This window comes from Amblyomma maculatum, chromosome 11 (genome assembly GCF_055883805.1).
Source record: "Amblyomma maculatum isolate TAMU_Amacu chromosome 11, ASM5588380v1, whole genome shotgun sequence".
Classification (NCBI taxonomy): Eukaryota; Metazoa; Arthropoda; class Arachnida; order Ixodida; family Ixodidae; genus Amblyomma; species Amblyomma maculatum.
In genome coordinates, this window is record NC_139354.1 from 111,714,097 (window position 1) to 112,002,454 (window position 288,358).

Genomic DNA, 288,358 nt, shown 5'->3' on the forward strand with positions numbered 1-288,358 from the left:
TCGGCGGGCTGTGTAGCATCGGTCCCTGTGGTACAACTTGATGCATCAGGGTTGCAGAGGAAGACAGAATCAAGGGGAGCAGATGGATTCCGACCGTAAACCGAAAAGAACGAAGAGAGATCCATGCTCGATTACGTACCAGTGTCGTACGCGTAGGTGATCAAGAGAACAATGTCCCAATTTGTGTAGTTGAATCCGGCGTACTTCGCGAGCATGTGATCGCGGGTGCCATTAAATCGTTCAGTAAGGCCATTTGTTCGCGGGCGGTAGGCGGTGCGATTCCGGTGAATGATTTTGCATTGAGCGAGCAGGGCTTGAACGACGTCAGAGAAGAAAACACGGCCTCTTTTGGTGAGGAATTCGCGAGGAGCCCCGTGACGAAGAATGAAATTCTTTAATCAGAAACCGGCCACATCTCGGGCTGCTGCAGCTGGGAGCGCGGCGGTTTCGGCATATCGCGCCAGGTGGTCGACGGCGACAATGACCCAGCGATTGCCATCAGCTATGTACGGAAGAGGGCCATATAGGTCCACGCCAATGGGGTCGAAGGGTCTAAGCTAACGTATGAGAGGCTGTAACTCACCAGTCAAACGATTACAGGCAGGTTTGCGACGTTGGCAAGCCAGGCCTGATCGAACATACCTAAGAATCGAGGTGTATCACCTCGATTCTTAGGTATGTTCGATCTGGCGTACTGGCGCGGTATGTATACATACCTCGCCAGTAGTAGCGAAGGCGGATTCGAGTGTACGCCTCGAAACCTTCGGCATGACCACACTACCGATCGACGTGAATTGAGTCCGTAGATAGCGCGGAATCACGAGGAGCCATTTCCGTCCACTTGAGTTGTAGTTGCGCCCGTAAAGGAGGTTATCCCGAATCTCACAGTTAAAAGCTTGACGGCGGAGGGCGCGAGAAGGGCTAATCGCCGGATGGTCAGAGAGGTATTCAATAAGAGATACGATCCATGGTCCCTTTCGTTGTTCGGCGGGCATGTAACTGATGTCGAGTGAAGACACCACGGAGTCCAAAACGGAGAGGCTGGCATGGTCGGCTGGCAGCGTTGAGCGGGACAAAGCGTCGACGTCTTTATGCTTGCGATCAGATTGGTAAATAGCACGGATGTCATATATCTTGTAGATGAAGAGGCCACCGTGCCAATCGGCCGGAAGGGTCCTTGAGCGACGAAAGCCAGCAGATGGCATGATGGCTCGTGAATACATCAAACGAGCGGCCGTAAAGTTAAGGGCGAAACTTTGCGAGTGCCCAGACGATGGCCAAGCACTCCTTTTCCGTTACAGAGTAGTTATCTTCGGCTTTCATGGTAGTACGGCTGGCGTAAGCGACTAGATATTCACCGAAGCAAGAGGGGCACTGAGCAAAAACAGCGCCGAGGCCGATACCCCTGGCGCCTGCATGCACTTCGGAAGGCGGCCCAGGATAAAAGTGGTGCAGGATGGGCGGGCCGGCTGTGAGGAGGTTGCACAATGTGTTGTAGGCGTCGCCGCATGTTGGTGACCACAGCAAAATATCAAGTATTGCCGAGGAGTTGAGTCAGTGGGGCAACAATGAAAGCAAAGCTCTGTATAAAACGCGGAAAGTATGAGCACAGGCCCAAGAAACTGCTTAGTTGCTTAATGGTAGTAGGTTTCGGATAAGCGGTCACAGCTTGAAGTTTGCGGGATCGGGACGGATACCTTCCTTGGACACTGCGTGACCTAAGACGGTCAGCTTACGAGCAGCGAAACGACACTTCTTCAAGTTTAGCTGCAGACAGGCGTTCGCAAGACATGTCAAGACTTGCTTCAGGCGAGATAGGTGGGTCGGAAAGTCCGGCGAGAACACAATGATGTCGTCAAGCCACGCAGAATCGTATTCATCATACGCTCGAATGTAGCAGTGGCATTACAGAGGCCGAAAGCATGACAGTTAACTCAAAGAGGCCACCGGGGTGACTAATGCTGCTTTAGGGCGATCTTCCGCAACCATGGCATCTGCCAGTAGCCGGATCGTAACTCGAGCGAAGAAAAGAGTTCAGCACCTTGCAAGCAGTCCAATGCATCATCTATACGCGGAAGAGGGTAGGCGTATTTCCTAGTGATTTTATTTAGGCGACAATAGTCGACGCAGAAGTGAATAGAACCGTCTTTCTTCCTCACCTGGACAACCGGCGACGACCACGGACTGTTAGAAGGCTCAATAAAGTCATCCGGAAGCATAGTATGAACTTTGGCTTCAATAACTCGGCGCTCGATGACTGATACTCGCTGGCGCAGAGGAGCATGGGAACCGGTGTCAATGGGGTGGGCGATAGTTGATGTGCGGCTCAAAGCAGGCTGATGAGAGTCGAATGAAGAACGGAACTGATGAAGCAGTGCGACGCGTTCAGTGCGTTGAGACCCTGGAAGACTGGCGTCGACGGCGCGGAGGAAAACGTCAGCAGAAGACTGTTCCAGTGCAAGAGCAGGTGGTGTAAGTGCTGCCAAGACAGCGGACTGCGAAGCGGTTGTTGCGTCACCGGTGACAATAGAATCAATGAGCTCGATGGTGCCGAGGCATTCGCCCCGACGCAGGGACATGGGAAATGAGAACGGATTAGAAATCCAGTGCGCGGTGAGGCCAGCTGATATAGAAAGTATGGCATAAGGCAGGGAAGACTTTTGCGGTTTAGGAAGATGAGCGATTGTGTGAAAAGGACATCGGTACTGCGGGAAAATGCACAAGCGGCGTGCACAAGAACGAAAGAGCACGCAGTGCGGTCAATATCTTCGGCAACGACGACTTTGGAAAAGGAACGTCCAGCGACGGTTCATCAAACGCAAAAAACTCCAGTTCGGCACAAGCACAGTTTATTACCCCATTATGGCGCGACAGAAAATCCCAGCCCAAGATAGGATTATGCGAACAGGAAGGCAAAACGACGAACTCGATGGCGCACACAACTTCCTGAATGATGACTCGTTCTGTGCACACCGCTACAGGCTCTACAGGCTGGGCATTTGTCGTGCATAGCGAGAATCCTGAAATAGGTGTCGTCACTTTGCGCAATGAACGGCAAAGACTTGTAGCCATGGCATAAACTGCAGCGACGGTGTCGACCAAAGCCAGTACTACAACGCCCTCAACAGAAACTTCAAGCAGATTTGTGGCAGATACGTGAGGCCTTTGACAGGAATTCGCTTGTTGCGCGGTTCTCGCCTCAAGAACTGCGGCATTCAGTTTTCCCCTTGCGCAAGATTGGGATGCCGTCGCAGAGGAGATTGGGAGCGACGGCGCGGCGGAGTTGAGCGGCGAGGAGAAAAGGTAGCACGGCTGCAAAGAAGGTGACATTCGGCGGAGTAGAAAATCGTCAGGAGTGCGATTTCAGCAGTACAGGGCAGTATGGCCAGCAAATCCGCAGCAATAACCGATCAGACGGTTATCACTTGTTCGCCATGAATAGGGCCGCTGCTGACGATGTGGAACCAAAGGTTGTGGCACCTGGAGAGATTCTTGTACAGGCCCTAGAGGCGTAGCGTACACCGCAGGGTAGCTAGGTGGCCGTGGTCGGGCAGCGACGGCAGCGTACGTCTGCGGTGCGACAGGAGCGGGGGCGCATGTCATTGGTGGAGCGACAGGGACGTTGGCGTATGCGAGGAGCTCAACGGCTGGTGCGGGCTGAGGCATGGATGCTGGTGGAGGGACAGAGAGAAGGGCCTCCGCAACGCGGTCGGCGATGACCTGTCGAAGGGGCGCCAAATTTTGGGACAGCTCGCAGTTCGTAGGCAGTATAGTGATATCTGGCGAGCAACTTCCTCCCGGATAAAATATTTAAGCTGCTGCAGCAGCGTGGAGTGCCCAGATGTAGACGAGAGACCAGCAAGGGTTTCGACAGGCGCGGGAGGTGGTCGAGTGATGAGGTGCCGCCAAGGTTGAGAACTTGGGCAACAGTAGTCAAATCGCGGGATGTTAACATTTGAACGGCGTCATATTCGATGCCCTTCAGAATGTGTTTTACCTTGTCTTTCCTGGGCATCTGTGCGTTGACGTGACTGCAGAGATGGACCACATCTTCAATATAACTTGTAAATGTTTCGCCAAGCCGCTGTGATGGATCGTGCAGGTGTTGTTCGGGGCGGAGCTTGCGTACAGCAGGACGACTAAAGACGGTTGTAAGATCAGCCTTGAATGAGTCCCAAGTCCTGATATCAGCTTCGTGGTTACGTTACCACAAGTTGGCAACGCCGGTCAAATAAAGGATGACGTTTGTTGGCTTCGTGGCGTCGTCCCACTTATTGTATGAACTCACTCGCTCGTACGAAGCAAGCCATTCCTCACAGTCAGTGTCGTCAGATATGCTGAAGAGCTCACGATCTCGCTGGTGCAAGGAGCCAGAGCAGACAACCGGCGTGGTCATCGCGGTGGCCGGTGGATACTCGTCGTCAGCCATGCGAGTTACCGGGAGCGTGCGGGAGCGAAGCTTTTCCGCGAGGCAAGGATATCAGACCGCACCTTCACCAAATGTAGAAGGACGTCGTGGACGGCGTCGAGGTTGGCGAGGAAGTGGGGCGATCAAGACCAACACGATCAGCGCGGTGGCAATTTCACAACTCCTTTACCTTCGTCAGCACCCAGCGAAGGTGTCCATCTTCTTCTTCACATTTTCTTGATTTGTCCAATGCATTTGACAGGGTGTCGCACTGTAAACGACTTCTTAACTACCTCTGTTCGGGGTCTGACACGATCGTTTGCTCAAAGATTACACATCCATTAGATTCTAGTTCCTTCTCTACGGAGGACACCCTTAATCTATGCTGATGTCATCATCATCATCATCAGCCTGATTATACCCACTGCAGGGCGAAGGCCTCTCCCATATTTCTCCACTTAACCCGGTTCTGTGCTAGCTGCATCCACTTGACCCCTGCGAACTTCTTAATCTCATCCGCCCACCTAACTTTCTGCCGCCCCCTGCTACGCTTTCCTTCCCTTGGAATCCAGTTTGTTACCCTCAGCGACCATCGGTTATCCTCTCTTCGCACTACATGTCCTGCCCATGTCCATTTCTTCTTCTTAATTTCCACTAGAATGTCGGTAACTTGAGTTATTTCTCTGACCCACTCTCCTATGACAAGCTCCATATGCTGATGTACTCTCCGGTGTACCGCAGAGCACTGTATTAGCAGTATTTTTTTTTCTGCTTTTCAAATATATTTTAATAACATTAGCGCTACCATCTTAATGTTTGAGGACCACTGTGTCGTCGATAAGGTAATTAATATTGTGAAAGAAGGCCAGGTCCAGACGGCAAGGTCGTGAAGGCAAGGCAAGGTATGCCGTGTCAGCGTTTATTCTGATGGAGAAAACCCAAACGCGTGCTGGAGCCGGCGCCGCTGGACGATGATGATGGTATGTACAAGAGGAAGAAGATCATGGTATGTACAAATGAAAGAAGATCCGTGGAGGGCGCACAATATTTTTAATAACGACATTTACGTGGAAATGTTCTCATTCAGATTGCAGCAAGGTGACAGACATTAAATATCACCTTTAATATTCAAAATATTGTTTGCGCGAAAACAACTAGGAGGAAAGAACCACTCATTTTCGTTTATAAAATATTGCATGTAAAATTAAAATGGGAAACTGAATTTAAATATTTTGGCTTAATTTTGATTTGCTACTTAAAAAATGAATAAGCGTGATACATATATTACATCCAAGGGCCGCCCACTCGGCGCTCGAGTATCTTCGCCGTGCCCTTTGGTTTGCTTCCCCTGAAACACGACACTCTTGCGTTTTGTACTAGAGTGTGCAATTGCGGCATGGTTCGCATGCACAAATAAGAATTCAGCTAAATAAAAAAAAAACTATTGACAGAAAAATATTGAAATTCGCATACAACAAGTACAGTTGTTATGGTTCACCCACAAAGCTAATAGTGAAAACCGCCCTTTTAACATTCAGCGACTTAGGTTTCTATCCCTTCTTCTGAACAATACTTTGTGAATAAAGGTCACTAAATATCTCATCCCACTCCGGGCTAGGTCCGCAAGGTTGTATCAATATAGACACCTCTCCCTCTGAATGCCACTTGAACACAGGTTGTTACAAGTTTTCCTTCTTTCCCATGGCTCTGGGAGAGTGGAAATCCCTTACAATGCTGTCTTACTTTACCGTTGTATATTCCGATGCAAAGCGGTCATGTATTTGTAAAACGTTCGTATGTGGAAGCATTACATTGAACTGAATATGCTCAATCTACCGCGTCAATTTTAATTCCAGGAGTTTTAATTGCCAGGATATAAGGCCAGGACGGTCGTGAAGAGATCAGCTGAATGTATTAATTTGTTTTGGTTTGATTTGAATGCCTAAGGCAATGCACAATTTTTGACGTCATCGGGATCTGCAAAACGCCATTGTCGGGTAACATGCCCTTATTGCGTTGCGAGCGAAAAATCTCGGACGATATATAAAATTAAGACGGAGGGAAATGCCTTCGCACATCGCCTCAGGTTTATGGAGTGTTTTGTTTTAACCTAACCGAATCCCTTCACACTAGTGACAGTTTAAGTTCTTAGCTCTGCAGCGCAGGTCTCTTGTCCCGCCTGCTTCATTCCATGCGCATCAAGTTTTGTGTGATAATTCTCAACATCATGTTTGAAGATCTCTGCGAATGAGACTATCAAATATTTATAAAGATGAAAAAAAAAATGCTCACTGCAAATCTCAGGTGAGGGGTTTTGTCTTAATACGGTAAGTAAAGGCTGGAAACTGATGTAGGCGATCGCCACAAATTACGCGTATTTTATGTTTGCTACGAGAACACTGGAACTAAGGTAACGAGCATCAGCCGCAATATTTAGCGCAGTACTAGGTGTGTTGCGGCACAGATCCGTCAGCAGATATTAGAAGTTTAAAGAATTAAGCAGATGCCTTGCAGCAGAATATAAAAATAGTGTCCAAAGCGTGCCTTAAGCCCGGTTCACGTGCAAGCGACTGATAGATCTGAGCGACCAGCGGCGCGGCGAAGCTTTTCGTAAGGCTCCGTTTCACATGTAGCGATTTCTGCCGCTGCGAAATCCAACGTTCCTTGTGAAGAATACTACCTCGCGGTTGGTTTCGGTGGTTTCGAACCTCTAATAAGGAAAATGTGTGCTCATTACTTCGTCATCATTACTATTACTTTTAATAAGAAATAAAACTTTTTTCTTTTTAAATCGTGAATACATGTTTGTTTCACTTGTGTTATTTTCTTGAATACGAGACTTGTTGCTAGTGTCTCAATGTGTGCGGTGTACAAGATTGCAATTTGCAGACAAAGTAGCTCGTGTGCCTCACGGACCTCCTCAAGGAGGTGCCGATTGCGCGGCAGAACCTGCGCAGCCGTCCGGATCGGATTTATGCGACCCTTCTTACCCCCATCTTCTCTCTTTCGAGCAATATTGCATTTTAAAGAAAAGGAAGGCTTTGTTTGCGCGTCCCATTCCATGGCTCTGGTTGGTGAGGCCCGCCTGGGAAAGCAGCAAGCAAGAATCGGAATTCTACAGGGGAGTTCTGCCACCGCTTCCATGTCGCGAGGAAAATAAAAGAAATGAAAGGGAAGGTAAAATTAGGCCAATAAATACGTTGTAAGGTGCATCTTGGAGTAATGTTATAAAATTAAATAATGAAATGCATAATCCGACTAAGGTGCTTATAGTGTTCACAACGTGAACTACAATTCTTTTTCAATCTTTCCCTCCCAATAGCCATTCCTACGTAGAGTAGCATGCCAGCTAAATCTACACGCCGGCTAAATTCTCTGTATTTCATTAAAGGATATTTCTCTCTCTCTCTCTCTCTCCATGCAGCGAGAAAGTGTGACGCGAGATTTGCGAGGGAAGCTTCTCCATTCTCCCCGCTGCCATAAATACGCCCCTGTCGGGTTTTATACGAAACGTTGCCATACTGGAATGTTGCGTGACGATGTTCTTTTTTTTTTTTTTTTGAAGATGCCACTGCTCATGAGCGAGGAAAGTGAGTACTTTAAGAATGACTATAATATGTTCCCAACAAAATTTGAAGAACTCCATGCCTTTGTTGAAGTGCCACTCATGAAGCAATTCGTCGTTCGAGAACCAATGTCATCGCGAGCAAGGCTTGCCATGACCTCAAGGAACTAGGAAATGCGCAAACCTTCTTTGATGACCCTCCGAACAGAGTATAGGCGAGTGGGAATTACATCTGAGATTCCTTCTAGGTTCCTCGCCTCAGGTGTGCAAATCTAAGATGTTGCGATGGCATTCAGGGTGGGCAACTCCACAGCTAACGGCATAATCTGCGACACATGAAAGATCCTGGGGAAAGTACTCCAGCCAATTTATCTCAAGCTGATGATGATGACAATAATAATAATAATAATATCAAATAGTAGCAATTTTATTTGCACTTTGAAATAAAATAAAACTTTGGCCGACAATTACGTTACTTCCTACTGCGAAATATGAGCGCAGCTCATCAGCTGTTTCACCTCCTGACAGTCTGAGGCAAAGATTTCGAGCAAGACAGGTGCGTATAAATACAGAATTTTTTTTAAATTTATCAAACATATTTTTAAGAAACACTCCACTAGCAGTTCTTGACTGTCGTAAAGGAAGCTTTGAGGTCGTCCGAAGCACTCCACTACGGCACCTTTCTCTCTTCTTTCACTTCCACCTTTCTCGCTTCCTTTACAGGTGTCCGTGCAGAATTGTGACAGATACTGCGCCTTTTCTTTGCTATGAACAAAATTTAAACGCCGCTGAGGAAGAGGGCGACAAAATATCCTTATTTATTTAATCAGCGGGGGGGACCCTCAGTCCAGGGTCCCGTTGGCAGTGGCTGCAGTAACAGCGCGGCGAGCCAGCCATTTCTGGCGCTCCGGGCAGGGGTCCCGCAGGGCGGCCTCCCAATCTTCCATGCTGGAGTGGGGGAGTGAACTTGGAGAAGCAGAAACTTGGCACGCCCAAAACATGTTATGGATTGTTGCCCGCTCATGGCAATGTGGGCAGTCAGGGGAATAAAGGGACGGGTACCAGAGGTTTAGGAGAAATGGTGTAATAAAGGCATTAGTTTGCAGGCGGCGGTAAGTTGCTGCATCTTGAGTAGACTGGGTGGGAGAAGGGGGGGGGGGGGTAAAGTACGGCGAGACAGCCTGTAGTGTTCAAGCAGTTCTGTGTATGTAAGGATCGGGGAGGCATACATGAGATCCGGGAGAGTGGAGGCTCGGAGAAGAAGCGCGCGAGTATGTCGATGGGCCGGGCATCGACTGGTGTCCTCGTATCCAGATCAACTGATCCTTTTCGGAAGGTTAGAGACGAGGATTCGGCGCCTGGCAGCCTCGATGCCTCCGCGAAGATAGTTACGGCAGGCCGGGCGGGAATCTGACATGGTAGCTTGTGCATTAGTGGCGGCGGCCAGAGCAAAGGCTGCTTCCTCGGCAATACTCGGTTTGGTGGTGCGACGAGTGGCATCGTTGAGGAGAGTGCCCGCTTGAGATTTCACGGAAATGGCCATGTGTCCGTTAACAGGGCCAGCAGCGTCTACGTACAGAGTATTCGACTGGCTGACAACATTCGAGAGTGGTGAGTGGCTCTTGCCTGTCGGCGGTCTTGGTGATATTCTGCACGCAAGTGCTCGGGGAGAGGTTTGACGGTAATTTCTCGGCGAATATTCTATGGCAAGCCTTCGAGGTTTTGGGTGGTATAGGGCAGAGCGAAATTGAGAGTCTAACGAACAAGGCCGCAGTGAAACGCGACTCGCACGTGGAGTCGCGCGGGCGGTCGATCCCCCCACGCGCCGAGGCAAAGGAGCCAGCGCTGTTGTTTTTTTTCCTCCTCCTTGTCACCCCTTTTCTTGGGCGAGGGCTCGCGGGGCGCGCGGGAGGCCTGGTTTGTTTCATCCTTTCGCCCCAAGGCGTCGCCAAGACGCGAACGCAGCCGGGATCAACAGTGGCACGCTTCTGCGAACCAGCTTACGGTCAGCAGAGGGCGACAATAGGCGCGACACTTGCCCCCCCCCCCCCCCCCCCGAAGTGGGCAATCAGCCCAGCGTTCTCCCGCTGTGCCCGGGACATTCCGAGCGACGGCGACTGTACACTGTCGGGGACAGTGCCCCCCACCCCCTTTTCCTCGAACGGGACGGCTGAGTGACCTCGTCTCGTGATCCCCCGCGGCGTTTCTTTCACAAAGGCGCAGCTGCAAGGTCGCGTCGCAAACACGCTGAGGAGTGGAGGCAAAGACAGGCGCCGTGTGAGAGGGTTTGGGAACCGGCGAGTGGAAAGAGTGTGTGTTTTGAATGTTGTATTTTTATTTGAAGTAATTAAGGATCTGGGTCCGAGATTATTCCCAACCCAGGGGGGTTGTGGCATGTTTTTGAATAATTTGATTGGCTGCTTTATTTTCGGGGCGGATCACCGAAGGTGACCGCCCTCGGCCCTTTGTTGATGTTTGTCATCAAAAAGCGGTCCTCGGACCATGTTTGTCAGTCAAGTTTGAGGCTCCGTGCTTAGCACGTATTTACAGTCCCTAGGCTTTAACCGAGATGCTTGGTAGAAAAGTAAGGGCTTGTAGTGACTTCTCTGTGTGAGAGTCTATTTTGTCTTAAGTTGCAGTTGTCTGTGTGACTTGCTACTGTAACTGTTTGCCAATGTAAATAATATTTTTCATCTGTAAATATATATCTCCTCCTGACCATCATCAGATCATCGTCTACTGTTCTCGTCTTCTGCTTCTGTACCCGCCGAACAACGAACATAACATCACTGGGGGGTACCCTCCCCTCCTCTTTCTGCATGGCGGCGACGGTGTTCTATGCAGTCACGTTATCTTGACTCTCTAGCGGCGTCAGCGGCATCCAGCGGTATCAGTCGGTCGCTACTAGCGCTGGGGGGATGAAAGGGGGGCGGAGCTGGTTACGAGGCCGACGCCGACGACGACGTGAAACCCAGGAACGGACGCCAAAGAGCTGCGCTCTAAAAACTAAAAAGTTACGGTGCGCGCTGCAAGTGGGAAACTCGCTTCGGCCTGCAAGCATACAAATGAAACCGAACACAGCAGCAGTGAACAGCTCACGTAACAAAAAACCGCAGCTCTGAATTAGCTGTTCATACGCGTTCTATTTGCGTTGCTGGCCTCTGAAGTCAAGTCGCCTCATGTCGAATAGAAAGAAAAAAAAGTTCTGAAAGAAATGACTGGATACACAAATAAAATACGAAAAAGAACAAAGGCTATATAACCAATTTGCCACTTGATTACAAATACACTTCTTTGTTTTGCACACGCACGTTCGCACAGAGTTTTCAAGAGTCTACTATCCATGCTGACGCACCGCTCACTGCTTCCCATATTTCTTCACGCACCCGCTCTCGTTGTCGACGCACAGTGCACTGCTGCTTGGTATCCCGTGATCGCACTCTCTCGCACCAAAACATGGATGCTGTGTTCGCTGCGCACTAGGCCCACTCCAAAAGAAAACACCACAACCAAAACAAGGTAAACATGGACGGACGGCACGGCGCCAGCCACCGCGGCGCTTACTCGTCGGAGGCAGGCACACTGCAGGTGGGTGTTAGGAGGCTCAAATGTGCTTCAATGTTCACACAGCCACCGCCCAGGCGGGAATTCGCGGCGAACGTCAGCCGCTGGTTTCGATCAACCTCTCCACCAAGCTGTCCGAAGCGTGTTCAACGTTTGCGCCGCTCGGGCCACTCACGTTGTTTATGCGGCCGTCCGCCATCTTTCTCTGCGCGATACATTGTGGGTCGACGCGACCGGCGGCGCCGACGCTCGAATGAAACAGGAGCCATATCTACGCCGGGCTCATTGGTGCGCGGTGGCCGCCGCCGGTTACGTTGGACGCTGGAGCTCACGGAACTATCGATGGAGTGTTTTCGCCAATGTAGCACAGCGTGTGCGAGCGCACGCGCCGCGTGCGTTGCGTCGGACATATTCGCGCCTTAAGCAGACAAGTTGCGCCAGGCGATGTCTTAGTACAACTCCAATGGTGTCATGAATGCCTAGTTGGAGTAAGAGGTCGGTAGACGTGCATTGGGGAAGCCCCAGGGCTGTCTTGACCGTTTACCGGTTTAGGGGGAGGAAGAGGTCGAGGTGGTGAAGGGTGGCTGTTCCTGGTCCTACGGGGCTGAGACGGCAGGTCAACACCGCTTGCGGCGGTGGTAAGCCAGCCACCAAATTTTTATCGGTTGTAGGCCGTCATTGCACCCGCCACCGCTAAGGTGGTGGACGACGACTGTTGCGGCGCGCGTCATTCTCCCACTCTTTTTTTTTAGAGCGCAGCTCTTTGGCGTCCGTTCCTGGGTTTCGCGTCGGCGTCGGCGTCGTCGTCGGCCTCGTAACCAGCTCCGCCCCCCTTTCATCCCCCCAGCGCTAGCAGCGACCGACTGATACCGCTGGATGCCGCTGACGCCGCTAGAGTCAAGATAACGTGACTGCATAGCACACCGTCGCCGCCATGCAGAAAGAGGAGGGGAGGGCCCCCCCCCCCCCTGTTCCTGTGTGGCGGATATGGTGCTCTTCAGTTGCCGACGCGCCGGTTATTTGACGTAGGCCCCGGCACGTCCACGAATACGTGACCACCTTCCCACGACTAGACCTGAATCTTGGCGCTGCGGAAGCGAGGGTATCATATTGTTTGCGTCGGCATCGGCGGCGTTGTCCCTGAAACCAACTCCGCTGCTGGGGTTGACTCACTATCGGCGTGAGCATCAGTCAGTCGCTGCTATCTCTTCCCTCCTCCCTTTATCGCGTTGTCCGCTTGCTGCGCGCGCTTCTGCCCCCATCGTTTGCCGCTGGGTGTACACGCCGCCCCCCTCCCCCCTCTTCCTGCGAGTCTCCGGTTGTCAAAGCGCCGGCTCGAACTTCGCTCCTCCTCCAATGCAACCCCTGTGCGGTGGCAATCAGAGAGCCAGATCGGTGGCGGCGGATTTGCCTCAATCTATCGAAAAGGTGAAACAGCTTATTTTCTGCGCTCAAATTTCGCATTAGGAAGTAACGTAATCGTCGGTAATTTTTTTATTCTCTACATTCTCTCTTTTGTCCGCACGAGGCAGCGGAGGTGGCTCAGCTACAGGCCCCGCCAAGGTGATACAGTGGTAAGACGCCCGACTACTTTGCTGCAGTACCCGGGTTCGAACCCGGCCTCGGCGGCTGCGTTTCGATGGAGGTGAAACGAAGAGGCATCCGTGTACTCTGCGATGTCAGCACACGTTAAAGATCCCCAGGTCATCGAAATTACTCCGTAGCCCTCCACTACGGCTCCTCTTTCTCTCTTTCCACTTTCACTCTCACCTTCCTCTCTTGCTTTACGGCGCGGTTGAGGAGTCCACAGAAAACACGTGAGCAGATACCATGCCTTCTCCCTTCCTATAAATCAACCAGTTTAATCAGCTACAGAGCCAGTAGCAGGCTCGTGTATTTTCTTTTCCTTCTTTCTACAGCCACACCAACAACAACAACAACCGGTTGAGCTCCTGCTTACGAAACGGAAGGTATGGCGTGCCGAAGGTAATGCGGGCCATAAGGAATGCTTTGACCAGCTGCAGGGCGTCTCGCTACCTAATGCTGTAGTTTTGATGTTTACCTCGTTGTTGTTGTTGTTGTTGTTGTTGAAGGAGTTACGTATTGTATGTATAAAAGGAAGAAAAAGATGTTCGCCAGCCCCGGTATCTGCTATCTTATATGAAGCACCTGAATTTGGGCGGCAGAAATAAAGGGATAGCGTGGAAGAGGTAGAGGAAATCAAAGAGGTGAGCGACAGGGAGAAAGAAAGGGGTAGGTAAAAATAAAAGAAATATAGACACTATGGTACAGTATACGGTAGTCTGCTTGAGGCCCACCCACAAATGTCTTAGGTCACTATTGTTGTGGCTGTAGGAAGAAAGAAAATAAATTCACTGGCCTGCTACTGGCACTAGCTGAGCCACCTCCGCTGCCTCGTGCGGACAGAAAAGAAAATAGACGAGAAAGAAAAAACAGAAGAGAGAGAGATAGACGCGCGCCGCAACCACAGCCGTCGTTCAGCCGTCGGGCGGGTGTAATGACGGCCTACAACAGGTAAAAATTCAGTGGCAGGCCAGCCCCCGCTGCAAGCGACGGCGACCCACCTGTCCCTGCCCCATCGGGCGAGCTCTGCGTCCATGCTACTGTTCACGACGTACGCACGCGCACACTGTACGAAACACTGACGGCCGTCGTGGGGCGATCGGCCGTTATTGTCCGAATAACACACGCGGAGCGTTTGGTCACAGCGCGCACTATCTGGCGAGGTGAAATAGGCGGGTCGTCAAGCCCGCCTGTTCGATATATTCTCACAAGCTCACGTATGTTCGCTCGCGGACGCGCGCACTACCCGGCGGCCACAGGAGCACAGCAACGAGATTACCCCCTGCGCTCTGTTGAAGCATTCGTAAAATTTGATCGGTAGTGTTGATTAAAAGATGATAGTAGAGGAATGGGAGCAGCCGTTAGGGATAACAACGCCGAGGATCTTCATCTCTGGCTTCACTTCTATCATTGGGCCATTGAATGCTGCCATAAAACATAAAAAAAAAAGACATCCCCAACGTTTGCTTTGGACTCGTAGATTGTCAGCTCCTTTAAACTCTATAATAACAAGCTTCTCATTTCCACTTCAGTTGTATAGGAGGGACAGCGGCCGATGTAGCTCAGTTGGAAGAGCACCGGACGCGATATTCGGAGGTCGTGGGTTCGGTCCCCCCCATCGGCACGTTGTCTTTTCTTCTACTTTGTGTTTAATTATCTTTCCCCTGGGCAGATCACATTTGTCATTTCTGTGATTATCGAAGTAAAAATTAAAAAAAAGACATAAAACATAATCCCCAATGCTTTCCTTGGCCTCGCCGACTGTTGGCTTCCTTCCTTCATGTATTATAACGAGCACCCTCATTTCCCCTTCATTTATCTGCTTATATATATATATATATATATATATATATATATATAATTTCTTTTTTTAATTTTGATAATATTATACTCCTGACCAACGTCTTCCTAGCGCTCTGTTTTCCCTCTCATACTTGAAGTTTAAAATTTAATCTTCCAATGAGCAGCCAAAGTCTATGGTCGCCAGTATTGACTGATTCGATGTTATATTCCTTCGTCACAATACGCTAGCAGCTCATCTTGGAATGCATGCTATCTTTACATCTGTACTTCCACGGGCGCCTACAAATTTGTGCGGCGGGTATCACGAGAAAGCGTCGCTGGGTATGCGGCACGAGAATGTGCTGCCATCTCTGAACGCGCGTGACACACTCTTGGCGCGACAACCATAATCGCGTACGCGCCGCGTTCTGTCCCGGAAAGAGGCGGTGGGACGTACCTCGAAGAAAACAGGCTCCCATTGTATCTGGCTACGTGCAGGTTCTCAGAAGTTTGCCGCCATTGGACGAACTCGAACGGCTGCCCATTTCCTTCACGCGAAGTGAGGGGAGTCGGCGAGGGGCAACAAGGGGCTCCTGAGGACCGCGAGGGAGAGAACGCCGGAGGTGTGCCATTGTACGTAGTAACTCCGTGAGAGGTGACGCGTGCGTACATAAAGCGCACGCCACAACGAAAAAAATCTACAAACACAACGTGTGGAACGAGCTAAGGTAACACCGAGACGCACCTCTCCGCTCTCGGGTCGGTGCAGCCGCCATCCTCCTCTCAACGCAAGAAAGTTGCCCCCGCGTGGTCCGGTCTCCAGTACGCGCGCAACGGCCTTACCGGAGAGGAGTGTCATGAAGCCCGACCGCATCACGCTCTTCTATCACCACCACCACCAGTACCCTACTGAGGCCGGGAGGCCGGCGGCTACCGGAGTGTCATTGTGTGCTGCCGCGGCAGCGCCCTATGGCTAGGCGCAACGAGCGCGAAAGGAACCGCGTGAAACTCATCAACCACGGTTTCAACGCGCTTCGCCAACACGTGCCGCAGAATGGCCAAAAAAAGCTGAGCAAGGTGGAAACGCTCAGGTCGGCTGTAGAGTACATCCGCGAACTCCAGGAGCTCCTGGAGCTGACCAGGCGTCAGTCCGGTGCCTCTTCGGACGAGCAGTAGGGCGCTCCCAAGGAGAACAGAATTCCCGCTTTCTGCAAGCGTTACGCCAGCCGGTCTCCAGTCGCTGCCGAGTCTACCTCGTCGACCGGCAGTAGTAGTAGCAATGAAACCAGCATGTATATTCCTCATGCCACTCAAGCAGGGACCCTCGACGGAGACAGCGTCTCGCAGAAGAAGGAAATGGGCGCAGTCGAAGACGGACAGGAGGTACTCTGGGAACTGGCGTCTTGGTGGCCTACGGCGTAGTCATTCCGATACTCCTAGTTACGGCGTTGTTCTTGGTTCCACGCCTACGCCATGAATATTGACTATGCGTGAGTACGCGTCTATCCTTCTTGTCCGGTTTAGTTTACTGTAATGTCGTAAATGCCAGTGTGATGTTCTTGGTCTGCTAGTCTTCTCGACCTGCGTATTCAAGCACGTTATGGAGGCTCTGCGGCTCATGGTAGTCGATAGGTATCTGTACTTCACATCAGGTCTACAAGGCAAGTGGTCGAAATTAGGCCGAAAATGCGTGCTGACTTCCAGGTGGTTGCTGGTTTGAAAAGGCAGGTTTTAAGAATATGGCATTTTGGTCATTTCGCGTCCAAATTCCAGCGGGTCTTTCGCTGTATGGCTCAGCAATTCAGAATTTGTCGTGCAGAACTGAAACCCTTAACGCAACACCGGCTTGAACATATCTGTGTTGATCAGTTCTGGGTACTTTTTTCTATCTCAAATACCACCTTTGGCTAGCCCTGGAATCTAAACGCAAAATGATAAAGAAAATTTTGACTTCTGTTTATTAGCGGGCGTAGGAGTCTACTCAAAGCAAGCGTGCTGAGGCGTTATCCTCCATATTGGAGTAAAATACGCAAGAGGTTGAAAGACTATAGTTTTTATATGCCTTAGATGGAGCCGGTATAAATTTGCACGTACTCACAGTAGCTGACGCGCTGAAGTCCACTTGTCAAATCAAACATAATTGCGCCAGTTTCGGTTACGTGACTAGACTCAAAGCGCGAACAAGAGCAAAAAAGAAAATAAAATAACGGCGTCATTTCACGTACGGACTTGAAATAAGCGGCACTCTCACTGGGGCTGCGATCTCTGCAGTAGCTTTTGACCTGCACTCATCTTTTAATTCACTGCGTGATTTCGACATTACATCGTTGAAACTTTTCCTTCGCACATAGCCTCACGCGTCTCCTGACCCCTCTCGTCTAGATGCAGCACTGGGACCGCGGCGTGTCTTCCTTTCAGTCTGCACTGCATGTACCGCATTAGTAATCGAAGAAAGCCGCAAAAAAGGAAACTTCGCCATACCTCATTACGTCGTCATGCATCGTTAAGGCTTTCACCCGTGTTCCAAGCAAAATTATGGTTTCCACACAAGGAAAGCGTTAAAAAAAATAAAATTACAAGGATTCAACGCTGCTGAATCAAATATTGAGCGAAAGCATTACCTGCGGGTGACCGAGCGTTCTTCTTGTCTTTGTCTTCTTCCTCAGCCCACACATAAAGCCCCGCTTTAAGCAAGCCGTATGAACGTGCTTTAGTGGCATATAGGGGTAACGTGAATGCCAGGGTCCTAGCCGGCTGATTCTGACATAACTGTCCCATGTGAAACGAGAGACCTACGTTGACAGCTCCTGCCAACTGAGCCGCGGCTCCGAATGCGCCACGCCGACCGCTTGAGTTGGGAGCCCAGCTCTCACCCGTGTCACGCGGGGTGTGACGTCACAGCGTCACGTGGTAAGACGTACGTGGCTACCGCTGCGCTACGCTGAAGGCTCGAAACCTAGAGTAGTATTGCTTTCGCAATAAAACATAATTGTATACCAGTTCTATTCTGTTACAACAATGAGCGGCTTCTTTTTTTTTTCTACGAAAAGCAATATTTATATGCTCATGACTAAATTTAATAAAATGAGTATTGAAAAAGAATGCGCAACCTAGTAACGCATGAGTAAAATAGGAACTCTGTGTGAAAAGTACCAGCACATAGAACAAACACGTAGAAGAAAGCTGCTTGCGGTTGGTTCTCTTTTGACCTGTTAGTCTGCGCTGTTGGTTTATAATGACGCTGCAGCCTTAGAACAGAACAAAAATTGCGCTCGCGAATCTGCGCAGTTTCGTTTAAATTAGAGAGCCAAAAGTGGTTTAACCGGTAATGTAGCTATTTTATTTGTGAGTGTTAATTAACCGATCACTGCGACTTAAGAGCAAGACAGCAAACCATTCTGCCTATTCTGTCCTTAACGCTCTCTTATTTGCTTCCCATCCTGCCAAGGCATTTTTATGTTTCTACAGGCAGGCCGGGAAAATCATATATTACCAGAGCTTATCACTAATTTTCATTAGCATTACTTCGGGCATCCTGTAGTGCGAAATATTTAAATTCGCTCTTGATAGAAGTCTTTCTTCTTAATTTCCCTGTTGGAGCGCAGTGTACAAAGTAATTTTTCGTGGCCTAAATGCTAAAAACAGTCTGAACTGAAACCAATTCTCAGCATTTTACGTTCGGATGAACGACCTGGTCGCTCAGAACATTTTCACTTGCATCGCAAGGAAGGTTGTCTGTCCTATGTAAACTGAGGTGGCCTTGCGTAAAGAAGCCTTTTTAGCGAAATGTTAAAATGTTCAGTTGATATTACTCCGGCGTTGCGTTGTTACGGAATACAATGAACAAGAAATTTGCTAGAAATTAATTACTCAACTGAAGAACGCAGCTTAGCTCCTGGCATATCGCATGAGAAAACGTACTCCACGTGTATGAGGATTCATTGCCGAATGACAATTGGGCAGGTGCCTGACTGTCGTCAAAAGAAGCACAGTTTTCTGCGGCTTAATATCTATTGCGCCTGTGGCAAAATGGCTTGAGACGCATCTAAGTCAAGTCAGGTTTATTTTCTTTCCTGCAGGGAAAGGAGGAGCCAAAACTAAAAGCTGTGGAAACAGCTTGACGGGGCTCTGGCTCCCTTACAATAATTGGCAGGACAACAGAGAGGAGGCTAGTTGGTCTACAACCTGTACAGCAAATCTATACATAAAAGTATATGTAACACACCTTTTGCGCATAACAAAATAAGACACTCAATTCAACACAAAGCAAAAAAATAGAAACAGGAAACACCCTTCAGCTCGCAGTTCTAAAGTAAAACAATAAAAGGTAAGGAAGCCTGAAACATTATTTGGATCATTACAGGTGCGCACACTTTCCTTAATTGGATCAAATCCAGCAGAATGTGATTTATTTAATAGACTCGTACAGTGTAGCATACCGACTGAGTGTAAGAATACGTACAGCCTTTGTCAAAAATATACGGCCCAAGGGTTTTTCTTCTAAGCCCCGTAAAGAGACTCGTACCGCAACTCTGGCATTCGTAATCTCCAAAATGGTAAAACTCGTCCTCGTTCTGCTCTAGCTTGCATTTGTATTCCAGTATTGCTACCAGAAACTGCGTTATAAAGCTTAGAAGCGAAACTGTTGGGCTGTATATTTTTGACAAAGACTGCACATGGTATTGGAAGGATATATTTTTCTTTATGTCGCGCTTGTCGCTCTCGGATATTTACTTTTAACTTTGCAAGAGCTATAACAACACTGTCATTTGATTTGTATAAATATTTATAAGTTAATATGATCCTGTAATCAAAGAAGGAGAACACTGACAGAACATTATACTTCCAAAAAAGTTCTTTGGATGGATGGTAATAAGGCACGCCAGCAACGTAATGCTCTTTTCTGCCATGAAAGTAATTTAGATAGGTTGGGTATCCCTGTGGTACAGCAGACTAAGCTACAGTATTGCAATATTGACAGCACTAGCGTGTTATATAAAAAGAGTTTTATTTTAGGATGCAAAATGAATCTCAGTCTGGCAATGGCTGATGCAACCTTAAATTGTACGTCTAAGTAAGTCGAATTATAAAGTAGCGTTTGATGGATTTCAAATAAACGTCATCTCTCTACAGCCGTGCCCGACCCGTGCGTCTTTTTCCTGGCGCGCTCCTACGCATGTTTACTCTATTAACCTATCGTAATGTTATCTGAAGCACGTGCGTTTCATGCCACAGTCAGTGGCACCTTAAAGAGCAAAAGGTTGTTTCCCTGCATGCCGATACAGGTTAGATATCCGTTCAGTTTGAAATCGACTGTGCGTGTGGTTTGTTCCGATTATTCAAGTACTCAAATTGCGTGACTTGAAGCTATAGGAAAATATACTCATGCACAAATTTAAGCGTGATGGAGGTGTACGCGCAAAAAAAAAAAAAAAAAACGAATTTTTTGTTGCCTTTAGCAAGTTGCTCAGTTGATATATGTTAAAAAAAAAAGGAGCACGCACGTGCATTTTGCCTTACGCTTCAGTGCGCTTTTTGGAGATCATTCGCCGGATCAGGCGTAAATGAGATTTTTTAAAAATAATCCAAATAGTCCAGAAACTGTTTTCCCTCAACGTCCGTGTAGATATAGTACGTGGCTGCACTGTCCTCCAGTGCATGTATCGTTGAAGTAAAACCTCCCTGTCCCGGCTCTACGTTTCGCGTGAATAGGACTTCAATAATAATTAATCAATTAATGAAGCTCACTCAACTATGCATTGAAGCATCTATATAAGAATAGTATTAACTGAGAGAAATCATTCCTGTTAGTATACGGCGTGGATAAATGTCATATATTTCCTTCCAGATTATTTTATACAATTGCAGTACCCTTCAGGAAGTTTTTCCCACTGAAAATAGTCCGTGTTTTAATGCCACTCGTCTTTCGTTCGAGTAGTGTAACTGCATAATTGAGCACACATTCTGAAAAGCAGCCTGTTATTTTGGTTCATTGGCCTCGTTATGTCCTGCTTTTATACTTCTGCGAATACACAGACTTGCCCCTTGATAAATGTAGCCAAATCCTGCACATTAATTGAACAGTGTCGCATTTTGCAACTCACTACAAGCCTTCTCGATGCGTTTAACTTCTTTGGCTTGTGACGAAAAGTCGCTGTGTGACGAAAAGTCTCTAATGGATGTAAAACATGAAACCAAATTTTTTTTTTCATTTTATTGGCAAGGAAAGAAGACTGAGATCTCAGCGAGAAATTTCAAGAAATTCAGAAACTGAAAACAAAACACTATGCGCAACGTTAGGACTTGGGACATTTGGATAACCAGGATGGCCTCTCGGCCAAGATATCGACCACAGATTCACATTTGAAGTGTTATGCTATGGATGAACAGCCCCAAAGGGCATTGCGGATTACTCTACAGAAATTACTTTGCATTCATCAGAAAGTACATGCGTGAGATAAATTCAAGAGCGCGAACACAAATATCCTAAAAAGAGCCCTCTGATGCACCTTTTAAGACATCAGAAAGTTTGCTTATTTTTAGTTAGGGATATTACGTTTTCACAACTGCGTGGATGGGTGGTCATCCATTTAGTCGTAGAAAACTGGTCAAATCACTGAACGGGTTACCAAGCCATAAAGCAATTTTCGCGGTAGTGAAGGCGACGACGGTGAAACAATGCCGTCGGTTTTTCAAAGTTCAAAGTTTATTCAGGAATAAATAAATCATTCGACTATACAGAAGGTTACAGAAAGAGGTCCCAAAGTTTGACACTGTACTGGGACTCTATGTAGAAAAGAAAAAAAAAGAACCAATAACAACATGAAGCAGCATTGCAAGATTTAAAATTTGTAAGCGAGATTTAAAAAAAAAAAACATACAGCATTATAAAAAGCAAGCAACAAATACCCTAAAACGGGATTAAAGGAAGCTAACCGTATAAATATGCGGTGAAAAAAATGGCATCAAGATTAAACAATAAATGAGCGGAGCTTACGTTTAAATGAAGATACACATGAGATGGTTTTCAAACAATGAGGTAAAGAATGCTATAGCTTTATTAGCGAAAACCCAACAGTCTGAATGCCTTAGTTAGTTCGAACTTTTGGAAGTGCAAAATTATTGTACGATGCAAATCTATTAGTATTTCGATTGATCAGTTCTTGCAATGAATGTACTGTAGAAGGTTACGTACTCGCCTCTGAGTACTCGCCTCAGAGTTTTCTAATGTTTTCTAGTTATTACATCGGGTTTTCATACGCTCTTTTGGCCACCCCATCATTCTCTCACATTCTGAAGCATCCACCAGTGATTCTAAGTCTTACTCTCGAAAGAACGCCTCGCCAAATTTGCTTGCTCATAGATCCTACTTGATTCGGGCTTGCTTTTAGAGTCGAAATCGTCTGCTGCTTCTCGTACCTTGGAAACGCAGTTTGAGCGCCCGTCAGTAACGTTGGCGCACTACAAAACCATACTCTTTTGCAGCTTATGTGCCCTTCAGCGTTAACTTCAAAAACCTTCCATACATCTTGCTAGAGCAGTCACTAAGAACGAAGCGCATACTTATCACTAGAATAAATTGATTGTGCTAAACCCAATAGAATTTGTACCGAACGTGACTGGATTACGGAGCTTGAATAAGTTTACGCTGTTCATGCTTCATACGAGTAAAGTCGAACTTAGTTATGCGATGACTGGTTGTCCTATGTTTCACGTATAGTAAGCTTCGGAAAACCGCTGCACATCTGAGAAACCTGATGGTGTCAGTACAAGTAATCTCTTTAAGGCAATCGTGAGTACTCCGTTAGGTAGAAAGCTATGCTTGTATACATCAGGTAAATCGGAGCCTTTAAATAAGAAAGAAAATGTACCGTAATTGGCTCACTATCAGTGGACACGCGGACTGCGCTGTCATGCATTAAGCAAGGATCCTGAGCAGGCAGACGAAAGAGGCGGCAACGCGGAATCTCTGAGATTAGCTTTGACCACATGGGGAGTTTTAAATCCTACAATGTGCTACTAATTGAAAATTTTATTCATGACCAGCATCATCTTATTCCTTTCTTCCTTCAGAAACATATAGGACCGCATATTCGCCGATGGAAAGAATAGATGAAGGATGATTGCATACATGTACGATGCACAGCAAAAATAAGCGAGAAGAGGTTTCAGTACCAAAAATCAGTATATTTTAAGGAATCATGAAATATAGACACACATTCGACAATTGCAGGAGATGTCATAAGCCACTAACTGCACAGGATAGGGAAGTGTGGAACTTATTTCTTTTTTTTTTGTATTTCCTGTGCGTCAGAATTCATTCTAATGCTGTTGCTCGACACGTCACTTTCTTCTGGCGCGTTGTAATGGTACACATATTGTGACCTATTGCGTGATGACACAGTGTTCTAAAAAACAGTGCAATGAACAACACGGAACGTGCTGACCAATGAGCGTCGCGTGGTGTTACAGCCGCGTTAAAGGACGTAGAAATGGCAAACGTCCCGTTAACAGCTTTCGCAGTAAAGAAAGCAAGAGTGCCGAAAATAACATTTCTGATTATATTTGGCTAAAGGCAACCATTTACCATTATTTGCAGGTTGCTGCCTGGAGTTTTGAAGCTTAAGAAACGACTGCTTCGAGCAAGTGCCTTGGGCATGCAGTGGGGTGCCAGTGTGCGACATCGACTCCAATGGGCTACATTCTAATGAGACCAGTTGCTACATGAAGCCTGTGAAAGAACTGCCGTTTCCACGACTAGTTTCCCACTGTGTGCGTGTGCGTGCCGTCTCTAAAATGTGCTTTTGGGCGGCGTCCAAGCTACCAATATTCTCGCACCAGACGCTTGTTCACGGTTAGTCGAAAAGCCAAATGGTTGTGATGCCTCGTTCAACTCCGCTGCTTTTGCCAACAGCGCCCTGTGTAAGTTTTTCACACGCTGCACACGGCTTGCACTGTTTCCGCGTTGCTTCAAGAAGGACAGGTGTACATAAACTGTTTTCGTTTCAGTATTTATATGTATACACATTTTTGACACAGCTTATTTTACTACCTCAGACTGCCATACGACAGCTTATACAATTGTTGATTCTCAGGAAGGAACTCAGTGGAAGATCTGATTCTTCTCTTGAAAGGGACCTCACCGCGATGTATACATATTTTGTTCTGTTCCGCAAATCTGTTGTTAATAAAAGTATTCTCGATTTTATGACCATGCATAGTTCACTTGGCAGAGTTGGCGGAACGGTTGCTTCACCCTCATCTGAAAATATTTGCATATGAAAACAATGATTTTGATTTCCGCCTTTTTTTCCAACGAAAAAAAAAATATTTAAGCTCCTAGCTAAAAAGCAAGTTTGCTTCTAAATAGGACGAAACAGCAGTCATATAGGCCCAATGAACATACTGAACATACTACATAATGAACAGTCATATAGGCCCAATGAATACTATTATTGCAAGAGTTCGGTCAGAAGTTAATGGTATACGAGTAGTTATGGGCCATTAATAATCGACAAAACAAAGTGTTTTAATATCACAGCGCTAGACCCTTTTGTAGCTTGCCTGAAGTGCAGACAAGCTTGGAAAAAGCTGTCTACTCGCAAAAGTAGCCCAGGGACCACAAGAAGACTTCCTCGAAGGTGGATTCCCATGATTAAATCAGTTTATGTGCTCCTCTTTATTTCTGAGCAGGTATTTTTTTTTTTCAAGCGAATGCGTGGCTTAGCAAACATTTTCAGACTTAAAAAGTTGTGTTTCGTACTTTTAATTTGAATTCTGAGGCATTTTAAAGCTGACCAGCTTCGACGGCTTCAGGCGACCTGGAACGTTAGTACACTGTTACCTTTACGGTTCGAAACCATGTGCCCAAAGAAACCTCGGATCAGTCGGCCACAGTCACTTTCATTTATTTGCTACCTGATATTGCTGTAAACATTTCATGGAAGTTAAAACGAACAATTGTGATTACCATGACGTATGGCGGACAACAGTGACAAGGCGAATGTCAACACTGCAAGCAGCTCTGCCAGACTGCCAGAGATACGTGTGCGTTTATGCCCGTGTTCCATCATAACCCTCTCTTTTCTATACACATTTCCTGCAAGAAATCTGCCAAAAGGTCAGACAGCCAGGGTCAAAATGTCTTATCGTCATCCTCTTCCGCCACTTGCTATGAAGACCAATCAACGTGGATCTGTAACTCTGAAGAAGATCGCTTTCAACTGCAGTTTAATGAATTGCTGGTGCAGAAGGTAGGTGTTTTCAGCGTTACTTGTAAAAAGCCGGAATAGAACACAACAGAGCAATTAAAAAGGCGTTCCCTACTGTTCCTAGTTTTGTATAAAGTAGGAAAACTTTGTTACCTCGAGCGACAGAAATAACCTTACCAGAAGTTGTGACTAGTATGAGGGCAGAGAATATTTAGATGGCGCAGTGAACACACCTTTAAAAACCTGAACAAGCCTTTTATTTTTTGTTCAGTGTTCAATAACAAAAAAATTCCTGCAGGAGAGTTCGTGCTCTGCTCTCCTGAAATGGTCAAGAGACAAATCGCTCACACAACAATTATTTATACTAGCGGGCTTTGAGATAGTGTATTCTTGAGCAGTGCATGGAGAATCAGAAATCGTAGCAGTGCACAATTTGATACTAACTTTCATGAATAATCTGAATATTACTGCGTCTTCTCAAATGCCTACAAGTTTAAATAAAAAACGATGTGTCTGTCGAACAAATGCACTAATTGAATTCCTCTCGCCCTCACACTCCGAAGTGCATTCCTGCATTCTTGAAAATTCGCTGGCACGACAATATTCTTCTCTGGAGTACAGCATGGATCAGCGTTCTTGGTGGATGGCCAGCTGGCAGGAGTAGCAAAACGTGCCTGCAAAACAGACGTAATTAACTGCTTCAGACCTCTGTACTGTTGCCTATCGCAGGCATTAATTATAATGTGAGCAGTACATTTTGTGGATCGCGTAATTCTATTAACGGTTCCACGCGTTTTTCTGCTTCGTCAACGGAAACGGACATAAAATCGCCTGCAAGAACTGAGCACATTGCACAAGGTGAAATAACCGTGGTCGATAAGCATTGTAACCATGCTATGCACTGCAGCACAGTGTCTCTCTCGTGTATCTGGCATATTTAAGAACAATCAGTAGATGGGGTAATGGTTAACCCTATTTTATAAAAAAAAAGTATTGATAGAACGTGCGAATGATTGCTAGTTACAATCGCTCCGAAATGTCTTCCACTGTAGTCAACTGAAAACAGATATTATTTGTATTATTTTTTATTTACTGGAACATCAAAAGCCCAGTAGGGGCGTTACATGAGTTGCGCGCTAACTGATCACTTAATTAGTTCGTAGATGAATGACTGGAAAGATTCCTGGCCCGGATGGACAAAATCTTCAATGGGCAGGTCGTTCTAATCTCCGCCAGTCTGGGCAAAAAATGATTTCAGATGCGCAGAGGTGGATGCTCGAGGTGTATAGACGGCGTTCGGGTGACTGGTACGAAGTGAGCCGCGGCGAGCAGGGGCGATAATGGAATGACTGACAGGGGAATGATAAAACTTATGGAACAGCGAGAGCCTAGCTGCTATTTTAAGATGGGATTGAAGACTGGGAAGGTTGGCTTTTGCTTTTAATGATATTAGCTGGTATGATACACGTAATAAGAATTTATACGTACCTTATGGCGCGGTTTTGAACAGACTCTAGTACTTTGGAAACGTTATTTTATTGGAGGCTTGAGATGGAGATGAGTGTTCTAGTTTAGGGCAGACAAGAGATGAATAAACAGAAAGTTTACTGCAGCCGGTGCCAGACTGAAGTTATGTTTCAAAAACAGAGAACACGGTTAGCGTCGTCGTTAACGTTCATAATGAGGGTGTTCCAAGAAATATTTGCGCGTTAGGATGATTGTTCATTATTTATATGTAGAGGCATATATGCATTAAATACTAATGCGTCGTAAGTAGTGTAGTTCGGGGTAGGGTACTGGCAGCAATGAAATTAATGAAGTGGCGACAAGAAAAGAGAAACACATAACAATGTAACGTTTTCTCGACGTCAAATTGAAGCTCAATTTTAGATTGTTTTCTCGCGTTTTAAATTTGTGTACAAAGCTTAGCAAATGCTGCTTCTGCACGCACGAAAATATGAACGATTGCGTCACCTAGATTAACACTAAAGTGGCGTTGTCCTGCTCATAACATACTTTCACAGTCGTAAGTCATTGTTTCACATGTATGATTGTAAGCACTTTTGGGGAATGATAGTGGAAGCCGGCACAATGCTGATTTCGTATGGCTGGGTGCATGACAATTAAGCGAATTGATTGCCATCGTGGAACTAAGGAAGCGGACACGAGCAAAGAATATCGGACAACAACCGAAACTAAACCAGGGGCGGTTTAGGAGGGATGGTAACAGAGCTTCCCCCCCCCCCCCCCCCCCCCCCCCCCCGTTGGCATTCTAGCGAGAAACGGTGTGCAGTAAATTTTTTTACGCAAGCTTGCCATAAGGCATAATATAGAAACTTGTGTAAATTATTTTCGGTAACGAACAGGAGCAGGCTCCCACTCTTCTCGTTGTCGGTGAGCCATTTAGATAAGTCCTCTTCCCTTGTTGTGGTTAGTCCCACTTCGCACCAAATCTATGTCCTTGATGCCCTTGTCCCTGCACAAGTCCACAGCCGGTAGCGAACATCCCCTTCTGCAGCTGGTGTGGAACACTTCGGATATGTGGTTGGTCCGATGTCTGCTTGAGATTCCGAACGGCATGTTACCGACGGGGTAAGGGCTGCCCCAGCTCTTATCCTTCTAAGGGAAACCTCCTCCAATCTCGTTAAGTTACGAGGGAGTGGGAATGTACACGGGGGAATGAGGGCACGTGTACTTTTCCTTAAAGAGGATGCTAAGATGGCAACAGCTGAGCGGGCATCATAAGGGAGCCTGGTGGGGGGCGCATTAGTGTTTGGAACTTCGTGTGTGAGGTGGTCAACTTTTCTCTGCTCAGCGTTCTCAGCATCATCTTGTGTCCAATGTATCTGGATGCGTATCTGTTTTTTTTATTGAGTGCGTAGATTTCTTGGGTTATACATAGCGTCTTTGTTACTTTCTTCAGTTGTTTTATGGCGGCTAAGGAGTCTGTATAGATGTGGGCTTCTGTTATGGAATCTATTTTTTTATGGCCTCCATAGCATCGCGGATTGCATAGAGTTCCATCACAAGCGGGTCCGGGTATTCTGAAACATATTCTTTATGTACCTTCAGTTCACTGTGTGTTGGACTGGTAGCTGCTGTTCTACCGCCATTTTCTATAATTGATGCGTCCGTATATGCAATGCAGGCACCTGGAAGTGCATCAACCAGAGGTCGAGATGCCAGCTTTTCTTTGCGACGAAGCCGAGTGGTCTTGTTTGTCGTAATAGTCATGAATTCCCACGGAGAAGGGTCAGCCATTGGTGTTGTTTGAACTGCCACTTTGTTGTACAAGGATGCTATGGGCATAACGTACTTTCGCTTCATATACCTTTTTGCTCTCGTTGTTCAATTAATTGTGTCAAGGTATTTATCTGTGCAGACTCTTGGAGAATAGGGATAGGGGTAAGTTTTGGTGAGGCCGTGATAGTGCACATTGCGTTTCTATTTATTGTTTACAATTTCGCCCACTGCCGCCTCGCGAGTCTTTGGAATTGGGCCTGGTATAGTATCCTCGGCTGTAACACCGATTGTACAAGACGTCTTGCCATGTCCGCTCGAGCTCCTCCTCCCCTAGACGAAATGTGTTTTATCAAGTGTAAGGAAGTCGCAGCTACGTTTTTCACCTTATGAAGCCATTGTGTTCCTTTGCCGGATTTGTGAATTTCTAGGCCAAGAACTTTCAACTTGTCCACCTCTTCCAATGCCTGATTTCCAATCTTTAGGGAGACTCTGTGCGTTGCCAATTGTTTTCTTCCATTCTTGTTTGCAGCATGAATGTAACTGGACTTTTGAGATGACAATTCCAGACCTGCATATTGGACGTACTCAGCTATGGTATTTAAAGCCTCTTGCAGATACCGATTCTGTCTCTCAAGTTGTTTATGAACAGACCAAATTGTGACATCATCTGCGTATATCATGAACCGCACTTCTGGCATTTCAGCTAATTTCCACGGCAATGGGTTCAGTGCGATATTAAATAGCAAAGGGGCTAACACTGACCCTTGTGGCACGCCTCTGTTCGAGGTGTAATTGCCCATTTGTTTTTTGTTTATCCGGATAGAAAACGTCCTGTCCTTAAACAGATTATGTACTGCTTTTATGACCTTGCAAGGGAATGCCCATACATTCCATGTTGCTAAGAATCTTGGCATGTAACACGTTGTCGTATGCCTTCGCCACGTCGGTAGCCACTACAGTGCCCACTAGGTGGCTATAAGGCGGCATGTGTATAACCTCTTCAGCGAGCATAGCCAGTCCATTTTCTGTTCCAAGGTCTGTTCGGAACCCAATTTTTCGAGCATGGTATTTTTTATTACTTTCCAACCACCATGACAGGCGGGTGGCTATCATATTTTCATAGATCTTGAAAATTGTGGGTGTTAGCGAGATAGGCCGCAAAGATTCTAGGCTTGTTGGAGGTTTCCCAGCCTTTGGTATTGGGACCACCACCGAGTGTTTCCAGCTGAGTGGAATGTCTCCTCCTTGCAATACCTCATTTACCACATCCAACAAGCTGTCAACTGCGACTCCTTCTAAATTCTTGAAGACTTCATAAGGAATATCGCCATGTCCAGGCGCAGTTTTAACATTCGCTTCTTCTATCGCAGCCAATAACATCAATTTTGTAAATGGTGATGTTATTCCTGTTTTATCAACTGCATCCACTGTCGGTGAAGGCGCCGGATAATATGCACGGTTCAGGAAGAAAAGGGCAACAGCCCGATCTGCAAACTCGTCTGGTGTAAGCTGCAATGCGAGTCTGATACTTTCCGCATGATCTTTAACCTGCCGCCTCTTTTCCATGCCATAGAAAGTCCTCCAGAGGGCTTTGTTGGTCGTTCCTGAGCCGGAACGACTGCACCATTCATCCCATCTCCTATGAGCCAGCTGTTTTTCATATACGCAGTGGAATTCATTCTTATCCGGTATGTATCATCTGGGAAGTTCTATTCCGATCGTCCTGGTAACTGGTCGGATGCTCATAATCGATTGTCTGAGCAGCGTGAGGTTACGACGATGACCGAGAAAAAGAGAGAGAGAGCAAACTTTTCTTAAAGGTATCAATTTGCAGTGTAGCTGGTAAAGGCAGCCCCTCATTGCTCGAGCTTCTGGTTTGGCACAATTTACTTTTTTAATAGGGTGGTCTTGGCACTCGCTACACTTGTGGGGTCGCCCCGCACCAAGGAAAGTAACTTGGGTATTCTGATGGAATAATTTTGTTTACTATGTGAAGATTAGGAAACGGGAAGAATATGATGACAGCCTAGAAAAATGTAGGCTAGAAAGAAGAAATTTTTCTTCGCCGAGAAGAACAAAAAAACGCTTGACGCAAATACGCGGAAGAAGATAGGAAGACAAAAATAAAAATTATAAGCGAATTCTTCTCAGCGAAGAATTTGCTATTATTCAATGCAATTTAAAGACCAGCGGAAGAGGACGCATTTAGAGGAAATAAATGTGCACGAAAGACATTGGAACAGAATTTTAGTTGTTTACACTTGGAAAACTGAGCAAGCAGCATTTGCGTATGAGCTACACAAGTCACCAAGACAAAAGCAACAAAGCAATTACACTTATTCAGAGGCAAAAATAAATGTAACGCTTCTTGAAGTCTTGCATTGGTCAGGCCTTATTTGAAATCTTATTTGCACGAGGCACTTCTTCGCCTCCCAGTGTGTCACTCCAGTAGCCGCCATGCATGCAATTCGGGCGTGTTGTGCGCTCTCCATTCTCAAGCTGACAGAAAATTCTTGGTGCTGGCTGCAACCTACTTGTGCGTCGTGATATAATTCTTGGCCAAATTTTTTTTATTCACAGGTGTGCATGATGCTTGGAGCGTAGTTAGGAAGTCAGCATGAACGCTGGCTTGAAAACTACAATGTGATTATCCCCACTAAAAGCGAAGACACTTTTATGACCCGTCTCCAGCTAGCCCAGTTCTTCGACATCTGGGATCAGCCTGCTATGCTTGTAATTTACCACCATCGGCTCTAGACTGTTCGTAGATGTATACCGTTTCCTTTCGTCCGAATCGAAGACATCTTTGTACCACTAGACCACCTCTCTCCTTCTCTTTCATTACATTTCTCTCCTAATTTTTTTCCCACAGTTCGCAGCTCCGTACTGCACATAATTTCAAGTGCGTCTGTGCTCCTTCATGTGTGCGCGAGGCCTTTGTGCAATGCCTGTCTATAGATAGATACCGAGCCAATACATTTCTCGGGGCGCTGCCTGATATCAGCCCTTCTGTCCCGAAGGGGGCAGAGATATATTTTTCGTCGCATCCAATGCATTGCCATTTAGCAAGAATAAATTTCTCTAACAGAGATCACTTTACGAAATCCGAATGTTCTGATCCTTCTTTACTATGGTGATTATATTATTTTTCTAATCTTGAGGCATGATGCGAGAGTTGTGCTCCACAGAAATAAGAAATTCGTTGGAGAAAGATCGAGAAGTATATCACTGTGTTTTAAGACAATATGTTGTTACTTATTTACCCGGCGGCGAAGGTAACTTGAAATTAAGTCATTAATTTACGCGTCTGATATCTGTTCAGTCAAATATTGCCGGATGCACGCGATGATTTCAGTGTGCCCTTCTATATGCATAAAAAGTCATTTGGGACTAGTGTTGATGAGAATGACTGATCGATTTCTGGAAAGCTGCGGTAGTTGATGAGTAGTGGTCTGTGCACTACAGGACGGAACACGCTGCAGATTTTTCTAAAGCAGTTCTTGTTTAAACGTTAATCGGGAACCTGCTCATAGCCGTAGCGAGTTGCTTTCAGGGAGCTTCAAATTGGACTGCATAAAGATTAACGAAATTCCTAAATGTGGATTTTATTTCTAATAAGGAACTAATTGCTTATTAGCGTTCCCCCAAGCGCTGCCATAGACATGAGAAGGTTACAATGATAATGTGCAAACGATGGCAACGCCTGCAGCCCGAATTGGGTCAGATAAGAAGTCCCTATATGAACTTGATATTAAAATTATATGGTTGCAATGTCTTCTCCTGGTCTCCTTTCCAGGAATGACCTTCGATATGGCCTTCAGTTCGAAAGGGACAGCCCTCACAGCTCATCACGTCTGTACGACTAGTAAAGCACACCCAACCTTATTTCATAAGTGGGTACATATCCTGCCACTTCTCATTCGCCACAACACGAAGCGTTTCTACTCGCTAATGAAGTAGTGGCATCCGAGTCGGATCACTTTACCCTTTTCCGCTAAGCTCAGTAGCCTACCAGGAGGAAACCCAGACACGCAGTTCTAAAAAAAAATACCTCGGTTATTAAGAAAAATGCACACACGAAGCTAAAAGGCCGAAATGGACCCGAGTGCGAAGGCGTGGTGCCCTCAGCCCCTAGTAGAGGTCAGGCCCGTGTGACCCATGGTCGGATAAAGCCGTCAGAGGAAGCCCTGTAGGTCACGACCCCCGGCGGCCGCCGTGGGAGAAGTGTCGGGAGGGCGCGGCGGCTCCTTTCAAGTGGCCGCCGGTCGTGTGGCACCCAAATTACGGCCGGGCCGCCAGCTTCTGCACAGCTTGCCGATCCTCGGACAAGTCCCAGGGAACTTGCAGGGGTCCGTATTCAGGCTTCTCCCTAATTGCGCTTCGGCGCCCGGACGAACCTCGTATATAGAGATGGGAAGTGAGAAGCGTAATTGAGCCGAGTGCGTCCATTCATCTATCTATATCCGGGCATGGGATTTGGGTCCTCGCAGAAATCCGGAACTGGCGAGTGCGAAGGCGAGGTAGGGAACCAAAGAATCGTGAGCCGCTTGGCGTACAAGCGTGAGTATCAGGAGAAAGCGTTATCCGCCTTTCTCATTGGAGCACTAGTGATCATCAGTAGTGAATTTTTGCTGTGAGCGTAGTTGTCGCCTTGTGTTTCGTGCAGCCAGATTGTGTCCAGAGCAAAAAGCATCGAAGAAATTTGCACCTCCATACATGAAAAAATGTGCACCACCTGCGAGCGGCTTTACTTCAGCGCCGTAAAGATATGCTTCTTATATTTAGAACCAAAATTTCCTTAATTAAAGAAATGTGATCACGATTGTCCAAAACAAGTCTACTACAGCACAAAACCGCTTAGCAGTGGCACCCAAATAAACCTATTTTATTGATCGTTGCACAGAACGGGAACGACTGAAACAAACAAGACACAAACGCTTTGTCGTGTTTGCTTGTTGTTTACTTGTTTTTCCTTTAACCTATCCGATGGTTTGCATTCATAGCTAACTGGTGAAGCTCACCGCTTTTCTCACCCATTCCTGTGTAATCTGCGGTCATCCCATCCCTGCCAGTAACTAATTTTTTCTCCCCGCTGCAGTGTTTTTAATTTACGCCCTTGTTATTCAGAGAAACCCAAAGGGCAGAGCAGAACATATGCCTTTCCCTTTTTTTCCAAATCAATATGCATTATGAATGCAAAACATTTCTAAGTAGCTCAAGTTTCGGGCTTCAATAGAATTCACTTGACCCTTCGCCATTCCTTGCACCTTTTGCTCTTCTTTCGCAATTTCGGAGTCTGCTGAAGGAAAGGAGTCTCGAAGAAGGAAATAGCAACTGCTTCATATCAAATAGGTAACGAGCACTGTGAAAATTTCGAAGACACCGCAAGAGATCGCAAGGTCAAAGGTAAAATCTGTCTTAAAGAGGAACAAGCAGCTGCACTGTGAAATATATGAAGCGCACATTTCGAAGGTTCTGAACTACACCGCTAAATAAAAAAAGCAACCAAGAAGGCAGGTGTCCCAGTCTCTTCCACGTGCCTTCTTTGTTTCTTTTCTCTTGTGCGTCTTCAAACCTATTCTTAAGCTAAGTGTTATAGCATGCATCTCTACGGCCTTAAAGACTCATTTTCTAAATGGACTCAGTGACACTATATTTTAGTGATTTTCTAAATGGAATCAGTGACACTCTGTATTTTTAGTATGCTAAATTGTGAGATATCAGAGTAGTATTGTTCAGAACGCAGATGTGTGACTAATAAGACAGGCTGAACGTCCAGTCACAGGTGCGTTAAGTGACGAGAGGTAGAACGCAGCAGCTCGGTCGTCGTGAAATGGAAAAACTTAACCATACATCAACGGCCACTTTTCTTCTGGAAAAGCTACATTGGTTGTGGCAGTGACAAGATAAGAGAGCCCCTCTCAGGTACAGTTAAAATACCGCACTCTACACAAGTGGTTCTTACAGGTAACGTTGTGCCGATGGTGTACAAGCAATTGGAGATGATGCTCTTCTTTCTGGTGAATCAATGTGTAAGCATACCATGGGTGAGGAATGGCAAGCATGACGATTCGAGGACGTTTGTTACAAGCAACCATACTACTTTAAATGTGTCTTCTTTTCAAGGCAATCACCAAAATTCAGTTTACAGCAAAAGATTAACAAGTGCGCAGGAAACCGTAGCTTTAGCAGTACATTGCTAATCAAGGGTGTTTTGGAGAGACGTGTGTCGGACAGTGAACGCAGATGAGCTGGTGAAGATGAAGGAAGTGAGAACGATTGAGGCTACTAGAATGTATACGCATCTTATCAGAATGAAACGGTAGTTCGTGGAATAACGTGTGCCTTTTAAGGTTGTCTTCAGAATCTCTTCTCTTAAAGAGCTAATAACCACACAATACTAACACACTCTACGCTTGAATTCAGATTTGGAGGCCGGACTCTAAAAACAAGTAGTTCCCTTTCGAGTCATCGCGACGTGTTTAGGCGCTGTGAGAAGAAAAAAAAGAAGAGTTACAGGTTGAAGAGACCGTTTGTACTTGTAGAGGCAGAAATCTAGAAATTCTTGTAAGGATGCCATGGTTCGTGGACCGCTATTTTATTCGGTTGAACTTTTCTGAGGACGCATTTCGACTAGTCACGAGGTACTAGCAAACTTATACGTCTATAGGCTTCTAATAAGATGAGGTAAAATGGTATCCTGTGCTATGTTTGCTTGTATTTCTTCGTCCTCATTTTTATTTTTTGCGCTGTTCTTTCTCACTTAGCCACGAACCAACTAACTAAGGCAAACGTGTTGATACAATGTCCAGCACGGCAGTTCAGTGCTTGTGTTTATTATACTATGTATACTGCGGCGTAAAGCGAGCTTATCATATCAGATGGCCGCTTGACAACGCACAGTTATTGTCCTACCTTGCTTCACCGACGGTTCCTATCCACAGCTCCACTGTGCCGTCGACTGATTTCCCTGGCAACTGGAACATCGAGCAAATAAAGGTCCCGTCCCCGTACGCTTTTTGAACGCTGCTGTCCGTGAAACATGACCACACCAAAAGGTCCCTAGAGCTCTTCAATTGGCTAGGAGGTGTGTAGCGAGTACAAGATTCGCCTGGTAGAAGGCGAAGTCGAGCCATTTGCCGTAACGACATCCCGCAGAATACGGTTCTTCACACAACTGCAGTCGTGAGGCAGAACTGCCGTGTCTTCATGCTGATGGTGTCATTAGGCAAGTAAACAGTCTTATGAAATTCTGCGTGTCAACTGCGTGAAATAACTGGCAATAGGCTTACGCCTCTGCTTATATTTGGATAAACAAAGCTAGCTTTAGACCCATAGACCCATAGAAAAGGGTATCGTGTGCAACTCATTAATACAGCACTACTCCCACTCCAAACAAGGCGGTTAACAACTTTTGCGAAAGTCCGCGGAATTATTTCCAACAGAGGCAAAAAAAAATTAATACTAAAGACGGATGGAAACCCATTGGCCCGTATAGGTAAGGTACATCCTATCTGAGATCTTAATCTTCGGAGGTTTAGCTCTTCTGTCGAAACGGCCGGTGTTTCACTTTTTTCTCCTCTTGCTTTCCACTCCATCAGCCACCCACGCAGTCCCAGAGCTGTTTCTGAAAGCACTTCCGCCTGGAAGAACGCGTCGGGCCTCGCGCCACTCAAGACGGGCCGAGTAAACAACAGGGCGTCGCGCGCTGCTTTGGGAAGCAGGGCGCACACCAGATGAGAGGAGAGCACAATGGACAGTCCAAACAACCTGCTTAATGCTGCACTGGGTCATGGCCAACCCGCCCGCTTTGGGCGCCCTGGTCAAGGTCAAGATGACCGCCTCTTCAGTGCTTTAGCCCCTCGCACTTCCTGGGCCCCTCTCGCCACCAGAGCGCATTGTGTGCACGGCGGACGGCTCCTGCCGAAGGCGGGAGTTAAACTTCAGAAAGAAGCTATTGAAGCCCCACCGAGTGCCAGTTTTTTTCACTTTATATTTATGACTGTCTTTTACTGTTGTAGGGAGAGCGCCATGTGTGCCTTTCAGGAAGTTGTGCTGACTTCTTCCGCGTCCACTTCCGTCCACCTCTCTCAAGGAGCACGCCAGGAGATCAAAGGGAAAGCACGGCTATATAGCAAAAGTGAAGAAAAAAAAAATAAAAACTTGAGTGCGGACTAATTTTTACCCTCTCTGTGGTGTTTTTTTTTTTCTTTCGGGGAAAGACAGGAGCAGCCCCGGCCTGAAATTTGCGAGATGTCCTATCTCACGCTTGTTTTATATGATAAAGACGTTTAGGAATGTTTAAGGTTAAAATTTCTAAAATAATGGTCCAAGACACATTCGCCATGTTCAGGAAAGTAACTAATCCGAAATCACTAATGGACTTCCCTGCACAGCACAGTATCTTGTAATTAAACAGCAGAGAATACTGGTCTTTATGCCCTACTGAAAAAAAGAAGGAAGAAGATAATTACCCTTACTTTGTAAAAACTGCTGGAGCACGTACTCAATAAGCTGTAGAGAAAAATTCAGAAGTGTCAGGAATGGTTACATATGCACAACGAAGCTTCCTATTAGGGGTCTCAATATCACTATAACTCTGTCATCCTCTGAAGAGGAACTTGCCAAAGTGCTTGATGGCTTGTGTTAGGAAAACATTGTTTTGAGGCGAAGGCGTTAAAAATGGTGACCAGCATTTGGCAACAAGATATATATAACGTGATGTCCTTGCGCAATGTTTATGGTGGTGTTGCACCATTTCGCTTTCTGTATTTAGCAGCCCTTTGCTAGTGGAGTTGGAGACTAGTTTGGTCTGGAATCAAGGATTTATGTATGTAAAGTATGTACAGTCTTTGGCAGAACATTACAACCCCAGAGGTGTGCATACCGATAAGCTGTGTAGTTGCACTCCTTTTGCATTCACGACAGGTATTTCCATTGGAGAGGGTAGGACAAGATACCTTCTACCTTCAGGAGATTCGGAGCGCCTGGAAATGATTACGAACCACACTGTGTGGCTCAGAAGCAAAACTATTGTGCTCTATTAACTTTACACAGAGACTGTACCTCGCGTTAATTCTACGTGTAGGTGTCCACCGAGGATGAAGAGTGCACCTCTTTTTCCCCAAAAACTCAAAACCTTTCCTAGCTGTGCGAGTCATTCAGTGCTAAGCCGTCAAACGAAACCATGCAAAACAGCGATTCCGCACGTCTTTATCGGTGAAGGAAGGGTTGAAACACTGGTATTTTTTTCACGGTACTCCAAAGATTTAATAACAAATACAACATTATTAGAAATAATTGAACATTTAATTTCAGATGCTTCATTGAGTTAAAAACTATTTCAAGTAATTAGGAAACGTTTCCTTGATTCTGCAGCTTTTTTTGCATTTTATATGCATATGCCTTTTAATTTCAAGTCAGTATTCATTAAAGGGCCCTTGAAGCGCCATTTACGGCCGTATTTTGATGCTACATGTGTTTAGAGGTGGTCTTAGTGAGCATCGAGGTCACATTCAAAAAGCTCTGCGTGTTAGCTGTAATTTACAAATAATTTTGGAAAATTGCCGCTCGCAGCTGATTTGGGCGACTCACCACCGTGCGTTTTCAGCCGCCCAGCCCATGCGACGTCATTGGGGTTAGCGTTATCATTGGCCATGGCCATATGACGTCACGTGTAATTTTTGCAATTATAGATTTTAAAATTAGCACTATTCTTCCTGAAAGTAGTATTTTATTCGTTAGTTAGTATTGTACATTAAAGAAAGGTAAGAATTCTGCGCGCATCTTGATAGAAGCGGAACACTTCCGGCCAAGAGAGATCCGTCTGCTCGCAAAAGCACGTGTTGCCCGGTTGTCAGTCTTGAAATCTCGCGATCCCGACTGCTGCTGCTTTTTTTCTGGTCTGCAATGGACCACCATTGCTGTGTAGTTGGCTGTAAAGCCGAGGACAGGAAAGATGTTATAATGCGACATCGTGTCCCTACAAAGCAAGGTGTCACGCGGGAAAGCTGGCTCCAACGCGTCGGGCTGTCATCGTCGGACAATTGCGCCAGGAGCTCAGAGTTTGTGGCCGCCACTTTTCCCGTGACGCATACCAGTATAATCCCAGTTTGGCGCAGCAATCTGGCATCAACGTGAGACGTCAACGCCTCAAGTCCGACGCTTTGCCGACGCAGTTTCTCCCTGGAATGGTAAGTTTTCTGGGTTGCGAGTTATTGTGGAAACACGCGTAGCATAGCTCGGAGTCTCGCATGGAAGTGCATGAAGCCTAGCGCAAGTTTTGCAGGCGCAGATTCCTTGCGCGCAAACCGCTCTTGCTAGAGGACCACAACAAGTTAAGGCGCTGAAAATGTATGAAAGGGAGCTCTCGCCCTGCGGCGCGCGGATAAGGAAAAAAAAAGAAAGAAAAAGATAAGGCGACCTGCGCACATGAAACCATGAATTAACAAACACTAACGTGTACGCGATCACAACAATCGCAGTATAATTTGCCTGGGTGGTGCAGTGGGTTAGGGTGGTCGACTGCTGTGCCCAAGGGCCGCTTTTAAACGGAAGCGCAAGCAAGGTGCCCGCGTACCGGTGCGGACAAAAGTAAACGGAGCACGCTTTTTCTTCATTTTTCACTCGGTGCATATTTGAAACTGGTAGTCGTGGTATGCGTGGACCGGTAGCAGACGCAAGTGCCCTTTCACGGACAAATATTTCCTGATCTCCAGTGAGGAAGGCGTTATTTAATTTGACTGAAAAAGCCTAGCTGCTCCGTTTACTTACGTCCGCACCTGTACATGTGCTGTGCGATGTCACTCAGTGCTGTGCGGCGCCTCGTTTGAGTCGAATTTGGGGCGTTGAACCCCATAAACCAAGCCTGACTTGTAATAAAAAAATACCAGCCCACTAATAACAATACAGACCAACTGCATCCCCCCCCCACCTCCCACCCCCCATCCACCTAAAGATATGCTTATTTTACAGCGCGTTTAGTCTACTCTTGATCTTTGCCTTTTAACACCTGTATATGCATGTCTTTCTCATTCATGAAGCGGAAAATTGAAGGGGAAATTGGCTCGTTATGATACAATTAATGAAAGGAGCCAACAGTCGAGTCTAAGGTAAATGTAGGTTTTTTTTAAAATACTTTTGTGGTTGATATTGATCAGAATTAGTCATGTAACGATTTTAGGCAGAAAGATCATTAAATAGCAAGTGGAAGGAAAAATAACATGTGGTATATAGATAAAAAAAGAAGAAGGTATCCCCTATGACCTTGCACTTGCAGACTGTTGTCTCCTTTCATTCTCATTCATGTGCAGAATAATAAAACTGCCATTAAAACAATGTTAATTACGCACAAATTTCCTTTCTTTTCCTAGCATGGCAAACCATCATCGCCAGGAAGCCCGAAAGACCTCAGCACTACACAGGTTTCCTCTGGACAGGTTATTACTGTTATCATGGTATTAATAACAATGTATATATACTTTTATATTTATATTTATGTATATTTAAGCCACATATATAACTTTGGAATATGTTGCACACATATATGATGGCTCTATTGCTTTGCTAGAAGCTATATAAACTAGCACAACTGTTGCTATGTCATTATGCTTTCATGCAGTTAGTTACGTGTTCAACCATTGCTTCAGGCACCTACTGGAGGTGATCCAAATACCACAGCTCTTCCTGTAGAGGTGAGAATATTTTGGATAGTTCATTTTGTCCAGTGGATGATGCAAGTCTTTTTACATACGTACATGCTTAATTTTCAACTGTACTGAACAGCTTTGTATTATATTGCATATGATGGCTCTATTGCCCGAGTAAGTAAGCTATGCAAATTAGTGCAAATGTTATGTCTGCTTCCATGCACAAGCTCGATCATCGCTTGAGGCACACTCTGGAAGCAATTAAAATGTAGCTCTTTCTGTATAGATGAGATTATTTTGGAGTTCAAATAGTTAATTTTGTTTAGTGGATGATGCAAGGCTTTGGTGTGCACTGGCGCACCAAAAAAAGAAACTCGGAGCACATATATTAACTGGATTAACATGGGAGACCCGACGTTCAAAAATAATGAGCTGCTGGATTGGTTCATGGAACAGTGTATTAGTCGACTGTCCTGCACTGTGTCTTTTGTTTGTGCTGCTAACATGCCTCCAAATTTTTCAGGGCTCTTGAAACTCCACAAACTACAGCTTGTCTGTTCAAATTTTTTAGTCATATCAGTTCTCCACTTTCAGAATATTTGTGTATGTGTAGCAAGTTGACAATGTTTGCATTTTGTTACGGGCAGTTCACTCTATGCAGCACCTGAAAATGATTTTAATTTTTTTAATTTTGATTTTAATGATTAAATGATTTTAATGAAGTTTAATTTTGCACAAATATTTGAACAAGTCACTAAGATGCATAAGGATATTTGATTCTGTTGTTAAAAAAAAAAAATATAAGTTGCGTAGCCCTAAAGTGTACCTAATTTGCCATGGCATTTTTCTGTTCCCTGTTGATAGAATGAAAAAAAAATGCATACCTACTATAAACTTTGACAGCAGCTTTATTTAGCACATTTTACAGCCAAGACATTCCGAGATGAACATCCACGGCTGCTACGTATTAGTTCATAATATTAACAATCACATGGCACCAATCGCTGACATCACTGCACTTCTTTTTCAGCGACCATCAGGATGAAACGGCCCAGTCAGCGATTGAGGAACCCCTCTACAAAGAGCGAAAATTCCTTGTGTTCGAGGGTTGCCTGCGGCAGCTTCTTGAGACCTGAACAATGTGCGGGCAAACAAGAACCCTTTACTTTAGCATAGCGGGAAGCTTTGTGACTGTGAAGGGGACATGCTCACTGCAGCATTCTTTCCTCTGGAAAATCCAACCACTGGTTGAAGGAAAGGCAGCAAGAAATGTCCTCCTGGCTGCAGGCATCTTGTTCTCTGGCTGCGGTATAGCTTCAGTTCTTCGGTTCCTGCAATCCATTGGGGTGCAAGGCATCACAGAGAGGACCTACTACAACTACCAACGGGCATACTTGCTACCTGCCAGAAATGAGGTTTGACAATAAGGATATCTCTCATACAACATTCAAGTCAAAGTATACGTCATTAACTCGATAACTGGATGTCGCATCCTTTCATTACAATAACTTGAAGCTACAATGCAACATATAAAACATATAAAATGCAGCATATATGCAACAGCGGAGGCATTGCAGTGCAATGCACCTGCTACTGCACATCTCTGTTGCCTTTGGCTACATGTTTAATAGACCAGCTGCATGCTCTAGTTCTGAAGGCATAATTTTTGCAATATTTTTTTTTTAGTAAATGTGCTGTGAGAAAAGTGAAAAGCAATGCAGCATTTGAAACCTGCCCCCCTCATCCTAATATTTCAAGTTTGTAGCCTCTAAATTGAACATCTCCTTCTTTGCAGCTTTTTCAGCAAAGGCAAGCAGAACTTGCTAGTAAGCTTGTAGGGACAACAACAGACCTGGCAGGGGATGATCGCTGTGACTCGCCAGGCTACAGCGCAAAGTACATGACTTGCAGTGTACTAGCTGTGCAGAATGGAGCCATTTTGCACACTGCACAAGTTCAAGTCGGTGAGGTAATGCGACTCATCCTTTCCGACAACTGAGGTTCCTCCTAACATCACATCCTATCTTACGGCATTTCAACCCTTCTGCTCCAACTTCAGTGCACACGGACGCAAGTGGCATAGGCCTCAGTGCTGTCCTCGTTTAGCGCTATGACGACTGTGAACATGTGATTGCTTACGCCAGTCGGACTCTCAGCAAGACTGAGCACTACACCATCACCGAGCAGGAATGTCTCGCGGTTGTTTTCGCCGTGCAGCGGTTTCGCTGCTACCTATACGGAGAGCCTTTCGTAGTTGTAACCGATCACCATTCCCTATGCTGGCTACTCAATCTCTGTGATCCTTCTAGTCGCCTAGCCCGCTGGGCACTTCGCTTGCAAGAATACGACTAAGCATTTCATACAAAAGTGGCCGACGGCACGCAGATGGAGACTGCCTCTCCTGGTTGCCACCTGCCACGACGGAATACTATGCGGACAACTTTGATCATTACGTCACTGCTTTATTTCAGAGATTTCCAAATACTCATACCTTTTGAACCGAGGAACACACCGATCAGCATCTGGAGTCGTTCTTAGCTGCTGCTCAAGACCCAACCTCGAACAGCCAGTTTTGCCTATGCCTATGTGATGGCTTGCTATACAAAAAAGTTTACTCTCGTGGCTGCTTGCTCCAGGAAAGTGTCTTGTTTTTTTCACCGAGCCCACGACCAACTTGTCGTCCCCACTCCCTGTACGGCCGCCGCTACCGACCAACTCTGCGATTACGATACCTCATTAGATAAGAAGGCTGTCAGAATCCGTTTTGCTACAGACTGTTGGCTAATTAAATATTCTTTTTGCCTTTGTTTAAACCTTGACCTGGCTTAGTATTTTACGCTGTGTTTTTGTGTAACTCTCGCCCTTACTTACTATCTCTGGAATACTTGCTTTGTTATTTTATAGTCTTCTTTATCGCAGCGTTTGTTAATTGTCGGTTTTTCTCTTGTCATTTATTGAGTCGTTTTTTATTACTATCATGTCCTGGTGTTTTATTAACTTTTTTTATGCAGTTTTATTTGGACTACTACCTATATATGTTCCCATTGTGTGTTAAAAAAGTGACGCATAAATTTATTCCTTGATCACACACCAACACACGCACTTCACTGGTTGACCGGCCTAACTTTTAACTGTGTTCTCAAACCTCATAGAGGGACGACGGGTAACCGTAAAGGGGATGCCGCGCCTCTGTTAATCGTTAAGGCGGGGTTTGTGACAATATAGAACAGACCAAAACTGCAGGAAAGGTATTACATATGCTAAAAAATTACAAAAAGGTCAATGAGCTGCAAGGATTCATGGGATTTGCCAACTTTGAGAAAAATTTGTGGCACAACCTGCATACTGCATTAATACCGTTTCTTGGGCTAGTTGGTTCATATTTCTATTGTGAAAAACTGCGCCGAAATAAACACACCACAAGACAGAGGACGGGACAAAGGCGCTACTCACAACTGTGAGTAGCGCCTTTGTCCCGTCCTCTGTCTTGTGGTGTGTTTATTTCGGCGCAGTTTTTCACAATAGAAACCTGCATACTCTAGTGCAGTGAAAACAACTGCTCCCTCCCCCCCCCCCTCCAAAAGAAATTTCACGAGTGCACTCAATTCTGCTTAGGCGCAGTAATGTGAAAGCACTGCGAATTATGTCACACTGCTTAAATTGGTCCGACATTACGCTAGCAAACCTCGGCCGCACTCGTCCAGATGGCATACGTGTATGCCATATTTACCCAGGTTAAATGAAGGAGTGGTGCAGATGGTACTTCATGAAGATCCCAATGTTTGCGCACAGCTGAACAGTATGTTGTAGTTTGAACTTGATGAAGAGAATGATGCTTACTGCACAGCATGAGAGTGTGTTGCAAAGTGCATTGCTCGTACCGTAGACGGGGAATGCCTCAGCCCACATAACCAAAGCAGAAGCCAGTGGAGGCCGCTTGGAACCGTCAAAGCCGACAGCCCACCATCACACACCCACGTAACTGGTCGGAATGCTTTGCCCCAAGGCAGGTGACCTCTTCCCCTTGGATAAGTGCTCCCTTCTTCTCTCCTTGCAAATTTCATCGTGGTCTTTTTCTGCAAAGCTGTAAATTCTTCAGTTCTGCTCCTTCTATCTGGTGCTCTGTTCTATACTGCCTTTCGTTTTCCTTTGACTATCCTGCACAGATGAATAAAATGTAAACACCAACACTGAAAAAAGCGACCATGAAAAGAAGCCACAGAAGAGGAGATATGCGGATAGAAAAGCGACAGTAAAAACTAGAAACATATTCACAGATCTCAAGGAAGCAAGATAACAAGCCAAGCTGTCGACAAAGTTCAGGCCCCAGAAATTGCAAGAGAACAAGTTAAAAACATCCTTATCAACACTGCCAAATGAATGAGTTTGAAAGAAGCTCCTCGCTCTATAAAATGCCAGAGGGATAAATATTAGAACAGGCACTGACAAGGTCTCCCAGCCCAACTAAGTGATTCCTGCGGTACAGGCCACAAAATGAGAAGCAGTGGCTACCTTAGCTGGCAGAATTTGTGTACATATATTCACTGTGAAAGGAGAGCGATGTAATGCACAGTTAGATACAGCTGATAATCAAGAAATAGGGGATTATGTCCAGGCATGACAGCTGGTGATAGCCGAGACAGCTAAAATAAGGCTTTTAGAGCATTCGCTCGACTTCTCCCGTGCACAAACCTCAAAGTGAATGCAATGTTGACTTTGAACTCTCACGCTGTGCAGCAAACAATGTCATCTTTATAGCTTGGACATGAGAGCACTACGCTATTGCCACAACCTATCACACCTCGTAGTAAAGCTACAACACACTCTCGCACTGTACAGTAAACATCGCCTCCATCAATTTCTAATTGCAAGACATTTTCGTGCCCTACAATGATCATCGTCTTAATGTTTCATCTACTCCTTCTCCTTCATTAAACTTACGGAAATACACCATGCACATACGCCACCTCACTATAGACGGAGGTTGCAACCGTGCCAGACAGCCTGCCGAGACCATTGAACAAAGAGAAGCCAGACTAGCCCATTGCCAAAAAGCTGAGCAAGAGTGCAAGCGAGCCAAGATCGAAGTGGCAGCAGCAACTGTGACTGCGGCCAATGGCTAACGCTCATGAAATTTGGTTCAAGGACGGTTGAACCTGCACAACGTTTTGAAAATATGCAGTGCTGCCCCTACACTTTGGCAAACACACCTGAAAGGGACCAGCTATTACTGCAGCACACCACAGTTCATCGATAGTGTCAAAACTTTCCTGTTATTGTGATTATGTATTTTTGCTCTTGCCACCCCTTATGTAACACCCCTTTTTAGGGGCCTTTAAGGCAATAAAATGAAATGAAATAAGAAATGTAACACTCTGCAAGCGTATTAGACTGTGAATAAATTCAAATTAATAATTCAGATCAGCAAATGCAGGAACAAGAGTTGTGGTTTGATCTGTGCTTCACCTGTATTACTCCACTGCTGAAATGGATGTATTCTGCGATCTGTTGTCATGTATTCACGGCTAGGAGTATCAATAAACAAACCTTCAAGCACTCATTTCATTGTGTCAGTATTGAGCACTCACACACTCGGTATTAATCAAAACACAGAATGCTTGCGCTGCCTCTGCACAAGCATTCTGTGTTTCGATTTTAATTTTTTTTTTCTATAAAATTCCATTCCAAATAAATGAATGTTTATGGTAGATGCTTGGAAGCATGTGCTCAAGCAGACTTGGCGATGCTCAGCATTGTCCTCCATTCTGGATTGTTTTTGGATATGTATCGTTTTTTTTTACTAGGATTTGAATTTTCTTCCAAGGCTTTATTTTTCACTAACAGTTCTACACCTTTCTTGCTTAGATATCTACAAGTTCTGGCACTTTAGAGGAATGAGATGTCTGTTCTTAAACAGTGCCACAAAACAGACACTTGACGCAGTGCATAACTTGGCGTTCATAAAATAGCATTCTCTATTTTTTCCACCTTAAAAATAAACGCACTTCCATGCACCACTCGAAGCAGTGCGCCTGGCACCCGTGATAAAGTTTAGAATACAGCATGCAGTGAAGCGACAATCACCTGAGATTAAAGGGGAGGGTGCCTGAATCCCATGTAGCTCGCCGACGGAAATTCACGCCGAACCCGGCAAACGGCGCAGGCTGGCAGGACCACCCTGTTGCCTTCGCCCAGCCTGCCCCAAATCCACATGGTAAACAAGCGGTAGGCTATGAAGCGGTGCTGCCTGAAAATACCACGCTTTACAGTAAACGGATCATACACACACAAAAAAAAATAATGATGCGAATCTGTCACCTGACGCTTCCGCACTACCTACTTGTTTACATCTCCGTCTCCATCGACGTTAGCTCCCTCCTCCTCTAGTGCAATGTGCACAGCCCGAAGGACTTCGGGCGTTAGGCACACGCTTTGGAACGCTGGGTGGATCGTAATGCAGCCGCCGTCCTGCTGGCACACCACCAGCACCTCCGGCATGCTGCGGCAGCACACATCTTCTTCAGGTGTGGGCATGCTTTCGCAGCGGCCGCAGCGGCACCTGCGCATAAGTAAAATGTGAAAAGGCCGCGAAGCAAACACGAAACGGCATTTCGTGAAATAAGAAAGTTGTAATAACTTATGTGCAGTGGCGCGTGCGCCACGGAACGCACCATGGTAGGCCGTCGTCTCCGTTGCCAGCGGGTGGTTCAGAAGGGCCAGTCGATGGCGTGCTGCTGTCGTCGCTGTCTAGCGGATCACGAAACGGAGTATAATCATATGGATCAAAGTCCAGCTCGGCAGCGGCTTCACGCAGCCTCGCTTCGAGCTCGGGATCCATGAGATCCATGGCGACCGACACGCGAACCGCCGCAAACCCGCAAACACGAAGGGGAAGAAATCGGAGCACTACCGGAAGTAAACAAACCGAGAGTCGGTGGCGTCACTTCGTGACGCATTATGGGCGGGGCGTCGGCCCGGACATTTTCTTTTTTTTTTGGCCGGCGCATCGGCGTGTATGAGTTGAGGGCTGCAGTGACGGGAGAGGAGGAGCGTCATTTTTAATATGAAATATCTGCGCTATTAAAGATGTTAGCCTAAAATTTTTTTGCGCTTTGCTGAAGGCACGCCGACCGCTCGTGCGCCTTTCTTAAGCACGGCTTCAAGCTTTTCATGGGCCCTTTAAGTAGCAATACACACTCTAACTTCTAAAAGAATAGGTATGCATCCTGTTATACATATATTAATTTCTAGTTAACTACTGTAGCTAAGCCTGAGTTTGCTCTCAGTCCTTTCGGCGTGAGGTATATAATTAGAATAAATTGCATTTGTCGTTAATTGTAGTCATATTAGGATAACTTCAATTGACTAACAGCCGTAAGCATTTTACCCCCGAAAGAGTGCTTGTTACCAAATGAAATGCTCCTAAGCAACAGCATCAAATCCTAAATCCTTAACTTCATCTTTTTTTAGTAATCTCCGCACAGTTCTCCTTAGAAATCACGTGAGAACATGATTACTCTAAATTCAGAACTATATAAGAAGCCACTAACTAAACTTTCTCGTTGTTTTTATATGCATGTCCCTGTGGCCGAAAAATGCTCAAGAAGCGTATGAATTCGAAACTGAAAGCAACCCGTATGCAGTTCGTGGTGAATGTAAGTGTTCTGTGCTGCATCCGTCTTGCAGCGATGATTCCGATGATTTAAATAATAATTGCGCAGGGGGATATTGCAACCGTCGTGTTCTTTGACCAATAAGAAACGTTCTCCATAGTTCAATGCAGAACAATTAGGTGGCGGGAAAACGCGTGTATGCGCAATAAAAAGTCCGAGAACTTGCGTCACTTGCTGTGAAGTTACCCTTTAATAGATAATGAAAATATATGTATACCACTACAGAGGACAGACCGAGGGACGTTTGTCTAAGCAACTAACGGAGCTTGTGCGCAACGTTAAGAATTGCCAAGCGCGATCACCGGTTCATAACTGTGCATCATCCAAGTCACGAAAGTGTATGGTTTCATTGAAAAATGTGATGTAGTACAGAGAAGCAGAAATAAAATAACGGGAAAAAGAACTGAATCCGATGTATCGATAAACTAATGCACCTATGTGCGAGTCGCTCTAACTGTACCGCTTTGTGATCAAGAGAAAGCATTCTAAAACATTGATCCTACTCGCACTTGTGTGAAGTAATTATGTGCTAATGTAGAGAAATAAAACATGTCGAAAGTTAGGAGCCGGGCTGTTCATGCCTGCGGCTTTGTGATTCGTCCTGTGCTCCTTTACAGTTCTCTTTCAAGCCACAGTGGTATAGCATAGAGTCAGAGCAGGGCCACCTTGTGTGCAGTGAAGCACGTCGAGTGCAAATAGGGTGCATAGCATGTGAAAGACACATTGTGATGAATGGCAGAACAGAGATGCTTGTCCTGTAGTTAATTTGCGACTGGTGACTCTGGGCGGTCACTGGTGATGCTGCGCTGTCCGGTCATTTCAAGCTGTCATAAGGGGCGTGTCAGAGCGCTCTAGTGGTCTTGTTTTGAACTCTTGACAAATCTTAAGAAAATACAATTACATCAGAGCAGGGTGCCTCTTTCTTGCGTGGCCCCGTGATCAGGTTCGAAGGCGTTTAGCAGCGTCTTTTCCAACCTCATGCACCACCAAATGACAATAAAGCGTGGAACATAAACCTTGTGCGCAACCTCGTCACGTGATCCGAGACGGGAAATCACTGAGAAAACGACAATATATTTTCATCCCGTCGAATGTATAGAGAGTCTCAACATCCGCTTAGGCCTACGGGAAGCTTTCAGAGCTTTTCAAAAAGCAATTGGGGTCCGAAGGCATCCCAAAATGCAACCTAAATGTTAATGTGTATTGAAAGAAAAGCCACAAACAATTTTCATGCTGTGATTGTTCGGTTTACAAAAAAAAACAAGAACAGATAATAGTCCCTACTCAAAAAAGGGATCCGAAGAGCTGTTATACACGTTAAATGCATAGCGCTAATCTGATGGTCTGCGAATGCAACAATACTGAGAATTGGTCCATGTGTTCTTAGCTCTTCTCTGGCACAATATACAGTGTAATGCTAACCGGCATTGCTGCAGTTTTAATAAACATTTTTTGGAATTCTGGTTTTGACAATTTGGAAAAAATGAAGCAAAAAACATTCGCTCTAGCAGCTAGCTCGAGCTAATAGAAACGGATGGAAGCCTGTGCACTTCCATCAGCTCACCATGGAATACTTCACTTTATGTGTAAAACGAAAAAGTTTGCGAAACCAGAAATAAATTACTCGGAATATTTTGTGTATTCGTTGTAGCGTATCCGACACGACCAAGCAAGTTAATGTATTTCTAGGTATCGAGAATGGTATACCCACCAATGGGCGATACCCTCTGTGAGGAAGATCATTCAGGTGTTATTGTTGATTTGATAGCCTTCTCACAGCCATTTGCGTGGAAATATGTGCAACCATAATACAGGATAAAGTGAACTAGTCAATGGTCATAAGCTGGGTTAACGTTCAGTAGTTACTTGACGAAAACTGACAGAGGGAGTTAAACATTAGAAAGGAATGGCAGAAAGTTTGCGCTTTGTATGCTATGCTACACGTGTAAAGGAAACGAAGCGAGTGAAACAAGAATGTTGTAAAATAAGTTTTGCATGTGTGCGTAGTACGTTCCTGGGGGTGGGGTAAACATGGCGCGCATTGAAAGTTTATAACCTTGATCTCAGCACTAATCCCTACAAGAATTGCATTAGAGGATACAAATCTTTCCAGAAGAGGCGGACCTAACTCAAAAGTGCATGTAGGTTTACCTTGTGGAGCAGCATCGAACAAATTACCAGGATCTCACGTATGCATAAGAATGAGGTTTCAGCCTTGGAGCTATCTATTAAGTCGCGAATATGTGAGATACCGCAATGCAAAGCCACTTATTTAAGTCATGATTCGTTGGCGCCATATGAGGTTCTGTAATTTTTCATCCTGAACTGTTCCAGTACTGCAATGCTACGTTCGAGGTAAGCGTAAACGGTTCTTAAATTAATTGCAATGCTTGCTCAAGCCAATACGAACAGTTAATAGGTTGAGGAGAACGGATATAATCAGCTGTCCAAAGGTAAACCTATTGCTCAGGTTACCGGGCCTTCGTGTGCGTGTAGTACAAAAACAAAGATAGCATTTCTCTTGCAAAGCTCTGTTCGAGGCAACAGGTAGGGGTGTTTCCTAATGAATACGCAGAGCTCGAGCTATATGATTCGCGTACGGACGACGTGCAGCTTCGTGGTACATAGCCACAGTTGCATGCAGTGATCAGCAACAGAAGGGCACACGGAGGAATGCCTATTTTATGCCGATTTGGCTTGCAGGCACTGCAATTCCCGCAGCGAAACCAAAATATCTTATTTCTGCGGTTAATGCTGACTCAAACACGCAATGAAATACTAGAGGCGGCGACTGTGTTTTAGGCACGACATGTGAAAGCGAAATCAGTAAAGCGCTCTTTTCAATTCCTTGCGTTTTAGGGGCTGCAGTGATGCAACTGTTTGCCCTCTTTAGCTCTACTTGCTGCGAACAATCTTTACTGCAGCGGTTTTCGCAGTGTTGCGTAGAACTATATTAAGAAAGGTTGACAGCGCCCGCACGAAACAAAGCGGCCATGCATCGACAGAGCGAAACCAAATCAGCCGGTGATTAATAACGTCGCAGGCTTCAGGACCGGTCCGGGGGAAGGATGCGAAAGCTGCTGTCATGTTCTTTCCGTAGCGACGCCGACCGCCAATAAAGACGCCTTCTTGATTACGGCTTGGTTGGAAGCGAGCCGTACTTTATTGCAGGGGAGGGCAGACTCCTTTTTAATTGGAGACTCATCTCGCTTCACAGATTATCGGTATACATGGCCTATCGACGTCAGGCGCCGGCACGGCAATTAGCCTAAACGCAATGGCACCCAGGAAAGCTGCCTGACAAGTTAATTTTTTGTTGCCTTTATTCATTCGGCCCTAAACGGGTTTCCGGAGGTACGAGCTGCGATGTGACTCACCTCTCTACCCCGGATGCAATATTCGCTCTTCTGTCTTGTTCTCAGCGCTGATGGTGATAGGTTCCGCTCGCCAGTAAAGGGTGCTATCCGTACACTAATCGATTATTCGCTTGTAAGGATCTTACTATGAGATGTATATTTTGCGCATAGAAAACATTACCGGGCTGCCATGCGTCACTTATTTCTTATCTTTTTCCAGGTCGGGTATTTGCACGTAGCAGCATAGCAAAGCACATCAGTTGCAATGCTGCAACTGAAACACAACAGAAAAAAGGAATAAGAACAGGAAAGGAAGCGATTAAACAAAAAAACGGACCTAAAAAATGCAGTGTTAAAGACATTAAAGGTTTAACATAGCTCAAGAAAGGAAAATGTGCTTGTGAGTTTCTTCTAAAATATAATGACGATAGAGAAACATTATGCGCAGAGCGTGCTCTCTCGACGGAAATAGGCTGAAGGCAAGAAGGCACAGTGAATTGACACTCCTTAAAGCTAGGTACGAAAAGAGATGATAATTTGGTTAGAATTATGGAGTTTAATTTCGGTCAGCGAATCAGGATATCAGGCTCGTATCTTGATATTTGTTAATGTTTCACATAATTAAAGAAAAACTGTTCGCACGCAAAATCTGTTGTCTAATTCTACCCTCGAGTTCCCACCAGGTCCAGGATTTTGTTACAGCTTTTATTATAGGGCAAGTGTAGGATATTATGAGATACGGTCACGAACACGTTGATGGGAATGGTATGCGCTTCTGATGAATGAAAAAGAAACTTTAAAATTACTAGGTAAAACTAGGATAGAAAATCAAAAAGATGTGTTTTTAAAAATAATCGGGAGGACCTGTGGAATAATGTACATTATTTTGTTGAACATATTAGTATATATGGAGCATCTGATGCCTAGCAATAATTTGCTTCTTATGTTTTTTCTGCGAGCTCAAATAAATTAGATTGCCATAAAATCCAATGGGTTGCGTTTTTTTTAATAATGGTGAGTCATCAGTGAAATACTGTAGGATACATTATGAATCTATTGATACAGATGGTCAAAGCTGCCAATGAGTACCAAAGTTGTGCTTCTGAAGTTTGTCCTCCGCGCTTACAAAAATTGAGTCAGATTGCCATAGAAAAGCAATAGGGTGCGATGAGGTAGGTTTTTAATTATATTAGCAAAAGACTAGAAGACTGGTAAGAAAAAAATTTGATGATATATTGGCTTTAATAGTGGCTTTGAACAAAATGTGAAAAATGTACCTAGAACAAGCATTCCCCAGAAAAGTTTCGAAATTTCGGGGTATGTGCTATGCGAAACTTTCAACCGAAAGCAAAGTTAAAAAACAGAAATTTCGTTTTTATACTTCGTGATGCTAGTTTTGTCTTCGTGAACCAGACTTTCCTGAAGACCAGTTCACAATTTATCAATATATGGTGAGAACAGGACAGCTGAAATAATAAAACAGGGATCATTTTACTTTATTTTGTAAGTTTTATCTATTTTGTTTGTACCATAGGCCGTTTTAGGAGGTGTACGAGGGCAGGGGGACACAAAAATTTTATAATTAGGTGCATGAAAGAGATAAACTACTGAAACATGTAAAATGGTTGCCATAGAAAAGAATTGTACACAGTGCAAAGTTTGTAATAAAAACATGCTATCAGAGCATTAAAATTTAATATCAATCATTGAAGCAAATGGGTCACGACGGCGGCTGCAATCTTGATATGAGCGAAGCGTAAATGAGCGACAAAAGGAATTTGTGCAACATATCAAATGTCTAATTTCAAGGCAGTGATTGAGGGCAGTGATCCAGCTAGGTGACGTAAAGTGCACGTGGGTTGCAGAAGTAAAACGTTGTGAAGCCATAATCTTAGTAAGTTTCATGTTGTAAGGATATAGCCACAGATATAGACGACTCAGTCACAGTAGAGAAAGTGAAAAGTAAACCCCTTAACAGTCGTACAGGTAACACGATGGTATTTGTTACAAATAACCTCTTCCGAATATTCTCCACAACGTTTACTGGAATATTAAGGTCAAGGCCCAATACTGAGGCAGTATGCTCATGTTTAGGAGGGACGAGACTTAGCTGTGTATTATTAACGAGTAGTATTTAAAGATTATCATAAAACTTTGTCGTAAACAAATCCTTTGCATGTTTGCACAGTACACAGAGCCCTGAAAAGCTATAGAGGCCTCTGGCTGCAATATATGTTAATAATGAGATATCATTGAAAGCTGTTTATGGCTTTAAATAAAATTTTCTGGGTTCCACTACACTGCTGGTAGAAGACAAGGGACGGAGAGCTATCGAGTGTGCTCTTTTTTGCCTTTCCGATAGATTTGAAGAACTTTTTAATGACATTTTCCTATCATTTTCTTATTAAGCCTTACTGTTAACATTCCTCTCGTGTACATTATCTACTAAATTCGCCTGTAGATGTGCTGTTTGTTTAACGTTGTTTGACGGTTATTATGCGTCTCATCTTTAGCATCGTGTCCACTATTCATGCCTGTTACGTAGGGGACCAGGCTTCGATTCCCCTCGAGGAAGATTTGCTTAAAAGCGAAAATATTGCTTGTAACATGACGAGAAAAACCGGTGGCGTCATTTGCAGTTTTGACTTACAACATGGCCGAAAACTTCTAGCGACAGAAAAAACATGCAGGGTGAGGTTATCAAGGGGCCTTATCATGAGCACAGCTAGTAAGCCGAATATCCAAGACGTATCAGTAGGATCATCCAGACACCCCCGCGTCTGAAGCCACCACTATTTCAGAAGATTCAAATTTGCGTCGTCCTTTTATGTACACCCATGCGTAACAGTGGGGGACTGCGCGTTTTGACAAAACCACACGCAGCAATTTCTGAAGGTGAAGCGGCTTGCAAAGAATTCTCGTCCGAGCTTCTTCTGGGATACCGTTTGCGTACAAAATTAGATATGTGTTTTCCTCCCAGGAACTACGAAATGCCCAAGCATTCAGAGACTGATTCCGCCAGTTGGTACTTCACCCCGCGAGACGCAGTCTACGTGCGCAACTACGGCGTAGGAGAAAAGTGGACACCAGGCAAAGTGAAATCGACGAGTGGTGCCCGTCTAGTCACTGTGGCTACTGAGGACGGAGTCGTTCGACGTCATGTCGACCAGATCCGAAAACGCTCTTCAGACACCGACGGAAGCAGAGAAGTATCAAGTCCTGCAGAATCGCCTCCTGCGACCTTAGGGGCCCCGACAGACGAGGCTCACGACCTTCCCGAAGGGCCTGTTCCTGAGCAACGCCGGTCCACAAGAACTAGAAAGCCAGTGGAGCGCTATGGCTATTAGGGGAAGGAAATGCTGCTGACAACAATGCTGCAGATAACAGCGCATGCGTAGCTATTCCCTCTTTCCTTCTTCCCCTCCTTTCTTTCCTTCTCTATATATTTCCGAGCCGGAAATAAAGCGTCGTCTTTTCGCTCTGTAAATCTGCCTGGTTTTCATCGCGTAGCTGCCGGCCTTTGGCCGGTAGAACGCTACACGGCTATTTCTAAGTTATGCAAAGGGTGGTAGCCTCCCTAATATGCTTGTCATCTTGTCCAAGCAAATGTATCAGGTGCATTTGATATGCATAAAAATAATTATTGCAGCTGTTCGCGTGGTCTCTCCACTTTTGCGCAGAGGTGTACTTAGCAATAGTGGACAACCATGTGACTGCAGTTTTCCTGATTTTTGTATCAAAATAGGCATAGAACAATTAATCCCAATGTACTTTTTGTAATATGCGAATTTTCGCTGCACATATAGCATACTTAAATTGGAGACTAGCCTGCTACGCGTTCTTATACCGACGAGATTATCGCTGTCACCCCTTATGAAAGAGGCATTGCCTCTCCCATATCTTTTCAGCTTACTCCATCCTGTACTCGCTCTATCCAGATAATCCTTTCACACTTTTTAATCCCCTCTTTTCACCTAACTTTCTGGCGCCCGCTTCTACGCCTGCCTTACCTCATAATCTAGTCTAGCACCCTTAGCCACCGTATTCTACCTCGTCTTCACGTTAAATGTCTTGGCCATGCCTACTTCTTCTTCATTTTGACTAGAATGTTGTTAATTTGCGTTTCTTTCCTGACCCACTCCGCAAACTTTCTGATTCTTAACGTGACGTCAATCATTTTCCATTTCAAAACACTCTGTGTGTGTTCTTCGAATTCAGTTGTACTTTCAACATCCATAAGTGAGTACCGATGAGATAAAGCTGACACATACGTTTTGCTTTTTTCCGGAAATTATGGTATGCTGTCATTCTTAACGTTACTGTTCGTTCCACATACGCTCAATCAAAATCTGATTCTAGGTATTCCATTTTCGTGGTCCGAATCTGTGCTCAAAATCTTGTTAAGTATGTGTATTTGTTTACCACTCTCAGCTCGTTGTTACCTATCGTAAAATGATGTTCATTTTCGAGGCTGTAAAGGTTATTTAAGCATTCAGGATGCTAATTTTGTTCCCACCGTTTACCCGTTTAAGCCATTAATCAAACTTTGCAATTCGTATCCCGGGTTATGCTGGAGTGCAATGTGAGATCACTGCACCTAGATTATTGAAGTATCCACCACCAAACCCTACCCTGGCTGTCCCCTAAACAGGTCTCTTTATACTTCCGCTAAGCAAGCTATCAATATTATTGGAAATATCGAGGCTCTTTGTATAACATCCATACATAGTGGAATTTTATCACTTTCTATATGAAGTACTGCCTCTGTAATGCACCCACAATATGTATCTTCGAGTTCTTTCACATATGTTTAATATGTACCCTGATTGCGTAATTCCTGCATGACTGCGGAGGTTCTGGCTTCGTATAATGGTTTTTTGTAGTATCGAAATGCAATGATGGTAATATTCCGAGCATTTTCGTATCACTAGGTTCATAGTGCGGATATGTCCTATTACAGTTTTCACCAAAAGGTACCTGATCCATTGGCTGATTGGAATGTGCGTTTCTCTGGATTCTTTTATCGATTACCTTAGTAATTACCTTTTACGTAACGAACCGTAAGATTATCGGTCTGTAATTTTTCAAATACCTTTCTTGTGGATTCAGATAATATTCCTGTTCTTCCAGGCTTCCGGTATTCTATGCAGATCATCAGGCATTGTGTATACAGTGTGAGCATTCTTTTCAGCACTCTCTCTCTACTGTTCTTCAATAATTCTGACGTTACCTGATCCTGGTGAGCTACAGTCCTCTTTTTTATTGCTTCTATATGCCCCTTGCTACGTACGTTGGATACTTTATAGATCAGTGCAGAACTCCTCGGCTACTAGCGGAGATATTATCCACGTCGGTATTTGTATAGGACGTCTTGTCTCTTTGCGCATATATATGATCTTTGTAAGGGTCACAGCTTCCCTTTACAACCAAGTACTGCATACACACCCACAATCGTATGCCTTCTACGACAGGTTTCTGCGATCACGGCTCCAAAAAGCCGCGTGAAGGATGTCAGTCTACGTTGAATTCGGAACCGCCTATATTGAATACAGTAATATCAAAAAGAAACTTGACACACGTCGAAGACCTCGTGGGAAAATATTTCTAAGCCGGGACTGTAATGCTTTCGAATTCATACCCGCAGTCAGTTTGAAGTACCTCTGCCGATTTTCTTTGTCCCATGCAGAGAAAAACGGCGCGAACCTTTTTTTTCTCTACCGGTATTCTACCTAAAGAGTCTATAAGGAACGTCTATTGCTTTTAATGGTACCACACTAATACTGTTACACGCTGTGGTTACATCGTACAAACCGACTTTCGTGTAGACTTACCTGCTCGCCAACAGCTATGTCATTATAAAACTTAGCTAATAACAACCACTTGAGCATTTTAATAAACCTTTTTCAGAGTCTTGCAAAGGATGCACCATAAGCTGTCTGCGAAAACACACATTAGCGATGTCTCCTGTGCATAGGAATTGCGTTTCCCTCGTCCTTCTAAGCCGTCTCTTAGTGAGCATCGACCAGCTCGAGTCCTCTTTTCTGTAACTCCAAGTACTGCTATAATCATCATGTTGTATGCAGTTTGAGACAGAAACGTTAACATTTCTAGCCACATGTTTTTTTCAAGCACGTAGCGAAGCATTCAAGGTGCCTACTAGACGGTAAATCTTTATGGCGAAAAGCCATTTGGCGTGAAATGGTGACTGGTCACTGGAGGGCTGCAATATGTCCCGAAAACTAAACATTATAAGGAGGTATTTATGGGAGGTGCTTCATGAATGATAAAAGGCTAGAATTCACGTCCGTTATACGCACGCGGGTACATGAATGTGTTCACCTATACTGACACATTTGACTTCGGCTTATATTCCTCAGGCGAAAATAACGGCAAAGGCGACAAAAAGGTGTTCAGATAATGAACAATGCCTCTGAGAAAGGGGATGACTAGCAGTTGTTTCTAGGCCTAATCTACCCTTTCATCTTCAGTGCTACGCACAGTGCGCAAGCCTGAGCCAGAGTATTTTCAAATACACAATACTTCAGAATAATGAAATCAATGTGTCAGCGGAAGTGCTCATTCGGCCCATGAGAAAGAGAGAGGCTATAAATGATGTTCGCTTCTGCGAGTTATGTTATTTTATTCTTCATTTTTTTATTAACGTGCTGTTATTCCAAAACCGAATTGTCAATAAGCTTAGGAATGTGTATTCACCCTAGCTATCAGTTGATTTGCTTAATAAGTTCGTTATATTAGTTAAAAAAACTGCTTCCGTGTAGTTATTTCACAGTATATCCACACCGCGAGAATAATATTAAGGAGTTTTTCGCATAGTGCCTATTGGTATAGAAAAACACTTACCTCCTTTCTTCTGTTCTTTGATCCCTTACAATATCATGTTGTTTTGAACCGCCTTTCAATAAGATGCGCACAATTATTGCTGTCTATGCTTTTTTTTTATGGTCTTTTTTGAACCTTTTACTTGTGACGTTGATTTTCCAAGGGGGGGTAGAGTAATGGTAATTATTCTTTGTATCCATTGCTGTCTTCAAAATTTCGTGCGGCCACATTCGTTTTATACCCTCTTTGTCTGCGCCGATGGTAATGCATTGTATTTTTCTTTTTATGTTTGGCCCACTTTTTTCTTTAAACTTTCGGATGGCGAGGCTAAAAAGTAAGTAAATAAATAAACAAAAAGTGTATAGAAATGTAGCTGCACTAAATTTCGAAGGAAACCGAAACAATACGTGCATTGGATGCAATCAAAGTAGAAAATTTGTTTCTGCGCACATTATGCAGTCGCGGATATGATTCCAGGAATGCTTATCTTGGGCCCGTTAAAAGTGTTTTTCGTGGCTTAATATTTTTAGTCCGCCAGTTGGAGTCGGCGCAACGTGCTTGGTTTACGTGAAATAGCAGTGGGACCACGGACAGCAGCGCGTCATACATATTAAAACAATAACAATGGCGTGCCTGCTCTTTCAGCGTAGAACTCCCCCCGTAATTTACGTTCATTTGCAGACCGAACCAGACAACCTGCAAAGCCCGGAAGCTATGGGCGCCCTGCCATCAGCTACCCTTGGAATTTTACCGCGTAAATTATTTTTTGTTCCTTTCGACTAGCTCCTTCGCGTTCGAAACGCTTGAATTAAGCCTGCTTAAGGAGGGAGGTACGTGTAGCTTTAGGTGCTACTCTGGTTCGGACGTGCGTGTTGACTTCTCTGAGACGGAATTTAAACTACTCTCAGATGAATAAAAAAAATATCAGCTCTAGTTTCTTCCGTACAAAATGAACTGTAAGGAGAACGCCGCCTGTTCTAAGCTGCGCACCCACGCAACACTGAAGAAAGCAGAGAAGCGTTGCGATCAAAAACAAACAATAACAGCACAAACAATGCTGCGCATGTCAAACAAGCCAGGGCGAAGGCGGCGCTTCTACTGCTCTGTCTGCGGGGCTGCCGATTCGAAATGACTGTCATTCAACAGGCTGGCACTTCATCCGTCACGTGGACGCTGCATGACAGGTCACCATTAGGGGAATGTTTGCTCTCCGACCAAGCAAACATGCCATTAGGCGGCAGCCAGCGGTCGGAAGTCGGAGAAACAAAAGCCTGAGCAAAGAGGGTGCTCCCTCAGCTTTGGGCAGAAACTGGGAATCAGGGGGAGGGGCGCCAACCGGCTGCCCGCAAAAGCGAATTTGCATAGGCGGGAGGACACGGGGGAAGAGTTGATCGCGCGCAGCCAACTTCACCGCGATAACCGCCTTCCCCTGAGGAGGGGCTACTCCAATGAAAAAAAAAAATGGAACAAATAAAAAAGCGAAGCTGAATGTTACTTAGTGATTTCAAGGTTGCGACGGAAAACAGATGAGATAAAAAAGGTAAAGATAAAATGTGTATATTGACATCAAAAAGGACATCAGGTATTCGGAAAGGTCAGCAATCACGATATGCACTGATTGCATCCATGTGAGGGGCAGCGGAAAAGGATTCAAAGTGCGTTGAAGTTCTGCGCCGGAAAGCCGGCGGCTGCATATGTCATTTCCACGTCACGAATCGGATGAACGATAACAGAACAAAAATTACGACTTCGCCTAAGCTTTTCCTTAAGAGCAAGCACAATAGTGTATTTAACATCGCCCACCCGTTCTGCGAATTTCCGCCATTGGGAGACTATCACAATGTTTGTTTGGCAGTGTGTTAAACATCCTTACTTCGTTTGGTTTTGGAAGAAAATAAGGCGTAGTATCTTTCTCACTTCTCGATAGATACCCATAAACTTACCGTTAACGGCAAAAAATGGAGGTACATATGTCATTGGCTTGAATCCCTCGACAACGAGCATCCAGCTTGACTAGCAGATGAATGCTAAATCACAAACTAAATGGTGTGCGAAATGGTATGGAACGGGAACACAAAATGTCACACTTTTCATACAAAATAACGTGAATATTTTTTTCTACGCGTTTATTCTCAACACTACGGAGTAGAGAACGGCGACGACGCTGGTTTTAAGGATTTAGCACTACTGCTACTATTCTTGAAGGTCAAATGAGAACTAAGTTTCACCTCTAACAAATGAATGCAATCGCTATAGTCACATACGGCATTTCTATGGCAACGGTGCCTCCCCGGGCGCGCCGCCTTGTGCATAAAATATCGATTTCCATCCTAATGTTTCGACCGATCATTCTGCATACGTTTTCGGACAATATGACGACATAGCTGTCTAAAACACATTCTAGAAACCTCGGTAGCCACATATAACGCGTAACAGTCCACATTTTATCTTGTTTTTTTTTTTTATACTGGTGCATTTCCTTACATCTGGACATTCAACATAATCTCACTTTTCTATCCAACGAAGCAGGCTTAATTACCAACACCATAAACACAGTGTCACTAGCACAGCGGCTAGTCACTAACACAGTTCCACTAACACAGATCCCTTCAACCACTGTGCATAGCCCCCTCTAATCAATTTATGGCCCAGGCGGGCTTTTTAACGGGGCATTAAAGGGTCAGTGCGCGAGACTAACGCTTGGTTTGGGAGGTAGGGCGCGCAGAGAGTGGACATATATTATGGTGAGGCTACCCAAAAGTAATGGAAAACAATATGCCTCTGCCCGTGCCACTAGGTATAACGGGCTGCGGAGAGAGGAAAATAAGCGCGTGTTGCTTTGTACAGGGTACATCAAGCACATATCAAGACTTTTAAACCCTAAATAAATGTCTATGAATTGTATACGGCTATCTGTTGAGCTTCTTATTGGAACGTTTGCCTTACAGCGTGTTAAAAGAAAAAGCTTTTAAATGCCTCTTTAAACAGTTTTTAACATTAAACGTGATTAAAGTGTTTAAAATATATTCTACAATTCTGCAGATGATTCTTGTAGATGAACATTTTCCAACAGGAACGACACAACTACGAATTGCGCTTCTCAGCAGAGTAAAATATGATTTCACATTGAACTGGGGCAACAGACGATCATATATAAAAGCTTTCTTTTATTACAGCACGATACGTCTTAAAAAATGACGATAAGTTCCAGGTACGATTTCAGGAAGGCAAAAAATGAATATCTGCTGATTCGCACGCTCTGCTGTAGGTGCTGGCAAATGCGTGGAACTAGGAAGAGATCAAGAGGCGATTTAACCAGTAGCCTTGTCGCCTGCTCATACACAGCACTCGATATCCTGTTCGAGAATTCTTCCTCCTTGCGGGCTCATTTATTTTCTATCCTGATCATAGTGTGCTTGTTATAAAGTCTTAGATTGAATAGCACATGAATGTAGTGCCCGTCATGGCCTCTGACCTCTAGATGGAACATCGGCAGCTGCTCTTAAACTCGAATCTTATACTCGAATGTGATGGTATCCATCCGGAAGTCGATGCAGGCGCAATCACTCTTCATGTGGCCCTGGGATTTAGAAATACCAGTGGCCGGCTGAATGAACCTGCGGTGGAAGCTAGCAAAAAACGATTGGAAGATTGATGGCTTAAAAGCAGAAAAGTAACCTATTGTCAGTAATGTACAAACAAAAATTCAATAAATAGAATATATGGTATAGTTAACTTATCTAAAACAGTAATTAAGATACAGTGAAAAAAAAACGAACATGATAGCAACAGCTACCACCTAGTTTCAAAGGGGACGCTCCTATATTCCATCCATCCATCCCATCCAGTCTCTTCTCTGGAACAAATCTTCCGATATCGCGACAAGTGGCATCCGTGTCGCTAACATTTTATTGGAACCTCGACGATACCAGCTTGCTAGACTGCTCCACAGCACGAGTCACCGCACATAGTACAAGTGCTCTTGAAGCAGCTGCACGTGCATCTCAAAGGAAATAGCAAACCATCGCTCCACTATTGCCGGTGGCCACAGGTCTCATGTTGCCGCCGTAACTAACATATCGACTCCACAGGAAACGAAGAGAAACAGCAGCGTCTTAAACGCAGTGAGACTTCTTTCACATTAATTATGTTTAATGTGCCCTACAAACTTCGATCTTTTCGCGGTAGAATACAGAAATATTTCACGGCCGCCTGTACACGCCTTCATCTCAAGGCCAAAGTATGCGCTGTGGTCCACGCGTGTCCCCTCTCTGGCTTCGGGAATAGTTTGTCGGCAGAAAACAGTCAAAGGTGGACGGTACAGGGGCGGGCCTGCCCTATTTCAGCCTTCGCTAACGGCCATTACGAGGGCACCATTCCACCCACGAGCAAACGAGCGCTCTCCCTGACCGGAGCACGCGATGCGAGCAGCGTGTTTCGTGGGTGACGATCGCTGGGGTGCTCGTTAAGGAGCCCATGGCAAGCACGTGCGCGTCTGTTTGCTTGAAATCCCGCCGTAGCGATGCCTACAGATGGTTGTGGTCGCTATGCGCTCCAAGGCGTCATGCAGTATGAAAGCGGGGAGCCGAGGGGGGGTGGAGGGGGGAGGAAATGGGCGACATTAGGGCCTCCCCTTAGGTTAGAGAACACACTTCGCGCTGCCCATAATTGTTGCGGGCAAAAATATTCTGTTTTATGTTTGCAGAGTTTAACATTCTTTGCGTGCATTACGAAAGTATGAAGAGCACACGCTGTCGTTAAGCAGGCGGCGACCAAAGCAGGCATTGCAGGTCTGGAATGGTTGAAAAGCAAATAGTTGCGCAGCAGCGGCCACGATTTTTCTTTTATTTTTGTCGGCGGCTTGTCATCAGCGCAGTTCGAACGAAAGGCTGCTATTGTTGGCGTCGTAAAATGGTGCCACTGGTCATAATATTAAGCCTCCGCTCCTTACTTCAATGGGTCTGTAAAATGCTGTCATAAACAAAACCGCCCTCAAAGCCCTCGCATCCTTTATTCGGCGAAACAGGGGCAGTTCTTTGAACGGCCAAGGTTCTCTGGGTATGGCGAGGCCAACAATGCAATGTTGCTACTTCTTGTGCTACGCCCGAGGGAAAGCAACTGTGCCCATGCAACTTAGGCAAACTTTTGGACTAAAGCAGGACGGACGCCTTCAAAATTCACGTAACAATGCGTTGCGTCTTCTCCTTTACGAAAAGAACTGCGGCAAAGAGCGAAGCTGTCAGAGATGGGTGCACTGTGAGCACGATTCCGCAGGTTTGACCAATATTACGCTGGTGAGCGTACTGTATGCTGGTTAACCCGGATGAGAAACTTTAAACTTTTTAACAAAAATACAATACAAGGCTGTTTTTTTAGCAATAGCCAGTGGCTGCGAGTTTTACGGTTCATGAAAGCGATGCGCCTCGAGTGTAGGGCTCGCCACTGAGCAGAGAAAGGCGAAAGTTGACCGGAGAGTGAGAGAGGTATTTAATCTACGGAGAAGCTCATGCATGGTGCCAAAGGGAGCCATGGTGCCATGGTGCCAGGGGGAGGGAATATACAGAAAAAATATTTAGTATTTAAAGCGCAAAAAATAAGAAAGCACTTAGGCTTCGTATTGTGAGTATGACACAAAAACGCAATGAGTTCCTTCAGCTGCCTGCCATCCTTTTTGTATATCATTTCGCAGGCACGGATGCTGTTTTATTTTGGTATAAATCATAAGACGCAAAGCCTCAATTTTCATCACGCTAAAAAACTTGCCTCAGGGTAGCGTGTGTGCATTGTGACGGAAAGGTTGTCAGTTTGAATCGCGTCTGTTTTCCTCTTTTTATTTCAGCGTAATTAAGATAGTTGACAATTTGGCATTTCATGTAAAATCTGTTTGATTCAAGTTACCTTGTATTCACAATTTATTTATTGCTTTAGGTAAAGTGCCAAATCGCTACCGAACCTTAAGCCCAATTTTATCTTAACCAGTAGTTTTGCGCAGAACCGGAACTGAATCTAACCCAAATACTTTTCGCCTACTTGGAACCAACCTGAACTGGACCAATACAAAGAAACGTTTCGGGCCGCACTTTCAGGTCATCGCGACATAATGTTTCACGTTATATCCTTCCAACTGCAGTCTGAAGTTTAACAGCATCGGTTTAGTTGCAGTGCAAAAACAGCACCGTGTCTATGAGACAACGTCTGAGAAGAGAAACGTTTACGAAACAAACTACGTGCGTGTGGCCTTGAGAGCCAGCTTTCTGCTCTATGTACCAAAGTTAACGTAAAGTATGCTTGAGCATGAGCTTTAGAATATGTTGACACCTCTTGTACATGTTGTGCAAGCCAGAATCATTGCATGGCTCCGAATACAATGGAAAATACTGAAGGCTAGCTCGGCGATCTCCTAATTACTTTAGTTTTCTTCGCTACCCGAGATCTCGCTGAAACTGAAGGCAACAAACACCTAATGAGCGATAATTGCATTTATAATATAATATAACCTAACCTGAGAAGGACTGAGCATCTTATTATAGGCAGTGGCTAGTTACAAAGAACTGCCTTCTTAATCTTTCCCGAAAATGACTTCCTATAGAAGTTTTAGCTCTAAAACTTTACATACTACATTCTTGAGCAGGATGTTTACCGTCGGTGCTGGAAACGCAAACTCTTCCTTTTCCAACATCCTACACGACTCGGGCATCTCCTCAAGCTTGCCTTGGTAGCCTATTTGAGAGGGTGACAAAAGCAAGGTACCCGTTCCAGTGCCCTGTAAGTGCACACTAAGAGCCCGAGGTGGTCGAAATTTCCAGAGCCCTCAATTATGGCCAAGCTTGAGTGTCTTTGGGCTCTTAAACCTTATGAAGCATTTACGAGCCATCGCGCCCTACGTATTCTAGCTGGCTGCATCTAGCTCTAGGGATTCAAAATATTCGTCATCTGAAGCTTTCATCCCTTCGTTCGTTCTGCAATGTTAATGGTTGCTAAGATAGCGTAATCGGCGTACCACTGATGTCAAGCGGCCAAAAAGGAAAGAAAAGACCAATACGGAGTGCGCTTGTAATCGATAAATAAAAACAAAACAGGCTGCACACATCGACACGTTGAGCACCAAAAGAGGCTGAGGAAGTCGACAGCGCTGTCCAGCTAAGAAGCAGTGTAGAAGCTCCTGCAGCCGCGAAAACAGCAACATTGGCCATGCGCGCTACCTAACTAGCAGAGCAGCTGAGTATGCTGGATAAGGTAATGTTAAACAGCCCAAAGCCCTGGCTAGCAAGGATGCTGTTAACACTTATGAGCTTCCCTAGATATGGAATCCTTCTCGTTCAATGCATTTCATGGACATCCACGCTCGGCGAGGAACTAGACTACAATATTCTTTTTTATATATATGAAAGCTGTTCAAGGCCTACTATTTAGAGGAATAACTAAAAGTATCTCCGCGATGACGGACACACAAGAAGAAGAGAGACAATTTCTGATAAAAGCTAGGTATATCGGGAAGACCTGAAACTGTGTAAATATCGTCTACGCCAGCATAATACGTCCTTAAAAGGTCCTCGTCGTCTAACCTTGCGTTGTATTAAAGAGGATGTATCTTAAATAACAACCATTATTCTCCTGATAATAAATTATGCATACCTATTTTCAAAGAAGCCAAAGTAGGCACAAGGAAAAATTATCACGAGAGCATTGTGAGGACCATCATATCCATGTGAATAGAGACACGTGTGTGCGCACACCTTCAGCGCTGCTTCATGACTGAAATTCAATGTCTAGACTCTGATGACTAGAAGTTGTTCGAGGGTGCATTCGTTCTGGGTGTTGGAGAGTGTATTAATACCAGTTTTTTTTTCAATAAACCTTGAGTTGTTAGTCAAAGTTTGTCACTCTTCTTTTCTGGTGCCTGTCGTCGCAGCGCTTTTGCTTAGTTATTCAGTGATGCCCCATCTCCCATAGTTTTCGGTTCTTCTGTATAGAGGAACACCTCAAGCTTGAAATTTCTAGATTATTCATACGGCTACAAGTAATAGCCGCAGCTTTGGCTGAAATTACTCATTTAAAGAAAATTTTGATACTGGATTTGAAATGAGACCACCGCCAGTCTGGGGCACTCGCTTTACCAACTGGGATAACCAAATTGTACTAAGTTAACGCAAAAGCTGTAGGTATTTACTACGTGGCGATAAGATTTTGCTTTGGTGAATGCTGATGAGTAAATTACTCCCTCTTTACTGAGGATAGGACTGCTTATATATACAATATATTTTTCTACCACATGATTCGTAAAGCGAATATAACCTGTTATCTAGGGTTCTTTCTTCAAACCTTCTGTCGTTCTGGTTGATTGCAGGCTAACGTTCGTCTAATAAATTAAGCTTTAGTCTTGCGCATACCTTGTAAGCAGGTGACAGTAAGCTACTCCGTTAGAAATACTATAATTCCTCAACACTCTGGTTCTAACAGCGTGGCTTTCGGTATGTTTCCGTGAGGTATATTTCCGTGACGTTGTGAGTCGCTTCATATACAGGCTGGCAATTGGTTTCTCCGGTAAAATGCCAGGACAGTTGTTTTCAAACAATACGTGTGCACATACCTGCGTAAAAAGCTTCTTTTTTAATACATTATTCGTTGTGTATTTATATCACACGCAATAGCTTATTAGGCAAACGTTTTTAAAATATATTTGTACATACAGCAAATATCAAATTCTTACATTTTTTGCCTCGGACAGTATATGTGCATGACTTAATGCAAAATTATTTGCATAAACAACATTTTTTTGTTAATTTGTTGTGTATGAGTATCGTAGAACTAGCATAAGAAATGTTCATAAGCGAATCTCCACTTTCCAAATTTGGTTCATCTTGAAGTGTTCAAATCATTGCAACCCGTTCGAACCGAGATGGACTTTCGCTCCGGAGCCAATAAGAATTAAGACCGAAAAGCGTGTCTGATTAGGGACCCCAACGCTGTCCCGTTAAAAGTCTCACAGTCAGATGGCGTCCCCACGTTATCCTACAGCTTTAGGGAGGTGAACATTGTCCATAATAACATTCCACAGTTGAACCCGAGGATATTTCCGCTCTCCTCCAGGTCCCAATATTTCTGTAGGTATGCTTCGTTCTGCTGACAATATTCGACTGCCACTAAGGTTGCAGCTGAGCCGCCCCAACCAGTTGCAATCATGACCTTCTTGTGAGAAGAAAAATGGGAGGTAGCCTTGCATGTTCTAGCATGCATATCACTGTATAGCTCATTCAAAGTAATCTAGCAAAATAAAAATGTAGACGTCTCAACCTCCCAGGATTCTCAGTATTGCGACACTATAACGGCCGAATAAAGGGAAATGTTTCCCGAACAATACCATGGAACCTTTTCGTTCCAAGAAATCAAGTTTCAGAATATGATGCATCCCTATTTTTAGACCCTCATAATAAAAATTCAGGTTCTGCCACGGGACACAAATACGGGCAACTCACAGCGCAATCGTGTTGATTGCACGTTTATTTCGCACGCCGACAAATTTAAAATAGGAAATGGCACTCTTCGAGATGATTATGTATAGGCACACGTACAAACGTCAAAACAGTCGAGACTCAAAAACGTGGTCAACTGAACAATAAATATATCTTAACAAATAGACTGCGGAGGCTAATTACAAAGCGTCGTAAATCTAATCCTAATTCATGAGACCTTGATGACTATTCCTTTTGTGAGGCATTTGAAGCTCTCATTCCTGGCAGGTGAGTGCTGATGTTTCTGGCTTAAAAACCCCTATGCGATGCCATAACTTACACGTCTTCTACAGATGGCACAGGCCTTGAGATATAGTAAGAAGCAGGCCAGCTTTATTTGAACTAAGATACATATACATACAATCTTTAAAAATTGGAATCAAAGACGTAATGGTAGTGTATCCGAAAAAAGGGGTGTTTGGGGAAATAAGTTTGCTAATAACTTCAGGAATACGATAAGTTCCCGGCGTTTTCATTTATGCACAGCCTATTGAAGTATTTCTAACTCACGATGTGCACTTGACGGCTGGATAGCCCTGACTGCACAAAGAAGTGTTGAATAAATGTAGGCACCCAGTAATGATTCGTTTCGCCCACAGAAAAGGCAGCGGCATTTTCATTTCTTCGCGCGACAGATTTACGTGCTTTGTATTGACAATTAAGCACCTAACACAATAGTCCGCCTTTTTTCAGATGCCCTGTGCTCGTACTGCTATGGTAAGCTTAGCCAGAAGCGCATCCCGCTACATTCAGAAGCCCCTACGTTCATCGCAAGTGCAGTAAACTGCCTCCACAGGTGCTTTACAGAGTTTTCCGATTAGCCTTTATCTCTTCGCAGTGCTGATTCGCAGTCGAAACCAGCCAGTGGATCACCGTAGTGTCACAATGGCCCTTTTTAACGCGCCACTTTACCGCGGTACAATGAAGCAGTTACAAGTTGTATTAAGAGCAAGGAACAAACGGGGAGCTCATGCCTATTACACGGTAAGGTCAACTGGTTCTTTTTCACTGCCTCAGTATACACTGGAAACTGGGTCGGAAAAAAACTATGAAGAATTGTGGAGCATTTCCCCCACTGCGAAAAAAAAAAAAAAAACATTTCGGAAAGTGGAAACAGCCCCAGTCAAGTATGGACATAATCAAACTGATATGTTGCCCACTGCAGGGTAAATGTCTCTCCCATTGCTCTCCCATAAACACTTTCATGTGCCAGTTGTGGCCCTCTTATTCCCGCAGAGATCTAAGCTCACTCTCTCACATGATTCTTTGGATCCCCCTGCTATGCGTTCCTCATTTAGGAATTTGCTCTGTTACCTTTAGCGGCCGTCGGATATCTTCACTGCGCATCACATGGCCATCTATTCTTTGTTTCGACTAGAATGTTAAACAGCGTGTGTTCCATGACACCCTCTGTTTATTTTCTGTACCTTGTAATCTAAAAGCTATCAAGCCTCTTCACACAGCTCGCTGCGTTCTCCTCAACTTAAACTTTTTCTGTTAGCCTTTAATTTCAATCTCACATATGTGAATACCGATAAGAATAAACTGTTATGTACTTTCCGCTTTAGAGGTGCTAGTAAACAGCCATTTATTGTCTAGAAACACCTTGTATAAGAAACTCAACTTTTATTGTTATTATTATTTCACGCCCTTGGTCTATACAGTCAACGTTCAACACCGGCCCTTTGTTTGTTAATGCCCCTCTTCTTCCAGCGCTTCGTTACTTATCTTAAATTGCTGTCTCTTTCAAAACTTATTAAATATTCCTCCTGTCCAGGTCATTGATGGCGTTCTTCATTTAGTCTACGGAGTTACTTACTTACTAGAGAGATTTTGTCCACTAGCCGGACGCCATTCCTTACTACGACTTAATTAGTTTCGTTATGAAGGATTACGCTGACTCTGCTGCTACTACGCCTGTCTTCCAGAATGTTTTATCAGGACCTTTTACATTGCGGTTCCAGAATGTCTGCTTGATGGCTAATGACTCAAATGTGTCAAATGTTATCTCATAATTTAGAATTCTACATATATGGGTAGCTATATATTGATCATTTCAGTATCACTGGAATGATAGGTACTTAATACCTTTGGTCTTACTTTTTCAATTTTTTTTTGTAACACCACGGGTTAAAGGAGGTCACGAAGCAATCGGTATACAGGACGGCCCGTTAATTTCTGGCACAATCTCTCTGCCATTCTACAAGATATCAGATGTTACTTGATTTTCAACAGAAGATTTGCCCACGCTGCAATGTTTCTTAAACCTATTTTTGTTACCCCCGGAACGTCAAATAGCTCTTCATTGCTGCTCATTATCATCTTGTTGGATTCGGCTATTGCATAAAAATTAGTAGTACGCTTCGGCTTCGATAACAAAAATATTTATATTGGTAATAACGGTTCTATTGCGCCTTCCGCAAAGATGCCTTTGAGATCATCGCTCACTGGTGGAACATTAAAGTCGTCGTCCACGGTTAAAGCGGGAAGTCGGTCCTGCAGGGAGAACAGATTTTTTCTACCTTCCCTCATGCCGCTAAATCTTGAAATTCATTTCTTCCTAATTTTTTTTTTTGGGGGGGGGATTCAATTCAAGCTTTGGTAGCTACTTAGCACTTGATTCCGAGAACCTCTGTATCCTGCAGGACAACAGGTTAGTTGGTGCTGTAATAGGGCGTTTATTGAAGCTCAGATGGAGAGCTGTGAGGACAGGACCTTGCAACGGCGAGCCCAGCGTACTTCGTCTTCGTCGCACAACGCACAGGTGCATGTCGATGGCGATGACTATCACAGTACATTTTCCCCCCGGGTAAAAAAGGAGCCATCCTGGCGACTTATGGCGCGGAAAGCACAGCGGGGTCATAGAATGGCTTCAATCGGTTCACGTGAACTGTTTCACGACCACGGCGACGCAAGTCCGCAGAGGGCGTGACGGGCTCAACTACGTAGTTGACTGCAGATGTTTGCTGGAGGACCCTATATGGCCCGTGGTAGCGAGCAAGAAACTTCTTTGAAAGGCCAGGGGTTGTGGAGGGCACCCAGAGCCACACCAGTGTGTCCGGGAGATATGGCGAAGATTCGCCGGTATGACGGAGGTATTTTTGTTGCCACTGATTTTCTGTTGTGAGAGAGCGGGCGAGCTGACGGCATTCTTCTGCGTACGTGACGGCATCGGATAGCGGGGAAGATTCGGAAACGTCAGGGCGGTAGGGAAAAAGTGTGTCCATAGTACAGGGTGGCTCGCGCCCGTAAAGGAGAAAGAATGGAGAGAATCCAGTAGTGGCCTGTGTCGCGGTGTTATATGCGTAAGTAACAAACGGTAGAACTTGGTCCCAATTGGAATGGTCGGTGTTCACGTACATAGCCAGCATGTCACCGAGAGTGCGGTTAAAACGTTCTGTCAGTCCATTCGTCTGAGGGTGGTACGAGGTAGCGGTGCGGTGTATGATGCGGCATTCTTTCAGGAGAGCCTCAAGAGCGTCTGATAAGAAAACGCGTCCGCGGTCACTGAGCAGTTCGCGAGGGGCACCATGGCGAAGAACCAGGTTTTTCAGAATAAAGGCAGCCACGTCGCGTGCGGAAGCAGAGGGCAATGATGATGTCTCAGTGTAGCGGGTTAGATGATCCACTGCCACGATAATCCAGCGGTTGCCAGCTGAAGTTGTAGGAAGGGGACCGTATAGATCTATGCCGACACGATCAAACGGACGGGCAGGACAGGGCAACGGCTGCAACGAAGCAGAGGACTTGAGAGGAGTTTTTCGGCGTTGGCAAGACTGGCAGGAGCGGACAAAATGGCGGACAAAGCGGTACATTCCACGCCAGAAGAAGCGTAGACGCAAGCGCGTGTAGGTTTTCAACACTCCGCCGTGGGCGCACTGGGGATCAGTATGGAAAGCAGCACAAATTTCGGCGCGGAGATGACGGGGGATGACTAAAAGCCACTTCCTTCCGTCGTGAAGATAATTGCGGCGATAGAGCAGCCCGTCACGAATTGAAAAATGGTGAGCTTGGCGGGCAAGCGCCCGAGACAGACGACCTGGAGAGTGACTTGAAAGAAAGTCCAGAAGTGTAGATATCCACGGGTCGCGCCGCTGTTCCGTGGCCATGTCAATAGTGGCAAGCGAAGACAAATCGTAGGCGCAGATCTCATCAGGCAACGAAGAGGGAGGCAGCGGTGAGCGCGAAAGAGCGTCCGCGTCAGTATGCTTGAGGCCTGAGCGATATATGACACGAATGTCATACTCTTGGAGGCGAAGAGCCCAGCGAGCAAGGCGGCCGGACGGGTCCTTGAGGGACGCCAGCCAGCACAGAGCGTGATGATCAGTGACCACATAAAATGGTCGGCCATAGACATACGGACGGAATTTGCCGATGGCCCAAATAATGGCCAAGCATTCTCTTTCCGTAACAGAATAATTGGACTCTGCCTTGGTCAAGGTGCGGCTTGCGTACGCCACCACATAGTCTCGGATACCAGGTTTGCGTTGGGTGAGAACGGCGCCTATCCCAATACCGCTAGCGTCAGTGTGAATCTCAGTTGGCGCATTTGGGTCGAAGTGGCGGAGGATGGGAGGCGAAACCAAAAGACGGCGTAAAGTGTTGAAGGCGTCATCACAAGCAGGTGTCCATGCGGAGAGGTCGGAGCTACCGGAGAGGAGCTGGATGAGAGGAGCAATAATAGAGGCGAAATTTAAGATGAAGCGGCGAAAGTAGGAGCATAGGCCAATGAAACTTCGTAGCTGCTTCAGTGATTTTGGGCGTGGGAATTCGGCAACTGCACGAAGTTTGCTGGGATCGGGAAGAATGCCATCCTTAGAAACGACATGACCTAGAATTGTTAGTCGGCGAGCAGCAAAGCGGCACTTCTTCAGATTCAGTTGGAGGCCGGCGGTAGCGAGACAAGTGAGAACGTCCTTCAGTCGGAGCAGGTGGGATTGAAAATCGGTAGAAAAGACTACGATATCATCGAGATAGCAAAGACAGGTTCGCCACTTGAATCCACGAAGCACAGTGTCCATGAGGCGTTCAAATGTGGCCGGGGCGTTGCAAAGCCCAAAGGGCATGACGTTGAATTCATATAATCCATCTGGTGTGATGAAGGCAGTTTTAGAGCGGTCAGCGTCAGCCATTGGCACCTGCCAGTAGCCAGATCGTAAATCCAACGAGGAGAAAAACTCGGCGCCCTGCAAGCAGTCTAGTGCGTCATCGATGCGTGGCAGAGGATAGACGTCCTTGCGCGTGATCTTGTTGAGCCGGCGGTAGTCGACACAAAACCGGAAGGAGCCATCTTTCTTAGGTACCAACACAACTGGAGACGCCCAGGGACTGTGGGATGGCCGAATGACACCCCGACGGAGCATGTCGTCCACATGATCAGCAATTACTTGGCGCTCCGAAGCCGACACGCGATAGGGGCGCTGGCGCAAAGGTGCAGTTTTACCGGTGTCGATGGTGTGCTCTACGACAGACGTGCGGCCCAAGTCAGTTTGAGGAAAGTCGAATGAAGAAGCGAAGTTCTGCAAGAGGGCGACAAGTTGATCACGTTGCGCAAGTGGAAGATCAGCATCAATAGCATGTTGGAAAACGTCGGAGGGCGTCGAAGCGGTCGCAACATCGCAAGAGCACAGACTAGCGTCGAAGGAGGGGGTTGAGTCAGCAAGAGTGGTGATATGACTGGGATCAAGCTCTTCAAGACGTCCAATGCATTCGCCACGGAGCAGGACTGCTGGGCAAGAAAATGGGTTCGAGGCGTAAAGTGCACTCTTGCCGTCTTGAATTTCGAGAACAGCGAACGGAAAAAGGAGGCAGGGATGACGGGAGGTGGCTTCGGAAGGTGTAAAAATCGCAGTCAAAGGAGTTACCCACTCACAAGACAGTGGTACGAGGGCAGCAGAGAACGGAGGAATGTCGGTGTCATGGGCGACGAGAAGTTTTGCAGTGCGGGGAGGGGTATCACAAAAGGGGGCATCACAGAGGGGGGCGAAGGCAATTTGTGCACGAGCACAGTCAATAACGGCTTGATGAGTCGATAGAAAATCGTATCCGAGGATGATATCATGCGAGCAGTTCGGCAGAACAATAAACTCGATGGGGTACAAGACGTCTTGAATGAGCACACGGGCTGTGCAAGATGCGGAGGGGTGAATGTGCTGTGATGAGGCGGTGCGGAGCGAAAAGTCGGAAATCGGAGTGGTCACTTTGCGAATTCGACGGCAGAGCGCTTCACTGATGACGGAGACGGCTGCACCGGTATCGACGAGAGCGAGAACTGTGGCGCCTTCTACAGAAACTTTGATAACATTAGCGGGACGGCATGGAGGACTTGAGGAATTCGAAACAAGCGCAGTTCTTGCCCCCGGAACTGCGACTGTTAGTTTCCCTCAACGGTGCTGGTAGAACGTCGCAGCATTGGAGAAAGCGATCGGCGCCGAGGAGAATGTGATCGACGAGTGGTATAGGTTTGGCGATCTTGTGGGACAAATTGAGAACCGGGCGGAATCATTTGCGAGCGTGAGTCGGTATCGTACGGGTAAAATCGAATGTCAGGCTGTGAAGGTTGGAGGCGCTGGCGACAAAGGCGCGCAACATGGCCCGGCCGACCGCAGGCATAGCAAATCGGAAGGTTGTCCGTAGTACGCCAAGGTTTCATAGGATGTGGGCGGAATCTTGAGGGTGGGGCTTGAAACGAAGGCTCAGCATGCGGCGGTGAACGGTAGGCAGGGACCTGCACATAGGAGCCAGACGTGGGCGAAGGTGGTGGCCTAGCCGTTACTTGGGCATACGTGAGAGGTGCCGTCACAGGCGGCACCACGGGGTTGGACGGCAAGGCATCAGCGACGTGTTCTTGCACGACACGGCGTATAGCAGGGGCCAAAGATGGAGCCAGTTCAGGAACGAGGCGGCCCGAGTCTTGAAAATGGGGAAGGAGTGAGATTTGACGTGCGACCTCTTCACGAATAAAATCTTTGATCTGTTGATTCAGCGGGCTCCCTTCAGAAGTTGGCGAACCACCCAGGGCTAATGCGGATACGCCTTCGTCGCACACACTGGAGCGGCGCCTAGAAGCGCGCCGCTTGCGGAGCTCGTCGTAGCTCTGGCAAAGCTTCACGAGTTCACTAACGCTGGTGGGATCTTTCGCTACCAGCATCTGGAAGGCGTCCTCAGAAATGCCCTCGAGGATGTAGCGGATTTTGTTTGCTTCCGGCATGGCCGGGTCGACTCGTTTGCAGAGATCAACGACGTCTTCTATGTAGCTGGTAAAGGTCTCATCAGCGCGCTGAACACGATCGTGTAAACGTTGTTCGGCACGAAGCTTACGCACTGCCGGGCGGCCGAACACTTCCGCGAAATTCTTTTTAAATGTCGACCAAGATGACAGGTCAGCCTCATGGTTGCGAAACCAGAGGTTCGCCACGTCCGTCAGATAGAATATGACGTTACTGAGCTTGTATGAGTCATCCCACTTGTTGTAGGTGCTTACTCTTTCATAGGATGACAGCCAGTCGTCGACATCTTGATCGGCCGTGCCGCTGAACAGGCAAGGGTCACGCTGGCGCACGACGCCAGCACACATGATCGTGGGTGGAACGGCCGGAAGCGTCGAAGTGTCTTGCATGGCGGTCGTAGAGGGTAGTGTACGGCTTCGCAGTTCCAGTTTGGGTGGGATCGTTTCCGGCACCTCCGCCAATTGTAATAGGGCGTTTATTGAAGCTCAGATGGAGAGCTGTGAGGACAGGACCTTGCAACGGCGAGCCCAGCGTACTTCGTCTTCGTCGCACAACGCACAGGTGCATGTCGATGGCGATGACTATCACAGTACAGTGCATGTAAAGTAGTCCTAGGCCATCCGAAGCCCTCCACTATGACCTGCGGCACGACCTGTATTGTTGATTTGAGGAGCTAAAATGCATTTTTGCGCCGACGTTGACGGGCTGCATAAAGGTAATTGAAAATAAGCCAGAGACATGAATCATCTTTGTGTATAGGTGTCTTAATTTATACGGTTTGGCCGGCATTCATTTCGAAAGGCTCTCAAACGGATAGTCTACCGACTCGAATGCCTTTAAACCTCGCTAGAAGGGTGACTGCAATAGCCCTCGAGTTAATAGTCTGTCGAGTGAATGCAGTGGCTCGGAACCCTTTCGAGATCTCAAAGGCTCTCGAGCGGCGGCAGCGTGCACGAAAGGAGCGCTCATAGCAACGTGCTGGGAAATGAAATCAGAGCAGAAGAATCGCTGCAAACGTTAGAGGACTTCAGAACAAACTTCTTTTTCAGAAAAATAACTCTTCTCCGGCTTTGTAGGCTAGCAGCAAGCGCAACACCATGATTAGTAGCGGTACAAAAGCAACCAACTCCAGCTTCATGAAAAGTGCATCAATGCATTTCAGCTGCTACAAAACAGCCATATTCTCTTGAAAATTATTACTATAACTGTAAAGAACAATAATTTCGTTTTAATGCTTTTGAGGAGAAAATGTTAGGCTGCTTGCTTGCGTGCATGTGAAAATATTGAAGGCGACGGAGGAACAATAGCACATCTGTGTTAGATGATGGGAAGATGGGAGCGTCACAACTCCTTGGAATTCAGCCGCGATTGAGGATCTTGAAGACTCTCGACTCAATGCCGTTTGAAAATGGCAGTGTGCCAGTGGTATCATTTATGACGTCCTGCAAAGCAACGATTACAGAAATGGCGCTAATCATTGTCTTTTACAGAGTGGACACAGAGCAAACGAAAAGCAGTTCCTCATGGAGTTCGCAGGCACATTTATAGAAGACAGTGCCTTAACTACAGTATTTGAATATAAAGGAGAACTGGGAGGGTACGTATACGGTCTTGTGTTCATTGGCTACTTACTTTTCTAACCGAAAGAAAGATGGTTCAAGGGACTGTCAGCACAAAATGAATGTTGAACAAGATACTGCATTGGCAGCTGGAAAACAATACAAAATGTAATACATAAAGTACGGATACTACCACACTTGCTATTCTCCTCTATAGTGCGAGAACCGCTGTTTGTAATGACGGACGAACGTCGGATAGGTCTTTGCCTTTTTTATTGTTTTTTTTTGCATTTGTCCTTATTCAGCCAGTATTTGGCTGTTTTTGCATTAACCTACCTTGTTGATGTTTCACTTAAGCTCACCGCCGATATTGGTAATAGGCTTTTAAATACACTAATATGGCGTTTACTGCAGAGTATCGATACGCCTATAGAGGATCCAAATGCTTCGTTGTCGCGCCTGAAGTACTGCAGCGCCTTTACTGTAAGGGCCTGTTCCAATTATTATTAGCAGGGAACCTGCGCCGATGCTGAAACGACATTCGACGTTCTTTATGCAGCGGATGGCCGCAAGGTTTTTAATTTTGATGCTATCTGACCGGGCCACCTTCCATCAAACTATAGCTTACATCTCATACTCGGTCGCGGGAAGACGCCAACAGCGTGCGTGAGCCTCGGTGGCTCCGAACGGCACTTCCGGATCTGGCGCGGCATTATTACGATGATCATCATCATCATCATCATAATCAGACTGCCTGCAACCTCTCTACAACAAAGGCTTCGATTACATCGCACAATTAACCGTGTTTTTGCCAATTCCAACCAACTTAGCCTGCAGGACACTACTTAAAGCTCGAGCGTCGGGCGAACCGCGGTGATTTCGCTACCAGTGTGTGCGTTATGATTAGGTGCCGTGCAAGAGCGCTGCCATTATAATGAGGCTGCCCATCTCTTGGGGAGTTAGGCTCTGAATAACCGCTCGTTGGCGGCCGTTCCTTCGGACTTGCATGTGTTCCAGCGTCGGAGCATTAACCGACTTCACACCGCATCCGACTAAAAAGGCAAGTGGCGGCTTCAAGAACTGGGTCTCGAAAGCTCTTATCCCTTATTATAGTGAATTGTTCTGTAGAGTCCACGTCCTTGTCTCTGGATTCTGCAGTTATTTCGCGCATGAGCTCAAAAGACGGACTTTCTGATTTCGAACACGTGTGCAAAAAGGTGAGAGGCCGCGGAGAGTCGTCGCCAGAAAAGTGGACGGGCAAACAGTACTTCGCTTACTGTAGAACTTCGTCCGGGAAACCGGCCTCTTCAGCAGGATGTACAGGTTCCATCAAAATATGCAGCCCAAGGGATGTGCTGTTATCTCATGCAGCGTACCTAATCTGGCATGCACAGTTCCATAACCTCTGGATAGCGGAAGGAGCTCATGTCCTCAGACTTCAAAAGGTTTCGAGAGGTGTTGAGCTTGGGAGCCCCGCTAAACAGCTGAAAGCGAATTTTTCAGGCTGCGTACTTTTGAAGGACGCTGTACCTTGGCCGTCCATATCTTCGCTACGTTGTCTCTTATAGCCTGAGTCGCTTTTGGATGTTAAACACCATAATCCAAACCAAACCTGTCTTCGCTGTTAAGAAACCATATCCTCCTTATACATAATTTCCTTAGTTTTTCAGTTTCGCCATAGAGCATTTCTTTCTTATAGAAGAAAAATGTATTTAGAAATACAATAGCCTGTTTAACGCGCGCGTACCAGAGAGGTGTTTGCCCTGGAGTACATCGTAATAAATCGAAGCTGCGAATTACTTCTTTGCAGTGTAACTAGTTTTCGCGTTGTGATTGAGGGCACCGATAGAGGAAATGGAAAATTTTACGGTTGCATTAAGAGGCTGCATGATGTTCATTCAGAAGTCTAGTTGTTTAACAAGGCAAAAAGAACTAATGTTGAAGTGTTACAGCTGACATCAGCGCCCTCTAAAATTTAATTATTCAAGTTACGAGCGAGATATTATTGTGTGTTCCAGGGGCACGCATTCTATTTACTACGGTCTCTACAATAGGCACGACAAAACTTACCTCAGGGTTGACTTTTCTGAGCAATATGGCTTTGGATACCTAGACGATGATAAGCCGATGCCGGTCACAGTCTCTCCCATACACTTCACCGCCCGTGGGTTACACGTCCTTGAATACCGCCGAACAGAAGACTCCATTCAGGTAAGTTATCGCAGAAGGGGGTTTCTAAACCCTTTGTATTGTTTTTCCCGGGCACGAAAGTCACCCAACTAGCACAAATGATCTAATTCACGAGGCCCTAAGTTCATCACTGTGGGGCTGTAAGAGCATAACTATTCGGTTAAAATCTTTACAGCGACTCTAACACTATAGCACGACATGCCGCCGATGCTGACCTGACGGATGGCCCCAGCGATATGTCATATCGGTCAGCAGACCACGTTTGTGGCTGTCAGAGCTGCGCACTGCGCCGACTACAAGATCAACGCAACCAACGACCACATGTCTTCGCGTTGTGGTATGTATTGTGACCTGCGACGATGATGAGACACCCTGTCGACCATCGGCGGCGAAGTCGCGAGATCAGCCTTTCAGAAAAACTGTCGCGTCTTGCGAGGGGAAACGACACTGTACCCGAGGTGCAACAAGAACTCGGGTTTATTGTCATCCGGCCGTCAGACCGCGCGTCTCGCTGGTCGACGACTGCCCGTGCAAACCAACACGCATGTGCTTATATCGAGATACAGACAGGCAAGGGGGCGGTGCCCAAATACCGGCACGTGGCCGTGAGTTGGCTATCGTGATACAAACACTACATTCCCCCTTCCCTAGACGATGCATGCTCTCATTACATATGGTTGACATTTATAACAAACGGTTAGTTTTTATACAGAAATAAGAGAAACAAGTGAACGGTTCAAACTCTAGTTCCAAAAGTTGGTTGACACAATCACGGCCCTGATGTGTACCGATCCGGCGGACGTCTTTCCCTTGTCGGATACCGATGTCGTGTTGAGGCTTCGTAGCCCCTGTCGCCAGGAGAAGACCCCGAGTCGTGATCGATGTCTTCGGAACCGAGGGTTTCCGTCGATACTCCGCCTCCTGCGGCAAACGCCCCTGGATCTTCCTCAACTGTGCCCGCTGCTTGTTTCGGCGGCTGCATAGCACTTTGTTCATCAGTGCCCGTCGATGACCCAGATGGCTGCCACGGCTGCCAGGAGTCCTCACCAAGGGCGCCACAACCGTGGTCTGCAGACGTTGCCTCCGGGTCTGCCTGCCTTGTGCGTATGTGGTCTTGATGCCTCTTCCACTCCATGACCCCACGTGGTGTTGTCACCTGTAGCACATAAGACACTGGCCCCGAGCGTGACGTCACCGCTGCCTCTAACCCTCTTGGACCTACTCTAGAGTTCCTCACAAACACTTTGTCCCCAACGAAAAAACTTCTCGGAAGTTCTCTTCGACTGCCAGTTTGTCGAAATTGCTTTTGCTCGACCACTGAACGAGTACTAGGCTTAAGTAAATCGAGTCGAGTTCTGAGAGGTCACCCGATCAAAAGCGAAGCCGGAGATTGCTGGGTGGTTGCGTGAGGTGTATTCCGGTACGCTAGAAGGAAACTGGCTAGTCGCTCTTCAATGGGCCGGGCTCTGTTGTCCTTTCGCAGGGCTTCTTTAACTGTTCGTACAAATCTTTCAGCCAAACCGTTACTTGACGGGTGATATGGCGCGGAGCGTACATGTTTTACTCCGTTCATCTTGAGGAATAACTGAAATTCTTCGCTGCAAAACTGCGGCCCGTTGTCTGACACGATGACCTCGGGCAATCCAAAACGGCTGAAGAGGTCACGCAGCTTACCGATGGTAGCTTCTGCCGAGGTCGACGGCATCAGTAAAAACCTCCGGCCACTTTGAATGAGCGTCTACCGCCACCAAAAAGTTGCGCTGAAGAAACGGGCCAGCAAAATCCAAGTGGAGTCGGGCCCATGGCCTCGTAGGCCAAGCCCACGGATGAAGGGGAGCTTGGGTAGGCAGCGCTCGTTGCCGCTGGCAGGCCGCACACGTTTTCACGGTGTTCTCCAAGTCGGCGTCAATTCCTGGCCACCAGACGTAGCTCCGGGCAACTTCCTTCATTCGCACTACTCCAGGATGCCCCTCGTGCAGCTCGTCCAGGATTGTCTTCTGTAAATAAGGGGGAACCACAATGCGCATTCCCCAAAATAAACATCCTTGGTTAACCGACAACTCCAGTCTTTTTGAAACGAATGGTTTCATCTCATCAGCCACTCGCTCGGGCCATTGACCCGTTACCGCGTGAAGAACCTGCTGTAAGGTATGGTCACGTGATGTTTCCCGCGCAATGTCCGAGCTTGTTATCGGGAAAGTCTCCCACCGAAGTGCGTAGCAGGCGGTTACTTCGTCGTCCTCTTCCTTCTTGCCACTCCCGGGCAGCGGTAGATGCGACAGACAGTCTGCCTCTACGTTGCTTTCCCCTGAACGATATACTATATCGTAACGGTAGGCCGACAGCGTAATTGCCCACCTCTGCAAACGAGCCGCGGCAATGCTTGGTATTCCTGTTTTGGGACCGAGTATCGTCTGTAAAGGCTTGTGATCAGTTACCAAGCTGAACTCTCTACCGTAAATATAGTAATGGAACTTCTTAATTCCGAAGACTAAGGCGAGCGCTTCTCGCTCTTACTGGCTGTAGTTCCGTTCACTCGGCGATAATGTGCGGGATGCAAACACGATCGGCCGCCTGGAACCATCTTGTTCCACTTTCGATAAGACTGCACCCAGCCCATAAGATGAGGCATCGCACACTACCTGAAGCTGATCTTCCGGATCGTAATGTGCCAGCACCGGCGCTTTTATTAGCAGCCTTTTTATCTTTTTGAATGCTATGTCGCACTGTTCAATCCAGACCCACGGAACATTCTTGCACATAAGCTGATTCAGTGGGAAGATGACTGTTGATAACTCTGGCAAAAATTTTCCGTAGTATGTCACCATGCCCGTAAACGTTCTCAGCTGTTTCTTATCGGCTGGGACGGGGGCTTCTAATACGGCCTTTACCTTCTCTGGTGATGCTGCAATTCCTTGTTTACTGACCACGTGACCCAGAAACTGCAATTCTGGTTTCAAAAATTCACACTTCTCTGCCTTAATCCGCACTCCTCTTTCGTGCAACCTGTTCAGTAACGCATTCAGGTTCACTAGGTGCTCCTTTTCGTTCCGGCCCGTGACGAGAATATCATCTAAGTAGCATATCACACCTTTCAATTCTTTTAACATGTTGTCCATTATCTTTTGAAAAATCGCAGGCGCGCACGCCACCCCGAAGGCTAAGCGATTTACTGCATACAGTTCTTTGTGCGTGTTGAGGGTGAGGTACTCGCGCGAAACCTTGTCCATTACCACTTGCTGATACGCTCTACTCAGGTCAATCTTCGAGAACACCTGCCCTCCGGAAAGTGTGGCCAAGATTTCTTCGATCTTGGGCAAGGGGTAGCTGTCAATGTTTAAGCAAGGGTTCAAAGAGGCCTTATAATCTCCGTAGAAGCGTACGCTGCCATCTTTTTTTACCACAGGTACAATTGGTGAGGCGAAAGCACTGTTCGAAATGGGCTCGATCACGCCCAGACTAACTAGTTTTTCCAGTTCTTTCTCCACCGCTTCTTTCAGTGCGAACGGAATGCTTCTAGCTTTACAAAACTTTGGATGCTGTTCTGGCTTCAGAATCCCATCCTCGTCGCCAAAAAGTTGTCGTGTCTTGCGAGGGGAAACGACACTGTAGCCGAGGTGCAACAAGAACTCGGGTTTATTGTCATCCGGCCGTCAGACCGCGCGTCCCGCTGGTCGACGACTGCCCGTGCAAACCAACACGCATGTGCTTATATCGAGATACAGACAGGCAAGGGGGCAGTGCCCAAATACCGGCACGTGGCCGTGAGTTGGCCGTTTGCTTATCGTGATACAAACACTACAAAAACCTTATTGGGAATCCTGTGTATACACTGTATCGACATTTCTTTCAGCACTGATTTATAAAATAGAATTGTTCCACTGCGTTGCGTTTCTCAGACCACACACACACACACACACACACACGCGCGCGCGCGCGCACGCACGCAAACACACACACATACTCCCGCACACACACACACACACACACATACACACACACGCACACACACACGCACGCACATACGCACACGCGCATACACGCACACACGCACACACAAGGGCTAACTGAAAAAGTACGCTAAATATAGCCGAGGCCATCTCATCCATGCGAAAAGTCAACGGTGCCATTTTCAATGAAGGCGAGCCTCTGTAGGAAGATCAAGGATGTGAAGTACTAATAATGTATCAGCACGGTATGAAAAAGGTTGTTTTAGGAAAGACATTTCAGGATCGGGAAAGGCAATATTTTTAAGATATAAAATGTATGCAGTGTCTACGAAAGCGTATTTTTGAAAAGCAAGCATCAGTGCAAAATAAACGAAGCAGTCGCTGAAGATGTCAGAAGCAACGTACGAGGCAAAATATAAGAAAAACAGTGCCTATATCGAACAGTTATCCAGATGTCTGTGTTTTTGTTTCGTGGCGTGAACGTAAAATTTAAGAACTTTTGGTGAAAAAGCTGGAATTTTCTGGCAGTGGTTCTTCCAAAGGGTTTTTGCTCTCCAATTTTTTCTGCTTTTGATACGTTTATAATTTCACTTTTTTCGCCTTGGTAAACTATCAGAATATTAGAGCGCAGCTCTTTAGCGCCCGTTGCTGGGTTTCGTGTCACCGTCAGCGTCGGCTGCGTCGGCTGCGTCGGCCTCGTAACCAGCTCCAACCCCCCCCCCCCCTTTCATCCCCCAAATTCGAGCCGGCGCTTCGGCAACCGGAGCCTCGCAGGAGGAGGGGGGTACACTCTGCGGCGAACGATGGGAGTAGGAGCGCGCGCAGAAACCGGATAACACGAGGAGAGGAAGGGAGGTGAGGGGGCGGAGACAGCGCTAGTAGCGACTGACTGATGCCGCTGACACCTCTAGCGAGTCAAGTGAACGTGACTGCGTAGAACACCGTCCCGCCTAGCAGAAAAAGAAGGAGGGGATCCCCTTTCTTTCTGCTTGGCGGCGAGGGTGCTCTCCGGTTGCCGAAACGCCGGCTCGCTATCAGCGGAAAACGGTGCGTGCATCCCGTTCTCACTCGCTTCATTCGATAGTGGCGTCAGCGGCATCAGTCAGTCGCTGCTATCTGTTCGTCGCGCAACGTTCCTATGGGCCCACGCGCTGCCTCCCGCAACCTCCCGCAACCTCCCGATAACTCAATTGCTCTCTTCAATACTACGACCACAAAGTTTCTTTCATGACAGTCAAGAACTGTTAGTGAGTGTTTCTTGAAGGAATACGTGTCAAAAATTAAAAAGTCTGTAATTGTACACACTTATCTTGCTCGAAATATTTGCCTCTATGTATCGAAAATCTTTTCAGCTGACGAGCTGCACCCAAATTTCGCCTTAGGAAGTAACGTATTTGTGGACAATTTTTTTGTATGAAATCGGGCGAAATTTTTTTTATGCTAAGTTTTCTATTTGTTTCTTGTAAGTTCTCAGGCTTTTCTTCCTAGAGCTAACAGCAAATGTCCTTCTCTGCTGTGATTCTGTTATTTGAAATGTTTTTCTTTCGGTAAATACAGAAATAATATATCAAGCTCTCTTTTTTTCAACCGCATTTTAAGACGGCAGTTTCACCATTACGGAGAAACATGTCTCTGATTGCTGGCAACACTCGATGGCACCCATCCATAATCCTGCTCAGGCCTAGTAGCCTTTAGCGCCTCTGCCTCTGCAGCGTTACCTGCATGCCTGCCCAAATAAACGAAAACAAAAATGGTGACATTGAAAAACCATTGTTTAGCCACCGAAAATGCGGGTTAGGCAATGACACGTTCTGATCAAGAGATAGGTAGTTATGCAGATTCAGGACGGACAAACGTCTATACATTTCACCTTCAGTGGAGTTCCACAGGTTGTAGCGCTCAGCCCAACGCTCTTCATCCTTTCACTTGTTGCCTTACTTGCCTACTACCACGTTCGGTACAATTAGGATGGCTGGTGCAGTGCTCAATCTATCCGGACGACATATGCATTTGGGCTTTAGGGAGTGTCGGTAAAAACGTCTCTGGAAAATAAAACGCCGGAAAGAACATCCCCGGTGAAAAGGCCCCTGAGGAAGCGGCCCCTAGGAAATGACGTCGCCCAAAGGTTTACCGTAAGAATCTACCATTTTAGAACTCGCTTCGCCAAGATGTTCTGGTAATGGGCGCCAGCTCTTTCGATGGCGACACTGCCAAATTCTTGCCACACTTCCGGTGGTGATAGAGACGGTGAGAGACGGAAGGGCCTTAACCGGCCGTTCACCGTGGTCCCCTCAAGCACTGTTCGCTGTGCCCGGCCCACCACAGAAGGTGATCCGCATACCTTTATTTCGCGAAAAAAAAGCGAAAATGAGAGGGCTCTCAACGGGGCCGCTATTAGTATACAAGATCACACTAAGACAGTGCAGCGTAGGTCTTGTCATGAAATATCGCACTACGAAACACTTCGACCAGTTATGTCACTTTTTGTGTTGTCTTTTTTTGCGCATAGCCTTAATGGCATTACATGATTCAAGCCAACTAGCCCGACAACAACTCTTGTTGATGCCACTGAAGCCCAGAATGATCCAAAAAGGCAGTTGCCCCCTGCCAGTAATATTCTGCGAGCATCAATAATTTTGATATGAACGGACCTTATCAGTATGATGCATTGCCGTTTGAACACTTCAAATCCTACGGGGGAAAGCGCTGTAACATACAATATGGCTCCACGTCTTGAGGAAGCGCAATCTGCGCCTTGTAGCGCGCGTAATTTAAAAAGCAAACGGTGGGAACAAAATACAGACTAGGTTCAAGCTGAAGCCATAGAGATGTAAAGTAAATAAGTAAAAGCCAATGATGGAAAATCAATTCATCACTCGCAAGCCAGGCAGCAGGCGAGGCGAAGCTTGAATTACAGTACGTTTAATTGCACCCGTTTGGGGGCATTTTTTTCCCATTTCGCAAATCAGGACTTTTCGTCCGGTGACATTTTTTCCGGGTATATTTACTCCTGGGCCGTTGTTGTTGTTTTTTTTGTAAGGGGGGGGGGGGGGGGGGTGGAGGGGAAACGTATTAGGTAGCTACGCGACCGCAAGTTCGAGCGAGACTACATAAGGCAGCAAGCCTTACTTCATCCAACTTCCACCACTTCCAAATCTTGGGGATTTCTATTGACGAGAGTGCCACTTGCCTTCACGCTCAACAGTACGTCCCGTTATGCTCTATGTATAATTGGCGCAGCAATACCATACACGAGAAGCCGTCACTTTCTCGGAGTAACAGTCGATCATTATTTATCGTGCGCCCCGGGTTCCGGTAAAAATGTCCCCGGAACAAATGTCCCCGGAAAAAAAAAAATCCCCGGCAAAACAGTCTCCATTTGAGAAGTAACTATGTCCCCAAACGGATGCAAACCAACCACAACGTCAAACATGCGCCTCACCTGGTGCACGGCTTTTAAAGTTTAATCATTTTTAACGCCATTTCATAACATTTACTGCTTTTACTTTACATCTTTAGCGGTATTAACTAGGCTTTTGTTTGTATTTCCTTTTCCCGCAGTTCTTTTTTGCTCTTTTTATGTGCTGTAGTTATTTGCACTATAAGGCGCAGAATGATTATCCCCGTGGGGAGCTGCATTGTATGCTATACAGCACTCGCTGGCTTGGAAGCGACCAAATATGGAACTTATGCGGAGAGTTCACAAGAGAAAAGAAATTACGGCTGACAAAAAACAGTGGCAGCGCTTCAGTTTCGCTTTGTTTGCCTAAGAAAAAGGACACTGACCACAGGCTCGGTAGTTCAGATGTTTGGAACCGTGTTTTAGTGCGCGTGGCCATCGTCACCGACCGGTTAAGGCCGGGTCTTCTCTGTTAAAAGATGACCTTTGTCAACCTAAGATCGATGAGAGTATTGCAGTAACGCCTTCTGATGTGGACGGTTTCCTAAGAATACCACAGGCCGAATCGGTATACCTTTCTCACTTAATGAGTGCTTAAGGAGCTGCGGAGCTTAGGACCCCGTAGCCGCTAAAGCTAGCCGTATTTTATGTTGGGACGGACTCCTACGCCACACTTTTTCACAATGGTTTCTGCAGTGCCTGTAACCATGACAGGCGTCCAGAGAACCCAGATCTGAAATGATTGCTACATCTCCTCAAGTTCAAGAAAAAATAATATCAAATGTGCAATCTTATTGCGCTATCAGTTCTGAAAGATTCAATTCTTAGGAACCATCTTTTGTCTTGGACACGTTTTCTGCTATTTACCGCTTTTTTGCGGGCTTTTTCTTTCGGGGCCTTACGTACCGGAGACGTTTTCTGCGGGGACACATGGGTCCCACATGTTTGGTACATCAAAAAGAGACTGTCGGCTATTGTTCACATCCTCTCTTTTCAACGAGGAAAGTGGGCAGTGTCAGGGCAGTCGGTAATTTAATTCTACAACGCATTATTAAAGGGATTTCTTCGATACAGTCTCCCCGTACATGTAAACTTCAGCAAAACAAACATGCGATGTTTGCAAAACATTCAACTTAAAGCTGTGCGGACCTGCCTAGGATTATCAAAATGCGCCTCTACAGCTGCAACTGTTCTCATTGCTCAGGAATATTCAGTGACAACCTACTAGGCAGCTAAAACGCCCTGAGAACGCATATTCGTCACCTATCTCAGATCGCCTCCCACCATCGTGTCAGCTTTCTGGCTGCGAGGCCACGCATATCCGTCACCAACGTTCATTAATGCCAATCGTGAGTTTGTCATTTAAATTTGCCTATTGGCAGGCTTCTTCATTGTGGAGTCTTGACCATCCTCTTATAATCCTTTCCATACCAGGCATTAAGAAGACGGCCGATGGCTCGCCATCTGAATTACAACAAACCAATCTATGAAAGAGCACTGAACAAGGACAGAGGGGAGCCTCAGTTCTCAAGACAAGCCAACGTTTCGACAAATGGACTTGTCTTCGTCTCGGCAGCGTGGTCATCACTGGCGGAGATTTAAACAAGCCTTTTCTCTGAAGACGTGAAGCCAGGGAAGGGGGATTGAGGAGGGTAGGGAGAAAGAAGTAGGGCAAGGAAATAAAAAAAAATGTTCCTTCGGTATGTATTTCTGAGCCTGGAACCGGCGATACCGTGGCCTGAAAAATAAAATAAAAATCGGCAGACACTAGGACAATCTGCAATGCGGAGTGGATGATTAGTCAGCACCTGAAGCAGGTTTGATGCTGACATGCCTTTCTTGAAAGGAGACAGGAATTCGAAAGGGTCCTGATAAAGTATACAGCTGAAGGGTAACAGTTGTCAGAAGCTTTCCGCAAGGAGGGAGAAGGACAAAGAAACCAAATAATAACAGATCAAGTGAACCACACGAGCCACGCCCATTATCTGAACACAAGGATGCAAGTGAGAACCAAAGTAGGAAGTGATAAGCAGGAACCATGTTTGGAAAAACCAGTGCACCTTATGCTATAGCGGAGGAAGACTTGTCATTGTGTCTGCCCAGACGAAGACAAGGCGCCTTAAAGAAGCATTGGCTCGGCATGGGAGCAGAGGCTCCCCCTGAAACCTTGTTCAGAGCTTTTTTACAGTGTAGAGTGACTTTTATGGCTCTTCTACTTCTTTTGATCATTCTCCTTTGTATTCTTTCATCCCTTTCTCCAGTTAAGGATAGCGAACCGGCTTCTTTTGCCGGTTAACCTCCCCAACTTTCGTCCTTCCTCTCTACCTGCATCTGTTTGAAAGGTACCTTATACTTTGCTTTTTGTAGCGCGTCGTCTCTCTTCCATGCTGCCATTGGAAAACATTAATTCCACGCATTAAACAAAAAGCCAAGTGTCGATTTGGTTTGCAAATTCTTCTAGGTGTACCTCGACGCCCAGCTCCTGTTTCCGGGCGATCAACCCGTTGCGCAACCCCACTTCATGCGCATATTTTACACCGGACCGCTGGGCAGTGCACCCTTCATCTTCTGGGAGAGTCATTGTAACATGAAGGACCCCTTGAAAGCTATGAAAGGAATGGTGAGCCTCGATTCTTTTAGATGTAACACGTCAAATTACTCTCGTTCCTGGGTCGGGAAAGCTGATCTAAGGCGTCCAATGAAACTAGGTATCAAGCCGTGTAGAACAATGCAAGGAACATTATGTCGTTACGTACACAGGTCCTTGAACGAGTTAAAGTAGTAAAAGACAGTTAAAGCGAAGGCCAAGGAAGCTTTTATGATCGCAACTAGTTCGGGAAGAACGAAAGAAAGATGCTCTGTGTAGAGTGACAGTTATGAAAACCGTGGAGGTACACGCATCTGTCAGCTGTGTAGTTATTTATTTATTTTATACCTGCATCGCCCGTAGGGCATTACAGCAAGGGGGATGCAAACGTTAACAATGACTTTACATATTATTTCAATGCATGGTAAAAAGCATCGTTCAAAGGTATATACACAGCGCTTGATGGCAAACTGCTCCATTCTCGGACAGTTCTAACAAAGCATGACTAATGCAAAACGTCACCCTTACAAGAAAATTCCCTGACATTAAAGTTGTGGTCCAGTCGCTTCGATATATAATTTGATGCCTGGATATGTTTTTCGCGGTTGAGAGTATTAAATGGTATAAAAAAATGTTAATCTATAATTTCTTCTACTGTTCTTTAGTACTTGCCATTTAATTTCATGTTTGCTTTCTGTCATGCTACATTTCAGGCTGTAATTTCGAAGAACAAATCTGACTGCCCTGTTCTGTATTTTTCTAATTTGCCTATAAGCTCAGCTTTGTGAGGGTCCCAACAAACACATGCATACTCAAGTATTAGTTGAACATAACTGAAGTACAGCTGTGTTTTTAAGTTACTTGAAAGATGACTGAAATTCCTCCTCAAGAAAACCAAAAATCATGCTACCCAATTTGCAGTATAGTTAATGTGCCTGTTCCACAGTAAATCAGATGTAAAACAGACTCCCAGATATTTAACTTTCTTACTTGTGCCTAAGCCAATATCACCAATTCTATACCTATACACATGACAAGCGCGTTTTCTTGTAAAGTTGACGTGAATAGTTTTATTTATATTTAATTACATGTTCCAACACACACACCAACCTTCTATGATATCTAAATCATTTGGAAGACTTGTGAATCTTAACTGGCACTAATCACCCTGTAAACAACACAATCATCAGCGAACCTTCTAAACGAAGACCGTGCACCAATTGAAATATTATTGATATACAACAAAAACAACAGTGGACGCTGGGAGTTCTGGGAAAACGTAAAGCGCAGTAACGAGTAGTAGACGAACTGACTACAAGGTCGCTTGTTCAACCACAGATGACCTCGTGCGAATAAAAGTAGTTGCATGCAGCTAGCACAGGACCGGGCTTTTTGGAGAAACATGGGAGAGGCCTTCGCCCTCAAGTGGTCTGATGTTGATTATGACATACGCAGGGAAATTATTATCTGCTATTCCGCGTAAGGTTGAACCCTTACAGAAATGTGTAATGGGTTCCTGTTTTGAAGTCAATGATTGTAGACATCACACTGATCAGGTTTTTGTGGTGAGTTCTGACTTTAGTTTCTCATGCATTGGTGATGAAAACTGGCCACCTCCTTTTTGATTAATATTTCATGAATATTTGATGCTGACATTCCTAATGTATGTGATGTATAAATGAAATATTGGGGTGCATTCCTGCGTGAATTATAATAGATTTTACCTAGTGGTTTGGTAAAAATGAAAAATGTATCGAATGACATTTCTTGATTTTCTTTGCAACACTACACCCATATTGTTCACTCTCTCAGTGTTGGAACGAATCAGTTAACAGCTTAAATCCACCCTCTGAAAGCAGCAACTAACAAGAACGTCGGGAATACAGCAGCAACTCCAGTAGAAACTTATGTTACCCCGATGCACTTCCCTTATCCGACCAACTTCATAGCCCACACTTTCGCTTATATATTCTTAATAGGAAACCCTCCAGAAAATGTCGGTAGTGAGCTTGTAATAATCTGAGTTTTCTAAAAGAACATATCGCGCCATATGCACAGTCTACAGCGGGTTATTACTGAGAGATTTAATCGCAAAATTCTGTTAGCCAATGCGCATTAGTACTACGCGAGCAAATAAAAAAATGTGCAGGTGATGCTTGAAAATGATATTGCTCTGACGTCTTCATGCATCACGACCTCAGCTGAATTTTTACATCAGAAATGTAATTCCGAAATCTCAGCAAGATTTATGATCTCAGTATGATGCAGAAAACCTGATGCCAAAACTCATCAACAATTTATAGTATCGGTATGATGCATGAACACAACAGATATTCCTTTCATGATTAATTTCTCATGAGTCTTCATGATTACATCCTAACGACATCACAAATTCATTATTCATCTTTGTAAGAGAAGATAGCAGATTTTCTCATCAGCCGATTCAAAGTGAAAAAGAAACTCCCAGACGTCGTTATTCCACTTAGAATGTTTCCGCATTCTGTGCTGAAGGCGGAATAGGTAGTTACCTGTCAATTATCGTTTTCTAAAGCTGCAGTGACCTGCCTAAAGCATGCGAACCTCACTAGAGCCACTTTGGTCATACTGCCTTCGTGTGTCGTCGTTATTTTTATGTTAGCAATTCTGCTATAATGTTGGCGCTAGTGCTTGCTCATGGAGGGGTCGACCGCATGTAAAAGCGTTCATTTTGGAATTGCGAAAAACGTTCAGAGTAGATCACAGAGCTCTTGCTGAAAAAGGAGGCTGTTTCTAACGTTGATACGAAGAGAACAAAAATAGCGAAAACTGACCCAAATTTGATGGTGTCTTGTTTTTGCCTTGTTTCAGGGTCAGTTCACGTTCAAGCACGAAAACATTTCTGTAGTTGCAGGAGGGTATGCGTTATATGAAGCGGAATGGGACCGAAACACTTTGTGAGCATAAATGAAGTTCATTTATTTGATGTTTTTGTTCCAGTGTCCTTCTAGGTTTTTCAGCCTTCTGGGTTGCTAAGATTTATGAACCTTTACAGGAAGAATAAGGATCTGTACGTGAAAAAAAAAAAACCCTAGAAAGCCAGGAAATATACTTATCAAAAGGAGCATAGGAAAACGTTTTTTGTGCACCCCGTAACATTCGGCTGTTTCAATAGAGGGTGCCAAGAAAGAAGGTTATAGCGCTTAGATTGCGCATGCATAATTTCTGAACTTTTTATTGGGGTTTGTAACCTTCTCATTATCCCATCAATGATCACATGCGAAAATATTTGCACATGCATGCAAGATTTTCGGCTAAATCAATGTGTTAAGCGGTATTACTTCAAATATTTCATAAATGTTCATTTGGTTGACTGAATTTTGGTATTTATACAGTGTAGTTGTGGTTTATTCCCCTTTCCTCATTGAATTGTATTCTTAATTTGCGAAAACAGCCACACCGTAATCGAAGAACACAACGTGATTCCTACACTCGTCGAGTGATACCCGGAGTGATACCAAATGTATCCCGATTTTATGTCCGAGTTTCGCCGTGGCCGCTCCTCTATCGACAATGTGGTTGACCTTATAACGTCGGTTCAGCACCAAAAGGTTTTGAAAAAATTGATCGTAGCATTGTTTTTGAACATCAAGGGCGCCTACGACAACGTAACACATCAGGCCATTTTGGACGGCCTGGTAGCTGCTGAGATCGAAGGCCGCATGTTCAGCTGGATACGCTACCTGTCAGAGAGGTCCCTTTACGTCCAGATTAAAGGTGGACCAACCTGTATACGTCAAATATCGCGCGGAGTTCCACAGGGTGGAGTGCTGAGCCCAACTCTATTTAACCTTAATCTCGTAGGCCTCGCAGACGTATTACCACAATCTACCCAAATCTCCATCTATGCAGAAGAAATATGTATTTGGGCATCCAGTGTGGCTCGGCCCCAAGTACGTGTGAGGCTGCAAAAGGGTTCAACGATATTGACGTCGTATCTTCGTCTCCACGGCCTAGATATTTTGACCGAGAATTGTTCTCTTGTGGCATTCACTCACAAAATAATGTGACTTTACCCCACATGCATCAATGGCAAATCCATTCCCTACGAGAGAAGCCACCGATTTCTTGGAGTTGTCATTGACAGAAACCTTTCGTGGAGTCCTCATCTCAGAGAAATGAAAAGCAAAGTTGTAGCTATTATCCAAGCACTCCTCTTTCTCGTGGTGAAGTCCTGGGGCACACCAGTGCACTCTGTGCTCCAACTGCACCGGTCACTGTTTCTGGGCTACATGCGATACAGCTTCCACATATTTAGTAACATTAGAAAAACAAACCTCAGAACCCTTCAAAATCTGCAAGCTCAAGCTCTTATATGCCTTGGACTTTCCAAATGTGCCTCAACAGCAGCGACTGTTCTTGTCGCCCGGGATCATCCTGTTACCACAGATATTGCTGTTGACACAATGAGAACGCATATTCGTCACCTAATCAGGGTCCCTAGCCATCATATAGCAACCCTTCCAATAATCAGGTCCAGCACTGCATTCGCCAAACTTATAGAAGCTCATTGCACCTATATTCCTTCGCAATTCACCCCCCTGTAAGACCATTCTCCCCCATGTGGAGTCTACATGAACCAAGGATGCAAATTAATATTCCGGGAATTACTAAGAAAGTCGGAATGTCATCACCTGCTCTTAAACAATTGACATTGGATTATCTGCACTTCAAACATCAAAATTGCATACATGTCTACACAGATGGCTCAGTTAATCAAGCCAGTGTCGTGGGATCTGAGGTCATACCGGCTAAGTTAATCCACATAAAGGTTAAAGCATCATACCTGACTTCCTCAACTCGCGCTGAACTAGCTGCCCTACGCGCGGCAGTTGAATTCATTTACAAAGAACGTCTACATTACTGGACAGACAGACAGACAGAATAGATTAAGATCCTTAGTTGGATCTCTCCCGCACCACTATTGTATCGCGTGTGTCATTACTGGACAGTATTTACAGACTCTAAAGCAGCCCTTCAAGGCCTGCAAGCAGCACTACTCAGCGGGTCACATGAACAACTCGTTGGAGAGATCCGCCAACTGTATCCGGACGCAGTACTGAAAGGTCACAATGTTATTTTTCAGTGGCTCCCAGGACACTGCGGCATCAAGGGAAACCACCAGGCGGACGAGGCTGCCCGTTCTGCCCACAGTGATGGCGTTCCAGTTAAAATCCCCATATCAAGGGCTGATGCCGCGTGTGCCCTTTGCTGTTTGGACATGGAGATCGCAATTTCAGCGTGGAACACGGGGGATTTTTGAAACAGCCGTCTCAGGGGACTGGATCTTGAACTGCGCCTCCACCTTCCCCATCAGATTGCTCGTCGAGAAGCAACGTTGCTGCGCCGTTTATGGCTCGATGTTGCGTTCACCAACAAGTATGCTTTCAGGATTGGAACGGCTGACAGCCCTGCCTGTGAACATTGTAGCTGTAAAGAAACAATCGGACATCTATCATGTGAATGCCCTGCTTTTGTGAGTGAAAGACATAAGCTGCATTGTGCGCTGGACCGCCTCGATCCTCGTCCTTTAACGGCCGATAAGATCCTTGGTCCATGGCCACGGCAGTTGACCGCCTTCAATGCATACAGGGCAATCTTTAGTTTTCTAACAACCACCTAATTTTGTGACAAACTCTGACTGTGCTGCACGTCTCCTTTCTCTTTCCCTCTTTAATTCCCGTTTTCCCCAGTGTAGGGTAGCCAACCGGAGGCCTTTCTGGTTAACATCCCTGCGTTCCATCCTCATCCCTATCTAACTGTGATTCCTCTGATGTGAGCCAGCTTGGTCGCTGATAACGCATAGTATGAATGTGGTCTAGATATTGTGGTCGGTACTTAAATTGGATTAAATATTGGAGCAGAATATTATCCCAAAAATATTAACCAGTTTTAAAACATAGCGTGTTCCTCATGTTGGCGACTGCTTTAACGTTAAAATGCGCTAAAAATTTAGGCAATTTTCCAAAAGGCGACTTCGCATAATTGGTATACTACATAGCGGTGGTGTCAGACACGCGGAGCACACGTCAACAGAAATGCATAAATGGACTGATTGTGGAAGCAAATCCACCGGGTTGACAAGTATACAAGTTGAAAGCGTAAGAACAACTGCATGTTCTTTTTTTCTTTCTCCGGTCGAAGCGTGATGGAATCAAGTTTGGTCCGTCTGCATTCTTCACGAAGTATTAGTTATCTGTCTGATATATAACTGTGCATTGTTGGAACTCCCGAGAACCTATTTTAGTATATTATGAATTCCCATGACCGTAGGAACATTAGAAATATTCGATCATACTCTCCAAAGAGGAGTGGCCAGGTGCTAAGAAGATAACTGCGGAGAACAGAGAGTACCTTCAGACATAAAAAAAAAAAAAAAACTTAGCTAGCAGGCACAGAGATGAACTTCGTAATTGCCAGAGAACTTAAGGCAAATAAATAGCACACATATCTCCAAGCATGTCTCGCTAAGAGATGTACCCTAGAAACGAAAAAAAAAAACAAATAAGAGAGGACATCACTTTATTTCGCAAAAAGAAAAATCAGAGAACATGATATCTGCGAGGCGATGCTACGTTCATGTTTTTCGACGCCATTCTCGAAGGTTCGGCCGTGCCGTTCGAAATCAGCAAAACAGTTTAAGCTATCATGCTTATAAGAAAAGTATAGATGTCTCCAGGAAAGCCCTTGAACAAGCGGTTCTATTTTTTCTTGTCGGATATACGAGTACAGACTGCTGTGCAAAACTTCAGTACTGCCTCGATATATGCGTGCAAGTCTAAACGAGAAGCCAAACGCGTCGAGTCAGTGTTTCTTCGACCCTATTCTTTTCTTGCGGGTGATTCACCAAAGCATTTATTAAAGCAACCAGGAAATGAAGGTGTCCTCGTGATTTTCATATTTGTTAAAGGCCGCATCCGTGAGTGAGAATACCATACTCGTCAGAGGGTCATTCGCAACCCCCTTTTTAAGAACATTGTCCGATGGTAATGGGTGAGCTACTTGTCCGCGTCATCCTCAGCTGCTCTCGAGAAGGAGCGGGTCTCTCGAAGATGGGCCAGGAACTACTGGCGGCAGCTAGGCTTGGGGATAGCTTTACCGTTCAGGAACATCACGGTCACGGGAGTGGATGGGCTGGAAAGACGTCGTTTCCGGCGTAGCCCAAGCTGGGACCCGTTGCTTTTTAGGGCATGCCGTTAAAACGTTAACCAAGTTGTTGCGGCCGAAATGTTTTACTCAAAATGGAGCAGAGTCGCGCCAGACGTCCACTGTTCGGTACTGGTAGTTGTGCATTCAGAGAATGGCACCTATCTCAACAGGGATTGGAGGCATGTGCGAGCTTTCGCCACTTCTACTTCGCCAATCCCTGAATACTGCTACATCGCTTTCGCGGCTTTGCGGACGTTGCAATATTATTGCGTGATAGAAGTCAGCCCATACGAAAAACTATGCTTTGTAAGCCTCCGGCTTAGAAGAGACCCTTTCCGAATAGAATGCTATCTCAACGCAATGTATTGCTCCTTTTTGAAGATACCCCGGGCCACAACTGATTCACATGACCAGATAGCAAGGTAGTTGCACATATCAGCTATAATTTTCTTATTCCATAGGGACTCACTTTTATAACCAAAGTCTGTTGAAAAAAATGAGTCATAGCTTTTAGTTCGGTTACAAAATATTACATAAGATTGCAACCTTACTTTCACTGGTATCTGCTGTTCTTGATACTTCGTAAACCAGCTTCACTAAATGAATTTTGGTTTCGCTATTGAATGCCAAACAACCGCATTGTTATTAGTCTGTTTAGTTTATTTTGCGCCCTCCCTTTCAGTGGGTTTCCAGGATCAGACCACGTTTTGAACGTGAAAAATATAGCGGTAATCCGGGATAACGTGGTCTCAGTTAGTGTCGTTTGAGGATGGAAACTATGTCGCATACAGTCTCGCATTGTTATAGTTAGAACGTGTGGCTAAGAAGTGCCGCTTTTCTATAGAACAAGCCTCATTGCAATGAGATAAAGCCGTCGGGTAGTGCATAGTTTGGCAGCTTGTTTGAAATAATGTACCGACAGGAGACAAATCAACATGCCTACTGTTAGTTTCTAGTAAAAAAGAAATTACGTAGATGATAGCATGAACGAAGAGGCAATTGAAATTCGTCCATCTCCTAATAATAACATACCTTCATTATCAAAAACACAACCACCGGAAGCAGTGCTGAAAAGAGTCTGTAGTCACCCGAATAATCAGAAATAGATTTTTTTCTTCACTCTCGACATCTGGTATAGACGGGGTAGGACAAAGCGTATCGTTGCATTTGATTTATGCTGTTATTGAATAACGTTGGCTGGAAATAGCTAGGAATTAGGGTTCCCAGGTAATGGGCTCTAAACTTGCACGATATTGCTTAACTGCATTGCTTAACTTAGGCAGCAAACGCGCAAAACACTCTTTATAAGACAAACAATTCATGTCAAGAAAATAACCTCATGTTCAAAACTGCAGGGACACGAAACACAAAACGAGCACAAATGATAAATACCCCGCTCTATACCAGAACCGGTGGGTATGAGCCAGACAAACATGTGACCGAGAAACAAATAATCGAAAATCGCATAACCAAAAAAAGTGCGCTGAAATGGAAGGTGAGCTCATCGGCGGACGCAGGACATACGCTGGACATTCATCCATTCATTCATTTTATTGTTTTTGTTGCTGTACAACTATACGCAGACACTGTTTGGTCCCATATAGCCAATGACTAGTAGCGGGTCCGATAAAAAAGGTATACAAGTTTGCAGGCAACAGTATATCAACACAAGGACGTCACAGTAAATACATTTACAGAGCGTTATGTATCACTCTCAACACTTGTAACACAAGACATTCGAGGTCAACACATCTGCATAGAAGCGTGACAGAAGGTAGTGCAACATGGGGCTGATTTGGGATTATATCGCGGATATTTACCATGCAGGGCATGCAGCTCAACTGTTGACATGCTGGTGGTCATTATTTTCTAGTGCACTGTACGCGCACTTCTAAAGTGAATACGTTAAATTCTCTGTTTCCCTGCGTCCGTTTCAGAATTCGTTTGCAGGTACAAGGTAAAGAAGTGGCCACCATAGTGTCTACTGGTTTCACCGCCTGCCTCCTGAAGGTGTACAGGCTAGGTTTCATCTTTGTGAACGCTGCCCACCGAGTCAGTGTGCAACTGATAACCGAATGGCCTTTTCACAAGGCGCCAGAGATACCCCTGTCTGGCCTGGTGTCCTCCCCATTGCCTCTGAGGGCACCAGAACTGAGAATAGTGAGTGAACTGCTTCCGCATTAGACTTCCGCATAGTGACGGTTCTCTGTCTCCAGAGGGCATAGCCATCACAAACTCACTTTCATCTAAATATCTATTTATGGCCTGAAACTGAAGGGTGATCAAGTGTTGTAATGAGAGGCCTGATAACGGCATTCTATGCTCAGAATTGTTCCAGATTGAGGATTGTGAGACCCTGTATTTCAGCCCCTAGAGTGCCCTTCTCGAGCCGACGTGGAGGATCAGTGAAGTGCTCTTCCTTTATAAAAGGCAATAGGCTTACCGTGTCTCTCTTTCAGCAGAAACTATGCGCCCTAGAAGGTGGAAAGTAAGCTCACTTGCCAATCTTAGTGCTACTTGCAAGCCTTAGCAACTTATCGGACACAGCGTGCTGTATTCTGTAGTGATACCGACGCGCGAAAGAGTGATATTAAAAAATAGTTTACATGACTGAGATATCAGCTAACTGCTACGATTATTCTCATTCAACATGCAGTTAGTGATCTGATATTCTGATTATATCCTTGCAGGTGTCCGGCCATTTCAGCAATATAAAAGTGTAGTGGGAGGACGCTTCCCTGCAAGTATTTTGTTGGACTGGAGAAACGTGGTGTCTAAGACGCGTGTTCAGTTATGGGCACTACAAAATGAACAGATTGTATGCAGTTGTTCTTGTTCATTGTAAAGCAGTTGCATAATAAGCTACAATTGGGTAAGACTCCAGTTGATAGTAACCGCCACACAGAAATATTTTGCAAAAGAAAGTAACCCGCTGTCAAAGGTTTCTGCATGCTTACCTAAATAAAGCTAACCATCAGTCCAAATTATAAAAAGTTTCTCAATGGTGCTTGTTTACTTGATGCAACCAAATATAAAAAATATATCACTGACCGCGACTCCCACACAGTGCTATGCGACTCGAGGCTGGCGGTGAGAAATTACGCCAAAGGCAGGATAGCGAAGGAAGCTGTGCGCATACACCAGGCGACCAAGAATGACGATGGCAGCAGACAAGTGAGAATCAAGTGGTTCCCAGCGCACGCGGGCGAGGCGTCAGAGCGCAACGCCAACCACGACGAGACGGCACATGCCGAGGCGCGCGCGCTAAAGGACCGCGCCTCGGTCGACTGGCCGCTGTGGTTAAGCACCAAGGACTGAATGACCGACTACAGCGAAATAACCAAAGCGTTTCGCCTAGCTCGCAGAACTCTTCCACCCCCTTGCTCGGGGCTCAGTCGAGAGCAAGCCGTTTTATTCACACAGCTACAGACGGGCTCACTCCCCATCCCATCGCTGATGCACAGAATGTATCCCGAGACGCACCTGACAGACAAATGGAGAGTCTGCCGAACGGAGACGGCTGGCTTCGCACATATTCTGTGGAATTGCGACAGTTACCAGAAAGAAGCTAACTCTGGGAGGATCCCGCCGCTACTGGAGACAGCCGCAGGGAGCTACAATCAAGAACAACTCTGTGCCGTCCAGCAGGTCATCAAGGCGCTGGTACGGCAGAGAACCAGCGCGCCGGCCACGGCGAGAGGGGACCCGGGTGCCCAGAGGACGACGTAGGCCCCGTCCGGAGCGCGCGCGCGCGAGCGCGCGTTCTATTGCAGGCTACAAATAAACGTTATACCAATCCAATATCGCTTACTGTTCAGGGAATCAGTACCCACACTGCGTACCAAGGCCCAAAATTGGCAAATAATTTTTTGCTTAACTTCTAACTTACTATATAGAACAAAACGTGGCTACCAACACAATGCTTCTGCGCATCATTTGCATAAAGCCTCACCAACTCAAAACACTCGAGGCCGTCACTCAGATTCCAGACATCAAACTAAGAAAAGTGCTCCAATTCCTAATTTGTCGTTTCTATGTGCCAAACATTTAGACTTTGTGATGCGTCATTGTCTCCTCTGTCGGGAACAGGCCAAAACTTTGTCGAATTCCGCACACCGATATCTCTGTCGCCGACGGTAGCTCAAATCGCAAACGTTTTTAGAAAAGCTTAAATTCGCATACAGAACGAGCTGACAGAAAAAAATAAAGCGTGATTTTTGATGAAACATTGATATGAAGTTGGGCAGTGAGAAGTCGGATTCTGAGAAGAGGTAACAAGTGAGAGAACAGACGTTGACTCTCCGGTGGATCTTTAAATAGGTCTATTTTAAAATTCTATATCAGCAGCCGTGATCTGCCCCAGCAGCGACGAACGGCAGATGCCGTGACCACAAATGGAGCAGTCCGACTTCCATGAACGCCGACGAGGAGTGCGCCAATCGTCGGAGACCACCCGCTGGGATGGTGATGATTAATCGAGTTCCATGGTTTGTTCGCTGTTGCCGCCGCAGCGAAGCAACAGGCCCAGGAAAGAAAAAAAGTCGGGAGCAATGGAGATAGTATACCCCTGCGCCCCTGAATTGGTTTCGAAGCGAGTCCAAGTTCAAAGCAAGACTTCATGAACTGACGGTTGCCCTCGTCCAGAGCACGTCGATGGCACTGAGTGTTCTATTCTAGGTGGCAGTGAGAACTGTTGTTTATAAGAAGTGAGCACATCTTGAAGTGCATGCAGCAGATGGATTTTATCTTGAACGAGTGTCGGATTTTGCTGCCCATCTTAGCTCTCGGCCCATTTTGATCAAGAGGTTTCAATCGAGTGAAAACCCTCGTCCATGTTGTTGGACCGAAGTCCGATCTTAAAGTCGGGCATTTGATCTTTGCTAGCAAGAGAAGATCATTATACAGTACCTTAATGAGACAGAATTAAATGCATCGCCCGAAAAAATGCAGAGTCGATGTCTAGGAAAAACGCTGTACGTCGTATTGATCAGCCAGGACTGTGACGTCACTACCCCAGTCGAGGACCAGACAGGAGCTACCGCCATGCTCGAATGGATCCCTCGGCCTACCGAAAAATTTTATCGTACCTACCGCACTAGTCGATGCGTAAACACAGAATTCTAGAAGCAACAGTAAAAATAAGTGGTCAGCCCGGCTCAACCCACAAAATTTGGGAGTTCAATCCGAAACATTCGGACTCTTACACCTGAGATTTGGCGATCAACCTCGAAATTTCTACTTGGCGTAAGCTATCCCCAGGAAAAGTGTTGGGGTTCATCCAAGATACACGCAGTCAACCTCGGCCCTACCTCTAAAGTAGGGCCCTCGAAATGACGGATGGGACTGAAACATTTCTTCAATGCTTTCGCATAACCGCACATAAGTACCTTAAGAACCACCACTAAATTTTGTCCGCGAAATAAAAACCATACCTCGTGTTCGTGCTTAAGCGAACTGATGTTTTTTTGTTTCTATAAAGCCATAGGAGCGAACAGTACATCATGCATTCGCGAATCAGTCCCCTGATTTAGCCAGTGTCACGACTAACGTCAGCTGCCGTGCCGGCGCACTTCTCTCGGTTAGTAGTGTGTGGATATAGATGACATAAGCTGCTGACAGCGTCTGCTGTCTCTGAGCGACCGGATGGGCTCCGCTGTCTTGTGGACGTGTTCTGTTCAAAGCCGGTTCTCGACACGCGCATAGAGTGCCACTATCAATCATTTCGTTGTCGCTTCGCCAGCTACCACTCGCACGCGCTCATAAATACTGCATTGTCGAGAAATGCAAAATCTCAGGGACCTTACAGACAGCAGGAGTTGAATGCTTGTAAGAGGAGCGATTGATAACAGGTCAAAGTAATTTAATGTGCATTTGCGATGTAAGGCCAGTCAAGGAAAAATGATTGCCGTCTTAAAGCCAATTGATGCACTTCACCTGGCAAGTGCAGCCTTCGGCGGAGTGCTAATATCATGCCTTCTTACCCGAAGAGAGGCTTAAGTGTAATTTATGTATCCAGTGCACGGGCTCTTTCGGAAGTTTAGTGGTCACACTATGTATCGATTTTGCGAATGTCTTCATCGCCTACTCCGAGAATTTAAATTTTGATTTCTTCTTCTCATGTACTGTTTTTTAGGCTGCAAGAATTCTTCATAGGCAGTTATTTTACTTCCCCTTACCTTGTCCCTTGGACTTACTAATGCCTCTTAGCGCACACTATGCCGGAAAGAACAAGAATGACCCAAACAAAATATCAGATTCCGTCTTTCAGAATAATGTTTCTATTTGAAAATGGTAATCTGCTCACTGCTAAGAGCCCGCACTTGTCACCCTGCGCTTGGAGTGCTCACTGGTGCGTTTGGGATGCAAAGCCGATTCTTCCCCCACGTACCACGTATTCGTGATTGTGTGTCATTTCAAAAATATCCAATATTGTGGCCACTACTGGTTTCCCTAGTTTCCCTTACCGGGTACATGTTGGGCGACATAGGCTCCGACTCAATGCAGGCTCTCTCTCTCTCTCTTTCTCTCCCTAAAAAAGGAAGCAGGGGTATGCAAATATATTGCTGTTGCACGGAATACTACGCCAAACTTGCCCGTGTGCTCTTCGTTCTCTTCTCAGTGCCCTTCAACACATTTCCTCCTTATCCTCAGATCTCATCTAGCATACCTAGTTGGCTTTTGTTTCGGATAAGATTATCTCGAACAGGAGTTGAAGGAGAAACATATTCCGAGCACTTGTGTATTGAAATAAACTGTCGTGCAAAAGAACCTGATGTGGCTGTTATTAATACTGCATTACTTCTCAACAAACTTTAGGTGCTAGCTTGAATTGTTCTGTCCCTTGATAATATTTCGGAGCTTTACCATCACCCCTCCCTCCCCCGGCAAGAGACTGTAAGACAGGCAGAGGCGCGGGGAAGCTTCAGTAGGGGACAAGTTCCAGTGATGGGCACGCTGGCTAGGGTCATAAAATGGCGAAGAAATCACCACCAGTCAGTTGTTGTTCTTTTCTCCCGAACCCCGACGCGGTAAAGAAACGGATGTAGACTGATACCCCTAACTGAAATTGTAGTTGGTAGTCGTTGCTTTGTGTGTGCGTTCCTAAACGCACTAAGCACTTCTGTACGAAATATTGGCGAGTCCTCGGCAGCCCGCTTCCGTCCCGCGGTGCCGTACTCGCCAATTTTTCGCAAATATGCATTTTTTTTTTCTAAAAGTTTGGCACAAGGCATAAGTTGAAAAAGGGGGAATGGGATGCAGGGGATAGAAAGTTAAAAGAAGGAGTGAAGTCCAGTTGCGCTTATGTATTCGAGAAGGTTGGCATGTGTAGCGATTGTCCATTGTTCATTTCTCATAATCACAATCGCGATTCCACCGCAGGCCCACCTTCATGATTATCCGTTGCCTAATGTGCGTCGTTGATGGGCACGTCCACAACAGGTGACGCACATCGCAGACGTCAGGTGAAGTGTCACAGTGAGGGCACCTGTCAGTCACTGGTAGCTCTTTTTCCCGCCATCGATGTAGAACAGATGGGGTCAGAGCCGCCCCTGCCCTGATCCGGCGCACTGTTACCTCCTCCTGCCGAGTAAGACTACGGGGGAGAGGGTGCGAACACAGAAAACTGAGAGCGCGTGTTCGCTGGCGCAGAACTTGCGACTCGGAAACGTGGGACAGGAACGGATCTGGGGGAAGAGGGGAAGGTGGTGGATCGCCTGATGTGTTTATGTGCGTCATAGCATCCGCTTGAATATTATGTTGATCGCGAGCATGGCCGCGAATCCAGTGTATGCGCACAGAGCATGGGCACTTTGAACAGAGCAAATGTATGGACTGTGTTATTTGGAATGTGCGTCGAACGGCCCTAAGCTGTTTAAGGGCAGTGAGAGAGCCTGTGTAAAGATGAACTGCATTGAATGTAGGAACTGGCGGAAGGGAATGTATAGCATTGTAAATGGCTTGAAGTTCCAGTGCCAGAGGGGTGCACGTATCCGCGGTATATGTCACGTGAGTGTTGAGATGCGGATGAAAGGGACTCTACACAGAGGTAACTCCTCGCTCTGCAGTATGTGATGCACCGGTATATAATATGCACCCTTCGGGCAGATGTGCGGATAATACCAACGGGGAAGCAGTGGGGCGATTGTCCGTGAGCTGGCAGTATGACCATGGAGGTAGTGTCTTTCAATGATGTATATGTAAAGACTGTTTGCGAGCTCTGTTTGCCATCCGCTGATCAACGAGTTCAGTGAGAGTGAGAGTTAGCTGGGCGTACTCCTGAAGTACTGGTATGGGTGTTAGGCGGGCAAGATATGTTATTGCACGCATAGCCTCACGATTGATGGCCTCAAGGGCGCCCCACTGTCTGCGGGTGAGACGTTGAAACTGTGCCTGGTAGATTATACGCGGCTGGAGGACAGAGCGAACAAGCTGATGGGCCGTGTGAGCACGCGTGCCGCCAGAGCGCATAGCTATGCGACGAATGAGACCTAGAGTAGCGTGAGCGGTCTTACGGATGGCTGTCAGCCACGGGGTGCCAGTCCCAGAGGAATGAAGAAGAAGACCAAGAATGCGAACGGTTTGTGCCTGAGGAATCGGGGTATTATCAATCATAAAATTTATAATGGGAGCTTTCCGTAAGCCAGCTTTATTTCCAATGCGAATGAAACAGGATTTTGTATCCGAAAGAGTTAGACCCAAAGGAGGGAGGCGAAATGTCAATACATCCAGCGCATGCTGGAGGGCCGCCTGATGGACAGACGTATCTGGTTGACAGCACCATAAGGTTTTATCATCGGCATACGCAAGCACGCAAGGGATGGCCTCTAGGGTTCGAACAAGTGGAATGAAGGCCACATTAAATAATGTAGGGACGAGAACGGAGCCCTGGGGCACTCCTCTGTTTGAGAGGAAGTGACTAAAGGGCTTTCCATGGACACGCACACTGAGCGTTCTATTTGTTAGAAAGGCGTGAATGGTGAGGAGAAACCTGTGAGGGAGACCAAGAGTTTGTAGGGAGGCAAGAATGGCTGAGTGAAGGATGTTATCATATGCCTTTGTTATATCTGTAGCAATCACAGTTCTAACAAGATAACTGTGCGGAGAGTGGTGAAGCACGTCAGCAGCCAAAGTAGCAAGACCGTCCTCCGTTCCTATTTGCGGGCGGAAGCCAATTTGGGATTCTGGATAACAATCATGGGATTCCAACCACCACGATAAGCGAGTGGCGAGAATATTTTCGTAAAGCTTGCAGTTTGTTGGCGTCAGGGAAATTGGACGAAGTGCCGAGAGAGATACTGGAGGATGATCTGACTTCGGTATTCGAACAACAATAGAATGCTTCCACTCGTCCGTCATGACACCAGAATGCCACGCATCGTTGAATGCATCCAGCAGGGCCTGCAAAGCAGTCCCTTCCAAGTTGCGGAATAAGCAGTTAGGTATGCCGTCCTGCCCGGGAGCAGAGTTAGATTTGAGGCGTTCAATGGAGGCCAGCAGCTCTGCCATGGTTAGGTCAGAAGTAATCGCATCGGGGGATTCGGTAACCGGTAAGCAAGGTGGAGAAGTCGAGGTGGAACCATAGTGGGGAAAAAACTGTCTGGCCGCCTGTTTTGCAAATGTGTCCTCATCTACATTCATCGCAAGGCGAATGTTCTCTGTGTAATCAGAAACTTGAAGAGAGCGCTACATGGCGTGAAACACTCACCAAAGTTGTCGATTACTCTGCTTGGAGGACAGGCGCTCACACCATGAAGCCCAACGCTGCCTTCCTAGACGCTTTTCATACCGCCCCGCACGCGCGGTAGCCCGGTGAAGTGCGGGGATTGCCGATGGGTCATCGGGGTTACGAGCAGCATAATGATCTGCCTGGCGACGCAGATTCCAAAGATTCAGGAGGTGGATGTCCGGGTTAGGCTCGTCTTCATTTACAGTGGTGGTAATCGTGTGGGACGCAAGAACAGCAGAGAAAGTAGACAATGCTGATGATGGGGTGAAATCAGATAAGCGATTGTCTGCGCGTACAGAGTCCCATGATGTTATTCGTACGCTACGGCGTACGTTATGTATCCGCGAAGGAGTGAGAGAGATAAAGATAGTTCTGTGATCCCTACCCCAGGTATCTGGTTCAACAGCCCAACGAGGGCTACCAGGGCCTAACCACCAAGTCAAATCAGGTGAATAAGGTCCACCTCGTGGACGGGTAGATGTATGCGGGTGGTTTAAAAGATGAAAAGAATTATCTGAAAAGCTGCCCTGGATGTGTGCACCCCTGGGAGAATCCGATGGGTAACCCCACGAGGTATGTGAGCCGTTGAAGTCTCCACCGACTCGAATAGGGATACCCGAGTAGGTAGAACGCAGAAAACGAACCCATCCAAGATTAGGAGATGCGGAACCAGGACGGCCATAAAAGGAAACTAATATAAGTGGCGTGCGTACAGGCTTAACTAGGAGTGCTACCACCTCTTGGCGTCTGTTACACCACCGTGAAAGGTCGATCGGTGTGTGGGGAACTGAAGTGTGAATATAAATTGCTGATTTACCTGGGCTGAGGGAAGAGGTGATACAACGGCGATCAGGAATGGAAAGTGAATGGTAAGCGCAGAATCCTGAAAGGCGAGGAAGTGAGTTATGCTCTTGAAGTAAGAAGGCCCACGCCTTTAGCATTTTGTCGCGAAGACGGATGTTCCCTTCAGAGGCCTTATTCGCAAAGCCTCGACAATTCCACTGCACCACCAGAAACAGTGCATTATCCATTGCGAGGCCGAAGAGCTTCTACGATGAGGGAGGTCACCTGCTCCATAAGGGCTAATATTTTATCCACTGTTGGGGTATTCGGGGTTAACGTGTTGTCTGCACGTGATTGTGGTGTGATGCTTATTGGAGGTGATTCATCTGAAATCTTAGCACGAGGTATTATACTTCTTCGAGAGGGGTGAGAGCGACGCTGTTCTCGGAGCTGGGTGAGTTCGTCTAGACGTTGGCGAGCCTCTGCAATGGCATTGTCTAAAACAGCGTCTTCATCTGCGGCATCCACATGTGATTGGTGCACTGGCCGTTTTGGTGTACGATTTGATCCACGAGGGTGAGTCGCTTGTGCGTATGAATGATGCTGAGAAGACGTATGATGAGCAGGTGGGCCAAGTAAAGGAAGCGCAGAGAAGTCGGTTTCATCACATGTAAGAGCAGCGAAGCGATTACTTGTAGGAATATCTGCTTTTCCAGGCGGCTTGCGCTACGGCCTCGTTCGCTTCTTCTTTGGAGAAGCGGGGGAGCGCATGTCATGGTCCGCCGATTTGCATAGGGCACAAAGCACTATTGGTTCATTCATGTCGGCCACAGCTGCCGGATTAGGGCAGGTATTTTGCATGTGCCCTTCTTTATGGCAGTGATAACAAAATATACGACGAGGTCGGAAGGGCTGTGGTGTGATAGTCGCACCATAATAGGTTAGGTACTCAGGCAAAGTCAACGGGCCTTGTATGGTGAGTAGGTATGAACCCCGGCGCCCCAGAGGCCGTGCTTGCAACATATGAATTCCCCTGTGGTTGCAAAAAATAAAAAGCACTTTTACGGTAGATCCTGTAATATATATAACAAATATTAAAAGGTCATAACATTGACTTCAATACGTCTTGAAGCATAGCGCTGTAACAGCAGCCACTGTACACGGACTGCGTTACCCCGTCATTATACTCCGTTCAGAGTATCCGAGGGTTCCCTACACGCCTGCGATGAGGGGTTACCCCTTGCATTGCTTATGACAAAGCGGCAGTGCTACTTTATCCTAGCTCTGTCCTAATTACCGCTGAGCAGTCTTTCACTTAAAACTGAAACACAATATTAGTCCAGGGCGTTTGAGGTAGCCCCCTTTAATGAATATTATTTGTGCTAAGGAGTGTGCATCCATTTGCGCCCACCTGTTTGCGTATCTGCGATACGCAGAAAAACAATGCCACTTTCTCGGAAAGTTCGTAGCAAACGAAAATTGGTCTCGTTTCGCTCGAGAATTTCCGGGACCACTACCTCTCTGCAGTGCACTTGCTCTATCACAGGACGTTCCACATCCGTCCCTATGGTGGAAGGTTAGGTTAGACGCCACAAAATCTTTCAGCAAGTAGAGAATAAGCAACCGTCGTCGTAGCTTAGATTTAGAGGCCCGACCATGAAATCCGCGGGTTGTCGATTTGGATCCTACCAGCGACATGTGCATTTTTGTTGTGGAGCGCAAACTCCACTTCTTGCATTCGAGGTAATGTCATTCCTCACTAGTAACCTTGAAAGCAGGCGCTAAGAGTAAGCACATGATTCCCGCTCACGGCAGATGCGCCAACCACATGACACACGCGCTGCACGGTGCTTGGCAGAGCTATGGAAGAGCCGGTTGCAGGAACCAGACTTTGAGCTGTGAATCCCAGACGCCAAGTCAAATCTCGCCACCCCGCCCAGCAGATATTGTTAGCCGATAAATATATGAGCATAATAAAAAATGTGCAGTAATAAATACAGCCACAGCCTATACGCATTGAAATGCAAGAGCGTAACCCAGGTAGCACAAAGTGGGCTATGAAGGGGGAACCCAGTGGGTCCGATGTAGGCAATGCAGGTAAGCTCGGGTGGGCTTATGTGGATGCTGCAAGAGGGGCCGACGTAGGCCTGAAAGGTGCTGTCGACAAAGCCCCGATGGGCCCTCCACTAGGAACTGATGCAGGCAGCCCTTGCTGGGCTGCCCACAGTTTTCCCGTACTGCCCAAAAGGGCAAATCCCGCCAAATCCCCCCGATGTTCCTACTTTGGACAGATTCGGGCAGCCGCTCTGGATGAACATATATTTTTTTATCTCAGTTAGCCCCTCAGATAATGACATAGGACCGATGCGGTCTCTATAGCGCAAGCCGCACTTGGGCTTGTCCACATTATTCTCATCGGACTGAGATAATTGATGGAAAGCCCTAGTCCAAGTTCTCCCAATCAATATTTTTTCACATAATTAGGAAATTATTTTGTTTATGTCTGCCCTTTATAAACAGCCACAGTATTAAATTTTAGAATAATTCATAACCTTAATCTAGCCTAAATGACTTAATATACATCTTGTTCAGGCTATGAAGATGTGTGTTCTGAGCAGTAATATTGTGCCGTGAGTTGCAGGTTGTCCACAGCAACTTTATAAGGAGCAACAGTTAGCAGTCAGAATGTTTTAGTATTTTTAGCGCAATTTGCATGAGCGCAAGAAATAAAGCCATTTAATATCTCCAACCAACTAAAATGGTAATAACTCTTACACAAATCATCTATAATTGTAATTTAGGGCAGCATCTAATGCAAATAAAGGTTGGAAAGAAGGATTGCACAATCGCACGCACACCTTCTAACCCCATTACGGCCAATATGGGACCTACAGCGGTTCTGTATGGGCAGCCCCAATTGGGTTAGGTGTTGTCTTTGATCCTAAAGCCCACTTGCTGTTGCACGTGCCTTCAAGTTCGCCACAAGAGACCGATTTTGGTACCATGCGGGCCCGCCCACCTTCCAGCCCCATTACGGCCCTTGCGGGATATAAAGCAGTTTTGTGTGGGCAGCCCAAATTGGGCTGGATGTTGTTTTTGAACCTAGAGCCCACCTGTTGTTGCACGCGCCTTCACATTCCCCACGAGGGATAGATTTCGGTACCATGCGGGCACGCCCACCTTCCAGCCCATTACGGCCTATGCGAGATATGAAGTAGTTTTGTGTGGGCAGCCCCAATTGCGCTGGGTGTTGTTTTTGAACCTAGAGCCCATCTGCTGTTGCGCTTGCTTTCACATTCCCCACGAGAGACCGATTTTGGTACCATGCGGGCACACCCGCCTTCCAGCCCCATTGGAGCCGATGTGGGACCTAAAGCAGTTTAGCTAAGGCTGGCACATTTGGGCTTCACGAGGGCTTGCCAAATTGAACTCTTATTCATATTTCACCTGCCCTCAATTAACCTACAAGAGGCCGATTGGGGACATGTCGGCATGTGTTTTTTTGCCCCAATACGGCAGATGTATGTCCCAGAAAGAATTAATGCGGGCGGCCTCATTTCGGATCTATGAGGGCTTTCCCGTAAAGAGCCCACATTTAGGTTAGATTGCCCTTAAATATCCGGCAAGGAACCCTTGTGGTCTGGATGCAGGAATGTGCTCTGCATTAGCCCGAGCAACGTCGTTATGGGACCCATGCAGCAGGAACAAGGGCAAGCCCAAATGGGGCTTGCCCACATTTGCCCCATCGGGAACTAATGTAGGATTTATGATGGCTGCCCCCGCTCTACTTGCCTACATCGGACCTACCGGGGCACCACATTCTGTGCTACCTGGGATGTTGTAAGCCATCTCAGTCCAATTTCGCATAGATCTTGGTAAGAAGAATCGTTTGATACCACTAGCATGTGCCTACGATCAGTTGTTCGCCAGATACGCACACCCCTGCAAAAGCAAATTTTGACCATTTTTGACCGCCAAAGGTAGGTGATGCGACACCTCTATCAAAATCAGAGTAGATAAAGAATTGTAGCTTTACGCGTACGAACCCAACTGATCATTAGGCACCAAAAAGTAAGACAGGTTTGGTTTTCGGGCTTTAGTCCAAAAGCAGCTCAGGCACTGAAAGTAGCCGTAGTGGAGAAATCCGGAAATTTCTACCACCTGAGGTTCTTTAACATGCAATGACATCACACAGCACACGGGCGGCGTGCTTTTTGCTTCCATCGCAAAGCGACCGTCGCAGCCGGGATTCAATCCCGCATCCTTAGGCAGAGTATTCAGGCACCCTAAAAACTGCACCACCACTTTTTTCTTTATTGCCAAATTTATTATCAGATTTTACACATAAAGAACGTTACTCCACAAACGTACAACAGCCCACGGCATTTGGGCTGCGTGATCCATTACAAATTAGGTATTTGCAGCAATATTTTCATTATCGGAAGCCACTCAGGCATTTCGTCTTGTGTCTTGAAAACAATTCAATAAACTCGCAACGGTTTCGCGAAAATACTGCCGTATTTTCCTCACATCAACGTCTGCGTGTCTGAAAGCCATTCTGGATAGCCATATACTGTGCAGGCCCAATACCGCTACCACGGTGGGGCAGAGGAAGCACTTATTTGCTATTTCTCGGTATATTTTGATGCGATATACCTACATTACAGCCAGCAGTCGTTGCTGGCGAAACTGTCTAGCTTCAGTACGTTTCTGAATTTGGACTTTCCATGAAGGCTTCGCACTGTGTTTATTTTTGTTACATTTTAAATCATTCTTTTCGTGCTGTGACTTTTAACAGATATGTTCTAAGGGTACATGTTGGTCTGCGTGTTTATGTAAGCAATGGGCGCAGTGCAAACTGGACGTTGCGTTGCCGAGAAGACTGTCCAAATGGCAAGCATTCGCAGCCATTACTCAGGGGTGTTATTTGGTCAGCTTTCAATGCATTTCAGTGCGATGTGTTCGACGGCTCTACAAGTTTGAAGCGTTATTTATTTATTATTTATTATTTATTTATTCGCAGCCATTACTCAGGGGTGTTATTTGGTCAGCTTTCAATGCATTTCAGTGCGATGTGTTCGACGGCTCTACAAGTTTGAAGCGTTATGCATTCAGAGAAGCAAGCATATAAGCCAAATCGTCTAATCAATTCCCAAGAAAGGCATTGTTCTCAGTAGCCAGAAATCTTTTGACTATGTTTTCAGCAATTCTGAACTTTCTTTGCATCATGCTGTGCACTGGCTTCATTGTTAGTGAAACATCAGGCTCCATGCGCTGAACGAAATGGTAAGAACAAATTTCGAGCCTCCAAGTTCCACGGTGTTATAAGCATGCGAACACTTCGTGTGCGTTTCTGACCAATGGAAAAGAGTGACTTTGTTCGACAGATCAAAGTTGGGAGTAGGGTTCTCTGTATGAATTGCCTTTTACGCATTAGCTAACCAAACACATAAGTGAAACAGTATGCACTGGAAAGTGCGTCATATTCAGTGCCGTGTAAGCTCTTGACTATATATTTTTTCCTGTTTGGAACTCAATACATCTTGAATCTTTTCGAAAGCGGTCTCTCAACCGCCCCAATATCACGTTACCTTGCTGTCTGTCGTGACTCAGAACTTACATAGATTGCGTAACAGCTATCGTTTCTATACTTTTCATGCTGTACGCTGGCAGCTTTGAGGCTTTACTCTTTCATTTGATGCGCACGTGAAATCAGACTTCAAGTTGGGTTCTGAGAGAACTCGAAAAACGCGGCGAACAATCTTGAATTGAGGTGGCCTCAAACTCATCATCAATCCTGTCACGTTTGTCCATGACACTCCGCTTTGCCTCCATATCGCCACTATCCTTCGCTAGCACGGCCGCCTCATTTGAGAAAATTTTGAACTTTGGTTCGCTCACTGTGGCATCGGAGAGATAGAAAGATATTTACTTAAAAGAAAGGAGAAGAGATCAGCCGTCGGCTATCGGCAACACAGCTGCGTTTGCATTCTGCCAATGACGTCTCTATTAACGCGATAAGCTTCCATTTGTCACCTGTCACATCTCATAGTCTGACCTAACGTTAGTGAAGCATGCGATTTTAGTTTTTCAGGCCGTGTATTCCCCGCATGCCTGTTGGAACTCTAAGCAGTGGCCTTTCCTTTTTATGCTATACTTTTAAAATAAATATTTTACTGCGGAAATCGCTAAATCACGTTATCAATTACATATCCCTCTTGCAGAGTACTTGCAATCAACGACAAACTTGCGCCGCATGCATATTATCATAGAAAGGGCTTAATTCCTGCAAGTTAATCATATCTGTGCAGAATTCCAAATAATCCAGGCTCGATGAGGGGGTGGAGAGAAAAGTTGGGGGAGGAGGGGGAAGTGCCTTCGTCTTGTGAATATTTCGACAAGACGATTTGTTGTTTTCGCCCAGACTAAGAGATCGTCCTGTTTGCGGAGCTTTGACTACGAACTGAGGATCCTGTTCTACCCTGGAGCATTATGCAGGAATGATACCTCTAAAAATATTCGCAGTGATATGGGGAACAATCCAAATTGTTCAGTTTTATGTTCAATCTTTTGTAGCCCAGAAAAGGTAACAGTTCCGTATACAATTTCTTGCCCTGCTTTTGACTCAAGACATGAAATTCAGCGATGCATGTCCGGTCGACCGATAGACGTTCTTCTAAGTGAGTTTCCTGCCTTCTTTTTCTTGCATAGCTGCGCTTTTGAGCTTTTTATTTCTTCAGGTGAAGGGAGAGAGAAGGTTAGTACTTGGTTTCGCTAATTTCAACAGAAACAACAACAAAAAAACAAGAAAACAGCAAATTTCTCGCGCCCAATGCTTTTCGGTGTCAAACTTCCGCAGCAAAATAACCGAGTGGACATTATACAGTCGTCCTGCTTATCCCCACAATTTCAGTGTGCTTGTTGATCTTATTGAAAATGTCACGACTTGTGTCTAAAATTAATCTAGGATTTAGCTGGCAGACAGCATCATTCGCTGAAACACCCTTTTTCCATCTGCTTTTGCGTAGCAGATAGAAGACGGGAAAAAAGTTTAGAGGATGCATTTCCTCTCGGAGAGTTCGCCTGCGAAGCTGCGTCCTCGCGAAGTGCAAACCATTTCACACTGCAGTGGATAATACGTAGACTGAGCCGCAGAGCGGAATTAAAAGCTCTCTGCCGGGCTATCGCTTACATTTATTTTTCTGCCTTAATGGCCTAATGCAATTGGCAACTCGTTTTCCGTCTCAAATCGGGAACGCCATCTTTTCTTTTACATTTCTATGTGTACATGCGCACATTCGGCGTAAATGCATTAACATGTACGTAGCCGCTGGTCGCTCCGTCTAAGCGAAGATTCTGGAGATCCTTTTACGCTGCACTTAACAAGGTTGCCGTTTGTATAAGTTGAGGAATCGAGCACTATTTGTATTTGCAAGAGGCGTTATAACATTGAACATTTATTTTTTCAGAGCGTAAGCAACCCCATGGACTTGGCTCGAGTAAGCGCTGAAGGACGCTGGCGCCAGGTTTTTCCCTTTCAAAAGCATTTCCTAGCGGCCATCTCCCAACTGGACGAATCTATTCCATCTAGCTGCCAGCCCATCCACAGCCATGCTCGTCCACCTCCTTCCTCCAGCCCAGACGCACTATCCACCGATCAGTGCTTATGAGAAGCTCCACCGAGTGACCTGTCAGCACCCTCCAAAAGGCGTGTATCCCATTAGAAGCCGACACACCCACAAAAGGCAGTTAAATTGAAAGACAAATTGAAAAGGCGGCAAAAAGAGCACTATCCACCAGCTTCCTTTGCCACCCCACCTCCTTGCAAGAGGCCGACTACCCATTCCTCCGCCGTCAAAACTAAGTGAAGATTACGGTTAACACAGGCTGTCCGTCAAACTAAGTGCACTGAAAACGTTCATTGAGCAAATTAGGGCAGTAGACGATTACGCCAGGTTACATAGGTGGAGGCGAGCCATTGTGACTTCTCGGCAATGGCAGAAGGAATCATTTGACAAAATCAAACATTGGAACACGTTTTGTAGTAAGCAATAGGAAAGGCGAACGTTTTGCGTACTACGCCAGGTATAGGGAAGCGAGCAAAAAGGAACATGATACGACGCAAATTGAGGAATTTAAATGTCACAAATATTGCAAAAGCGCCAAAAGCTGAAGAACAATTTGAAAAAGCTTTATTCGCAAAATAACTTGAGCAAAATTACAGCTGATTACAAAGGATAGCCGCACCAGAGGACGTAATCGTGTGCGCATCATTTTTTTTCCTTGACGAAACAAGAACGGAAATAGAGAGGGTGAGACGAATTCTTAGTTCCGTGCTCTCCTTTTTATGACTGTTTAAGCAAGCCACTTTAGCAGCTTGCATTAGCATTGGCCACTAGGCGCTTATCTTTGGTGTTTAAACAAGGCACAATGATTTGTAAGGCACGCAGAGTTGTACAGTATCGTAGTTATACTTACGTTAACGTTGCAATTTCGTCTTTTAAAAAGTGAGTTATGAAACCAATGACACAGCTTTGCTCCCGTTCATTCTTTGCTACCAACCTGAAAAGTGAATCCTCACGGTGAACATTAGCAAATGCCGATGTAGATGTGACACATCCCGCCATTCAACTAGCATGGGTCCTTTTACGACACCCGTATCTCGATTCATCATATATAGCTGAAATCAAGAAGGAATGGGCATGTGTAGGACCACGTCACGCGAACACTGTAAATCCGACGGTACTTTTAGGCAATGGAGTGGATTCCAAGTAAGATAAAACGTAGCATTGTGCAACAAAATGTTAGGCGTGCACATGAGATGGAAAATGCCAGTGAAAAGGCGGTCAGAGCTTGCACAGAACAAAGGTAATTAGGAGGATATAGGAGCGGACTTTATTCTACAGTAGACAAAGTCAGGTCGCTAGTGATCACTAACCTACCGACTGTTGAAAAATGCTTCCAGTGGATCCAAGGCCATCGTTGTGAAGGAAACAAATCGTAGTGAACTGTTTTGCACTGGCGGAGGACGCCGCAGACATCAGAGCTCTATCGGCGGAATAAATATAAATTAAGCTACACTACACGCATTTCGTCATACAGCGCGAGTCATGCACTCCGTTCTCTTCACACTCATATCTCAGTGCTTACCTTCAAAGAATACAGAAAAGGACACTTGTCCTGCCACGCTGCTGAAATTGAGATTTCAAGTGAACGGAAAACTATTACGTTGATGGTCTCTCTCCATGGCACCTAAAATTTCCCTTAGCTGGCTGACGGATAATATGAAGGACATAACATGCGAATATGAGTAATTTGCCGCTTTTCCATTAGGAACTTTGAAGATTGTGGTGTTGTAAATCAGTAAATCACGAGTAAGTTTTAGCCTAGGTGGTCAAAATGTATTTCATACTCTGCTCTTGTTCTGTTCTTTGTATCGCCTACTCCTGGTTTTGTCTACTGAACTGAGAAGGTCTGAAAACGTCATTATTCTCAAAACGAAGCAATTCTTTTCTGTTGCTTCCGCAGAAACATCGCTTTCTAGTTTTCTTGATTGTGACGTGGTTCCTTCAACGACCATAATAAAGGCGGCATGTAAAGGGAGTAGCTCGATCTCAACATCCACGAAAATGCCGCTTGGGATAGGGGTGATAGCCCGTGTCTATAGCTTGCTCTCTCTACGTGCTAAAAGCAATGAAAAGCACTTTATTTCGCACCGAATAAAGGTGCAAGGACGAATTACAGAAAATTGCCACAGCGAATGCTTTGGGAGCTGGAAAATATCCTCTGCTTCCTAATGAGCAGGTATGACTTCCTCGGCTACGCCATTCTGACCTCGCTATTTACGGGCCTCGACACTCGCTCCCGAGCCCGGAAGGTTCTTGGCTAAGCGCGACTCGGCGAGGGGCCAAGAGGCGACCGTGAACCAATCTGCCCGCAGTGCCATTAAACGCGCTTTGCTTATCGCATCCGATAACCGTGGCGAGTATGGAGGGAACGACCCCGTATTCACTTTTTGCTCATTTTATGTTTCTTCCCGCCACCACTTAGTCTCCCCCCAGTGCTGTTGCGATTGGCCATGGCTTCCAATGAAACGCCCAGCCAAAAAATAGAGACGTCTCAGAAAACGCTACTGAGAAGAGAAGTCAAGCAATCTCTCTACCCTTTGAAAAGAGCGGAACACGGTTGCTGCTGCTGCTGCTGCTCTGGTTCACGCAGGTGTCTTCTGCATTCCACGCACACGGAGAGAAAAACAGGGATTAAGAGAGAAGCCGATATCGTTTTTTCATTTCTCACCGGCCTTGGTGGTGTCGTGCCCCGTTGCCTACTATGTAGCAAACTTGAATCGCACTGCTAAACGACGTGCTTTACTAGGAAAGCATCGGCAGCTGCGGACCTGTTTTGTCGGGCAGAGTCGATGCCGCAATTCCAGTATTGTAATCATATTTGCCGAGGGGCGCCTTTTTGAAAGCTGTTCGCATCGACGAATGGACTCTTTCGACTCGACCGCTTGTAGTGGTGTAGGACGGTTAGTGAAATTTGGAGCATAATGGTTGGCCCCATCCCCTACCACAAAGTGCTTTGTTAAATTATTAGTTTATATGAACTTTATACTGAGCTAAACAGAGGTAAGAGTCAGCAGTAAAATTTGAAGGATCCAATTCACTCCATTTTCAGGACAAGAGGGAATGTAAGAATAACTTAACTTCTCACTCCGGCGTAAATAATTTGTTATAGCCTTTGCATGTTTGTATATCGATAATCGTGATTTCTGGAAAGATATGCATTGTTTGTACCATATTTATATTATGAATTAACTTTGATAAAGTATATGACGTGCACACTTATAGACAGTGTCGTAAAACCCGTATATAGCGTACAAGACCTCAGAAACAGAGAATAGAGACCCTACAGGGCTCACCTAAACTTTCTCTCAACTCCAAGAAGGAAGGTACACATAGCAAAACAAAATATGTGGAAATCTAGGAAAAAAAATTACAAGCGCTCTCACAACGTTGCTCCTAAGAGCGAACCCAGGAGTACGTGGTGCGAACTAGCAATCACGTATCCAAAACAACAAAACCCATGAGTCCCAAACAAAAAACTCAGCCAGGGTCGCCAGGTCTTCTGGTCATAAAAGCGCTGAAAAAATCTGCAAAGTAACAAAAACGTCTTAAACTGCAGGAAGCAATTTAGTCACGAAAAGTTGCCACGGTGCGAGAAAATGACAATTTTCAACTTTATTTTGTTACGATATTGTTGTTAAAGACTATCCAGAGAAAAACGATTTCGCATTATGTCGAAATATTAGGCACCCCCATTCTGTGTACATGAAATTTTGGAGCCTCCTTTTTGTTTTCTCTTCGGCGAAGGTGGTCAAAGAGTTAAGTCAGGCTAGTCTCAGATTAGGTTAAGAGAAAACTCGTACGTTCCCACGTCGCTAAACCTCCAGCGGGTCCAGCAATGAAGAGGTGCACGATGCATGTTAGGGTGCTGATAACGTAGAGTGCGGATGTGCAGGGGGGGACGAGAAGAGCAGCACAGTTATTACTGTCCTTTGTTCGCCCTATAGGAAGGCCAGAGGTCCGGGGAAATATTTACGCGAAAACATGCACAGCCCAAAGTTATTTTTCAGTTTATATATGCTGTGGACAAACGCAGAAAAAAAAATATGACTGCATATCTTAACTCGGTGTAAATTTATTATGTTAATTTTTCGCACCATTTCAAGTGGCACTTTAATTTTAGAGCTAGTGGAGCCCCTTAGGCACTGTTTGCTTTACCTTGAGGATAAACAAAAATCATTTCGTTGGGCATCTTGAGACATTAAGTCACTTCGTCAGTGTCGCTGACGATTTTCATATTCTCCGCAATATCCTTTACAGTGACTCTTTGTCAGTGTCACACTTATTGTTGCTGTAGCAAGTAATTACGTTGTTGAAGTGTAAATTACCTACACAGAAAACCTGATATTGTTACCGAAAAGTCGTCAAAAAATAGTCAAGACACCAACCTAAATTTCTTGTCGCCAGACTTCTGTAAATGACGTGAATATGGCGAAAATTCAAACCTCGTATCCTGAGATCTGCTGCACAATAAAAAACACTAAATCCACATCTTTGTGCTATCCGCCGATATTATCCGTCTTTCAAAGGCCTAATTCCTTCCCTAGCACCACACAGACGTCCGACTGATGCAAGCATCCATCGCAACTTTCTCTCTAATGTATGTTGAATGCTTCCAATATTTCTTGTATTCAGTTATCTTTATGGATTAAAACAATTATTGTACTAGACGAAAAAACAATACGGTTACAACCAAGCGAACGACGATGCTACAGATCTTTTGCGTTCGCAGCCAAAATGAAGAACTATGAAAGCTTGACCGGATTACAGGTCAAGCCATTTCATACAGTTGAAAGATTTAATAGTAGTGGCATGCTTTCAGGCAGCAGTATATAAGTAGCGTGCCCACAAGATAATTTTAGTTTGTAGGGGCAACAAAGACCTTTACCCTGGCCATTTTATAACTAAAGCGTGCCAAAAAGTAAAGACAATGGGAAAAAGGGTGTAAGCGGAACAATCCTAGTGATTCTAAGAAGGTGGCAGTTGTGCTATATTTCCACAAATTGTAGCGTGGTTTAAAAGGACAGGGCATAATTATGGTGTAAGGACTAAGGAGTGCCTTCTCTGCACCTTTCAAACTCAGTAGTATTTATGTACAGCAGCAGAGAACATCTGTGGCTAGTTCACGAAGTAAAAATGGTTGATGCGGGTTAATTATCGTTCTAAGTTCGCTTTGTGCAACATTAGCGATATCTAGAAGTTTCCGCTCTCTTGCGCTGCCGCGTGTATTGGAGAGACAGAGCGGTTCACCAACAAAGGACTTAACGCGCGCAGCGCACTGTCCTATCTGCACTTTATTTTGCCTGACTGTGTTCGCGCTGCTGATACATATATGATTTAAATCCTAGTGACAATCACTCTTCTGTTTTATCTATTGTTCTGCCATTCATCGCTTTTCGTGTGGTTTTAACCCAGTTTTTGCAAGTACAGTAACTATTTTTAATCATAAAGGTATGTGAGCACGACAAATTATGGAAGCATTTTACATATGAAAGCATGGTGATATTGCGTCAGTGGCCCTTCTGAGGTAGAGTAACAGGAGGAATTAGGTTTTTTAAAGACTGCTTATAGCGGCTGATAGCACGATAGCGCTTAAATAACACTTAATGCTTCTCTGTTGATAGCACTAAATGATAGAACTTAATGCTTCTCTGTGGTGCAGAGGATGTTGTGGACACTTGGCTGTTTTTACTATGGACTCGTGAATGCTAGTTCGTGCCGTGGGTGGCGGGAATGTTTTTGAGATAAATGTTTTCTTTAGTTTGATTTCTAAATGGCTAGTTTCTTCTTGTGGCAGTGTCTGTATTTGTTTTTCTGGTTTTCTTCATATTTTGTTTCGCGATGTCTACTTTTTTAGTTCGACCTAAGAAGAATTTGAAGTTGCGTCCCTATTGCTTCTGTTGGCTGTCTTTCTGCGCTGTTGTAAGCTATGTATTCCGACCAACTTGACCACATATCTACGTTAATCAGAAAACCGACAGTAGCGCTACTTTACTGGTAAATCAGTGCATATATATTGTTATGCATAAATCGTAATGTTTTACGCTTTACTTTTCCTAATTTATTTTTTTAGACTTTGAGTAAGTGAGGAAGCGAGCGAGTAAGTGCTCAAAGCCAAGTGGATGCTGCAACCCGCCTTTCAAACTCGACATCGACATCGCCAAACCTCATAAAATTAGACAATGCCACCCTGCTTTTAACAAGAAAGGAGCACCTCCGGCGCCGTACACGTGCTCTTATACCTCCGTGTACGGTAAGCCTCCCCCGCGGTCTAACCCGTGCAGAGGAGGTGGGGCTTCGGAGGATTAGAGTTGGGGTGGCCCTAACACCAGCAGTGATCCGAAAGTGGCCACAATTTCGGTATTTATATCCACACCCTGGGTGCCCCATCTGCAAGTCTAAAAATATAGAAGCAGACATCCATCACCTACTGTGGGATTGCCCAGCGTTGAAGCCAACGCGGATCCGGCACCTGGTGGCAGCTGGCCTCTCCCCCCATAATCCGGAGTCATATGCTGTTTGGACACTGGGACCGCATCATCGTTCACTCCTCGATTTCATTGCATCAGCCAACCTTTTTTCATTTATTTGACCACACCCCTCATCCATCATGACATTCCTCTTATGCCCTGAGGCAATAAACTTCGCAAAAAAAAAAAGCGTGCTTTGAAACAGGTATAACAAAACCAGGATCCCCGATAAGTGCTAAAGAGGATGGGAGCGAAACGGATCTCTTGAGAACAAAGAATGTAATTGTAAATAAACAGTAACAGAAAGTTGGATGCATAAATACCAATGGCGATGAAGTTAAAATCGCAGCGTCCCTCTTTTTCCATTCCTTTATACAAAATAATTTCGCCGTGCCTGTCGGCAGTTGCAAATGTATGGCTCCACTAGCATATATATAGGTTGTTCAGTTTGTTACGAAATGATTGTGACCTTCAGGAATTTATCCGTTTTTTTGCACTCATATTTATTCGTTCTCATATTCAGTCGTTGGCTTTTGGCATTGAGAAAACATAGCTTAAAACTGAAGTGAATTCTAATCACTTGGTGTTTAAACAGAACTCTGAAAAGCAAGGAAATGTAGAACAGCGACCTAAAGAAAACAGTCCTGAACAGCTGCGTGTTAAGAATTCGTGCTTTGTACAAGTTGAGGCTTTAACTGGGAATGCCGTCAAAGAGCATGGTCGCTGAAGTGCAACAGTTATTTTATTTTCGTTATCGCGGCCTGTTCGGGCGAGTGAATATGTAAATGATTTGAAGCGGTGGTAAGAACGACGCCACGGTGGTTCTTGCACACTAAATGGAAGCGGATACCACTGAGGAACGCAAGGAATAGAGAGTCTTTGACCTGGCATTGGGTGTCCGCAAAATGTCGAGATTTGTGTTAGCACTGCTAATACGGAACTGCAGATGGCTGGAAAGTGCAAAGAAATTAAGAGCCACATCCCTACATTCATCCGACATTAGTAACAGGAGGGACTTGTGAGGTGTCTTAGTTGTACATCTTACGATTTTTATTCCGAGAGTATGTCGGCTGGAAGAATGCTGGTACGCAAGCAGGCGTGAAGTGCGTCAGCATAACTGTGCAACAGCTGTCGAGTTTTGAGAGGTTAGGGACTAACCGCTGATTTGGATGCAAAAAGTACGCAAAAGAAAAGCATGTCAGCAAGCTAACACAGAAGCGCTGCATGCTGCATCGGTGACATTTTGCGCTTAGCTTGTATTGCAGTTTTTTCTGTGCTGCTTTTTCGCTGCAGTGGTGCAAAGAAACATCCACATGGTCCATATGCCAGAAACAAGGCGACTCGTTCGACGACAATGCGTTTCGAATCAGCTTACGTTGTGGGCGCGATACGTGTGGAAGGTACATGAACGTCGCGCCTTTCTTAGGGGAAGGTTACAGATGAGAGTGAAAGAGAGGCTTTGCCATTCCGTATCCTATTGGTAAATATCGGCACTTAAGAACATGACAGTGAAGCGCGAGCCCAAATAGAAAAGAACGTAAGGGAAGAAAAGTAGCAGCTGCAGTGGTAAAGCGTGATTCTGAGATCTACGTGCATACATATGAATCAAGAACAGGCCATAGGCTAGAACCGAGAAAAGTTGCTTAGCAGCCTAGTGGGATAGTCATGTAGATCGAGAAATAAGTTTATCAAAAAGACTTCGTTATCACGCCGCCTTCCTCAGGCGCGTTAACTTTTACAGCGTGCTACCACTAAATTCAAGAATGCTTCACCGTGAAAAACGAGATTTAAACCTAAAAGAAGTGAAAAACGGCTCTGCATGCCGTGCCGTCTGTCTCTCTTAACAGGTTAGCGTTAGAGGCCCTACGGGGTGGAAATCCAGCGGCGGCGTTGTCGGCGGTTGTGAGCCAGAAATCACAGCAGTGCCTCTGGTAGGTGTTGATTGGTAGGTTGAATGGCCGGATACTGATTAGTCAGCCAGTTGGTCATCGTCACAATAGAACACGACGTAGCAGGAGCTGCTGGCTCTGGCTTTTTTTCTGAGATGGGTTGATGAGATGTGAGGTGTTGTAGAGAGATGGCTAGCCACCACATATGCTAGTGAATGGCATTCGTGGAACAAACTAAGGAATTGAGAGATTACCAAGTAGCAATGGTTTCATACGCGAAGTGATCCGGCAGAGGTTCCGCAGATGGGGGCCATTAACTCTATAGGGCATGACCTTCACGCACACCTCTAGCACCCCGCTCTACCCTTCAATTTTTAACTGTGTTTATTTCTATCCCGAACCTATCGCTCTTAGATGTGAATATGGTAATGTTATAGATGCTGTCCTATTCAAAGCATTGTTATTGATCTCAGCCCGAGACATGTGTAGTCTCACATTGAACGTAGTAAGTGCCGTGACCAAAACAATTTTCTTGTTCAAGTTCTATTTTCCTTACAGAGTACAGTTCTTATGGTCTTGAAGCACCACCTTCTGATCCTTAATTGCTTTCCCCCGAAACAGCCATACAGTGCACCACAAAACCGTTATGCAAAGCTTTCTCGAAAATGTAGGGGAGAGAATAAAAACAAACGAAAAACATGGAGGACACTCAAGCTCCGCCCTTTAAGGGCATGGTGCAATGGCGTTGGGTACCGCCCGACAAATAAAGCACCGCTCTAACAAAACTTCATCAATGCACGTGCGATATAAGGGTAACGTGTCTGATATGAAGCAAGGGTCGCCTGATTTTGATATCATCCTCCCATATGAAAGGAGAGACCCGAATTGGCAACTGCTGCCGAGCGTAACCTCATGGCAACTCCATACGTCCTATCAGAGCACGGTCATGTCACCTTCCAGCTACCACCTGTCAGCGTCGCGCCCGTCATTTTCGGCCCAAAATGCCGACGATGACAAAGCTAGATTATCTGACGAGTGGGGCCTCTGACGCTGTCGCGTTAAAGGCAATGACCATAAAGAAAACAAGTATATTCTTCTTTCTGTCTCTTCAGTCGTGATCCGGGCACTGCTGCAGATCGCTTCAAGGCCGGTGCCTAGCATGAGAGCAAAGGTACATACATCACGTTCAATACTTCAAGGACTCACATACTCCAAATATACTGATTAATAATATGATATTCAAGCGTTCTGAAACTGCCAGTCACGGTCTGTGGTCGTGTGTGTATCCGTCTGAGCATATACAGTGCGCAAAAGATGCTGTGTGGTTAGACAAAGAAAACATCGCAGGTAATCAAGAACTTCATTGACTTCTCTGTTGTCTGACAGCAGAAAGACCAAACATGAACGTATAACAATAAATAGCCGCTGTGTTTTGCTCTCTTTCCTTCCCTGCAGGTCAGGCCTAGAAGATAGTTCAAGGAGTAAAGATATCACTCAAACATTCGGACTGACTCTTGTTTTCTGCAGATGTTGTATCTACTTCGAAGGCCACAAAGTGTTTGTGATAGTTCTTATTTGCATTGCATATTGAAGTCAAGTCGACACGTGAGCAGAGGAAAAGGGCGCAGGTTCGAATTTGTTAACCATGCAGATTTAAGTTTTGTGATCTTTCCGCGTGGGGTCAAAACAAGAAAAAAAAAACATTGGCACAGCTTCAGTAGCGAGCTATGCCTGATCGCTCATCGCTAATAGTTATTTTGCCTCATTTCGTGCGTGTTCACAAGTAAGTAGGCTCTAAAACCCTACCTTCTCTATCTGGCTATTTCTCTTGCGTGTACTTTTTCTACCTATAGCGCTACCGTCCTTTTACATCGGCTGGCCTCTGCTCGGGTGCTCAAGGCAATCCAAGTGAATACTGCTGCTAGCAGTCCTTTTCCTGGTGTCTCTTTTTTCTGATTTACAATAAAAAACTATTATTAGCATCTAAACAAGAAATACTCGCGAGAAACTACACAAGGAACGCTTACTAAACTGTGTTCAAGCCATTCATGACAACTTCGCCGTCCATGATACGGCAATGGAAGGACCACATTTCAGGAAATTGCCACAATTTACTTTCTTTTCCTCGTTTGACTATTTGACAGATGGTTTAGAGAAAGAAGAATAAAATTAACCTTTTTAATATGCTTGGTGCCAGATGTGAAAACTGATCTTGGACTTAGCTTTTTCCGTTGAGCCGGCAATTTTACATTTTTCATGACGTATCAATACCTACTGACTCCTGCTAGGAATATCCTTCTATTTATTGTTAAAAGCTTGAGACGCCTTTGGTTCAGAGACAAATACTTCGAAGACAGCACATGATAGCCTATTCTGATCAGGGACAGAAACAGCCGAACAGCCATCTGTCTACAAATGCAGAGCGGATTCTTTTTTAATGTTTTCATGTTGCTTTCTGTGTGGCGTTTCATTCATGTCTAAGCCAGATTTCGACTCCAATGACGCATTTTTACCCTAGAAAGACGTCAGAGGTGGATGTGTGGTTATTACGCGACAAGCAATAACTGTGAGCCGAAAAACAAAAACAAAGGACACAAGTTCCGCCTCTAAGGTTATGGAGCGATACAGTTGACGATCACTCGACATACTCCCCACTTAAACCAAGCCGTATGAGCATGCCTGCGTAGTCTAGGTGTACCATGAATGACTAACCATGGAAGAGCACTGGAAGGTGGAATATTATCCCACTTTCCCACCTGTAAGGAGCAAGTTGGACGCTCCTTCAGCTTTGTAATATCATTAAGTCGCAAAAATTTACCGAAGAAGCAGTATTCGGCCATGCCGGCTACAACCTGGCAGTGCCATGCCGGCGATTATTAACTCACAACGCTGACGCCGACGCCCGGTTTTCTGAGTTGCGGCTCGTTTAACGCTATCAAGTTAAAATAATGCACCTCGTAACACACTGTAACAGAGAGGGACATGTGGCTGGAACAGTAGCCCGAACGGCACCAAGGTCTCTCATCCTGCGCTCTAATCTCATGCGCCAAGGCTTGTCCGTCGATTGGGCACAGCCATGAGTGTCTTAAATCAAACGCACTCCTGCCCGATACTGCGATCAACGGTACCGACGTTGGGGCAGCCATTTATAGCGCGGAATATCTTGGCCGGGCCAACCCTTTCGGAAAAGCCACGCATCGGAATGCTTCATCGCAGTTCACCGCGCGATTAGCGCAGCCAGCCCGACGGCTCCCGCGGCAACAGCAGCCACCGCCGCGGCTGTTAAAAAGAGCGCGGTGAGGTCGAGTGCAGTGGCGCGTGCTCCGGCACCGCCTATCACGGCCGCCCATCGCCCATGGCGGTCACGTCCAGCTCTTCGCGGCAAAGCCAGGAGCGTGCTGGCCACGCGACGGCGTCACTGCCCTGGCAGTGCTGCGCAGCCAATCTGAAAGTTTAGATAAAGGCACTTAACGCGCCCTGCGTTAAACGCTTAGTTGGTAAATGTAGGTCTCTCTTTAATCGTTACTAGCGGAACAAAGTAGGCAAATGATTGGGCAAGACGGCGCAAATTCAACTTTTGGCTATGTCTTTATTATAGTGGAAAACAATTTACGCCATTCTTAAGCTCTGTTGGTACAATGAAGATCTAAGGTTCTCTTTAATTATATACGCACTTACCGCCATATCCTCGGAAGATAGCACTTCGCCTGAAATATTCACAGCATACATGTACCGTCTTTGCTAAAAGTAACCAGGCTTCGTGTTACGCTTCTCAGCCGGGTGCTAGAGAATACGTATCGTACATCTTCTGAAGCTCTAAATATGTGCAAAGTAAAGAAGGGCTCCTGCACTGACTTCAAAACAAGTTGTGATTCTATTCATTGTTGGCTTTAGGATAGAACCGAGAAGCAAAACATGCAGCTTGCATGGTTACTTTTGGCAAAGACCGTACTGCACATATGAGAAACTACTTGTGCCCTTATTCGTACAAATATCATTTGTGCGGTCTGACTGGTAGCTTTTCCGGCTCGTAAACCGAAGGTAGAGGGAGTTCCTCACGAAGCCTGATACAGAATATTTTTCTCGCCATTTAAGTTATCTCAATGGCAATTGTTCTACTCAGATATATGAAGCTAACGTTCTTTTTTTGTTTATTTGTTTTCCATACACGCACAGCCCAGATGCATTAGAGAAGGGAGGGGCATACAAAATCAATGGTAGGTACCCTGAACTTTTTGGCATCGGTGATGGTAGTGTTGAAGGCAGGAAGGTGGTTTCAGCCATTTGCAGTTCAAGAAATAAACGGTGTTAAGCAAAGGGCTGCTCAGCAGTGAGTGCGGGATCCTTACCTTGAAGCTGGGATCAGTGCGTGAGGCTATATAACAAGGAGGAAGCAGTAATGAGGGTTTGAAAATAGGTTTCGTATTATAATTCCGGTGGAAAAGAAAGTCCCTCGCTAAACATGAAATATTTATCAATGTTACCGCTCGTGAAGAGCTTGATTGCTGCCGCGCTTCTAGTAGCACTGTACGCTAGCAGTGGTTGCAAACTCTGTGCTTCGATCGTTGATTGCCACTTCTAATTTATTTTTATTATGTGCATTTAAAGGATTCCATTTCTTGCCTAGTATTCATGTCAGTTTAATTAACAAACGCTGTAATGACTTGAACGTTTGTTTTCTCAATCGCATTCGGCATCATGGCTGCTTGCTTTATCCATGTACGCCTTTTTCTTCGCGCTCCGGTATGGTCATTATCTGCAAGAAAATCGCTGTCACACCATGTTGGGGGCGGTCTGCAGTACGAAGGAGAAAAAGGCAGCCCTCCTGTGGAGCGGATTTGACGATAAGGCTCGTCCGTAACAGGCTTCATTCACGCTCCCGCGCGCACGTGTCGATTCTGCAGAAAAGCCTAAACTGTAGAGAAACCGGATGAGATTTGTACGGACAAGGCATTTGTATCTCTGTTCAAATGGCCTGCCATCAAGGCACACATAGATATGTTGCAAAGACGACGCGAAACTCCTACACACCTGAAGCTCTCTCCGTGCTACTTGCAACACGTTCCGCGTCTAAACAAGCGGTTACTTCAAAAAGATATAGAAAGTGACCGAACTGACATACATAAACTGAAATGATTTTCTTGCGGCTTAGCATCGCCCACCTGCACCCACTCTTTTCTAGGTCATTTCAATTTCAGAGCTGCTTTCCGCTCTTGAATTGTCTTTCCCCACATGGAAGCGTATTAATACTGGTATTAGTGGCTGTGGTTTGGTCACTTTGTTACCCATGCCGAAGAAAGATAATCAATCTGCCGCAGCGTCCCACTCTCTCTGCTGCCGCCACCTGCGGGTAGGAGTCAGAGATATAAGACCTGCGTCGTGCCACAAGGCTGCAGGCGACTTGATTAAAGTCTTTGAATTGCTCCCAAATCCTGGTCGCGACTAAGTGGTCAGAGACGTCAGTAGCATCTCGGTCCGCCGCGGCGGAGGTCTACACTGTCTGCAGTGGCTCGCTTGCGGTGGGGTGACATGAGAGCCATTAAAATTCTCGGAGAGAAGTAGCCCCTATATACGCAAACGGTGATTTTAACTGCGATTCCATTCTCGAAAATCCTTAAAGCGAAGCGCGTTGCCCAGAGTTTAAAGCCAAGAGGTTGTATCAGGTCTGGAGATGATGGGAGGCCACAATACGCAAAAATAATGAAACAAATGTGAGAAATAAGCAACATTTTCTACACCAGGTGTGCAGGTCCTGATAAGTACGGTTGGCTAAAGGCTTATATAGCTCTATATTTTGCTTGCTGTATTTCTGCTTTCGAGCAACAAAAACTACGACGCTTGATGAAACCTGTTTTGCGAAAAATTATGTACTGCAGTTCACTATGAGCTGCAATGCACGAATATCTTCCTCTTAGCGTCAAGAAAAACAGCGTGCAACATACTTTTGATATAGAGCAGAAGAAACACCTATATGGATGTCCATATATGCCGCACAAGTACGCCAAGGAATAGCAGATTGCGGCGCTAGTTGTGCCTTTGTACCTAGATGATGATGAATACGTTTATTGAGAGGAAAAAAGGAAGGGGAATCATGGGATGGTTGGTCGGATTCTGAGTGCGGAATTTTGTTGCCTAAGGCTGCCGCCCTCGTTCTTTCCTCGAGGGCACCCTGGTCACCGAGGTCCAGCCGGACAGGGCTGTCTCGCATCCTTCCCACTTTGTCTGCGTTGTAGTGACAAATGCATTGTTAGCCAGACAGGTCCATACAACATGGAACAAATGTGCTTTCTGTCCGCAATTTTTGTATTCCACTGAGGATTCTAGCTGGCGTGAAACTTTACTGGATTTACAGGCTAAATGGCATGGCTTCTTATCCGTGTAAATTACATGTTCTGATTTATCTAATCCATTGGACGGGTACGGGAACTTTTATCTCGAAAAGCGCAAGTGCTTTAATACCTCTCAATGTGTTACCAATGCCTGTAGAGAGTAAAAGACTTCAGGGGTAGAGTAGGAAGGACCCCTGGAGAAAAAATATCGAGCAGCGGCGTGTGTACGCTCCTTTCCCTCTACATCCTGATGGTCAGCAGTGGTAGCCAAACTAGCTAGTTGCGCGGTACACAATCTCCAAATTGTTTTAGGATCTTGCAGGCAAGCGGAGCAATTCTGCGCCGCATATAATTTCTGTATGGGGTCTGCGAATTCCTAACGATATAGTCAGAATTAGGATGCGGAACAGCCATGGCAATCGCCACCTCAATGAACTGCGGCGCAACGAAGAGCGCGCTAAGAAAGAACACGACACAGGCGCACGCTGCCAACTGTTAATGCGAGCGCAAAGACCCCACACTTCCTCCTTCACACCCAAGCGCATAACCGTCATCGATCTCGCACACCCCTCTATCATCCGCAAATAGAGCCCCGCAAAGTGGATTTGTTTCCTTCAAAGAAGTTAGCCGACATTTTATGCAAAGCTGTGTCCAACCAAAAAACCAAGTCAGAGCAAAGCACGCAAAGCGACTAACCGACAAATCCAAGTCATAGTAATCCAAGTCATTCTACACGCACCACAGATACACGGTGGTGCACTTTGAGCTCCACGATGCATTCTGTAAGCAGAAAAAAGACGCGCCAGGATGATTAGCAGAAAACCAGGCATGAAGCTCTGAGACGGAGACGTAGTGGAAAGCGGGCTTTCCAGGCAGCGTATCAGAACACACAATGGCGGCCGCCGTGGTGGCGCAGTGGTTACTGTGTTCGACTACTGTTCTCAAGAATGCGGAATCGAATCCCGGCCTCTCTGGCCGCTTTTCCATGGAGGCGAGAAGCAAGGCGCCCGTGTGCTGTGCGCTGTCAGTGCGCGTTAAAGAACCCCAGGTGGTCGAGATTTCCAGAGTCCTCCACTATGGCATCTCTCGTAGCCTGAGTTGCTTTGGGACGTTGAACCCCACAAGCCAAACCATACCCGAACTCGAAATGTTTTCGCATTACTCACATAATGGCCCTTAAGTACACTCCTAAAATATTTTGGCCTGATTGACCATGGTCGTCTTTATGTTTTGAGCTGCCCTGAGCACATAAAGCATTCAGTCAGAATTTTCCTTCTCTGTGCTCCTACAGTTTCAATTGTTTTTCTTGCTCTTATATATCTTCTGAAGCGGCGATCCTGCCACCGCATTCATAAGGACCCAAGGAAACCTTGATGATTCCTAACGTTCGATTTAGTCACTAAAACTGCTTCTGATGACGGGATGACAACTCTTTTCTAGTGCATTTCACAAGCAATTCATTGCAATTCATTGCAATCCATCTTTTTACTGACGAAGACTGGATGTACGCGGAAATGGACATTGCCTTTTGTTTCTTAGCGAAGAATTTATTTATACAAGGTCATTTATACGCAAAGTTATTTGACGTTCTAAAACGTTGATGCAGTAGTGGCTATCAAGTTCATGAATGAAGTTGATAGCGTGAAAAGAGGCTCCCAAAAGACCTAATGTTCGCCTCTAGAGGCAAGGAGCCTCCTCGAATAAGCCATGAAAGTATCAGGATATCTCCAATGTGCCTAGAAACTTCGCTAACACTATTACCTTGAATAACATTTGCAAGCAAATAATGAAATGTGGTTCAATAATATTTTTCAAAAACGTAGATCAAAGCTAGCAGCGATACATATTTCCCTGAACCGTTAAAGGGAGAAAGCCTGGGGAAATCCAAAGAGGTTAAGAAAACGCCAGAACTGATCTTTAAAATCAGCAAAAAGGCTGCGGAAATCTAAAAGAATAGCAGTTTTAACCATCCAAAACTGACAGGCTGCAGGCGTTTTGGAAAACTACTGCATCGAAATGACATATCATTTACACACGGCTTAGGAGACCTCAATGCGGGCGATGAAATAAAACAGATCTAAGATATTCGCAGGAGAAGCTGAATTTAAACCTTGGATGCATTCCTGAGAGCTTTGGCAACACTGTACGGGCCCTGATGAGGGATGTCAACTTTCTCTGTTGAAATTGGCGTAGCAGTATTTGCCGCCGCCAACTTTGCTCTGGGATAATGGCAAGCTTTCGCAGAAAAAACGCTTGCAGGCGGGTCATTAGACATGATGTTGCTCTGCATGGTAGGGAGTATCAGTTATTATTTTCCTTCAGTTTCCGAACTCGAAGAACCCTAGACGGATTTTTAACCTAAAAGCACACGACTATAAGTGATATCTTGAAATTCCTTCCACCGATACTGACCGCCATGTTGAAATTATTTTGCTGCAGGACCGCTGCCTTTTTGGCGGTGCCGGCTCAGATAAGATCCCAAAACAGTGTATTTTAGTCCGTAGACTTTAGCATAACGTTCAGAGCAACGCTGGTGCTACTCAATGTAATGAGTATAACTTTCAAAACCGCGCATGGGCATAAGTGATACGTGGTGTAGTTCTTGCCCCGCAGTCCCGTTCCGCAGTAGAGTAAGTGCGAAAGTGGAAACCGCAATGAACGTCACTGTTGAAAATATCCTACTAAACCTTTTCCTGTCCGTGAAGATAGCATAGAATGAAATACTGACTACTTGAATGGAGTCAAAAGCTACTGAGAAGAGAAAAAGCGTGCGGGATTTTTTCCACCAGTCAATTTAGGATAGTAATGCAGTCGTGAAGACAAATGTTTACAAACTAGAAGAAAAGAGAACTATATATCACCTGGGGGATTTAAACTACATTCCCAAATTTCAGAGGTGCTGGTTTAATAACTGAACTGCAGTGACGCCTGCTAATGTGTGTAACCGACCCGAAATAGGAGTGGTCACCCTCCGCACCCTCTTCAATTTTGTCGGACGTGGAACGCCTTGTATAGGTACGACTGTCACGTCGAACGTAATATAAAGGGGGAGGGAGGAGGGGAGCAAGCTTTGTAATAGCCCTTTTACACTACCGATACCATCAAAGTTACTAAATTTGTGGCATTGTTACAATATGCAGGAAACAAATGCAGCAAAAATTAGCAACATATAAAACACATATATGCAAACGGGAGTTGACTACCTTGTGCAAAGCCGTACTGCAACTCCTCCTCCCATGCGGGTTAGTGTAATTCCATTTTAGCTTAACTTTGCTATGTTCATTTTTTAGCATGAACCAGTTCGCAAAGAGTTTTGTCCTTGAAATTTCGATCAATTATCCTTCGCAAATAATACCTTCGTTTGGGCAAATCGGTCAGGCATCGTGTAGAGCAGGAGAACAAGAAACAAGGACACAAGGAACATACTGTTTTTGAGTGTGTCCTTGTGTCCTTGTTTCTTGTGCTCCTGCTCTACATGACCCTTCGCAAACTTGTTTACATCTAAAGATTTCTGTGATTTAGACACAGTTAAACCAAGTGTGTCGCGAAAGTTATATACGGTCGGTTACACGTAGTAAAGCTCTTTATATTAGCAGCTTGTTTATCTTTTGTTTGTCGTAAATTTAGCTAAAACGTACACAGTAATTATCGCAGATCTGGACCTCTCGGTCTCCTCGACTCGCCTTATGCCACGCCGCAACTTCGGGATCCGTCGACGTGGCTTCCCGTAGTCGATGATGTTGGTCGCAGTACACGCGCGGACTTTCCACTACTTCATCCATCGTTCACCTCTAGAACGAACGCTTGTCATCCTCATTATAATATCATCATCATCATCATCATCAGCCTGACTATACCCACTTCAGGGCGAAGACCTCTCCCAATTTCTCCAATTAACCCGCTTCTCTGCTAGCTGCATCCACTTGACCCCTGCAAACGTCTTAACCTCATCAACCCACCTAACTTTCTTCCGCCTCCTGCTACGCCTTCCTTCCTCATTTTATAAGGGACGAGTAATGACGTCATCTGTAGCCACTGCGCATGCGCGACACGCACATCGAGCCTGTGGAATCATCAGGTAGGAGCGCTAAACTTTAACTCAAGACTATTCACTTAAACAAGACAAGACTGGTAAGTGCGCACGTACCAGTCTTGTCTTGTTTTAGTGGATAGTCTTGAGTTAAAGTTTAGCGCGCCTATACTGATGATAGAAAACCAACTAGCCGCCATTACAGCATTGCCTGTGAAGTCGGCGGCGGGGCCACTATGACGTCACGCACGTCGCATTTGTTGCTAATGCGCATGCGCAATGCGGGCAGGGAAACTGGTTTCTGCGGAGGCCGAGCGGCGCAATTCGTTTAGCGCACCGAGGCTGCGGAGTCAGTGGCGGCAGCGGCGGTGGTGCAACTTCACGCGCGGAGCACCTGTTGCTCGGCGCATGCGCAGTATCGACTGTGGCTCCGCACGGCTACCTTGGCTTTGCATGGCTTAGTGAGGCTTTCGCTTCGAATGAACGTACTGAACGCAGTTATTTTTAAACATGAAACGCATGAGCGAAGCGCAACGTTACCTAGTGGTGCTACCAAGCTCCGAGCACAGGACGCTTCGGTGGCTTTATAAATGAGCACAAAAATGCTAATTATTATTCTATAAAATTCCTATTTATTCTGTTCATGCTGTTTTACACGGCCAGCAGCAGCCCTTTCTGGGCCACATTTTGTCAACGCGTGTTTCACGCACATCGTTTGGGCCTCTTTCCTTCTTTTTTTTTTTCTCGCGGCTTCTTCCTTTTCCTTCTGGAATGAGTTCTCAGCACCTAAGCCATAGGAATAACCAACGAGGGGCACTAAATATCGATGCTGCTTTCTACCGTTAGGCATAATCGTGTCTGGTAACTTAGAGGCGCTCACTACCAGCGTGCTGCCAGCAAGCAGCACATTTCGTTTCATTTTTCTAACTTAAAAAAATCCATGAAGATGCAAACACCACTCCGTCTCAAAAGAAAAAAAAAATGCTCACACAGGATAACTGTAATTGTGTAGTACGCTTCACCAAGGCATATGACTGAATTTCTAAAATACTTTTTTATGTCTTATACCCATAAAAACGTGTGGTTACTCGATACGTATAGTGCATCTACAACGGATCGGTAACCATAAGGGTTTTACACGCCTAGGTTGCTGAGAAGCGGATGGTCTCACATGTGTTCTTTGCGCCTCCTAGATTTCACGACAGCAAGGCGTCATGCTTATAAAAGTGAGGACGATATTAGCCGAGGTGTGCTTATCTTGATATTCAATTCAATTCATTTATTTTTTAGAGTAGTTACAAATCAACTCTGAATGGCCCCTGGGCTAAAAGTTGCAGTCAGCAACTTGACGACGGCCCTGAGGCCTAAGTACAAGACAGGAGCCGACGCAGTTTTTCAGTGTATATAAACAATAATAAATGCAATACACTCATCAAAACCACAAAAATATGTACAAGCCTAATTAGTGCCAAACGCACATGCTTATAAAATAGAAACTGTTACAATACAGAAGCCCATCACAAAACATAATTCGTCTTACCTAGACAAGGCACATAGAAGAAAGGTCGAGAAGATGAAGGTGACGCGTATTATTTTAGCACAGATTACAACAGAATATTTTTAATTCTTTCTTATATGAAAACGCCTGTTTAGGGTAATTGTTCAGAAGGGATGGTAGATTATGTTTTAATGACTGAAGTTTGTACCGGGGTGGAAATTGGGAACTAACCAATGAGGAAGGTTTCTAATGCATCCATCCGTTATCCGATGTTGTAATGATGCAACAAGCTTATTAAAATTTACAGATTCTGTATACGAGAAATAGAGTTGGTTTAACAAATTTTTTGGTTGGTTGGTTAATGGGGTTTAACGTTCCAAAGCAACTCAGCCTATGAGAGACGCCGTAGTGGAGGACTCCGGAAATTTCGACCACCTGGGGTTCTTTAACGTGCAATGACATCGCACAGCACACGGACGCCTTGCTTTTCGCCTCCACCGAAAAGCTGCCGCTGAGGCCAACAAATTATATTATTTAACAAATTATATTCACAACTGTGTGTGAGTGATTCGAATAATGTCATACTTCGGAAATAGGTCTTTTGTAGTTGTGTCTATGCCAACGTTCGCAACATAGCGCAAGGCTTTTAAGGCGAAAGCCTTTATTGCCTCATCGTTGTAGTCAGCAAAGGTGTCACGTTTTTTCGGCGGGTCTGATTGGTCGATACGGGATGATGTCACTGAGGTCTCGACCAACACAGAGCACCACCACGGTATACGCGCGAATGCGTGCCTTATATGGCCATATGGTAATCAATGATCAATTACTATCAATTGCCTAAATAATTTATTGGTTACTAATTACTAATCAGTGCCTAATTATTTAATAGGAATAATTAGTGCCGGTGCGTAATAAATAATTGATTGCTAAATATTGTCACGCATTACTATATCCTAATTCATGCTTAATTATTATTGCCTAACTAGCGACAGTTGTGTAATCATTTACTTGCTAATTAATGTCGCTCACTCGGTAAAATCAACCACACATCAGTAAACGTAGAACAACTGCGAATATAGAAGGAGCGCGATCGCATCGCTGCCAAAATGCACTCGCAGTGAAAGAGTAGTCGCTGGCTTTACTCGTAGCAGCATTCATCGGTATGCATGCGCAACAGTCGCGCACCAGAATGCAGACCTCAGGCTTTCGCCTTTCATCACTTTAGTCGCAAAAGTGTCCTCGAATGTTTTTCTGAAGCACGTTTATTTTATTATTATTCCGTTTGGTTGTTGTGCTCCAAACAAGAGTACAGTCGTTTATGTGAGGTGCAAATAGCGCATGATATAACTGCGGTTTAATTTGTTGTGGAAGTATACTTCTGCAAAAGGACAGGGTGCCTGCTACCACTGAGAGCTTATTGCACATATTATTAATGTGATGATCACAGCTTAGATGACAGTTAAGTGTTGTGCCCAAAACCTTGTAGTCCTCTATTATTGTGATGCGATCATTTATAAATCTGATTGAATTTTGAAGTGTGAATGTTTTATTGCGGGGCCTAAAAAGTAAACATTTCTTCTTTGTAGGATTAGTTACAATGCGGTTAGACTGGGACCACCATACTGCCTGCAGTCGTATAAGTGTGGCAGCATGGTTAGGTTAGGAGAATTGAGGCTGCCTCACCATGTTGTCCAAGCTGCCTCTTTTGTACTTAAAGACGGACTAATACCCCTAGTCCTGAGTCGACTTCTGTTGCGAAATCAACACTCCGACAGCCATGACATTTGAATTCACGTTACACCTGTGCCACGGGCAGGAGCTGCCAACTCGGATCTCTCCTTTCATATGAGAGGGTTATATCAGAATCAGCTTGCCAGAACCGTTTCCATTCCTGTTACCCCTACGACGCGCAGGCACGTCAATACGGCTTGGTTGAAGCGTGACATCATATGCGGGCTGGTAGCTTAAGCTCTTGCGTCATTATACCCTTATGTGATGAGCTTAAGTGTCCCCAATATTGTAGCATCTTATACTTATAGGGCGTGATAGAGCAATAATGTAGCAGGCAAAAGAAGCTTCCGCCGTTGCTATCGTCATTCAACTAGGGTTAACCAGACCTCAACCCCAACTAATGTTTTAGCGAGGCGATTTTGTCAGTCGAAAAAGCAGCCCGCCGGCACTGTCAGGCGAACGCGTTAGCTCAGACACGCATAAGAAGCACCGCGTAACATGATAACGTGGTCTCTTGAATCTTGATCAATTATATCGGTGTCATAGCAGCGCATGAATAATTTTAAACTCTAGTCAAATACACCACATATGTGGCAATGATTACTTCTAATATAGCGTGAACGGGATTCGCACGATACTTCGACATGTACTATGGTCACTAATTTTAAGACATCAAAGAAAAATTGGATAGTGACTACCTTGTTTGCACTCTAAAATCTTCACTGCCTGCACCGTGACAGCTCCTAATCCCCGCCAAAGCATGCTGCAGTCGATGCGACATGAGGGAAACATTGTATATAGCGTCAGCAATTAAGCCAGTTACCACATCAGCTAGCAGTTCACTAAGAAATAAAAAAAATTGTTTTAAACTGTATGCTGCGGTGTTGGGAGATTAAATTTTAAAGATTTGTAGCACGAAACTTTCAAGAAAAAGACTGAATAAACAGGCTCCATTCCGAAATTCGTGCAATCCCTCAATTAACAACTAAACGCTGCAATTATTGAAGCCTAGGTCACAAGGTATGCCCGAATACTGAGTTTCGATCAAAAATGATTGTAATGTCAACCTTCGTTAAGAAAAAAGCACGCAGTCAAAATAAGTATAGATGCCTCAGCAATAGCGCACATCAAAAGCCACGTGCGTGTCAGCACGAGATCTTAGACTACACAACTTTCATATAAAATACTTTGCCGAACATCAAAGGGGGGACCTTCCGCCAGAAAGACATTGAATTACTTGACTCACTCCACGGTATACGCAGTCTTAGGCAGGCAGGAACAGGCACCTATCCTGCAGCCAGCAAAGCTGCACTGTACTTCCCAAGGCATGCAAACTGGTAAGGGCTTTCCTGTCATTGCCGGGCTAACACGAAGCACGGCACCGAAGCTCGTAGAGGGGACGAAACTCAGATGGCTAATCCCCGACATTAATCAAATAGCGCGTTAATGGCACCATGGCACAACCGCTCACTTTTTGTCCTCCCCAAGACAGGAAACCACCGCTACCAGTCTTGGCGAGAACATAAGTTGCCTCTCACGATGTCCATTTCTCTACGCACGCACGCGATTTGGGCGCCGCCAGCTGAAAGAAGGCGACCAGCCACCCAGGCCCCAGTGATTTACAGTTCGCGGTTACGCTGCAAGTGCGAACCGCATCGTTTTTTTTTCTTCTAGCGGCTATGTAAATAGAAATAAACGCCAGCAAAACTGAGCCGGAGCAACACTCATGCAGAAAGCATCCACGGTAAATCGTATATCACCTTAAACTGAAGCCCACGGTGATTACACCTGCTAGAATCCTTCAAGTACCAAAGCCGTAAGCGAGTCGCCCGGTGGTGCGACATCTCGGAGGAAATAAAATGGAACTGGTCTGTTATCTCTATTTGCCGGCGTCGCTAAAAGCGCTGTCTACTTGAAGAATAAGGAAGCCTGCTGACATTCCCGGAATGTGCAGGTGCTGCTGCGCTGGAAAGCTTCGCTTTTGGCTTCCGGTTGACTTTGCATGAGTGAGATCACTTCCAGTGGAACAGAACCGATTATCGCAAATGCGCGGCACCCCTTTCAGCACCGCAGATGTGGATCTTGGCGTTTCTCAGCGTACTGCCGGCTCTTTTTGAGATCATAACTTCTGCTGCTCGACTCACGTACCCCTTGGGTTATTGACTGCGAACCACTTAAGATGAGCGGTCTGTTAGCAGTCAATGACTGTAGTCTGCCCAACTGAAAACCTTTAAAGCGGACCTTTTAACGGATGCCAGCCTTCGATAAAAGGGGAGGTAAGTTTGCGCAGTCCCTGCGCATATGGCGTGCGGGCATTAACCCAGTATATCTTTAGATTCATCTCTGTCCCTTCCAAGAGTGTGACATTACCAGGCGCTGTTATTTAGCAATAAAATGAAAACTAACAAAACAGTTTTTCAAGTTTAACAGGAATTCGATTGTAAGAGATCTACCCGGAAAAGGATGGCCTCAACCCAGGGTGAGTGTTCACGTGCGGCGCGATGCATGAAACACAGAAAAATGCAGATTTTTCAAATATGTGAAATCAAAATGATTTATAGCTCAGCTTGGTGACACTAATGTTCTGCTGCATAGAGATGTCAAGATATTCTCCACCGCATTTTCATCAAGATCATTCTTTGAACAGTCGTTCTAACTGCATTCATTTTGGTCTCTTCCGGAAGAAAAAAATTTTGAGTACTTTAAAACACGGCAGCAATTACTAAAGAATTGTAATTGGATTGCTACTACATGTTATTAACGTATTCTAAGCAAGATTTTATGCGAGTTTTTTTTTTTTTTCAAGGTGATCAATTTCACAATGCTTGGCAGCTATACTGTTATTCCTTTCTGTTTAGCTCAACTTTAAAATATACTGCGTCCTCCGCATCATTTTAAGGTGATTCCTTCGGGCGTCACAGTGTCTTTAATTTCGTGGTGAGCAAATAATGACCCGCGTATGACGCCGTCGTAAGCCTTCTATGAATGTATGTATGAATTTTTGTTGACGTGTTTTAGATTCTCAATGTCTGTACGAGTATTTTTCCAATAATGTGTGCAACGCAATCTTCCCCGTCGCACCAGGAAAAGAAATTGTACAGCCCTTAAAGTACTCTACGAATTACCTATTGCTAAAAAAGAACGGTCAATAATTCGTGTATTCACGTAATAACGCTATAGCGTATTTAGGACCGGTTTCTACAATCTCTGCGACACAACTGCCGGCGTCGCCTGAGCGGAAAACGAGAAGCATGCCTCCACCAAATGGAAGTTGTCAGCTGATATAGCAGTGCACTAAACGGTCGTAGGGCTGCGTACGCTCTCAATATGGTTCCACATAATTTCCAGCTATCAGTGGAACCTTTAAAGAGAAATTTCGCTTAAGAGAAACTTTTTAATGGTTTCACTCATAACCGTAACGTATGTGGAACCAGATTAAGAGTGTAACGACACAACACTCCACCACATGGTCACGTTGGCTGACGTCCCCCCCCCCCTCGTGCTTCACCTTTGAGATGGGAAAGGGATCCTAATCCAGGCCTCCGTAGCTCTTGGATCGTGAGATGGACACGCTGCCCCTTGGCTACAGATATGCGAATACGCGTTAGTATTATTCCGCGCATAAGGCTTTATTTCAGATGGTTGTTCGGATAATACCCGTATGTTAGCCTACAAATATGCACGGGGCGAATGAGGCATGATTTAAAAGATTACTGTTTAAGCAAGTTGCACAATGCTTGAACGCGAAAGGCGTCGGGATCCACAGTCGACCGGCAAGCAAGTCATTAATTGTGCCACGTCATATTATTAAAGGCGCACCTTAAATTTTTCCCGCGGCAGTGGCTCAGTGGTTTAGGGATTCGACAGCTGTGCCCGAAGATGCAGGGTCGAGTTCCGGCCGCGACGACCGCATTTCGATGGAAGCAAAAAGCATGGCGTCCGTGTGCTGTGCGACGTCAGTGCACTTTAAGGAACCATGGGTGATCGAACGTTCCGCAGCTCTCCATTACGGCATCTCTCATAGCCTACGTTGGGATGGTAAACCCCGCAAGCGAAACCACTTGACTAGCAGGTGAATGCTAAATGGAAGCGGGAAGATATGACACCACCCAGAACGCTGAAACAAAAGCTAGTGTCACAAATCTGATACGAAATCATGTATATTTTCTCCGAGACGGTTATTGGTATTCTGGGTTGCGGCGACGACTGTGCCTTTTCGACCGAACGAGTAGTACAAGCTTCGCTTAATATTATGGTGAACATTTTGGGAGAAACACTCACTGATGCCCTTTAAAAAGCCGGGAAAGATGGGCTACACTTGGGCCACATTTTGAGCCCAACTCGCCACCTCATCGGAAATAATTTCAATGAAATCCCTGTAATGTCTACCTAATCACAACGCTGATAGAAAAGCGAATGTAGAATTGCTTTGAAATTTTGGCTAAACAACATGTGAGTGGTGCAATCGAATGCGCGGCTAATGTAAAAAGGAGACACGCTATCGTTTGGTTGAAACTGGCGCAGTATAAATTATTTTCGGTGGAGAAGTGCATTTTCTTTGCAAAGGTGTTTATTACAGCAATGCAATGAAGGGATGATGATGTGTCGATCCCAAACGGAGGTCACTTCCGTATGAGCAAAGTTATCGTGACCCTTACAGAAGAAAGGTAAAAAAAGTAAAACAGGCAATAAATATCCTATGCTGTTAGCTAAGTCTGCCTTTGTATACCCACTTTCGAAGTGTGGGGCTTGCTTCAGAAGAGGACGTCGACGCATAGAAGCTGCACCGTCCGGAGTCACGTTTTCCGGCTAGACGAGATACACGTCGCATCAAGGAAAGCAATTCATGGGCTGATTCTACGAACACTCTCTTCCAAGCTTGTTTGCATGGTTTCGAACTTACTGTTCGCCCAAATTTAAGAGCCTCGACATTCAGTGCCTAAGCCCAAGCAAAGAGCAGCCTATTTGTGTTTTTGCACGGCAGCGTTTCCACGGCCCCTGAGCCCGACTTCCAAGCTTCTACCGAGCTCGCGACCACCTGAGAGCAGCAGCCTTGTTCCAGTGCCAGCGCTTCTTCCGCGGCCCGTTAAAGGGTAAGCGGCGCGCACCTTATCTGTGCGCTTTCTGTGTCCCCCAACTGAATATCTTTTGGCAGTGACATCAAAGACCAGGGCCGGACCTGCTGCCGCGTGCTACCCCAGGTGTCTCCGCGTCAGCCTTGGAGAGCACACTGCATATAAGGCCCTGCGAGCAGCTGTTTTCTTTCAGTGGACTGCTGCACCGATTCTCAAACCTGGCCCTAAGTGTGGACATCATTCATTAGGCTCACCTCTATTTGCGCTGATGCCTGGATGCATATTCACTAATCGGATTGTGGGCCCGTAATTTGTCGGTTTTATGGCGGATGCGTCCTTCGTTTTGCAGCCAACGCCCTTGTTTTGTACCCACGTGGCATTGAAGTCGGTGAAGGTGTAGGCTCGGCAGCCGAAAATAATCGCCTCTGCAGCAGAGCTGCTACTGTCGCGGCTGCTGGCTGATCCCGCCCCAATGCATGCACCAATAATGTGGCCTTATTTGGGCTTTCGTAGACTTCAGTGCACAATGTCTTTCGACCGCAGTTTCCTTTCCTACTCCTTCTGCAATCGCATGCTAAAAAGTGCTCCGGCCAGCGCATTCTCGCGTGGCATGCTTTTTAACGCAAAAGCCTTCGTGACGTTCGTGTTCTTTCACCGATAGTGACCGCGAGAGTTTTTGCCGGGAATGTTTGCCGGGAATGTTCACCGCATGAAACTACGAAAAAATCGGTTCACATTGGGAAGAGAACCACTATCCATCCGATTTCCAGCCGAGCGCGCTAAACACTACTCCGAGCCAGACTCGAGAGAAACCGATCGTAATTCTCCTTGTCTAGCGTGAGGATGACATAGTACCCATAAAGGAAACGATGCAGTTAGTAATAATAATAATGGAAATGATAGTGAACATAATGACCTTATAACGTTGATAATGATAATGATGGCAGTAGCAATGAAAAAGACGATGAATTTAGTTGATAATGATGACAGTAGAAGATATATATAGTGGCTGCACAGCAACCATAGTTCTGCATAAAGAAAGTAACAAAATTCCCATAAAGAAAGGTGTTAGGCAAGGAGACACAATCTCCCCAGTACTATTCACAGCTTGTTTAGAGGAAGTATTCAGAGACTTGGAATGGGAGCAGTTAGGGATAAGGCTAGATGGAGAATACCTCAGTAATCTGCGATTTGCTGATGACATTGCCTTGCTAAGCAACTCGGGAGATGAACTGCAAATAATGATTGATGACCTAGACAGGAAAAGTAGAAAGGTAGGCTTGAAAATCAATATGCAGAAGACTAAGGTAATGTTCAACAGCCTCGGGAAGGAACAGGAGTTTACATTAGGTAGCGAAATACTGGAAGTAGTAGGCGAATATATCTACTTAGGACAGGTAGTAACCGCAGATCCGGACCATGAAAAGGAAATAACAAGAAGAATAAGATTGGGATGGAGCGCATTTGGCAAGCACTCGCAGATTATGACTAGCAGCTTACCGGTATCGCTCAAGAGGAAAGTATACAACAGTTGCATCTTGCCTGTACTCACCTATGGGGCTGAAACGTGGAGGCTAACCAAGAGAGTTCTACTTAAGTTGAGGACAACCCAGAGGGCTATGGAACGAAAAATGGTAGGGGTAACATTAAGAGATAGAAAGCGTGCAGAGTGGGTCAGAGAAATAACTCAAGTTAACGACATTCTAGTGGAAATTAAGAAGAAGAAATGGACATGGGCAGGACATGTAGTGCGAAGAGAGGACAACCGATGGTCGCTGAGGGTAACAAACTGGATTCCAAGGGAAGGAAAGCGTAGCAGGGGGCGGCAGAAAGTTAGGTGGGCGGATGAGATTAAGAAGTTCGCAGGGGTCAAGTGGATGCAGCTAGCACAGAACCGGGTTAAGTGGAGAGATATGGGAGAGGCCTTCGCCCTGCAGTGGGTATAATCAGGCTGCTGCTGCTGCTGATGATGATGATGATGATGATGATGATAACAGTAGCGCTAGTTACGATGATGCTGATGATGATGGTAGGAATTAAAATGACGATGCAGCTAGGGGTGCAGTCCCGTCTAGTGACTTTCGTCGTTTCCGCTTTTAAGCAACCTTAAAGCTTGAAACGTGCGCGAAATAACAATAGCTCATGAACAACCATGTTGAGTATGCCTGTGGCAAGCAAACATAGCTATGACAGTTTTTATTCTTTGAAGTAGTTTGTTTTTGAATTTATCGGGTTGAACATTACCTCTTCCGGCTGCGCTCAGTAGAAAGTCAAGATAAAGGTAGGGCGGATGATGTGCTGTGCGTTTCATTTCTTAGTCCTAGCAATTTTGACCCACCGGAGCAAATAAAGCAGAGCCAAATAGTGGACAAGAAAACACTGCCCTGCCGATCGTTTAAAGCGGCCATAGTGAAACAGTGACTTCCCATATATTCCATATTTTAAATATCCGGTGACTCATCACTCAGGATGGAAGCTTTGCTGTAAGATCTCATGGTGAAGACTCCGACGGCGCTCTCATATTTTCCTATAGTGCGCATACTGACCTTATACTTCGGCCAGGTCTCCTTTTATTTCGCGGTTATGCCGACAGTCTCGCTGGCGCCTCCATTTAGCACACTGCCTGCTTTAATCGCCAACACCACGCTCTGTCTGTCACTCCCGGTCGGAAAAAAATAAAGATATTCGGTTGCCACAACAGCATTTCGGCGCGGCTTTTGACAGTGAATCTATTGTGACAATATGCATTTCTCTGTTAACGTCAGACATTTCTGCATTTTCAGAAAAAAGTACTACAAAGCCACAAACTACAGAAAAGCATGACAGAAAAGTCTACAGAACTATTAGAAAGTGCTAACTACAGCGAATTCTGATGTTTACGACAGAACTACAAGATATTTTGTGGTATTTCTGACAAAGTTTTCAATTCTTGTATCCGCAGTAAAAGTGGTAAAAGCAACAGTAATTAATAGAAGATACGTAAAAAAACTGATCTATTAATTACTGTTGCTTTTGCCATTTTTTGAGAGAGAAACGACACGAACATAATTATGCCTCCTACGAGGACCCTCAGTTTCCTCCAGTTATAAGTAAGATATTCGCAGGATAATGCAGCACTTGAAAAAGAGCAAAACCATCCTTTCTGCCAAGGGTTGGAGACGTCGTTGGAAACATTTCGTCACCTAATAGCTTGTAGCGGAACCAAGTTCACTTCACGCCTAAGGATCACATTTACAGAAGCAAATAACTGTCACAGTTCTTTGCTTCTAGACGGTCGGAAACTGCTGAGCACAATTGTTTTGTTCTATATTATAGGTGACGCAACTGAGAAGCCAAGTTTAAGGATCGAGCTGAGTTATCGCGTGTTCTATTGCTGACTCAAATGTAATCATGGACGGTTGGGAAACACCCAGCAAAAAAAAAAAAAAAAAAAAAAAACGCTGATTTAAAAAAAAATCATTCTGGAAATAAGTACATTTTGTTAAGAACTCTGCAAATTCGAGTGTAATAAGTGATCTTAGAGCATTTACCCGAGATCTCTGGGAGTTATTTCGGGGGCAGGTGCACGAAACTCTTTCTACATGTGGGCTGAGGTTGTGGTGCATTTTTTTATTTTAAGACTCTAAGAAGCGGTGGGATCTGCTTCCTATGGTGTGGTAGCTGGCTGCTTCTTCTCTGCATATATAGTTCGAAACGAGGCGGAAAGAGCCAAAGGAACGAAGCAAAATTACAAAGGATGCGAAGACATTTAAAAGAACACGAAGGCGAAATACTGGTTGAACGTTTCGTTAAATGTTTTACATCCTTTATTCCCACTCCACGACATTAATATCTCCTGATAAACACTTTAGTCACCATATCATTTATCTTCCACATAACCTTCGAGACGCCGGATACGTCTTCCAATCTATAGCATACTTTCTCGGCCTTCCCCGTACACGACTATATGGCATCGTCGTCGTCCAAAGCGATATTGAATGAAGCTCTGAGCCCACGGGGCGAAGTATACTAGGCAGGCGAGTGAGCAGCGAGCGTGTTGCTGCCTTTGGCATATGTCCCTTTTGTGGTGGAGCTCTCCTCCTTCCCAGCGCCGTCGTTTTCATTTACTTCTATGGACCGCAGTGAGAATTGCGCACAAGTTCTAAGAGGTCGGCGCAGACTAGTGGTTAGCGCGATCAGCTTGGGCACGGTGAGATGGTGGCTTGAGTGCAGGCATGACCCCAGTCACTCTCATTTTATTATTCACGTGATCAGGTGACTAGGACCGCTTTTCGTGGGCACATTTTGCAGACAGGCTCTGTGGAGAACATCCAGCGTGATATTTCCCATTTCGTGAACCATACAAGTGCTTCGTCTTGAATAAAGAGCTTTTTTTAACTAAGGGAAAGATACAGGAAAAACAAGGGGGAATTCGTAGTGGGTCTACTATCGGCACGTATAAGCACCACGGCATGCAGCCACCCAGCCAAGAACCAGCGTTTGCCTGCGTGGCATCTATGGAGCAACCAAAGCGTAGCGCTTTCATGCGCACAGCATGCAGCTTGCAACACAATTGTTTTTAATCACTGCACATGCGTGGGTAACAACAAGCAGCAACCTCAAATTGGAAATTTGAAACTCTCAGTTATTCGTCTAACATTTTTTAAAGGAATTAGCTATCAAAAGGGTACTTTTTTGAGCTAGTTGGTACATGCTTAAGAGCAAAGGCAACAAAAACAGAACAAACAACACTGTTTCTATGCTCAGTTCCCCTTTCTTTTGCGTGGCTCTAATATTGATGAAGCTTTAGCTGGTCATGTCTCTTCCTGTGGGAATTTTTCGACTTCAAGTGAGTTGTGACGGTCTACTAGATGCATTTATTATATTCGGCAACACATTGAGAGCGCTTTTTGAAGGCCTCTTAAGGGTGTTGTAAAGTAGATCTTGATCCACAAAAGTCAGATGGGTCTTAACAAACCACCATTTGATAGATTTATTCGCCGATGCCACCCTGGCATTGTCTACAAAGCACTTCATTCGCTTACCGTAAGTAGAATCACCCATGTTTTTTTACATCGCTTTTGGCAGACTGTATACATTTAGAGACTGGTTGCTAAATATAATGAACAGTATGCTATGTTGCTGAGTATGGTAGCGTCTACCACTACCTCGTCAAAAATATCACGCTTCTATCTTTCATCCATCAGTGTATGATTCGCCACTAATCAGTGAAGGTTGTTTCTTAGGTGTATTCATATTCGAGGCAAAATTGATAGGTATACCAGCGCTAGCGAGTGGCTAAAACTTCGGCCCTTCCAGAGACTAGTAATTGGTGAATCGGCTTTCGGGAGGTCAGGAAATCCGCCAGATTGTGACACTTAGGAGGAATCTGTGGACGACGCTCTGTTAGGTTCACCGATGCAGCACTGGTAACGCTCGGGGCCATATGTCTGAAGGAACATCCTTGCAAAATGTTATATTCCTATAAACCATGCTTTTTTGCGAAACTCTCTTAATAGAGTAGTTTTGCCTAAGAAAAGCATCTAGCTATTCGGAGAGACGCTAAGCATACTGTCATTACGTCTTTGCCAGACACGAAGGTTGATTTAGGGGAGGGGGTCTGTATTCCGTGGTAAAACCATGGATGCGGTTTTCAACCCAGCTGTGCATGTGAAAGTCAGGGCTACTTTCTCAATGAACTTTCACCAAACACTATCACTATATCACATGGATAGGATCAGAGGTCCTGGCGAACGGACGATTCTCTTTGGTAGGCGAATCCTGGAGCGCTAAATGGGCGGACTTGTTTATGTTCCCGGAATCATGGTTTCTTTATTTGGTGGATGTGTCGGGGCATAATTCGAGTGAGCTGTAAACGCTGGGGCAGTTTTTGAAAGATGATGACTTTGTACACATCTTGTTAATCCTGCAGTATGGAAAGCCGCCGTACGGGTAATACGCCTGCAAGTCTTATATTCGTGATTTTCAGGTGCATCTTTGTCCACAGACAAACTCCTAAATCCATTTTTGAGTTCTCTGCACGCTGGTATCTTGGACCTCTATCCCACAGCAAGTCGGAGAACGTGCATTTGTAGGTGTTTCTAGTCGTAGGTTCGTTCTTTTATCGTGTATACCTGCTAGCGGACCACTGCAGCGGAGGATGGGCGACAAGAAAGGCTTGTGTAGCAAACAGTGCGCGTGGAACTCGACACTTGACAAAAGCTAACTTTTTGGTCGTATGGGAAACGGTGAGACCATTTCGGCGTTTGATTTCTACTTGTAGCCGAATCTGTGGACCCGCTCATTTAAGTCGGTAAGGTTCTAGATTCTCCAAGAAATGGTACAGGTGCATTTGATGTGGCTGTAGCCTCCAGAATAGCTTTTCAAAAGGCCACAGCCTTTATGATTAGGAAAGGCAGCGATCTTCAGCGATATCTGAACTGGTCCATGAGTTCTGATTAAGAAGGTTAGCCTCTGATCCCGGGAATCGGTGCAGAAACGATAATACGAAGGAAGAGAGCAAGTCACAAGTCCGGCTAGCCCGGCTAATAGAAGACTTCGGCTCGAGGTAACGCACGTTTAGAGTTCAGCTCAAGACCGACTATTTTGAACACCCGGTTTCCGGTGAAAGTAGGCATGAAGAGTAGCCTGTAGAATAAGTGCGAAAGATTCACTGAATCTCTGCTTCTAGTCAGAAACAGAATTGTTACGAAAGGCCACTGCATTTTGCGGACAGACAATGCACGAACGAAGAATACAATCTGCAGTTCGGTAAAATGTGTGAAGGAAAATGACAATAACCAGCAATGTTAGGCTCCTTTAAGAAGCAGCAAAGCTAGGAAGAAAACAATACATGGCTACAAGCTCGCTGAAGCAACTCCCGTAACAACGAACGAAAAAGCTGCCCAATAATTACTAGGAACGCACTAAGGGATGAGTGCGGAGAGGGCGAGACCCGCCTAACTGTCTTCTTTATTGTGCCCGGGCATTGTAAGTGCACTAGACAGTTTGCATTTCGTCTTCATAGAAGTTGCGATAGTGAAGCTTAGGTTCGAGCTCCCACGGTAGAGAGACAAGCCACCGAAGCCGTAAGATGTTCATCTGTGGTTATCGTTTGCTTTTCCTCTTATTCGTCTAGATTCTTACTGACTTCATCCATCCCTCTCTTACCCATCACTTTCATATCTACTTACCCTATTCCCCCAGTGCAGGGTAGCAAACCTGATCCTCCACCTCTTCCTCCTGCTCCTTCCTGTTCGTGGTATTTAATGATAATAACCATCAATCTCGCGTAGTGCAGGCGAACTCCATTGGTACTGAGACACCCCGGCTATCCCTTTATGGGTTGTCATTGTACGTTACAGCTGCTGTGAGAAAAGCACGTGCACGTGGCGTCCAAAACTCCTGATCGTGGAGTGCAATCTCTTAAGTGAGGGTTTTGTCATTAAACGTCATTAAAACTTCCTGTTGGGCGAGTTGGTAATTCATCTCGATGTAGTGTTTTTTTTTTTTTTTTTTTTGTCGCAAGCAGAGATTAGCCTAGAAGCCTATCACATTAAGAGACTTGGTAACGAATGCATCAGCGAACCCTCTTTACCTCTGTTCGCGGCTGAGATTGAATTTGTCAACGCTGTTACCTATTGAATCTGGAAAAAGTGTCTTTTCAAGTGTAACACACACCCACTTACGCATGCGCCTTGATTTCTTGGCTTTTACCTTATGATTTTTTTTTCATTGTTATTAGCTTCAGTTTCATTATATCCAACCCTTCGGCCTATATATGTGTTGACTTCCACGAATTAAGTCAGTTGATAGTTAGCGCTTGTGTGTACGTCTCGCCTTTCTTGTCCTTGTCTCTGTTCGCGCTATAAAAAAAACCGACATCAAGGGGGTTTTGTCCTTTGTTTGATAGCGCATAGCTTCGTGGACTCGCCAACAACAGACTAAATGAAAAGTCACTGAACTAGAGCGCGAAACAAGCATTCATTGTTACAATTGTGTTGGTTTGACTTCTATGGATCATTGCTGCTATATTTTAGTTGGTTGGTTTGGCTTGTGCGAGACGCCGTTGTGGAGGACTCCGGAAATTTCGACCACCTGGGGTTCTTTAACGTGCACTCACATCGCACAGCACACGGGCGCCGTGCTTTTCGCCTATATCGAAAAGCGCCCGCCGAAGCCGGGATTCGATCCCGCATCCTTAGGAACAGTAGTCGAGCGCCGTATCCACTGCGCCAGCCCGGCGGGTTGCTGCTAGATTTTAGGCTGCTTGGTATACCTTAATGTGTTTTGCTTCCTTTTTTGCTACTTTTTTACCGTGGACTGTTGAGAACTGACAAAACATATTTTTTTATCTTGGAAGATTTGTGCCAGTGAATTCCATTTTAAATTTATACCGTGCTTGTCTTCTAACCCCTAGAGCTTGTCAACCTTTGCGGCTTTTTGTGCACGAATTTCTTGGAACGGAATGCGCGTTCCGAGCTTCTAGTGCTTGATACCGAGATATTTATGTTGACAACCTTGGCCAGCAGCGGCAGTCACGGCAAAAATTACGAAGCGCTCAAGCGAAGTAGTATTATACATGTCCAAGCGATTGCAGCATCAACGCTGCCATTTCGTTTAGTGATTCTTGATATTTTTTGGCTAGGTGTATTTGGGGAAAGGAAGGCGCGCTATCTGTCCAACTTCTCGGCGGCCACCTCAGCATACAATCGGCATAAAATTGGAGCTATACGTGTCCTCGGTTAGAATACCTATCGCAAGCTAGCCCCCATCCTGACTAGCAGATGAATGCTAAATCAGAAGCAAAACGGCACGACACCAACATGAGCGCTACACCCATAGAAGGTTGCTTGATAATTGTGATACCAAATTATGCGTGTAAACCAACCTGAGCACTGCACAAAAGAAGAGTGATTGATAATACTGATACCAAATTTTGTCTGTACTTTTTCTGACACATTTCTGACGGTATAAAATTTCTACCCCAGAATACTAGGGTATGCGATGACGGCTTTCTATCACAACGGGTATAGTGTGCACTCACGTAATATGGCCGTTGGGATACTTAAATAAGTCCGGTGCTCGCGTTAAATCAAATTCCAACCTATAGTATTTAACCAGCTTATTTGACTCCACAGCTCACTGTTTTCTGTTGTAATCTTAGCGTAGAATTTGACACACTGGGCGCCAGTGTCCGAGATGCGATCTGCCACCACCAAGCAAGGCTAATATCTCCGCAGAATGTATATTTTACGGCTACAGATGCTACGTTTTATGCAAGCTAACACTTATGCGATGTTTGCGACTGTTTGAAAGAGTAGCAGAAAGGAACTCCTGCGGAAGCTAGGGATATAACTAGCGAGGATGTTTTTGCAGGCTTGTTGGTGCATTAATGAACTTGGTTTATGTGACGATGGCGTAGGCAGGAACAAAGTTGACATTACATAGTGCTATCTTCTATCAACTTCATTCTTTCCTCTAGTGTCTTGTCTGCGTTAAAAAGCAGTTTCACTAATGAGCCAACCAGCCTGTGAAGACGCGTGAAACAAATATGCCTAGTCATGCCTGACATGCAGATCAAAATTGTGTCGGGGTGGTTCCTCGCACAAAAACGCTCTGTAATTTTAATCGGCTGGCCATATCTCTCGCGTAATAATCATGCAGTCACTAAATAACGGGCGGGACTACTTCGGAAAAGCATGTTTCTTCCCGATCCACTTAAACTGCTCCTTCTGAAGGAGCGACGTTAAGCTCGAGTGGCCGAGGGAGCAGCTTATGTGCAATTTTTACTGCTCGCAACCGTTACTGAACATGCATTGTCGTTTTTCCTTCCCACCGTGCAACCCAAACTTAACTACCCGTACATAAACAATGCACCGTATGGAGTCTGTTTTCGCGGTACGGCGCTAAGATGCGCAATGCAGACAGCACGTCAGCACCAAAATGAAGCGCAAAGACACTCTAGAGTGAATTCAAGTATTGTTGCAACTTCAAGTTCGCGCATTTTGCCATACATGAGCAGAAAAACATTGTTGTGATTTATGTCTGGTTAACCCTAGATGAATTGAGAAAGCAACGGTGGAAGCTTCTTTCGCCTGCTACATTGCTCCCCTATCACGCCCTATCAGTGTGAGGTGCTACATTATTGGGGACACGTAAGCTCATCCTTTAAGGATATATGACGCGAGAGGGTAATCTACCAGCAACATATAAAGTCGCGCTTCAACCATACCGTATGGACGTGCCTGTGTATCGTAGGGGTAACGAGCGTGCAAACGGTTCTGGCAGGCTGATTCCGATATCACCCGAGTTGGCAGCTCCTTCCCGTGGAATAGGGGAAACGTGAATTCAAATGCCATGGCAGGTTGATTGTTTTTTAGGATACCGTAGCTACGCCTTTTCACGGCGTAGCTGCGGCCACCCGAGGCCTCGCTTTGGCTGTCGGAGTATCGCTTTCGCAATAAAACTTTCGGGCTGTGTATTTGCAAGAAATGTTAAAAACTTGTGAAATAAAAAAACTGCTTTTGAGTGATATAATCGCTCCTTCTCGCTCATGTTTCGCACTGTTGTGATTCATCGGCATCTGTACAGTTTTAATGCTGCTTCAGGTCATTACAAGATGAGCACACACCTCGAAAATTGTTCCTTAATTGGTTGTCGAAAAATGCATATGAGCGCAGGCTTGAAATTTCGTCTTTGTATAAGGAAGTGGTACAGGAACCACACAAGAAAACTGGAGTGGTCACAGTGGTCACTTTGCAGTCAGGCAGGATGACAATAAAAAGATGAGCAGGTCTGAATGTGGGGTCAATGTCCGCGTGTTTACCTAATGTATACACAGAACACATGATGGGCGATATTAACCCGTGCATAGGAAAAAAAAAATGAGCCCAGTGTAGAACCATGATTGAAAAGTGCCTATAGACTTGGTAATTTTTTGACGCGATGGCGCTAATGGACCCGCTCTCCGTGGACGTTGAGGGCGTTGCCATTGTGAGAGAGATGTCATGGGCGCGGTTCTGACAGGTGCTAAGTTGGCAGGTGATTCATCAAAGATTTACGTGAAGTCACGAGAACATTTGAGATGGCAGGAGCTGCCAACTCGAGCTGCTCCTTAATTTCGGATGGGTGGGTGAGGCTCAAATTGAGCGTTCCAGGATCCTTGGGCAATAGAAAAGAGGCTAGGCGACCCAGATATTTCCGTACGATTCGTTTAAGGCGGGGCTTTATAGGTGTCTATGTCCGATTGTCTTCCACATGATCGGATAGGTAGCTTACGACTGTATAAAGATATATCAGAGGCAGAAATTAAAGGATTAATTATTTAGGTCATAGCAAATTTCTTGTGCGCGAACAATTAATTATTCGCGAGTGCAGCCACAGATAGAAGCCAATAACGATGTCGTGTCCTACCCTCGAAGGTAGATGGAGCTGAAGGATTTCCCCAATTTTTGCAACTTAAAGAAACATTACAAGACAATGTATATCGCGCTTTGTTTGTCTACATATTTTATATTTTTTGACATTTTGCATGGCCAATCGCATACCTAGGTGCTACATACAATAAGTGTATGCACGCGGCAACATTGCAGGCCAGCCAAGGCGACTGCGAAAGTGCGCTCGTCAAATTGCTCTCCGCCATAGCGCGGGCGCAAGCTAGCGCGCATTCTGGTGCGTAGACAGACCGCGTCCCTAAAAACTGCGTCGATCTGCGGCAGGGCCATTCGCGAGCAGCGTTCCTTGTTGACCTTCCTGGACCGAAGGGGCTGTCGCTCGTGCCGCGCCGACAGCCAATAGCAATAGCGCATGGTTTAGACGTGACCGTGAAGACGGCAGGCCCCCTTGGCTCAGCGCCCGGAATGTGCGTCCCACATTCATAAGAGGTGGTTGCGTTTCCACCCGACGCCCACTGACGACGATGCGGACGGAGTGCCGTTGTTTCCGGTTGCTTAGCTGCATCAAAAGAGAGGCCACCTGCTCAATTCATGCTGTTGAAACTATGAAGGCGTTTTACATTAAAACCGTGCGACAGGATTGTGTCAGCAACATATCGATTACGCGACGTTATGTCCCGCTTTGCCCGATAATGTTCAGCTTGCCCGTTTTGGAACCCTTTCCACGGTTGCCCCTGCTCACGAATGGATTTATGCAATGGGTGTTTCGGTGAACACAAATCCAACTTCTAAAATGAAAAGTTCCAAATAGTGTTCAATGCTGTGCACCCCCAAAAGGTACCATGTGTGAGGGACCGATTAATCAGACATGTGCAGGCCGCGTAGCTGTGAGTTGCTGATCATAACTTGGGTCAGCCGTACGTCGGGGTCAAACCGCCAAAAATCACATGCATGCACATCAATCGGAACGGGTTGAGCCGGTATCCCAAGGTCGTGGCGAAAATGTCTCAGTACGAAACGTGATATGTGGTAGTGCATAAGAGTGGACATGGAGGCTCTATCCTAATCGCACAGTCGCGCATAATCAGCGAATAAGTCTCAAGCTCTGCCTTTAGGGCTACGATTCGCGTTCGGGGCGAAGATAAGGGCGCTCGCAGGCCGCACGGCCAGGCAAGGCATTAAAGCGCGTGCAACACATCACAAGGGAAGAAAAGGAAATGCGCAGAGCACATCTTGAAAGCACAGGCAGCACGTCGATGGCTCATCAATCGCCGCCAGCACTAGCCGGCAGTGATGAAGAACCACGCCAAATCAGGTGTCCCGACCCAGGAGAGCCGGCGCTGCAGTCGAGAGTCGGACTCCTTTCGGGTCTGGACTCGAGCAAGCATACAAGGTGCTTGCGTTCAGATCCCGTGGTTAACATGAAGAAAAAAACATACGCACCTGCTGCTGCCCAAGTTGATGGTTCGCACATGCTCTGGTGCTTGACGTTACATTTATTTGCTGTGCTGATATTTTTAGAGATACGGAAACAGTCATAGCAGTTTTTTGGGCGCAGGAAAGGCAACCTTTATTAACACCGTATTTCATGGCTATACCTTTTTAATATTATGCGAGACTGAAGAGCTGACCGACTGAAGCAGAAAAGTGTCTTCTGGCAGTGCATGCGCGGGGCATGAAAGTGGTTTCTGCATGCATAGCACACCGGTCAATTGTGATGCGTTCAGCGGAACACTAGCTGTGTTCGATGAAATGCTTGGTCGCCCGAAGTCAATACTCTAGCTTCACATTCGGTTCAGCAGCGTTCAACCCCGTAGTTTTCCCTCCTCTTCCTCCTGTCCCTCCTTCTCCTCCTCCTCTTTGGAGCTCTCTTCATCTTCCTTTCCCCTTACAAAGCTTCCAGCCGTAATGTTCTTACCTGTACCTGAAGAATTAGGCGAGCCAAGTGCCTCGCGCTCATCAAGACCAATAGCACCCCTTGCCGCAACGACTACGGAAATGAAAGAAACCTCGTTGTCCGTACTCCCAGTGTGTATCAGAGTTCAGCTGCCCAAGTCTGCGTTTCAGAAATAAGTGAAATAAGCGTGGTTGCTTCCGTCCGTATCTTCGCCAATTAGCTAAAAGACGACTAATCAATGCTCAAGAAAGAACTTCTTTATAGAACTGAAGCTTTTGCTCTTTTTCCTAAAATATTATTGGCTAACGTTTATTTCCATCGATTTTCTTTTAGTTCATCACAGTTTTTGAATACATAATTAGGCATTCGGGGCCTCTCTTTTCACTTCGGGTTTTATGGCTATCAGGGCACAACCTATTTTCAACCTATTTCTAAGTTTCACGGCACGTCTTGTTTCCGCCGGTCACGCTTCGAGGATTGACGCAACGCTTTACTTTGTACCACAGGATCGTTTTCACGGGACCCGCACAGGACAGCACAGTAGGCCGAGTCCTTTTCGAGTGGGCGATTTCTCTGGGAGAGCAGGGCAAACGACTTTAGAGGACAGGCCATAAACCTACAGAGTGGCCTCGTGAAAGCGATGGGGGCTACTGTGGAAACACCGAGAATCACGGTATAGTAGCCAATATATTTCGCAGAAGCAGGCGTAAGTATATATGTGGGAATTGTGTGCCATTTCTTTCTCAGTGTTTTTTCTTATGGCCCCTGCGGGCAGCACGACATCAAGTAACAAAGTCGCATCTCACCACCTCACCTTCCGTACATGTCTCGGCAGAGATATTGATCAGCTCGTGCGGATGCCTCCATCTCTGTCTTGACGATGCCGCAGCCTCCCCGGAAGCTCACAAGGGGGCCGAACTGATGGATGGTTGGGTTCCTGCCGACATCGTTTTCTGGTGGATCGCTGCTCGTTTAAGACCATGGCAGAAGCTGCTCCTTGTTTCAATAACTTCCCGTCCGTGAGAAGCTAGTGATCCTGTAATGAAGCCGTTCCGTGAACAAATAACAGAACGCATGCGTCACAGAGGAGGAAGTGTTCTATGAAAACGAAACTGCGCTGAAAGCAATTGTAGTAAGAAAGAAAGAAATTAGCAGCCAATCAGTCATGTACAAAACTTTTTTTGTGCTCCTTTTGCAACAACAACAAAAAAAGAGGAGGCCTCTCATATGCGGGCACCATTGCACACTGGGGCTTGCCATATTTAGCCCACGCAAGTTCTGTACAGAATGTTCAACACCTTAAGAACTCCACAAGTTAATATATCGTCTGGCGGACCTGCAGCGCACAGCTAGTTATTATAGTGCGATTAATGCGCCCAGAAGAGCAGTAGTTGGAGATATGCTGCAAAAGAAAAGGCTACGAGGAAAGTGCAACTCTTCGAAAGAGGTAATTATAAGGGACACACATATTTACGACACAAAACTAAATAAGAACTATTTATATATAGAATTTTATAAAATTTCGCACTTGAACATAAGTAAACCAATTGATTCTAAAGATGCTGGACATTTATACAGCAAAATACACTAAATGTTGTTAGCACATGGATATCCAGAGGATTTTTAAAAAATGTACAAAGTGTGATTTAATGTCAGCAACAAAGTTCAAAGAAACATTGATTACTGAAAAGGGGAAGTAATGAGTGAAAACATTCCGTAGCCTTGATTTCAAAAGGTATGATCGCTATTTAGCAATGATATTCCAGCAAAAAAAAAAAAAAAGAGAACATGTCAAAATTCGTGGGCACGGTGTGAAGGAAAAGGTTTGGACCAAACCAAAAACCTTTTATAGATATAGATATGATAAGCGATGCTGTAGCCATCAGATCTATGACGATAGATGAGAGGGAAAATGATGAGTGCGAGGTTATGAATTATTAAGCTCCCAACAGAGCGAAAAAGCTGTTATTTAACAGTACAGATTGGAAATCCTTAACAAAATAAATTGGAATGAAAGCGGGAGTTGGACCCGATATTCCTAATGAATCTAGTTTATGTAAGCGAACTGAGTTGCTAAAAGTGTCGAATTCTTCGCTAAAATACCTAAATATGTTTCGAACAAATAAAACTTCATCAATTACCTTTGAGGTTTCAGTGAAGGTAATAAAAGATTGTTTAATGAAAAATTGTGGTTTGAAATCAAATTATGTCAAGAAAGTAGATTATGATTTGTGAAGTTGGTCATCACTCGTGAGTGCAAGAAATGTTCCATTACAATGATAAAAACGGAAGGAAAAAAATTGAAACAATTATGCCTAAAGTTGATATTGCATTTGTTGAGCCCATGAGTATTTCCTTCGAATTTTGAGAGTTCGGAGTAGCACCAAAATTGAAATTTTGTTTATAATGCAAACAAGTACGGGGGGGGGGGGGCGCACTTTTTCTATACTTACTTCTTGACGGGTGAATTATGTCTAAGCCTGGGCCAGACATTCACAGAGTTGACATTCATTCAATTATTTCTGCAGTGGAGTGGGGCACAACTAAACGAACAAAGGCAGCAAGACAAGGTCAGCCAAGGGTGAGTTTCGTGTATTTTACACGTCCTTTCTGTTCTTGTTTTGATCCTAGTAGTTATCACGCTTACCAGGCTTCATAAACGCAGAAAGTACGTTGATTTTATTTTTTTCGGCATGATCATTGCGATGTGTTATAGGGTTGTTTTACTTTTTTTTTTTCACAGGGTATTTTCTTGGGAAATAAATCACATCACTCCAACAATAACAAAAGGATTTCTCGGCGAAAGCTACCAGCGGTTCACGATGACGTTGGTTGGCCACTTAAATGTGTGGACAAAGCGGCTTAAACGATCTATAGGGTTATTTTTCTATCAAGGGTTGTATAGATATTACATCTTCACACTATATTCCATTCCTTGAAATATATTCTATCGTAAGGATAAAAAGTACCTGAAATAGAACATAAAATACATCAGAAAATGAACGCAATAATGCAAATATGTACAAAGCAACAGGTTAGAGCAAACAAGCAGTCCTAAATGAGCAATCTTCTCAATAGCTTTGTTATTTCTTAGCACTTCACAAAATATCTGGTTACTGATTGGTTAAGTTATGCAGAAAATATGAGTATTTAAAATAATTGCACATTACTCCAATAGTTCTAGTGATGACTTGAGGGAAACAGCGTGAAAGAAGTCCGAAGGCGAAGCGAAGAAGGGACATGAAAGAGCGCTGACTCCGAACGAAGAATTCTGCATATCCTTTTTACGTGGCCAAAAGACGGCCGGACTGCACCGAAGAGGACGTTGAAATCGCAGGGCACCAATCCCTTCTTCATGCAGAACGTGATGTACCTGGCCCGGCAGATAGACCACGTGATGTTGTTGACGAGGGCATCCACTTGTGCCGCAGGACAAGAAACACATAACGAAGGGCCTACTGTATAAGAAAGGTAATAGCAGAACTTTTTGCTGGGCTTGAGTGAAACAGCGCGAAAGAAGCCCGGAGGCGAAGCGAAGAAGGGACTTCTAGTGACTTGGTTCTAGTGATTCCGCGTGAAAATTCTCAATTAGAGCAGCCATGATCAACCTAACAAAAGAATGAGCTCATGGACAGTATGGTATTTTATAGACCTTTGCATTTTGGTCTCCCTGCGGGCTGCCATATTGTTCGCTGGATAGTCGTGTGCACAGCACGCAAGCACAGTGAAAGGTCCAGCGAAACCGGTTTCTGACTGTCCAGAGAGAAGGAATTTCGACAATTCCTTCATCCGATGCAAAGGTCTAATTCAAATTCAGAATTGTCATCTTGCAGGGTATGTGCGGTGTGTTGCTTCTTCAGAGCGAGTGAAGATAATTTCTGAAAGATAAATGCAAGAGCATTTCGCTTCGCGATTTCCACTGGCTCGATTGTATGTTTTGTGTAAGTGCTCAAGGCGACGTAAGCGTACTCAGATTTACGTCTCTTGACAGATGTCTAGGCTACGGGTTTACGAATTCCTTTGGAATTTTCATTTAGCCTCTAATAGAAAGCAGCTCGAGTCAGTCTGTGAAGCACATGCAAAAGAACGCGTGAAGAACCGTGCAGCGCAAGTGTATGAAATTATGACTGGTTCTCTGCGGTCAGCCTTTTGCCTCTGCCAAATCTATCTACTTCATATCTCTGTTTCCTTCACTTTTTCCGGCAGCAGCAAACAGATAATACTAACAGGGTTATCACGTATCTCCTATCAAAACTAGCAAGTTCGCGACGTCCTTCTTGAAACTCAAGGTACACCTAAGGTTGAAACTTCCGGAGCTAAAATAATGCGCCCTCTTTTCTTACCTTAAGGTCTCAATCGCACACTGACGCCCGAAAAAGATGCTCTCGTAAATCTAAAGCTTCCTCCACCAGCGTGGTATGTGGAAGCAAGCGTGAATGCGAAAATAAAAAGAAAGGAGTCGTAAACGCCTGAACAAGACGAGGGGCCGGTTCCCGCTGAGTAAAATGAATACGCCGCACGGTGACAACCCGATGGTGACAGGTTCTGAATGGATGGGACCATCGCATGCGAGAGCACTTAATCCTGGCACCCGCCGCACTGCCCCGGGGGGCCTCGAGCGGCCTGCCCTTCTTCACCTTGGAGAGGGAGGGCGATTCATTTTCCCAGCGCCCACCAGCGGGTGCTTGTGGCGGGGCTACCTTCGGGGCTGCTAAGGAGCACTGCGGTGGCTTCCGTTTTAGAAGCGGTGCAGTTAACATTGCGGTGGGATTCGGCTCTATGGCGCACAGGCATTTAAGACTGCACTGAGCCGCAAGTACGATTGAAACCCACTTATTTCTGCGAAAATTAATTGAATAAAGTTTATTCACTCACTCACTGCGAAAAGATATCAAAGATGTGTTATATTATATAGGTTTATTGAAAATATTAATATTTCTCAAGAACCTCAGAATACTTCAAAGGCTTATTGACTGGTTTGAAATAAGGTGGTGTTGTTTCTCATTAAACTGTTGAGAAAACTTCTAAGACCTTCGCATTTGTGTGTGTGTGGGGGGGGGGGGGGGGGGGTAAATAAAGCAATAAACACGTGCACGTCTTCAGGAAGTTTCCATTGGGTCAAAAGTTTCCGAGGGTAAGTTGACAAGAAATACTCGTGGCCAATATACCAGCTGCATAAAACGATATCAAAGGAATAATCGTCTTGTATGTGGCATTTCTATTCTGCTCTGATGGGGCTTGCCAAGTAAAGCGTCTTGGTTTCTTTCTGTTTGTTTCAATTCATTTCCAGTGTCATCTGTGGTCAATCAGGGACGATGACATTGCTCGACAGCTCTGCATTGTCACGGGCGTCTGAAGTAGCAACGTTTCTTATATCAATAAAGCTCACCTAAATTGACTCATCTGCGTTCGAATGACGATGATATCAGTATTGAGTGCGAAGATGTTTTTTCTCTGGCTGCTAGGACAGCCTCCTCGTTTTGATATCGCAATGAATATCATTTCATTAAGTACGGTGTTACTTGACTGATCTCTTGACTGCATTCGATCAAGGCTTCTCTCGGACGACTTCCGTGACATCCTCCCCTGTTCAGAGAAGGTTTTGTTCTTTTCAAAACTATAGGCTATGAACAATCCAATTCCCTACTTTAATACGTCGTTCACACCCTTGAGAGCGCGTGCGTCATCGGTTGCCACGATGTTTTCGACCGCCAGCGTTCGTTTCGTTTCGCGGTGTGTGGCATCATATTACGTACGCCTCGGAATAAATGCGAACTTCGAAAAACACCTTGCATCAACAAGAACACGTGCACGAACAGCAACTGAGAATTACGTCTGTGTTACTCTGCGGTGAGTCGTGAACTGCAACCTCAGGGAAGGCGAGTGAAATATGTAGCAGAAAAAGTGGCGCATACATGGCAAAATTACACATGAAAAATAATTAATTCACAATAGGAATTTCTGATCCCACATAGTAGTGACAATAAATTACAATTCGTTCCGGAAAGCAACGCAACGACTCCCAAATTACATTCCCGCTTTCATGCATAAACAGTTCACGTTGCAGAAAATACGAAACCGATTAAACTTTTCCTTCGAAAAGGTACCTGATTGCATTAGTCAATTACTGCCCTGGAAAAGCTACTGAAGGTTAGAGAACAGTAATCGATTAATATTGCATTATTTTTTTCGACTTCGTTTGACATAACAGAAACTTGCACCAACTGCGATTAACTAGTGCGCCTTGCTTATGTTTCTTAAACATCGTTAATTTTCAACAGTCGGCTTCCAAAGTTGACATTGTTGATTTCGCAGCGTCGGCTCGTTAAGAGGCCAACAGCTATATTGAATACGAATACTCTGTGAAAGTAATTTTACAACACTACTGTTCGTTATATTTGAGTAGCCGTATACAGGTTTTCTAACTCCTCTTTAGAGCTGCTACTAAATCTAAACAGAGACATAGAGAACCAAATTAAACCGAGCGATAGGCTAATGTTTCTTTACTGGGGATTTTAACTTACCAACTAGAGAACGGACTGCGCTTCCGTATACTACACCAGTCAACACATTAGGCTTGATATTTGCATTCGTTTTGACCTGCTTCAAGTATTTCAGGATTTGGTGAACTTTTTCTTATGTGACACTGCACAACGAAAACTATCACGAGCTACACTGTCGACTCAAGAAACTGGCGGCAAGGTACGACGTTGACGTTGTATTTACAGCGAGAAACAAGATAGGAAGCTTGTGCGCCAGAGTTAGAAAGGGGCTCGACAATGTAGCTCGTGATAGTTTTCGTTGCACAGTGTCACATAAGAAAAGGTTCACCACCTGCAGAAAGAAGGTGGTTTATCGCATTCCGCTCAATTGTGGCCGGTGCTGCTACGGGCAGACAGGCAGATGTCTAAATGTGCGCCTGACGGAGCACTCTAATTCTCTGGGAGGGAAGGCGAGTTCTAATCTGACGCTACATGTGCAATCCCGAGAGTGTAAGTCGGAGCATGACCCGTCTCTTTGTGCGCCTGATTTCAATAATACGGGTGTAGTTTACAGCAATGGTAATCAACTCTGTAGAGAGTTGGTTGAAGCATTTTACATTGCTAAAGCCGAGGACAAGTGTGTGGCTAAGGCGTCGGTTAGCCTTCATTGTAAGAAATTTGATCTATTAGAAAAGTCATTAGTTAGGCCTTGACTTTGAATTGGCTTTGAATTTTCTTCATCTTCTTCCCAATTTCCTGTCATTCCACCGGTTGGATTGTGCGCGTGCTTTTCGGAAGGAGTCTTTGTTGTTTTCTTCTGTTCAATAAACATTCAGTTGCTAGTCCAGCCTTGACCTGTCCTCTTCTTTCCTGTGTCTCGTCCTTTGTTGTTGTTGTTGTTGTTGAAAACTTTTATTGTCTCGTCCTTTGGCTGGTTAAGTATGAACCCTTACCAACTTGCCCAGTCGTCAACCTTGTTGAATTTCATTACTAAGGTAATGTTCAACAGCCTCGGGAAGAAACAGCAGTTTACGTTAGGTAGCAAAGCATTGAAAGTAGTAGGCGAATATGTCTACTTAGGACAGGCAGTAACCGCTGATCCGGACCATGAAAAGTAAATAACAAGAAGAATAAGATTAGGATGGAGCGCATTTGGCAACCACTCGCAGATTATGACTAGATGCTTACCGGTATCGCTCAAGAGAAAATTATACAACAGCTGCATTTTACCTATACTCACCTATGGAGCTGAAACGTGGAGGCTAACCAAGAGGGTTCTCCTTAAGTTAAGGACAACGCAGAGGGCTATGGAACGAAAAATGGTAGTAGGTAACATTAAGAGATAGAAAGCGTGCAGAGTCAGTCAGAGAAATAACTCAAATTACTGACATTCTAGGGGAATTCAAGAAGACGAAATGGACATGGGCAGGACATGTAGTGCGAGGAGAGTATAACCGATTGTCGCTTAGGGTAGCAAACTGGATTCCAAGGGAAGGAAAGCGTAGCAGGGGGCGGCAGTAAGTTAGGTGGGCGCATGAGGTTAAGAAGTTCGCAGGGGTCAAGTGGATGCAGCTAGCACTGAACCGGGTTAATTGGAGAATTCTGGGAGAGGCCTTCGCCCTGCAGTAGGTATAGTCAGGCTGATAATGATGATGATGATGATGATGATGATGATGATGATGATGATGATGATGATGATGACCCTCTTTCGTTAAAACATCCCATGCAAAACTTCTGAAGGAACATATCTCCAGCGTCACCATCCCATGATACATTTAATGTAAATACGTTGTGAGAGCGTGATGATGCTTTGCAGTGCATAGCTTTCAACGATTATTTGAAATCGGTATTTACGCAAGATGACGAAACTCTTCCTTCCTATTCCATGAATTTGCCCTCAACTCCAGGTGTCATTTTCGAGGAAAGTGCTCTAAATTTATTTCTGACGGCTTTTCTACTGCGTTTATGAAGACGTATACTGACTGGCGTTACAAGAATTCGTGCATCTTGTTTAACAACTCATTAAACAAGAGCGAGCTACAGGATGACTGGAGACCGGTCAGAAATAAAGCAATTTATAAAACTGTGGACAAAAGATATATTCTGAATTATCCTCTGATATGATTAACCCCTGCAGCATGAAATGTTTTGGAACATATTATTAATAAACATGTACAGATTTGCCTGAACAAAACGAATTTCTAACTAATGCACCCCACACCTTCAGTCGAGGATTTTCCACCACCACTTAAACTCGGGGACAACTTTCTGTGGCAATGGAGCCAAAGCTACGAGGGCGTGGCTTTCCTAACTGTATTACTACGCCATGTAGTTCCAAGTACCTGGCTTCGGCTGCGGTTTGGGCAACGCGCGCGACGTACGCTGTCAAAAGCAGACGAGCGATGCGAACGCGCGCAGAAATGGGCGGAGAAAAGCGGCCAACGCATCCCACCCGGACCCGCCTACTCTCTTGCGCTTTACGAGATTGTCGACAGGCCGCGCAGCCATCGACATGAAAACTTATTAAACTCCCACTGTACTGGCTAGTCCTGTAGTTTAAGCCTCATACAATAATAAACTTAATAGTTCCGTAATGGTCTAACATTCCAGAGCAACCACTGCGAAATTTCTGGAGGCACTATAGGCTTGTGCGGAGTGAGCTGGTCCGTTTCGGCTCCGTAGCTTCCACCACATTGCCACAGAAAGTTATCCCCGAGTATAGGTAGCACAAACAATGCGATCTTAGGCAAGGAGTCAATTAAGGAGAGCACACGGGCGCTGTATATATGGACTTTAAAGAGCACTTAATAAAGTTTCACATTACACACTTCTTTAAATGTAGCCAATTTATTGATTTATTCACATACACTGCTTTCTTAAATAACGAGACATTGCAAAAAATCTGAACACTTAAGCTCTGTCGTTAAGGGTATGAGCGGTAGCGTTTCACACACATGAACTATGTTTCACCTTTGTTTTAATTTTTTTTATTTATTTTTCAACTTTTTTGCACAGAAACTTATCGTCAGACAGCTTTCTCTGTTTCACATCTTTGAACGCATTTTTTTTATTTTTTCAATTATTTAAATCATTATTTGATCAACTACACACTTTAAAGTTTTTTAACTGGCATCATGAAGCATTTGCTTCGCATTCTGAGAATTTCTACACCTTCGAATCCCCTTTTTCCAAACCTTTTTTTCATTTCTCTATTTCATCACTTAACTACAATGATTTCCTACCTCGGCAGTGCCTTTCACATACCAGTCAATGATCAATTACTGGAAACACAAATTACTATGATACCTTTTTTGTACGTAACCCTAGTTTATTTCCCACAGCGGTGTCTAATAATACTATTACTAACAAGCCGACGAAGTTTCAACTTAACGAGCTCTATAAGCTATCGCTTGAAAAGCAAATTGCTGCAGTTGAGTACAGCTGACTTATGAAACCGTCGTCAGTTTGTAGTAGCGTATACAATTCTCCCCAACAGGTTACTGTTGATTCCTGCTTTCCTCAGGGGTCTGGTCGTGGGCTGCTTGTTCTCTTGTTTTTTATTGGAGATATCGTCGCCAGTGTCAGTTCCCACTACATTGTAAGCCGAGGATTGTGTTTTGCATAAAAATATTAGTACTACTGAGGTGCAAGTCAGGCTAACTAACGATTTCGGTTAGGCAATCGCATGGTGTGATCAATACAAATGTGTGTTATGATAAAACAGTGTTCATATTTACAGCCCAGAAAAGGAAGCCTTTCTTGTTCTACCTTTTTGCTAATGATAAAATTACCCCTGAAGTGTGTATCTAGAAGTACATTTGCCAACGGATCAGCTCTAACCTCACCCGGACGTGTCACGTTCACTCCGTCGCAGCTAATGTCATACGCAAACTATTTTTCTTCCGACGTGCTCTCGTGCTCAGAAGCCCCCCCTCCATTCCCCTTCTCGGTGTACGTTCACTTTCATATAACACCATAATTCGCCCCCATGTTAGAATGTGCTGCAATAATCGGGTATCCTTTCATTAAATCTAACAGTGCTAGAACGGAGTCAATGAAAGCAATCGCAGGCCAAACTGGTCGCTGCATTAATGACCGGCTACGGGAGCATGCTAAATATATACACAATAACGACAGAACCTCCAACGTTGTGCCGCATGTTTCTTCCTGCGTCAACTCATGTAGGGCACGATTTGAGAATACAAAGATTCTAGACAGAAGAGCCAATGCAAAAGCCCGGCTTGTATTGCTGGTCTTCGATGTTAAAAAGTTATCTGATCGCTGTGCGAGTGACTCTTCTTTGCAGATTTAAGACGCTGAATGTGCCTTTCATAATTATTTTTGGCCTAATCAGTTGCAGCTGCATGACGTGCGTGCCTGTACTGTGGCGTATGCTCATATTTTCTTTCATGTTCCGTGTGTTACACCCTAATAAACAGTTGGTAGTAGCACTTGTCAATCGTCGTGTGTGTTTTATCTCTTCTGCCTTTCATCCAAGTGTTAGCGGTAACTTAATCTTTATTAAAGCAGTCAGGCTTATCTGTAACTCGTATAGACGCACATCTGTCAATGCTCTTCTTAACCATAGTGGTTTGCATCCAGTCTCTCACAGACAGCGCTTTTCAATTAAGCAAAGTTCAAAAAATATTGACACATTAAAAGACCAGGATCACTCTACAGCGACATCATGACACGCAGAGTTAAAAAAAAAAAACGATTTTCCCCAAACCTATTACACACAAGAATAATCTTTCCAGTGATTCAGTTATTTCAATGATTCAGCAACAAACACTTCACTCAAAATATTTAAAAACCACTTTTCATTTCCTTACATCTCTTTGCATTGCTACAATTCTGTATGTAGTTTGCATTTTCGTAATTGTGTTCTTTATGTTTAGGATCCTCCATCCATTTGTTGTTTCCTGTATTCATGCACTTCTATGTCGTGTATAGACCCTGCTGCGTTACTGGTAAAAAATCGCAGTATTAATCAGCAGACAAATATACAAATAGAATACAAACGCCTTGCTCACCCGCTTGCGATTTCGCAAAACTTCAATGCGAGTTTCTACGTTATCTACGAAGCGCCGCGCTTTGTTGGCGCTTTGAAAAGGCCGTTGGAAAGCTGAATATGTTGTCCGCTTCTCATCTTTTTTTGCAACATCTGGTGCGTTTTCTGGTGCAGAATTATAATAACTTCGGTTGATTTCTTCGGCCGAATACTGATGAACGTCCAGATGCTGTCCATCGAGGGCGTGCATATGCGCACCGTCGTAAGGCAAAACAATTTGTCAAAATCACATTGTCACGCAGACTTCGCCCCTGTTGCCTTTTCATCGAAATGTAATCAATTAGCGGCAATCAGTTAAAGTAGAAACGTAATTGAATTACCCAAAACATTAGTTTTTGAATAGGTGATAAAATGTATAGAATTGCACAAAAATGTAATTACAAGTAATCAATTACGTGCAACACTTTCAAAAGCACTCATTCTTTCGTCTTTCCGCCAAATTCCTTCCTAGGCAATTATTCTGTCCTTCATCCTTTTTATAACACGCTTCAATGGAAGGAAACAACAGTGGCAACAAAACAGAAGCAGAAACAAGAGAGAAACGGGCGGCAATCTATAGCGCCATTATTGCTCAGAGCTCTTTTCGTCATTTAAAGCCACCAAGGCCATACGTCATTTATTGCTTCAGTGGTCCCAGGAATCGACCTCGGCAGCTCCCGCCAGGTAAGGTTCGAGCAATGGACGTTTCTGCCTTCTCCATCTCCGTTCGCTCCTTGTGGACTAGTGTAACCAGGCTTTACTCTGCCGTCAGCCGAAGCGACCTACGGAGTGCACAATTCGGGGTATGGAATAGTGCGATCATTATTACTAAAATATTGATAGCAGAAACCTTGCGATCAGCGATTATATTTTAGCGACAAAAAATCGACCATGGCTTGGGTTTGAAGAAAAATCTAGTTAAACGTAAGTGCTACTTACTCGGCAATGAAAAATAATAACTCTGGGCGCTTTTTTTTTTGGCTTTGAGGTGCGCCTGGTCAAATTTTGAATGTCCGTAGATGTGATCTGCTTTTTGGGCCGATTTATTCATCCTTGGTAGTGATTTGCTGCTTCAGATGAGTATCGAGATATTTCTGCGGTTTCCAAATTTTTCTTAAAATTGAATAGTGGCTACGAGTTGATATTAACAGTCCTTACGTCCTCTTAACTTTATGCGTTTATTGTAGTTCACTTTTTTAATGTGGCAAAATGCGTTCAAGTTTTAGTATCTTCAGCGTGTAACTGACTCATATGGTGTTCATACTCTTTCTTATTGCAAAGAGTGTGCTAAGTCTGCTAAGATATGCCTCGTCGATTGTGTTAAACAAATGGAGTGATATTTTTCTACACTTTTACTAGCAAGGGGGCACGGATGGTATCAATAGGCAATTGGTTTTTCGCTGCCCTCGGTTCAGTACTGAACGAGCCTCTCCGGATACAGCACCCTGCCGCATGGATTCTCGTTCTAAAAGACGAAAATCGTTTTTATTTTCCAGCTTTAATTGGCCTTCGTTTTAACAAAGATCAGTTAAGATAGTCATCACAAGGCTTAAATTTGTATTCAAAGGACGACGTCAAGACCCTTCAAATATTTGATAGGCATAGGGTTGGGCTCCAGGCTAGACTTATTATGAGCGTCCTGAAGCAGTAATGGTACCTAATGGCATGTTCACCACAGAGATCTAAACTCAATTGCCATTCCTTTTAGTCTACTGTACTCACTTATCTTCCCTCTCCTTTGCTTGGAGTAGAAAGAGAGGTACTTCTTTTCTAACAACTCTACCTTGCCGATTTGTGATTGCCCTGTTTTTGCAACTGAGCGACATACGCTGCGCACTGCATTGGATCGTCTGGACGCTCACCCCTTAAAGGAAGGGAAGATCTTGGGACCATGGCCACGAAAGTCATCTGCGCTCAGAGCCTACAAAGCACTTCTTCGCTTTTTAAGAGAGACTAGCCAGATTGACAGACTGTGACTTTCTCACCTCCTTTCCTCTTCTACCCTCCCCCTTTAATCCCCAATTCCCCTTCCCCAGTGCAGGGTAGCCTACCGGAATTCATTCTTTCTGGTTAACATCCCTTCCTTCCGCCCTCCTTTATTGAGGGTAAACTCAGGTCTTTAAACAGGGGTTTTGTATAACAGCCCTATGGAGATTTACTATAATAGCACGGATCGCTTTCTTTTGGATTTTATGAAGTTTGTTAACGTCGGTGAAAAAGGTGGTTGCCCGCACTAAACAAAAATGTTTCACACACGCGTGGAAATCTGACTGGGACTAAATATATGTGCATGTTTTCAAGTCATATATTCTTGAAAGAGGATGTTCTGGGCTCCATCCTGACGCCTTGCCATCTAACTTAATTTGTCTACACTCTTTCTTTAGGCCCTCTGCCGGAGCATCTGCTTGCCAGATTCGAAGCACTCGCCATTCTAAGCAGCACATAATTGTAGGCAGATTGCAGAATGCCTTGTAGACTGTGGAGTGCATAGCGTGTCACATGGTTAAGCTTCTAAGGTTCCTCATCCTTGATAGAAAATACTTTACATGTGTGCTTTATTTTAGGCTTTAATGATCTAGACATCTTGACGTGTATTCAGTGTGCTAGAAATTCGCTTATTTTGTAGGAATAGGCCTTTCTTGGTCAGTAATTTAGTTCTAATTTGAATGCAATCTTCCGCCTGCGTTTTACCAACATATATTTTAATTTTCTAACATAATTTACAAAAGCTGCTGTCTGCGTTAAATAGAGTACATCAATCTAACTGCTAAATAAGAATACCTGATCCGGATTGGCAACTGCTTCAATAGCTTGCAAAATGTTTTGCATGAAGCGATCTATCAAAGTTCTCTATTTTAATACACTGGAAAAAATTTGAAAGTACTGCAGAACCTGCGCAGCAGAAATACGAAAGCCTGAAAGTTCCAGATACTGTTGCAACACTTAACGCGCCGTCACTCTTTCATTATGTCTTATTTACTATATTAATTGTTTATTTTATTTGTAATTTTTTTACCTTTTTCTTTATTCTGTTTTATTTTCTCCACCGCTCCTTGTGTCATTACGCTAAACAAGGAGACTTATGGACATTTTCGCAGGAGTCGCTTTTTACCTGTTCGCAAAAACGGTGATATGCCCAGAAGAGTGGCGCAACGAAGACAAACCCGAAGAAAGAAACGTAATGCAGGCGCACTATCAGATGTGGTACAAAACGGAACCCGAACTTCCTCTTTCGCATCCAAGAACTTCCTCCTCTACACTCAAGTATATCGCACTCACACACCTCTTCTTTCCCCAGCAGATATGTCGGGCCAACAATAAATGTTAGCAACACTCACATCCAAAATAGCGTCCAAACGACGAATACAAAACCAAGTCCACCACTTACATCATCCAAACGAGACAGTCACAACTTCCGCCACTTAGAAACAAAATAAAAAAGCACTACACATCTGCAACTGCCACGAATTACGTTCACGTTCACTCACAATACATATAAATGACGAGACCAGTTTGTGAGCCCTAACGGTAAAAAACAGATCACGCAACACAATATACAAAACACATCAAGGCAACCCTTCTTACAATCGCTGATCACCTAGGCCAATTTAGTCAGCCACAGTTCAATCCATAACGGGATGGCTTTTCCTCTGTCAGCTTTCTTCTTCGCAAGTACAAAATTCTTAATTGCCTGTGCCGTCTTGTCTTCGTATAGGCCATCCGGAATCACAGCGAAGCCCCCTTCTCTCACCGTTTCAGTACCACGTCCATCTTCTGAGAAGTCCATAGGATGCCATCAAGCCCATTCAATAAGCATCTCTCATGAACCACAGATCCCTCTCAATAACTCATAAGCAATTTTAAGGACATTAAATTTCATTTCTGTGCGAACAGCCCTTACAAAAATGGATATTGAATTTCTGTTACCCACGTAATGTGTTTTTGATGAGTCATCAACCACTCAAAGGAGATTCAAGATTAGATGTGTTTTAACATCATATCCGCAGCAGACTTTCCTTTGAGATCACACATGAAGTTTTGTGCTTGGAAAACGCAACAGTATTTTTGGGTAGGATCTAATGTGGAAATACATTGACTTTATCAAATGAGGAAAAGTATACATCACTAAGTGAATATATATTATTTCTGTGTTAACTGCACACTTTCAGAGCCCTATGTTTTCATTTCTGATTAGCATATGTAGGATGTTGCCTAAGAAACAATTTTTATGTGTTTTAACATGAGATCCGCACCAGACTTTCATTTGAGATTACGCAAGAAGTTTTGTACTTGGAAAACAAAACAGTATTTTTGTATAGGAGCTAATGTGGAAATACACTGACTTTCTCAAATGAGGGAAATTATACATCACTAAGCGAATGTATATTCTTTACTATGTTTTCATTTCTGTTTAGCATGCACTGTAAAAACAAAAACAACTTTTTGGACATTTGTTTCATTTAAAACACGCTTACACCCTGCGTCTTGGGTGTTTGTGCCATTGCAAATCACTTCTTGCCAAGCGAATGGGTGCTGTGGTTGGACAATATGCTTGAGGGTGTTACGGGCAAGGATATTGTTGTGTACGCGAACCGACGCACTGCCACACCGCCTCCAAGCTAACGGACGCAAGGCCGCTCCATTTCCAATGCCTCCTTGCACCTGCGAGCAGGCCGTTTTGGAGAGACCAGCAGGGGTACCCCGGCCTGCGCCGACGACGACGCGCGGACGTAACCCGAGCCGTGCGTTGACTCGGAACTGGACCGTCCTGGGAGCATGTGCGCGACCAGGGCACGATAAGCAATGCCTTCTTTATAATGCATGATATTTTGCGTGTTTCTTAAGCTTTCGAGCTCCTTCTTGCTCTGCGTATATTAGCCGAGCCCTCAGTCATCGCAACGCTTCCCGAAATGTTTAGATACAAATAAGATTTAGTTACCAGTAAAATAGTGTTGGCGCTGCTGCGCTTGCCGGTATTGAAGCTTGCTCGCACTTTTTTTTCCTTAAAGGTTCGTGCTACAGCTCCGTGTTCAGCGAAAATTACGCCCAAGGTAGCAACCACCGAAGAGCCAGCGCTGATAAATTTGCCAGCGATGCCAAACTCGACATGTTAAAATGACTGCAGTGGACAAAATAGTGCGCATAGGTATCTAGAACATTACATGCAAGCTCTAATGGTCAAGAAGTTGTAATTGTTAGAGCAGCCGCAATGGCCTGTACACTTCGAAACATGCTTCGAAACATTATGTCCCAATCTTATGAATGCAGTCCAGACATAAGAAGCAAATACGTTACCGACATTACCAGTTCCCCGAGTGGCCGTGTGGTTAGCGTAGAAAGCTACGAAGTAAGAGGTACCAAGTTCGAATCGCGCCAGAGGTGCAGTTTTTCTTTCGCTTTTTTTAGCTTTTTTTAATGTAGTTGAGGTGCTTCGCTACGTTTTAGCTTTTACTTTTTATCCAAAAGTGCTCATTGGTCAACACTCATGAACAACACACAAGAAATGCACACATTAGGTACCAACCAGAAACACGGTGGCCAACTTTCTTGTGAAACTCATCAAAAATGCATCAAGAAAAATGTATAGAAATGTTAATGTGCATGATGAGGAATGTAATTACCATTTAATCAGAAACTCATTAAGCTTTTTTGTAAGGGAGGCTACGTCGACGCACTCTGGCGACGCCACTCATGACAGAAGAAAGGCGTTCGCCCTAAAACGAAAGTTCAGATCACTCCGCACATGCCGTGACAAGAATATAACTTAAAATTTGCATCGCTCAGCCGTTCTGCAGTTTCATTGCTAATTGATAACCGTGTGTGTATATCGACCACCTTTTATACAGTCTTCCGATAAGCCGCTCCCACGGGCGTCTGGTAGCAGCTGCCGAAAGAAAGTTTCAGTAATCCATGAGGCAAACCTCACTTATTCTCGACGAAAGTTGGTTTACACGTCAACCGTAAAAGCATATTGCGACAGAAGCAGGACGAAGGCAGTACACAGGGACAACGTTGACTCCTTTCACCTTGCCGTTGTTGCGTTCTGCCTATAAAGTTCAACATGTGGCGACCACGGTATACACTTTCGCTGTTGTCCTCTACCTTAGCAAATGTATGAAACATTACGCAGAAACCCCATTGCGATATCCTTTGTAAAGTAGTTGGTGCTAAATTATACGGCTGAATCGTACTCGCGTATTGCATTTGAAAGTTTTTATGTAGTTCTAGCACGCTTTTAAAAAAGCAAAGATTATACGAAGTGCGTCTTTAAAGAGTAGTTCTACGTGTCTGGCAACGAATTCAGCAGGCTATGAGCAAAGCCAACGCCAAAATATTGTTAAGGAAAGAACACAGCGGTAAACGCTAGTTCACTCTTAGACGCACACCACAGAACGAAGTTAGCTAGGCTTGAGCGTCGTCTTCTTCACTATTTCACATCAGCACGTCGTCGTCGTCTCGATATACTGTGCTCCGTAACAGTTTTCCCCGCGCCGAAGAAGCACCGTCCCGGTGCGTCCTACACAGGAGAACTCGAATGATATGGTTTTAGACGGGCGACATGCACGAGTTCTGAATGAGGGGCTGTGGAAGGATTCTTGGGCTGTAAAGGGGCGATCTCATAGGTCACATCGGTGACTTGCCGCAAGACGGAGTAGGGGCCCACGTAACGAGGCAAAAGTTTTTCACACATACCGACACGGCGAGCCGGGTGCCAAAGAAGTACGAGGGAACCAGGAGGGTAGTGAACGTCTCGGTGATGAAGGTCGTAACGACGTTTTTGAGAACGCTGAGACGCTCCAAGACGCTCTCGAGCTATGTGGCGGGCAGCATCAGCGCGGGCGATGGCATCCGAAGCGTAGCTGCAGGAAGTGTCGTCAAGAGGCAGCAAGGTGTCGAATGGGAGTAAAGGGTCACGGCCGAAGAGTAGGTAAAAGGGAGAATATCCGGCGGTGTCATGGCGTGAGAAGTTATAGGCGAACGTGACGAAAGGTAAGGAGACATCCCAGTCACGATGGTGATCGGACACATACATAGACAGCATGTTGGTCAGAGTGCGATTGAGGCGCTCAGTAAGACCATTCGTTTGCGGATGGTAGGCCGTGGTGAACTGGTGACGAGTAGCGCATGAGCGGAGAAGGTCATGAACCACTTGAGAGAGGAAACAGCGGCCACGATCTGTGAGCAGTTGGCGTGGAGCGCCATGAATCAAGATGACATCATGCAGAAGAAAGTCGGCAACGTCGGAGGCGCAGCTGGTAGGGATAGCCCTGGTTACAGCATATCGGGTGGTATAATCAGTCGCCACAGCAATCCACTTGTTTCCAAAAGTCGATGCCGGAAAAGGCCCAAGAAGATCGAGGCCCACACGAGAAAACGGCTCTGTCGGCACTGGAGTTGGTTGCAAGGGCCCACTAGGTTGAAGCGAGGGTATCTTACGGCGCTGACCCAGCTCACAAGCGGCGACGTAGCGACGGACAGAACGGTAGAGACCAGGCCAGAAAAATCTGCGCCGCACACTGTCATAAGTGCGTGTGACTCCCAAGTGTCCTGCTGTAGGAACGTCGTGAAGTTGGGCGACGACACTAGAGCGCAGATGAGCCGGAACGACCAGTAAAAGGTCCGCGCCATCTGGACGCATATTGCGTCTGTATAATATCTCGTTGTGGAGTACAAACATGCTGGCGGAAGAGTCGGGGATGTTGCGCAGCTTGTCAATAATTGGTTGCAGGGCAGGATCACGACGCTGTTCGGAGCCGATATTGATAAAGTCCGAGATGGACAAAACATAGTCGTGAGCAGTATGGTCGGAAAAATCGGGAGGATCTACGGGATGGCGGGACAAGCAGTCAGCGTCTTGGTGTAAGTGGCCGGACTTGTACACCACAGTAAATTCATACTCTTGTATTCGTAAGGCCCAGCGACCTAAGCGGCCAGTGGGGTCCTTAAGTGAGGACAGCCAACACAAAGCATGATGATCAGTCACTACACAGAAGGACCGCCCAAACAAATAAGGGCGGAATTTGGTCAGCGCCCAAACAAGTGCAAGGCATTCCCGCTCTGTGATTGAATAATTGCGCTCAGAGGACGAAAGCAGGCGGCTAGCATAAGCAATGACGCGGGAGGTACCATGCTGGGACTGGGCAAGGATAGCACCAATACCATGTCCGCTAGCGTCGGTGCGCAGTTCGGTAGGTGCAGAAGGATCGAAGTGCGCCAGAACAGGTGGGGTGGTGAGGGCGGAAATAACTGTCGTGAAGGCATAGGCTTGGTCAGAACCCCATGTGAAAGGTACGTTTTTTTGCAGAAGAGAGGTAAGTGGGCGAGCGATGTCTGCGAAGTTCCGAATGAAGCGGCGGAAGTAAGAACAAAGGCCAAGGAAGCTTCGCACGTCACTTGAGCTACGTGGGGTAGGGAAGTCGCGCACGGCTCGAACTTTGTCAGGGTCGGGCTGCACACCATTTGCGTCAACCAAATGACCCAAGACTTTGATTTGGCGCCGGCCGAAGCTGCATTTTTTGGCGTTCAGTTGAAGACCGGCGAGGTGGAAAACGTCCAGGACCGTAGAAAGGCGATCAAGGTGGGTTGCGAACCAGAAGAGAAAACGACGACGTCATCCAGGTAGCATAAACATGTTGTCCATTTAAAGCCACGGAGGAGTGAGTCCATCATGCGCTCGAATGTCGCAGGAGCGTTACAGAGTCCAAATGGCATCACCTTGAATTGATAGAGTCCGTCGGGGGTGACAAATGCGGTTTTCTCGCGATCCCGTTCGTCGACAGCAATTTGCCAGTAGCCTGAACGCATGTGGATAGAAGAAAAATAGCTGGCACCATGCAAGCAGTCAAGCGCGTCATCAATTCGCGGAAGAGGGTAAACATCCTTCTTTGTTATTTGATTAAGGTGGCGATAGTCGACACAACATCTCCAACTTTGGTCTTCCTTTTTAACCAATACGACAGGGGACGCCCAGGGACTGCAGGAAGGCTCAATAATATTTTGCGCCAGCATCTTGTCCACTTCTTTCTGTATAACATGCCGCTCAGTAAGGGAAACATGATAAGGCCGTCTCTGGATGGGGTTGGCGTCACCCGTATTGATTCGATGGGTCACAGCGGATGTTTGGCCCAATGGTCGGTCACCGAAATCAAATATATCGCTGTACGACAGCAAAAGGTCGGAGAGAGCTTTGGCTTGGTCATCTAGCAGATCCGCGGCTATCATGCCTGAAAAGAGGTTCGAATGAGAAGAAGGCGATATATGCTGTTCCGACAGATACTGAGGGGTTAGAGCCGCAACTTCGCAGTCCGCCAAAGGAAACAGGTCAGCGAGTGCGATACCATGGGGTAAAACTTGAGTCGAACGGCTGAAGTTCAGTACGGGAAGATAGGTGCGGTTAGCAGTGACAGTCACGACGGTATGGGGAAGTATGACGTTGTGACGGAGAACAACATCGGTAATTGGGCAAGTGATGTATGTGCCGTCAGGAACTGCGGGGATCGGGGCCAGCGGGACATAAATAGCAGCTTCGGGTGGTAGGCGAACAAATTCGGCGGATCGGAGGCGGGGCTTGACATCGGTGTTTTCGGAGCAGTAGGGCAGGTCTAAGCGAAGAAGACCAGTTGAACAATCGATCAGGGCAGAATGGGCCGTTAAAAAGTCGATGCCGAGGATCACGTCGTGAGGGCAGCGGTCGATAACAGTGAAGAGGACAGGGGTAGTGCGACCGGAAATACTCACGCGCGCAGTGCACAGTCCCACGACGGCAGCGACGCTTCCATCGGCAACACGAACGGCGGATGAAGCGGCGGGTGTGACAACCTTTTTGAGACGGCGGCGAAAGGATGAGCTGAGGACTGAAATTTGGGCATCAGTGTCAATGAGGGCAGTAACAGGGGCACCATCCACATAGATGTCTAGGAGGTTGCGGCGATGAACGAGGGTCAGCACAGCATTTTCGGGCCGGGTCGTCAATGCAGCGTCACCTCCGGGAGCTGCATTGGTTAGTTTTCCGGATGAGAGCCGGAGAAGTGGGGAGATGTGGAACGATGAGAATTGGGCGAGCGGGACCTCCGGGTCTGCGGAGACGGCGAGCGGCTGGGCATGCGCGGGGCTGGCGAGTTAAAGTCACGAGTGAGCGTATCACGGATATAGGTTGGGTGTGGAACATATTCGGCGCTGCGATCAGAATAGTAGCGAGGTCGAGGTGGCGGATTCGAACCCAACGGCTGCCGCAATGGCGGGAAATGTGGCCGACACGTGAGCAGTTGAAGCAGATTGGTCGGTCATCCGAGGTTCGCCATTCGTCCGGGTTGCGGTAGCGGTAGCGGTACCGCGTCTGAAAGGGAGTGGTAGGAGCCGCAGCAGCTACGACAGGAACATTAGGTTGGAGCGAGGGCTGTGCGGAAGGTTGGCCGGAGTTGAGGCTCACATTTGCGAACTCCTGGCGAACGACAGATTGGATTAAGGCTATAGTAGCATCCGCTGGATGAGGAGCGAACGCAACTGGTGTCATAGCCTCTATCTCTCGACGAACAATCCTGGTCAAGTTGGACAGATGAGATGGCTGCTGTAAGGTTGGACTATCTTCGCACGAGGACGTAGCAGCTGTGTTTGGCAAGCGTTCGAAGCGGTGAGTAATACGGCGGTGTTTTGCTTGTTCAAACTGGCGGCAAACTTGGATAACTGAGTCGACCGTTGAACAATCTTTGCAAAGCAGCAGATTATAAACATCGTCTGCAATTCCCTTTAATATGTGGCCCACCTTGTCTATTTCGGACATGGCGCTGTCCACCTTTCGGCATAGTGCTAGAATGTCTTGGATATAAGACAAGTACGATTCCGTCGAAGACTGGGAACGGGATGCGAGGTCTTTTTGTGCGCCAAGCTTGCGTCCGATCGGCTTCCCAAATAGGTCTCGAAGCTTCTCCTTGCACATCTCCCACGATGTGATATCGTCTTCATGCGTCTCGAACCAGACGCGCGCCGTACCTGCCAGATAGAAGATTACGTTGGCGAGCATGAGGGTCGCGTCCCAACGGTTGTGCTTGCTGACCCGCTCGTACATGGCGAGCCAATCTTCTACGTCGATGTGGTCGGTGCCGCAAAAGGTACCTGGATCGCGAGGCTGCGTCATGACGACGGTGGGAGCTGATGGTGCCGCTGAAGAAGGTGTCGCGTCGGATTGCATAGTGAATTGTACCAATCTGGCGGCCACTACGGAGATCCAGGTATGGCGACTTACGTACTTCCAGCAATCCTCCAGCAAATGTTAAGGAAAGAACACAGCGGTAAACGCTAGTTCACTCTTAGACGCACACCACACACCGCACACCACAGAACGAAGTTAGCTAGGCTTGAGCGTCGTCTTCTTCACTACTTCACATCAGCACGTCGTCGTCGTCTCGATATACTGTGCTCCGTAACAATATATTGGTGGTAAGTGGGAACGCGTAATTGTAGAAGGCTGCCTTTTTTAGTGAATAACAAAAACTGTTTTTTCACCTTTAACAGCAAACAATAATGACCGTACTTAGTTTAAATTATTATCGATCTATGAATTACATAAATAACAACACCCCCCTCCCCCTCCCGCATTCAGTGGATTCAGAAAGCACTGCATTTAATACCAGTTCATAATGAGAATTACTGATGTCCGATAGGCTACAGGCAAAGCAGGATGGTGGGCGTAAACATTAACACGAAGACAACTATAGCAATGCTCAACAACCTAGTAAGGGAACCGCAGATCATGATTAGCGCCGAGGTGCTGGACGTAAAGCATGAGTAATAAGGAATTATGTCTACTTAGGACAGGTAGGTAGGTAGGACATATTCGGACCACAAAAGGGCAGTAACTAGAAGAAAATGACTTTCTAAAATCATTCTCAGATCGCGAACAGCCGCTTACCGGTATGCCTAAAAAGACAATCTTATCTTCATGCTACCGCTTTACAGCTTTCACCTATAGGACTTCAGAAACGTGGAGGCGAAGGATAATGGTTCTGCTTAAGTTCAGAAAAACGCATAGTGAAACTGGAAGGAAAAACGGTAGGTAGAACTTTAAGAGGCACGAAGAGTGCAAAGTAGGTCAGGGAACAATCGTGAATTAATAAATTCGTAGTCGAAATCAAGTAATGGGAAGGGCATGCAATTTCAGGATAAGGAAATCGATGGTGGTCAAGGATGGCAGACTGGATTCCAAGGGAAGCCAGGCCTAGAAGAGGCGGCAGAAATTCTGCATGGACTAGATTAAGTAATCTGTGAAAATTACGTAGATGGAACTCGCACTGATGGTGTTAATAGGATAGATATGGAAGAGGCTTTTATTTCCTGCAGGGAGCGTGGTCAGGCCGATAATGATAATGATGGCGAAAAAAACCCTCGAGCCTCAGCGTGTAAGAATTTTTAGCTTGTTTTGTGGTTACCTTCATCGTATTGCTAATATTCCAAATAAAGAAAAATGTTCCAAACGCCAAACATTGATACACGAGGTCACTTCCACAGAATGAGAACCAGCATGACTAAAAGCGACAAACTGCTATTGAGGTTTCACAGCGCAAGAAACTGTATTTTCAAGTTACTGCTGTTAAATATTGCGCAGAGTATTAAACGAAGCTTTTTAACAAATGCTTTGACGAATATTTACATTTAATGAATGCGGCATCTGGCTGACCACGGCTGTGTAGGCCTCAAACGACAAAACGCGTGAATTCGATATGACTTGCAGTACAGAACAGACCGTAAATTCTGTGCTGTCAGTGTGAAATAAAGCATTTATTGGGCAAACACGGAACAGCGGGCTTGAGTATATACAGTATGCAATGTTTGGCGACATGATAGAAGTGATCGAAAGTGCCTCTGGATAGCATTTTTCCCTTAATTTGTGCATTTTAATACTGAAACAAATTGTGCATTGCCTACGCGAAATTGTAGCTGCATCAGTTAGTGCTCTGAACGATAGCTAGATAACCCGCAGGAAAGTTTGTGTATTTTTTGGAAGAATCCAATCACAGTGCCCAGGCCTTCTGCCCAGCTTGTAGGCCGTCTGTGCATGCTAACGGAAAGTTGAATTTAGCAGCAGATCTATTAAAAAAGTGACAGAAGCCTTACTCACAGTACACCGTGGTTCTCTTAGTCGAACGTCGATAAATCCTCAGTCAAGCAGCAGGCCGAAATTCGCGGTTGTGCACAAAGAACGTGGACTTACACTAAACGCACAAGCTGCGTCCAACCACTGTCTGATCTTCCGATCTTTCCTGCTTCAACCGGCTGCCGAGGCGAGGAAGAGCACATGCAACGAAGCGTTCTGTTGGGCAATCCTGAAATTGCGCAAAGAATGGTCAAAGGTGCACGTAAGAACTCACAGCGTCCCCCTCGAGTGGTCAGAGCTAGTATCAGCAGTGGAAAGCTTCGAATTCTTTGCCCTCTCCGCATTTGCCGGTCAAGTACTGACCCCGACTCCCGGAATTATTCTTTAATTTCCCATCCAGTAGTAAACTTCGCATTCTCGATCTTGCGAAGAACTTTACTGCATTTGGATAGCCCCGCACTCGATCTATAAGCGGCGCGCTCTGCTGGAAACATTCGTATGAACACTCAAAAGACTCACGGCAGAAATGAAATAGCGGCCAGTTGCGGTTGAGTATGGCAGACAGTCCGGAAGAATACGAGGTTGTTCTTATCTCGTCGTTTATTTCACTTGTCCCCGATGCACGTCTTGTTTATAGTTTCTCATTTTGAGCGCGGGATCCTCGGACAAATCATATTATCTCGGAGCAAGCAAGCGCGAATTCCGTCCCAGCCCGCGGCTCAAGCGTAAATGATAAGGCCAAGGTCATCTTCGGACATGGGTCGCCAGGTGTGGTTTCGGATTGCGTTGCCGGCGCCTTACGTGGCGCTTTCATTCCTGGAAGCAAACAAACAGGGAGACTAACAAAGAGAGGCAACATTTTGATAGACATACATTCATTTATTTATTTATTTATTTATTTATTTATTAATTTCAAGTACCCTCAGGGCCGTTGGCATTAGAGAGGGGAGTGGCTACAGGCATAAATAGAAATTAGATAAACAAAATGGACCAATTGTCGAAAGTTTACAGATGTGGTTAATCATACAATGTTAGCTAAGGCGTCCTTGAAAAGCTGATGATCTTTGATGGTTGCTGTTGGTGCCGGAAGGTGATTCCACTCTGCTGCAGTGCGAGGTAAAAAGGACTGAAAGAAAGCGTTAGTTCTGCAAAATGGTACACCGACTTTGTAGGCGTGATCTAATCTTGATGATACGTGATGCGGGGGAGGGATAAGTTCAGTACGTAAGTGCGGATGATGAAACATTTTATGGAACAGACAGATACGAAACATTTTACGACGTGTAGCTAAGGGTGGCAGATTAAGGCTTGATTTCATTGAAGATATGCTGGCGCTCCTGTTATAGTTTGAAAGAATGAAACGGGCAGCGTTATGTTGGACCATTTCTAGCGAATGAATTAGATTCTCGTGATGAGGGTCCCAGATAGGTGCGGCGTATTCTATCTTTGGACGTACTAACATTTTGTACAACAAAAGTTTGAGCGAGGAAGGCGCTCTAGCGAAATTGCGGCGGATGTAACCCAGCATACGATTAGCGTTGTTAATTATGTGTGTGATATGTAAAGACCAAGTAAGAGTGGAAGTGATGTGTACACCAAGGTACTTATATGAGTGTACCGATTCTAACGGAAGATGGTTTAGAAAATAATTGGGAGTACTGTCGCAAGTTCTGGATACGCGAAGGGATTTACATTTATTGATGTTGAGTTCCATTAGCCTTGTTTTGCACCAAGAAGTTATAGCGTTCAGGTCTGATTGAAGGGTGGTTACATCGTCACTGCATGTTATTGCTCGAAAAATGACACAGTCGTCAGCAAATAAGTGAATATGTGAATATGTGAGGAAACGGAAGAAGGCAAGTCGTTAATGTATATTAGAAAAAGAAGAGGGCCAAGTACGGAGCCTTGTGGAACGCCGGAATTAACAGGGTTGAAGTGAGAGTTATGATTATTGGCTGACACGTACTGCGAATGGTTAGTAAGAAAATATTCAATCCAAGTAAGAAGCTTCCGATCCATGTTCATTAGTTGTAGTTTGTAAAGTAACAGTTTATGACACACTTTGTCGAAAGCTTTGGAAAAGTCGAGGAAAATACAGTCTGCCATTAAACGATTATCAAGAATAAGATTTAGTTTATGTGTGAAGGAAGCGAGCTGAGTTTCGCAGGAGTAAGATTTTCGAAAGCCATGCTGCGAGCTGGAGAAGAATGAGTTAGATTCGAGAAAATTTGCAAGACATGAATGTAGGATGTGTTCCAATATTTTGTACGGGATACTGGTGAGTGAGATAGGTCGGTAATTGAGAGGAGACTGCTTGTTTCCCGATTTGTAGAGTGGAATCACCTTACCGACTTTCCAGTCAAGGGGCAGGCGTCCTGTATCAAGTGATTGTTGAAAACTTTTTGCTATTACAATGGATGAATAAACAACAGTGCTGCGCAAAAATTTCACAGTAATCAGGTCACAACCAGGAGCAGAGGAAAGACGCAATGAATTAATCACAGCTTCAACGCCACATGGGTCTATTGTGATTGGAAACATATCGTGGTAGTCGTAACAAGGTACAGCGGGTAACGAGACATTACGGGTTGCAGAAAAGTTTCGGGTGAATGTTTCATTAAGAATGGACGCGGTTTGATTACAGGGTATAACACTTCCAAAGCTGTCAATGAGGGTTATAGTGTCGTTATCTTTTTGGTTAATCACGCGCCAGAATTTCTTAGTATCATTAATTAACATGGAAGGCAGCGTGTGGCATAGATATTTATTCCTGGCGTTCTTTAGCGCCAACACGCATTCGCTGGAGGCTAATTTATAGGCATTCCAACGAGCTTCACTCGATGAAAGCTTGGCTGACCTGTACAATCGCTTCTTTTTATTTGATAGTCGTCTTATGTGATTATTGTACCAAGGTGCATCCGGTTTTTGGGTTAAAGTGCGAATGGGAATGTACTTGTCGGTTAGGTAAGCAACCTTTTGAACGAACATCATCCAGTTAGCTTCCACGGTACGTAGGTCAAAACCCTTGAGAAAGATATCAAGAAATGAACATAACTCGCTATTAATCGTGCAAAAGTCTGCGTTTTTGTAATTACGGATACTTACTGTTCTTTTGGCATGTTTGGGTTGTGCGAAATGTAACTGAAAAAAAAGTAAAGAGTGGTCACTCATTCCTGGCACGTGTGTGATGTTAGAAACTAAGTCGGGCTGGGAAGTAAGAACGAGGTCGAGTGTATTTGCGACAGAGTGAGTGGTTCTCGTTGGATTAGTGACCAACTGTTCGAGAGAAAAAACCGCGCACATTTCTAAAACTCTTTTGTTAGCGTGGAAGGTGGTTGCATTGTAGAGACGGGGTTGGACCAGATTATGTTTGGCATATTGAAGTCTCCGAGCAGAAGTAATGGACAGTTCGGGTAGCGAGACAAAACGATGTTGATTACATCATGTAATTCGTTAACGAAGTTCTGTATGTAGGTTGGAGGCCGATAACAGACCCCGATAATAACTTTCTTATGATTTAATGTGACTACCCAAGCAGTTTCTAAAGAGGTGTTAATATGGATGCACTGCGAAGTGAAACGTTTCGTGATGGCAAGTAAAACACCTCCTCTTTGTCGCCCAACGCGATCGCAGCGATAGACAGAGAAAGTATTTGCGAGAAGAAAAAGCTCGTTGTCTCGAATCTCGGGACGCAACCAAGTTTCCGTTAAAACTAATATATCAGCACTACACGTGTCGATGGCGGAGTTAAGACAGTCACGTTTGTTTATAATACTGCGGATGTTTGTAAAAAGAACGGATATGTGTGAAGACGAACGTCCACATCCCCTCGCGCGTTCCTACGAACTGCCCTGCGGCGAGCTGACAGAATCACCATCGACTGAGGCGGCTTTATGCACGTGCTCTTTAGCAGAGTTAGTGGGATGAATATCAACTGAGGGTGGTTGCTGCGTGTGCTCTTTAACGGTGTTAGATTCACGATCATACACGTAGTATTTCTTATTCATTAGTAGCTTGTTGTATCGCAGCTGAAACGGACCACCGCCAGCTTCCCTTTTGGCATACTCTGTTAATTTCTTCCGAGCGTGACGTGTAGCGGGTGAATAATCTTCATTGACCGTGATATCGTTCTCTTTTAGCTGTCTGCGGGCAGAAAGAACCATTTCTTTGACTTTGAAGCTCGAGAATTTAACAATTATTGGTCGCTGTTTGCCTGGCGAGTACTGCCCTAGGCGATGAGCGCGTTCGAAAGCTGTATCTGGAAGAGTGTCAAGCACGTCAGCCAGAACTGTTTTTATTTTTTCTTCTGACTCTGCCCACGATTCCACACAGTCATCTATTCCATAAAAGATAAGGTTGCAACGTCTTGATTGATCTTCAAGATCGGTCAGCCGTGATTGCAAAGAGGCCGAATCAGTAGTTAATGATTTTACTGTGCTTTCGACGGTAGCCAAGACCTCATCGATTTGGTTGAGGGAGTTGGTTTTATCTTCCAGGTCATCCAGCCTTTTTTCGATAGCGCCCACTTTTGTTTCAATGCTCTTCTGACTGGCTTTGATAGCTTTTATGTCGGTGACCATGTCGGTCTGGCTCTTTGCTGCTTGTACGGATCGAGCTTGAAGATCCTTTAGAATGTGAAATATGACTTTCATCTGCTCAGATGGATCATCAGGCAAAGACGGTAGTTCAGCCAAGGACTGGGAGCGGGTCGGGGGACCAGGGTTCAACTCAATGTCACCCGAACACAATAGTAAAAAAGTCATTGAAAAACAATCAACAGCGATATCACACAGCACTCGTGGGCGCGGGAACAAAAATAGGAAACGGTCGTCGCTCCTTCGAGCGTACATAGAAAAAACATTACACACCTGTAATGCGTAACAGCACGGAGCGTGAGACATGGTGTCGATGATGGCCCGGCCGCGCCCACTGAAGGAACTGTCACGGAGGAAGCTTCTTATATCTTCGGTGGTAGTTGACGTCACAGTAAATTTGAATGATGCGCAGAAGATGGGAATCACGAACGGGTCGGTGCAGTTGACGGGGTGCAGGAGATAACGATGCGGCATAGGTAGCGTCCGGCTTGACGGGCAATCAGGCACATCGAGAGGAAAAGTTGCGTTGGACAGCAGGAAGAACGGCAGGAACACCTGTAATGCGTAACAGCACGGAGCGTGAGACATGGTGTCGATGATGGCCCGGCCGCGCCCACTGAAGAAACTGTCACGGAGGAAGCTTCTTCCAGCAAGAGGCAGGCATTCCAGCAAGAGGCAGGCGCACATACGAAGCTTAGTTTCACACGGAGCTTATGCGATATTGGATGGCGAGCCGTGAAACGACCTGTTATCGGAGGGGGCACATAAAATTTCCTCGCTCTGGCTCCGCACTGTGAAAGTGGCCAGTGTTGCGGTGTCGAATCGAATTCTCCGGCCGGGTACAACGCGCTGCCGTGCCCAGTGGGAAACTGGTAGAAGCCAACCAGCCTCTCCCCATCTTGTTCCTGTTTCAGAAGTCCGAGCGCACCTCCTCAAATAAGGTGAAACGCCATTATTTACGACATGGCGACTTCTGCGCCGTTTTTTATTTTCAGGATGCGCTGTCGTAAATCTCTGCCTATTAATCCGGCCGTGTTTCGCAAAGGTTTCCCCCCACCCCCCCCCCCCCCACCCCCCGACACGGGTCATCTCATAGCATGGTATCGTCCCGCCCTCTGCACAAGGCCCTTTACGTGTTCCGAAGCACTTACGCTCATTGAGGGCGGAAGCCACTCCACAAGAAGCATAGCCCTCATTTGTCTGTTCTTTCCTGTCATTTCAAGAAGTATAAAGAAGAAAAAAAAAACATGTTAGCCACTTCTTTTTTTTTCTTTAGCGTTTTTCCAAGCTTTTCACACCTTAGCAGCAGGGCACTATTGAGAGGTATTTTGAAATCCTTTGAGAAGGACCCAAACAGTTGAAAGCGGGACAGTAAAGAAGAGATTTTAAAGCATGAGAGGTTGTAGATACCGGTTGTTGTTGCGTGGAGAAAATCGAGGAATTACTCCAACCCACCATAACAACTGCTAAAAATGCAAGAATTTCAGGGCGAGTATTACAGCTGCGAAGGGAAAAATGTTAATATTTGAGTGTATTTATTTTCCAGGCACGCACCAAGCTACTGCAGGACCAAGGAAGATTTAGGGCACAGTACAACTGCAAAGCTGTGGAATCCATCTACTTGTTTCTAAAGGCATCAGGTATAAGACACTGCTTACGTTCAGCTAGCTGCTAAATTTATGGGAATGTACACCAAGTTAAAGATTATCTAAAATGAGTGTGATGTCCATAATGTAGAAATAGTGCATTGGTCATGAATGAGACCTAACAAATCACAGCCTCTGCCTTGCCGCATTAATTGACTCCTTGACATCGAGCAGCCATGTATATACGCAACTATGGCCCCCAACCGAAACAAAACCTAGAGCTGGAAATTTTATTTCGCCCTTGATAAGAAAAACTACTGGCCTGTGTTGTTACTGAACAGTTGCTCAACGGAGAGGGAACACAACAGAAAACATTACATGCAAAGCGGATCAACTAGACGAAAGGTCAGTTTTTCTGAAATGAAAGACAATTAGAGACTGCGAAGCGATGCCGTATTGGTCCCGTTTGCCTTGATATTGTATCGGTGCATTCAAGAACTAGGCTCCGATTGGGAACAGCTTGTCTTTTCCCTACGTTTTGATCCGTGCGGCCGACTGCGAGTGCGTATTGAGGATGTTTTGCGAACGTTATATTGAAGACCGAGAGGCAAACACAATTTTATGCGTATCTTAATCAAGGGTTCTGTGAAAGGTATTCTGGGCAGTCATAGGGTCAAGTAAACTATACTCAGTTCCCGTGTCGGATGGTGATCGATAGTTCCTAACCATGCGCACTACCTTTATTCACCAAGTGACACATATTTAGGTCACTTATCTATGCAACACCAGTAATAATGGGCCTGCGTTAGCGACTAGCACATTCCCTTCTGTCCGGTTTCCTGTAGCTGATGACCACTAGTTGATTACGAATTTATGTAGCCGCTGGAATGATGTTCTCTTCCTTACGTCTAATGGCAGTATTGTTGCAATCCGGCAATGTTCGCGATACAAGTTGGTGTTCTGTAATGGTCTTCGCCGCGGGATTATACGTAGCATCATATTCGGGCCCTTTGTGTTTCGTCAGCTCAAGAAAGCCAAACTTTCTCTAAATCTAAAAAGTAAATTAGGTCCATTTATTTCAGCCCACAAGAACGTTAACATCAGTGTACAACTGAACATAAAATTAGTGTAATGTTTTTGGTTATGTTTATAATAAAAGCAATATGGTTTGCAAAATCTATTCCGCGATAAATCTGTTTTACGATATGGTTTAAGAACGTATGTTGGCCTATTGTTTCAAAATATAAGAAATATATGCTGTATCAACCTTATTTTAGTTACAATACATTCTCTAGCTTCTTCACGATAAATATATATTTTTCTTTTTGTTTTCTTGGCTGCCCATACGGCGCAATTCCTTTCGGTAGCCGTGCCGCGCCGCAGGCGCTATCGACTTGGCGGAATGATCTGCGTCATTCATACGGAAAAGAGCACGGAGAGCAAAGCCTACCGCTTCCGCTCCCAGTCTAGATTCGAAGCACCCCATCGCACCACTCATTTTGGCACCAAATGCCAATCAGCTCATGCTGATTGATGCACCAAGGAGCTAAGCTTAGATGTACCAATTATTAATGCGATAGCATTACTTCGGTATGTTCAATGATTTCTGTCCGCACACCGCGTCCACAGACCACGTCAGCAAAATCGTGTCCACAGCAGTTGTACTTGAGAAGTAGTAGAGGCCAATGAGTGGTATCCATCAATAGAGGGTGACGTATTGTTGTGTCCGAAAAATAGTTAGGCCAATAAGTTAATGAGGTAATTTTAGGGACAAAAAATGTAAAAGTAAAGGCGAAAATGGCCTCTTTAGCCAATGGCTTAGCGCCACATTTGAATGTATCGAATACTCAAATAGTTAAGTCAGTCAATTAGGGTGACGTCAAGATTTCTCAAATATTGAATAGTTAATTAAATCAGTCAATAGACGTGACGTCAAAGATGCGACGTCACGCAGCCTTAAGTCGAGCCAAAAAAGGGCACAGGAAGGTATTGGCACTCAATTTGAAAGTACCAAAGACTAAAATAGTTAATTAAGTCAGTCCATTAATTTAACGCAGAGGATGTGACGTCACACGCAACTATAAGTAGAGCCCAAAAAGTGCATACGAAGGGACTGGCGCAAAATTTGAAAGTACCAAAGACTAAAACGGGTAAACAAGAAGTGAATTAAGCAATTAAAAGGAACCAGAAGCAACCGACAGCAGCATCCGTGCTTTCGCATTACTTCAAAGCAGATTCTGCAGTGCTCAATTCTGTCGCTGCTGCTTAGTCTTCGAGGAGCTAGCAGTTGAAGAATTGTGCACTTTCTTTGGTTTGGGTATAATACCGATGTTTAAAATGAGAGGTAAGTACTGTAGAGATGTGTTTGTTACCTTCTAGGGGTTGCCATCCCGAAGTGGCTCAGGTTATGAGGGACGCGCATAGTGCAGGCTTGCGAAAATTTCCACCACCCGGGGTTCTTTGTGGGGCTCTTTCTCGCACAACATACCGGTGCTTTACACATTGTCTCAATCGAAAAACGGCACCGCGGAGATGGTCGAACCCGCGTCCTTGGGTAAAGCAGTCAGCCAGGCTTGACAAGGTCTCGAATTTTAGTTGTACAAAGACTGAAGGTTCCATTCACCTCATGTCACAAGACAGCGTTGAGTAAAAACACAAAACCAGTACAAAAGCATTGATATTCTTTGCGAAAATAAACGTTTTACAGCCAGTCTACTTCTTTCTTGTACTATGCTTGAAAGAATTGGTGGCGAATAGGCGGACATTCGTTGGCCAGATATATGACTTAATCTTTTTAATCTACCGCTAGCGGTGATGTCTACCAGTGCAACCCATCGCATACTCCATGCACATCACTTTGTAGATCAGCACAGTTGACGAAATTCTAAAACGCAGCAGCTGGAAACTCTTCTAAAATTGAAAATGTAAAATAGTGATAAAAAATTCGGTCCCGTCAACTTCGTGTGAAGTTTAGTCTCACCCCCTATCCGCACCCCTCGCTCTCCGGTCTGTATCAGCTGAAGCCCGACCTGCCGGTAATGACGGCTGCCCTCCTCTCCAAAACTCTACTCACTGCGTCATAGAAACGTGTGTGACCAATGAGGAGAAGTGCGCCCTGTACAATGTCGGCCGCCGGAACGGCACTGATGCTCGTCGTCAATCGCACTGGAAGCCAGGTGGCTTCTTTCCCTCTCTTTTCCATCCAACGGCGGGGCGGAGCTTACAGGAGATACAGTGCGTGCACAGCGCTACGCTGTCGCAGCGTTCATGGCTGACGTCACATATTCGCACGGCTAAAAGATCGAAAGCATAGCACCAGAAGGAACTTCTGCGTTCTGCTGGAAGGCGCTATACTGCCTTCCAACAGAACGCAGATCGCGATCTCACCTGCCCAAGAGACGTGAGAAAATTTAGCATTTGCCCTTTTTCTTTTCTTTCGTTCCACCGGGTTAAGGGGGGTTGAGAACCGAGTCAAATTGTGGAGGGGAGCAACTTGGCACCAATGAGTCTTGACGGGCTGAAACGTGGCGTAGTATTGCTTACGGAATAAAAAAATCTGACCCATGAATGGGGAGCAGCCATCTCTTAAACTGGGGCCTGGATTCCTCCGCAGTGAACCCCGTCGCAGTGAACTTGCCCGTGGTTTCAAAATAGGAATTGGTTCCTCAAAAGAAGGATTTCGGTCCTTCGTGTGCTGATGTTCAGTTGAAGGCTTCTGAGCCTTCCATCGCAGAGGAGCCGAGCAGAGCGTGCGTGCGTGCGTGTGTGCGTGTGTGCGTGTGTGTGTGTGTGTGTGTGTGTGTGTGTGTGCGTGTGTGCGTGTGTGTGTGTGTGTGTGTGTGTGCGTGTGTGCGTGTGTGCGTGTGTGCGTGTGTGCGTGCGTGTGTGCGTGTGTGCGTGTGTGCGTGTGTGCGTGTGTGCGTGTGTGCGTGTGTGCGTGTGTGCGTGTGTGCGTGTGTGTGTGTGTGTGTGTGTGTGTGTGTGTGTGTGTGTGTGTGTGTGTGTGTGTGTGTGTGTGTGTGTGTGTGTGTGTGTGTGTGTGTGTGTGTGTGTGTGTGTGTGTGTGTGTGTGTGTGTGTGTGTGTGTGTGTGTGTGTGTGTGTGTGTGTGTGTGTGTGTGTGTGTGTGTGTGTGTGTGTGTGTGTGTGTGTGTGTGTGTGTGTGTGTGTGTGTGTGTGTGTGTGTGTGTGTGTGTGTGTGTGTGTGTGTGTGTGTGTGTGTGTGTGTGTGTGTGTGTGTGTGTGTGTGTGTGTGTGTGTGTGTGTGTGTGTGTGTGTGTGTGTGTGTGTGTGTGTGTGTGTGTGTGTGTGTGTGTGTGTGTGTGTGTGTGTGTGTGTGTGTGTGTGTGTGTGTGTGTGTTCAAAGGCCACCTCCGATTATTCAAAATCTACTATCCTTTGGTGCAACTCTCACCAGAGTTGCAGCTAATAATAAGGTCACCATGCTGCCCGCAACTCCAACTTTGCAAGCTTAAAGTAGTATTTGTTTCTTTATGTGTTTAATAAAATCGCCGCTCTTTTTGCAAAGATGTTTCGAGTCAATTCTGCCTATAAAAGAGAGCCGAAACCGAGTATATGTGGCTCTCCATACAGGAGAGCCACAGATACCCTGTCGTGGTTATAGGCCAGTCTTCAAAAGGACAGGAAAACATATGGGGAACATTAAGGCTCAAACTCAAATTAAACTTTCAAAATATGTTTTTTTTTTTTTTTGCTTGGGGCTCTTATTTTAAGCCACTCTCTCTTATTTTACTCTGGGACACCTTTTGATTGTGAGGTAACTTTTTTGTATCGCAAGATGCTGTCATTCACATATTGATGCGTATTGTTTTAGCTTGTGATGCCTGGAAACGAAAAATTGATCTTAAAGGTTTTTCTGCGCTCGCTACAACGAGGTAAATATAGAATAAAAATGCATAGGGCTCCGTTTTTTACAACGATTGAGAGGTAAGATACATTTTACGGACTTAGTAACAGATATGGTCCATAGCGTCCTGTCAGTAGCAAATTTTCCCTATTCTCACAAAGAATAAATCACACTGCCGTGGAACACTAAGGGGCGCACTTTTGAAAACAACCATGGAAACCTAGAAGGCTGACGTAAAAAGGTGATAGGATATACTGATAGATTTAGTAACATTCTAAAATTAACTAAAATTTGTGGTTAATATCTTATTTCCTGAAAAAGTGCAGAATTACAGCATACGTTTTTGACGCCGTAGCACTTCATAAAATGTACAGTTATTTCGCTAACCCCATGCAAGCTGCGCCTATCTGTTAACAAGTAGGCCTTAGTTAAACTCTTTAAAATAAAGTATATAGGTACAGCAGAATCCACAGACAAAACTTGAGCGCGATATCAAAAATGTTTCGGTTTGGGAGCAAGGGACGAGCACCTTTAGAGTGAACTCAAGCTCTACGAAGAACGAGTTAGACGTGCCGCAATCACTTGACCTCAATGCAGCCTCCATTGACGGCGTTCCATGCTTATAGGGCGGCCTTTACAGGCCCGTGCGTCAGCTCCAAATGAATGGCCACTTCTACTAACTGATTCAAAGTACCTGGGCATTTCGTTCGTCGCACGCATCGATAACGGCTGTTGCAGTGCGAATTTGGATGAAGCATGCCAACCTTCCATATAGTATCATCCCCAAATGGAAGGCAGAGCTCAGTAAGGACGCTTGCTGAATCGCTACCCTTCCTCAGTGCCTGCCGTAAATGGGCACCCGCCGTAATGGCAATCTTATTTAAAGCGGCGTCCCTGGAAATCGCCTAAGTGTTTTGCAGTATTGGAGGTAAATTTCGTTCTCGTACAACCGGTAGTACGCCAACTCTTCGTAGTATTTTCCACAAGAGAAAGGCTCATCTCAAATACGAACGCTTGTTGAATTACTATCCTTCCCCAGTTCCTGAAGTAAATATGCGCCCACCGTAACGGCAACCTTTTTAAAGCGGCGCCCCTGGAAATCACCTTCGTCGCTTGCAGTGTTGGAATGGAAATCTCCTTCTCGTACAACTGGTAGTAAATGGGGAGCTTTTTGCAAATTTTTGGTCAGGATCTCCACCCTTAGTCTGATATGTATACACGGAAGCATTACTCTTGGACGCTACAGGGTGGCAAAGGCCGGATTTATTTCCCCTGTGGACCGTCGTAGTATCCAGCCGCACTGTTTACTCTGTTGCTATGCCCATGACACGTGACATACCACCTTATCGCACCTTATCGGTGATGTTACATGAGTCGCATCTCATTATCGAATCTACGTTCCACGCTGGGCCGGCTGGCGCACGTGACAACCATACGGACCCCGCGGCGTGCAAAGTGGCGATGCCGGCGCCGCCCGGGTGATACTTAAGTCGCAACATTTTATGTCGCCCGCTGTTTAGCCTTCCCTGGCACAGCGCGGGCCGGAAACCCAAGGGGCAACGATGCCTTATCTGCTGCTGCCTCAAAGAGCGATACCGACAGGTTTCCCGCCAAGTTCCAAGTCCTGGTGTCCGACTGTGAGATTCGTGTGCGAGGGCAGAGGGCTCACGAGGCTGTGGAAAGGGGAAATAAATGTTAAAAATGGGTCGTAAATAACCTTAAAACGCAAATACGCGTGACGGGCAGGGTGCGCGCGGAATATCTTACGCCCCTCCCCTTTCCTTTCTTTTCTCCTTCCACGTCGGACAGAGGCGCTGCGCTGCAGAATACTAAACTATTCGTGAGGACTTCGACGGTAGCGAGAGTGGCCGATTTAATAGGATCAGAGAGGCTTACGATAGAAGCCTTTCGAAGACCCGCTTCTTATTTTAGAGACTGTGGGGCTGAGGCAAGGCTTGCTATAAAACGTACGAGACATGAACTGCACCCCATATTTGGTTCGGGAAAGCATGGAGAAGGCGCAAATTCCCAGGGCCGTAGCTTCTTCCTATCTAGGGGTGGGAGAAGTGCATGAGCGGGGGGGGGGGGGGGGGGGGGGGGGGCGGGGGGGGCAATAATGGTTCGATTTATATAGTTTCATCACTCTTGCTCCTAGTTGTTTTGTTCTTTATGCAGCGGTAGATGTCAGAGTGAAGATGCAGTAGTCTTAAGGTTTGGGCAAATGCCGTCATCAAGTAGAGCCACCTAATTTTGGCACAGTATCGCAAATCGAGATCCACTGCTACTCATGTGTCTCGTACGCGGAATAAATATGTAATTATATTTTCTTCAAAAGTTTTAAATGTGTCGCTCTATAAGTACATTCGCATCATCCATCGTCCTGCTCCCAAATTTAGGTGCGCGCATTGCATGCCCTTTCAATACACATCGATAACAAAGAGGGACCTTGAAAGTGCAGTTTTTCCTTGCGTTCTTGCCCTTTCCCTAAAGTGAGATGCCTGTGTGAAGTTTCCAGTGATGAAGGACGTGTATTTGCAACGCACCCTAACCATGAAAGTCGCTGCAATGTATCAAAACCTAGGTGAAGGCGTGGCACTTATATTTTGGAAGGCAGTAATATTTTTTTAAGCACGGACAGTGTTTAGAAACAAAACAGTAAAACATTACAGTGCGGGCATTCAAAAAGAAGCTAATTATATGATGTCAAGAAGCCGGAAACTAGAAATGCATGCTAACGTTGCACCTCTACGCTGTCCCTGCTACTGTCTCCTCACTACAGCATGGCCTGAGGAGACCTCCACTTGAGGGTTCTTCATAGTCCACGTCGCTTCTAGACATTACACTATCTATAGCGTACCATGATGTAGAACCGAATCTCAATAAAACTCAAGGGTACGCTGAACACGCATGCTTCAACGCTTCTTTCCAGGAATGCATCGGCCACCAGAGAAACTACCACGTTACTCAAAAGAGAGCTTTATACGTTGGAATCCTGCCAGCGGCAGTCTTATCCCATCGGCAACACTCAATCACTACCTGGCGACCAAATGACAACACTTATAACGAGTGACCGATTGCGCGTTGCGATCGTGCTGTTTTTCATGGCTGCTGTAAAAGTGAGCGTGTTCGGCACGCGTCTGCCTCGCGACACCACCCGGCCTGAGGCAGTGGCTCGTGCCAAGTCGCGCACTTCAACGTCGCGCCGCCTCCTCCTGCCCTCATTATCGTCAGCAGAGCGGCTCCACTTGTATAGCTGTAGCATGGGAAGGTACTTAATACGTGAGAACATCGGCGGTGCGGGGCCGAACTTATTTGCAATTTAGTCAACCTCGCACGCCCCATCTCCGAGCCCTCCTATGAGAGTATAGTTTTTGCATAACTATGGAAAACCAACTAGCCCGAACGCGTGTCCTCCTATGAGAGCTTCGGTTTGTCGCTTTTCATTTCATATTTTCCTCCCTTATGCCCGCGAACCTGTGGAGTCAGGAAGCAGCGCTTGACCTTCAGGGGCACCAAGGTCCCCGTAGAGAGCAGATGTTTTCATATCACATCGCCTTGAAACGAACGAGGCAATTAAGACGATATGCTGCCGCCATGAACGACTGTATACTGAGTTCTTGCTTTCTATCCTTCGAATCCTGCGTTATACATCGGCGTAGTACCGGTCCTTCTTGCTGGCACCTGGTCGTAGATTTCACTCCTGGCAAACCCACTAGTGGCAGGCTCTTTCGTTTTTCTTTTTCTCTTTCCTTGCATAAGGAGTTCAACATTGAGAGCGAAGAGGGGCCTTAAAAGTGTAGCTTCCCTTTTGCGTTTTTGTTCTTTCCCTAAAGTGACATGTCTGAGTGAAGCTTCCCGTGATGAAGGACGTGTCTTTGCAACGCACCCTAACCATGAAAGTGGCTGACAATGTGCTAAAGTCTAGGTGAAATCACTGAACGTATATTTTTGAAGCTAGCAATATTTATTCCGCACAGTGTTCAGAAGCAACCGCTCACGTATGCATCAAACTGAGGCTTGTAATTTATGCACCCGATGGTGTTATCAAATCTCGCACATACTAAGAACAACCCAGTCTCTGTTAGCTGGCCTGGCATGTGTTTCCTTGGTCGATGTGTACCTTTGTTTAAGTATTGCTTTTCGTCTTCTTAATGTTTGTGCTGTATTACGTTACAGAAGTTGTATGATCTATTTCGCTGGGTGGTTAAGTTTGTGCCGCTAATATTTAAAGGCACATTTTCTTTTAGATGCAACTACACGCATAACTACGTCTTCCCGATAACCACTACTCTCGTTATAAGCGGCGAATTTCAATTTATAAAGTTCGCTTCATCTGAAGGCTTTTGGCTGTCTTCGTTATCGGTTTACTTACGTTTGGTACAGGACAATGACATCTTCATTGTCACTTCAATTAAACCGGCTTCTCCTAGCTGCGGCTACTCTATCACTGAAGGATTTCAATTGTCACAACCATACATGACTGGGCGCCGCCTACTGCTACGCTTACGCCTTCTTGCAATTCGTTCTGGTGCTCTAAGAGCCCATTGGCTAACTTGATTTCGAATTACATGCCTTGCCCATTTCAATTTCTGATCTTGCTTGCTTCTGACGCTTGTTCCCTGAGCCGCTTTGCTCTCTTTCTTTTACGTAAGACATGTCCTTTTCTTTTCCGTGACTGAGGTGCATGGTCCACATACACAGCCCGAAAGCTGCAAGGTTGATCGCCCAGATGCGAATGTGACGGCCACGCCTTTGCGACACATTGGAAAGCACTCCCTGCCAAGCGGGCACGATCTGCACACATGACAGGAGCACCGCAGCTCACTGTCATACTATTGACGCGAGGGGTGCCCGAAGCGGCCTACGTCAGAAAGAACAAGTCCCCTTTCGTAATCTGAGTACGGGGAAAAAGTTACCCCGAAAACAGTGGAGCTACGGACTTCCGCTGCTGCTATCAGTAGTGATGGAGCAAATGAGCTCATTTGTGATACTACAAGTGGCTTTAATAGTTAAGATTTTGATGATAAACATTCTGAGCAATGACAAATTCAGCGAAAAATTCAAAAGGCTGAAGACGGATGCGAAACCTTTATGCACTACAGCAAGAAGGGAAGCAGTATCCTTGTCCAGACTTAAGATCTGAGGGCAGAGGATAACCGTGCAGTGCAGCTCAACTTAATATTTTTCAATTTTTATCAGAGTATTCCCTCAGCAGAATCTGTAACTTTGGTTGATTATTTCTCCCTGTAGCATCTTTAGGTTCTTTTGGGGTTAACTGAAAAAGAAAACTAAATCAAACTGCCGAATATTAGCTTGAAAATGCTGATAATGTTTCACTTCAAATGACGTATTTCACAAGTACTCGCTAAAGAAATTCATGTAGCACCCTAACTTTCTTGCTCTTCACGGCTGAATCTTATTTTATTCTTTTTAATGGGTATTTTAACAGATCGCATGCTTCATCGCTCCCTAAACTGTTGCACTTTTCGATAAAAAATAAATGTGAATATCGACACGACACCTGAACAGAAATGTATGAATAACTGAACTACGATGGCGATAAGAAAATGAAAAGTATTTTCGCTTGAACATGGACATAGACTCAGCCCGTAACAAGAACGGAAAAGAGGAGGTGCAGCACTCATCGTTGTACAGCTTTAGAAGAATTGAGTAGAAATTCGTTAAACAGCTTGCAGAATTTGTGTTATATTATTTTTTTCACTCGAGCACTAATGCCGTGTTATAGTAGTGCAGCATGAGCATGACATGATTCTGGTTCTTTTTATACGATATGACCGACTTCAGAACTCTTTTTACATTTTGGAAAAGCAACCGGTGGGTAGCTATGGATGGCCCAGGAAGCCACCCTATCACAACTGGTAGTGGCCAGCCTGCAACTCGCCATGGTTATTCGGCGCCCACAGGTCTCGGGCAGTCTATTGAATGGCAGTGGGGCCCAAGGAACGCCTTAGCGTTATCGCGTCCTGGTTTTAAAGACGAAGCTTCAATGTGCCCGGGTTGTGGAGATTACTGAGATTCGGGTGGCCACCTCATAGCCAGTGGTAAAGGGCAAACTTGGGCGCCATATTCTGCTCGGCCTTGGGCAATCTTCGGAGGTCATACAGAAGATTGAAGTCTCAGGTGTTTTGGTGAACGACAGCTTAGGGATCATGAAGCACCTCTCAAGGCTGTCACGCCCTTCATTTAACAAAAAAGGCAAAAGTTGAGCAAAAGTTGAGCAATTTGGGATTAAGAGAGCATCCTAACTTAAGTGTGCTTTAAAGAGCTTCGAAACTTATTGGTAGAGCAATATAAATAGGTGAAGACTATTCCCAGCAGGTACGAAGATGTAGGCGCAAATTTATTGATTACGCGCTTGAACAGAGCTCCGAACCAAAATATAAACTGAACTTAACAAGATGACTGTTGTTGTAAAGACATACATTTACGATAGTGCAACTGACTCAGTAAGAGACTATACCAAATAGTAAACAAGGCATCCACCGCCGCGACTTAGAAAAAGCTGATCATTACGCCTGTCATCATTGTCATCCATTCCAGAAGCCTGAAGAATCAGACAGATGGATTCGCTAGCCTGCTGCGCATTTTTCAGCCTTATTCTATCATTAGTACTGAACCTTGGCTCGAGCCTGTCATATCGGATTGTGAAATATTTCCGCCTGGATACATAGCTTATCGGAAAGACAGTAATTTCCAGGGAGGGGGCGTATTCATCCTTGTACATGACAGAATGTTTGAGCGTGCCGTTATTCTGCGATACTGTTTTTTCAGAATGTGATTAGTGCAGAATATTGGCTTGCAGCGGTAACAGATTTGGGGTGCGACCAGTTTAAAGACCACTATTGCTAGCAAGCACGGAACCATTTCGTTGTCTTTAACGTTCCCTATCAACCTTATCCTCGGAAACTGTTCTACTTGATGGTGATTTTAATATTTTTAATATGCCTAATTTTGTATATCATGACCGCTATCCTGTAGCAAGGAGCGGTTCTTCACTTCTTTCTACCTTCGTGGAACTGTATCACGGAACAATGGACTGGATCAGTTTGTTAATTTCCCAACGTGTTACGGTTTTAACTAGGGCAGTAGGCTAAAATTGTAGTTAAAAAATGTTGATTTGATTAAAGTAGTCACCGCAGAACCAGAAATTAGCGTTCACGAGATTGAAAAAGAAAAATTCGTAGTTAAAAATTTACCAATTAGCAAGAGCAGTTCGAGGATAATTTTTCCATATAAACAGGACAATTACCATGCCATATAGGAAGAATTACATTCTGTCCTCCTATTATTCTTGAATGCCGCAGTTATAGTACAGCATAGAAAGCTTATAGCGGATATTCAGAAACAAACTTCTCTCATTGGTCGCTTGATATATTCTATCTAAAATAATGTCGTCTAGGTGAAGAACAAATAAACCGCCTATCAATAAGGAGAAGGTTCAGGAGTGTAGTAGGCTTTCAAGAAAATTTGCAATCGTGACTTATATGAAAGGCTTAGGACTCTAACTATAGACTTGAAGCAGGAAATAAAAAGAGCTGAAGGAAACTACCTCTCGCAGCTAGCTGAAAAACTCGAAGGAATTATGGCGATACGTGAAAAACAACAGAAAAGACAGCGTTTGCGTTCCGGCTCTCCGGCACAAAAATGAAATGTTAACTGATGACACCAAAAAGGCTGACTGCTTCGACGAATATTTTCATTCTTTCTTCACAGCATGTCGTGATGCACCAGTACCTGAATTGCAAGAACGGTTACAACAAATGCAGGACATCATTTTAAAAGAAGCCGGAGTTAGAGCGTCCTCGTGCAACCTTAATCCTCATTTTGCTCATGTTTCGAATGGTATATCGAATAAAACCTTTAATCGGTGCTCCCGCAGCGTGCGCCTATTTTGGTTTGTTTATTTTCCAAGTCATTAACTCCCAAAAATTATAGTGACTGGACAATAGCCAATGTAACTCCTATTTTTAAAGCGGCTCCCGTGACTTGATAAGCGTTTACAGATCGACCTCTTTAATCTGTTTTTTGCAAAACATTTCAACACGTTCGTTACTCTGGTCTTATTAAGCTTCTTCAGGACGATGACTTTTTCATTTCGACCCTGAATAGTATTCGCTCAGGGTTATTGTGTAATACTCAATTTACTGAATTCATTCATGATATTGCTTATGGCTTTAACAATAGTACACATATAGATACAGTTTTTATTGATTTTCGGAAGGCATTTGACGTTGTTCCGCATGATTTGCTTTCGTACACAATGTCATTTCTTGGTCTTCCTGATGCATTGTATGCTTGGCTGGCAGACTATTTGCATGAACGACAACTGCAGGTGATTCTAAACGGTGTCACGTCGCAAGCGGTTAATGTCTTCTCTGGAGTGCCCCACTTAGGACCACTCTTGTTCCTCATTTTAATCAATGATTTAACTCATGGCCTTGCTTTGAATGTGTGATTGTGTGCTGATGACTATGCTCTATACCATCCTTAGTCAAATGAAGATAATGTAGGTGTTGTATTTCTGATCTAGAAAAAATTTCCTCTAGGTGTGTCATAATAGATGGATTTGAAAGCAAAAACATGCTGTCATGTGCAGTTTACGAGCCAGAAAAATAAGATATTTAATACATACTTTCCAAACATTTATCCATAATTGAGTGGACAAAGTAAAATATCTAGGAATAACATTAACTTCCACTTTGGGCTGGACAACACGCACTGACAAAACACGTCACCTTTTGCACTTTTTTCAGAGAAACTGTGCACTCAGAGCTTTGAAGGAAACTTTGTATATTACTAACATATGGCCAGGTTTAGAATACACATAAACAGCGTGGGACCCCTTCACAAAAGTCTTTCAACTCATGCTAGTGCGTGCTCAGGAAAGGCCCACAAAATTAGTCACGGACATCTGCAATTACAACATAAGAGGTTCAGGTACCACAAAACATTTGGGATGGAAGTTGCAGTCCCCACGCAGGAAAATATTGTGGTTGAAGATTTTACACAGCATCAGCAATGATAACACAGGAATCGATGAGGTCATGTATTAAATCAGCCTCATTATTGCTCCCAGAGACGCGACAATTCCAAACCGATTAGGCCATACCAGAGTCGCACCAATGCATTCAAGTTTTCGTTCTTGGCACGAACTGTTGCCGAATGGAATTTTCTCTGGAATGAGATAGTGTGTGCATCCAATTCTTCATTTGTCATAGAGGACTTTACATTAATCTTTTACATGATATTTCGGTGTAATGTTAAATGCAAGAGTAACATATTTTTCTGGTGAGATTTTTCTCGCTTTGTACTAAATGTGTTGTCATCTCCCTTAATTAAGATAGGCGTTTATTGTCTTTAGCGGTATAAATAATCTGAGGCCGCCGTTTGACTCTTTTCTTCTCGAACTTTTGTGATTTAATTAATCGCCCTACGATAATATCCAACGGTCGGTGTGGATACTTGTAATAAATAAATAAATAAAATGAACTACATTTACTCGAGCGCGAATAATGACGACTTTAAATTTGAAGTTTAGGTGTTCTCCCAATTTTTCTACGGTAATATATATTTCCGCAGAGGAGAAACGGTGTGCACGTTGCCAATGCGCTGCTCCATGCCAGGTTGACGAGACATGGTGGCGGCGATTGTTGGTATCATGCCGCGCTGCCTTTAAGGCAGGTAAGATTAGTGAAAGGATTGAGCATACCAGATGAGAGATTTTCCCCGTGATAATATTTATGTGAGAGAATAGATTTGTTCAATAGCATTATCCGATCTGGCTTTAGTGTGGCAGTTATCGGCGAAACGTTTTACACTTACAGGTGATGCAAGAATAACTGGAATGTCATGTATGAAAATTAAAAACAATAAGGTACAAACGCTTAACTTTGTGGGAGCCGATCCAAGACAGGCAGTTCAAACTAAAGACGAATTTACACGGTCGTACGGAAAAAAATGAGGCAAAAGAGGCTATTTAGCATTACATTAGTCTGTTGATTGAAAGCACTCAGTGATTACAGGAACGGAACGTGACAAAAAAATTACATGGCTTGTCCAAATAAGAGAGCTATCAATCAGTCTAGTTAAATCCTATTCAGTTTGCAATATATGTAGTACTAGCAGTAAAAAATTGATGAAGCAATTTGCAGTGGGTAACCTCAACGAATGCCTCGACAAAATCTATGCAGCTCGCGTGTCGTGAACAAAATCATTGACCATTTGAATACACTGCAAAATAATGAATAACCCAATTCGAAATCTGTTATTGGGGACAAGAAAAACGAGTATGTTGTATAAACGAGTATAAAGCACGAGTATAAAGCACGAATGGAGAAATGATGCCGTGGGTGAGGGGATTATTTGTGTCGGTATTCTGGAAGTACTGTTGTAAAGAGCAAACCTGCACGGCATGTGCTACCTGCGGGCAACTTGTATCAACAGGTCTCTGGAATTTGCCTTTTAGCAGGAGCTGCGAGCGAGAAAACGTAGAACATTTCGCACTTCAAGCTCAAAAAGCTCAAAACAGTCCCGATTGCAGGCTTTGGACAAGTCTAACCCAAAATCAACTGTACACACCGCCTCATAAAACGGCTGTGAAGATAAGGTGTGCGAGATTTGAAGAGGACGTGTGTGTGTGTGTGTGTGTGTGTGTGTGTGTGTGTGTGTGTGTGTGTGTGTGTGTGTGTGTGTGTGTGTGTGTGTGTGTGTGTGTGTGTGTGTGTGTGTGTGTGTGTGTGTGTGTGTGTGTGTGTGTGTGTGTGTGTGTGTGTGTGTGTGTGTGTGTGTGTGTGTGTGTGTGTGTGTGTGTGTGTGTGTGTGTGTGTGTGTGTGTGTGTGTGTGTGTGTGTGTGTGTGTGTGTGTGTGTGTGTGTGTGTGTGTGTGTGTGTGTGTGTGTGTGTGTGTGTGTGTGTGTGTGTGTGTGTGTGTGTGTGTGTGTGTGTGTGTGTGTGTGTGTGTGTGTGTGTGTGTGTGTGTGTGTGTGTGTGTGTGTGTGTGTGTGTGTGTGTGTGTGTGTGTGTGTGTGTGTGTGTGTGTGTGTGTGTGTGTGTGTGTGTGTGTGTGTGTGTGTGTGTGTGTGTGTGTGTGTGTGTGTGTGTGTGTGTGTGTGTGTGTGTGTGTGTGTGTGTGTGTGTGTGTGTGTGTGTGTGTGTGTGTGTGTGTGTGTGTGTGTGTGTGTGTGTGTGTGTGTGTGTGTGTGTGTGTGTGTGTGTGTGTGTGTGTGTGTGTGTGTGTGTGTGTGTGTGTGTGTGTGTGTGTGTGTGTGTGTGTGTGTGTGTGTGTGTGTGTGTGTGTGTGTGTGTGTGTGTGTGTGTGTGTGTGTGTGTGTGTGTGTGTGTGTGTGTGTGTGTGTGTGTGTGTGTGTGTGTGTGTGTGTGTGTGTGTGTGTGTGTGTGTGTGTGTGTGTGTGTGTGTGTGTGTGTGTGTGTGTGTGTGTGTGTGTGTGTGTGTGTGTGTGTGTGTGTGTGTGTGTGTGTGTGTGTGTGTGTGTGTGTGTGTGTGTGTGTGTGTGTGTGTGTGTGTGTGTGTGTGTGTGTGTGTGTGTGTGTGTGTGTGTGTGTGTGTGTGTGTGTGTGTGTGTGTGTGTGTGTGTGTGTGTGTGTGTGTGTGTGTGTGTGTGTGTGTGTGTGTGTGTGTGTGTGTGTGTGTGTGTGTGTGTGTGTGTGTGTGTGTGTGTGTGTGTGTGTGTGTGTGTGTGTGTGTGTGTGTGTGTGTGTGTGTGTGTGTGTGTGTGTGTGTGTGTGTGTGTGTGTGTGTGTGTGTGTGTGTGTGTGTGTGTGTGTGTGTGTGTGTGTGTGTGTGTGTGTGTGTGTGTGTGTGTGTGTGTGTGTGTGTGTGTGTGTGTGTGTGTGTGTGTGTGTGTGTGTGTGTGTGTGTGTGTGTGTGTGTGTGTGTGTGTGTGTGTGTGTGTGTGTGTGTGTGTGTGTGTGTGTGTGTGTGTGTGTGTGTGTGTGTGTGTGTGTGTGTGTGTGTGTGTGTGTGTGTGTGTGTGTGTGTGTGTGTGTGTGTGTGTGTGTGTGTGTGTGTGTGTGTGTGTGTGTGTGTGTGTGTGTGTGTGTGTGTGTGTGTGTGTGTGTGTGTGTGTGTGTGTGTGTGTGTGTGTGTGTGTGTGTGTGTGTGTGTGTGTGTGTGTGTGTGTGTGTGTGTGTGTGTGTGTGTGTGTGTGTGTGTGTGTGTGTGTGTGTGTGTGTGTGTGTGTGTGTGTGTGTGTGTGTGTGTGTGTGTGTGTGTGTGTGTGTGTGTGTGTGTGTGTGTGTGTGTGTGTGTGTGTGTGTGTGTGTGTGTGTGTGTGTGTGTGTGTGTGTGTGTGTGTGTGTGTGTGTGTGTGTGTGTGTGTGTGTGTGTGTGTGTGTGTGTGTGTGTGTGTGTGTGTGTGTGTGTGTGTGTGTGTGTGTGTGTGTGTGTGTGTGTGTGTGTGTGTGTGTGTGTGTGTGTGTGTGTGTGTGTGTGTGTGTGTGTGTGTGTGTGTGTGTGTGTGTGTGTGTGTGTGTGTGTGTGTGTGTGTGTGTGTGTGTGTGTGTGTGTGTGTGTGTGTGTGTGTGTGTGTGTGTGTGTGTGTGTGTGTGTGTGTGTGTGTGTGTGTGTGTGTGTGTGTGTGTGTGTGTGTGTGTGTGTGTGTGTGTGTGTGTGTGTGTGTGTGTCGAGAATTTACGTACCGCTGCTAATAAAACGGAATTTAATTATTCATACAGCTCTCGAGCTCTCGTCAAAGAACTGCGGAGACAGGGCTCTTCTGCATGTTTGTCGCCTTCTCGGCCGCACAAGCACCCATCTGCTCAATAATACACGCAACTGTACCTAGAGGATTAGTCATTGTATTTGCTTACGTAACCAGCAGAAGAGGGCGACATATGGACAAGTGGCAAATCGGTAATCACCGCCACAAGATCGGCGCGCAATCGCCGGTCTCCCCATGGGAACCAGTTGCGCCAACTGTAGTCGAAACACACCAGCAGAAGGAGAAATGGCGTCACGCACCAGACTGGAAGGCGCACCCTTTCACGGCCGAGTGGGCGCGAGGCATTCCAGGCTGAAAATTGAAACGAATCATCCAAGCGCCTCTCGGGCAGTCGTACTTTGCGATTCGACTCGGACGCCTCCCTGAACGCGAGATACGCGTGGGGCGCTAATGAATAGCATCAGACGCTGCCGAGTGTCGCCGACAACTGGTCCGCGCGTTTGCAACCAAGACGGCGAAGAATGTTGGCGGAACATAGCATTAGCGAGAGAAGGACAAGTTGTGAATCTCAAATTAACCTTCTCCTAATTTTTTTTTGCGATTCTAGATAGACTTGTACTACCGATCTCGCATGCTTTCAGTCCTTGTGCTCTACGTTGTGCATACATTATCCATCATGATTGCAGTGGAGAAGAAACATCGGGTCAAGCGCCCGTCGCTACCTGCTACCGTCTGCCAGCATTGAGCTGCTGATGGGAATAAACGGCTTAGCATTGGTGAATCAGGTACACAATCGCGCCAATTAGTTCTGAATCAGCGCCACCGTTAGCCTTGTTTTTCATTCGTGGGTTTTGTTATTTGCAGACGTGTGTCAAAGAACTCTAAAGCCCTGTCTTATATATGCTATTCGGCTTCTGATTTTCTTTTTGGGAGATGGCATTGTGATGCTGTATAGTTTAACACGAGTAACCACTGAAGCGTTACACGTTAGCAGAAAAAAAATACGGTTATTGTCCATGTAGATGATCTTGTCGAAGCGGTTGGTGGAATCCTCAGACCTGCAGGGCGTCATTCGGTAATTCTGCCCCTCCGTTCAAGTCACCATCTGACGCTGGGTCTTAAGGGCCGAGTTAGACAGTGCTGCTCCCCACAACTCTGTGGTTGGCTTTGTGCGGGTCTGATTACCTGACCGGTTCTGCCATTTGTGTAGTTTGGGCAGATAGTTTGGGTTATTTTACGTTAGCCTGTGGTTAACTTGATGGTTGCCAAAGTTTACTGCAAATACACTGGCATCCTAGACTGCATCGGTGAGATTGGCCCAACTGTCACATGGCTGGCTAATTAGCAATTCGGATTAATAATAACTATAACGGTCCTGTTTTGGTCGCCATCGTATACATGAAAGTTTCCTTTTATTATCCACCTGGTCTTTTCGACAATCTTAGCGATAATCCAAGCGCATGCTTTTTGTCGTTGCTTGCTCACGCACGTGTGAAGATTCTGGGGGATGGTATACACGTGCATTTTTTATTTATGCATGTTGTATCTATACGAAACCCGCCATAACCTTTTTATGCCAACTCGCTACTCTATTTAAGTACCTCAGGAGGCGTCAGCCATTGGCAAGTTCTTGCATGCGGATATTTTGGGAGAGAGATGTGCTCTGCTGAGTTCCTAATAAGATGCCTGTACTGAAAACTGCGAACTCAACAAGAAATTCCTTAAGTTCAGATTCATACTGCTGGGCGTCATGAACAGAAACCTTAGAAATTTTATACTAGCCGTCCTGTTTGTATTAGCGGAAACGCGCAGCCACTGTCTGCCCACGGAAGGCATCTTTTTAGCCCAAAGAAGTGAAATTAGCTTTGGAGAAATGAAAGGCGCAGTACCTGTCTCACTTTTCGGTGCGCTCTTGGATCCCAGCGTGAGGAAAGGGAGGAAGGTGGACGTAGAAAGACGAGGAAAGGATGCCGTAGGGCACTCGCGGAACATTTTAATGAACATTTTGTTCAATATATACCACGGGACAATAATCCAGAAAGCTTAGATGCATCTATGCGTAGAGAAACCGAAAGTCTGTTTTTGCAGCCAACCAGTGAATCAGAAATCTACACAACATTTATTCAGTTGAACAATAGTACTGCACTCCGGTGTGGGTAATGCACAAATAAAACCTGTTAAATATGTCTTGGAGCTTATTCCTCCTGTTCTAACTAATATCTGTAACTTAGTACTCGAGACGGGTGTATTTCCAGATGCCATGAAGAAAGCTAGGTTAACTGCTGTGTATAAAGGGGGTGATAAAAATCTATTTTCAAATTAAAGGCCAATATCTGTACTTCTTGTATTTTCTAAGGAGCTAGCAAAACTAATTTTTAATTGAGTAATGCCTTTCTGACATAAGAATAGAGTGCTAAGCGATGCCCAACATGGATTTCGGAAAAACAAATCAACAGAGACAGCCTTATTGACTCTTAAAGAACATACATTGCAAAATATAGACAATAATGATTTTAATTAAGCTTTATTGATTGACTTCACGAAGGCGTTTGATTGTTATAATCATGAAATACTACTATATAAACTTTCACTTTATGGTATTCGCGGCATCCCACTAGAACTATTTTGTTCGTAATGTCTGGTAGAGTACAGAGCGTATAGGTCGACAGAGAAGAGTCACATTTTTAACCGTTACACATGGCTCACTGCAACGGAGTATTTTGGGGCCTTTAATATTTAAATTATACATAAATGACAGCGTTACACTAGACCAAACAGCGAAGTTCATATTTATGCAGATGACAGCACTGTATTACGTTCCGGTCCAAATGCACCCGAATTAGTAATAAAATGTAATGGCGTGCTTGAAAGACTCTTGCTCTGATCACAACGCAACAGAATAAATATTAAAGCAGCAAAAACAAAAGCATTTTTGTTCCGAGCGAGAAATAAACCATATCAAAATCAAAGCGCTATTAGGTACGCTGGTAGTGAAATAGAAGTCGTACATCAGCACAAAATTCTGGGAGTTGTTCTCTAGGCCAATCTGAACTGGGATGCGCAAGTGAATACTATGTGTAAAAAGCTCGCTGCGACAACGGGAGTATTCTCACGATGCCGAACACTAATGCCCGCAAAGATTAAGCGTCAAGTTTATTATGCACTATTTAACTCACACATTAATTATTGTAGCCTAATTTGGGCAGACTGTACCAAACCAAATATCGCGAATTCTCCTCCTCCAAAAGAAATCCCTACGCCACACCGCAAAAGTACATTACTTATCCCCAACAAAGATTTTGTTTCAAATGTATCAAATTATCAGAATTGACCGCATGCATGACTTTCGCATGCTACGTTTGTTTTCTGTCTCTAACTGTTCTTAGAAGGCTTTTATTAGCGAAACGGCATCGTAAACATACTTCTGCTAATACTCGCAGCGCCGATATTTGGTTTGTCCCTCATTTTAAAACTAATTATAAACTCCAAACAGTAAAACACAACCTTCCTCACATACTCAACAAATATATACACTGCAAATTTCAAATTCAAAGGATTGCGGACGTATTTTGTTGAGCTGTGAGACATTTGTATTTTTGTTGCTTCTGATCTTGTTGCGCACTGATATACAGAGCAAATTTTATGCATTTGTCTATAGAGTTTTTATTTTGTCGTACTATTTGATGTGTCCATTTTGCTTGTTATGAATGTACAGTCGTGAGCAAAAGTAAAGAGACCACGCTAACTGCTATGATAGCTTTTTTTATGTATAAAAAGATGTGCCAGAGAAAATTGCTTGGGCAAAAAGGCAAGTATATTAAGCATGGTACCTAATGCATTTCTCAGCAATAACTGTATCACTGTCAGAAAAAGCTGGCAGGTAGTTTTCTCAAAGCTCATGGTCTCTCCACTTTTGCTCACGGCTGTACATCTGTTTAAACTGTACACTAGTGAACAGGCAAAATGTCTGGGTGAAACTCCTACATATCCTTACACATACTTCTAATTTTTTGTGGTAGGTGACCCTGAAACCTGCATATATTTACATCAAATGATTGCATTTATCGAGTGTATAATTTTTTGTACCGTAGTGCGTATTTCTTCTCTTTTTTATAAGCATTCTTCTCCCGTAGTAATTCTCTTACATGTCGATGTCACTGCTTTGTGTAACACTTTGTAATGGTTGTTCGGGCCCCGTCAAGCTGCAGAAGCAGCTTTTTGCCAGGAGATCCCTCCAGTTGTACTGGTGAAATAAACAAAACACAAAACAAAAAGAGGCCTTCAGAATTATTTCGACCACTTGGGGATATGCGTCGCCCTCACACAGCACAAGCGCCCATTTTGGGTTTCGATATGACCGCCGTGGTTGGATTCGAACCCAGCCACACTGGCTCATTGCCGAGCGCGCAGCCACTGAGACACCGCGGCGGCCAAGAAGAGAGCTCGTGCGGCCATTGGCAGAACTGAGTCACGAGGTTGTGATGATTTTCCCGGCTGCATGCTTAGACGCAATGGCGAAAGAAGCTTTCACACGCCTCTCATGCATTCCCAAGTGCACGGCTAACGAGCCGAGCCTCATTAGTAAAGAATTCCCATTAATTACGTTACGTTTGACACGCACCTAACGGACGAAAAATAGGAGGAGTAGCTACGACCGGACGTCCAGAAGTGCCGCTCAGTACACCCGATCGAGGGGGAAAACAGAGCGCCCAGCAATTATGCTCGCGCTAACGAGGGATGGTGCCACGCGTGGGCATGGACACACGCGACACTCCCATAGTGCGATGAGGCCGGTCATTACGAGGTGGCTTGCAGCGGCGCCGTAGGAAATTACCAAGTTAGAAACATAACTCACGCGCTGCTGTTGTTTGATCAGTGGCCGCTGCAGTGCCCTTTTAAGAGCGCTTGTATGGCGGGAGGACGAAGTTCGCCCCTGGGGTGTTTGTTCTCGCTCGGGCGCCTTCGTCAAAGCGCGCCCTCAAGCATTCATTATTGATGCCGCCTGAGTGTTTGCAGATGGGAAGACGCCTTTTCAAGCGGAAGGGTGAGACTGCCCCCGCTGCATGCTGTGTGAGGTTTTAAGCTCTAGCTGTCAAAGGTAGCTGTATGGACCACTGGTGCATAGGGGCACATTCATTCCTTTGTGCAGCTCCAAAGGTTCATTCGAGTACATTTGTGACTCGAAGATGCTATGCGACCGTTGCGATTGAAACGCAACTGTCTCAAATGGTCGCATTGGTCGAAAAATACACGTAGCTAGTCGGTCTCATGCTGACTGATTTCCCAGCTTTGAGACTGCTGGCAGCGGGCCGCTAACCAGTATATTCCGCAGCTGAGGGAAACGGAAGTTAGTTTTGCACCTGCCTTCTCGTTGCTGATGAAAACAGAAAACCTACAAATCTCGCTCTGAACGAGATCATTTATTAAAGCGACACCTGGGCTGCCCATGCAATTGGGAACATCAGTAGAGCTCAGCGGTTCCCCGGTCGCAGGTGGCAGCCGGTCGCGTGCGCTTCCAAGACTCAAGTGTTGTTGGGCATGACTAGTTCGACCGAAAGTTCCCAACCCAGGCGCCTGGGTGTAGTAACAACTTTGGTAAGCATTTAGCATTCATTCATCTGAACGAGATCATAGAGTAGGCGCAATCTTGTGAGAAGTGGCAGGTTATCCCTGCACGAGGACGCGGTCAAGCGGTCGCACAGTACATATAATCCGTGCCTCGTGCCAACCCTCACTGAACAGAAACGCAATCGAGCCATGTTCGGACATTAAAACGCAACTAATATGGAAAACTTCAAGGAGCTCTAATCATCCGCATCATCGTGACGTAGTTACAATTCTTTTATGCGGTAGCATATTTCCATGCCAATTAGACCGAAACCCGGCAAATACCACCTGTCGCTATCCAGCCACCGAGAAAAAAAGAAAGAACAATTGAGCCCCGTTCCTGATTCGAGCCACGATGCTGCGAAAGTACTTTTTGCTGGACACTACGCCAGATTTCCTGTAAGGCCATTATTAATTTACTACTGTATACATGACACTAAATCATTATAATGGCAAAAAGAAAAGGCAACGTGCTAACGTATGTACCTAACCAGGCGTTGACGCATCACAAACGTTTCTAGAGTAGCCAAATCACCAAGCCGGCTCAGTCGTTCACGGGTGGGGCTCAGGCTCTGCAAGTCAGCACAGGCATGTCACCCTTTCAATAACATTTCAAACTCATTTGCATGCGTGACTGTCATTCTTGCGTCCACAGGCTGTGGAAGCACCGAACCGTTCTCATATCTCTAAAGAGCTCCACGCTCATTTCCAACTGGAAGATAGCGCACATTCTATGAGTACCAGTACAGCCTGGCCGGCAAGGGGCGTTCTGCTTTTAATTCACTTCACACTTGAAACGCACGTTGCCTGGTCGCCAAAACTGTCGCATCCCTGGTGAAAGAAACAGGCACAATAAATGTCCATCATTATGAAAGCTCGACGTCGTGGCTGCATCCTTTTCCCACTCGGGGCGATTTTGGGGGAAGAAAATACTCCATGAGGGCCAAGCTGAAAGTCACTTTATTTTTCGGCCTCGTAGAAGATCATCCGTGCGGAAAACAGCGTACACATTTCATAGAAGTATAGTATCGGCCCCGAAGCAGTGGTGCAGTTAGGGCGCTCGACTGCAGTACCCATAGAAGCGAGACCAAATCCCAGCCGCAGCGACCGCGTTTCGATGGAGGCGAAAAGCATGGCGCTTGTATGATGTGCGATGTAAGTACGTACACGTTAAAGAACCTCAGGTGGTTGAAATCTCCGGATCCCTCAACTACGGCGTCTTTCATACACTGAGTCCCATTCGGACATTAAAGCCCATAAACCAATCATAGCATACCATTGTTTCAGGCATATTCCGCCGCAGCTTTTCTTTCTGCACGTAAAAATGCCTGCCGCTCGTCGTGAGCTCTGGAAATTCTGCGTCATCAAATTCAATCCATGCCCGAGACTGACCGAGCGCAAGAATACACCGCCATTTGAGCGTGCCAGCCAAAGTGATTGCGTGGTCCGTCGTTGTGTTCATCAGCTTTCATCCACGCCCAATAGCGTCAAAATGAAGGCCTACACTTGAAATTGCTGGTCGAAGTCCGAGCGAGTGGCCGGTTTTGTATGACCGCTAACAAAAGCATGGTCCCACAAAACCGCGACCCTAGTATACCTTTTTTTTTTTGCTAGCCGATTTTTTTTTTAGTAGTGAGCCTTTATGCCTGGCACAGATACCTTCGTTACACAATTATCGCACAGGAAGCTTAACAAGTTATGATCATCTGGGAAAGCATGTTGGCTTTAGAATTACATCATAATCATCATCATCATCAGCCTGATTATACCCACTGCAGGGCGAAGGCCTCTCTCATATCTCTCCACTTAACCCGGTTCTGTGCTAGCTGCATCCACTTGACCCCTGCGAACTTCTTAATCTCATCCGCCCACCTAACTTTCTGCCGCCCCCTGCTACGCTTTCCTTCCCTTGGAATCCAGTTTGTTACCCTCAGCGACCATCGGTTATCCTCTCTTCGCACTACATGTCCTGCCCATGTCCATTTCTTCTTCTTAATTTCCACTAGAATGTCGTTAACTTGAGCTATTTCTCTGACCCACTCTGCACGCTTTCTATCTCTTAATGTTACCCCTACCATTTTTCGTTCCATAGCCCTCTGGGTTGTCCTCAACTTAAGTAGAACTCTCTTGGTTAGCCTCCACGTTTCAGCCCCATAGGTGAGTACTGGCAAGATGCAACTGTTGTATACTTTCCTCTTGAGCGATACCGGTAAGCTGCTAGTCATAATCTGCGAGTGCTTGCCAAATGCGCTCCATCCCAATCTTATTCTTCTTGTTATTTCCTTTTCATGGTCCGGATCTGCGGTTACTACCTGTCCTAAGTAGATATATTCGCCTACTACTTCCAGTATTTCGCTACCTAATGTAAACTCCTGTTCCTTTCCGAGGCTGTTGAACATTACCTTAGTCTTCTGCATATTGATTTTCAAGCCTACCTTTCTACTTTTCCTGTCTAGGTCATCAATCATTATTTGCAGTTCATCTCCCGAGTTGCTTAGCAAGGCAATGTCATCAGCAAATCGCAGATTACTGAGGTATTCTCCATCTAGCCTTATCCCTAACTGCTCCCATTCCAAGTCTCTGAATACTTCCTCTAAACAAGCTGTGAATAGTACTGGGGAGATTGTGTCTCCTTGCCTAACACCTTTCTTAATGGGAATTTCGTTACTTTCTTTATGCAGAACTATGGTTGCTGTGCAGCCACTATATATATCTTCCAGCACTTTCACGTACGGCTCGTCTACCCCCTGATTTCGCAATGCCTGCATCACCGCCGAGGTTTCAACTGAGTCAAATGCTTTTTCGTAATCAATGAATGCTATGTATAAGGGCTGGTTATATTCCGCGCATTTTTCTATCACCTGATTGATGGTATGGATATGATCGATAGTAGAGTACCGTTTCCGAAACCCTGCTTGATCCTTTGCTTGATTGCAGTCTAAGGTTGTCCTGATTCTATTAGCGATTACCTTAGTAAATACCTTATACGTAACAGACAGTAAGCTGATTGGTCTGTAATTTTTAAGGTCCTTAGAGTCCCCTTTCTTGTGAATGAGGATAATGTTTGCATTCTTCCATGCTTCCGGTACCGTCGATGACACCAGGCACTGCGTATACAGGGTGGCCAGTTTTTCTAGCACGATATCCCCCCCGTCCTTCAGCAAATCTGTAGTTATCTGATCCTCTCCAGCTGATTTCCCCCTTTTCATAGTTTCTAGTGCTTTCTTGACCTCGTCCTTCGTCACTGATGGAACGTCTGACTGTTTTTCCCTACCGCCAATCTCATTACGGTCCTGACTACTTTGGCTACTGTAGAGATCTGTATAGAACTCCTCGGCTACTTTGACTATCTTGTCCATATTAGTGATGACGTTGCCCGCCTTGTCCCTTATCGCATACATCTGGTTTTTGCCTATGCCCAATTTCTTCTTTACCGCTTTAAGGCTTCCCCCGTTCTTTAGAGCATGCTCAATTTTCTCCATGTTATACTTCCTTATATCGGCCACCTTGCGCTTATTGATTAGCTTTGATATCTCGGCCAATTCGATCTGGTCTGTTGGATTGGAAGCTTTCATACTCTGCCGTTTCTTAATCAAAGATTTCGTCTCCTTAGACAGCTTACCGGTATCCTCTCTAACTATCCTACCGCCTACTTCTACCGCGCACTCAGTAATGATATCTGTGAAATTATTGTTCCTTGCCTCTAGGGTAATGTCGCCATCCTCCGTCGCCATCCATCCTTAGAATTACAAGCGGGAAGCAAAACGTGCAGCCTGGTTACTTTTGGCGTGACGATGTGTGTGTGTGTGTGTGTGTGTGTGTGTGTGTGTGTGTGTGTGTGTGTGTGTGTGTGTGTGTGTGTGTGTGTGTGTGTGTGTGTGTGTGTGTGTGTGTGTGTGTGTGTGTGTGTGTGTGTGTGTGTGTGTGTGTGTGTGTGTGTGTGTGTGTGTGTGTGTGTGTGTGTGTGTGTGTGTGTGTGTGTGTGTGTGTGTGTGTGTGTGTGTGTGTGTGTGTGTGTGTGTGTGTGTGTGTGTGTGTGTGTGTGTGTGTGTGTGTGTGTGTGTGTGTGTGTGTGTGTGTGTGTGTGTGTGTGTGTGTGTGTGTGTGTGTGTGTGTGTGTGTGTGTGTGTGTGTGTGTGTGTGTGTGTGTGTGTGTGTGTGTGTGTGTGTGTGTGTGTGTGTGTGTGTGTGTGTGTGTGTGTGTGTGTGTGTGTGTGTGCGCGCGTGCGTGCGTGCGTGCGTGCGTGCGTGCGTGCGTGCGTGCGTGCGGTTTCTCTTCAGACTTCCAAAAAAACGTTTCACTGTCCGAACAGCGCTACGAGACCAATTCTAGGGCCTGTGTTCAACACCTGCCACGCCGAAACTATCATTTATGTCGAGACGCTAAAGCCTATTTATTATCAAGTCACCTTTCCAAAAGCGCCATTAGTTGATTTTTTTTATTATTTTGTGTGCAATCCTTCTGTTCGTTGTAAGCAACTAAATAAACGCGAAAAACAAGTGGGTGCTATTTTCTGCGTATCTCTTCTTGCCGTCGTTCATCTTCCCGATGTTTGTTTACGAATTGATGAAGGGAAACCTGCTGTGCCATGAGACACAATTGAATGGAATACGAATTTGGAATTACAGGAGTTTTTCGCCAAGGTGCAAATATTACGGCAAATTTTTACAGCAGGGTGCCTCATTTTGCTTCAGCAACGTGCTGATGTCCTTCACAACAAAAGCCCCCTGTCATTAGGCTTTCAAGAAGGCCTTAAAATACTGGGCAGACGTTTCAGCTTTGTTTCAAGGCAATTGGAATTTAATAGTATTTTCGTTGTGGCCTTTTGCAGCCTGTAAAATCTGGGTCTTAATGATCTATGGAGGTAAATGCAACAAAACTGGAGAGATCCACCAATGCACCAATTTTATTCTTAAATATATAAAGGCACGAAGAACAGGATGAACATGAAGACGAAAGGGACAAAGCAGTTCATCGGAAGCCTCTTATTTTCGTCCCATTACCTCCTTTGTCTTCGCCCTCTTCTTCTCGTCTTGGTGTATTTAAGAATGCACCGCAAAAAATTAACCAGAGAAGAATTGCGCTTAGACAGCAGTTTAAATTTTCTTCCAGCGCTCCTTTAGAAAGCTTCACTAGCTGCAACATAGTTCAGATTTGAATTTCTTGCTTTATAGATGACATTACTCGTTAAGCTGGTTCACATGCAAATGATTCAACCGATCCTGCGAGAAGAGGCTGTAGCGCCACAAAAGAGTTCCTACTTTCTGGAACCTTCAAACTCATTGTGGCCACTAGAGCCACCCTGGGTGCTCGAAACAGGTGTTTGGTCTGGTGGCAAGAAACAGCGAGTGGTTTTCGCCTGCACATGAAGCGGTCTTCTCCCACTGCCAAAGGGAGGTACTTTGTTCTCCAAGAGTTTAAAACTTGCCACAACATGGAAGTACCACGCCTTCAACGTACGTAAAGCGGACCGCTGTCCATATGGTGCTAATGTCCTGCAGCAGCGATAGCCCAAGTCGTTGAAGATAAGAACGGTCATCGCTCGCGGCCGCGCTTTCTGCAGCAGGAAACTGTTCCGTGGTACCAAGCACAAAAACGCAGACCGTCATATCAGATATTTTGGAAACAGTTCCGTGTGCCTACACTATTTTTTTAGAAGGCTCGTTGCTCCTCGCAGCGGAAAGCCGTAATTAAGAATGCATCTGGTAAGTTGCATGAACTGATTTAAAAATTCTTCCAGAGGAGAAAAATGTTTAGGATCTTCAGCTTTATTGAAACCAAATTTGACCCTCGCCGTTGTGGTGCAGTTGTTAGGGAACTCGACTATTGGGCCCAAGGATGCGGGATGGAATCCCGGCCTCGGGGGCCGTTTTTCAGGGGAGACGTAAAGCTAGGCGCCCGTAAACTGTGCGATGTCAGTGCACATTCGAACCCCACTTGGTCGAAATTTTCGGAGTCCTCCACTATGGCGTCTCTCATAGCCTGAGTCATTTGGGACGCTAAAGCTCATAAACTGAAGCAATGAAAACAATTATGCAAGTTATTTTACTTTACGTACAATTTTTTCCGTTTCCCTCGTTACACTCCTTTAGTTTCTACTTCGCGCCCATAAATTTGTCACAGTCGTCCCCGGAAATTACTTTTCCTATGCCACCACACCACTCCCTCTCTGAAACACGAAACCGCAAGGACAAATGTTATGTGTGAAATTTGACGTTCCAAAGCAGCACAGGCTCCAAGGGACACTGTAGTGGAGACCTGCCGCGAATTTGTCTGACATGACATAGATAATCAGGTCAAAACCGTGCATAAATAACGACCAGTTTGTACAACTTCTTTCGAATGCCCACGAATAGTTCCTTGAATACAATAGGACGTAACGACAAAATTGGGAAAGAGCCTGGCCAGTCTCAAAGGATCTCCCGCACGTAATAGGAGGTGCTTAATATTTCTGAAGAATATAGAGCGTAAGTTCTGGAAGTCGCAGTTTATGCCATTTATTTGCACGACAGTTAACCTTTGTAGCTATCGCCGCAGCTAATTATCCATCCTATTAAGCTTTAATAGTGTAGCGCGCTGTTCATTTTATGTCATGGCGATCAACATCAATTTGTGCTGAAAAGCTCTCGCGTCATAGTGTTAAGGTTTTTTAGAGAGCTACTCTTCACGTTAGCCTGGCGCGCTAACCAGCAGATGGTGAGCTTCCTCTTCCTCAACCTCTATTCTGGAGAGCCTCTTTTTCACACTTCCTTGTCCTCTTCTGTGCGCATGCCTTACAATAGTTTAATGCAAACATACTATACTATGAGCTAGGCATATTTTTGCAAGGGGGCTAAGCATGCTTGATATCCAGCGGAGGTTGTTTTTCGTCATTTGAATTATAGTCATTTGAGGACATGCTTATACCTCAACGTGTTCAACGATCCGCCAAATCAAACTTAGTTCTCAGCACTCATGCACATAGGTCTGTATACGAAGGCAGGCAATTTTAGTCAGTGAGTTCGGGAAGGAATATGCATGGAGGACGCATTTAGCTCACGAATTGTAGAGAAAATAAATGAGTCGATGTACAGCTACTGTTTCGCCGAACATGAACAAACGAATAAATTATATGTACAACGTAGAAGGCTGAAATCAACGGCATATTGCTCCCCTTTGCGTGGCGCTTCTCAAAGTGGCTTTTAAATTCTGCTGAATTAGTTTAACTGTTTTTATGCGTTTATAAAATTTTGATTTTTTCAGGTTAATAGTTTTTTGTTATGAGCTCGATAGGGTAAAAGTCAATCGATCCAGTATTGTTTTTGTTTTTTTTTTTTTTGTAGCAAACGTGTCTCGTACGCGATTGGCTTTCACCCCATTCAAACGAAGCTCGCTAACAACAAAAATAAAAGCATGCACGTGATTAGCTCTTTTGCGACTCTATAGCGACGCTGCCAGAAGCGCTCTGAAAGACCGGCGATGCGTGCTAACTGCTTTAAAGTGAGCGCCCGATGCCGTTGACAACATTGTCTTGAAAGTGCATTAACACGTTTTTAACCAAGCGCGCGTCATCTGCAATACGTGATAGGCAGGCCACCGAAAGCGAGTTGAGACTGATATTTTGTTGAGATTTCACACATAAAAACCAAGAAAGTAAGCATAAGCTGGAAAATCTCGTATACTAAAGTTACTTCTGTTTTATGTATTTGTATCACTGTGTAGGGCGTCAAACTCAGCCTTGACCGCTCATTTTGGCACAGTCAGAGCGCATGTTTCGTCCACTCAATACACGGATAAAAGCGCTGCAATGCAGTAGCGCGTGAGTGCAGTCGAGTGGTATCTTTTACAGTGAAAGCTCCACTCAATGCAAAAGTAGATCACCGATTCTGTTCCTGCATTGACCTTGGTAGGACCTTGTGAGAAATATGTGTGTTGGTTGATTGCTCTTGGGGTGACCTTGTCAGCCTGGCACAGCAACAGTCAAACGAAAAGGCACTGCTCCGCTTCATGAAAACCATGTGCGTGATTGATAGCCTGTGATTTTGCTGTGATGTGACGTGATGTGGCTATGATGTGACTATACTGATATGGTATGCATGAGGTCATGTGTTAAGCACACTGTCTCAAAGCTAAGGCAAGCGTCTGTTGTAACCATAATGTCAAGGTTCGATTGTACCGTCACCCTAAACACGCTAAATGCGCACAGCAGAGCTAAGCCTCTAAACAATCGTTCGGAGCGGAGCGGATTCTAACCGAAGCGAATCCAAAGCGTTTCTCGTGGAAAGCGGGAGCCCTCGTATCAATGTCACGCAGTCGATCGCACTTGGCGTTTTACTGTCACTCTTTCGCGCTGCGCATTGCAGGTCGTCGCCTTCAACAAATCCTAAACGAAAAGTAAAATACTTGAGCCGTCAAGGCTAAACATATGCTTTCGCACGTTAGCTCAGTTTACGTGCGTTGCAACCTTATCGCTTTTTGTATTTTTTGCACTTCGTGGGCTTTCATTAAATATTGGGAGAAAATAAAGAACACGTGGAAGGTAGGTTGTCAGAAAAAGCTTGATCAAATGCTTCTGCACCTTTCTACAAGCTTACGTAACAGACTTAGTAATAAAGTACATATACAAACTCTGCATTTGTAGTCATAGCTAATGACCATGAATACGTAAACTCTAAGGGGCGCCACACGACATCGAACGATATATGATGTGCTCTTCCACCAGCTGCGGCTTACTGCCATTTTTTGTTTTATTCCTTGGCTGAACGTCTTCGTAAAACGACCTCGATAATGCGCGAAATACCTGTTCTTTGAACAACATCTTACCGTTCCTTTCAGAAGACCTAAACCCGTTATCACCCATCGCTGCACTGCATTTGTTGGCGGTTCATTCGGGTCCGTCGAGGAAGGCGCCCATTGATCCCATTGATAAATCTGCTCAATTTGTCATCGGCTACGTTGGTTGCATGAAAATCTGAGGAAGTTAAGAAGGAGGTATTTCAAGCCTCTTTCATCTTCCACTTTTTTTTCCTTTATAAACTTCTCTGAAGCTCCCCTCGATAACGTGGATACGTAATGTGTAAATTAGTTCTGAGAAAGGCGGCGAACGAATGTTTATTCTGGGCACTCGCTTATTCCATATTTTACCTGCAGCATTTGCCCACTGCCCAGCATGGGGTCAGGTGTTGCAACAACGCTCGCCTTTTACATTAACCTCTCTGGTGCGCACGAGAATATAATGAGCCCCAGTTTTCAGTTCCGCTGCGGGAACAGGTGAACGGAAGAATGGCTACAAGAGCGGGCGTCCGGGGCCAGTGAGGTCCGGGGCGGGGAGAACGGGCGGCCATAATCGTGGCGGCACATTTGTTGCTCAAAGGGCTACGCTATATGCGCTTTCGCGGCTAGAAATGACTCCTCATTCGAATTTCATGAGCGACCGGCACACTTGGGGGCCCTCATCGCGTCAGATTTACCGGTGACACCCGCCCCCGAGCCCCGCCCAGTCCGTTATCGATGCCCACATTTCCAGGCCTGGGCCGGGCGCCCCGCAGCCCGCCAAACTCCGATCACCCTACGCGGACGTCCACGGGCGCCCAGCTTATCGCTCCATCTCGCTAAACACAGCGTGTGCGAGACGGCACATGCCACGAAGCAATCTCGTTTTACAAGTTCGCGTTCAACCTCCCCCATTCCTCTGTGTGGACAGTCGTGGTTCAATGCGAAATAACTAAGTGGCTAGCAAATAGCTTCCTTTGCTAGTGTCACTGCAGCCTAGCATTAGCTGGAACGTCCCTTGGGACATGGTGTTAAGCACGAATTTTAAAATCTAATGTGCAGGCCTAATTTTATTTTGACTCTCCTGGGGTTGTTTAGAAACTCAAAAATGTAACATCAACTCACATATCTAAGAATATTTCTTTAGAATTTCAATATTCGAGCATGGTCACCAGTGAAGTTATCATCATCATCATCATCATCATCATCAATGGAATCTCATCGAAAGGCGCGTGTAAAAACGTGACGAGTATACTCGCAGTCCTGCTCAATCGGTCAAGTTTAGTTGTATTTACACTAACTTTTTTTTTTAGCCTCAGTAGTAAATTGAGTGATCACCTTTTCTGCACAGAGGAAACGGGCTAGTCAATGGGAGCGTTCTTGAAAGAGAGCACTTGAAATGAAATTTGTATTAGAGTATATTTCTGACTTATTGTTTTCTGTTCCTTCCTGCTCGCTGCTCTTTAGGTTTCCTTTTCCTCTTCTTTTACAATGTCTCTTTACTTATCTCCAGTTCTGCATTTATATATATATAGGTATATATATTGCCTCTCCCATCATTCAACTAGTATTGTTTAAATACTAGGTGCCTAAATTTATTATTGTCATGGAGCCGAAGACAATGCAAAAAACGTGATGCAGTTTCAAATGAGGGCAAGTAATTTCCCAAGTTGTTTCGCTGCCCAGCCGGTGAAACAACTTGGAACGTGCAGCAACGGGCAATTTCTTGGTTGACGCTCATCAGATAGTCATGAATCAGCGTCACCGACTACTAGTCCATTTGTCCGGTTGAAGAAAGGGATGAGAAGAAAGAGTCAACATCGGCGGCGTGGTCACCATCAATGAACCGCCATTCTGTTTGAATTACCATTAATGCAGATCTAAAAATCAGATATATGCACTGAGAGACACAGCAAGCAATGTCAATACGGATAAGATAGTCGAAATAGTCGAGGAGTTCTACAGGGATCGATACTGTAACCGAAGGGACCAGGATGATAACGTGAATGGCAGCAGAAAACTGCTCAAGAAGACCATGTAACTGCAGACACTTGAGCCTCGCCGCAACAGAAGGGCAAGAAAGGATTGTGGTGAAAGGTCAAGTTATTGCGGCAAACCGAGGTGAAATCGTTAGTTGCACCCCTAGTATTGTAGCTTGCGGTGTAATAGTTAGGTATATACTATTGAAGTCCCCTAGCCGGGACCGATTAGAGACAGGTTTCCACCTCTCCAGGCTACTGTGGTAGAGTGTTAGGATAAGTGGCCACCATTTACACGAAATATCGCATGACGTCGACTGTACTGGAATATTAGAAGAACCATAGCATTACATTAATTCATAAGAAAAGAGGAAGACAAGGACTTCAAAAATTACAGATCAATAATGCTACTCTCCGTTACGTGTAAGATATTCATTAACGTAATCGCCAATAGAATTGGAGAAATCGTAGACTAAAATCAAACAAATGATAAGAAAGTATTTGCAAAGATTACTCAACTCTTTGCTTCTAGCTTCGTTACACTTGAATGACAACTGCAGGGAGCCGTAATGAAACAAACATCGCTACTTTTTATGAATTCTACCACGTTTTCACGGGAGTTTTCGTAAAGGATCACGAAGACCAGATTTCTAGCTTCGGACACACAGTTATTAGATGAGCAAGCTAACTCACATTTTGCGTTACGCTCCGAGCGCTGTACTGCAAGTAACTTCTGAATCCGGAAGCTTTGGCACAAATGCCGTTGAAGTGAAACGTAGTGCTTGAGAAGAATGCCTCAAGATTTAAATGCGAAATCGAGCCTGAAAGGTAAGCCTTTCTAGGATTATGGTAAAAATCTCACGTTCGCGAGATGTGTACGTGAGACGTCGGAATAGGTTCTGACGTCAACTTAATTTCTCCTTTGAGGTAGTTAGGCCTTCGTTTTAGAATTATGAGGAGAGTAGTCCTGAGACGCTGATGTCGTTGACAACGAAGGCAAACAGAAAAAGGAAAGAAAGAAAGAAAAAAGGAAGGAAGGAAGGAAGGAAGGAAGGAAGGAAGGAAGGAAGGAAGGAAGGAAGGAAGGAAGGAAGGAAGGAAGGAAGGAAGGAAGGAAGGAAGGAAGGAAATGAAATTACCGCAAATACACAAGCACCCATGATAGAAGTAGAAGGGAAAAGGTATACAGAAGAGGTAGAGGGAAGAGATAAAAGTGAAGGAGGAGGACAGGCTTTAAAGCTGAGTGCAATCCTGTAACTTTTTTTCCGCTGAAGCTCGTGGCGCGTAAATCCGATCTTTTAACGGCAGAGTCCTTCAGCTACTTCTTTCATTTTACTGCTTTTTTTTTTCAGGAAGGTAAAGGCAAATTTTGGCTCAAAAGTGTCTGCACATACGTACTTTGGCGTTGAAATATGTAGGGGAACCATTTGCGCCACGCAAGCAACAAGAATTGCGGGCTTTAATTTCGCTCTTATTCGTTTTAACGATATTTTTGCTATTTGTCGCTAGGTGACGCTACTCAGTGGATCCAACTAATACCTCTCAATAAATGAAAAGTGGCGCCATCTCCTCTTTCCTCCGCTGCCGCCACTCATCCTCCCGTATTTCGACCATGCATGTTCCATCTACGCGGCGCACGTCTAGCGCACGCTCTTCGCAGCAGGCGCCAGTAAAGGCGCTGGCGTCGGGTCTCACCAGAGCATTTCAGCTTGAATTTTGTCCGCAATGTGTTCACGGTAAAATATTACTCGGTGCTGAAGCATCAATGCAGAATGTCAACGGAATTTTTCGCTAGAATATTTTCCATTGTCAGTGTCTCACATCACACGTACGCGATTCGGCGTTTGTTCAACTTGCCTTCATCTCCGTGCGTCCGTCGTTGGTCACCAGTTGACCAAACTGAGCGGCATGCTTTAAAAAATTGTAACTATGTGGCAGACGAGGAAAATTTAGCAACAGTCTGTGTATGGTTTTTTCTGCAGCTTTGACTGGCTTGCGGGCTGCCGGTAAACTTAAGAAGCGGGGCAGCAGTTGTCTTCCATGTGTTTTCAACTTCAGCTGCAGATCTATCGGGGCTTGCATGCGTAACATGCGAAATCGAGAACTTGCACACCAAATGAAAGCCAAGCACGAATTATGTGACTTTATCCGGCCGCCTAAGAGCCGCCATTGTTTCTTTAAACGCAGCACACACTCAAAACATGCAGTTAGCTTACATTCACGACAAAGACAACTCCTTAAAAAGCATGGCATATATCCCTGTCACACGGCCGACTCGGAACTACCTTGAACTTCCTTGGTCTAAAGGAGCGCAAGGGAGTCGCAGGGAGTTTCGCCTTAAAGGAGTTGTCCCCGTGTCACACGGCTTGCAACGAGCTTCTCAGAGCAGCCAACAGGGGGCCATTAGGCGCTGTTTATTTTGCACAAAGATATAAAAAATAATGTCCAAAACAAACTGAAATATTTTTTATACTACTATTTTCCTCGCAAAATGCAATTAGCTTTAGTCATATCAATATAAAAGAACACACATTTGCTGAAAACAACGACCATGCTCTAAACATAGCCATTTTTTTCCGCTCTGCTGGACACCATGCGCGGCGTTGTGCAATACGTGGTGCAGTCGCGACAATTAAACGCAACTAACCGAGTTAGAATACAATTTTATGCAATAAAAACTAATATATTTAGGAGTAAAAATTACATTATTGAAGAAATATGTTATTTAATGACTCGGAAACAAAGCACATTGGAAACGAGAGTACTCCCTTCGCCCATCAATGGAGATCGTCGATCTCCTTTGCTTCAAAACTCCATTTAACTTCCTTCCATAATGGACTGCCGTGTGACACGGCACGTATCTCCCTCGAGGTAATGGCTACCTTGGTTGAAGGGAGTTGAAAGGAGTTCAGCCGTGTCCGTGTGACAGAGGTATTTGTAGCCAACTTACCAAGGACTTTATTCTATACTTAACCGATGTCTAACGCTTAAAGTGTAAAAAAAAAAGTATACGATGCGCGGGCATGCGGCACTTAGCAAGACGAAAAATGAACAAATCCGTACAGAGTGTGTGGAGGAATATAGAGATGAGCAATTTCTCACCTAACTGACAGAGCCGCTACCATAGCTTTGAGTTGAAATCCGCCCGGCCGATTCGGGGCCGCGAAACCATTCTCTGCGCTGCATCTAGATTCGCGGACTGTATTATATAACGACCGTTTGCCATCATACCCACGTAAGCTGCACTCTAAAGCGCAGCAACATAGCATTTCGAACGGAGTAACTTAATAAAAAACAGCGCGAAAGAGTCGCGAGCCGTAGCAAAGTGCACGACGATATGCGCTACGAGCGCGTTGTTTTGCACCGGAGGAAAGGAAGCAGCCAACACAACAAGCAAAAAAAAAGCGTGTGAGAAACGTGACGGCGCTCGGTCAATGGGTGAGTAAAAAGCTGAAGGAAAACTTCATAGAGAAGGCGGGAGGCAATCTTCACATGTGGGAGATATACTTTTAGTTTATTGTGGGTCCCTGCCGCAGCAATCTCCAATGTGGCTGCCCAGTGTTCGGATCCCCCCACCACCCACGAGCTTCCTCGGGCCCTCAACCGGTCCAAGAAAAAGACGGCTCCAGGTGCAGATGGGATCACCCTCCAAATGCTCCGCAACCTAGACATCCCAGAAAAGGCCCGCCTCCTTCAGGTGTTCAACGAGATCTGGGAGAGCTGCATCCTTCCCGAGAGTCGGACTACGGCCATCGTGGTCCCCATCCTCAAGGCAAAGAAGCCCCCCCAGCAGCTCTCCTCCTACCGCCCGTGTCCCTGACACCCGCAGCCTGCAAGGCCATGGAGTCCGTGGCCCTGGAGCGCCTCTCTTCGATTGCCCGGGTGAAAAACTTTCTCCCTGAGAGCCAGTCCGGGTTCTGGAGACACAGGTGCACTGCGGACTCCATCGCGGACGTGGTGTCCACCCTGGAAGAGGCAAAGCACGTGGGAGACGTCGCCCTTCTCTCCCTCCTGGATGTCGAGTCCGCCTTTGACCATCTACCACACCATGCCATCCAACAGGCTCTGGACGACCTGGGAGTCACAGGTAACCTGCGGCGTTTTATAACAGCCTTCCTTTCAATTCGTTCTTTGCAGGTCCGGGTTGGACAGACCCTGATCTCGTCTCGCCCCATAAACACAGGAGTGCCCTAGGGGTCTGTTCTCAGCCCCTTCCTGTTAAACCTGGTCCTGGCTGGTCTCCCGAGCGCCATCAAACAAGGTCGGGACCACAGAGTGCTGACCTTGGTCTACGCCGACGACGTAGCGCTCTGGGTCCGGGCCCCAAGGAGACGGATGATCTCTGCTAGGAAAGCCCTGCAACGAGCCCTCGACTCTGTGCAGCAGTTCCTCCTCAACAGGGGGCTCAAGCTCTCTGCCGCAAAGTACAAAGGGAGCACCCCCCTCTTCACCGATGCCTCGGTCCTGCCTTCTACGGGCCAGGCTGCAGCGGCTATGACGGCCCCACAGGTGGGGGTGTCCAGCTCCTGCAGGCTCTCCTATCCAGGTAGCTCTGCTGCAGCCGAGCTGGCGGGACTCCACCTGGCAGCGGACTACCTGGAGACTGGTCAGCCGCCAGGCCTCTATGCCAACCTGTGTGACTCGAGGCCGGCACTGCAGCTCCTGCTCAAGCCGTCCTGCTCTCAGCTATCGGCTTGCCACCTACGAGCGCGCCTCCAGGCCCTGGAGGGTGCCGGCTTCGTTCTCTCACTGCACTGGATCCCGGGCCATGCGGGCATCCAGGGAAACGATGAGGCCGACGCACTTGCCAAAGCGGCCCACTCCAATCAGGTAAGTATGACTAACCATGTATCTGTCTTTGACTTTTCCAGGCTCCCCCTCAAGAAGGCAGTGAGGGCCCTGCATCCTGATCGGCGCATTGCCGAGGGGAGGACGTTCCACCGCTTGTCTGACAAGCTCGCCCGCAGGGAGCGAGCTCTTCTCCTACGCCTCCGCACCGGAGGCTCCTGGACGCCCACGGAGCTGTACGTCCGTGGCCGGGCTCCCTCCCCTGCATGCCCCTCCTGTGGCGACGCAGGAACGCTGGGGCATCTCCTCTGTGTGTGCCCAGCACACGCCCACCACTGTCGCAAGATGGAGGCAGGCTACCGGGCCCTCGGACTCCCTACTGCCACGGAGGACCAGGTGCTCTTCCCGGCCAGGAGTCCCCTGGCAGCCCACCGGCTCCTGCTGGCCTTCCTGGAGGAGTCCGGCCTGGCTGCACATCTGTAGCCTTCCACCGGGTCTGCTGACCACGGCGCTGGCGATTAAGCTGATGACGTCGAGAGTGGCTTCTAGATGATGCCCCTCCCCTCCCCCTCCCAACATCCCATCTCTCCTTCCCCCGGACACCAAGAGCGCCGCCGCGACATAAGGCCGGCATAACCCGTGTCCGGTATTCCCCCCAAAGAATATCCCACAGAACTAGTAGTAGTAGCATTGAGGGGCTTTAGACTCAACTAGAGTTACTATATAGGCTACATAGTAACTCTATGACCTACCGTTGGGAGAAAAGAATCATGCGCTCGTGACATTAATCATCTATACAATGAGGCGGAAATAGTTTGGGTTGGCTGTCTGGTAGCACAAACCAGATAACCTCATATTCAGTCGAGTTCAGTGTCATTTGGCGTTTGTTGTGCCCATTGTCGAAACTAATGAAAGTTTACTTTGAACAGCCAGGCGCTTGGCGATAGAATTTGTTAAGGAATAAATGATGCAGTCCTCGCCTCATGATTTTAGGCAGGAATGTGCATTGGCTTGCAACTCGTCAACGTATACTTGGCACAATAAATGTTCGAGTATACGACATCGAGGCACGCCCGATGTTACATTACAATGCGCGGCAACGAAATATTCAACTTTGGTCAGCTGCGGTCGGATATCATGTGTTTGAATTTTTATTGTTATTGGCATGCTTGCATCCCATTTTGTTATTATACTTTCTGCTTTCCTCTTTTATTTGCTGAATTAACTGAGATATTCGTATAATTTAAATCGAAGCGCTTACTTTTGTGTAATCATCCTTCATGTAAGCCTACCTACAAACCTGTCTTGATGGCAGTGTGTCCATGAAAAATAATTAAATAAGTTACGAAGAAGCATTCGCTAGGGAAGCCGCAAACCTAAATAAAATATGCGAGCTGACCCAGTGTCACGAGATAACGCTATGGATCCGCATCATTTTGTTCGGTAGTGCCAGCCTGTGGCGCAATGGATGAGAAAGCGTGGCGGGGATCACGTGATTCTTGATGGGTCACCAAGCAGTGGCCGGTGAACATTTTCTTATGTGTCCTTTTCGGGCCAGGCGGAAATGGCGCGCTGACTCCCGGCGTTCATGATACTCCAGAAGAGCAGGGAAGAGCGCAGTCATGCCAGCCAAAGGCGCAAGAAAAGATGTTGACGAACAGTGAGACGATTGGAGTCTGGGAGTGCTGTACATCGACAAAGTTCGAGAACTTCCGGCAGCGTGTTCCCGTAGGGCACCCGCAGCGGGCCTCAGACGAGACACCAGTGCAGAGCGACCGCTCTAAACTGCGAAACAATAGCGGCGGCTAGTTTCGTACTTCAGAGGGCAGGTGAAAAGTCGAATTTATTATATTCCATGGTTAACAATGAAAATCGCTCTGGAGCGCATTTCGTTGTGTTGTCTAGAGGATCACGGTATCAAAAGGAGCGAAATAGATGTATGATCGACCTATGTGGAATTAGTGTCCAAAATTAACAGGCAGTTTTGCCTCTCACTTTTTCGATAAGCCACAGTATGTGTTTTACCCCAGCCCGAAAGTTGCTAGTATATCCAGCAGTAAAAAAAAAAAAAGAAAAAAAAAGCCACCACTGCAAGCATTACACCGAATTCAGATCAAAAGCGTGCCTAATCATTATTCTTTTTTAAACTGAAGTAAAAACCAAGATAATCCATTTAGTCTACCACGTCACCTTACAGACGACATTGATTGAAATAACACCATGCATATATAGCTGCACTTTAGCCTGTTGACAGAAACAGTGTTGCGCCTTGATACTTCTTATTGTGAGTCTGTGGATGAATCGACGTCAATGTTCCAATGATAGTACAGTTTTGACCAGGTATGGGTATGCATGGAGGAGGGCGGCGAACCTTTTTGCTGGTTGTTCTATCTGGGTGAACATGAGCATCTCCCAGAATTTATTATATTTGTGATGGCGGGAAAGTGCAGAGCAGTTTGGAAGCATGTGCTGCTTAGGCGTATAGGGATGTGTTAAAGAGACGGACAGAGGCGGTAGCGCGATCTACCACCTGAGGGTTTATTCCAGAAGATCGGAACGAAGAAAACACTAACGAACACGTGACGATGGTCCGGCGATAAACGGGAGAAAAACAATAAACCACCCAAACACGCGGCGATGACGATGAGAACAGAACAAATCAACCGATCAAATTTTCCATTCCCGTCCGCACTCGACAGAAGCATACAGTTAGGCAACACTGATGTTATTCGTTTATCAGTGTGCAAGATATCTACTTCCCTTCGAGTGAGCGCAATAGACGGAGAGCTAACGTATTCTCTCTTGTCTGAATTCATGGTGAAAACCTCAATAACCTCACGCGTTTTCCTATCGTTTGCACATGCCAATAATACTGTGTCACTGTCTCAAAGATGGGTCTCACTTGCGTTTGAGGCAATGATTGGCCACGTTTCCAGGAGCCTCCAGGGAGCATCAATTCCTCCTTTGCTCGGAAAGCATTTAAATTAGCAGCGTCAAGTTTGTCCCACGTAGCACTTGCTGCAGGATAAAGGGATTTTATAAACGACTGAGCATGGAACAAGAGGCGAAACGTGATGCACACCACACCACCTTCCCTCGCCCGCAGGTTCCTTTTGGTTGCCTTTTTTTAGACTCCTTTCAACTTTAAGGGAGCAGAAATGACGATCGGCTTTCACTCAGAACCTCTGGTCAATCTTGATCAGCCTGTGCGAGGTCCGGTGTACTTACGGCTGGACTGCAAAAGGCTTCTTTCCTTCATCCTTCTTTAGCGGAGAAAGCTCGTTATGTACGTGTTCTTAGGTTTTTGAAGCGCGTCTCGACAACGCCAATTAGTATCTTCTGGGGGTAGCCGCTGGCACTAAACAGCCCCAATTGCAAAAATTAAGCTTTTATCTATTTTGTGAGCGCATGACTTTGTTAGGGCTTGCTTTACGCAAAACAGCGCTATCCCTCTTTTGACCAGTTTGATTTCTCCTGATGCATAAGGAAGGATGCCCTTTTCCCCTCCAGTCTTGTAGAACCAGCAACGTGGTTATTCGGGAACACCATTCTCACATCCAAAACTGGAGCTGTGAATCAGATTTGCGCTGCGATATTTCCGAACTCAATCGGGCTGGGTATTTCTTTCTGCTTTAACGTAAAATTTCAGAATATTTCGGAAGGAGTACACCCTCAGATTCGGCTTTCGGTCCGCCAATGTCCGTCTAATTTACTGGGAACTAAAGAGCTAAAAGCATTTGACACTCAAAAGCCAACAGAAAAAGCCTCTTTACGATGTCTTTAGCAGCAGCAGCTTCGGAAAAAGCAGAGCTTAGGGGACAATGCCTTATCTGCTTTCCATGAACGAACCGACCTGCGCGTGGTATAGCCGCCCATTGAATAGCAATTGGCGCTGCGCACCTGGTCATGCTCTTTCCTCTCCTCCTCCTTCTGCCCTCTCCATTCAAGTTCTTTCTTGGAGGCTCATTTTCCTCCCTCGCCTTCGCCAGTCAGGAAAGGGCGGCAGACAGCGAAGGCCACGCGCCAGGCTTCTCGCGTGCCATTCGCACGTCGCCAGTTTGCTTCGACCGAAGTACGAGGCTCATTATCAACTATAGCCATCAGGTTCCAACGACGATGTTAATGTGAGTGGATTGAACATGAAGGCGGACATTATGTCCGTAATAAAGCCTAATCATTGCATGATTTTTTAACTACTTGACTAGTAAAATTTATCATTCTTGTTCTTAGGCGGCAATATTATCTGGCGAAATTGAAGGCCTCAACCTTCAATTGTGAGATCAGATGTTATATCTGCTGAATAAATAATCCATTTCGAAATATCGAAATTGAAATTGCGCATTTGTACGCTTGTTTAGTGGTCTTTCCTACTCTGCATATATGTATTTTTCTAAGTTCACGTGCTTGATGCAAAAAAAAAAAAATGCGAACGAAGATATTTCAAAAATATGAAATATTGAAAAGCCAACTCAACTATTTACAAAGCGCGTACCGTTAGATATTGTTACTTAGCTGTTTTCGCTGTCCGTGATGAGAATGAAGAAGTGGAACAGACTCTGAGAAGACGACGACGCCGAGTGTTGTGAAATTGGTGCCCTCATCAACGTTAGTTGTGCGGACAGTCTCTAAACACATTGCCGCTTATAACATTTAAGCATTGGTTCCCACTATCGGTACGTTGTTTTTCCTTCTACTTTGTGTTTATTTATCTTTCCCCTAATCAGATTACATTACTAATTTATGTGATTACCGAAGTGAAAATAAAAAAACAAAAACAAAATACAACCCCAATGCTTTCCTTGGCCTCGCCGACAGTTCGCTTTCTTCCTTCATTGATTGGTTTAGGCCAATTTTGTGTTGAACAGACTAACGCCAAAGGCTAGAACAGTCTTCCGATATGAGGCGGACCATGTTGGGCTCCAGAAACTACAACTTTCTCTTTCTTTTTTTGATCTCTTTAATGTATCTCTCATTGGCTCGGCTTAAATCGTGGTACAGGTTGGCTTGGCTTGGAGGCGATCCGGTGTGTACAAAGCCAAAGCTGTCAGGTCGAGCGGGGAAAAAAAAAATTGCGACAACAAGAAGTTCCAGCTGCAAGACTGACTGAGGGGAAGCAATAAAGGCACTCGCCCTGTGAGAAGATGGCTGGCAAGGGCATCGAGTTTGGAGGGACCCTTGTTGATCGCGAGAGAAGCAAACACTCCAACGCTTCCTGAACTTGAGCGAACTGACACCGTGAGCCACTTTTACTCGCATTAAAAGCCCTCGCCACCGAAATTTATGCAACCTCCTTAAGTGACACGCACTCCAAAAGGTCGCGTGCTCTTTACTTTACCGCCTCCCGTTGGCGTCAGAGGTTGAGTGAAATACAAAGAAAAGAAATGCCGGCGCTCTGCCTACTTCGCACAGGTGACCTCATCGCGTTGACCCTAATTCTTCCCCAGAATCCTGCTATATGGCACAAAAGGCATAGACTTTGGGGAAACTTATCGCCCTTCGCGAGGAGGAAATGAAGCACGCGAACGGGGCACCACTGCCTCAGAGCTATGGAAGAACTACGTGCGAGTCTCTTCTTTCTCTCCCCGAGGTCCACAAAGAGGAATCGGCCTACCGTGCATCATCCGCAACATCCCTCCCGCCCTGCTTCTTCGCCTCTTCTCTTTTTTTACCCAATGTTTTATTTTCCCTTCATGGGCCTCAGTGCACTCAAAGGACGTCTCGTGCGGCGAACAAAACTGCGTAATCGACAACAGCTAGCCCGGTATAGTTGAAGAAAAAATAAAACCCCGTCTCTCCCGTTTTCGCCGCTTCATCTCCCCCCCCCCCCCCCCCCCCCCCCCCCGGTACGCACCATCCGATTTCCCGCTACCTCAAGATCCCGCATACCGACGTCACGTCGTTTAACGCTTCCCCCCTCAGTCTCAGCCATCTGCAGTGCAGTACCAGTACGCGAACAAAGATTTGCGTAGGCCGATGCTGAGAGAGAACGGCAGGGAGGAAAAAAAAGAGGGGGTGGGGGATGGGAGGGAGAGAAACTGAAGACGACGACGTAACCAGTACCACGGCCGGTCTCGAGGGAGGGAGAGCGCGCTCTCTCCCTCGAGACCGGCCGGGCCAGTACGCGGAGGGTTATATTCAGCGACCTTTCCTTTTTTTTCTTTATTTGTTCCTGGTGCACGCACTTCTGCTCTTCCCAACCTGGCGCTAAGACGCGGGGAAGTAAGGTCGACTCACCGGAGGCTGGAATCTGGGACGCGTTTCCGTTATGCAATCTCTGGTTTCCACCGGCGCCGCTCGTTGTTGTCCGCCCGCCTCTGCCTTGCATCGCCGAATGGGTCTTTGTCGCGTAGCTCGCGCGTGCGCCCTTGGAGGACAATTTATGCTCCTGTTTGGAGAGTCGCGACTTTGCCGTACGTAGAGGCTCTTTTCGCTTGAGACGCCGTGCCACTCGACCATCTGTTTACGTGCTCTCGAGTCACTCACTGCCACTGGCCACTCCACAAGGCTGTCTTCGTAAAGGCTTCCCTTGCAAACAATCGCACAATGCCGTCTTTTCTGTGTTTATAGGATTGGCTTGTTATTTTTCATCTGCTTCACGAGCCTTGCAATAGTTTCCAATGTGCTAAAACAAGCAGAATTTTTTTCTAGTTCACCGTTCGCGATTTTTAGATGCCACCATGCGCGTTCAGAAGAGGCTCCAGTGAAACAGAAAACTAGCTGGCTTGATTAGAAGAGGGAGATGGGATATAATCATGGGGACATTAAAAGAAAGAAATAAACAAAACTCTTGCCGAAGGATGAGATACAACGCCAATTGTTTGTCTGCATTCTATAGAGGTAGCACACTAACTGCGTATATGGGACAAAATTTGATGCACCGCGAAAAATATTTATGCAAGGCACTCTCCAACTGCGGAATAATACACGGCACACATGCGCATGCTTTTATGCTTTCATACAGATTTATAGAGAAATGCGCCAAGGAGAAGTAATGTTCTAACATGATGGATTACCGTTACCAGCCGCTTCATTTGATCATTGGCTTTGCGCTGGTATCTGCTAGCCTTCCCGGTTAATTTAGCTTGAACAGCAACCTCGGCAGAGAACTGGTGGTGGTTCTTGCTTCAGTCATCGGCCCTGAACGAACTTGTCGTCTAATGAGAAACTGCCGTGAACGCATTCAGTAATATCTGTTTTTTTTTTTTTTTTTTTTTTTTACAGAATACTGCAAGCCTGATCACAAGCAGGAGGGGCATACATGGCAAGTAGAAACATAACTCAGCAGATTACTCAAAACTGCTTATTTGAGCGGAAACATATAACCCCGCTGATTAATTCTTCTCAAGTGAGTTTTTTGACGTGTAACGATTTTCGGTATGTGCTTATTTGCATATTCTGCATGGGCTTCCACGCTTCACGTGATGTTGGGAGCCGTGATAGCCAAAACTTCCGTCTGAAGGCATACAACTGAAGACACTTACGTCATCGCTTCACATCTCTACTGCCCACTGGCTTGCAACATGGCTACCAGATATAAGCTATACGCAACTAAAAGTCGCATTAAGCCACCCGGCACGCTTTGCAAAGATCGATTTCACCACGATATTTAATATGGAACTCTGGGAAAGGGCCGCCACGTGAAGGTCCAACCGTACCGATTATATATAGAACTGACATTTATTGCATTTTCTGATTGCCTTGATCGCCGGTCGGTCTTCATGCATCCAGTGATGGATTGCGCATGCTCGACTTGCTTTGTGCCTCATATGGCTGCTTCAAGACGTCGCCTCATTTTTTTCTTGTGATCGCTAGGATTATCCCGATCAAGTGACGACTACCCGCTTCTCGTAAGGGGACAATTAAGCAATGTTTTCGCGTTAGAAAATTAAACGCTTACAGCTGACGCATTCCAAAAGCATAAACAGTTGCACTGAAAACTGGATAGAGAAACCATGGAGCAATAAAGATCAACAAAGTAGAAAGTTGGGATAGTCGGTAATGATTCGTCTAAAAACGGCGCGCATAAAGCACGGACACATAAAGAGAACACGATGGACAATTGTAGAAGCGTCGTAAACAAAGTTGACGACCTTTCTGCTCTTATCAGTTCTGTACAAGCCGATTTAATCTTTGGGACCGAATCGTGGCTGCATTCTTCTATCAAAGACAGTAAAGTGTTTCCACATGACTTCGTTGCTTATCGGAAAGATAGGTCTCGTATGGGTGGTGGCGTTTTTCTCCTAGTTAGCCGCTCTTTAAACTCATCTGAACTAGATATAGGCCACGACGATATAGAATCCGTGTGGTGTAAAGTAACAATTCCAGACTATTCATCATTTGCCGCCGGAGTGTTCTACCGGCACCACGCTGCAGATTTTACAAGAAAGGATTTCCGAAGCCTCTTGTCATACTTTGCTGGTAGCAGGTGACTTTAATTTGCCCGACTTGAAATGGCATGACGGAGCTTGTGAGTATGCAGCTGGTGGAAGCTTAAACTTGGAAATGAAAAGTATTGTAGATTCATTCGGTTTAACGAAGTATGTGACTGAACCTACTCGTGGAACTAATATATTGGACTTATTTTTATGTAACTCGCCAAATATGGTAAAGCTTGTGAATGTCATTCCGGGAATAAGTGACCACTATGCTGTAGTCGCAAGTAATAAAACTAAAAGTAGCAAACAAATAAAATACGTGACAAGGAAAGTGTACCTATATGATAAAGGAGATTATGCCAGCCTGTCAAGAAAGCTTTTCGATTATTTACCGGTCTTTGAATGCCTCTCTGATGATTGTGACGTTCATGAATTATGGATTAATTTTAAAGAAAAACTAAAGGAACTTAGCGATGCCTACATTCCCGGTGTCGAACATACCGGACTTAAAACGGAAATGAAACCATGGATGGCTACACGTATCTTAAAATTAGTTAGGGAACGAAGGCGGCTATTTAAAAATTATCAGAAAACTAAAAGCATTCGTCACTTTGAAAATTTGCGTGCTGCAACCTCTGAGTGCAAACGGAATATAAAGGATGCAAAGCGACGCTATTTTGAAAAACTTGGCAGAGAAATACAATTGAATGCCAAGGCTTTCTGGAAGTACATGAAAGGATACGGAGCAGATCCAACGGGAATCAGCGAAATAGTTTTTAATCATGAGGCGGTATTAGATGATACTGAAAAAGCTACTTGCTTGAATAACTACTTCTGGTCGGTATACTTACCAAAGCACAGCTGCAGTCCTTTACATCAATTAAGTGCTGTTCAGGCTATGAATCCAGTAGAGCTATCTGTGAATGGAATCAGAGCACTAATAAATAAAATTAACGATAATAAGGCAAGCGGACCAGATGGCATTTCTCCTCGAATTCAAAACATTGTGCTTAACCTATTTCTCTTTATCTCTGTGTAATCTACAACAAGTCGCTATCTTGCGGCGCCCTTCCAGATGATTGGAAAATTGCACATATTGTTCCCATTCATAAGGGGGGGTCACAAAAGAAGTCGCCAACTATAGGCCTATCTCACTTACATCCATACCGTGCAAAGTAAATGAACACATTTCATATAAAGAGATAACACACTTATCGGCAAACAATTTACTGGCTTCAGAACAACATGGGTTCCGTAAGGGCTTATCTTGCACGACACAACTTATTGAATTCTATCATGACCTTGTATTCAATCTTGACAAGGTTGGCCAAATCGATTGCGTTTTCCTGGATTTTCATAAGGCATTTGATACTGTTTCGCACCCACTGCTTTTAAGAAAACTTGCTGCATTAAATATTAATCCTACAATACTTGTCTGGATCGAAAGTTTATTTATCTTCCCGCCGACAGTGCGTGGTATTAAATGGAATGAAATCTAGTTTTGTAGATATAACATCAGGTGTCCCACAGGGCTCAGTTTTAGGACCACTTTTGTTCTTAATATATATAAATGACATTTGTTCCGGAATCAATTCCAGTATACGGTTGTTTGCCGATGATTGTGTTTTATATAGACAAATTAGAAATCAAGACAACGTTGCCCAGTTACAAAGTGACTTATCATGTGTTCTTGAATGGTGTTCTAAATGGAAAATGAAGTTAAATACTAAAAAAGTGTGTTCATGTTACGTTTGCGCGTAAAAAAAAACATAAGTTAGCTTCAGAGTATAGCATCAGCGGTATTGTAGTGACACAAAAAGGGGCGCATAAATACTTAGGTGTGACACTTACAGCCAACTGTTCATGGAATACACATGTGGATACCGTAGTTGCAAAAGCCGCCAGGACCTTAAACTTTATACAGCGAAATCTGAAGCACGTGCCGCCTTATTTGAAATCAATAGCCTACTTAACGTACGTTCGACCGCTGCTCGAATACGCTTGTGCCGTATGGGACCCTTGGCAAATAACACTGAGCAATAAAATTGAAAACATCCAAAATAGAGCAGCAAGGTTTGTCCTGTGTCGGTACTCGGGAACTGATAGCTGCACCGTCATGAAAAACGAATTAGGACGGGAAACCCTCTCCTCTCGAAGATGGAAATTACGACTTAAACTGTTGTACCAAATTTACCACAACAAAACAGGCATTCGAAAGGAAATATACTTTCATAGGCCACATTATGTCTCTGCTCGCACAGATCATTGTTTTAAAGTTTTGGAATACGGTGCCAGAACTAACATGTATGCCACTTCCTTTTTTGTTCGATCCATCAGTGAACGGAATCGGCTTTCAAGTCATCAAGTGTGCTCCATAAATGAAGATGTGTTTTTTTCCACTCTGTAAACCCCCTGCTATAGCGCCCTCTGGCTAAGCGGGGTAATCATTGAATAAAGAATAAAGAGCGCTCTTGTCCGTCCTGTTCTCTGGGTTTTCGTGTTTTCATGTGCGCCGTTTTTAGATGGAGCACAATAAGGATACTGGAAACTGGAAGTATGTGATTGCATTAAAGCAGGCGAAGACGGCTCAGGTCGAAGACAAGATTATGTATATAAACAGCATATTGGTAGTTGTGGCAGGTTCAGTAAGTTGGTGATGGCTCATTGCCGGAGTATTGCTCATGTCTTCGTTTTTTACGCAGTTACATTGTTACGGTAACCTAGCCCAACCTGCTGCCTAATTGCTGGGATATACAACGAACAATGACAAGTTGGCGATAGAAGTTAAAGTATGAAACGTAAGCAAAATAGCAAAATGAACGCATAATTTCGCTGGTATTTCCTGCTGTCTAGATTAAGTGCTTCTATCATAGTCGAAAGCAGAAGGCAGTTATTCGGTAAGTTGTTCGGATATGGTACCGTTGAGGGAAAAAGGGGTATCTTTGGGAGGCTAAAAAAGACGCTTGGGCAAGTTTGTAATTCATTGAGTGTAGACAGCGCAAAAAAGGCAAGGACGAATGAAGCACACAAACGGAGGCGGGTCAGTGATTTGATCCGTTGTCAAACGACGCCTTGATTCGAGACAGCGTCTCAGAATGCAACGTAAAAGGCAACTCACAAGCATAACTGACCAATGGCTTTCGTGTTGTAAAGGTTTTTTTTTTCTCCGTAGCAGTGGCGTTCGCAGCTGCCAATTATGTCTTCACTTATTTTATTATATGTTCTATTTTCTGGTTGTTGGCCCAGTTGATCTCTGGCCTGTACTGTTGACTGTTTGAAAATGCTCTTCGCGGCACGCGACTAACGCACTGCGGTCGCGTGTCAGGCGGTTCCGTGGCCAAACGCCTGCGTGCGCCTCGAGCTGCGCGAAGCGGTGACTAGCAGCTCATGAGAGGCGATGCAGCCATAGCCAAAAGCAGGCACCTTCTCTCTAGGAACCCCGTCCGTAGAAGCGAAAGAAAAAAAAACAAGCAAGGAATGACACAAACTGAGAGAGGAAGAGCGCCGAGCCAGATAAGGCCGCCTCGATCGTCCCTTGCTCCCTCAATACGTAGCGACATAAAGTGCACGGCTCCCAAAAAGAAACTGGACTGGCCTCACCTGGGCCAGGTGAGACGCAGTGGACGGCCCGGGAAGAGAGAGAAGATACACCGAGCCCCCTCTTGCCCCTTCTGGCGAGGAGCACAACTCGAGTAGAAAAACAATCACTCCATGGCGCTTAGCTGTGGACACTGGTGGTTTGCTTCGTTTTATTTCTTTGATTCTCATTTGTTTTGGAGGAATTTTTTCCTTACCGGGTTGTTGTGGCAACCTACTGGATCTTTCTTTTTTTACTCAGTGCAAACACACCGCGGGTAGTTTATTCTATTCCTTCTAATGTTTTGCTTTTGGAATTTGAAAAAATAGTAAGCACTGAAGACAGGCACACACAAACGTTAAAAATTTCATGATCAACAGGTTCAACCAAGACAGCACGACGGAATTTGACGAATGCGTGGCGTGGAAGCAGCGTCAAGGTTCAGGCACTTTTCACCTCTCGACCAGCTTATAGGGCCCTTTACGTTACCGTGAGGCAAAAAGAAAGAAACAAAACGTCTCCTCGTCTGTCTCTCAACCTTCCCATAAAAATTAGGTGGGGCTTAGATTTAGTTAGGCCCGGTAGGTTGCGGAAGCAATAATAGCATGGCTACGCTATAGTTCAGCTCGTAGTGTAGCACGTTGTGGTGTACCATGGTGACCATACGATTAATACAGGACACACATTGGAGTTGAGTATTGTTTATACCTATGAAGACACTTCGATGATCACTGAAGTAGTGAGACTTTGTCTCCACACGAGTAATCCCATTCTGGATAAGCTAGGTGAAGAGTAGGATACATGAGCTGGCTTACCGGAGTCAAGCACTCTTAATATGCCATAGGCGATCACACACCGAGCACACACTTCCGAAGGGGTTATTCGTGAATCGTCTATGAAATTCACGCGTAGCCGAGTCAAATTCACTAACCCTTCTCGCATACTCTGAATGTCGTTGTTCTTCCAAGTCCCCCGTTGATACAGTGAAACCAGCCTTCACAGGCGACGCTTCCCGTTTCTTTTTGAAACGTACAGCTCGTTCTAGCGACGCCTCTTCTGCACACCGTTTACTCCGGGCCTCGTTATACTTCACTTGTCGAGCAGCACGACCAACACGCTCCTTTTCAAGCCGTTGTTGCCGTTCTTCTTCTGTTTCCTGAACGCGTCGTTGCCGCCTTGTTGCATTCCAACGTTCCTGACTGCTGCGTTAACACGTCGACAAAGAGTCTTCACTGTTCAAAGTGTCCATTACAGCGTGGGTTTCCTCCTCTTACTCTCAACTTTGACAGAAGAGGTGACAGCAGCGCCTCCACTCGGTAGCAGCGCGACTCCAGCTGCAGCGCGCCGTACCTACCAACCGCCGCCACCACCCGACGACTCCACTTGGTAGCCTATCTCTCGCAGCTGGTATGAGGTCATAGTCATCACGTGCCTACCGACTGTGGCACCGTGGCTACGCGAAGGGCTGAAAATGGGAGTATTTTCGCTATCGCAATAATATCCTTTACACGCTCTCTCCCTCTCGATACCTTTCCTCCTTCACTTTTCCAAGTGGGTCAAAGCCGCCGAAGCAGGCGTCCGCACATCCCAAATGAAAGGCCATTTAATTAAAACAAACTTTTTGACGGCGGCCTAAAAAATCAGCTGTGGTTTAGCTTGTGGTTAAACCTGGAGTTACGCGAAAGCAATCTGCATAGCTGCGCTTAGGTTTGGCTTCAAAGTAAAGAGATGGCTTTTGCGCATAGCAGTTTGCTCTATGGTTTCAGCTTTATTTATGACATAGCGGAATCACTTCACGTATGAGCACCCCTTGCCTGTTGTCGTTGGCATTTTCACTCGGGTGTAGAAGTCTTCTAGTGTTATGACGTCTTTGCGTCGTACTCCGGGGCACACCGCCGCCACAACGTTCGAACGAACCTTCCATCCTAGAACTCGCTGTTGTCTTTCGCCTCTACAAACTACCGAGTTATGTCTTCTCCTTCTTCGTCTGCTTCTTCTTCTTCCTCTTCTCCTTTCCCTTCTTCTTCTTCTTCGTTCTCTTCCGTGATGACACGGTACCACGGTGCACGACAACGCGGCTTGCACACCTACAGCAGTGTAGATCTCGCTACAAAACGCTAACATGCCTCCCTGTGTAGGGGAATTTGATTGCGGCAATGAAAGGCCACGCGTGAGAAGTGCATTGTGGCTCTAAAGCGTCTGCGCGGATTTCCCTCTTTCGTGCAGCTGCAAAAAAGCCGCCTTTTGAAGTGATAGCTTCACTACGCGCTATAAAGGCAAGGTATCCGTGCAAAGGATTATAACCTTCAAGTGAACCAGACACCAAACCATATGACACATGTGTTGCTAAGGTGTCGCATGTCCCATGCTAACAAAGGTCAAAGCTCAAGGTCAAAGATCAAAGCGATGAATATGAAAATGAACTATGATTTGGGCGTATGATTCGACCTCACATGGTAATTAGAGGAGCGCGCAGAGCGTCATTCATGCCACTGCTGCATGCATCTGGAGCCCCAGCAGAGGGACGCGAATGAAGATATCGCGTACACACTAGGTTTAACCGTGGGTAAATCACTAGCAATTTTTTATTATGTTACTCTAACATCGTCGATGTAATTTGCCTTTACATTATGGTGAGCAATAACGTTATAATTTTTTTTTCTTTGTCCTTTTCTGTCATTTGTGGCTTGGGAGGTATGTGAGGTTAAACATCCTAACGCGATTCTTGTTCTGTAGGTTTCCGTAGTGAAAGCCTTCAGATATTTCTACCACCTGGGGTTCTTCCACGCACACTGACATCGCACAGTGCCGGAGGGAGGGGGGGGGGGCGTTGCGTGCCGCTTTCATCGAAGAGCGACCACTACGGCAAGGATTTAATCGCGCGTCTTTTAACCCAGCCGTCTGGCGCCCCGACTCTAAGCCATCGTGGAAGGTCCTGTGATTTCTGAAAGCACTCTAGGGAAGCTGCGCATTCTGTCAATTTCGCGGCACGCGCATAGCGCACGAGCATCCTTATTAAGAGCAGCTAGTTTATGCGCGAACAAACGTAGATGAGGCCAAATTAGCCAATCGTTTTATATACGCACCGTAGGAACTGTTTGCAAGCTGGTTTCCTTTCTCAAGTCCTTGGGGAAAGAGTGTCATAACTGAATGCAGCGCACATACTCAACAATGACTTCTCAGAATCAGCCAAAGACCTCGAAAGCCATCTTTCCTCCCATTGAGGAGCGCCCATGCCACAAAAACGATCTGAAATCCCAGCGCCGAGGAGAGTAAACACGGCACAGGAAAGGCTGCAATTAGAGTCCTCCATTGGGCCCAATACCTGCTCCGCCTAGGTGGTCCCACACCCGAAGCGTGATTTCGCTTTCGGGTGCCTATCCGCGGGGTCATCTTCCGTCTCGGGGAGGAAGATAGCGGGCCCGACATAGCCACGCATGCCCCACGTAATGACAACCGCTCGGCAGATGCACGAGCGGGTACCTACGTGTACATGGTGGATGCCATGATACATCCCCAGCGACTATAGTCAGAAGAGAGGGCGTGCAGTGATATCACCACCAGGCGAAGTCTAGCAGTGACAACTACTTAAGAGGTGAGTAAAACGAAGAAAGGGGGGGGGGGGGGAGGTTTTTTAGAGGGGGAGATGCCTCCACTGATAAGCTGGCCAAATGCTCCCCGTAAAAATATTATCTAACTGTGTTTATGTGCAGTTGCGCGTTTGTTTATTCTTCCGCGTTCCTAATGTGCAGTTGCGCGTTTGTTTATTCTTCCGCGTTCCTAATGGATAATCATTTCCACTCGCTGCGGCAGTAATAGACATCATATTTATCTTCCCCCTAATTTTCGTCTGCTGAAAACTGGTTAACGGCATTTCCTCAGGGTTCATAGCCCTCTTCTTACCAACCAGATACTTTTGAAGGAGGATTTGATCCTAATCTATTAAATGAAGTTAAACTAACCTCTCATCATAACCTTCCGGCGATGGCTTGAAAAACGTGATTAAGAAGGCGTGCACAACGTAAACTAAGCAGCGAGATAAGTTTAGAGACACTGAAAAATGTTTTTCCACGGTATGCGGCGGAATGATGCCAGCGGATCTTCAACCACAGACGAACGTCTCGGACCACAAGCGTGGGATCGAGGGGTGCGGTAAATGACAGAAGAAGTAGTCCTTGACTTGTTCTGTGCATACTACAGCGACAAACATTAAGAGACGGAGCCCTCGGGTTACGCACCTGGGACTGTGCATAGCTGCTTCTCTTGAGGGCAGCGTCGGGTATATTTTTTATAAACAACTGATGCTAAATGCTGACTCCATAAGAAGGGACTTCCAATTTCTTGCACCATTTATGTTCATATATTTCCCATTAGGAACGCATGTAAACCTTCGTCAATGCCTTTCAGTTAGGTTGGTGTGGTGACCTCTTAAATGACTTAAATGTAGGCTAGGTGCGACACGTTGTCGCTGTAGCTCATGCCTCTGTCAGACAGCGGTTTTATCGTCGAGCCGACCGGTGATCTTTCCGCTGTCTTCATTTCTCATCGCCATCCACGCTACGTAGATGATTAGGTTTATTTAAGACCCCCAACATAATTCCTGTTTCATCAATATATGATTAGGAGCTATGCCGCACGTATAAACTTGGTGTATTAAAAATAATGATGCCGTAATAAGCTTCGCACGACTTACAGAAAAACTTCCGTGTTTATAATATACGTCATCCTGAAAGGTGGCATGTGGCCAAATGTAGAACAAATTATGGGCATCAGATGTTGAAATTCCAATTCCCACATTTCTAAATCGAATAATTCAAAACACTGGCAGTGACATCTATCGTATATCGCCAAGAGAACTGCGCTCAATATTTGTATAATAATGTAACGTAGCGACTTCACTTTCTTTGCATTATAATGTTCCTTTTTTAAACGATGTTCCATGAATCCTGTATGCTTTCATCATTATACTGTTTTCCCTTAGCCGCATGCTCCTCTGCTGCCCGTATGGTTGGGGGTCAGGGCTCCTCAAGCTTTTCTGACAGCTTTTTTCCTGTCCTCCATGTAAACTTTTGTTTGCAGAATAAAATTTGAATTTGAAATTATGTACGACTGGGAAACGTGGTACCAACCGCTGTCACTGCTCAATAATGGCAACTGCAGTAAGCGCTGTGTGTTGCATTTTCTACAGCGTGTCTGTTAACTACTGGGCGTGCAGATAACCCGTTGTATGTGGGGCTCAACAACGAAGAGAAAAAGTAGTTTTACTCTTTCAATACAGCCGGGCTACTAGCTGACATGCAAGAAAGTAAAATGTAGGTGAAATCGGAGGGGAAATTATCGATTAGCATTCTGATGAGCGCTGTAATAAAGACACAAAGAAAAGCTATAGAGCTTTTTCGGAAACTTCGTACCTGAAGAAATTTTCGACATGGAATGGGATTCGCACCCGGTACTTGTTGCTGATCTAAACCACCTTGGAGGATTCGCCTAAAACAGTATATCAACGCCATTACTATATACAACTGCTGACAACTGTTGATCAGTAGGCCCTCGCCTTATCCTTTGATCGCTAGCCATCCTAGTTAGCTCAATTGATTGTGCGACCGGCCCGGACAGACAATGGTCAACCCGAACTAGCGCGAACTTTCTTTCAACTACGAAGTTTCAGAAAAGGCTACATTGTTTTCCTTCGAAAACGTATGACGGCGATCTGGTGGACGCTAATGAGTAATTATTCAGTTAGTACAAATCTGCTTCACGTTGAGGAATTCCCTTATAAGATTGTACCAAAACGGAAATTTCTGGTAATTATTTACAAGTGAAAGTGCTGTGGGTCACCTATTCCACCCTAAATTTCACGCAAAGGGTTGCAGTGTTTATGTTGGTTCTTTTAGGGTCATGCATGTAAAATGAAATGAAGTGCTCCGAAAAGACAAGACTCACGCACTGACGCCTAGCAGCTGGTACGAAACGATTCGCAATCAAGGCACTGAGAGGCAGCGTTCACCGCTTTACAGAACCATATATATATTTTCTGGTACAGAACTAAAGTAGAGACTATTGCATTGCCTGGGTAATAACAACCTTGTTCGGCAAGAAGTGCTAAGATTACTCGCAATATCGTACTCGGTACAGATCAGCCGGCTCACTGCGGCTGTCAGGACCCTTTTACTTTGGCGTGGTTGCTCGAGCGGACACTGTATGAATCGACAGTGTTGAGTGTTGACCTTGAGGAGGTTACGCTGCGGCATGCAGCGGCTCCAAATCGAAGAAGCGCCTGGGCCCGCCCTGCATGCGTAGTATTGAAAAGCGCAGGGTGCCACACCGGCCCGGAGGAAGCCGGCGAGGGCGGTACCGACACCATTAGTCAAGACACAGCGAGGTGCCGACACCCGGGGTGCCGCCTCGGCGATTAGGCGCCAAGGCAAACACGGTAAGCTGGCCAAGGATGCGCAGGGCGGGTGTTCTTTTCGCAAGTACATGGTGCGTAGCATGTAATTAAGACGGCTTGCCAGCCTTTTGTTCAAGGTGGTGGCACCGACAAGCAGCCTTGGGTGCACCTCGTGCGATGCGCTACATCCCTAGCACCGCTATAAGTGATAAAGAGTCCCCCGCCTAATAGAGAATACATTGTTACCTTCCCCAGACGCCAACATATGTATGAGCCTCAAAGAGAGTTAAGTGCATTGCATGGTACATCTCATTGCCCAAACTTGTGGATTGTTGAGCACTCCAGCAAGAGACAAAGTAATAACTGATGACCTTATCTTATGACACGAAAATCGGGTAAGGGCACCGTACCTCCTTGGATCACATTAACTGTGCTGTATTCAACAAAGATAAATTTCATTCCTCTCCATGCATAAGGTCGTGATAATGCACACAACAGTGGTGTTCCAACTCAGATTAAAATATGAGCTCTACGGACGATTAAGCATCAAAATTGGTATCATGCTTTGAACTTTCTGAATATGTGTGCAGCTTCAGAGTATTGATAGACGTTCGGGTGGAATTCCTCCACTAGTGGTGAAAAATATATTTTAATTCTCTAATTCTATTTCGCCTACAGGATCAAGGGTGCAACGGTGTAGACCCCAAAGCTCACATCAGGTCACATAAAGCATCAAAAAGCTGCCATATAATCGGCAATTTCATTCTGTGTCTTAATCCATGTTGGTTGAATCTGTCTTAGTAAATGAAACGACGAAGCAACAAAAAATACTAAGGTATTACTATGCTTCACGTGGCATACTGTCAACACTGACATCACAGTGACCATTTCGCGCTTGATAACGCATTCGAAACAGCTTTGATAAAAGATATGATTTTATTTGCCGGCTACAGGTGAATACTATTAAGGTATTGAAGTGAAGTAAATTAACATGTACCCAACGTTGAGGACGTCATTGCTTGAAGAAAAAAACGCACAGCCCAATTCTGCGAAACCTTGTTATTTTGTGTTTCACGGGACCGAAGAAAGCGGCGCCTATGAACCGAATGTCAGCTGACCAGCCAGATAAAAAACAAAAACCACAACCAAATTTTCCACCACAAGAGAAGAATATTTTCTCATACAATTTGTGATCGCTGATTGCGCCTTTATTTCTTCGATATACGTTTGTGCAGAAATAACAATTTTTAACGGTTTTGCAACACAGTGCAGTGCATGCGCGGACCCAGTCGCATGAGCCAACATATATGCCCTTTAGAACACCAAGGGAGCCCGTGAAATTGCAGCTTACGCCCCCACAAAGCCATGATACCAACATAGGCGAGATGAAGATCCAGTAACCTTAATTCAAGATGCTGGCATTTATTGCAGCAGATCTTCCTTTTACCATGGTCGTGTAAAAAAAAAAATGGAGGTACATGGATTCTCCATTACTTCACCTGTCGTTGGTGCTGTCTCTGCACCTTCTTTTTCTTAAGCACCTAACCCAGTAAGCGCTCAGAGAAACGCAGCTGCGGGATGAACACAACTTGAAGCAAGCGGCAGCAGCAGCTGTAAGCGGGAACACTACCTCAGCTATCGATTAAGATTTTACGTAAGTACTCACATCTCATAATTTAACACGTCGTCTAGCTATGTCTCAAAGACAAGGAGGCCCGTCGTACAACTAAAGGCTGGCCCTCGCGGTGGTGGTTTGCATACATAAATGACGACTCATTTGGTGGTAAATCACACTAGGAGGACTCACTGCTCAGTGAAAAGCTGCTTTCCGTACTTTCAGATATGTTGACAAAAGCGCAGATTGCGACTCCGTGTAGTTTCGATAGCCGAGGGACCTGCGCGAAATTTGAGAAACCAACCCATGTCGTCTCAGACAGTGTGGCACCAAGGAGTCTCTGCAGTTTCGGTTCAGAAGTTTTGTTTTGGCTGTTTTAAAACTATTTTCCAGCTCCAATTGTAAAATTGGCGTTGCATACAATTAAGGTGGTTCTTAAACATCCGTGAACTAAAGGAGATTAAAAAAAATGCCGAAATCGCTCCGTGCATTCCATGCATTGTGCATAGAACACCAGTTAGAATTGAATGCTGATTAGTGCGCGCTTTATGCTGAAGTTAAAATCACTGCTGAAAAAATCTAAACAAATGCTTTACGTGAAGTTTTACGTTCGGGATACTCTTGCGGATGCTTGTTAGTTTTGAAAACCAATGTAAACGAAAATACCTCTGTAATGCTGCGCGTCTCGTTCTTAAGTTTAAGGTAATTAAACGATCCTAAAAGGCTTATATTTTCTTGTATATGTGGCACGGCGTGCAATCATAATCTGACAATTATCTTTGTTGGCACAAACAATACCTCTTTTCATATTTATTTTTCCAGCAACGGTTACGGTCTGCAACAAATTTACAAATGAGAGAGCATCTGTGCAATGATTTAGACATTCTCACAATTTATACCACTATTTATAACGTTCATGCGAATTCGCCTCATGTCTTTCGGTATTATAGTCATGTAATGTTTTTAATTAAGATTGGTACTGATTTTACTCGCGTTAAGGTGTTGTTCCAACATGCAGTCATTTTCCTTTTGTGCCCATTTGTTTTCTGTTTCGGTTCCACTCTTACCTCCCTGAAATCCCTGCGTAGGTGTGCACAACGAATACAGACAAAATGGGATGCCCTAATTATCCAGTAACCAAAATTCAGTGGTATGTAATTATTGACGCTGCAAAGTATTTATCGGTGTCATTATAGTATTCTGTAAAACATCCAGTAGGGAAGCATGTTTGTATTGCGGAGTACATGCTGAGCCTATGTATGCAGGTCAATATACCTGACAACAGGGGCTCTGCTAGCCGGAACCTCAAGAAACTGCGAAAAAATAACAGCAGTACTTTATCAATGCACAAACACCTCAACGGGTTCACGAGGAACGTAGCCCTAGATTTGCCGCACCTTTTTGAATGAATTTCCGTCCATTCAACCTCTGTTCATTCAACTTTGACTCCTCGCGGAAGTACACACATTGCACGTAGCGACTTTCAGTGCCAGCAGAACTACACCACCTGAATGCTGTGAACAGCGACATAGTCCTTTACGCGCTGCTTTCGTAGACTTATAGTTGCTGCAATATATCAGCGCGCTGATAAGTCGGAGGCATCGCACACAACCCAGTCTCACCCAAAACATACTCCGTCTGGGCAGTGAATCTTCCTAGCAGTTTTGAAGTCCCCGGATGCACAGCTTCCACGAGGCACCATAAATCTGGACGCAAAATGGGGTCGTCGAAAGGTACGAGACGACGAAACCGCAGAAATAACTCGTGGCTTGGGGAGATGATTTACAAAAGAGGCGACCGCAGTGCGGTGGTCGAACGTCGAAGCACGCAGTAGACTGGCATGTTGTGGGAATAGAAAAAGCCATCGACGAATTTTACGAACTTCCCGCACTGCTGCGTAGTACATTTGCAACGTTTTGTCCCCAAAGCTCGCTGAAAAAGCGCGTAGGCAGGGTGAATCCGCCGAATAGAATGCGTCCGCCATCAGTAGGAAGGACATAAATCGTATACGCTCCTCGGCCGTCTTTCAGTATACGAGCAGCCAGGAGGAATGGGCTGGGTGTGCACTAGCGGTGCATGCCGCCAGTCGAAGTTTCCGCAGAGCGAAGCAAAAGAACCCGACACGAACGTGTGGGAAAGAGCGGAAGGTTGTATTGACTAGTGGTTACACCAGCAAGAAAAGTGAGGCATGGGCTTAAACCCCCCGTGCACTGAGCACTTCGATGTAGTTAGGTGTATTGCGTGGACACGCCTCAGTGAACAGGTGCGGCAAGGCTAACATGTGCCATTCACAGTACTTAAGCTTCTCGACTTTCGGTTCAGTGCATGGAACTGGTTGTATGCTTTTAAGGCCAAACCTTATTTGATCAGTGCACCAGAGTGTGTGCACGGAACCTGTCACTAGAGCGCATCGACAGAGCGTGTCTACACGAGCTGACCCTAAAACAAATAAAAAGCACATCCTCGACTGGGTTGCGCACTCTTATCAGAACGATCAGAGAGATTTCGTGGTCCACGCACGATGACACTAAACTATCGGTACTTTGAGAGCACTGCAGGCCCTCAAATCTCTTTTTGTTTTGTTTTGTTTCTTTAGGGTGCTAGGTCGGCGCAATTCAAATGTCGTTTTCTTTTTTTTTCTTTCTTTTTTTTTCTAAATGAACTATTGCCGATTTTGACTCCGCCACGCGGACGCGCCGCGATTCCATCGACGGAGAACTCGCAAGGCATGGTTCAGCGCAGCAAGCAATTTCGCATGTTTTCCTAGGAGCGTCGAGACAAAAAGAAAGCATGACAGTGTTAGTGTCTCTTTGTAAGCTAATGAGATGAAAAATTCATAAGAGATAATTTCATGCCTTCCCCGATGCCGGCAGCCCAAAGAGAATGCAGCTTCGGGTGTTCAAGGTGGGGAATGAAAAGCAAGTCACAACGTTGATCTGTTTGCCAGTTTTTGAGACGCTGTCGTTCAACCGAATAAAGATTCCGGACCATTATTGCTTTGTTTTAGTTCTACTAATTATTAATGACTGTCGATTTAATTGCGGTCTCTCTATACAACTTCCCATTTAGCTCTCATCTGCAAGTCATGTTGGAAGTTTGTAAGAAAAGCGATTTAAACTGACGAAATGTGTATGGCAGGTTGTATGCCGTTCATTGCTTGTGTAGGTGTCCACCGAGAAGTGAGACAGATCCTTTCCAAAAACCTAAATCAACTAAAATATTTTGTTTGTCGAACCATGCTAGACTCTAAATGCCAAACATTCGGGGACTGAAAGGGCGTAGTCAAAGGATCTATCACGTTTCCTGTTGAAGCTTTGCTAAAGCTCCTTTCTAGTTTTCCTAACTTTCTCAACATGCGGTGAGTGAGTGAGTGAAAACCGTTTATCTTCTGATATGGGGACACCACAGCTGGCAATCTTTAAATCTCTAGATGTGCCGTGGAGACGGACAGCGATCGTGTGGAGTCTCACTCGCACGGTGGACGCTTACAAACACAGATCAACTACCTCCAGCTTGCCATCGCTTCTATCTTCTACTCCGATTACCAAAAAATCTATAGGAGAACTAGGTTGTCACCATAAAAACAACAGTCGATTTACCTAAGTTGGGCCAAATGCGAAGTAGAACATGACACTTGTGAAGCTTTTACGTCCAAACGCGTATAGATCTTTGCTAATACGTTTCATTTTTTCCGAGAAAACCGCGAGCTTCAATCGCGAAATCTAGAAACCTTAATATTGTATCCAGGCTGATAGACGGAGCCTTTCATACAGTTGTCATCTTGTTCTGATGGCGATGCCACCTATAATGCGTAAAAATACCGAATCGATCTCCAATCGACCATGGAAAAAATTTATCTTTCTCACTTTATTTGCGCGACTTACAAGAGTACGCACGCAAACTGTAAATGAATTATAGTTCGCGAAACGAAGTGAAGACCAAGTAAGATACAGTATAAACAGAATGGCAAAGCGGGCGAGTTGGTGATACATGGTTTAAAAATAAAACAGCGCAAAACACACAGACGAAAGAATAGAAACAGACACCACAAGCGCTGACAGACACCACAGCGGCTGTGGTGTCTGTTTCTATTCTTTCGTCTGTGGGTATAAACAGGTCGTAAGCTGGAAACATTCGCACCGTTCTGTGCGAAACTGCATCAACACAACGCGGTTTGCGCAGTCACACAATGCAAGTGCCCCACTGAGGCGAGTGCTGTTTCCCGAGAGTGCGCATGCTAGATAAAATAGCGAACCGCGCTAGAGAAACGATCGGGTAGATAAACATGCCTGCTTCCTTATAGATACCTTTACTTCATCGATATCACATCGTTTAAATTCTGCATATAGGTACTCTCGGTTGTCCAGAACACACTGTAGAGAGTGGAACAGCAACAGTAGGGTTCGTTGATGCCTTGCGCACGGTTGACTTCAGTGCCACGGAAGGGTGAACGAACTGGCCACCTTTCAAGACCACTGAGTCTCCCCAAAGAAAAGCTAAGGTTGTATTTTTTTTTACTTGTTTGTCTGCGTGACGAGGCAGAGGGTAGCACTGCTCACTGCCGTAAAGAGCGTGGGTCCTCTGCTTTGCTCCAAGTGCCGCCGTCAGGGCAGAGACCCCCGCGGCTGCGTCGCAAAGACTTGTGCGCACAGACAGCCTACGATGACCATTCGTGGGCATTCGCTGCGCAGCTTTCAGGCGGCAGACCCCTGCCAGCCATTGTGTGAGCATGCCGACTCGGATGCACTGGGCTCTCTGCAAGGGCTTTCCTGCCCCGTCGGTCGAACGGCTTTATTCCTAGGCGCAACAGAGCTCTGTACACTACAGATATATTTATGTTTGTCGTTATTTTTGCGCCGATGAATGGAAGCTTTTCGTTTCTTAGCCGTACTATAATGTACAAAAAATAATTAAACCTGGAAACAACCAGAGATTTCCTCAACACCTCAGTGAACGGGGGCTGTGTACAGTGGCGGTCGCAATGGCAAACAATCCCTCAAAGTCCCAAGCCATGTATGCCTGTTGTACAAACATACTGAAATGGTCGATTGAGACCCTGTAGTTCCGGGAGGGGGGGGGGGGGGGGGTTATAGATCCTCAGTTGACAGGCTACTGCTTTAGCACGAAGAAGGCAAGTTAGTGCAGATTAGTTTGAAATGGAGCTTTATAACTCTGTATTGCGGTCTTTATCATAATATGCAGTTATGACTGTATGCTAAAGAGTATATAAAGGATACTAAAGCGTATATAGAAAGATCTATTTACGCCTTGGTTTCAGGTCTTTGAACAAGCCTTTAGCAAGAGTTCCCTATACTCTGAATTTAAAAGTCCATCTGACCAATACATCAATGTTGTTAGACGAGGACAGTCAAAACATTCAGACGATACACCCAGACTGTGCAAAGCTAAATAAATGTTTCAGCAATAAACAACCTAACTATTTGATGTGGAGCGTTTCTGAAAAACGTAAACTGGTAATAGCCCGTCGCACATCAAGGTACGCTAAATCAAGTCCGCCTGTGCAGAAACGTCAGGGGAGATCGATACTCGCATCCCATGGTTTCATACGACTGAGCACACATAAAACTGTAGAGGCGATTAGTTCGATGCCTAGTGTAATGAATTATCCGGATGACTCAATGGACTCTTGCTGCCAGGAACATATCACTGATAATTTATTCAGGTACTTGCTGGGGGCTAGTTGGCGTATGTTCACTTGAAGGCATGTAACGCCAGAGCGGACAGCAGACAGGCAGATGCAAAGGACAGGCAAAATACGCTGCCTATCTGTCTGTGAGCTGTCCATTTCGACGCTACATCTCTTAAAGTGAAAGTGTCACAGGTAACATTCTTGCCAAGTACTGATAGGCCACATGGGACGAAGTTCTGAGCATGGCCCGATAGGCTCAATATGAGCCTCTTTCAGTCGTTTGTAATATGCTTTTTTTGCGAGTAAAGGAAAGCCAAGGCATTTGGGTGCTGCAGACGCCCATGACACAACAGGACTCTCAGGTGGCACTTAGCCTCACTATCCGAAACATGAACGCTATCACCACCATCGACCACCTTTACGTTTCAGAAAAGCACTGTGTCCTGAGTGTGGAGCCTCGGTTCATTGCAAAAGCATTCATAGGAGTCAGAGTAAGCATCAACGTAAATCTAATGGATTTTTTCGCAATATTATTGCATCATACGTTTTTATACGCGGTTGGCAGCCAGTCTACGTTAGCAACGTTACAGAAAGTTAATACCTGATGAGCGTGATGTATAAAGTTATTAACTTTGCGATAAAAAATCTCCACGCGCATTTTTGTCAGCTCAGGAGCAAGTAACTATAATCAGGCCTTAGCAAATGTACGGCCTTGATGAGTGCCGCAGATACTCGTGCGGCCTGCGGCTTCAATAGCTGACCAAAGGTGAACAGAGGGGCTTGTTTACTCCCGCTAGACGGTAAGTGTTATGGAAACGCAGTGATTGAAACATGCCGCCCAACTTTCAGAGGTCTAAAGGCAAGTCTGCAGCCTGGCAGAATGCTACCGGGCTGTAATTTCTGACGCTTACACGTAAATCACTCCGTTTTTCCGCCCGCGGGTCTCTACAGCTTGTGTCGGCGTACTAGTAAGTCATAAACCTAAACGATTATAGCCTAGTCAAGAAAGCGAGAAACACGAGAAGGAGCTCTTTATGTAGGAGGAGAGTCATAAAATATACTGCGGAGGAATGAAGACGTTCAGACGTTTTTCAGTCCGTAAACACCGCTTGGCCACAGTGCAACCTACACACACCCGGACCAGGTACGCTCTTTTTTAGCTTGTTCCATTTTCCCTTAGGCCTGTTACTTTAGTGGCCATACCAGTGACTTCAGTCCGCAGATGTGCGCTAGAGGGAACGGGCCTTCGACGCTCGAGCAGAAGCCGCAGCCAAAGCGTGGACCACCTTTGCGTGCCACTGATTTATGCCCGACTAACTATCCTGCTCAAAGTACAGGGCCTGTCCGACGCTACTGCCAAGGAATATTGATTTTTTGAGAGATGAAGCGGTTCCGTTTCGCGCTGAGGTACGAGAACCTCTCCCGCATGGGAGCGTTTGCGATGTTTCCCTCATAACGGGTCGGTTGGGGAAGCTCACTAAGTGCGCAAAATAATTAAGGAATGCCGCGGAACTGCTGGTTAGAAAGTACATAAAAAGTAGCTGCTTTCTGCAGTTCCTGCGGTAGCTGTGAAAGCGAACGACTGCTATCTTTTCGGTCGCCGCGTGAATTCGTGAAACAGGGCACAGACGAGGAGTACCATTCACACCAGATGCGCGGCTAAAAGCGCTGTGAAAGTAACGTGCCACTCTGGGACTGACTTGCGGGTCAAACAGTTTGAAGAACAGTTACGCTCCACATTTATTAATATGATGCAACATAGTCAAATGCTGCCATCTGTGGCCCCCTTTGATTATACTCAATTACGTACATGTTCAATTTGCTAGTTTCCTGATTACTAATCATTTATCCCTGCCTTAGTTACCTCATACATTTCGTTAGCTTACGGTCGTAGCCTACCACGTTATGCGAATGATAAATGCCTAACTTATCCAAGGCGTATAAACGTTCCTGCTTACGCATGGCCTTGTAGTAGTCGGCTTAACTAGCAATCCATATCTTCTGTATGGATTAAGTATCACCTCACCCTCACATCTCGTTTGTCCCCGAATCGGCAGCTTCAACACGCTCGCATAGTCGACCCATGCGGACGGAGCAATCAGGGGGAAACAAAGGCCGTTCTCGTTCACAGCAATACCTCAAGGGCTAAACTTGCTCCATACAAGAATAAAATAGCAACAGCTCGCTAAATAAAAGCATCTAACTTCAGCTGTCTAGACAGAAAAGAAACCTGGCTGCCGCGGTCACCCGGAAGGAATTGTCGCGTGTCGCGCGAGAGACACGCGCGCCAGCACAAATACAGTAAGGGCGAAGTGGATATTAGGAAGACGAGAAGAGGGAGAAGCCGACTGCCTCCTCTCCTTTCTTTGCGCTGTTTCTAAAAGGGCCACGTGCTGCGCCACGTTCCTCGCTCGTTCTCGACGACGAACCTCGCGTGGAGAACGGAGTCACCTGGCCCAGGTGATGGTCATTTCCTTTGATGGAAATCGCGTCACTCCTCCTCCACCCACTCTTTTAGACCCTGGTTCCCAAAGCCTGCCTGAGGAAGAACGCTGTAACAACTTAGAACTGAAGCGGTTTGCTTAAAGCCATCGTTTCAGGTAGACTTCTTTCTTTTCGTGGCTCTCTTTCCCTTTTGTGTATCCTATTTTACTGTCTTCTTCTTTTTTTGTTTTATCACTGTCACTTCGTAGAACAACGGAGGCTGACCAACCAAAGGGCGAACACCTGCTCGCGTGGAGGCGCGTGGCGAAGAGTAAAGCCGGTGCTCCCTTCCGCCCGTAAATGTTGTTTTAGTGATGCCCATGCTCGCACAGATTGCGTCCGACGCACAGAGGCCTTCTGATTGCTCGTCCCCACTTTGAAAGGCCTTTAACGAGCACACCACCATGGAGGTCGGCGTGCATAAGTGATCTGAGCGTCTACATTATTTGTCTTTTCTATTTTACACTAAAAGCGTCCGGTGTTCAGCCGATGATTTGACCGGAGCGATAGCAGTTCAAAAGGAGAGTGCTTAGTCTTTCCGTATAGACTTGTACTATGGTTTACACACTGTATTAAATTTCGTTGAATCGGTAGCCTCAAAAAACGGCGTTTCCCTGTGCAACTATAACAGACATGGGCTACTCATATTTTTACATTAGCAACACATTCTGTTTACGCGTTTAGTTCTTTTTATTTTTATTTTTTGTATCACTGATAAGGTTCCCTTAAACGCTGCGAGTCCCCCTACCAGCTCAGCCATTCGCGTCCGCATATTTTGGCTTGCAGTTTGTAAGGGCCACCGCATGTTTGTTAGTTTAAATGTGTAAAGCGTGGTAGCCAAGCTCTGCTGCCTATTTCCTTGTGCTGCCAGTCTTCACGATCTCGGTGGAAGCAGCGAAGAACCAGTAAACAGAGAGGAAGGGTACGTTGTGAAAAATGGAAGTCTTTTTCGAGGTCACTAATGGGCACGGTGAAACGTCCAGCTTCAATGTAGGAGGTAAATTTTAAAACGAAAAATTAGCGCTGAAGCTTAGCCTGGAGAATAGAAGTGAAGTGCTTTTAACACCACGTTTTCTTTCATCCCATACATTTCTTTTTTGGTTTCGGGGAAAGGAAGGCCCAGTATCTCTCTCACTTCTCAGTGGACGTCTACAAATATAGGATCGGTATGAATATCTGTGGCAAATTAGCCTACAACTTGGTTAGAAAGTTGGTGCCAAATGGGAAGTGAAAAGATGACTCTGAACGCTGGAAAGGGAAGAGTTACGCTAAAATTCTGGTACAAAATCAGGTGTTCATTTTCCCAGACACTGTTTTTGCCAATTTGGATTACAGCCACGGCTTTTCGACCGGAAGAGCTGTATGCGGTTGGCCTAAAATTAAGCAGTCCTCTTTCTTTCCTGGAATACCACCGAGATTAAAACAAAAAATCAAAAATCTCCGTGAGAGAGAAACATATATATTTAGCCTCATGGGCTTACGTTCCACAAAGCTTCTAGCATGTATGCACGTGTAAACATTTGTTCATGAGTACGCAAAGTCATTTAACAGGAGTACCTCTTCTTAGGCCTTCTATTCGAAAATATTTTCACACACACACAAAAAAACACCATCAGCCTGACTGTACCCACTGCATAACAAATGCCTTTCTCATATCTCTCAAATTAACTCTGGCTTGTGCCAGCTGCCTCCGCTTGACCCTCGCAAACTTATTCTCACCTGTCCACCCAATTTACTACCGCCACCTGCGGCACTTGCCTTACCTTGAAATGCAGTTCGTCACCCTTGGTGAATATCAGTTATCGCGCCTACGAATTACATACCCTGCCCATTTCTTCAAGTTATTTCGCCTATAATGCAATTAACTTGCTTTTTCATCCTGACTGCTGCTGCATGCTTACTGTCACTTAACTTTACATCTACCATGTTTCGATAGCTATATGCGCGGTCGTAAACTCAGTTGAACCTTTCTTTATTTTTATTTTCTTTTTTTGCTGCCTCTTTTGTCTCTGTCCTATAGATGACTGCCGGTAATATACTTCCCTTCTAAGCCTTCCTCTAGAGGGATACTGGTAAGCTATCACTCATGATCCTAAGGTACTTTCCTAATGAGGCTCTCTCAATTAAAACATGTTTCGTACGGGTGTCAGTGTTATTGTCTCGCAATTATTAGATTCTCCAAATGGCTGTGCCAGATGGTTATTGAATAAAAACCCAGGGAAGACTAAAGCTTTAGCAATCGCTAACAAACACTTGTTGAATATACGAAATCGCATCATGAAGAATAAAGCCATAGCCCCCCCCCCCCCCCCCCCCCCCTTTTTTTTTTTTCAACCCGGATATTTTCTCCTTAATGCTCCAATGTCCGCTGAAAAGCGGATAATGTGTGAGATGAGCGATACCGGGCAATTGTGGAAAACATATACGGTGCGGACGTGGTTGCAACGATACGAATGAGGTCAGAAGGGAGGCTTATTTCCACAAAGAATTTATCCCCTTTTCATTCCTCACAGGGAGATGCATACGATAGACATTTTAGCTACGCGGATATCCTTAGTTGAGTGTGAAGGCAAATGAAACGGTGTGTCACTGTCCCGTTTAATATTTGCGGCGGTAAATAAAAAAAAAAACTTGCCTGAATTTTTTCGGTTCTCCATTATAAGTTGAGTTCTTTCCATTAGCCCCCGCAGTTTTGCCTCGCACTGTGAGTACCGCTCGTTTATACAACAATTTGTTTACTCAATTCCTGCCTCATTTTCGTTAAAGTCCCAAAGTCTCTCTGTCTTTTTGCTCAGCCCAAAGGACAATAACAAAGTACCACTGAGAATAGAGCAGGTGATGGCAGAAATAAAGGCAAGGAAACAGTACCAGAATTCTCAATGCCCTAAAACCCTAAACACAGCAAAAAGCAATTGTCTCCTGGCAACTCTGAAAATATCTTCGAGGTAATAATGTCACCGCCCCAAGTGGAACCGAAAAAAGAAAAAGCATCTGTTAACAAGTACCGCATTCATGCTGTGGCATCGACCGAAACGCGGTTGCAGCGAGACCTTCACGGCAGTGAAGCGACGCCGCGTGGTTCTGTTTACTGCAGCTTCGGTCGGGGCGATGACATTGCAGTCATGGACAAATATTGTCTGCGGATATCAAGGTAACCAAGCATTAATGGATTAGGAAGTAATATAGTCACATTTTTCAGTGAGAAATGTTTATGTATTTTTAGGGTACTATTTTGCAAGGAGGAATGATTGGTACCTCGTCCCCGAACTCTGATAACGCTTTTGTAGAAAGCATAATGAACTTCTTCGTTTTAATAAAATTTGTTCAGCGAATGTACTTTTTACCGATGATTCCAGCTTCAAATCAGTAAATTGCTTAACTGATACCCCAGCGGCTCTAACTAGTTAGCGGAAACGAGTTGTGGATGCAGTTCGCTTGTATAACCTGATAATCAGTAACTGAGCCAATCCATACGTTTAAAATCATCCAGACAAAGTATGCTCTGGTCGCCCTGCTTCTCATTTGCCTCCTGCGACAGCGAAAGCTTTATGTAGAAGTCTTTGGAGAGGAAGGAAATATTTTTCTTCTTGGTGGTTAACCCTGAATGAACACTCATGTCATTTAATGGTTTAAGAATAAATGCGTAAAAATAGTTGAAGAAAACCTTGCACAACGTGGACTGGTGGGCCCCGGGCTCACGCCCACCGAATTTCTAGCACCGATGCTCTACCGAATTGACTGAAGCGGCGGCTATCTATAGTAATGTGCATTAGTCGATATTTACGTTGCGGGTAATTGAACGTTGCGTGTGTTCATCCGCGCCACCCTCATGCGTAGCAGCGGGCACAGTGCTGTCATATTACTGTTAGTTGGCTAGTTGGTGAGTCATGTTTAAGGAGTCACTGCGCTGAAAGTTGTTATGTGGTAAGAACTAGAAAAAAAAAAAAAAAGGAACGCGGATACAAGGCAGGCGCAAGACCATGCGCATTTTGTTTCCTTCCTTCTCTACATCTCGTGTCCCATGAAAACTCTTTATTCTTGTAAATCTTAAACCAGCCTAAAGACACGACACACAAAAAGAGAGGCAAACAGGTAGTGTCTTTTGGCTGGTTTAAGTTGAACAATTAAAAAACTCGCCCAGTCGTCCTCCTTGTTGGAACTCATCTTTCTGGCCGAGCAACCTCTTAAGCAACAAATGGGAGGGGACGAGCTAACCGAGGCCCTCGTTAAGGTAGGTAACGTTATTACGCACATCGAAGAAAGCTGACAGTCCACCGCACTAACGGAAGCATAAGGGAATATTTCTAGTTCTTTTTTGTTATTTCGACTGCCTGCGTCGGTGGTAAACAAATTAAGTAATGATCAATGTCTGGAAGAAAATATAAATTTTTAGAAAGGTTACGAATATTTTTATACCTAAGGTTGACCGCTACTGTAAGTGCACAAATGGTGCTGCAAAGCAAAACGGTAGCTCAACCTTCCAATGCAGTGACGCCCCCGCCAAAGCCCAGTGGGACACCCAAGACCCTTTTCTGCACTGCCGTGACCTTTCGAGCCGGCCCCGCTGCGCGGAACCAGATTAGGGCCGACGTGCACAATGCGCCAGTTCGCCGTTCTTCTCACAGCCCCGCACCCCCTCTCCACCACTCCTCCCCGCAGTTCATCCTTTCTGTGCCACCAACATCCCCTTCCTCTCCTCCAAGAAGGGGACAGAAAACAAAAATATACGTCTTCCCGTGCTTTCCCATTCACTCAGAAACCTTCTTCAGTTGGGACATTTTTTGTGTATGGTTTTGCCGCAAGCTCAGGCATTCTTGCGTGGGGACTCCTGAAAAGAAGTTCGCGGAGCACTAAGAAAAAAAAGAACAGAAATAGAAAAAAATTTTGGGTGTCCATTCTTAGCTCCGAAGGCATTTTTCTTCCTTACTCCTTTACAGGACGGCCACGCTTTAGGTCTGGGGGCATGAATGCATGGGACACGCACGCTTCTACTCTCCCGCGAAGCGTTCGCGCGACCGGGGAACAAACGTTGTGTGGCACAATCTGAATCTGGGTCACCGAATTTATTCTCCAGGCTGAAAAGGTGTTAGAAATATTCGCAGTAGCGGTGACGTAATGGCGCCGATATAACGACGATTTTCGCCATATCCATACTACGCTGCAGGAGGGGCGCCGCGATCGTCCACGAATGATCGGCGCGCTCAAGAGCCCCGTCGTTTGCTACGTTGCACGCGTGCTTCGGTGCATCCATAGGTTGTTGATCAAGCTAAGCGGCGAAAATGTAAGACGGGGGCGCTGTTACATGGCGTTTGGTCGCTAACGAATAAGAATAGACGGAAATAGGCACTAAAAAGAGTTGTGTTCGGGCTAGTTGGTGAAAATGACCTTTCGAGGGTCGTGTTTTTTAGCGCATTTTCCCAAGGCATATGATGACGGTAAATAATATTCCATATATATATATATGTATATTTGTTCGCCAATGCCGAAAAGCATGTGAAGAAGTCTTAATACTGCAGTGTAATGCTTGAAGCACCATGACAGCGAAATGCTTATGCTTAAGATAATCCTCATTTTAAGATGATATGAAAGCATTACAGTAGAATTTCTGGTATCTTTGCAAGCTATATATAATGCGGCACAGAACCGAGGAATGTGGAAGGAAGACATTTCACGGTGTTTTTATCTTTGTGCCATATTTTGCTGTGCCCCTCGCTTGTGAATCCAGCTGAACTATCCAGTGAAGCGACCACCATCCTTCCATCATATCTCTTGCCACAAGTTCCATCCCTTGTTAGCGAGCCTGAACGTTTGTTTCCGTGCGACCTCCCTCTGGTTTACGACGACTACACTGGCTGGCGCCCTTTTTGTTCGGAAGTCGGGAGGGGCGTTTTTCGCGGTGAGCTTCTTCAAACTCTCGGCGGGGTGTCTGACCTCAACGGCCCGCCGATGCGCGGCCCGGAGAACCCTCCAGCATTTCTTAGAAAGCAAACTTGCTCGCGTGTTCCTGTCTTTGTGCGTTTCTGTATTTCTCTTATGGTTTTACCTTCTACCGTGTTTCTGTGCGTGCGGTTGTTACAGTGGTACAGAATTTAAACTACATTGTACCAGACGGGGATCGGAACCAGAAAATAAAAGCCTTGTTATTGCGGGCTTTTATATGTGCGCGAAGACAAAGGCGAAAATAAAAGTGAACAATATTCCTTTGGTCATTCGTACTAGTAATTTTAATAATCCTTCATATTGTTTTTGTTTTTAAGGCACTGCAGCCACAGGAGCAGTCGGCAGCGGTCCGTGGTAAGTCAGGTCGAGCACCGAGCGCACATAACGATAGCAATGCCACTGCACAGAACGTTGTGAATATTTTTCTTCGTCTTTAAAACTCTTCCAAAGGGAACAAACATAATCCCCCATAGTGTTTGCATCAAAAACACACATCCTGCGATTTAACAAACTTTTGACCCATGAACGTTGTCGACCGTTGCCTTACAAAACGAACTTGAAAGTCTTTTTCAGTTTTTGTTGGGTTCTTACAGACTCAACAGGACGTCCACAGGAACACAGGTGTTGTGAAGGAACGTCTTTTAAAACCCTCAGAAAGTTTTATGCGCTTTCACTACAGTATTTCACTCCCTGAGAACTAATCAAATGTGTTGTAGTGTGACTACTAAAGGACGTTCTATACGAATTCCTCAGGTACGTTTGATGTGGCTCCCCTACTGGAACTCAGACTGCAGAAACATGTCAGATATCTTGACGCGATTTCACTGCAGATATTCAGTGAATGCAAAAAGCTCCAATATTGCTATCTACCTACGACGCAGAAATTCACTCGGCGCAAATGTCTTAAAGTTTTTCGAAGTAGTTTCAGCACACAAACTCGTCAAGGCTTTTGATGTACTTTCGATCGCTTCATAAATTCACTGAACGCAAAATTTCTCAAGTATTTCTATGTGGCTTCATGGCAAACATTTATTAGGCACACACTTCTTAAAGGTTACAGTGTCGTCCATATACACTGGTGCAGCCGAACCGTCGCGGAAGCCAAAACTTCAGTTTTTTGGAGACGCTTATGTGTGGTGTGGCTTTGCCAGCGGCATGCTACAGACAACAAAGATGGCAGTGTATTTCTATGCCCCAATAACAATGAAACGATTGTAGAAAGATGGTGAAATAATTTGAGCTTAAAGCCCTATCCTACTATACCAAGCGTATTGCTATATTTTAATCCTGAATACTTGAAGGCAGAAGTTTATTATGAATGAATGAATGAATGAATGAATGTTTATTCCGCTTTTGTCGTACAAAAAGCGCGGGTGACGAAAAAAAAGCAGTTCGCAATGACCGCTTGACGGGCTTCGCCACCCGTAAGGTCGACGATGAACAGCAGCGGCAGTATGTGCGATATAAAATGAACAACTCACGCGTTACAAAATGAGATAGGGCTTTGAAACAGAAAAAAATGTTATACAATGACAAGGAAAAAGTAAAAATGAATTTTCGATAGACGCATTCCTTATCAATACAACCTAACCAGTGAACATTTCTCGGGGGAAGGAAAAAGTCATTTTGTTCATGTTGTTGTAAAGAAAAGTGTTCAAGCACATTGGCAGTATATATTTCAACATAGCAAAACCATAGTTTGTTCTACATCTGGGTGCCTCAAACATTTCAGGGTTGGTAGATATATATGTGTGGGAAGTTCAAAAAATACGTCTGCTTTAGGCCTAATTGTTATTGACCGTAGATCGAGATCACGAATATTTATTAACTAGAAAACTATCAATGGACAAAGCCCGTGTGGCAGGCATATGTACTTCCAGATCGTGCAGAGCTGTTTATCAGCATTGCAGAAGAAAATAAATATTTAACCTGCGAGGCGGGAATGTCGTGGTTTAGAGAAAGAGCGGCCAAATTGAGGACGACGTAGAAAACTATGGAAAACAAATTGCTTGTATAACGTTTACAAACAGCAAGAGAGCAGAGTGGGTCAGGAAACAAACGCGAGTTAATGACACCCCAGTCGAAATCAAGCAGACATATTGATATGGGTAGTGCCGATAATGCGAGTTCAGGAAAGATTACCCATGACCGCTGAGGGTGGCAGAGGGGATCCCAAAAGAAGGAGGACGAATAAACAAGTTTATTGTCGATATATATAAGTAGGAAAGTGAGCAGGGGGCGGCCGCAAAATAAGTTAGCGAATTCGAATAGCAAGCGTTTGAGGATTAGATAGCTGGAGCTGGTACAGGAAATGTTTATTTGAAGCGTATACGAGAGGGGATTCTTCCCTGCTGTGCGTGCAGTCAAGCTGATGGCGATAATAAAACGATGGCCGGATAGCGTGTGATTTCTAAGAGTAACGGACTGGATTTCAAGAGAAAGCAAGCGTAACAAAGCGTGGCAGGATGTTATATGTGAATAGGCAGCGGTGTTAGAAACGAGTTAGTCGTATATAGGGATACGGGAGAGGCTTTTGCCCTGCAGTGGGCGTTGTTGTCAGGTTGCTACTGAAAACAATGAGAGATGATGGAAGTCCTTGATCAACAATAAGCATGTGCCTAAAGTTGCGAATGAATGTGTCAGAACGCGCAAATTCACACTTAATGGAATTCAGTCTTCTCAACTGTCCCTTACCTTCCTCACTTCATTTTATCTTGTTGCCGACTTGATGCACGTAGTAATGAAGAGTCAGCAAGCTATGTTGTGCGTTATGGCAGCTAAGTTGATGAAACGCAAATGATCAATGTGCCACTCGGTTAGGAAGCGGACGTTTATAGATTCATGCTGCATTTCATAAGGTCCTTCGCTTATCTGCCTGTGCTAAAAGCCAATATTAGTAATACACCGACTTGCTCGAAAACAACTTCCCCAATAATTCTGTTCGGCATACATTTATCATTTCTATATTTTTGGTTTCAGCCGAAAACCTCACACTTGTGCTAACAATTAACGTGGGATTTATAAGCAGGCAGTTCGCGATTACGGCGGTCCTGAAAACGCAAATACATATTTATGTAACGCCTTTGTGAGCTACCCAGGAGGCCTGCTTCCGAGCTTTGTAGTGGCACTAGCTTACCATTTGTGAAGGTCCTTCTCATTGAAGAGGGCATAACGCAAAAATCTTCTTATCATCAAGAGATTCGAAACACTGGAAAAGCATTACAAACCCCAAGAAGTGGCTCAGAAGCAAACCCCCTGGGCTCTAGACTTTTGAGAAAGACTGTATATCCGACCAAAATAGAATCTTCCTTTTCTTGCGTCATGGCCAGAACTGATCATGTAATGCATTTTAGTGATATTTTGTGTATCTAACAAAAAGATTTTACGTTCAAAGTAAGCATTCCGTCCTATCTTCTATGTCAGTGCTTTGTCATTAGGTAGACCAACATAAAAGACGGGCTCTTCGTAGAGCACATTCTAAATTTTACATGGCAAAGCTCAGCTGACGCATCCCGTGTAGTGACAGAATCAGGGAAAAAAAAAAGAAAAGGGTTGCATTACGCATGCATCAAAGCTTCGTGGGTCAAAAAGCTGAATTTATTAAGGCTATACTAATCATTTGACCAGGAAAAGGAACTAATTACGACTGTCGAATAAGTGACAATACTACCGTAGCATGATGAGAATTGCATGTTTTCCAGTTTTCAAACTGATTTTCCCTTTGGCTGAATATATTCAAAGATCATTTTCAGGTATTTAGCACAGAAATATATAAACACGACTTCATTTCTCTGCACCTCTACACTTACTCTGTAAGAGTAATGTGTATCTGAAAATCGCGTCAGAATAAGACAAACTGACGTCATATGATGCTTACAGACGACATAGCATATTAAGAAGTAGACTGGAATGCCGGCGCTTTGAGCATAGTGCGATCGCTATCAAGCCGACTGCCAAACAAGCGGAGTACCATACACAAAACGCTAACCAACCACAGTAAGCTTTCAGTTGAAAAGAAGGAGGCTATCTTGTGTGCTGAAGAAAAAAAAAAGCAGATGTACTTAGGCGAGACCCCGGTCGCGCTAGCCACGCTTTTTTACTTTTTAACTCGGGGCACGGATCTGGCATATACGCATCAAGCTAGCACCTACTTTTTTTCAGACCAGGCAGATGCCGCGGCGATCTTCAGACCGGGATCCTTATGGGGCACACGAGGCTTGGGGAGGGGGACAGGGCGGGAGAAGCCACGAGACATCCGGTGCGCTGCGACGGGGCGTGTGTGACGTGACTGAATCTTTTATTGAAGGAGCTGCAAGATCTTACGTGATCCCTTCCTTCAACCTCCTCTCCCTCCAGACGCACGCCATTTTTTGTTGTGTCCTGCCTGGAAGAGGGACGGGTGGTTGTATGTTACCGTGCCAAGAGCAGAACACCGGGAGGGACTCCGACCTCTGACCCAGTTTAAGAGGCCATTAGTCTCAAGTGCATGTCGCCGCTATTTCGTCCCTCTCTTCTCTCCTTTTACGCTGGATATGGGTTACGTAATGTGTGTTAGTGTGTGTGTTTTTCGTTCGTGTTTTTTTTTTATTCTTTTAACTGCTAAACCAACAAAAATTTTAGAATGGCCCAAGAGTTTAAGTAAACCCTGTCACCCCAGCTGACTTGAACTCCTGGACAGCTAGAAAGCTTTTGAAGCAGTTCACAAACACTCCCACCGCATGCCTTTGTTACTTGCTTACCCCCTCTGCAAATTCTATGTGAAGAAAAGAGCCTGTGAAAGCCAGAAACAAAACACAAAGTACAAATCAACGAACAATGACGTTTTTTGGCGCTCCACTGAGGCGGGAATAAGGACGGCAGAACAGAATATTATGGGCTAGTGCAGTACGTGACACGGCGCATTCTGCTCACGCAAGGCTCGTGGCGACCATCGACATCATTCTTTCGCATTCGCAGTCAATGCTCTCCTCACAAGAGATGACCGCTTCGTCATTTTAACGGTTGGAGGTCGAACACTACAGGCGCTGACGTAGCGGGAAACTGCCCCATCCTCCTCGCCTCCGTTCTGATCTCTGATCAATAGGCATGGGGATAAATAAGGAAGATATATATGCCACCATCCCCGACGCGGAAGTCATTATAGTATTCTGCAGCGTGCCGAAGTTCGTGGTGCTCTGAGCTCCAGAAAAGACGGCATGCCTTCTCATGAATGGGTCTCGCTGAGATACTGCTCTTGCAATAAGCCGGCCTTGATCCCCAAAAAATTGGCGCTTGTAAGGACACCGCGGCCGCTTTGCTCCAATCGACGCAGCCAGTGCGCCCTCCGAGACATTATTTGTCCCTGTGCTTTGTCCAGCCACGAATGCGGAAGATAGCGATAGCCGAGGAGAGGCCCTTTCTGGACGGGAATTTACGTTCGACGTGAATGGGTCGTTTTCGTCGCCTTCTGCCGGCTGCGCACGTAGTTTACGGTGACGCGGTGGACCGTTATGCGGTCACCGGGAGGCGGACACTTATCGTCAAGTCGATGGGTGTCGCGGCTTGAGCGAGGAACTGCGGCTCCGTGCGGAGTCCGCAGTCTGTGGGAAGTTCCTTACGTAATCGTTGTCGCCGCGACATCAATGGCGGTTGTAAGTTTTCCTAACAGGAGGGGCGTTTCTTTGGTTGGGCCGTACGTCTTAGCTGTTTGCTGAAGTCTGTTCACATGAACTGAACTAAACTAGTTCCAGTGCTTTTATCCCTGCAGCTAGGATTGAGAGAGATAAAGACCACACAGTAAAATTGAGTAGGAAACAGAGGAGTTTTACTTTTAATAGTTGTGATCCCCGAAAATTCTCCTTAGGGACAAAGGAGCTGAACATTTCTCCCTGCCAAGCTGATTATATCTTGATACTTATGTTCCATTAGAGTCAAGCACAAGCCTGTCGCGATTTCCGGCTGCAAAGCACATTTCTCATCCCACACAATACCGGATAACATCGTTTCTTTTTTTATTTTTTAGGTGAGAACACCGTTACAATTGCCTCGTCGATGTTGTAGAGCTCATGAAATGCTTCTGGTGTCGCGTACGATTGTAAAACAGCCAAACACTGCATGAATGTCCAAACATATGAGAGATCACAACTGTCCTTCCCTTGCCTCTTTCGATCTTCGTACTCACCCCGAACTCGGATGATTCAGCCCGCTGTGGCTGTGTACTCGCATAATGAATTGACATAGTAAAAATGCTGATTCTAAATAATCTCAGTTTGATCTAATAATTGTTCATCTCTAAGAACTCTGCAACCACGTGAACTTCATAGCTGAGTGTCCTTCCCTTTTTGTGGCATTTTCAGCCTGGCTACCTTTTTAGTGACCGCTGCCTCGAAGTGCTCAGTATTGTTATGGTCTTAATCCCGCCTACTGTAGTCTTTGAATAGGTCACTTATATAGGGATCTGTTTCATGGCATGGACGACAACTATAATGAGAAAAGAAATGTAGTAGCGTGTAATGAGTGGTGTACCTTCCTCAAAAATTGAAAGCAGCCGCTTGCTTCTTACCTTAACCTCAATTTAGATTTTTTTGCGCACCTGTTTCTCTCTCTCTCTCTGGCGATCTCTTGCATCACTCTGCTGCTATCTCTTGCCTAAAGTTGAGCCTGAAAATATCATTTGTTGCAGGCTAGCAGTTAATGTCTTTGCAGCTCGCTTCGATAAAGAAAAACGGTTGTGCCAGAGCAACTAGTCTGGAATGAATCCACGCTGTTCGAAATGACGAAAAAATGTTTTGAGTATACAGGACCTGGTGAACACAAAACTTACGTCATCGGTACATGTGGTATTTTCTTTTCCCCTTTTGCTATCCCAGCCAGTCCCTATCAACCACTCAGGTCCCCTGGTGCTTTTCTTTTGATGTCGGCCGCATCCTTATTTTTCTTTTCGATCGACTAGCATCGAAGCTCTATTTTGCCTTTCTAGTAGCTCTTTCGGTTACTTTTCCTCTTTCTCTCCAGATGACGGCAAGTATTTCCGCAGAAGCACGGTATTTTGCTTGGAGGTGAAATCAGCTCTTTTCCACCTTTGCCACATTATCCGCCACATGGACAGTTAAGCTCCACCTTTAAGGGCATGACACGATAGCGTAGGCCATCACGCACATATAAAACCCTGCTTTAGCTAAGCCGTATGAACGTGCCAGCGTGGCCTACAGGGGTAACATTGTCGCTCTTGGAATTCAAGGATCCTGACAGGCTGAATCTGATCATACTCTTCCATGCAAAAGGAGAGGCCCGAGTTGGCAGCTCCTGCCAAACGTAACTTAAGCCAACCCTGCGTCCATTCAGTGCGCACCCATACCAGCTACCAACTACCGCCATGCCAGCGCCATGCTCTTGACTTTTCGCTCACAACGCCGATAAAGCCAACACCGGATTTTCTGGTGAACGCGGCTACCGGATTAAGATATGTTCTCTTTCGTTCAATCTGTTTAGGCGTTCAAAGGCCCTCTTCTTACCATTTCATTTACACTAAGGTTTGATAGCTATCATCGGTGACAATGCTGTAGTCAACTGCCGATGGCCGGTTTCTCAAATGCCGCGCTATTTGCCCCTCTGTTTGCGTTCTCTTTCAGCCATGTTGCTAACATATAGGTCTCATTCTTTGCCGCTAACTGCATCTGACGGAACTGAAAAGAGCGTGTGGGTGGATCACTGTATCAAATCATTGTTAGAAAGCCACACGCTCTGACCTCTTCTTTTTTCTTCCCTTCAGGGACACCCCCTTAATCGCCCCGGCCGGGAATGGGAATGACTCACCGGCACCAAAAGCGCATAAAGTGAGCCCTTGTTGCCTCAATCCATCAAACTCGCGGCGCTACAGCAGGCGCTGCGTGCATCTTTCTCTGCTGGCTGTCATTTTTTTTTTTCTCGCTTTCTCAGCCGGAAATGTGGGGGTTCTCATTGAGGATACGCAAGGCTGCCATTACGGTCAGAATACATAAGGTGTTCACAATATGCTCAGCATAAAAGGAATCGCTTATATAGGGGGTCAGAAGTAGACGCTTTTGGACGAAGTGTCTTTGGGCGTCTTAAGTCAACCATCTTTTATGACCGGTCTTTTATGCGGCTGATTCTCATACACCACTGCTATCTTTTACTTCCACAAGACCTTAACCACTCATTAGGAAGCGTAAGTAACATAAATGTTACTTTTCTTTTGGCATGAGTCTGGGTTCTTACGGCGAGATGATCTTAGAAAGAAACATTATTTATCATCCTACTCGATCAGAAAGAAAACTTTTGTTATTGGCACCCTGCCATTATGTATTGCATAGTGGAGAAATAAGCGATGCTTTTAATGTATTTGTTATCTCTAAATTACTGTCTAATGTATCGAGAGGTTAGAGCTGCGACACTTGATGCAGCAGCAAATTTTAAGGCTGGAAAAACTTTCCTGGCCATACGCATTTTGTTGTGATGATACATTTTCAGCTGATCATCGTAATCATCCTAGCCATGCCATCTACTCACACAACTGGGCAAAGACTTTCCTACGCATTTTAACTAACGCTGTCGTAAGTCAATGGCGGCAACATATTCGCGAAAACTTCCAAGTCTTTCTCTCATCACATGGCTTATAGCCGTCCAAACTACTGTACAAACTTGCCTCCTATTCAAATACACTACACTGTTGCACGGAAGTGCGGGTGTTTTCTCTTATGCAGCACATCCCTTACTCTCACACTTTTCACTTGCCTGTAAGCAACCACGGCGCCACAATATTGTCCTTGTTCCTTTGCCTTGCCTATCCCTTCCTCCATTTTAAAGTTATCCATGAAAATTCTTTCTACACGTGCCTGCATTGCAGTCACATTGATATCAAACTTCTTTTGTCAGCCTATAAATTTCCACCCATTTGCTATAGTTTCCAGCAAGATGTGTACTTTCTTCACGAAGGATCTAGGCAAGCTACGTTTACCTCGCAGTGACTGCCAGATGCTGCCCAAATGAGCATTATGAGCTTAATTGTTTCCCTTTTGTGGTCAGTATTTGCTGACGCTTCCTTCTTAAGTACTTGTATTATTGAGCTATTTGCAGAGTATTGTGAACTGTTATTTTGTCGGTCTAACTCTTGAGCAGTTAAAAATCTTTCCTGATACTTTTTTTTAGTTCAAACCCCCTGCATCAAGTTGTACATCTTTCGCACGATTCCTGGTCTAATTTACATGGCAAGTCAATTTCACCGCAGATTTAATGATTGCCTAGACTGGACTTTCTTGGCTAGCAATTATCCAGTGCCTGCGTTGTAGTCCCTTTGACAAGAAACTTCTTTTGTCGGCCTATAAATTTCCATCACTTTGCTATAGTTCCCAGCAAGACGCGTACTTTCTTCACGAAGGATGTGGGTAAGCTACGTTTACCTCGCAGTGACTACCAGATGCGGCCGAAACGAGCGTTATTAGCTTATTTATTTCACTTTCGTGGTCTGCATCTGCTGCCACTTCCTTCTTAAGTACTTGTATTTTTGAGCTATTCGCAGAGTATTGTGAACTGTTATTTTGTTGGTCATACTCTCGAGCAGTTAATAATCTTTCCTGACATTTGTTTTTAGTGCAAGCCCCTAGCATCAAGGTGTACATCCCTCGCTGCAATTCCAGGATAATTTACATAGCAAGACAATTACACCGCAGGTTCAATTATTACCTAGAGAAGACTTTCGTGGCTAGCATTTATTCATTCAGTGCCTGCGTTGTAGTCACTTTGATAAGAAACTTCGTTTGTTGGCATATAAATTTCCACCCCTTCGCTATAGTTTCCAGCGAGATGCGTAATTTCTTCACGAAGGATGTAGATAAGCTACTTTTCATTACCTCACAGTGCCTGCCAAATGAAGCCCAAACAAACATTATTAGCTTAATTATTTGACTTTCGTGGTCAGTATCTGCTGTATGGTTACCGATTATAAGGATGAAGAGATTAGCAGCGGATGGATTGTTTTACTTTCCTCACTGATTGATGAGGATGATGGATGATTGAGACACACAAGCAAAGGGCCACAATGGGGGCCCTAGGGAGCGAACTCCCCAATTGCCGCGTGCAATAATGCTCGTCAGCTAGTACAATGTTGCAGCGTAGCGACTGCGCCAAACTCGAACGATCCGCCCTACTGGGCTGTTGGATGAGCTTCATTTTCTTAAAAATAACTACCCCGTAGTTCTCAATGACTGTCAATTTTCTTGCAACAAACAGCGAAAAGGAAAAAAATCTACTATATTGTAACGAGTACAAGGCAGCGATCACTGATCGGAACAGTTCCACGCGCTACACTCAGTTTCGTCCTCTTTGTCCTCTGTTCTTCTTTTTCCTCTTTTCAGAGAGGCACGCGGCAATATGATATTTTACAGTATCACGTGCAGCTCGATATGGGCACCATAGCCGCTGCGGCACATCGTCCGCAGATTTCCTGTTTGCAAGGAGGAGCTGCTTGCGCGTTTAATGCGCTGAATTTCGCCTTTACGAGAAAAAAATTGCACCGCATTAACTGGCGATCAAACATTTAAAAAAGACGTTAATTGACAATGTAAATGTAAGAACTCTTGAGGCAAGGTTTCTCCAGCACGGCAGGGATTTTCGTAGTTTTTTTTTTTCAGACTCGGTAACCGTAGGAACATTGGAAACTTCATTGCTATACTCGGTATTGCGGGTTATATAAACTTTCACTTACAATCGAATAACATTACCCATAAAGTATGAATGCACGATTGCCAATATAGGCGTTCGGGTAATAAGAAGAGATTGACTGATGAGGATAGGCAAGTCATTCAAGTTTTTTGCGGCCTGAACAAGAAAGTGTGGCAGATTACGGCGATATTTGTGAAATAATGGGGTTAGGCGGCCTTCTAAGACCTGGTGGGAATTGATAGGCATAAGGCAGTTCGTACGATGGTCAGAATAGGCTACGTGATACAGCGTATGAGGGCATCATGTAGCAGTTTTCCCACGTATCTCTTGAAAGGAATTTCGGCAATTACAGTATATTATAAATATCAGGCGTATAGGCAACTATCGAAGGCGAATTTTTTGCCACTACTAGGGAACTCAGCATAAGGACTTTGATGTGGAGCTCATGTAGTGCGTAAACATGTTCATTGAGGCGGATCTATTATTGATCGAAACTTTACTGAATAAATACCGCTACCACGCAAATCGATATCAGACATGCCGCAAATAGCGCGGGACATCGTTTACCTAAATACTGTCATTTGCGGTTGTGATGACCAGTGTAGAATTCTAAATTAATGCCTGCTTGTCTATACCAGTTGGTAGAAAATAAATTCATACTAGAAATGGCGTAGGTGTAGGATCTATTTAGAGCCTAAGATAAAACATTATGATGATATTTTCTTAGCACTCAATGACATAGCGACCCCTATGTTGTACTTATTTTACGCGTCCAATATTGCACTAAGAAGGTTAATGTCAGTGATCAGATAATAAGATACAAAAAAAAAAGAAACCGTAGACGCAAGTACCAATTCTTCAATATAAGTGGGCGTTTGCAGGGATAGAAATTCGAAACCATGGTTCCAGACCGAAGCTACATCCAAGACATACCCTTCCGAACTTGAAAGTGCTGTGCAAAGTAGGACAGTCAACTATAGGCTGTCCAGCAGGTCCGGGGTGCTCTCGAAAAGCGCAAGCCTCACAGCCCATCATAAATGGGCCAAAATGAGATAATGCAGAGTAGGGCATAAACCCGGGTCGACGCTGTGCCAGCGTCACGACGCATTAAACCATCGTTTGCCAGCATTTACTTAAAGTTTACATACATACATACATACATACATACATACATACATACATACATACATACATACATACATACATACATACATACATACACACATACATACATACATACATACATACATACATACATACATACATACACACATACATACATACACACATACATACATACACACATACATACATACATACATACACACATATACATACATACATACATACATACATACATACATACATACATACATACATACATACATACATACATACATACATACATACATACATACATACATACATACATACATACATACATACATACATACATACATACATACATACATACATACATACATACATACATACATACATACATACATACATACATACATAGAAGTTCGCAACACGCAAATTCATCTCAAAACATACGTGGCCGAGAATGAGAGTTATTCTCCGGTAGTCTCCACCATCGAATATACATGTTTCTGCTGTCATCGCCATATTTACTTTTCTTTTTATTAAAGTCACAAGTTACCAAACTGGATGTCGAGTGACGCTATCCTACCATCCCTGTTTCGTCCTGCGGGATCACCCAAAGTCATTATTGCGCGACGTTTCTTCGTGTCCACGTGGACCGACTTCCGCGTGAATAGTATGTGCGTCTGCTTGCTGTTTTCAACCAAAATAAAGATAGCAGTGGTTCTGGGTGCAACGCCTTTGCTTCACCTCTATGAAAATCTGTAAACTGGGCTACTTGTTTTGCGCATTCGTAAGCAGTAGGGCTACGCATTCAGTTAAACAGAGCGTACATGGAAAGTCAGGTAAAGAGCGCTGTACATAAGTATCCCGAGTTTGCAAGGGTTATCCGCCGGTGAGCCTTTCTGTTCGGAGCTCATCCATTTCCCTCCCGCTGCTGGACGGTGAAAGGCCTTTGACGCGCCGCAGCCTAGGGTGGATCATACTTCAAATGGACCAGTCGAGCTGTGCTCTGCCCCGGAACCAGCTCATCCTTCACAGACTCGTTAACTAGCTGAAGGCATAATTACTGCGATTTTCAATGACCGAATCGTTGTGAACGAGCCGCGCTAACGAATTACCACCCGACATGACAAAGGGGAGCTGAGTTGAGTGTAAAACTCAAAGGCGCTTCGTGACCAACATGCAATTGTCTTCATTTTGAGTAACTTGTTTTGCCTGCCTTTCAATACCCCCTCCCTGTATAAAGGCAACTTTTCGTTTTTTTTGTGTGTACTCGTTGATCATGGCACCTCTGCTATCTGCGACCAATTTTTCGCTCCCAAATAGCCGTCCTCGTAACAAAAATGGCAATCAAGCATTTTCAGTCTCTCTGCACAATTGAAGATATAATTATTCCTCGTGGCTAAAATTTCGCTCCCTTCATTATTGAAGCTATTCGCCTACGGTACTGCCCATACTGACATAAATATTCATGTTACTTCTTCTCGTGCATAACACCCACGCAGACATCAAGCATCAGACTGACTCCAGCAGCATTATATTGCTGTTTTAAAAGTGACCTGCACTTTCAGTGTGTGGCGAGTAGTCTCGGAACACATAACAGTATGTTTGATCTACCACTAGCCCCGCGTTATTTTGTGAGCAACTGTAGCTGTAGTAACACTTTCACAATGATATGCCGAGCGATGCAGCAAGATTGCAGGCCTGGTCTATCGTAATTTCCTCGCCACTTGCAGACTGCCAAATGACTGAAAATAGCCAAGGTACTACCGATTCATCAGACAGACAGAACTTATTTAGTATCAAATTTTATGCCACTATCACTGACTGGAACTCATGTAACTAACCAAAACATATAATTTCAAACCATTTAACCGACGTCTTAGAGCGCCATAACTTATTATTATGTCATTAGCTAGGGTTTCGCCAAATCTAATCAGCAATTATTCAATTAACTGAAGTTGTAATTGATCTCACTTTGTGTATTTATAATTGCAGCCAAACTGACACATGATATTCGATTTTGCTGAAACGTTTCACTGCGTCTGTCATTCTAAACTACTGAAAAACATTGCGGAGTTTTCGGGGTGATAGTCAAATGTTGGCTTGGATGGAAGATTTTTTACCGTAACGTCCGCAATTTGTCTTTAACAACCACGTCAAATCCAAATTGCTACCAGTTACAAACGGAGTTCCTCATGGCTCTGTCCGCGGATCCGTGTTGTTTCTTTTTATAAATGATATTACCGCTAATACCAGCTGTATAAAATGTTTCATATGCTGACGATTGCCATTAATATACAGAGAAATTATGAGCATTGAAGATTATCATGCTTAACAGATCGTTAGAAAAAATTGCTGATCGGTCTGGTAACTGGCAGATGTCAGTTAAATCAGAGAAGTCTGTACCAAGGGCAGTAATCAAGAAAGAAGAGCTTTCAAATTTTTAGTACAAAATGAATGAGACTTCACTTAACTTCGTAAACGAGCACAAATACCTGCGTGTCACATTGACTAAAGACCTTTGATGGGGCGCTACATAAGCGACACCAGCACGCGTGTATGCTAACCGAATATTCATTTCACAGTTACGTATTTAAACATTCTTTCTTCGCGCTAGCAACATGCGAATGCCATCCCCTGCATGCACCTCTTATTAGCCTTGATCTACTTTCAAGTTTTTGTTCTAAACTACGTGCGACGGTTTGAACAGAAATTATTTGGTTACGAAGTTCGCTTTCTTTTTTCGTTCCCTATTTCACGCACTCGACGGCCTGCTGGTTGTGAGTTGCTTGTGCGTATTTACTAGCACATTTTCAGTTTTTCTGTACGTTATGAAGTGCGTAATACCGTATTTCTCTAGAGCTTCTTCGCCTTTTTATAACCGTTTGTTCGATATAATGATGGTAATGCCCACCTGCTATGGTCTCAACTCGAGAGTGGTGGTACTGCGAATAAATAAATAACTATATACGCATACTGATTGGAATCAGCACAATGCTTCCTTGTCGGCATGATAGGGAATCTGTGTGATACCAGCGATTCCACTTCGGGTTTAGCCGAACTCCGACTTTTGCTTCATATATTGCCCAGAAAAGCGCCTGCTATTAGGCGAATTGACAGTCCTATGAATTTAAGTTTGCGCCTGGCCACTTGATTGCCTCCAATACTATCCGAAGCATTTTCAAAGCCTGGGCTGCAATGTTCGAGGTGCAGGTAGCGACATCATCTCTGTTTTCTAGACAAATTTCGCTTTCGTCTTCACACGATATTACACGCTGGGACTTTGTGTGAAACAGAGTCCAAAGGCCTAATTAATTAACTTTCACCGCCTGAAGCCAATTTATAAACAATCACAAAGTCCTGCTATTATTAGCCGGTCATAGCTTAGGTCAGGGCGTGGTTTTTCCGACGAATATATGCAGGGCGTCGTACTGCTTTTGCTTTCAGATCGTTTTGAATTGTAAGCGTTCCGTAATTCAACCTCAAATGGCAACACTCTTGGCCTCTTTAATTGTATCATAACGAGCCCCTCATTTCGTCTTCAATTTTCTGCTTAACACTTGAAGAGGTTATTCGGCATATCGAATGCGGTCTGCGCACTATCTGTCGCGTGCACCTTAATTTGCCAGTAGCTGCGCTTGAAATCCTTGCATGAAAAGTGATTGGAGTTACAAAGCTGGTCCCATGTGCCACTGATGCAGAGCAGGGGTAAACATTTTTCTTCATGATGTTGCTTAGCCGGTATCAATCTACGCAGAATCGAAGTGCGCTATCTTTCCTTCTCTTCAGATCTGGCAGATGCTTCGCAAAGGTACGTATTTCTTCTCCCAATTAGTTTCCATCAAGGTTAAAAGTTGCTCTCTGCGCCGATAAAAGGTCGGTCGCATATTTTCGAGAAATCACTTAAACTGAGGCCTAAATTTTGCCACCTCATCCAAATTTTTATGTTCGAGGTTGCATTAAGTACTGCTGCAGACGTCATTAAGATAGGGCAGTCTTTAAAGGAACAGAAACAATGAATTATTCAACAATATGACAAAAAAGTAACGGAAAGGTTCTGATACTGTGCCTATATAAGAAATGGAGAGCGGCACTGGACGTTATGCGATCCGGCGGGATGGAAGGATCGATATTAGAACCTTTACATCACAAATACGTTATAGGCCCACCTGAAAGCAGGGTCTTAGTGAAACTTTCTGCAGTCCTGTCGAGACTTGCGCGCAGACCTCAAATCATGTCATGGGAATATCCGCATATCTTTAGAACTTCGCTATACAGCAATCTCTGTCATAGGCGGACAAATACCGCAAACCGTTGTAGAATGACAAACTGTCGCCTACAAGAGGCTCTCGGATTGTAAACTGCCCATTTTTATGAAACTGCCTCTAAGGAAGAACTGATTTCATATGCAGTAAACCCCTTCTTTCCTATATTTGACAGTACCTTCCGGACCTTTAAGATGGACATCACAACAAGCCGCGTCGGCGGCCGCTGGTTCATAGAGAAAAGGGCGGCAGTCACGTCCCTCAACAAGCTCTGACCAGGACCCTCAGAATTATTCGCAAAAGAAGAAGCAACAGAAAATTTCGCCCAAAGCAGGAAACAGGCAGCGGAGACCAGCTTTCATTCATGCCACCCTGTTGATGCCATCCAGTGTCCGGTCGCATAAGACTCTGTATGCCACGCAGCCCTCCTCTGTGAGTTTGGGGAGTGAAAACCTGTCAATCATATCTGAACCAGCTGAAGGCGTGCGCGATCAATTCAGGAGACGGCCACAATGCTTTCCTCTTTTTGCAGCACAAAGGAACCCTCCCCGCTTAACTCCTCTTTTGAGCTGACAGCAGTTTTTATGAACAGTATTTTTTTTATTCTGCTAATGTATATGTATAGGGTTTAGCAGCCCAGAGATAACCTTTGTCATTCCACGCGACAGAACCCGCCATCAGCAGCGAAAAAGGACTGCGTTGGGTTCCACGCGACGAGCCGGGGTCTAACAAATGCAATACAGAATGGTGGCGCTCTCTGTAGGCGACGGCGGTAAAATAAAAAAAGCGAGTCCGAGTAACGAGCAATATGTTATTGACCTGAAAGTTGCGAACAGTTTTGATTTCCAGAACGAATGGACGGTATGGCACTGGCAGCAGAGTGAGGGACGTGCAGGTTTTCCCCTTGACATCGGTCTTTGGGTTTCTTGACGGTAGCTGTCTCCCAGGCGGTGGTCAATTTATATGCAGCGGTGCTCCCAGGCTATCCTGGAGCCGTCAACTTCCTTTATTTTTTTCCTCACCTATAGGCTTTACTGTTAACAAACTAACCCCCCCCCCCTCCCTCCAGCCATTTATACAACTGGCCGCTAGGAATACAATCGCATCTTTCTATTTTTTTTCCTTTGCACAGTGAAAAATATTGTTTGCGCTGACCAGCAGGATGCTACACCACTACCAGCGGCAGACTGGTCACTGAACTCCTGGCTGGGTCCAGTGGGGCTTGGAAGCCTGACCACAAATGCCGCCTCTGACACAGGAGATCTTTCCAGCTCTCCTTATCTAGACCTGCCCACAGAAAAAAAAAAGCCTTTCATGTGGGGTGCCTGTTTAAATGGCGACTGTTTGGCGGAAGCCGAGTCTCTCATTGCATTTCCGGTTGGACCACGAATTTGTAGCAGATTGTGCTGACAGAAGAGACGCAATAACAATAACGTTTGCCGAGCGTGCTTGCTCAACATTTTTCCCCCAATTTGTCCAAGCTGCTCGGTGTGATTTAATGTGAACACTGTTTTGTTTGAGCAATAAAGTGTTTCACGTTCTAACACAGATGAGTGTTCTTTTCCTGGCAAGTAATGTTTTCATTCACGCCGCAATGATCCTTTCGACATGCTTACAACACATAAGACGTAAAATACCCAGAAATCCCTGACAAGTATTTGTTTCTTTTTTAGGTTTCACGAACGCATTCTTTCCTTTACATCGTAAGGTCGCAATATACCAAATAAATATTGTTACGGATGACGACGATGTAGTGTTTTCTTCTCTTGCCTCGCGGAAAGGACAAGCAGATGACGACGAAATGAGACTGGTTCCGGGTTGCTGCTCGCTGCTGTGCCAGTTGAGGCTGTTGTAAATATACTGTAAATACGACGAGTTTCCACATAACATCTTGGTGGAGGTGCTGGGCTTCGCATACCCTCCTGCAGGGATTATTTCTATTTTGTAACTATTTGTTCTGAAAAACTCATCCAACTATTGTATCTCTCATCTTGAGTCGCTTTGGGACGTTACACACCTTAAACCATACCATCACCCCACTAGTGTATTATGGCAACTAACTGCTCGGTGGGAGCGCAGCATAAGGTTTTAAAACAAGCTTGTGCCACGCACCCAAATATTAGAATATTTCTATGAACAATTTCATAACAATATATTGCAATTAATAATCCACTGCTTCCTGAAATTACCGCCAGTAACACACTGCATTGAATTTCTATGCCGTTCTGATGTCATCGGTAAGAACGCAGCACAAACTTTAGGAGCAAGCTTTTGCTACGCGAGGTTGGGAAATCCACATCAATATGTTCGTAATAGCACCTAACAGTGCAGCACAGTCGCTCGCAGTTAAATGTGATGTCTCGGAAAGCAGGATTTCAGAACAAAGAATGCATGTAGTCGGCAGTACACATGCGTAGGATTCTTTTAACGAGTTTAGAGATCACGTGCGCTCTATCTACCGGTGGAGTTACACCTGTGATTGTGATTAGGCGCCGAGCTATACAAGTTGACACCTGTTACTCGTAGAAGCCGTCGCGCATGGCACTCCGGTTGTGTCACACTGTAAGACTTTGGATACGTTGGCCGGTCAGCTTGGTAGCAGTGAGAGCAATCAATATTAATATATTTTTACTCCTCAAAATTAGAAGGTATTAATGGGCGTGAAAAAATCTCCATAGGTCAGATTGAAAAGCCCACCACCTGGGTTATATATGGTAGCATTGGCAAAAAGAAATACACAAAGAGGGCAGAAACTAACCAACAATGAAAATAGAAATAGCTCGCAGAACATATTCGTTAAGGTAGCCCATTCTAAACAGAAACAAAAAAAAACACAAAACAGGGTTCTGTGAAATACAAGGTATTATAGAATGCGAACAATGAGCTGTCAACTAAACAATGCTATGCAGTGGAATCGATGAAACAATAATCTAGAATAGCAAAGCCAAGCACGAGTCTGAAAACAACTCTATGCACTCCGTGTGCACAAAACGTTATTGCTAGGGCATTACTTTTTTTTTTTTTGCTTAGAAGCATTAACCACGAACGTTTCCCCTTATTACAATGGACTATTGCCGGCCAGTACTGTCGATGGGGCAGTGGCTTGCTTTGTTTCGCTGCCGCCCCAGACGATGCGAACATCTGACCTCTTATCGAATACTGATGGCCAAATACCGTTTATGTTCGAAATTTTAACTAAAATGGTTCAGCGCTTTAGCTGGGAGAGGCATCCTACGGCGTACATAAGTAATCTCCCGACACGCGTTGCACTGGTTTCTTGTTTTTGGCTTTTATCTTATTCTACTTTTACGTTACCTGGCGGAAATATGCAATTCCTCGATCTTGCGCTCACGCTGGGTGTTCTTCATTCTAGCTTCAGCTTTTTTTTCTATTTATTACTAATACTTTAACGCGAGCCACTTAGCCCGAGCCAGAACTTTCATACTTGGAATTATTACAGATTGATGGAGTTGCGTTCAATATACAGTACGCAACTCCATTAATAATTTCTGCGCCAAAAGCGCATCTGGGAGCCGCCTCTTAGATGCCAGTACTCAGCTTAATTTCTCCGAAACAGCGAAAGTAATCCTCTCTTATCAGGAAATCGGTGCCGCTGTCTCTCCTAAAGGGAATGCTATTCGGCGATTCTGAGCTACTTTTCTTTCTGAACGTAACCACCAAACAAATTTGTTTCGATTGTCATTTGGATTCAGATATATATTCCTGTATGGGCAAAATACTGCTGCTTCGCAGACTCGGAGACTACCCTTGGATTGTCGACATGAATTTACTCTTACTTCGTGAGTAGAACCAAGGAGCAGACCAGCCGCCTATTGGTGGGTTCTTGCTCAAACCCATAATTGGCACTTTGACCACTTGATTGAAGCGATGATTACATCATTATTTACACTGTATGCCTGAGGCGCGATTTTGTAAGCACCCGTTAAACCATCACGCGCCGTCGTGGTACACTGGTTAGGGCGCTCGACTGCTGCAGTCAGTGATGCGGGATCGAATCCCAGTCGCGATGGCTACGTTTCGACGGAGGCAAAAAACTAGGGCACCCGTCTACTGTGCGCTGCCAGTGTACATTAAAGAACCCCTGGTGGTCGAAATTTTAGCAGCCGTGCACTATACGGCGTCTCGTACTGCCTAAGTCACTTTAGGGTGTTTAACTATACAGACAAAATGGGAAGTTTAACCATCTTCGAGTGTTATGTGTATTGCGGCAATAACCCTTTCTGCCTTCTGGTCTTGCACTGCCACCATACGTGAGGTGGGCCGAAATTTTGCCGTATACATGAAATTGCCGGCATTCTTGCAATGTCAATTTCGATTGTATTTGCAATTTCTGAAATGCATTGACGACAGGCGTAAACCATGCCATCCTTATTTCGCACTTGCATATCATCTTTGCCGCTTGACACCATTTCTGACATTGATGATAACATCAAGAGGAAGTGATGGTTCATTTAAATTCCGACCACAGACCTTGTAGTGTCCTTTGTTGCAGTGCTCAACTAACAACGATGAATAGGTCTAATGAAGTAATCACCTCCAGAAAGAGCCCGAATGGGGATGGCTATGCATTCATTTTTCATTATATTTCAAGGACCTCTTTGAACATTTCTTTATCCTGAGATTTTAAGGAACTCTTGTGGGAACTGAAATAGAGTGAGGACAACCGACAGATTTACGACAAAATATCATCACATTACGCGCGTAAAGAACATGGTTTTGCTAACTATAACTATTCTTTGTTCATGTCATTTTATGTGAGTGACGGCACTTATTTCTGTCCTTAACATGTCTATAGGTGTTACTTCTCTGAAACTGCTTCATTTTACTATTTTACTGAAAGCGCTCCTTCGTGGCAAGCGCAAGTTCCTAAACCGTGGTGCGAAAATGGAGGTGCGAAACTTTATCACTTCATTGGGATGCAAAACAATTCCTGTCAGTAAATTCCTTTGATCTAACCGCTTAGTCTGGCCGCGCCGAGTGTGGCAGCGTGGTCGTTCTCCAAAGGAAAGAGTATATCTCTCGGGACTTCTCGGAGGCGTCGATGCGAAATCAGTCGTTTTGCGGCTTCCGCCGTGAACGTGCAGCGAAGAAAAGCAAACGCCCGCACGGGAAGGCGAAGCAAGTGAGAAAAGAAATTTTGGCGGCGGGCCGGGACCTCTGGTTGCTCGGAAGGCGGATATGGTGCTCGGGTCCCCGGGAGGTCGCACCAGGAGCAGCGCTTCCAAGGAAGCGTGAGGCCGCTACTAGTGCAAGACCGTTTAATTTAATTAGGTAAAAGCGTAGCGCCACGGTCACGGAGAAGGCGCTGGTACCGCAAGCACCCGCACACAAGGAGCCGCCCAAAATTCAATATTCGAGAAAACTCTCAAGTTTTTCTCCCACGCGGCTACATATCTGAGCCTGGATAAAGTAGCCTTAGAGGAAGCAGTCTGTGTTGCCGAAATAAAGCTTCTGCAGAATTCCGGTTAGGAATATCGCTTTCTTTATGTAAATGAGCACTAAAAGTGCAACGTCTCGTCATTATTCCCATGCAATTACCCTATATATTATAAATCTTCTACCTGCGGAAGACGAATGTTTAGGGAAGCACAGTGTTTTTTGAAACACCTGTTACAAGCTAGCACTGCTACCGATAATTTGGTCTCCTTTTTCTTAAATCATGGTGAGCTGCAAGAAGTGAGGTTTCAGCTAAATATCCTTTGTGCCGGTCACGAATCGAATCCATGGAGCGAAATTAATTTAGAAATCTGCAGATGGTTTGTCGATTCATCTATTTATATTAGATACATATGTTGACTAGCATCTGTAGGAAATGTTGTAGTTGCCATTCTCGGGCTGTTTGCAACCATTCCAACTTCCTTTTCGGGGTGAACTTCGTGAGAGGTATACATATGCATCAGCCCGCAGTGATTTTCGAGTACAAGAGCATCGAGGTAGACCATATTTCTTGGTAGTTGGGGTGCCCTTTTCCCGGTATTGTCATTCAAGCCTTTTAAAGTGTTGATAGAAGTCTGTTTCCGAGCCTAGAGCGATCATTTATAAAGTTTACCTATGCTTCAAATCCGGTTCTACGTAAGCCATGTTTTTTTTTTTTCTGTGATCCTGTTATGGCAGCCTGCCCTTAATTGCGTGTGATATTTCAGAAACATTACAAAAGGTTGCACGCCGGATATTTATTCATTTGTTTTTGGATGCATAAAACGATGCCAATAAGAACATTGCGGTAGCGCAGGCAACGGCCGCACATAATACTACACCTTAAACTAGTACATTGAAGACCAATATTATTGGCATTCTTAGATGCGCCTTGGGGTGGTAATGTTCAGAACATCGAAGATGCACACTACATATGTTTTCTACAGTCAAAATTAGTCTCCCGAATTAATGTGTAAAATTGACTTGGATGTATATGGTCAGAGAGCTTTCGACTTGTTCATAAAGTATGTTTTGAAATAATCTCGACGGCCAATGCCTCAAAATGCAATACAACATGTCTTCTTTGTGGCTTATTTCCCTAAGTTCTTCTCAGTGGCCTCATATAATGCGACAAAGGGTGGCGAGAGAAGTTCTTCCCTAAAAATGGCCTGTTATCTGAATAGAGCAGTCTGACTGAAAACTGCGCACTAAAAGCTAAGCAGAGAAAACGAGAATTATTGCTTATTTATAAAAAGTATAACTACTTAACAAATCGATATTTCAGAAAAACATTTGCTGCATGAATTGTGCTGACCCACTAAGCCGATTGTGACTTTGTCAAACCCGGAGACGGCATCACTCAGCAAGCATCCTGGTTTATGCAGGCGAGCGGTCACCTATCTTGTCAGTTCGGCAAAATTCACGATGACGAAGTGCACATAAATATAAAAAATATTCCCATTACTCCCGGAATTTTTTCATGCCAAGAAAATAAGCGAAAGGGAAACGCTTTAAATTAAGCACTCATATTAGATTCGGTTGCCCCTATTTAATAAAACTGCATGAAAATATGATTACAGCTGTCTTGTTGTGCATCGGCTTCAGTGATAAGCAGCCACGTCGCCGGCAATCGAATAGAGGCCTGATTAAGCAGGAGCATGAATTTGCATTTTCGGAATGTTCTGTTATGCAATATGCAATCCACTGATGTCCCACAAAGAGCAACACTTGCTTTCATTCCTTTACAGGCTCAGCCGCGTTGCGTCGTAGAGTGTGATACAACTCAGGTGTGCAATAGGGAGTGGCCTTTAACTGACACCCTTCAGCAAAATGGTGTCCATCGATATATATATATGATCATACGTTTAGGCCCTTATGACTTCAAATCGCAGGTAAGCAGTATGACTTCGCCGCCATTGACTAAAGAAATATATGTGTTCAAAAAGTTTGATATGCGTCAACTTAATGAGAGAGTCCTTAATTCTTACCATGTGGTGCACCCCGAGATCAACCGCTTGTATTGGCTTATACGGTAGATTGCAACCTCCTTAATGCTGCAGCTTTTGAAGCAAGATATAGTGGCGCATGATATAGAATTCCTTTTCTAGGTCTAGGAAAAGATAATACTACTTGTGGCCATTATTGTGGTCGTTTATCTGGTTGGAGCAACCCTCAGTTAGCCCATGATGAGAAATGGGAGGCTTCGCTTTTGTACGCAATTTATAAAAAAAAAAAAAAAAAAAAAACACAATACCAGCCTTTATATGAATAACCATCTCCATGTATGCCTTACTCCGGTACTGATTGGAATTGGCCCCTAACTAAATGTCTATTTTGGCGTTCTTTTTATCGGTTGATCGAATAGTGAATTTTTCTATCCATTTCGTGATCGCGCTAGTTTTGAAGCAGCCGTTCAAAGCTCAAAGTGCGTGAGAACATTTCTCAATAAGTGAAAATTATTTTGCTACACGTTGGACTCTGCTTTTATATCATCCCTGCAGCTTCGGTGAAAGAAGTGCTACGAAATTTTCTTTCGTTTCATTTCGGGAATGGAGTAAACGTTTCCTGTTTATGGTTGAAGCAATCGAGTGCTTGTCCAATTAAGACCACGACGTGATCGCCAGGTGATGATACTGGTGATTTCGGATCTTGGTTTCCAGTTCTTGCTTAAGGAATTGTCTCTCTTTAGTTCAAGGAGAGCTAGCAGTCGAATTAGTTTGAACGCGACTGCCAGCAGAAATATTGTACTAAATTCGTGAGGACAGCTTATAATGGCAGAAAATGTTGAGGCCCAGTATTCAGCGAAAAACACGGTAAACTGTTCACACGAAAACCCGCTACTGCCACTGCCACGTACCAGGGCTTAACGCCCATGCTTGGTGTGAAAGTCCTCTGCAGCCAAAGAAAGGGAATGAAAATAATGCGATGCAGGCGGGCAGGAGCTCTATGAGACCGGCGGCTCCTTTCAAGTCCCACGCCGAAACAAAGGGAAGCCGCCGATCGCGCGCCCCCGAAACTCACGACTGGGGCGCGATCAAGCGTCGCTCCGTGAAGCTGCTAATGCGTCGGGTGAGCGCAAGGGCGGAGCTGGCTGCTCGCACGACGGAGTCACGGTGTCAGTTGTGAGCGAGGGGGATCGCGCGCCGGCATGATCAGGGTTAGTCGTTCATTTGGGGACCTCAGGATTACTCGATCAATTACGACCCCCAGCACCGTCTTGGCGACCACGTGCAGTGCTCGAAAACATACCGAAGCTCGAACGATGGGCAGTCTAATGGCCCATTCAGTGCGCGAAACTAAGTTCACAGGCTGACTTTAGCCAACGCCGCAAGAGACTTAGGGCGACCAACACCTTATGCGCACTTCTAAATGGGAACAGTAATACAGCAATGCACGAAAGACACATAGAAAGGGGGATGCGGGCACGTCTTCAATTCCGTTAAGACCCCCTGCTGCGCAGAACCTCTGGACGCAATGTTGAAAGGACACGTGACGTACGGTGTGTCCCGTGTGAACAGGCCACCAAAAATTGCCGTTCTCTCGCACCGAGGAAGCAAACCCGACAGGCACGCGTTCTCACGCATCAGAACCATGTGCAAGGACTCCAAATATGGCGCGTCTAATGTGAAATGAAATGGGCAGACACGTATCGTTCGTCCACACTCAATGTTAACAGCAGCAACGGCCAACTTCTATTTCCATATTGGGGGAGCCCCCGGCGTCTCTGGTTTTAGCTCTACTTTATTTGTAAGGGCCTGGTTACATGCTGGCAGGATGACATAATTAGAAAAATCAGCTTACTTACCTGTTAACCAGATCTTGGAAAATAGATGGTGTGTTCTCAGGACTTGAACATCACCGAAACAATACAGGGCACTTCTATAGTACACTTCACTGGCTTAGAATGCTATATTTTAAAATTCATTAAATGATTAGTTGACCTTGGCAGAAAGGCCTAGAACACATGGTCTTGCTTCAGAATCAGCTTTAAATATAAAAATCTCAACATATACTTCTAGACGGTGTTTCTAAGGTGTAGGTAGACACGCCGTAGTGGAGGGCTCCTGAAAATTTGACCGCTTGGGGTCCTTAACGTGCACTTACATCGCACAGCACACGGGCACCTTACTTTTCGCCTCCATCAAAAAGCGGTGGATGCTGCCGGGATTCGATCCTGCATCCTTGGGCACAGTAGTCGGACGCCCTAACCACTGCACCACTGCGGCTTTCTTTTTTCTTTATTGCACTGCACCAGTACGGCGGGGCTGTCACAATGCATGCAGCTCTGCTTTGTTGACTCCTTCCCAACAGGTGGATTTGTTTTCTTTCTGAAATTTCGGATTGCCATTTTCTCTCTCCCGACCACTCGGCCTATATAAGTTGTGGCGGTCCGCGAATAAAACAAGTTGATTGTTAGTTCTTGTGCTTGTGTCTCGCCTCTCTTGTCCTTGTCTTTGTTTGCCCTAAAATACCCCTACATTGATCCGAACTATCAACTCAAAAACAGGAAGGTTATTTAACCATGGCGGTACATAATAATAAATGTCACCATAAGCCCTCTTGCACCCCCCTGTTCAACGAAGCTTGGGTCTTGTACAAGCACGAAGATAAACGGACAAGGGAACTGAGAGAACTTATATCACCAATAATAACGGGGACACATGTTTGAGTACCCCATCTGTTAATATTCACCAGCGTGAAATCTCATATTTCGATGATTATGAATAATTTTCAGTGCTGTGTTTTATCTATGAAAATTCACACCTGGTTCCAGGACCGTTCTGTATATTTATGCGCGTTGTCTGAATAAATTCTGGTTATAGTCAGCACTCGTCCCGTCTTCTGATCTATGCCTGAAACGTGACAGTGTGCAGAACAAAAGGAGCTAAAAAAAAAGATATAAGAGACTCTAGGTTAGAGAGAAGCGTGACACGGGTGTTTTTTAATTCTTGGACATCTTGCATGCACAATCTCAAAAAGACGAAAAAAGATCTTAAAGACACAACTGTTTTCAGACTATTCCTCATTTAGGTGACATCCTCGATGCGCATTGTAAGGAAGCTGACAAGCACGAGAAGCCAGTGGCACTTTATTTTGTATCATACCGCTGTTTTTTTTTCTTTTCATGCATATGGTTTCCTCGTAAACGGCTATCGGAATTCCCCTGAATACGCCACCACACCATGGACAATTACTCCACCCTTCCCCCACTCCTGGTGTACATTCAAAGTAAAGGTCAAAAATATATACACGTACATGTGAATGCGGTTTCTCACGGCAGTGGCACGCGCAGTGTAAGCAGTTTTGTACGAAGTCGTATGAAGTTGTACAAAGTTTTCCGTGCAATGGAACAAGGTTGCCGTCTTCCCGACGCAGCGACCACCGCATGCTTCTCACTCAACTTGTCCCAGGGTGATTCACCAGAAAAACGGCATGGAAGTTCCTTCCAAAATGCAATTAGTTGCCTCCCTCAGCTACCACTTCAAATTTTGCATTGATTGCTGCATACGAGGATAAACTGAGTTGTTTGCATCAATATATGAGGCTAAACGTAGTCGTCGCCTGGTCCCCACGCCGTTCCATATAAGGTGTACAAGAATTTCAGTCCCTGAACACCCCGACACGAATGACAAATTGCTAGGCGGCTCTGTACATGACTCTGGAAACTGGCAACAGTGATCCCCATTCCAAAGCAGCGAAGCCACGGGCTGACATTGGCAACATCCGGCCTATTTCTCTACTATGAACAGTGTGGAAGCTGACAAAGAGCATGTCTTTTGTTTACGGGAGCACGAAAGAAGTGGGGGGGGGGGGGGGGGGGGGGGGGCTTGCACTTGGCCGGGCACCCAGATGGTTCCGCTGCCGGCTGTATGACAGTGCTGTTAGAAAGTATTCGGGACAATGCGAAGGCACTCCACTCCGAAACATTGGTCCGAAGGAAGCATTGTTTAGCCATCGTCTTCCTGTCAAGGACAGCCGCCTTGCTACCAACAGGTATACTTTCGCACCAACAAGCACGTAAACAAAAGCCTTCCACTGAAACAAATGAAAAAGGTTAAATCTTATATTGCATTTGCACGTAAATTATGTCAACAATATGCTGTCTTGATATTTGCGTGTTAAATATCGAATTTTATACTTTGGGTAGAGCCGAGTTGAGCGGCGTTTCCTTACTGCCTAAAGTGAAAATCTGAACTGGACGTTTTGGTTTTCCAGTTGGTTTTGCAGCTGAAACTATTCCTGGGTGCTGTTGACTGATTTTTTTGTCTTTTAGACTGCACTGGGGGGGGGGAGGTGGGTACCTATGTGTGGCACTTCCGAAGATAATAATTCTTGATATAAATATAAAGCAGAGGGAGGAATGTGAGTTTGACTACATGGTAAAATGATTTTGTGATTTTGTATCTCCGGCCATAGTTATGAGTGCCGTCTCTCACCCTTGGCTTTCCCTGGACGAGCACAGACTCTAAGAAATGCACCTTTGAATGACTTTACTTTATGCATGTGTGCCTCTTAGAGGCTCTGCTAGGAAGCGCAACTATATTCACTGTACCATACCTTCTTTATATATTAAAGAAACTTTTCACCTCACCAAGAAAGTGGCCTGGAGTGAGTGCCCTGCTGAGAAATATTAGCGGAACTCCAAGGATAGTACATCACCGGTGTAGTCTGTGTGCCAAACAAAAGTTTGGAGGTGGCGACAAGGTCACATGTTGTTCCTTAGGGTTGAAGTTCCGGCATCAACTTTAGAACCGACGTGTTGATGAGCGGCACTTGAAGTAAAGTATGCATTTAGCCGGGATACGGAGTACTTGGGGCTGAGAAAGAAGTAACATGCGATCACACGATGTAGTGCCCCGATTCTTGGTTACTACTACTGGATGTACACTTCACCTTGAATTATTCGCCTTCCAATTGCCCTTGTTTGTTTGTTGTTGTTTTTTCAGTCTGCTTGAACAGTTGCCTCTCGACGAGTAGATCCCTAGCTCTTCACGGTGCTGAAGGGTAAGAGCTCATGCGTCGGAAACGCAGTTATTTCGGTAGATACAAATGCGCACCCATGCACACGCACGCACGCACACCACTAACGTCCCCTGCACCCCCCCTCCCCCCTCCAACACACACAAGGCAAGCAGGCGGAGAGAATTTTGCACGCAAAAACGACAACAATCTAACGCCGGACAAGAAATGAACGCTCATGCATTTCACAGCCATGCGATGAGTTAAGTACAGTACAGTCAGCGCTGATGTGTGTATTATTACGGACTTCAAGAAGCCACAGCCAGACCACAGAAAAAACAGGAAGTAAGAAGTGGACGAAATGTGCGCGCCTGTTCAACCTTGTCTTGTGGCGCCTGCGTTGCTCTCCGCCGCCACGTATACTTGGCCTACTCAACTGGCTAGAACATCTCGGTTGTGACGTTACAGACCTACAAGCATACACATTTTGGGGGAAAACAAAAACACGTGTTTTGTTTCAACGCACGTATGTGAGATGCGGAGCGGGTGCGATGAAGATTAAAGGGTGCGCCTTTTCCAGAAAGCTGAACGGTATACCGCCGTCCCCCTTCACACGAGTCGAGAAACGACACACGGAGGCGTGAGGGGCGTTGCGGAGCTGACGGCGGCTGACAGCTCACCGTTGCTTCCGGACCTCGCGTGTCAGGGCTGTCAGACAGCGCTGCCAGTGGTCCTCCTTAATCTATCCGGTCGTTAGGCTGGACGGAAGGTTCCGACGTGAGTCTGAAACGATAACTGGACAGTGGCTAATGCCTCCTAGGCGGGGAGCAACGCATGCAAGCCACAGGTCGACGTATTCTCGGCAGTGCGGTTACCTAGAGTCAGCACTGAAATTTGCGGCGTCAAAACATGCAGTTAACGGAAGGCGCAACCAAGGGGAACATGTGTGGTGCCTGCATTCACATGCCTCGCAATTGAGAGGATGCGCCTCAGTATTTTGTCCACGCTTCGCTCACCACGAGGTTTTTACTATAATCCCCCCCCCTCCTTTTTTTTTTGTTAGCTCAGTCACGCAAGAAGAGTTGGCTTTCCACTGAAAGCAACATTGGGTACTATCCGTGAAGCAGCCGAAATTTCCAGTGGCTAAAAATTGTTGTGACACATGTGTGTACAGAAAAACAAATACAAGAAAGTAAAAAAGCAAATAGTTTAGTTTTCCTCTTTAGCGCCGTTAACTAATTGAATTAAAAATATTAGCTGGATCTATGTAGTCAAGCGTGGAATCTCACCGGGCAGTTCGCTGGCTATCAAGTGCAATCTGCAAACATTAACCAACCATTTCACCTTGGGCACCGTAATACAATTCATACTGGTTATCCATGGAGGAACTCGTGCAAAGACTCGTTTTCTAAGCAGTGCTTCCCGCGGGTGTGTAATTATGTGCTCTTAGTTTTTGCTGAGTGTAATAACAAATTCCTTTGATAGAAATTTAAAGTGAACAGTAAGCAGAAAATTTTGTCTGTAGCCAGCAGTTCTTTTTTTACGAATTAAAATATGAATAAAACACTGCTAACGTTTTGGTTCATCAATATTATTAGTTTTCTTCTTGGAAAGCAGGTTGATCAGCAAAGCCCGAGAACATCAAGTGCTGTATACCTAATCATAAATGTTTCTTAAGTTTCGACAAAATGATATATTTTGAAGTGAGCGTATTTCATTACTTTAAGAAGAATTAGGTGATGCTTGGGCTCTCCCTGAAGTTATGACTCGACAGAGGGTTTCGGACCTCTGCGTCGCTTAAGCATTGAAGCCAAAGATCACAAGACATCGATATAGACTCACTGGAATGCTCTGGAATGCTGGTGATTCAGTCTAGGCTGCAAATAATAGCGCACAAAAGAAGACGGGACTAGCGCATGCATGCATGAAAGAGCGTGTGACAGTAATACCGTCTTTACACGGCCGGCTTAACCACGGTTGCTCTTAACCGAGGTTACCGAACTTAACCACGGTTAACCGCCAATCGCGGTTAGCTGTGCTTACACAGCTCGCCGCCGTTCTCGGTTACGGCCGCCATTGCCCATAAAGTACAACCGAAGCGACGCGGTGATCTGCGGAACGAAGCAGCATTTACAAATATTTTATTTATAATGTAGTTTCCGGAGTGCTGTCCGCAAGGCGTCAACAACGCGGTGAAGCCCCGCACGATGGCAGCACCTCATCGACCATCGTGAACACCACCGCGTTGGCCCCTCCTCCCGCAAACCGTACGCGAACGACATGGCGGTTCGCTAGCGCCGACGTCAGAAACAAAGCGTACTAAATTTATTGGCATCTGGAATACTGAGCCAAATATCAGAATTGAATCACTCCTGATCACTGACCAGCGGCAAATTGCTGGCAAGACCGATAACCGCGATACTATCAAGTTTTTATTCAAGACAGCTGTCGCCGGTACATTACTGCTCACCATTTTGCTTATACT

General features: G+C 45.3%; 4 protein-coding genes and 1 pseudogene across 5 annotated transcripts; 2 read left to right on the forward strand and 3 right to left on the reverse strand.

Moving 5' to 3' along the window:
* The first annotated feature begins 15,760 nt into the window (after positions 1–15,760).
* Positions 15,761–16,325, forward strand: LOC146174676 (uncharacterized; annotated as a pseudogene).
* Positions 16,326–25,392: 9,067 nt separating this feature from the next.
* LOC146174677 (uncharacterized) lies at positions 25,393–183,734 on the reverse strand. 2 transcript variants are annotated; one of them, XR_014702350.1, is made up of 3 exons: positions 183,406–183,734; positions 154,730–154,951; positions 25,393–25,788 (listed from the first exon to the last, which is right to left on the reverse strand). XR_014702350.1 is itself a non-coding variant. In XM_084585568.1 (2 exons), exons 1-2 carry the CDS (start codon positions 183,718–183,720, stop codon positions 179,348–179,350), a joined length of 321 nt encoding a protein of 106 aa, XP_084441694.1. In that variant the 5' UTR covers positions 183,721–183,734; the 3' UTR covers positions 178,567–179,347. The 2 variants fall into 2 exon arrangements, 1 of the variants encoding a protein (XP_084441694.1); XM_084585568.1 differs by lacking the exons at positions 25,393–25,788; positions 154,730–154,951 and adding an exon at positions 178,567–179,353.
* On the reverse strand, positions 46,342–46,876 carry LOC146174678 (uncharacterized). Its single transcript, XM_084585432.1, has 2 exons — positions 46,677–46,876; positions 46,342–46,564 (listed from the first exon to the last, which is right to left on the reverse strand). The coding sequence occupies exons 1-2, from the start codon at positions 46,850–46,852 to the stop codon at positions 46,342–46,344; spliced, it is 399 nt and encodes a 132-aa protein (XP_084441558.1). The 5' UTR covers positions 46,853–46,876.
* Positions 68,272–97,670, forward strand: LOC146174679 (uncharacterized). Its single transcript, XM_084585433.1, has 6 exons — positions 68,272–68,370; positions 76,106–76,212; positions 78,193–78,385; positions 88,176–88,334; positions 91,149–91,234; positions 97,424–97,670. The coding sequence occupies exons 1-6, from the start codon at positions 68,272–68,274 to the stop codon at positions 97,668–97,670; spliced, it is 891 nt and encodes a 296-aa protein (XP_084441559.1).
* LOC146174680 (uncharacterized) lies at positions 182,377–183,399 on the reverse strand. Its single transcript, XM_084584276.1, has one exon. The coding sequence runs from the start codon at positions 183,385–183,387 to the stop codon at positions 182,377–182,379; it is 1,011 nt and encodes a 336-aa protein (XP_084440402.1). The 5' UTR covers positions 183,388–183,399.
* Positions 183,735–288,358: the final 104,624 nt, after the last annotated feature.

Bases quoted from the DNA above. Each gene is read 5' to 3' on its own strand.
- LOC146174679 (XM_084585433.1), top strand. From the start codon at position 68,272: ATGGCCCTTTTTAACGCGCCACTTTACCGCGGTACAATGAAGCAGTTA. The intron at 76,213-78,192 runs GTACGTATACGG...TGTGTGTTCCAG, and splicing joins TATAAAGGAGAACTGGGAGG to GGGCACGCATTCTATTTACT. The intron at 78,386-88,175 runs GTAAGTTATCGC...AAATTCTTCTAG, and splicing joins GAACAGAAGACTCCATTCAG to GTGTACCTCGACGCCCAGCT.
- LOC146174677 (XM_084585568.1), bottom strand. From the start codon at position 183,720: ATGTCTCACGCTCCGTGCTGTTACGCATTACAGGTGTTCCTGCCGTTC.
- LOC146174678 (XM_084585432.1), bottom strand. From the start codon at position 46,852: ATGGATCTCATGGATCCCGAGCTCGAAGCGAGGCTGCGTGAAGCCGCT. The intron at 46,565-46,676 runs GTGCGTTCCGTG...ACTTATGCGCAG, and splicing joins GGAGACGACGGCCTACCATG to GTGCCGCTGCGGCCGCTGCG.
- LOC146174680 (XM_084584276.1), bottom strand. From the start codon at position 183,387: ATGTACGCTCGAAGGAGCGACGACCGTTTCCTATTTTTGTTCCCGCGC.